The following is a 288,358-nucleotide window of genomic DNA, read 5'->3' as shown; positions in this document are numbered from 1 at the left end:
CATGCCAACAATCTCCCCCTTTGGCATTGATGGAAACACCATCACTACAACTTGTTGTTGGTATCAAGTCATATGTCGGTCTCCTTCTTTTGTCTTCTCTCCCTAAACCAATACTTCTCTCATCTTGTTCTTCTCCCAAATTTGATCTTGTTCTTCTCCCTCTTTGAAAGCAATACCAAAGGTGTATGTGTATCACCAATTGATGATATGATGAATCAATAATGATCCGGACAACTACTGAGAGGGGGGGTGAATCAACAGATATAAATCAAACTAAACTTTCACCAAACTCAAATCCAACTCATAAATCAATCACTGAACTAACTGGTTTAACATTGGACTATAAACTGCAACTGCACTATCAAGTTTATCGGTTGATTAGAATACCAATATAACAGTGTAACAAATCTGAAACTTATATACCATTTAACCAAAACATAAAACCCCTTTACTAACATTAATAATAGCACATTTTATATCACTTCCGATCATTTTAACACATTTAAGTGGCTTTACCAGTTAAACAGATTAACCATATCAAAACATAACCACAAAAACTATTCACCACTTGACACAATGATTTTTGACATGGAAACCCAAATGGGAAAAGCCACGGTGGGGATGAATACCCACAAGTATTCTAAACTATTCTGAAGTTCACCCTATTAGGATCCAAGCCTTGTTAAAATCTTTACATAAATGTCTTGTTAAGAACAAATCCGGTTAAGGGATTGACAACAATACCCTGTTAGGAGTAACCTCGTTAGAGGATTTCAAATCCAAGCTAATGGATCACCTGGTTAGAGGATTTAAAAAACACCAAGCCTATTAAATCTTACCCGGTTAAGGGATTTAACTATTGTAATTGTTAGAGAAAAATAGGGTCTTTGTTGATCTAGTAATAGTACTACTCTACTTGATCAGATCCTTTTTATGCTCCTATCTGCCTTCACACATTCTGCAGATACTCCTAGTTCGGCAATCAATCACACTGACACACTTAACCAAAATTTCCAGCACTACTATAAAACAACTCATCAACCTTATAAGAAAAACAATAGGTCGGTAACACATCACAAAACCTAAGATCTCATAGAGATTACAAAAAAATTGGTTCAAAAATGACCATTGGATTACATAACAATAATTTGCACATTGTTCAAGACAACCTCGACTGCTCCTAGATCATCGCACATTGGATCCTATAACTCATCAGGTGGTTTCCACTTCATGCAATGCACTCACTCATTCCCAAGATAAAATAGTTATCTCTACGCACCAAAACCACTTTGAAACTCATCACGTGCATCATGCATATGTGGCATAATCATCTTCGATCACCATTCGATCATAGATCAACGCAACCAATTCACCAAGCTCCATCGGTTAGGGTTTAGTATATCAACAGGTTAGGATTACCGGTTCATCTCTTTGCTTCAATAGTAATATCGATTTCCTTCATTGCTCAAATACTGGTTGCATTACTGCATCACTACCCGTTGCAATACAAATCTATTACCGGTTGCAATTGATATCAATGACAATACTATAGTTCATCAATGCAATCTTCATGCAATGCCTGTTGGCATTATACACTCAGATGAGAATGGTTGATGTTGTCATTGATGGCAATCAACTGGTAACATGGTTCACAGGCTATACCGGCAATAGATTTCACCTACCGGCACCGGCAGTCACAACAAAGTTTATTCACATTGGCATCCAGTTACACCGGCAGTAGATTATACCGGCACTCCAAGACGACTTGGAATTAATATTGTTTTGTATTGTAAATACATTTGTATAGCCGACATGATGTATTGTAAAGACTCATATATGTATGAGATCTTGTAGGTCATTTTGAAATGTAATTAGGTATGTATGTAAGTGGTATATGTTGGCATATGATGAAGCGGTGATAATGTATGTTGTCATTGATGTCAATAAGTGTCGATATCAATAAGTTCTCAAGCAGGTGAACCAATATGCACCGATATGAAGATTGGAAGCGGTTATGGTCAACCGGGATGTAGTGGACCGGTTTCGGGGTTCACTGAGTGTGACTACCAGTTGGTAGTCTTAGTTCAGCTCTTGGGTTTCTACTTTGGCTTGTGCAGTGCAACTGATGATGTTTTGTGATGAGTTGGTTAAGAACAAGGATAAGGATCCAAATGCCATGTCATTTGTGTGCACGTGAAGGTTCTCTTTGAGGATCTTGCGCATGAAGATCAAATGCATTGAATGTCTACCTTGGGAATGTGCATTTTTCTTAGCGATATGTGAAAAGCGCATGATGGGTTACTGTTTTCCAAATGCAGTGAAGATTGGATGATGCAGAATGACTTAAGATCTATTTTATATCATTTCACTCTATGTAATGTATTTGACGGTCAGAATTGGACCGCTTGTAATTGTAAACCTAAAATGTTTAGGGTTTAGGGTTTATGCTACTGACCTAATTATTGTATATAAGGTCGATGAGTTTTGTTATTGTAGTGGTTGGCAAAAATTGTGTTTGTGTTAGCATGTTTTGATACTTGCCAAACCAGAGTGAGGAATCTGCAGAGTGTGATTGCAAAAGAGAGGAACTGAAAAGAATCTGCCTTAGTAAGGAGTGTTGTTATCAGATTGGTGTTTTACCTTTTGTCTTCTAACCATTTCAATAGAAGGTAAATCCCTTGACCGGGTAGCTTTAATAGGATTTTTTGTAAATCCTCTAACCAGGTGGCTCAAGTTCATTGAGTTATTTAAATCCTCTAGCGAGATAACTCTTAATAGGGTTTCAACCTTTAACAAGGTATATAGCCATCCCTTAACTAGGTGATCCCTAACAGGATCAGTTACTAACATAACCTTTATTGTAAAGTATTTAACCAGACTAGGATCCTAACAAAGCGGACTTCAAAAGAGTTCACAAACAAGCTTGTGGGTATTCATCCCCACCGTGGTTTTTCCCATTTGGGTTTCCACGTGAAAAATTTGTGTTATGGGTTGTGAGTTTTTCATGTGATGATTGTGTGATTGTGATTGAGTTAGATATGCATATAGTGTTAAATGGTTGTGGTGTTATTGATACAACTCATGCATGATTATATCGGTGAAGTAGTCATCAAGATTTGAGATCTGTTGAACATTGTCTGAAGTATTTTTATTTAACTGGTATTGCTATGGTTAAGTACAGTGGTGTAGACAACTAGTTATCTGTGTGTTTATTTGTCAAAGTGTCGAAGCAAGTTTTTGTGCGTAATGATTCACCCCCCCCCCCCCTCTTAGTACCGGTTAGGACATTATTAGTTCATTATTATTCATCAATTGGTATAAGAGCGCATCCAAGTCCTTGATGATATAAGCTTAACCGCTTGAGGCAAAAGATCCTTCTTTAATGATGAAGAGGGAAGGTCCTAAGTTCAATAGGGATAACTTTAAAATATCGAAGGATAGAATAAAGATATATATCAAGAGTTTGGGTGCACAACACTAGAACTATGTTGAGAATGCCTAGGTAATCCCCTCTGGCATTCTAACCGATGATCATAAAAGAGAGATACAAGAAAATGGGCAAGTCATGGAAGCCCTTATTAGCAGCTTGTCTAATGTAGAGTTCATTGATGTACAAGATAAGGACAATCTGAAATATGTGTGGGACAAACTGGAATCCATTTATGGTGGTGATGAACATGTCAAGTAGGCTAAGGAAGAAAGCCTTAGAGGAAAGTTCGAAGATATGAGGATGATTGAAGGAGAGACCATTCAGCAGTATGGCATAAGAATCAAGATAGTGATTGGAGAGATCAAGAGCACTGGTGGAACAATTGATGATGCCACTATTGTTAGTAAAGTTATGAGATCACTTTTACCGATCTATGCAATCAGGGTTGTCGTTATTCAGGAGCTAAGGTCTATCAACAAAACCAAGGTATCTTTAGACTATATTATTGCAAAGTTGACTGCATATGAATTGAATGGCTATGATGGTAGTGTTCAGAAGACCGAGTTATCCTTTAGAGTGTCTGCTTCCTCCACACTGACCAGGAAAGGAAAAGAGGTCAGTACCAGTTATGAATCCAAGCCAAGCAGAGATATGAACAATGAGGAGATTCTGATGGAATTTGAAGCTCTTCTTGCCAAGAGACTTCCAAAATGCAGCGGAAAATACACAAGTAAGCTTCCTCTGAAGTGTTTTTCCTGCAATAAGATAGGGCATATAGCTATTAACTGTCCTAATAATGACAATAAGGATAATTCAGAGAGGTTTAGGAAGTATAAAGGAGTAGGTAGGAGAAATTGTCTTGTTGCAGTGGATGAAGCTGTTACTAATGAGGAATCTGAGGATGAAGAGAATGAAGACATAGTTTTTGTGGTCATCAAGGAAGAGTTGTGTGACCAGAAAGCCCTTGTCTCAAATATTGACAACTCTAATGAGTGGATCATTGATAGCGAGGGTTCTCACCACATGACCAGTGACCGGAGAAAATTTCCGACTCTCAAAGAATATGATGGTGGTGTTGTCCAGTTTGGCAACAATGTACCTTGCATGGTGAAAGGAAAAGGATCCATCTCACTGAATGGAAAGAGCAGTGCGGATGATGTCTATTGGGTGGAAGGCCTTAAGCACAACCTTTTGAGTGTTGCTCAACTGAACGAAAAAGGACTCATTCTAGAGTTCAAAGGTGGAGTCTACAGAATAATTGGAAAGAGTGGTGAACATATTTCCGCCAGTAAGAAGACCAAAGGAAACTTGTTTCAGCTGAATGCCAAGATTAGTCAGTGCCTGATGGCGAAATTTGATGAAAATTGGATATGGCATAGGAGACTCTGTCATATAAATTTTGACAATTTTTGTAAAGGCTAGTAAGATCAAGGCAGTAAGAGGATTGCCTTTGTTGAACAAACCGGAGAATTCTTTGTACAGAGAATGTCAACTTGAGAAGATATCTTCCTCAACATTCAAAGGTAAGTCCTTTTCAGCAAAGAACTTACTTGATCTAGTGCACACCGATCTGTGTGGTCCAATCAAAACTAGAATTATTTAGGGAGATCGGTATTTCATGATTCCTACCGATGATTGCTCAAGAATGATGTGGGTCACATTATTGAAAGACAAGTCTGAGGCATTTGGAAATTTTAGCGCCTTTGGAGCATTGGTGGAGAAGGAGAGCGGCAGAAGGATAAAATGCCTGAGAACCGATCAGGGAGGTGAATTCACTTCTGATGAATTCAATAAGTACTGCGAGGAGAATGGGATCAAAAGGCAATTGTCTGCCCCAAGGACACCACAGTAGAATAGCATAGCAGAAAGAAACAACAGAACTATAGTTGAAGCAGCCAGAACTATGTTGATACAAGGAAATGTAGCTCAAATATTTTGGAGAGAAGCGGTGAGCACTACAGTCTATACCATGAACCAGGTACTCATTAAGAAAGGTAAAGACAAAACCCCCTATGAATACTAGCATGGGAGAACTCCCAAAGTGAGTTATTTCAAAGTTTTTGGGAGTAAATGCTATATCAGGAGAGGTGAGCACCTGAGAAAGTTTGATGCTAAGTGTGATGAAGGAATATTTATGGGATATTCTACTAAAAGCAAAGCTCTCAAGTGCTACAATAGGAGGACTCCGAAGATTGTTGAGAGTATCAATGTCAGGGTTGATGAATCCCCTGAGAAGCCTTAGGAAACTGGCAGAAAGAAAACGGAAGATGAACCGGGTCTAGCCTTCTGGGAACTGATTAAGAAAGAAACAAGTAACAAACACTCCAAAGACCTCAGTATTTTTGTACTGGTAGAAGCTTCAATAGGTGAAGAAGAAGATGAAGCGGAAAAAGAAGAGGAAAAGCAAGTTATGTAAGACTACATCAGCTACAATCATTCCTAGGTATGTAAGACTACATCATGATCCAAAGCAAATCATAGGAGACAAAGATGTAGGAATACTTACAAGGAGAAAGGTGACAGAAAATTCTTGCATGATTTCAAAATTTGAGCCTAAGACCGCTAGAGAGGCACTTAATGATGAAGACTGGATAAAGGCAATGGAAGAGGAGTTGGACCAGATAGAGAAGAATGCAACATGGTCCGTGGTACCTAGACCAGAACACAAGAATATCATAGGTACCAAATGGGTCTTCAGGAATAAGTTGAATGAAGAAGGCACAGTGGTAAGGAACAAGGCAAGACTTGTATGTAAGGGATATGCTCAGGAAGAAGGAGAAGACTATGGATAAACCTTTGCCCCAATGGCTAGACTAGAAGGTGTCTGAATGCTACTAGCATATGCAGCATTCAAGTGATTTAAGGTATACTAGATGGATGTGAAGTCTGCCTTCTTGAATGGGATCCTGGAGGAAGAAGTGTATATTGAGCAACCAGATGGGTTTTCTTTGTCAGAAGATAGTGACATGGTGTGCAGATTACACAAGGCCCTGTATGGATTGAAACAGGCACCAAGGGCATGGTACTAACGGTTATACTCTCATCTTGTGAAGATGGGATTTTAGAGAACAAGTGAGGATAGCAACATCTACCTAAAATCTAGAAGTGATCAAATTCTAATATGTGAAGTATTTGTAGATTATATAATCTTTGGTGGAGATGATGATATGAGTCATGCATTTGTAGATGTGATGAAAAAGGAGTTTGAGATGTCTCTGATTGGAGAGATAAAAATTTTCATTGGTCTACAGATTCAGTAGATGAAAGAGGGTATCTTCATTACCTAGTCCAAGTATATCAAAGAGGTATGGAAGACCTTTGGCATGGAGGAAAGAAAACTGGTTGGAATTCCGATGGTGACTGGCTGCAAATTAACAAAGGAGGATGATACAGTGTTGGTGGATGAGAAGGAGTACTGGTCAATGATTGGTAAGTTGTACTATGTGGTGCACAGGAGATCGGATATTGCTCATGCAGTGGGCATAGTGGCCCATTTTCAGAAGAGTCCAAGAGAATCCCACTTGGTAGCGGTGAAGAGGATTCTTAGATACCTAAAAGGGACAATTGATTATGGATTGTGGTATCCATACAATGGTGACTTTGATCTCAAAGTGTTTATCGATGCAGATTGGGCAGGTAATGTGGACGACCAGAAGAGCACAACCGATGGAGTGTTCTTCCTTGGTGGAAGACTAGTCTTGTGGATGAGCAAGAAGCAGAGTTGTATTTCCCAGTCTACACCTGAAGCAGAGTATGTGGCAGCATTTATGACCTGCACTCAGGCAATCTGGATGAAGCATGTATTGAATGGCTTCAAAGTGACTATATCTGAACTGGTGAGTATTTTCTGTGATAATACTAGTGCAATAAATATTTCCAAAATCTGGTATTGCATGCTAGGACAAAGAATATTGAGATCAAGTATCATTTCTTGAGAGAAAAGGTTCAAAATAAAAAGGTTGTATTAGAACATGTTTCTAGTAAGGAGCAGCTAGCAGACATATTCACTAAGCCCTTACTGAAGGCTACATTTACCTATTTAAGAGGTGAATTAGGGGTTTTGCCCCTTCATGAAGTAAACTAAAGTTGTGTACTCCACATCAGTTAGGTACTACCATGTCAGATCTTACAGGATTGATGTGTTGAAGGATACTGCTCCATAGGGGGAGCAACATAGTGGAGCTTGGAAGCTTGTGCCTCCACTTTGGCATTGTTATCAAAGGGGGAGAAGATATCTGATGGTGAAGATATATGGGGGAGAAGATATATGTTTGAAGGACAATATGCAAGTGCTAGAAGTAACTGAGCAAAGTGCACACTGACTGGTCCAGGTGGTGGTGGTGATCTTTTTAGTTGAACCGATGTATTTTATTGAGAATGGGAGCAATGATACACTAAGTATTGCCATCAATGCCAAAGGGGGAGATTGTTGGCATATGATGAAGCGGTGATAATGTATGTTGTCATTGATGTCAATAAGTGTTAATGTCAATAAGTTCTCAAGCAGGTGAGCCGATATGCACCGGTATGAAGATTGGAAGTGGTTATGATCAACCAGGATGGAGTGGACTGGTGTCAGGGTTCACTAAGTGTGACTACCGGTTGGTAGTCTCAGTTCAGCTCTAGGGTTTCCAGTTTGGCTTGTGTGGTACAAATGATGATGTTTTTTGATGAGTTGGTTAAGAACAAGGATAAGGATCTAGATGCCACATCGGCTATGTACACGTGAAGGTTCTCTTTGAGGATCTTGCATGTGAAGATCGAATGCATTGAATGTCTACCTCGGGAATGTGCATTTTTTTTTAGCGATATGTGAAAAGCACATGATGGGTTACTGTTTTCCAGATGCGGTGAAGATTGGACGATGCAGAATGACTTGAGATCTATTTTAGATTGTTTCATTCTACGTAATGTATTTGACGGTCAGGATTGGACCACTTGTAATTGTAAACCTAAAATGTTTAGGGTTTTGGGTTTATGCTACCGACCTAATTGTTGTCTATAAGGTCAATGAGTTTTGTTATTGTAGTGGTTGGAAAAAGTTGTGTTTGTGTCCGCATGTTTTGATACTTGCCAAACTAGAGTGAGGAATCTATAGAGTGTAATTGCAGAAGAGAGGAACTGAAAAGGATCTACCTTAGCAAGGAGTATTGTTATCATATTGGTGTTCTACATGTTGTCTTCTAACCATTTCAACAAAAGGTAAATCCCTTGACCGGGTAGCTTTAATAGGATTTGTTGTAAATCCTCTAACTAGGTGGCTCAAGTTCATTGAGTTATTTAAATCCTATAGTGAGGTAACTCTTAACAAGGTTTCAATTTTTAACAATGTATATAACCATCCCTTAACTGAGTGATCCCTAACAGGATCAGTTCCTAATGGAACCTTTATTGTAAAGTCTTTAACCAGACTAGGCTCCTAACAAAGTGAACTTCAAAAGAGTGTTGGCATTCTACACTCTTAAGAGAATAGTTGATGTTGTCGTTGATGGCAACCAATTGGCAATCACCTGGCAACCCACTGACAGTTACTAGCACCAGCAATAGACTTCTACATACATTGGCAGGCACTTCATCGGCAGCGGCAACAATGCATACCGGCACTCAAGCTGACATGGAATAAACTTTTGTTTATTGTTTTATAATGTAATTATCTCTTGTAAAAGCCGACATGACATATTGTAAAAGACTCATATATGTATGAGATCTTAAGGGTCATTTTGATATATGAGTGAGAGAGAGAGAGGAATATAGATGATATTTTTGTATAAGGTGATATAGTTGAAAGAGATGGTTTTGGTTATAGACTGAGCTTAAACCGGTATTGAACCTAGCATAGTTGATGTTGATCTGAAGCAACACATTGTATTGAATTTTGATAATCCATTTTGTAAGTCAATGAGACTTCTAGTTTGTAGTTGAGTAGTGAGCTTTAGGCTACTAGCCTTCCTGCATGTGCAGGCCCCTCATTGTAAGTAATATTTATTCATTGGCCAGTGAGTGAATATTGTGGGTCATAAATCCCAGCGAGGTTTCTCCCACACTGGGTTTCCTTGTTAAATATCTTGTGTTATGGTGTGTTCTCTATGTTGTCTCTGTTATTCTTATTTGTTGCATTAATTTTTATTTACCAGTACACTGTTTTGGGATACAAAGTTCTGAATAAGTTTAAATATTTTGCTAATCGGTTAGACACTGATTCACCCCCCCTCTCAGTGTCTTTGGGACTGTCATTGATTTTAACAATTGGTATCAGAGCTTGGTCCTCTATTTTCAAAAGCCTAATAGCTTGAGGATTTTGACACCAGTACAGATGGAGAACTTAAGAAAATAATTGGAAGGATCTCTTGTAGATTATGATGCAGAGAAATTGAAGAATATCAAACTTGAAGATGATCTAAGGACTACATAGGAATTCATTAAAGGAAGTCAGGAGAACTTTTCTATAGCACAAAATAAAAGAAAAGAAATTCATGAGAAGATGCAGAAAGATGATGATGAAAAAGAAACTCTTAGAGAACTTGCAAACAAGTTGAGACAAGAAAACAGTAATATGAAGAATGAAATGCAAGATATGACTATGAGATTATGTAAAGATATTGAAGACAAGAAAAACAATGAAGAAGACTTGACTAGGAGACTTAATGATGTTGGAAATGAAAATCTAAGACTTAGTCATGAAAATGATATGTTGAAGACATATCTGATTCACATGCAACATGATAAAACTGAGCTTATGAGACAAACGGGAATTTTGGAAAATGAGTTGGCTACTGCAAATAAACACAAAGAAAAATTTAAGAAAATTTCAGAGGAGCTTGATGACATGCTAAAAAGTCAGAAACCTAATGGAGATACTAATGGACTTGGATTTGAAGTTGCAGAAAGTTTTGGTACTGCAAACAATCTAGATCAGAACAAACTGGTAAGACAACCTAATGCTTATAAGTTTAATGGAAAATGTTTCAATTGCAACAAATATGGTCATAGAGAAAACCAGTGTAGATTTGGAAACAATCCAAATATTAATGCACCCACCGGTCAATGTTCCAAATGCAACAAAGTTGGTCATAATTCAGAAAATTGTAGAATGAATGTGAAATGTTATGTTTGTGGAAGATATGGCCATTTATCTAATCAATGCAGAACACAACCTGGCATAGGATATGGAAAGGCTATTCAGAGGAATAATGTGACTTGTTATGCTTGTAACAAGATTGAACATATTGCTAAATTTTATAGAAGCAAGACTTCACCAGCAAACAATAAAGGATCTATTTTGAAAGGCAAAGAAAAGGTAGATGAGGTAAAGCAAGAATTTTCAAAACAATGGATTAAGAAAAGAGATCAGAAAGTTGATGAAACTATCTCTATGTCGGTAGAACAGAGTAATCCTCCACCGGCAGGAGATTCTTCATCCAACTGAGAAGTAACTCTTTGGGGGTATTGTAGCAAGTTGAAAATCATGCAGATTACCCTCGGTTGATGGTGAGAAGATAGATTTCTTCCTTACCGGCAGATGTGTTAAGTTTTCACTTAACCGGCGAGCATTTAATGCGGTTGGTGGAAGAAATGTCATTATAAATCAATTGATTTCCCTCTCTTTCGACTCACTGAATATTCAAATTATCAGAGCGCAAAAACTGAGTGAAGGTGTTCAAGGCGAAGGTGTGAAGTGATTTCTTCAGGCATTCAAAATATTTTCAAGCAGTAAAAGGTATTTTTCAATGGCCTCTTCTTCTACTCCTGAGTTTATTCCGAACCCTACCATTGTGGAAAATGTGAAACGCCCTAGGCCCGTGTTTAAGATAATTCCTGAAATTGCTAAGCAAGATGACTCTGTAGGGGCATTTTCAAAAATTCCTAAAGGTGTAGCATTTGCAGAAGACCCTAGGATTTATATACATTGCAATATAGAAGAACTAGGTTCTGAAGAATTGATGAAAATGTTTACTAAGGTCATTTGTGATGAACATGGTGCTATTAAAACCAAACATAAAATTGTGGAAACTCTAGGTTTTGTGGAAATACTGAATATCCCTCAATTTCTAGAGGAAGTAGTAAGGATTGTATTGAGTAGAGCACATGGACAATTCTTATAGCTAGATTTTGTTTACAAAATAACCCGACAAGCAATTAGGGCAGTTACTGGTTTACCCTCAACTGGCTGCAGACCTGATAAGACTAAAAAGATTCCCAACAACAAAGTGATGAGCCTAACTGGAGCAACATCTGACAATAGATCACTGATAGTAATTGATATTAAGGACACCAATGTGAGATTTGTAAGTATGGTTCTAGGATACAAGACCACACATGCTAATAGGCTAAATTCAATTTCTAGTCTCTATATATACAGTGCTTATGAGATGGTAAACAACAATGCAATGATAGATGTGTGTAAATGGCTAAAAGATGAACTCATTGACAATTTGAAAAAGATTAAAGGAGATAGGGACATTCCACTTTGGAAATCTTTTGGTATGCTTGATGTTGTATTTCACTAAAGAGATCCCCGGTACAGGACTAGAGAAAGATAAGATGTCATTGATTCTAAAATAAGAATAACAGAGATAGCGTATAGAACACACCATAACACAAGATATTTAATGAGGAAACCCGGTGTGGGAAAAACCTTGGTGAGATTTATGACCCACAATATTCACTTATCTTAGAATCAATGACATCAATGACACTGATTCACCCCCCTCTCAATGTCTTTGGAACTGTCATTGATTCTAACAAAGAGTTCACAAACAAGCTTGTGGGTATTCATCCCCACCGTGGTTTTTCCCATTTGGGTTTCCACGTGAAAAAACTATGTTATGGGTTGTGATGATTGTGTGATTCTGATTAAGTTAGATATGAATGCAGTGTTAAATGGTTGTGGTATTATTGATACAACTCATGCATGATTATATCAGTGAAGTAGTCATCAAGATTTGAGATCTGTTGAATGTTGTCTGAAGTATTTTTGTTTAACCGGTATTTCTATGGTTAAGTACAGTGGTGTAGACAACTGGTTATCTATGTTTTGATTTGTCAAAGTGTCAAAGCAAGTTTTTGTGTGTACTGATTCACCCACCCTCTCAGTACCGGTTAGGACCTTAGTAGTTTATTATTATTCATCAGTATATGAGAGTGAATAATTGTATATGTAGTTTGATGTATTTATCTTGAGAACGAATAAGAAGCAGAGTAGAGTGAAGCAAGGTTTATGGCAGAGGTATCAGATAGAGCTTAAACCGATACTGAATCCAGCATTGCAGATGCTATTTTGAGTAGTACATTGTCATTGGATTTAACCATCCAACTATAGTCAGTGGGACTCCCTTTTGTTGTTGAGAAGTGAGCTCTAGGCAGCTGGCCTTCCTACATGTGCAGGACCCTATTGTACTGAGTAATATTTATTCATATTGGCTAGTGAGTAAATATTGTGGGTCACAAATCCCCACCGAGGTTTTTCCCTTACCGGGTTTCCTCGCCAAAAATATCTATGTTATGGTGTGCAATGATGCTTATTCTTTTGTTTCTCTTTGTTGCATTATTATTTGCTTACATGTATATTAATTTGGCTTATAAAGTTGCAAACAAGTTTAAATCTTTCATCTACTAGTTAGATAATGATTCACCCCCTCCCCCTCTCAGTGTCTTTGGGATTGATCAAGTATCTAACAATTGGTATCAGAGCCTAGTCCTCTATTTGCAGAAGCCTAACAGCTTGAGCAAGATTTTGAAACCGGTACCGATGGAAAGTTTGAGATGACAGTTGGAAGGAGCTCTTGAAGATTTTGATGCAAAAAAATTGAAGAATATCAAACTACAAGATGAACTCAAAATTGGTCGGGAATTTATCAAAGCACTTCAAGATAACCTGGTTATAGCAAAGAATAAGAGAAAAGAATTACATGTGCAATTGCAAAATCAAGATGATGAAAAAAAGGAAACTCTTAGTGACATTGCAGAGAAACTCAGACAAGAGAACAGTAACATGAAGTATGAGATGCAATATTTAACCATGAGATTATGCAAGGATATTGAAGATAGAAAGAGGAATGAAGAAGATTTGGCCAGAAGACTTAATGAAAGATTAGATGAATCTCTAAGGCTTAGTTATGAAAATGATATGCTTAAAACATATTTGATTCACATGCAACATGACAAAGAGGAACTTATGAGACAAGTTAGTACTTTGGAAAGTGAGTTGGTCACTGCAAATGAGTACAAAGACAAATTAAAGAAGAGTTCAGGCAAGCTTAATGATATGCTGAAAAGTCAGAAACCTAGAGAAATAGTTGGACTTGGATTTGAACATGGAGAAAGTTCTGGAACTACAAACAATCATGATCACAGCAAACCGGTAAGGAAACCTAATGCTTATAAATTCTATGGGAAATGTTCTAATTGCAACAAATTTGGTCATAGAGAAAATCAGTGCAGATTTAGGAATAATTAGAATACAAACTTACCCACCAATCAATGTTCCAAATGGAATAAAAATTGTCATAACTCAGTGAATTGTAGAATGAATGTGAAATGCCATGTTTGTGGTAGATTTGGAAATTTATCTAATCAATGCAGAACTCAAACCGGTCAATGTTATGGAAAAGCTATTCAGAGAAACAATGTAACTTGTTATGCATGTAACAAGATCGGGCATATTGCAAAATTTTGTAGAAGCAAGAGTGTACCAGCGAACAATAAAGGATCTAATGAAAAAGGCAAAGAAAAGGTAAATTAAATCAAGCAAGAATTCACTAAACAATGGATTAGGAAGAGAGATCAAAGAAATGATGAATCTGTCTCTGAACCGGCAGAACAGAGCAATCGTGCACTGGTAGGAGATTCTTCATCTAACTAAGGAATAATCCTTAGAAGATCATGCATTTACCCTCAGTTGGTGGTAATAAGTTATATTTCTTCTTTACCAGTAGACATGTTGAGTTACAATGAAAATTTACCTCACCAGCGAAGCATTTAATGCGGTTGTAAGTTAACTTTTTTTGTTATAAAGCATGGTAATTTCTCGTTTCAACTTACCAAAGCATTCAAGAATTTGAAGAGCATGAAATTTGAGCACCAGCATTCAGGAAGCAAAACAGCAAAGGATTTTCAAGGCATCCAAGGTTTTTTAGTTAAAAGGTATTTATCTTATGACATGCCATCTTCATCTTTTGTTCTTGAATTCATTGCAAACCCTACTATTGTAGAAAATGTCAAGGGTCCTAGACCTGTCTTCAAAATCGCCCCTAAGATAGCTAAGTTGGATGACTAAATTGATGCATTTTCAAAAATTCCAAAGGGAGTCGTATTTGTTGAAGACACTAGGGCATACATTCAATGTAACATCAAAGATTTAAAGAATATGTTCATAAATGTTATTGCTGACAACCAAGGTGTAGTCAAATCAGAACATAAGATTGTTGAGGATTTAGGGTTCAATGACATCCTTCATACACCTGAATTCTCAGATGAGATTATCCGTTATGTTCTTATCCGAGTTCACAGAGAATTTTTGTGGTTAGATTCAGTTTTCAAGATAACTAAGGAAGCAATTAAGGTTGTTACAGGTTTACCTTCTACCAATACTAGGCCTGATAAGAAAAATAAAATTCCAAACAAAGAGGTTATAAACTTAATCGGAGCTACATTTGACAACAAATCACTTAGGGTTAGTGAAATAAATGACAACAATGTCAAATATGCTAGTATGGTTATTGGATACAAAGTTGCTCATACTAATAGGTTAAATTTTGTATCAAGTTTATGCATTCATAGTGCCTATGAGATGATTATGAATAATGCTAAAATTGACATCTATGAATGGTTGAAAGATGAACTCTTGGAAAATTTGCACAAGATCAAAGGTGACAAGAAGGGAACTTTCAAGTTTGGGAACCTGATTGTGTGCTTAATGTTGTATTTCTCAAAGGTGATTCTCGGTATTGGACACAAGGACTTTGCCTATGATATTTGTGTTGGAAAATAGATAAAGGAAGCAATTACCGGCATGGGCTCAGATAGTGACAAACTGGTAAAAGAATACTTCAAGGATTTTCAAGCCAAAATGAGGCAAAGGGAAAGGATTCCCCAAAGCATTGTAGACAAATATAACAAACAAATATGCTTTGTGATTAAAAGAGATGAAGTATGGATGGAGGAAGTTAGACCTAGAACTGTCTGGACAACAGAGATGGGATATGAGGTGGATTCACACATCTTGGATTCATATGCTAAAATACTCTTAGATGCTCCACCGGAACCGATGGAGGAAATATTTGGTAATGCTGAAACTATAGAGAGTGGTGTTGCTATGCAGAAGCAAAGGAAGAAAAGAGAAAAAGAAATAAAAGATGCTTTGAAGTTTGTAGAAATTGTTAAGAAGGGTTTATTGAAACTAGATCTAATGAAAGGTGTAGTTGAACAAGAAAGAAAATCATAACAACAATCGGTAGCACATATTTATCATGTGGCTACCTCATCCGATTTTGACAGTGGTAAGGTAGTTGGATTCAAAAGGGTGGACAGAAAGAAAAGAGAACCCTCACCGGCACCTGCTCCATCTCCGAAGAAAGCAAGAACACTCAAAAAGAAACAACAGGCTATGAGAGAGCCTAGTGGTCAGAAGAAGAAAGTCACACCAAAGAAGAAACAACCAGAACAAAAGGAACCAGATACTCTTTCACCGGAAGAATTGGTAAATGAAATTACTCGGGAAGGAAATATTAGTAATGTTAACAAGTTTTATCATTCTTTTCAAGATTCAAACAAGGATACTATTGAGGAAAGCATTATTTTGTATCTTGATATATATAAGAAATTTCTTATTGAAGCTATAGATGTTCTTCCTAATGATTTATACTTAAGACTTGAAGCAAAGAGAATGTATGTTATGGAGTTAGACAAGAAATTGAAGGTTGAGGCTATGTTAGTCGTTCATCATGTTAATTCAAAGTAAGAAATAGATGACTTAATATCTGAAGCTAACAGGATTGTTTTTGCGAGTGGTCACCGACAAGTTAGTCTTATGGCTGGCAGAGTTAAAGAGATTGCAGATGAAATAGCTGATAAATGGGATATATTCTTTGTTGAAAAGGAGAAGAAAGAAGAGAAAGATAGACATAAAATTGATAAATCATTTACTAAAGTATATAAGAAAGATAAGGGTAAGGGTAAGGTTGGCAATATACCAGATATTATAGTTAAGGACAACTTACTGCCACCAGCTTAGGACACCCCACCGTTAGTAGCAGAGGCACCGGCAGAAATGCAAAATTAGCTTGGAGAAGATAAGTCAAAGGAAGTAAAAGCAGATAATGTTGATCCTGAGTCAGACATTCTATTCACCATGAATGTTCACACTCAGGATATTAATATTGTGTTGGATAAGGAAACTGCAGAGGAAAACAAAGTTGAAATTACAAATGTTGATATCTCTGAGTCACCGGTCAACACTGTTGACAATCAGCAGAACATTGGGATACCGGCAGAAGTAGAAAAGGAACAAGAGCAGAATGTATCTAAACCGACAGGGAATGAAAATAAGAATGAAAACAAGAATGAGAATAAGGAAGAAAAAGTGGATAAAGAAGAGGTTAAGGATGGAAGCAAGGAAGCAAAAGTGGTTAAGGTAACTGGACAGGTATCTAGAGAAGAGAAGAAAATTATTGCAGTACCTAGTACTTCTCCCAGTACATCAACCACAGATTACAGATTGACAAATGTCACTGATGTATTATTGGATTCCATTAAGAAGATAATAGAATGCAATGCCTTAGCATTTAAGGCTATTGATGATTCTTTACCAATTTTGCAGATGATTGCACCTGCGTGCAAGGTTGATCACATTGTTGGGTCTATAGGTAAATTGGACACATTGTCCAAATTCATTTCTTCTAATATTCAAATTGTAGATAAGATAAATAAGGAGACTAATCAGGAAAGGGTAAATAAGGAGAAGGACAATTTCTTTGACAAAACAATAAAGGACTATACAGGACAGATTGATTCTTTGTTACTAGCACTTAATTCCACCATTCTGGAATACAAGGAATTGTACAGGGAAGCATGCAAACCACACCATTTAATAGAAGATATTGATGAGCAAATAAAGAAGACACGGAAAGAATTTGATGACATTGTTGACAATATGATTGGTTCTTCGGAACTCACATCAGTTTTGGATCAAGAGATGGCAATTTATGAAGAGAAGATTGAGAAGTTGGAAAGAGAAAAGGCAAGGCTGAGAATGAAAACCTGGGAGTTAAAGAACAAACTTAGTCCTAGATTGGATCATTCGTTAACACATCGGAATGAGTTATCTAAGGCAACTATTCAAGCGGAAATATCACCGGAGCAACAAATGCATTATCTCGCCGGTATGATCCAGTAGATAGAGACTATAATTTCTGACAGTACTAAGTTTTTGAAAGGTTTTAACTTAGTTTTGGCAGACATTTTCTAGATTGTACATAACTGGCTACAAGGTTCTAAGTAATTTTTGATACTTTTGACATCCTTTTTCATTAATGTCAAAGCGAGAGTGGTGCAATGAGAAAAATATATAAAAGGAGATCATTTGCTTAGGGGGAGAACTCTCTGTTTTTGGACTTCATTTTGGATATCAGTTTTGTATTTTTCTCATGAGTGTTACCATCAATGCCAAAGGGGGAGATTGTTGGCATTATACAGTCAGATGAGAATGGTTGATGTTGTCATTGATGGAAACCAACTAGTAATATGGTTCACAGGCTATACCGGCAATAGATTTCACCTATCGGCACCGACAGTCACAATAAAGTTTATTCACACCGGCATCCAATTACACCGGCAACAGATTATACTAGCAGTCCAAGCCGACTTGGAAATAATATTGTTTTGTATTGTAAATATATTTGTATAGCCGGCATGATGTATTGTAAAGACTCATATGTGTATGAGATCTTGTAGGTCATTTTGAAATGTAATTAGGTATGTATGTAAGCGGTATATGAGAGTGAATAATTGTATATGCACTTTGATGTATTTATATTGAGAGCGAATAAGAAGCATAGCAGAGCGAAGCAAGGTTTATAGCAGAGGTATCAGATAGAGCTTAAACTGGTACTAAATCCACCATTGCAGATGCTAATTTAAGTAGTACATTGTCATTGGATTTAACCATCCAATTATAGTCAGTGGGACTCCCGTTTGTTGTTGAGCAGTGAGCTCTAGGCAGTTGGCCTTCCTACATGTGCAGGCCCCTATTGTACTGAGTAATATTTATTCATATTGGCCAGTGAGTAAATATTGTGGGTCACAAATCCCACCGATCTTTTTCCCTTACTGGGTTTCCTGGCCAAAAATATATGTGTTACGGTGTGAATTGATGCTTATTCTTTTGTTTCTCTTTGTTGCATTATCATTTTCTTACCGGTATATTAATTTGGGTTATAAAGTTGCAAACAAATTTAAATCTTTCATCTACCGGTTAGACACTGATTAACCCCCCCCCCCTCTCAGTGTCTTTGGGACTGATCAAGTATCTAAAAATGCCAACAATCTCCCCCTTTGGCATTGATGGCAATACAAATATCAACACCCTTGATTGTGATGATTGAGAGTAATGCACATACACAGGTATAGGAATCCCGGTTTACATTTTTCCATGTACTCTCCTTCAACCGAGTCTCCATGTCTTCAGCTGGTAACTGGTTATAGTTCTTCTACCCCTTTGACAATAATGCCAAACTGAAAGTAAAACATATAGTGTCATACTTCATTGTTCTGCAACTAGGTGCTCCCCCTATGGAGTAGCTCCACTCTACACCAATCCTTCTTCAAGATCTTTAATAAGCTTTGGGACTGATGTCTTCCTCAGCTTAATTGACCTCATGTAGGGGCGCAACCCCTAGCTGACCTCTAAGATACTCAAAAGTAGCCTTAGGCAGAGGTTTATTAAAGATATCTACTAGTTGTTCCTTAGTAGATACATGTTGCAGCAACACATCTTTACTCTACACTTTCTCTCTCAAGAAATGATATTTCTGCTCTATATGCTTGGTTCTAGCATGCAACACTAGGTTCTTTTAAATGATTCTTGCACTGGTGTTATCATAGAAATCCTAACCGATTATGAGATTTTCAAATTGAATCCTTCCATATTGTGTTTCATCCAGATTTATTGGGTACAATTCATATACGTTGTAACATATTCAGCTTCAGTAGTTGACTATAATATACAGCTTTTCTTCTTGTTGCTCCAAGATACAAGCCTTCCTCCAAGAAAGAATGCACCTCTGATTGTACTCTTCCTATCATCAAAATTTCCTGCCTAGTCTACATCTATATAGACTTTGAAATCAAAGTTACCTACATATGGATACCATAATCCATAATCAATAGTACCTCTCAGATATCTGAATATCCTTTTAGTTGAAACCATGTGTGTCTCCTTTGGGTTCTTCTGAAATCTGGCAACTAATCCAACTACATGAGAAATATTCAGTCTGTTGTGAACATCATAATGCAGTTTCCCTATCATAGACCTATACTCCTTTTCATCCACGGATGCAGTATCATCCTCCTTAGACAGTTTACAACTTATAAACATTGGTGTCCCAACTGGTTTACAGTCTCCCATTCCAAATATCTTCAATACCTCTTTCACATATTTGGAATGTGTGATAAAAATACCATTCTTCATCTGTTGAATTTGTAAACCTATAAACAATTTTATCTCTCCTACCAGAGACATCTCAAATTCACTTTTCATCTCATTTTCAAAGTCATCACACATCTCATCATTGCCTCCAAAAATGATATCATCCACAAATACCTCACTAACTAGTATCTTATGTCCTTCAATGTTGAGATATATATTATTGTCCCCATTAGTTCTCTAAAAACCTATCTAAACCAAGTGAGAATTTAGTCTTTCATACCATGCTCTTGGTGCTTACTACAAACCGTATAGTGCCTTGTGTAGTTTGCACAGCATATCCTTTGCATCAGTCAAAGCATAACCATCTGGATGTTCAATGTAGACTTCCTCTTCTAGTATTCCATTTAGAAATGTTGACTTCACATCCATCTAATATACTTTGAATCCTCTATATGTTGCAAATGCAAGTAGAGTCCTAACACCTTCCAATCTAGCAGCTGGTGCAAATGTCTCACCATAGTCTTCTCCTTCTTCTTGTGCATATCCTTTGCATACTAGTCTGGCTTTATTTCTGACCACTACTCTATCTTCATTCAGTTTATTTATGAATACACATATAGTACATATTACAGTTTTGTTCACCGGTCTGGGTACTAGGTCCCATGTATTGTTATTCTCAATATGGTCAAGCTTTTCTTCCATAGCCTTGATCCAGTGATCATCTCCAAAAGCTTCCTTTGTTGTTCTAGGCTCAATAGTGGAGATCATACAAGAATTATCTCTTATTCTTCTTATAGTTAACACACCAGCATCTTTATCTCCAATAATCTGATCAAGATTATGATTGAGTCTTACATACCTTGGAATAACATCATCATGGTCTTTAGGTTCTTCTTCCTCACTATCTTCATCTTCTGCAAAATCCACCTATTCTGGTTGAACTAGTGCTGCAGCATTCATTTCATCAACTTCTGACTTCACCGGTTCTAGCTCCAAGATCAAAATGTTAGGTTCATCTTCCTTCTTCTCCTCACTGGTTTCTCTTGTATCTTCAAGACACTCATCCACTCAGACATTAGCACTTTCAATGATCTTCTTTGTCCAGTTGTTGTAACATTGTAGGATTTGCTCTTGGTGGAGTAACCAAGAAATATGCCTTCATCACTCTTAGCATCAAACTTACCAACATAGTCCTCTCTCTTGATAAAACATTTCATGCCAAAAATCTTAAAGTAACTGACATTACGTGATCTACCATACCAGTATTCATAAGGAGTGTTATCCTTACCTCTTTTAACCAATATTCGGTTCATCGTGTAGATAGTTGTGCTGACAGCTTCTCTACGGAAAGTTTTAGCAACACCTCCTTGTATTAGCATAGTTCTAGTAGCTTAAAAAACTGACCAGTTGTTCCTCTCTGCAATACCATTTTTTTGTGGTATCCTAGGTGAGTAAATTTGCCTCTTAATTCCATTGTCTTCATAGTATCTATTGAATTACTTTGAAGTAAATTCACCACCTTGATCAGTTCTTAAGCACTTTATCTTCTTTCCACTTTCCTTTTCAGCTAAGGCCCTAAATACCTCAAACTTGCTAAAAGGGTTTTGTTTTGTCCTTCAAGAATGTGACCCACATCATTCTTGAGCAATCATCAGTGAAGATCATAAAATACCGATCACCTTGAATACTCCTAGCCCTTATTGGTCCACAGAGGTCTGTATGAACCAAATCTAATAAATGTTCTATTGAGAAAGATTTCTCTTAAAAGTTAAGGATGTCATCTTCCCTAACTGACATTCCTTACACAGAGCATTCACCAGTTTGTCCAACTGAGGAAAACCTATTACCAATTTGGACTTACTAACTTTTACGATGTTATCAAAATTTACATGACAAAATCTTCAATGCCAAAGCCAACTATCTTCTACTTTAGCAATTAAATAGCTATTAACTTTAGAATTTAGGTGAAACAAGTTACCTTTTGTCTTCTTTCCGGTTGTAATCAAATCGCCTTTGCTTCCATAGATTTTGCATATTCCATTCTTGAATTCCAGTGGGTAACCTCTGTCATTAGGTTGAGCAACATTCAAAAGATTGTGTTTCAATCCTTCAACCCAGTAGACATCATATGCACTTCTCTTTCCATTAACAGAGATGGTTCCCTTTCCTTTTACCATGCAGGGTGATTCATTTCCAAATCTCACAACACCTCCATCAAATTCCTTCAAAGTAATAAACTTACTCTGGTCACCGGTCATGTGGTGTGAACAACCACTGTCTACAATCCAATCATCAGAACTATCCATACGAGAGACTAATTCCTTCTGATCTAATGTTTCCTCTTTAATGGCAACAAAGACAAATTCCTCATTTGCATCTCCCTTAGATTCCTCATCTATAATTAATCCATCAACTACAATGAGGCAATCTCTTTTACCTTTGCCTTTGTACTTCTTTGACTTTTCGTGTTTCTGCTCATTATCTCCATTTGTACAGTTAGCTGGAATATGTCCAATTCGGTTACATGCAAAACGCTTCAAGGTAATTTACCTCAGTACTTACCGGTACCTCTGGGTAACCGCTTGGCCAACAATGCTTCAAGATCAATCAGACTATCTTCATCATCAACTTCTCTGTTGGATCTAGACTCATGACTGTGACTAGCTTCTCTGCTTTTCCTTACCGGTGGGTTAGAAACTGAAGATTAAATGCACATTCTGATTTTTGAACACTTCCATCATAACCGTTTAATTAAAATGTAGTTAGTTTACTAATGATGGAGTCAAGAGTTACCTTTGTTTTATCAATAGACTTGAGTTCATGAATGGCTACAACTCGGATAGCGTAGACCGGTAGAAGGGTTCTCAACACCTTACTAACCACTTTGGTATCCTCCACTTTACCACCAGCACTTTTGATCTCACGGACTATCTCCTTGATCCTCTGACCATATTGTTCAATATTCTCACCTTAGGCCATCTGCATGTCATCAAATTTACCTCTCAGACTCTCTTCTTTGGCAATCTTCACATGCTCATCACTGCTATAGATATCCTCAAGTTTCTTCCACACTTCATAAGCAGTTTCCAAACCATGGACATCAACATACTCTAAATTAGGCAAGGAATTGATAATTGCCTCCAATGCTTGATTATTCTCCTGTTGCTCCTTCTTTTGATCATCTGAAAAAATCCCACTAGGAAAGATATATTTGGTAACAACATGTTCCCAATATTGACTTCCTAAGCTTTTGATATAGATCTTCATCCTATCACTCCAAATTCTATAGTTTTCCCTATTAAACTTCGGACCTTCTTTCTTCATCATGTTCTTCTAGATCTTTACCTCAAGTTGTTAGGCTTAGACACTAGAGGACCTGAAATGCTCTGATACCAATTGAGGATATGATGAATCAATAATGATCTGGTCAACTACTGAGAGGGTGGGGTGAATCAGTAGATAGAAATCAAACTAAACTTTCAACAAACTCAAACCCAACTCATAAATCAATCAGTGAACTAACCGATTTAACACTGTACTATAAACTACAACTGCACTGTCAAGTTTACCAGTAGATTAGAATACCAAAATAACAGTGTAACAGATTTAAAACTCATAACCCATTTAACCAAAACATCAAACCCCTTTACTAACATTAATAATAGCACATTTCAGATCACTTGTGGTCATCTTAACACATCTAAGTGGCTTTACCAGTTAAACAGATTAACCATATCAAAACATAACCACAAAAACCATTCACCACTTGACACAATGATTTTTGATGTGGAAACCCAAATGGGAAAAACCACGGTGGGGATGAATACCCACAATGATTTTGAATTCTTCTAAAGTTTTCCCTATTAGGAGCCAAGCCTTGTTAGAAGCTTTACAAAAATGTCATGTTAGGAACAGATCCGATTAAGGACCACCTGGTTAAGGGATTGACTACAATACCTTGTTAAAGGCAATACACTGTTAGGAGTAACCTCAATAAAGGATTTAAAATCCAAGATAATGGATCACCTGGTTAGAGGATTTAGAAAACACCAATTTTATTAAAGCTTACCTGGTTAATGGATTTAATTGTTGTAATTGTTAGAGAACAACAGTGTCTTTGTTGATCTGGTAATAGCACTACTCTGCTTGATCAAATCCTTTTTATGCTCCTATCTTCCTTCACACATTCTATGAATACTCCTTCTGGTTTGGCAATCAATCACACTGACACATTTAACCAAAATTGCCAACACTACTACAAAACAACTCATTGACCTTATAAGCAAAACAATAGGCCGGTAACACATCACAAAACCTAAGATCTCATAGAGATTACAAACAAATTGGTTCAAACATGATTGTTGGATTACATAGCAATCATCTGCACATTGTTCAAGACAACCTCGACCACTCTTGGATCATTGTACATTGTATCCTGTAACTCATCATGCGGTTTCCACTTTATGCAATGCACTCGCTCATTCCCTAGATAAAACAGTTATCTCTACGCATCAAAACCACTTTGAAACTCATCATGTGCATCATGCATATGTGGCATAATAATCTCCTATCACCATTCGATCATAGATAAACACAACCAATTCACCAAGATCCATAGGTTAGGGTTCGGTATACCAACATGTTAGGGTTACCGGTTGATCTCTCTACTTCAATAGTAATATCGGTTTCCTTCACTGCTCAACTACCAGTTGCATTACTGCATCACTATCGGTTGCAATACAACTCTATTCTCAATTACAAATAACATCAATGACAACACTATAGTTTATCAATGCAATCTTCATGCAATGCCAAAACCGATCTTCTTTACTGCTGCTTCTGTCATCATCGTCTCCGCTAACCAAATCTAAACATTAATATCTAATCATTATATCAGATCATTAAATCATAACTTTATATCTGAGATGCTCCTCCTATGGAGTAGCTTGCACCTTATCTATCCTTAATGAAGAATAAACATTAGATCCACAGGATTGATGCATCTCCATCATTCTATTCTTTTGGTGTAGAGGTCTAACCCCTAGTTTACCTCTAAGAAACTCAAAGGTAGTCTTTGGTAAGGGCTTAGTAAAGATATCAGCTATCTAATCTTTACTCTTCACATATTTCATCTTGATCTATTTTTCTTGAACTCTTTCCCTTAGAAAATGATACTTCAATTCAATGTGCTTGGTTCTAGCAGGAAGTACAGGATTATTACAAATATTTATTGCACTTGTATTATCACAATAGATAGTCATCAGTTTAGACATATCTATTTTGAATCTTTCTAGAACATGTCTCATCCATATTGCTTGTGTGCAATTCATGGATGCAGCAACCTACTCTGCTTCATATGTAGATTGAGAAACACATGTTTGTTTCTTGCTCGTCCATGCCACTAATCTTCCACCAAGAATAAAGGCTCCATCGGTTGTACTTGCAGCTTGTCACCATTATTGTTCCTACCGGTTTGCAGTCTTCCATGTCGAATGTCTTCAGCACCTCTTTGGCATACTTGCTCTGACAAATAAAGATACTACCATCCAGTTGTTGGACTTGTAACCCAATAAAGAACTTTATTTCACCGATTAGAGACATTTCAAATTCCTTTTTCATTATATCAGCAAAATCAATACACATATCATCATTTCCTCCAAAAATTATGTCATCTACAAACACTTCTTCTATCAACATATTTTCTCCATCAGTCATCAAATAAATGTTGATGTCCTCATTGGTACGTTGGAATCCAATTTTGATCAGATGTGCATTGAATCTCTCATACCATGCTCTCGGTGCCTGCTTCAGACCATATAGTGCTTTATGCAATTTGCATACCAAGTCTTTATCATCAGATAGAGAAAATCCATCTGGTTGTTCAATGTAGACTTCTTCTTCTAGAATCCCATTTAGAAAGGCCGATTTGACATCTATTTGATAAACTTTGAATCCCTTATATGCAACAAATGCTAGCAGTATTCTCACTCCTTCTAATCTAGTAACAAGTGCAAAGGTCTCTCCATAATCCTCATATTCTTCCTGTGCATGCCCTTTGCAAACTAACCTCGCCTTTTTTCTTACAAATTTTCCTTCTTCATCCAACTTATTCCTAAAGACCCATTTTGTTCCAATTACATTCTTATCCTCTGGTCTAGGAACAAGCAACCATGTCTGATTCTTCTAAATTCAATCTAGTTCTTCATTCATTGCATTAACCCAATCATCATCTTTTAGTGCTTCCTTTACTATTTTGGGTTCAATTGTAGATATCAAACATGTTTTTTCTCTTATTTTCCTCCTTGTTTGCACACCAGCATTCTTATCTCCAATCATTTGCTCTTGTCAATGGTTTAATCTAGCATACATGGGCAATACTAGTACTGGTTCTACATCTTTTGCTTCTTGTTCTTCATTTTCTTCATTGCTATCATCACCTACCGGTTGAGAACCTAATTCTCCATTTGCTATTTCTTCATTGTTCTATGCTTCCGGTACAATAATCACAAGTTTCTCATCATCTTTTTCAAGCTCGGATCTGCTAGTACCTTCTAAATTTGCAGAGAGATCATCTACCTTCACATTAGCACTTTCAATAATCTTCTTAGTTTTCTTATTGTAACATTTATATGCCTTACTTTTAGTAGAGTAACCAAGAAAGATTCCCTCATTAGATTTTGCATCAAATTTCTCAGTGCAATTATCTTTCTTAATAAAACTGACTCCCAAAAAATTTGAAATAACTTACACAAGGAGTTTTTTCATACCATAGCTCATAGGGTGTTTTGTTGTTACCTCTTTTTACTAGTACTCGGTTTAAAGTTTATACAACAGTGCTAACTGCTTCTCTCCAAAACATTTTAGGTGCATTACCCTATAATAGAATGGTTCTAGCATCTTCAACTATTGTTATGTTCATCCTTTCTACTATGCCATTCTGTTGTGGTTTCCTCGACGCTGACATATGTCTCTTGATACCATGTTCATCACAATACTTAACAAATTCATCAGATTTGAATTCTCCTCCCTAGTCTGATCTTAAACACTTCAAGTTCTTACAGGTTTCATTCTCAACCAGAGCTTTAAATGATTTTAAACTACTAAATGCTTCTGATTTCTTCTTCAAAAATGTCACCCACATCATTTTAGAATAGTGATCGGTGAAAATAATGAAATACCTATCACCATAATAACTATTTGTTCTCATAGGGCCACAGAGATCAATATGTACCAAATCTAAAATATTCTCAGAAGCACAATTCTTTCTCTTGAAAGAAAAAAGAGGTCATCTTACCAATTTGACAATATTTGCATATCACACTATCCAGTTTAACAAGTTGGGGCAATCCTCTTACAACACTTGACTTGCTTATCTTAACCAAATTATCAAAATTAATATGACAGCATCTTTTATGACACAACCAACTATCTTCCATTCTTGAAACTAGACAGTTATTAATATTACTATTCAAATGGAATAAGTTACCTCTAGTTTGCTTCCCGATAGCAATCAATTCACCACCACCTCCAAGAATTCTGTAGACTCCACTTTTAAACTCAAGCAAATAACCTTTATCATTGAGCTGACCAACACTTAAAATATTATATTTTAGACCATCAACCCAAAACACATCATCAGCTTTACTCTTCCCATTTAGAGAAATTGAACCTTTACCTTTCACCGTGCAGGGAGAGTTATTTCCAATTCTAACAACACCACCATAAAATTCATCAAGAGTTATGAACTTACTTTTTTCTCCATTAATGTGCTATTTCGCAGCCACTATCTATAATCCATTCAACACTAGTCTCCATGTGAGATAACAGTGCATTTTCATCTGTTAGTTCCTCCTTCATGGCTACAAACACAATTTCCTCATTGTCATCTTCATCTTCAGACTCCTCATCGATCACACCTTCATCTACTACAACATAACAATTTTCTTGCCCTTTCCTTTGAATCTTCTAAACTTCTCTTTCTTATCAGTGTTAGGGAAGTTAGCAGCAATATGTCCAATTTTACTACAAGAGAAACAATTCAAAGGTAGCTTTCCTTTATACTTACTAGTGCCTCTTGGAAATCTCTTTGCTAACAGTGCCTCAAGTTCCATCACCTGATCTTCATTGTCTTCATTTCCCTGGTATCTTCCATGACTTGACCTATGCTCATGATTTTGACATATTTCTTTTCCTTTTCTTGCAAATGAACCGATAACAAAAGCTTTAAAGATGGATTCAGTAGATTTTGTCACACTATTGTCAAAACTATTTAACTCAAAAGTTGTAAGGTTACAAATAAATGAATCAACAGTTACCTTGTCCTTTGAAATAGATCTAAGTTCTTGGAGTACAGATACTCTTATAGAATACTAAGGTTGAAGAGCTCTAAACATTTTACTTACTATTGCGTCATCATCCATTTTACCTCCAGCACTCTTTATGCCACCAATAACTTTTGTGATTCTCTGACCATACTGTGCAATATTTTTTTCTCCTTCAAGCAATCTCATATCATCGAAATTTCCTCTCAAGCTTTCCTCTTTGGCTCTTTTCACATGCTCATCTCCTCCATAGATTATATCTAACTTTTCCCAAACCTCACCTACAGTTTCCAATCCTTGAACATCAATATATTCTTAATTAGATAAGGTACTAACTGTTGAGACATGGACCAGCTAGGACTCGAACTTAGGACCTTCCATATGTTGCTGGAGTGCTCTACCACTGAGCTACTGGCCCCTCTTGGACTAGTCCATCATCGGTCTGGGTGTGGCTTATTTCCAATACCAACACCCCCCCTTAAGCCACACCTCTCGTGTGCTTGGGGCTCCTAGCCTAGACCTGGCTCTGATACCATGTTGATTTTCCCAGGTTTTATTGGATGTATTTTAATGTATATATCTAATTCAATCTGATACTTGCATTCTTGGAATTCTATGTATTCTCAAATTGAATAACATTATACTATATATATTCCTTTGGAGAGGCATGTCCTTGAATGGACATGTCTCTCCTTTAATTATAATAATTTAATCAATATTATAATGTTTCATCAATCAATTATTAATTTAGAATAATATAATAGATTAATATTGAATATTAAATTTTATATGATTAATAATAATATAATAATATAACATAATAATATATTATTAATAATATATGTTATTATTAATCAACATATATTATATGTATTCCAAATGATCATTCGACTCAAGCTACAAACATTAACACTCCCTCTTAGCTAGGGAGGATGATCAGACAAAATGTGCAGTGATCTCCCATGTCAACACTTATGGCCCTCACCATAGATACCACTCTTTTTGAGAGCTACCCTGTAAGGGGATTTACAAGATTAAGGCTTGTCAAGACCTACCTATTATGCCCTGCATATCTAGTACCATAATTTTCATTTACGAGTCTCCTCTTTTGTCATTATTTGTTAGTTTTTCCTTCGCTTTTTATCTTTTATTTTGTTCACCTCGAAACTTGGGTTCCTTAGGTGGGTTGTTTGCTTGTGTTTCTATTTCTTTGTTCGGGAATCTGAGACCCCAGGTTCCCAAGTTCGATGTTGTCTCGTTTGTTTGTTTGTGTAGCCCTGGAAGTTTGGGTTTCGTGTTTCTATTTTCTTGTTCGGAAGTTTGGGTTCCCTAACTCTTGAGTTCGCTTTTTGTCATTTAAAAGCATCACTTCATAACTTCGGCTTCCTGGGGTCTCGAAGTGTTAGTTCATCTTTTGGTTATCACCCCGAAAGTTCGGATTCCTGAACTCCCAAGTTGTTTTTCTGTTTGTTTTTCAGAAACTTGGGTCCCTGAGGTTCCAAGCTTGTCGCTTGTGCGTCTTCATCTTCATTGTGTGTCTTCTCCTTGGTCGTTGTTGTTGTCTTGTCATTGCTTGTTCGTGTTTCTTTCATCCTTCCTTTTTTGGGTTGATCTTTCATTTCCTTGTCCTTGTTTTCTTTTTTTTTGGTGTTTCCTATTTTCATAGTTTAGGGTTTAGAGTTAGATTTCATGCTTTCAATAAAATTGATTTTTATCGATCCGTAGGTTGTTTCCCTTGTTTCTCGTATTCTCAAAATCCTCAAAAATGAACCTCGGAACCCCAGAATCCTAAAATTACGAAATGTCTGCCTCTGGAGCATTGTCACGGAAGTGAGCAATGAGCGCTAGTTTCGTAACAGTTAAGTAGAACCCTGAAACCCTAAAATCCCAAAATACTCAATAATGGACCCGGAACCTCGAAATATCAAAATCATCAATAATGAACCCCAAAATCCTGAAATTACGAAATGCTTGCCTCTAAAGCACTGTCACGGAAGTGAGCAGTGAGCGATAGTTTCGTATCAGTTAAGTAGAACCCCAGAATCCCAAAATTTGAGAGTCCCTTATGATTTTGCTAATATGATAAAGTTGATTATGTATCTTTTTTTGCTTGTTATGAAATACCTACCTTTGGAGCACCGTTATGGAAGTGGGCAGTGAGTACTGGTTTTCTAACACTTGAATTAGACTTATGGAACCTTTCACCTCATCCCAAAAGAAGACTAGAGAGTACAGAGGAGGTTCTCAGAGTTTTTAAATTCAGAATGGAGTATATTGTTGAGCCACCAACCACTTCCATAGAATGTTTCATCAGCAATTACCAGAAATACAAGAGGAATGAAGGACAAACATGCAGTTAGAAAAATCCAAATCCATGTTGGAGAAGTGCCACCATCACAACCACTATAGGTTCAACTAATACTGGATGTCACACTTGCTTTTTGGACATTAGGTTTGCATGATTATGAAGTGTTGTTTCATGCAGCACCATTTTCTTAATGCTCACCCAGTCACAATTTCATAACAGTTAAGTGGAGTACCCAGGTACTGAATTGCATGTCGATTGTGTCTCCCATCATTTTGTAATGCTACTTTTGCATGTTGGATTACCATCACCACCACTACACTGGGACTTCAACTATTGCTCCAACACGTACCTTGATTATTGAGCAAGTTTTGCATGATTACAAAGTGTTGGTTCATACAACAGCATTATCATAATGCTCACCCAATCACAGTTTCATAACAGTTAAGTGGATTTCATTTTGGTGCTTGAAAACGGGTTCACACTGACACAAGGTAGAGACCAAGCTATCTCCTCTAAATATCTATGGAAAGTCGCTTCCAACTGTTAATATTCTTTAGACTTAGACCAACATCACCAAGGATACAATATCCTTCTACACTTTGGGCTCTTCAAAACCTAGGAGGGTGATCCCCATGCCAATTTGTGATTTCTACACCACACTCACATATTATACATGAAACAAAATAGATAATCTCATATAAAGGCTCAACAGAAAGCGAGAATGCTTAGGAATGGAAAATTCCTTAGTGATCCTCAACCAGTTTGGAGCATGATATGATTAAAAGCAAATGATAACATACATGTAAATGAAAATAAACTGATACTCAACAAATTATAGCAAATAAGTGGTGATTCTGAACAGAAAGTCAACACCAAGATAGTTGCTTAGCTACGATCAGTGCCTTACTTCATTGCGTACATGAATTCATACTACATAAAATGCATTTTGACATAATTTATCTAACAACATATAAACCTAAGATAATATAGCCTTGCAATACATCATATTTGCAACCCCAACCCAAAACTACTTATCAAAATCCCTACAAATATCCCTACCACTCTGCAATTCTAATCAAGCATTTAATTGGCCCATTAGACCAAAGCATGAATAGAAAATACACACACCACACCAGTGCAATGAATGATAAAATCCTTGATGATATACATTCAAGACATGATAGAATAATACACTGGAGAGAAATGGGTTTGAATTATATTTCTATTGAATAATTTGCCTGTCTCTGTCAAAATACAATTCATACATAACTCCTTCAAGAACCTACAAAAAATAGACATAAGACCCTTTCTATTTCTCTCTACAAATGACCTTTTACAGCTTTTTTGTTTCACCTAAACTTTGCTATTGGAACCAGAAATTCATATCACTCAAGGGACCAAAATCAGAACCCTGTCTCATAGCCTTGAATTCTCTTTTCTAAAAAACAAGAGAGCAAACAAGCTTCAGGCCAGAGAAGACACCTATCATCTCAAAATGATTACATACAAATGCATTTTGTTACAAAAATATTTCATCCTTGATTTCGCTCATAAAGGATCAAAGTCTGCGACCGCTTCTCTAAAACTCATGATGAATTTTACCGCTATTTCTGTCATACCGGTTCAAAAATATCTGCCACTAGAAGACAAAAATAGTTATATCAAATTGTTTGCAACCTTTATTAATCATTTAAATACATACTACTCCACGCACTATATTCTTCATCTGATGGCCAGTCAAAACTCATGACTTCATCAGCTTTTTCTCTATATGGAATATATTTAACGACTACTTTGTTTGCCTCTCTTTCAAAAGTTTCAACAAATGACCCTGTGGCAATTATTTTATCCATGCTATCCTCCAACATATCCATGTTTGGCCCTTCACATATCAACTCTACCTGGGTACTGATAACTCTTTCTGCCTCCTCCTTCCAAGATTGTAGAGGCTTGACTGCCCCTTATTCATCTTCAATATCTGGCAAAAGAGTTTGGTTGAACTCACTGAAACTTTTCATCAGTTCTCTTACCTTCCTTTCTATATTTTCCAACAAAATTTGGGCTTCCTGCATTGATTTTACCAACAAGTATGTTGGTTGGAGTGCATGTGGTCTCTCGACATGATACATAGAAGCCATGAACATTATTCTGAGCTCATTTCCTCTTTGCAACCATTTTGTAGACAAAGGAATTGCCACTTCTTTATCACCATCAAATTTTTGAATAGCATTAAATAACAAAGAATATAAGGCATGAACAATATTGAGTCTACTATCCACTTTCTCATTCAAATGAGTTAGCCTTGAACTAACTATATCCTTTTATTGCCCGACTGATTGATCTTCTTATTTTTTCAGCTTATTTTCTAATTCAACAATCTTTTCCAAAAGCTTAGACTGTATTGGTTCAGTTGATCTTGTGGCTTCAGGCTCATCATCATCATCATCATATGGGATTAATGACATACTAGGGAAACCAACACTTATATCAAGTTGAACTGCTTCTTCTTCCTGGACCACGGGTGATGACCTATATATTGATGGCTCAGATGGCCATGTAAGTGCAGGAAAGGAAATCTTTATTTGTCTATGCTCAAAGAGTTGCACTCTCGTTTGCAACTCCACACACCTTTCTTGAGATGCATTGTAATAATTGAATAGTTTATCAAACTTTCTCATCATCTCCGCCTTTTCCAAGGCCTTTCTTTTTGAAGTATCATGTGCCAACTTAACAAAATCAACATTCAACTTTGTAGCCTCTACGCTTGATGTGTCAGATGCTCTTGTTCTAATAAGGCCTCCCCTCAAATTGCGGTTTAAGTCACTGATGTTAGGCTTTCTAGGTCCTTCCTCTAGTGCCCATATTGCCAAGGTTGCATAATCATCCACAAAATATGATCCTTTTAATGCCAACCTTTCTTCCTCCTCTGAATTGAAATGTTGACTTTTTGATTTCCTGATTACATCAAAATCTAGTGCATCTGCTATGTCCCATTCTGGTAAAATCAGGACTCCAACCTGATTTATAATCTTCCTGCTCTCATCAGCAGTGATTTCCTTAAATTCTTCCATCATTTCATTCTTGACTTCTTCTTGATTTTCTTGATCAAAATTATCTGGCCTTTGGGCCTTTTTCTCAGTAATTCTTCTTTTGTATTCTTCAATCTTCATCTTCCATACTAGTTGCAGAAAGGTCGGGCTCCTCACAAAAGTATCATCTTCAAGGAATTTATCGCATGCCTCTTTTCTTGCGTCCCTAAAATCTTTTCCTTGAATATCTAAAGGAGTGATGTCCAACTCCAAATTAGGGGGCAAAAGAGGAACATTGAGTTGCATTTCTGTATTTTTTGCTATGAACATATCTTCCTCAATTTGTTCTTCATCCTTCCTTATAGGTGAAAAGGGCACAGGTGATAGTGAAGGACTTTTATCTGAGTCTTCAATATCAATGATCTTGATTCCTTGAAAAGGCTTTATTTGCATTTTCGGGGAAGGCTTTGTACTCATTATCTTTTTACCCTTTCTCCTTACTAGCCTTCCACTATCGTTGTTGCTCTCCTCTTCATCACTTGTTTCTTCTCTTTCTCTTTTCTTAGAAGATTCATGAATAGTTCTCTTTTCTACCATACCACCTACTCTTTGAGACAAAGGAAATTGTGAGAATGACTGTCGTCGGCCATGAACTTCTTCAAGTTTGGCCATCTTCTCCTTTAAAATTAACTTTAATTCATTGTAATTGTTCATAACAAAGTCGACCTTAGCACAAAATGGGGTAAAGTCCTTCACTAAATCATAATTTGGATCCATCTTTTGAATTGCAGTCCATAACTTTCTGAAGATTATCCGTTTTTATTTCCAACATTCTTGAGTGTTGAGATCAAATTCATTTCTAATTATGTCCTCAAGAAAGTTATGCTCATGAGTCAATAGACCTCCTTTTATTCTTGTTTTGAAGATATTATAGAACCCCTCAGGATCATTGTGTCTAGCTATACTCACCCCAAATGATATGGAGCAAAGAATTTATCAAAATGTCCATATCCTCCTTTCAGGATTACAAAATAAGAGATGATAGTGTAATCTGGGAAAATTGTTCCTTTGTCCCTTCCCTTTAATTCATTTTCATGAATGCATCCTATCTACCACATTACCTCAACAAAAACCATTCTCAAAGGAATGTTGAAAGGCAGTACATGTGGTTGTCCGGAGAAATCGTAGATTCTAATAACAGTTCTTACATGATAAGGGATAAAATCCCCCCAATTGTGCTCAATCCTGACAAGTGACAACCTCTCTTTGGGCCTTACAAAATAATGTAATCCTTTGATAATCCTTGGCGGTTAAATTGTCAACCTTTGCCTCAACTTAGAAGCAAAGTTGTTATCAAATCTTACAAAGCTAGCCTCTTGTCTATCCCAAGACATATCCATGCTCCAAAGTTGCACTAGAATCTCCTTATTGTCAATTGTCCTTTTGAGGTTTATGGTACCCTCAAAGTAATCTGCATTCCTAAATAGGAACAGATGCATGAGTAAATAATACCAAAAGAATTTAGCACTAGCCACTTCATTTTTAATATCCTGTAACCCCTCATGAATCTTTTCTTCAAGGTATGGGTAAAAGTCAAAAACCACTATATAATATGGATGTTGAATTTGCATGGCCATGTACATAAAATCAGGTGGCATCATTGTAATTGGATTGAAACCCAACACCTAACACAGGGAGAAAAAGGTATCCTGAAAATAAGGAGCAAAAGCACCAATAGGGAATAGCTCCTCTGAGCTAGGGCCAATATGGTATGTTGTGCTCCCTGCTCTAGCCAAATGCATTGGAAGGAAATTACTTCTAATTAACTCCTTCATTTTATAGTATTCTACTTTTAACTCATTCAGGTTTACTTGCACCAAGTTTGCAGATGGTTCATATAGGTCAAAAATCTCCTAGAATTCTTCCCTTTTGATGGTCAGCAAAATCTCTCTTTCATTTCCCCTAATAACCCTCGATACAGGGTCATATCTATTTGCAATAGCTTTGAGAAGATCAACATCCATGAAGACACCCGACACCACTAACTTACCCAAATCATACTGCCAGGGACAGGATAGTGAGGAATGCAAGTTCCTATGTCCATACCATAGTTTGAACATTTCTAATCTGGTCATTGGTATACTAACATCCGCCAAGCGGAACGCTTTATCGATTAACCCTTCTCGTAGGGTTTTTCCACTCACAAATCTTTGCCCTTGTTGTCTATCATTTGTCGAGGGCTTCAATTGGTCCAAGAAATCATCATAAAGATTCCTTTTCATGTAATCAATTTGCCTTAAATGTTTTCATGAGGGAGCCATCTTTTGAACTAGGGTTTTCTACTACAACTTCAAATTGAGAAAGAAAAGACTAGGGCTAACACAAGATTTAAATTACAACAATAATTTAAGCAAATTTCACTCTTCTCTGTTTAGCTTCTAACCCTAGAACAATTGAAATTATTTTCTTATAATTTCATGCACAATTTATAACATTAATTGTCTCAAGAACAAATGAAAAAGCTCAGACAAACTTACTATTTTGATTACACCAGAGGGATAGCGATTATGTGTTGCAAGGAGTTGTTTCAACCTTCTTCAGCAGTAGGAATATATTTTGGATCGCTATGAAATTATTTTACGAATCAAGAACAACTTTTAAGAGTACTTTTATTACTGCCTGGAATGAAATGCCAATGTCTCGTCTGCTATTACTACTCGCGTGAGCGAAACAGTGACTCTTAACTTTCATTTAAAAAGTTTAAAAATTGACCGTCAATCATCTTTCAAGTTGGCAAATCTTACGGACCAAACAATCTAACAGTTACCCTCCAATCTGGCAAGCGGGTCCATCCTTGGCATGATGTGGCACATCCAACTCACTACCTATTTCACCACTTGCAGTGACCCAAAAATTATCTTTCCTTGGCCCACCTTAGACACGTGGCATCATCTTGTGATGTCATGTTCCATAATCTCCTCGCATCTCTTGATCGCGGGATCACAAAAATAGTTGGATCTGCTTTCTGTTTACTTTCTAACTGCACCAGTCAGTTAATTATAGCCGCTAACTCTTGAGCATTTCTCAGACCGGAATTATAATATTACCGCTTGATATAAGCATGTGCAGAGAAATTCATTTTTATAAATTCGGGTTTTACTCGTTGGGAACCAGTAATATCAAAATTTGAAAAGTAAAACCATCGGCTCACCTTTCTCCGCTGAGCACACGTGGCATCATCTTGTGATGTCGTGGTCTTTATCATCCATGCAGTTTTGACCATGGGGAAGTGTGAATCGTTAGATCTATCCTGTCTTTATCAACTGGCCAAAATACTTAGAAATTTCGGACTTAGGAAAATTATGGGCGCAGGCACAAACTTTAAAAGGAGATTGACTATAGGGAAATTTTTCATGCGAATTAGGAAAATCATTTCTTAGACCGGTCTAACACAACTTAGCATTTAGGAAATAAAATGGCCCCACTAATAGTAAACAACCCTTGGCCTAAGTGGGAAAAAGTAATGATGGAACATAAAAGGCTCAATATTTATTCTTTTATATCAAGACTTAACCGAAAATCACAACCCCTAAAACCCTAAACCTTGAAACCTTGACAGAGGGCACAACAAAACCAAAATGACCAAAATTTTGCAAGACTTAATTTTAGGTCCTATCAGTTCACAGGTAGCGACTTGCATTTTTACATGATTACAAATTGTTGTCTCATGCAACATTGTTTTTGTAATGCTCACACAGTCGCAGTTTTGTAGTAGTTAACTAGAGTTCAAAGCACGAACTTACATTTTTGCATGATTACAAAGTGTTGGCTCATGTAGCACTATTTTTGTAATGCTCATCCAGTCGCAGTTTCGTAACAGTTAAGTGGAGTTCACAGGTAGCGACTTGCATTTTTGCATGATTACGAAGTGTTGGCTCATGCAACACTATTTTCGTAATGCTCACCCAATCGCAGTTTTGTAGTAGATAACTGGAGTTCAAGGAAGAGACTTGCATGTCAACTGTGACTCCTTGCTTTTTAGTGCTTAATTTAGATATATTTATTTTCTAGAAATTAGGGCAAGAAACTCTATAAATTAGAAATTTTGATTCATTGTAAGGGTCCACAAATTGATGATTTGAGGCCCACTTAGAGATTTTAGATTATTGTTATGAATTTGAGTAGTTTTGTGATACATTCTTTGGAGTTGATATAACAAATAGCTTATAGATTGCTTGGTCTATGCGTATGTTCTATGAATTTGTTCTTTGCAATCTGGTAATGTCTATTGTTTGAAATCGGCAACTTATTTTGGTCTTATGTTTTATTGCTTTATGAATCATATTGCACATGTAAGTGGTGTATGAGAATTAATGTGATAGAATGATATCGTGGTGGTATTCTTTCCATTAATTTGTGAGGTTGCATGACTTTGCATATTTATTGGAGGTCCCTTATTGAATGCTGGTTTGAATGATATTGATGATTTTTGGATTGCGGGGTGCTAATTGCGTAGTTCATTAAGTTGTTATTATATTGGTTTCATTGTTATTTTCTTGTTTCCTTGATCTATCTTTTGTAGTTTGTTTCGAAAGAGAATCTAAATCATAAAATACAAAAAAAAAAAGTTAAATTATTGGATGTTATTGGAATTTCTTTCAACCAGCGGGCCCCTTGATAGGTACAACTGCATCAACCATTGAGCTACCCATCACCATCGAGACCCAACTATAAAGACCTTGGAGTAGTTAATTTTCCAAAACTTATTTCTTTTCAGGATAAGTGGTGAGTGTTCACATAAATTACCTGACTATTGGTGAGTGTGTCAAAACACCCGTCAACATTACCCAGTTAAGGGATTTAATCTATTGCAATTGCTAGAGAGCAACAATGAAAAAGTGATTTGTTACTTGAACTTCTCATCTTGCTAAATCATATCCAGTTATGATTCACTATCTGCAACTCTCAAGAAGATCTCACTCTTCTCTGGTATGGCTTCACACTCTTCTCTAAGATCACCGACATAATAAACATCAACTAAGCCCACATAAATAATTCTTTCCACTAAGTCGGCCACTAAACCCTAAATTACATCATAGATCATCACATATCTTTACAACTCATTAAAAATCATCATGTTGATCATTACAATCAATTACAAATCAATATCAGTCATTGAATGATCATATGTCGTCACGGCAAGTTGATCTGGTACAAAATCAAACCCTTAGCTCACTCTGCTAAGCACTTTGCACATTCCCAAGAAATTCACTCATCAAATGCTCCAAAACATCTTTCAAACATTTCACACGGTTTGTGTTGCATTATCATCAACACATGAACTTGTTGTTGATCACCGCCATACCAAAAATCATTACCGGTTCTAAAACCCTTCTTAAACCCTGGCAAAACTTCATCAGAAAATAGAAACATGCCTTCTGATAGTCATCACAAGATGTGGTTCTGGTCAGATACTCATTATCATGATAAAAGCTTATATTCCAAACTACAAATCACCAATCATCTGCTTCAAGTAAAACATCTCTACATATATCAGTTAAAGTCCTATTTCACAGGCTTTTGTATATTGTCGGTAAACCTTGTCTCTGGTAGACTGAATCACTTAGATTACAAACCAAATATCAAGAAACATCAGTTAACATCATTTAACATCATTTAACATTAGTTGTCATCAATGACAACACAAATAATTGATCAAGTCATCTAATCACAAAATCCCAATCTCTTCATCACAAATAGTCTTCTATCCTCTACAAGTGCAGTCATCAGTCTTTAACTGCATCACCTCATCTGTATCAATTATGCCAATCATTCCAACATGCACAAATGTTAGTGAACATCAACCAAACAACAAAAAGTCAGTGAGTTAGCAATAATATAGTCACATAAATATTTTGGAAAAATGATAGTAAAACAGAAACCTCAAACACCCTAAAGCACAGTTCAAATTCGTTGGACTACATTGACATGTTGCGAACCCTCCATAGTTAATTTCACACCCACCATACTATGCCTCAAACTCTTTGTAGTAGGCAAAAAACCCATCATAGTTAATGACTTGAGTTCACAGATATGATAGTAAAAGGAATTAACACAAGCCTAACAAAGGAAGCTCGCCATAATTAATAGCAAACCTGCTAGAGTAAATTATGAACCCACTATAGTATGAAATGATACATGTAGTTTTTAAAAGCCTAACACAAACATAATGCTTAAAAAATGAACCCACTGTACCTACCCACAAACCCGCTATACTAATAAAAAAAATACAAAATTTTAAATGAACAAACCCAAGAGCAAAAAAACCCATAAATATATTACCTAGTCAAACCAACCATAGTTACATTCAAACCCGTAGGAGTAAGAAAAATAGCAGAAATTTTATACCTGTTGATGAATTGGTGGGAATGCGTTCCCTCTAGAGTTGGTAGTGAACCCACTAGAGTTGACCACGAACTCGCTAGACTGCGAAAGACATATCAGTGATAAAATGACCTCTGAAAATGCGTTTTTTGCCACCAAGTATCAAAAATTTGCAATCAAAAATCACTAAAACAACAAAAGAACATTAAAATGACCCATGAAGTGGGTCCCACTGGGTGTTCCATAAATATGTGAGTGAGAATCATGCGTGAAATAAAAGAGATTAAAAGCTAAACTAATTAACCAAATTACATACAAAATTATATCAAACACTCAAGATAAGAACATTATGGAAACAAAAATTGAAATAACAAATGAAATGAAAAATGCAAACCAAAATATGCTTCAAATTGATAGCTCTTCAATTTGATGTGTACTCATGACATTGCAGATGCTCGATTTTTCTCCATGATGATTGATACCAGATGTGTTGTGTTGGAGCTCAAAACTGCAAATTTTGTTAAACTCTAAGAATATGCCAAATTCTATGATCAAGTTCAATAATCATTCTTGGCCAACTAACAGAATGAACCAAATATGGTTACCAATCCCTACACTTCATGTTTTTCTAATACCTAGTTGGGTTTACCTTAAGTGAATTGTAGCAAATTTATCAAATTATATTGTACAACTTTGGCCTTTTAAGTAAACTAAAATGAAAATGTACAAAAATGTAAAATGTTGAGTGAGATCGATGCCTTCCTACTATTGGGTACAAAGTCAATTAATGCATCAAATAATCATATACATCACCATACTAGACAATTTTTAAATCCACACTTTGCATGAATTTATCAATTATCTCTATCTCAAGCTATTCAAACACTTAACTATTTTTGTGATTTACTCAAATATATCTTTCCTTGAAAGCATTATCCATGAAACCAAACAAAGGAATCCGAATCCTCTGACTAACTTAATTCAGCCTTGATGAACAAATTAATATAATTAGTAGTAGAGAACTAAATATATGATACTTGAGATAATTATAGTTAATTTAACCATACAACAAGTGAATGTGAATTCAAAGCATGCACTGATATAATGCACCACAACAAAAGTGTTTAATATAACTAAAATAAAGTCTGGTACAGATTAATAGAAAATTTCTTGCTTTCTACTTGAATATGATAGATATATTGTCCTTTAAAATAAAAACACTTCCTTTTATAAGGAAGAGCCACCTAATTTGAAACTGTATGTCTCATGATGAAATAACAAATCTTAATCACATTGTTTGTTTAACAATATCATGTCTTTACCCTTCTAATAAAAATAAATTAATAACCCCCAAGTGCTCAATGTAATCCTATTCTTTGTAAGTTTTGATGATGGTGATGAAATGCCTCATGACGTAGTCCTTCTTATATCGTTCGTCCATGATGATTTTAATATTTTTCAATACATGTGCCTTGTCATTGATATCTTTTAAAGCTTGAGGGAGCTCTTTCACCAACATGTATTTCCATTGGTCAAACAAAACTAGTGATCCATCATCACAATGCAGAGTGGTCGAGAGTCTCTTTGTGTCCTCTTTTTCAAGGTGTCCCATATCTTCCACAACTTCTTGAAATTCTTGATGTTATGCAAGCAAATTTTTAATCCTTTTAGAATTATCTGAGGACACAAGATCTTTAAGTTTCAATTTGTCCATATTTTCTCTCGTCTTCTCTCCAAGCTTGATATGCTCATCGAGATATTTCAAAGTGTAATATCAAAAATCACACCTTGTAAAATTCAGCGCAACAAATGGTGTCTTCCTCCACATCATCGGAGCTCGTGTACCTCCACTTTTGTCTTTTTGCCCACCTAGATCACTTCGTTGATTCCAGAGTGGGATCTTACCAACTCTGTCGACTTGTCATCCTCATAACACTAGCGCAACATAGAGACATTCCCACAACATGCTAGCGTCTTGCAAATCTGATAGTCTATAGGTGGCCATTTGAGCATTACACCTATGCCTAGAAGAAATCTAATGCCTCTACATGCACCTATCGATGTCAGTTTTCCTTCTAGGGCCTATATCTCTCTTGTTTAAAAGCATTTTAAAGGGATTCTAGATTATTTCTTGGAGGTTGAAGCTCTTGGTGATCTTCTTGAGCAATATTCACAAGTTTTCATAGGTCCACCATTGTTGCAAGCTTGGAGAGTAGACAACATTTTCAAAGAATCTTCTTTGGAGCCTCATACGAGAGTTATCTCTTTTGCTCTCTCTCTCTCATATTGTTTCATACATTCTCCTTGAATCTATATTTTGTTCATCTTTTATTATTTATTTTCTATCCTTCTTTAGCTTCCATTTCTTGTTGAATCTACTAGGTTGTCTGTGGAGGTGGAAATACCAAAACGGGGGTCTAATTGAGGCAAACTCCAAAACACAACCCCCAACATCTTCCTCCTTTGCATGTGTGTAGGTTTGTTTTCATGAGGAGCTCACTTAGAGAGAGGCTTCATATCTTGGACCTCTTGTGTTTTATCTTTTTCCTTACCCTCCATCCTTTTATTTTATTTATGATATCTACATATTGCATATCTTTCAGTTATTTGTCCTTCTATGCATTCATACGAACGTTTAGTGTCCTTCTATACGACTCTCTATTTTTTGTCCATACAGGACGCTAGCACATCACACTCTAGTCTCATATATGTGCACTTTTCCTATCCACAGAGACTTGTCAGGGCTGTTTGGGGGGCCTATCTATCTTCTATTAGCCTAGATTTGTTATTTAGTATCCCCTAGCTCACCCTTAGTGGTAGTATAGAAGAGGTATTGGAGGGTCAATTTGTTCTCTAAGATCCATCATCCTTGAGGTAACAAATTTCCTCCACTACATTTTGGTGAACCTAACGTGAAGCCAGTTTCCTTTTTGTATCCTGTATTTATCTTTTAGTTCATTGCATATATCTAAAATCTAAAAAAAAAGAGCATAGCTTGCATCTCCATTATAGAATTTGCATTCATTTTTCTCTATCTTTCTATTTAACAAGCTTTATTAGAAGACCAAACCCTTCATGTCCCTATAGTGTGGTCTCAATGTCGTGAGGCTTGTCTATGAGTTTTATGACCTAGACTACCACATGAGCCATAGTTAGGAGGAATTCTATATGGTGTTTCCCTCCCGATCATTATAGTCCTCCTTTATCCAACGTGATGATCAGAGATCCTTTGCCTGACCCAAACGGTCTTTTCATCTCTCATCCTCTCCAAATTCCTTTCATGGGAGACTTGTCAACCGCTAGTTCTCAGACTAACTCCCCAATGAACTCTCCACCACCTTCTCCTCCTATCATTGACCATGACTCTACTGTCACTATTGACTTTGACTAGATTCAGTCTCTAAAGGAGAACTTGAGATATTTTGAAGGGTTCCTTAATTAGGATAATGTTCTCCCTCGGGTTTGGAATGTGGTTAACACTCTAAGAGACATGCTTAACTCAGATAATAAAGGTTTAGAGATGTTGAGGGCATTGTCCATAATTGTTAAACACCATGTACCCTTGGGAGATCCACTCCCTCAGGATAACCATTTTGACACCTCTACTTCTCAGATTGGTGTTGACATACCGGGGTTGAATGTGCATATAGGGGATTCTACTTTTCCCAACATCAATGCCTCACACACTCCCTTGGGTTACATGGACATTTCTAGTAGCTTGACCTCTTCCTCTACTGCAGCTCATACCTCTATGGTCAATAGTAGTACTACATATTTCGGTGGCACTGGTCATCTTGGAGGTACCAGTGGAGGTGGTGGCACACATGGTGCACCTTCGCCTCCTCCACCCTCTAATCCTGTCTTGAACACTATCTTACATAACATAGGGAAGCTACATTTATAGCTTACAAACCCGGCCTCTTCTTCTGGCCAACACTTCTAATCAATCATCTATGCCTGCATACTATAGAAAGAGTCCCCTTGACATCACTATCTTGAACACCATCCTTCCTCCTATGGCTAAATCATTGAAGTTCGATAGGTTCAATAGTGATGGGGACCCTAATGTGCACATCGACTCTTTTATGACCATGTGCAACAATTACCACAATATGGACTTTGTATTGCTTAAACTGTTCTCATGGTCCTTTAAGCCAACCACATTAGAGTGGTATAGCTCCTTGCCAGATCATTCCATTTGTACCTTTGATCAACTTATGGATCTTTTTCTTCAACGATTTCAGGCTAATGTTGGCAGCACAATCACTATCACTGACCTTGTTCACTGTAAGAAAAAACCCAATGAAAAAGTCATAAACTTTATCTCGAGATATTAGTCAATCTCTACCACGATCCACTTTTCCCTACCAGATAGTGATTTGCAGAGGATGTTCATTGGCAACCTACAATCAAATTTGAGGGAGAATTTGTCTCTTAATTGTTATTAAAACTTTTCCAATATGTGCTCCACACTCACAGACTACCAACACACCATGACGCAATTCGAAGATTCTACTTCAAACCCTTGCGGTGGGTCTTTCGCAGGCATGTCCACAGAAGGGCCTAGAAAGAACAAAGTTGTAGCTAATGTTGTGGTTGTTCCTCTGATGGTTGCTACACAGAAATTAAAAAAATAATAGAGTCTTCACTAAATTAAATGACTCCTACTTAAGCATAATGCAATGATTGCTAAAAGATAATCTTATTACCCTTCCCGAGGTTAGACCATTGTCCGATAACATACCCTATCTATGTTGGTACAATGGGTCAAAATTTTGTCACTACCATCATGTACCTAGTCATGACATTGAGTGATGTTATCGTCTTCAAAATATTGTCCATGACCACATCGATAGTGGTGCGATTAAATTTAGTGAGCAAAAGCATAAGTCAAACAAGTTTGTTGATAAGACCAACAATGATTTGCAGATCTACACCAATTTGTTTCCCCTACATTCGGCAAATTTTATTTCTCCATCAGATCCTCCTTTAGATAATGGTCCATTTGTGAACATGGTCACTATCACTCATGTTTGTTTGCTCCCTAGCTCCTCTATACATCCTTGCTAAATTGAACATCCAGACTATCACAGGTGTGATGGTTGACCCATCATGAACATTCTATGTCATCAAGGAGGAAACTCTATTCATGAATGGTTGGCATAGGTGTGCATATGACGAATATGGAGCAACCCTTAGGAAGCATAATAGTTTCTTTATCCCTCCTTTAGGCAACATTACCTTGATGGTCCTCATCGGACCCAAGGCTATTTCATCAACCTTTTTTATTATTCCTAAGTTGAACCTTTTTTCGAGTTAAGTTGGGCATTCCCTGCCTAATAGCAGTGGACACAGTCCCCTCAATTGTGCATAAATGTTTGAAGTTCTCCCATGAGGGTTCAATCCATGTCATCTAGGACACTTGATACCAACACCCGTAGCTTGAGGATATTTTTTGTTGGATCATCTCTAGCCTACTTTGATGGGGCCCATGCTTCCCTATGGTGATTTGATGTACCATTCTTACTATCAGTATAAGACGGGGAAGTTGGCCTCTAAATCAGTGCAGCCTAGTTATTCGTTATCGCTTCCTGCATCGATTTTTGCTTCATCCATTTCAGTGCTAGAGCAGGTGGTGTCTTTTGCTCCTTCATCATCAGGAGTTGAGGTTAAACCCACTCCCTCAAGCAGACCTCCTCGTCTGTCTGAAACTGTGTGGCCTCCAACAGTGTCTTCTATTCCCATATCCACCCCTAATGTGAATAGGGGAAAGATGCCCACGACATCCAAGTCTATGATCTGCCCTCCCTTTGAGCTCCTGATCTTGGATAATATCCCTTGGCCTTCTTGTTATCCTAAGAGGAAGCATTCTCCTTTCTATCATTCATCTCCATTGGCTTCTTCTTCACAGCCAACGTCGACACCCCATGTTCCTTCAATCGTTCCTCAAGAAAAACGAGGTAGGGCACCCATCATTATGAATATTTTACTGATCAAATTTGTTGGGCCTTTTCCTATCCCTAACATGGTTTCAGAGGCCTTGCCCATAGAACATGATGCTCTTGAGTCCTCTCGGGCTTCAGTTGGTGGCCCTCATCTCTATCATAGAAATATCAACAGGTCATGGCTCGAGAGCGGGATGCTGCTCTACAATTTGTTGGTACATCTTCAACACCCAGTTTTGTTGCATCAGATTTTGTTTCGCCAACTACTCCTATTTCTACATCATCTTTGGTTTTACTTCTTGCTACTTCGGGGCCTATCAATGAACAACCCTCTAAATAGATGCAATTTTTCATTGCTTCTTCTTTGGAGCTACCCCTCATTACCCCCTTGTCAGACATACCTCCATTGTCTCAGCCCATTGATATGTTGTATATGTAGGTGGTTTCCAGCACAACTTTGTCTGCTCCCCCTATTTCACAGTCATTCCTAAATCAAAGTTTTCCTGGAGTCCTTCATCCTGCTACAGTTGATAGCAAACCTATTTCTCCTGTCCAGCCAAAATGCAAGTTTGAGCAGGGCCTCATCCCAAAGTTTCAATGGGGAAATCCTCACAGGTATGTTCCTCATCCCTTTTACTACCTGTTTTAGTGTCTACTACTTTGCCTGTTTCTATGTGTGTAGTTGAGAAGGCTTAGCCTTCTCTTGAGTTTGTCACTACCCCTCTTCTGAGGACCAACAATCTTATTCTTTATTCATCTCCTCCTGATGAGTCGCCTACTCCCTCTATGGAGGTTTTCTTGTTTGACTCCTTGGAGAACATCCTGGAATTGTCTACGATCTTTTCATGATTGTTGACCCTTGACTCCTCCAAGCTTGTGGATGTAGACATTGTTGTTGCTTCTTCCATCACCCTCGCTACTGGTGAGGTTCTTGGTGATGCTCTTTTGGTAGTCCTTCTCCAAGCCCATCCTCCTTCTCACTATGATCTAGATTGGGTGGATGATGATCTCTTAAGGGATAACCTTTAGAATTTTTATCTTTTATCTCCATCTTTTTCCATGTGAGATTGATTGTGTTCCCCCATGCTTGATTTATACATTTGTTCCCTCCCGGAGAACCTAGGTTATTTTGTAGGTGCTTGGATACGAGAGCTTGACTGTCTTTAGTTGTTGTTCTCTCCCAAAGGATCTAAGTTAATCCATCAATTCTCAGATATGGGAGTTTTTTTGTCATGCACCTTCTTCTATTTGTCTGTCTACTTCTTCTATTTGTCGTATCTTGCTTTGCGACATTCAAGAACGATGCAAAGCGTTGGGGGCATCTTTGGCCTTCTTCCATGTTGACCCAAATTTTTATTTTATCTTTGTCTTCATGTGCTCTTCTTCAGATCCGATAAATTTGGCACTATGATGATATACCCATCTCACAATTGTATTACATATTTTTTCTCACTGTTATGGGTTCTGATGCAAAACTATCAGATCCCGTTGTCCTCTTGCACTCATCATTGATGTTCTAGACATTTATGTGTCACCAGCTACTAGTGGCATTTCATGAAAACATCTTGCTATGTTGATGTGCCACAAATGATCTTCTCCTTATAATAAAATGCCTTTCATGCATATCATTCTAAGGGGGGGGCCATCATATCTGCATTTTGGCATGATCTACATTTGTTATTTAGCCTCTTGCATTTATGTTTCTTGTAGATCACTTTTTCATGATTGCCTAAGTGGTAGCCAAACCACTTGATCTTTTTCTTTATCATGTGTTTCCTAGGTGGGGGCCAAACCATTTGATTTATTTTCTTTTATTCACCTTTTTCAGGACCAATCTACTACTTATCATATCTATCTTTGATTGCCCATTCACATAGCTACCTAGCATATCGCTACCCATGCTGAAAAAATCTCATCCTATCATATGGTTATCCATACTGGCATGATCTCGCAAACATCGTTGCCTTATCATATGGCTATCTAGCATAACGCACTTTACTATCTAGCAGTAGAGAATTGGATATATGATACTTGAGACAATTATGGTTACTTTAACCATACAACAAGTCAATGTGAATTCAAAGCATGAACTAATATAAAGCGCCACAACAAAAGGATTTAATATTACTAAAATAAAGTCTAGTATAGATTAACAGAAAGTGTCTTGCTTGCTACTTCAATATGATAGATATGTTGTCCTTTAAAATAAAAACACTTCCTTTTATAAGGAAGATCCACCTAATTTGAAATTGTGTGTCTCATGATGAAACAACACGTCTTAATCACATCATTTGTTTAACAATAACATGTCTTTATCCTTCTAATAAAAACAAATTAACAACCCCAGGTGCTCAATGTAATCTTGTTATTTGTAAGTGTTGATGTTTGTGATGAAATGCCTCATGACGTATTCCTTTATATACCATTCATCCATGATGATTTTCATATTATTCAGTACATGCATCTCGTCATTGATATCTTCCAAAGCTTGAGAGAGCTCTTTCACCAACATGTCTTTCCACTGGTCAAGTGAAACTAGCAAGCCATCATGTTGAATGGTTGGGAGTCTCTTTGTGTCCTCTTTGTTAAGGCATTCCATATCTTCCAGAAGTTCTTCTTGAAATTCTTGATGTTTCACAAGCAACTTTTTAATCCTTTTAGAATCATTCGAGTACACAAGATCTTTAAGTTTCAATTAGTTAATCTTTTCTCTCATCTTGTCTCCAAGCCTGATATGCTCATTGAGATATTTAAAAGTGTAATATCAAAAATCACACCTTGTATAATTCAATGCAACAAATCACACCTTCATTCACGTCATCAGAGGTCCTGTACCGCCGCTTTTGTCTTTTTGTCCACCTAGATTGCTTCATCAGCTCCAAACTTGAATCTTACCAACTATGTTGACTTATCCTCCTTAGGACACTAGGGCAGCGTGGAGATGTCTACACGACGTGCTAGCATCCCATGAATCTGATAGTCCGCAAGTGGCCATTTGATTGTTAAGCCTGAGCCTAGAAGAAACCGTAACACCTCTGCATGTGTGACGTCAGTTTTCCTTCCAGGGCTTATATCTCTCCTGTTTGAAGGCATTTTGGAGGATTTTGAATTATTTCTTATAGGTTGAAGCTCTTGGAAATCTTCTTAAGAAATATTCACAGGTTTTCATAAGTCCACCATTATTGCAAGCTTGGAGAACACAATGTTTTCAAAGCATCTTCTTTAGAGCTTCATAGGGGAGTTATCTCTTTATCTCTCTCTCTCATATTTTTTTATACATTCTCCTTGAATCTATATTTCATTCATCTTTTATTACTTCTTTTCTATCCTTCTTTATCTTCCTTTTCTCGTTGAATCTACTGGTTTGTCCATGGAGGTGGAAACCCTGAAATGGGGGTCTAACTGAGACAGACTCCAAAATACAACCCCCAACATTTTCCTCCTTTGCATGTGTGCAGGTTCGTGTTCGTGAGGAGCTCACTTAGCAAAAGGCTTCATAGCTTGGACCTCTTGTGTGTTCATCTTTTGCCTTACCCTCTGTCCTTTTTATTTTATTTATAATCTCTGCATTTTTTATATCTTTCAGTTATTTTATCTTTTGTGCATCTATACAAATGTTTAGCATCCTTTTGTACGACTCTATGTTTCAATCCGTACAAGACACTAGCGCATCGCGTTGTAGTCTTAGATACATGCGTTCATCTTGTCCACAAGGACTTGTCAGGGTTGTCTAGGAGCCCTGACTATCTTATATTATCCTAGTTTTGTTATGTAGTGTCATGTTATCCTCAATTTGGAAAAATTGGGGTAACCCTACAAGTTTTTAACCCATTTGTAGCTTATATTCTTTATACACATTTTTCGAGGAAATTTGTGTCACTTCCCATGAGTGATTTTCTACCTCATGACCTTCATTTGAAGTATTTTGGGTGTTTTGTACATCTTTTAAATTCTTAGTTTTCAGGTGCAATTCGGGTTTACAAACTCGAATTACACCATTTAGTCTTCCTAGAGAAAATCGGGTTTGCAAACCCGAATTGCACCTCCTTGCATTTGCTCAACACCTTTTGGGGTTGTTTAGGTTGGTATACCCAAGCTACACCATGTTATTGGTATTGTGTGGGTCTATGAACCTGAACAACACCATATCTCCCTTTCCATTCTTTTATGGACAATGCGTGGCGAGGTCGTAGGCCTGCCATACACCGAAAACCATACTTGGTGCATGGCAGGTCTGCAACCATGCCCTACACCTCACCAACCTTACGTGTCATGTCCTAAGTGTATGGTGGGTTTGTGAACCCGCCTTACACCATCTTTAGTTGCTATAATGTATGGAGGGTTTACAAATCTGCCTTACACCATGATTTAAGTTCTACCCTTTTCAAGTGCATGGCCAGTTTATAAACTTGCCATACACTCTGATCCTTCCACTTAGGTGTACATCCTGTAGGTCCGACTTACACCTGGTTTTGGTATGCACTCAATTAGGTGTAGTTTGGACCTATAGGTTCGATTTACACCAATCACATGTTTCTCCCCAAGGTGTAGTTCAAGTCTATAGATCCGAACACTACCTAACCTTTTTTTCCCAAGTGTAGTACTGGTCTACGAACCCGTATTGCACATTTGAGCCACACTTTGTCTTAAGTGTAATTCGAGCATGCAAAATCGAATTACACCAAATACAAACATGTAAATTAAGGTCATAGACCCAATTTACACTTGTTCTACCATGATACAATAAGGGTTTTAGAAACCCTAATAACACCAAATTCAGTGCATACATGATCCTCCTCAGTTCAAATGGTCAAGATGGTTGGTGATTGTTCTTCACAAATATGGATGATTTCCCAATGCTACAGTGTCATCCTTGTACAGATGTCAAAATCGTCTCCAAGGAAAAGACAATGAAATTCAAGAAGAAAGACTCCTATCCGCTCTTCCTCTCATCCTTAGTGGCGTCAAACATTGAGAACACTAGATGAATTTGAAATATAGGCTACCTAACAACAATATGAAGATTTTTTAAAGAAGGATGATCATAATAGAGATGTGTCTCTAGACACTTAGTCATTTTTTATGCATCTCTAGAGCAGTGGCACTTTGTAATTTCAATTGAAACTTCAAGTGTCCTTTTGTAATATCAATTTGACACCTCGAGTGTCATTCTATGCATGCACTAGTACACATGTAGGACTGCATGTGTCCTGAGTCAAATAGGACTCTACCTTTGACTTAGTCACAAATTAGTTGTAACTTTCCTAGTTTCATGCTGCACCTCTCCTCTCTATATATGAGGATGCTCATTGTAATAAGGATCTTTTCTGGATCTTTTGATCTTTGGATGAATCTTTTGGCAATGCAACAAAACTCTATCGGTTTGGGAAGCACTCAAAAACTTTGTTTTTAGACGTAAATCAAATTGCAATCGATAAAAGAGACAAGTTTCTTTCAATCTTTGTGTTGGAACAAGTTATAATGTGATGACATTATTCGGAGTTGATTGTGAGTATTTGGTGTTATTTGAAACATAATTAAACCCAATCTTGTAGTCTTTGAGCTAATTATTGTGTATAATTAATGATATAATGTCAAACTTGATCTTGTAGTCTTTAAGCTACTTATTACATGTGAAGCTAATGTTTTATGCTCATGTAAAGAGATAAATCATAGTCTTTGTGTTTCTTTTACCTGCTACATTTGTGCATTTAAGGTGAAGTGTATGTTGAAGTCTTTGAGCTACACATATTTCATCTATGTTCTTGAAGCTTTATAGGAAGTCAAAGAAAGTATTTGAGCTTTCATGAGCTTCATGGTTGTATTTGAAAGTTTACTGTAAGAAAGAGTCATCTATTTGTAAAGGTTGATAGTGTTGGGACCTCTGAAAAATTGGCTAAATTTTTTATGACCCATGTAAAATTTTGCATAATGCACTCAAAAAGTGCCTTGCAAAATAAGCCTAAGTTGTTCACTTTGAGAGCTTGTATTTTTGCACCTATGAATTGTCATACAAAACCCCTTTGGGAAAGTGTTAGGAACCTATCAGAGATGATATATATTCATTTTCAGCCTTTCATAATCAACTTTGATGTATTTTTTATGCGCCTGTCTGGAGGTCCAGGAGTTGGTTTGTTGTTTGCAGTTGTTAAACCTTTCAAGTAGGCCCTCTTTGTGGTGTTGCATTTTTGTGCCAGTCAAAGATTATGCCCAAATGATGTTTTCTAGTGATTCACAGCATTTTAATTAGGCCCCATGTCAATTAGCATATCCCTATGTGTTAATTTGATAAGTTTTCAAAGTCAATTCCATTTGCAAAAGGTTCAGATTTGCAAGTTGATTGTTCAAAATCTGCAGAAAGTAGCCCTGGATTTGAGTTTATATTTGTCGACCCTGATGACCTGCATGCAAAATGGATATTCCCCATGATTTTTTATTATGTTTTTTCCAACTTGGCCAGTTTGTATCCCCTCATCTCATCATTTGCTATTTTTTCAAATGAATTTTGTCAGGGTTTGGTAATTAGCATGTTCAAATTTTTCAGAGGCAACTTTGGGCATTAAAATTTTGCACATATGGTCAAATCAGGTAAATACCTCTTGCACACACACTCAAGGTATCCAAATGTGCCAATGAGTCAAATGGAATCTCTTGAAATGATGATTTGGTATTTTTTCAACTCAGTGTTTGGATGGCTTTCAAGATGATTTGACAGGTGCAGTTTACGACAACCCTGAGTAGGCAACTTCAAACGTTAATATCTTTTTCCTCAAATATCATATTGAGAATTTGTTTGATGCCCTTAATTATATGCATAACATTTTACCAGTGTGCCATCTTGAAGGCATTAAGGAAGTGTTTTGGTCACTTTTTGAAACTGATTCTGGGGGCTAATAAGGTGGTTTAGGCCAAAATTCAGAAATGTGAAAACATCAGATTTAATGGTCACCCGCTCAAATCTCTACAATCAGTGTAAATCCAATTGATGTTTTAAGGCATTTTCATAGGTCAGTTGTCTGAAAACAAAAAAATAATAGCCAAGCCCACCTTGGCACTCGACTGGTGATAAGGCCTGGTATAGCCAATTGAAACCTAGTAAACAAAATATATATATTTAATTCATTTTGATTTAAATAATGATCATATTTAAATCAAGTGGGGTAGTCTGAGCAAGTGAAAATTTTCAAACCATTTGACTGGTAAAAATGGTATCAAAAGGGCATTAGCTTGCTAGATCATTTCAAATAACTATGAGAGTGGTGCAAAAGCACCCTTCCAAACTCCTTCTCTTTCTTTGTTTTGTTGGTATTATGCTTCTTTAGAAGCCATTGTACATGAATAAGAGCCATGAGCTCATGTGTGCTAGACTAGGTCCTGGTTTTAGGTCCTTAGTGTTTTTGTTGTGTTTTCTTGTGCAGGAGAGGTTGAGTGTGCCTGGAATGTGTGTTAGGCCTTATTGGCATGTTGATGTCCTTAGGATAGCCCAAAATGGGCTTAGGAGTCATGAAAAGCAACAATGGCAAAGTTGCTCAAAAGATGCAAAAGTTGCATGACAACTTTTAAAAGTTGTCAAGCAACTTTTCCACCCAAAATGGTCATAGACCCTTGTTGTGCGTGGAGAGCCCTAATTTTCACACACCGACCGAGGTATGGGTAGTATAAGTACTTGAAAACCCTAAATGCATGGGTTGGATGTCAGACTTTGTACGGCCCAAGGAAGAAAAGCTTGACTGTGACTGTTTTTGAGTTACCAGTCAGTTTGAATGAAGTTACCAAGCAAACTAATGGATTGATTTGTGAGCAAACCTGTGTGAAATGTCTTCTTTGGTGTATATATCTTCATTGTGAGTGATTAGATTAGCTTTTTGTTTACCGGTTGAGTGTGTTTGTAAATAACTTGTAAGTTGCAGTCTTACTGTCCAGTTTTGGACCGGTTTGAGTAAATGAAGTCTTAACTCCATTCCTCGTTGTGGAACCACCATGAAACCATGGGGAATGGATGTGAAGACCCTATACTATAGTCCCAAGCAAGAAGGGCCCTTGGAAATGCAAGGAGGCCAAGCAAAGACCCATTCCTAGGTGAGACTAGACAGTGCCCGGTTAGGAATGGTTGTTGGTGCAGAGGTCTTGGAGAGAAAGGTTGGTTAGTGGAGAGTGCATCCTTTGGAGGAAGTGTAGAGGAGTGAGTGAAGAATCATTGGTGTGAAGGAGGAGCCTCCACCAATCCAAACAAGGTGGCTAAACACAAAACCTTCACTGTGACCCAGACAAACCCTAAAAACCCTCACAAAAACCCTTGAAAACCTTAAAATCCACCAAGGACAGTGTACGGGCACTTGGAGGCCTAAAACCTAGCAAATACTTGAGTCCTTGCCAAATGAATGGCAATCCTTTTTGGGAGATTGGGTTGTGTGTGCACCATTTGTTAAGACCGGTTAGGAGGCCTAATTGGTCCTAATCCTTGTAGCCCTATTTGAACGCAAAAACCCAAATTTGTGAAATCGGTAAGGGGTTAGAATCTTGAAACCTCTTGGGGGCTCATGAATGGGTGGATAGACCATGAAATAGACCTGAAACAACCTTTCTAAGACCTTGGAAGGTGTGGAACAATATTAGCCCTTATTAGCCATAGTAAGGGGTTTTGAGTCTCATGAGAAGGTGAGACCTTAGGAGCAGCAAAGCAACTCATTGGTGGGTGGATTGGGCATGGTCAAGGGATTCCTCAAGAAAAGGAAGTCCTAGAGACCCTAGGGTGTGAGGAGAACACCAAGTGATCCAAGGAAAGGATCCAGGAGCATAGACTAGGCTAGTCTATCCCAAACCCCATCCCATCAGATTGGTATCAGAGCAAGTAAAAGACTTGTTGGACTGTGTATGTCTCTATATACTGGTGAACCAATAGGGGAGAGCAGAATGGTCACTATTGCAGAGTTGGCTAGAGAGGTGGAAGAACAGAAGGAGAAAAATAGACTCCTTATGAGTGAGATGAGGGATAAACTGCAGGAAGTAGTGGATCAGAGGACACAAGGACCTTGGGATGAAGACACCAAGGGTAAAGGCAAGAAGACTATAGATATAGATGACATTATCCCTGAACCTGATCCCTTATTCAATGAAGAACCATTTGTGAAAGCTATTAAGGCCTTGAACACCAAGTCTTTTGAAGGATTGCCACTTTTCAGTGGAAGAATGGACATAGACACTGTTATGGAATGGATTGAGGGCATGGAAAACCACTTTGAGTGTGAAGGAGTGATAGAGGCTCAGAAGGTTAAAGTTGCCAAATCAAGATTTAGGGGAGCAACTTTGACATGGTGGAAGTACCTGCAAGAAGAAAGAGTTAGTATGGGGAAGCTACCTATTGCAAATTGGAAAGCTATGGTGGGTAAGATTAAGGAGAACTACTTACCAGAGGATTATGAAGTCCAGCTTCATAAGAAGAGACAAGTATTGAAGTAGAAGGATCTTGATGTGGCCTCCTACAAAAAGGAGTTTCAAAAGCTATGTCTAAGATCTAAAGTCCAAGAAGATGAATCCATTAAGGTGGCTAGGTATCTAAGCGGTCTAAAGTGGAACATTCAAGAGGAGATAAGCCTATGGACTCCTACTATTGTCCATAAGTGTCATAAGCTTGCTGCCAAGGTAGAAGAGAGGAAAAAAAGGAAAGGAGACTCCAATAACAGGGGTAGAGGCAAAGGTAGAGACCAAGTGAATCACCGAGGTGGTTACCAAAGCAAGACAAACGAACAAAGGAACCAAGGAGAATCCAAGTTGACTGAACATGGCAGTGAAACCAATCCTAGAGGAGGACATTATAGAGGAAGAGGTGCACAAGGTGGTCCAAATAGGGGTAGAGGTACCGGCAAAGGTAACTCCTATTTTGCAACAATGAAGTGTTACAATTGTGGACAATTGGGACACCCGACATATAGATGCCCAGACAAGCCTACCACATCAAACAGTGGAAAGAGGGTTGCTTATGCACAAGAAGACTCTTCAAGCAGCAAGACACTGGATGTGGACCAGATTGAATCAGAAGTTGGTGAGAATCTGATGTTCAATAGGATTTTGATCAGACAACCGGTTAAGGAGGAACCCAAACATAGGAGAGCATTGTTTAGGGTGAGATGCAAAGTTCTTGGTAAAGTGTGCAAGGTGATAGTTGATACAAGCTCAACTAACAACATCATATCAGAAGAGGCAATTAGGAAGTTGAAACTCACACGAATACCCCACACCAATCCTTACAAGGTGACTTGGTTGAACAAAGGACAGAGTGTGCTAGTCTATGAGGAGACTTGGGTAGAGTTTTCTATTGGAGGATACAAGGATAAGATCCTTTGTGATGTGTTACCTATGGATGCATGTCACTTATTTCTAGGAAGACCCTAGAAATTTGATAGGAAGGTGATCTATGATGGAGAGGAGAACTCCATTTCCTTTAAGAAGGACAGCAAGACCTTCAAGATTCAGTCTTTGACAGAGAATGAAGAAGGAACTTCAAAGACACCTAGTGTCTTAATGGCTACCGGTAAAGAGTTCTTAAACTTACTACATTAGGAGGAGATAGTGAAGTGTGCCATCTTTGTGAAGCCAAAGGAGGAAGAAGACAAGTTGCAGGCAGAAATACCCAAGGAGGTAAAGCAAATGTTGCAAGAGCATAAGGATATAGTGAGTGATGGAACACCTGCAACACTCCCACCTAGAAGGTCTATAAGTCATCAAATAGACTTTGTTCCCGGTGCATCCTTACCTAACAAGGCTACATATAAGCTCACACCTGATTAGAACAAGGAGGTAGCAAGGCAAGTGCAGGAGTTATTGGAACAAGGACTGATTAAGAAGAGCATCAGCCCATGTGCGGTCCCGGTAGTGCTAGCATCAAAAAAAAAAGGTAAGTGGAGACTTTGCACTGACTCAAGAGAAATTAATAGGATTACCATAAGGTATAGGTTTCCTATTCCTAGAATAGAAGATCTAATGGACTGTTTAGGAGGGGCTGTGTATTTTACCAAGCTAGACCTTAAAAGTGGTTATCACCAGATAAGAATTAAGGAGGGTGATGAGTGGAAGATTGATTTTAAAACCACAAAGGGATTGTATGAATGGCTTGTGATGCCATTTGGACTCACCAATGCTCCAAGCACCTTCATGAGGTTGATAAATGAAGTGTTGAAGGATTTCACAGGCAGATTTGTGGTGGTGTACCTAGATGACATTCTCATCTATAGCAGAACCAAGGACGAGCACCTTGAGCATTTGAGGTTAGTTTTAGAAAGGTTGCATGAGGAGAAGCTATCCATCAACCTAGAGAAGTGTGAATTCTTGAAGCAAGAGCTGGTTTATCTAGGATTTGTGGTGTTTAAAGGAACCTTGAAGATGGATCCAAGCAAAGTGGAGGCAATCTTGAATTGGCCTGCACCTAAAACAAGGACTGAGGTAAGAAGTTCCCATGGATTAGCTCAATTCTATAGGAAGTTTGTGAGGAATTTCAGTGGTATATGTGCACCAGTCCTTGACACCATTAATGGAGGCCTTAAAACCAAGTTTAAATGGACTGAGAAGGCTGATAAAGCATTTCAATTGTTGAAACAGGAAGTAGCCACAAAACCTATCCTTCTCCTACCTACATTTGATAAGCTATTCACTTTGGAATGTGATGCAAGTGGAATTGCAATAGGTGGTGTATTGAGTCAAGGGGGAAGACCTGTGGCATTTTTCAGTGAGAAGCTTAATGAAGCAAAGAAGAAGTACTTAGCCTATGACCTAGAGTTATATGCATTAGTGCAGTCTCTTAAGAAATGGAGGCATTACCTACTCCCAAAAGAATTTGTAGTGTTCACAGACAATCAGACATTGAGTTACATCAATACTCAAGAGAAGCTAAGCAATAGACATATGAAATGGATGGAATACCTCCAATCCTTCACCTTCACCATTAAGCATAAGAAGGGGCAACTTAACAAAGTGGCAGATGCATTGAGCAAGAAATTGTTAACAGTTCAAGAGTTACAGTTGCAGAGCATAGGAATAGAAGGTTTCAAAGACCTCTATGAAGGAGATGAAGACTTCTCATCAGCTTACAAGGTTTGTAAAGAGTTTGAGAACCATTTCCATGGTGAGTATGCAGATTACACTCTCCAAAATGGTCTCTTGTTCAAGGGTAACCAGCTGTGTGTACCTAGAGGATCTATGAGGGAGAACCTCATCCAAGAGAAACATAATGGCAGTTTGAGTGGACACTTTGGGATTAATAAGACCCTAGATTTAGTACAGAGGTACTACCATTGGCCAAAGTTTCCAAGAGATGTAAAAAGATATGTAGAACAGTGTGGTGTATGCCAAAGAGCCAAAGGTGGATCAAGCAATGTCGGTTTATATCAACCATTGTCGGTCCCTAACAGACCTTGGAAATGTATAAGCATGGACTTTGTAGTAGGACTTCCCAAGACTAAAATAGGTATGGACAGCATTTATGTGGTAGTAGATAGATTTTCCAAGATGAGTCATTTCATTCCATGTAAGACTACACATGATGCTAGCTATGTTGCACATCTCTTCTTCAAAGAGATTGTTAGGATTCATGGACTCCCTTTAAGCATTGTTTTAGACAGGGACAGAAAGTTCATGGGTCATTTTTGGCAAACATTATGGAGGAGACTAGGAACTAACTTGTCATTTAGCTCAGCTTACCATCCACAAACAGATGGTCAAACTGAAGTCATCAATAGGGTGTTAGGTAACTTGTTGAGGTGTTTAACTAAGGAGTATGGTCAGACATGGGACCTTATCATTCCTCAAGCAGAGTATGCATTTAATGATAGTGTGTATAGGACCACTGGTAAACGTCCTTTTGAGGTTGTGTATGGCAGACATCCAAGAGGAGTATGTGAGTTGAGAGACCTTGGTAGTTTGGAAATGAAGAGTGGGCAAGTAGAAGACTTCACTCAAACCATCAAGGAAGTTCAAGAGTAGGTTAAGAAGGCCATCCTTGAATCCACTCAAAAACTGAAAGCCAAAGTGGATGAGAAAAGGAGAGAAGTTCAGTTCAACGTGGGTGACTATGTGATGGTCCATTTGAGCAAAGCTAGGATGCAAGGTGGTAAGCCTACCAAACTGTAGATGAGAAGAGTAGGACCTTGTAGAATCCTGTCACAATATGGTAAGAATGCCTACAAAGTTGACCTGCCTCCAGATTTAGCTATATCACCAGTCTTTAATGTAGCTGACCTGATCATGTACAAGGGTGAGATAGCAGGGCAGACTGAGAACCAAGCCAAGGTACTGCAGGACCTTGATGTTAATGTCTTACCACAGGTGAAGAAGCCTATAGTAGAGGAGATCTTGGAATCAAGAGTGAAGAATTCCACCAGACACTAGGTCTACATGGAACACTTGGTGAAGTGGGCAGGACAGCCTGAGTCGGAAGCAACTTGGGTGGAGGAGAGCAGGTTCAAGACACTTGGAATAGACCCGGCTCTCATCTATTCTTCTATTTCTTAATTGTGTGTAGAGGGGGAGTATGGTGTAGGAGTACCCTTCCAAACTCCTTCTCTTTCTTTGTTTTGTTGTTATTATGCTTCTTTAGAAGCCATTGTACATGAATAAGAGCCATGAGCTCATGTGTGCTAGACTAGGTCCTAGTTTTAGGTCCTTAGTGTTTTTGTTGTGTTTTCTTGTACAGGAGAGGTTGAGTGTGCCTGGAATGTGTGTTAGGCCTTATTGGCATGTTGATGTCCTTAGGATAGCCCAAAATAGGCTTAGGAGTCATGAAAATCAACAATGGCAAAGTTGCTCAAAAGATGCAAAAGTTGCATGACAACTTTTAAAAGTTGTCAAGCAACTTTTCCACCCAAAATGGTCATAGACCCTTGTTGTGCATGGAGAGCCCTAATTTTGGCACACCAACCAAGGTATGGGTAGTATAAGTACTTGAAAACCCTAAATGCATGGGTTGGATGTCAGACTTTGTACAGGCCAAGGAAGAAAAGCTTGACTGTGACTGTTTTTGAGTTACCAGTCAGTTTGAATGAAGTTACCGAGCAAACTAATGGATTGATTTGTGAGAAAACCTGTGTGAAATGTCTTATTTGGTGTATATATCTTCATTGTGAGTGATTATATTAGCTTTTTGTTTACTGGTTGAGTGTGTTTGTAAATAACTTGTAAGTTGCAGTCTTGGACCGGTTTGAGTAAATGAAGTCTTAACTCCATTCCCCATTGTGGAACCACCATGAAACCATGCGGAATGGGTGTGAAGACCCTGTACTATAGTCCCAAGAAAGAAGGGCCCTTGGAAATGCAAGGAGGCCAAGCAAAGACCCATTCCAAGGCGAGACTGGACAGTGCCCGGGTAGGAATGGTTGTTGGTGCAGAGGTCTTGGAGAGCAAGGTTGGCTAGTGGAGAGTGCATCCTTTGGAGGAAGTGAAGAGGAGTGAGTGAATCATAATTGGTGTGAAGGAGGAGTTTCCACCAATCCAAACAAGGTGGATAAACACAAAACCTTCACTGTGACCCAGACAGACCCTAAAAACCCTCACAAAAACCCTTGAAAACCTTAAAATCCACCAAGGACAGTGTACGGACACTTGGAGACCTAAAACCTAGCAAATCCTTGAGTCCTTGCCAAATGAATGGTAGTCCTTTTTGGGAGATTAGGTTGTGTGTGCACCATTTGTGAGAGGGAGCCCTAGAAGACTGGTTAGGAGGCCTAATTGGTCCTAATCCTTGTAGCCCTATTTGAAGGCAAAAACCCAAATTTGTGAAATCGGTAAGGGGTTAGAAACTTGAAACCTCTTGGGGGCTCATGAATGGGTGGATAGACCATGAAATAGACCTGAAACAACCTTGCTAAGACCTTGGAAGGTGTGGAACAAGATTAGTCCTTATTATCCATAGTAAGGGGTTTTGAGTCTCATGAGAAGGTGAGACCTTAGAAGCAGCAAAGCAACTCATTAGTGGGTGGATTGGGCATGGTCAGGGGATTCCTCAAGCAAAGGAAGTCCTAGAGACCCTAGGGTGTGAGGAGAACACCAAGTGATCCAAGGAAAGGATCCAAGAGCATAGACTAAGCTAGTCTATCCCAAACCCCATCCCATCAGAGAGCAAGCAAAGTGTAAATTAAGTCATTTTATGATGATTTGATATCAACAAATAATTTCATTTTAATAATGTAATTGTGGTGGTTACTCAAGTATTGCACAAATGCAAAGGGGATGAAAGATAATGTATTTAAATCACTTTAATAGTGATTTAAAATCTAAGATGATCAATTACTTTTACCCATTGGAAGGTGGTGTGCCCACAACAAAAAAGAAAAAATGCGTGCAAGAGAGTTTTAAGTCTCTATGACTTAATAGAAAAAAATTATTTTTTGTCCCGTAGGGCATGTGACATGAAGGAAGTCCAAGGCGAGATTGCGGGGAAGGATGAAGGAGCCTTTTCCTCCACCCTACATTGCTCTCAAACCATGCTCAAGGGAGGTGTGGGCTAGCGAGGGAGTTAGAATGCTCTCCCCGCCATCCTACAGTAATCTCATGACAAACCAAAAGACACAGCGGGGTAAGTGGAGCGAGGAGTGGATGGATATCCCCACCACCTCGTAAGGATGTACAAGGATGAGAAAAGGTAGTGTGGGGAAGGACAAGGTGGAATAAGCGAGCCAAGAAAAACACTCCACCAACCTGCACGAAATGTGTGAGCATGCCAAAGGACTTGCGAGGCAATAAAAAAGTACTGCCAAGCAAAAATTTAGGGCACAACGGCACACAATGGCTTTGTAAATCTTTAGGTGAATGCAACGCCGATGTAAATCCAATTTTTTTGACCTTCTCAGCCCCAGTGGGAGAGCTTTGGAATAGTGCAGGCTTGCATCAAAGTGTAAGAGCAGGATAATGAGGAATTTTGTTAGACGTTGTAATTGCAGCGTCCTAAGATATATGCAAATGGTGGAAGCAGTGATGAGGCATTCAGAATCCTTATTGCTAGCAATGAGACAAGGCTTATTGACAGTTTGAAGGATGGAACCACAAAGGGCGTTGTAAAGTAATCTAGGAAAAATAACGAATCAAAGGATGATATGGCATCCATCGCCCAAAACTGCAAATGGAGATGGGGATTATTTTTATGCATATTGTGTCACACTAGGGGAAGAGCACTAGTAGCCATCATAGCTAACTTCGCGCACCCACAAAGCCTAAACGATACATCAAATTTTGATTTTTTTTTTTGGTTGTCTTCGTATGCGACTTAACTTCTTAAACCTATTGATCCGGCTTTTGGGTAGTAACGATCAGATCTCTAGGGGCCGTTATGCGTCGAGAGGTCAAAAAGTGGTCATTTCAAAGTGTCACCTGATACTTGACCTCTTTTGCGCCAATACCCACATACCAAAAGGCCAATATCCATTTATAAACTATCTAAAAAGTAATATATTTTTCACCTTTCTATAAAAAATAATTAACTTAAAAAAAAATCATATGCATATAATTAAAATGGAGATGAATATAAAAATGTTTAAAATGGGTGGTCAAAAAATATTTTGACCACCCATAACCCCCTTCCCGCGTACGTTTGCTGGCCCCATGTGGCACGAACTCCCGCTATCTTTTTTGCCCTAAAAACTTAGGGAAATGAAGGTTTGTGGTTTCATTTTTTACCTTGTCTTCCATTGACGACCTCCTCTACGAGCTCTTCTTCATCCATAACCTCGTCTCTTCGTCAATGGCCTCCTCTGCATGTTCTTCTTCACTCGCAACCTCGGCCTCCTCTGCAACCTCCTTGTCGCCTTGCTCCTAGGTAACGGTCACTCTTCCTCCTTGCATATTGGATGTCCAATGATGGTTTTTCTCCTTCGCAACTGCATTATGCTTTGTCTATTGATGATTTCTTCGTATGCAATTTAGGGTTTCATTTCAATGCTCTGTTACAGTTTAATAATTGTTCGAGACCCCTTCATTATTTATCATTTCTTTTTGTGGGTGCGTTGTTAAATGATGTCTCTCTGTTTATAATGGCGAAATCATTATAGTGAATGTAAAAAAAACTGATTATTGTTCATAATTATTTGAAGCCCCTTCATTATTTATCATTTCCTTTTATGGGTACATTGTTAAATGGTGTCTCTCTGTTTATAATGCCAAAATCATTTAGTGAATGCGAAAAAAAATGATTATTGTTTATAATTGTTCGAAACCCCTTCACTATTTATCATGTCTTTTTATGGGTGCGTTGTTAAATGGTGTCTCTATGTTTATAATGTCGAAATCATTATAGTGATTGCAAAAATAATTGATTATTGTTTATAATTGTTCAAAACCCCTTCATTATTTATCATTTCCTTTTATTGGTGCGTTGTTAAATGGTGTCTCTCTGTTTATAATGCCGAAATCATTATAGTGAATGCGAAAAATATTGATTATTGTTCATAATTATTTGAAACCCCTTCATTATTTATCATTTCTTTTTATGGGTTCGTTGTTAAATGGTGTCTCTCTATTTATAATGTCAAAATCATTACAGTGATTGCAAAAATAATTGATTGTTGTTTATAATTGTTCGAAACCCCTTCATTATTTATGATTTCATTTTATGGGTGCGTTGTTAAATAGAGTCTCTCTGTTTATAATGCCGAAATCATTACAGTGATTGTGAAAAATATTGATTATTGTTCATAATTGTTTGAAACCCCTTCATTATTTATCATTTCTTTTTATGGGTGCACTGTTAAATGGTGTCTCTCTGTTTATAATGCCGAAATCATTACAGTGATTGCGAAAATAATTGATTATTGATTATAATTGTTCGAAACCTCTTCATTATTTTTCTTTTCTTTTTATGGGTGTGTTGTTAAATGGTGTGTCTCTATTTATAATGTAGAAATCAGTAGAGTGAATGCGAAAATAATTGATTATTGTTCATAATTGTTCAAAACCCCTACATTATTTATCATTTCCTTGTATGGGTACATTGTTAAATGGTGTCTCTTTGTTTATAATGATGAAATCATTATAGTGCATGCGAAAATAATTGATTATTGTTCATAATTGTTTGAAACCCCTTCATTATTTAACATTTCTTTGTATGGGTGTGATGTTAGATGGTGTGTCTCTGTTTATAATGCCGAAATCATTACAGTGAATGCGGAAATAATTGACTATTGTTCATAATTGTTTGAAACCCCTTCATTATTTATCATTTCCTTTTATGGTTCCATTGTTAAATGTTGTCTCTCTGTTTATAATGCTGAAATCATTACAATGAATGCAAAAATAATTGATTATTGCTCATAATTGTTTGAAACCCCTTCATTATTTATCATTTCCTTTTATGGTTGTGTTGTTAAATGCTACACACACACACACATGCGTGTGTGCGTGTGTGTGTGTGTGTGTGTGTTAAATGGTTAATGGGTGTGATGTTAAATGAAGATTTTTTGTGGCGTTTTCATTGTTTGCTTTGCCTTCAATTTGTTAATATACTCACTGTAAATAATATTATCAGGCATACCATACATTACTTCCAATAAATTTCATATGAGAAATACAACAACATCATTCAGCCATTTACTCATTTTATTTTCAGCTATATGGTTATTGTCTATATTATCATGCATACAGAAATAGAGACATAATACCATTTTATTTTGTTCAAAGATGTTCAATGACGAGTTACAGAAATAGATTTGTTTTTCATCATTTATCTCAATGGCATTGAAGGTTTCATTTCAATGATCTGTCTCTGTATATATATTTATACGGTAGCATTTTTTTTATTGTTGAAAGATGTTCAATGATAGAATTGTTCACTATCTAATAGAATATCAGCAATATCCAATTTTCAATCACATCACAGTTGCAAATTTTACTCCTACATATCATGCTTTTTAGTTTGTGTCCTTGTTATATACAGTTTCAAGTTCTCTGCCTATATCATTCAGCCATTTACTCATTCGAGAAATGAATCTTCGTATTAATACTATATCAACAATATCCACTTTTTAATCACATCACAGTTACATCTTCCACTGATGCATCTTGTGCTTCGAGTTTCTCTCCTTGTTATATAATGTTTCAAGTTCTCTACCTATGTGTGTGTATATATATACACACACATGACACTATTTTTTTTGTTGAAAGATGTTCAATGATGTAATTGTTCACTATCTAGTAGAATATCAACAATATCCAAATTTCAATCACATCACAGTTCACTATCTCGTGCTTCTAGTTTGTCTCCTTGTTATATAATGTTTCAAGTTTTTTACCTATGTTTGTGTGTCTACACACACACACACACACACGCACACACACACACACACACACACATCACAGTTACATACTTATAACTCTTGCATGGCTTTTTTGAGTTCTCTGGCTATATGGTTATTGTTATATAATGTTTCAAGTTTTGTACCTATGTCTGTGTGTCTATACACACACACACACACACACACACACACACATCACAGTTACATACTTACAACTCCTGCATGGCTTTTTTGAGTTCTCTGGCTATATGGTTATTGTTTATATTATCATGCATACACAAATAAAAACACAATGCCATTTTATTTTGTTGAAAGATGTTCAATGATGAGTTACAGAAATAGATTTGTTTTTCATCATTTTTCTCAATGGCATTGAGGGTTTCATTTCAATGATTTGTCTCTCCTGCTATATATTTATACGGTACCATTTATTTTTTGTTGAAAGATGTTCAATGATGGAATTGTTCACTATCTAATAGAATATCAACAATATCCAGTTTTCAATCACATCACAGTTACATATTTTACTCCTGCATCTCATGCATTTAGTTTGTCTCCTTGTTATATACAGTTTCAAGTTCTCTGCCTATATGGTTATTGTCCATATATATGTATACACATACATATATATACACACATATACATATATATCTATATGTATATATATACATGTGTACATGTATATACATATACATGTATATGTATACATGAAGAAACACTTAATAGCATAATATGTTCTATAACGATGGTTGATGCGAGTTCTCTGGCTATATGGTTATTGTCTATATATATTTTTATATGTATATGGACAATAACCATATAGCCACAGAACTTGATGTAATCAACAATAGTTTCCTTATTCAAGGGCAGCCATTCAAATTGGTACACATTGAATAACTAAATTCCTTCTACAGTCAATGTTAAATGTTATAAATCTTTCAATTTAAATTATATTGTTTTCAGTAAACCAACATTTCTTTCAATATAGTCACTATAAATAATATTAACAACCATATTGGATGTCCAATGATGGTTTATGCTCCTCCGTAGCTGCATTATGCTTTGTATATTGACAATTTATTTGTATGCGGTTTACAGTTTCTTTTCAATGCTCTCTTACAGTTTAGTGTGCCTATATGTTTGTCATCCACACACACATATACATGTGTGTGTGTAGGATAAAACTGAACAATTCAAAGCAATGGAGGTCTGCATATTCAATATGACATGAACGACTATTTCCCACAAAAATTCAAATTTGAAAATTGCTAGCTACCACAATTGAATGCATTACACATTCGAATTATATTATAAGACAAAATTTTCCATGTCACTTTGATTACAATCCAATTCATTGCATATTTCTGAGTTCTGCAAATTCCCTTTGCACATTCCTTAGGTAACTATTTATTTGCAATATGTATGTATGTTATACATATATATGCATATGTATGTATATGTGCATATGTGCAATTCTATGTACATGTGCATATGTATGTAGCTGGATATGTATATGTATGTACTTATGCATTCAATAATGTATGGATGATTTGTTGTTTTTTGCAGGCGTGCTAGAGCATCGAGGGAAGAACCATACTTGTGGAAGGTCATCATATCAATGTAAATGTGTTTATTAACACACTTCAATTCTTTGGAGATTGTGCCTTTAATGCTTACATTTTATATTAATTTGTGTAGATATCTTGGGTAGTTATGCATTTCTTATTAAATGTGTTTCTTAACACACCTTAGTTTGTTTTGCATTTTGTTGTGATTGTTATGGCAGGCAATGATCTAGGACTCACTATGTCAAAGACAACAAGCATTCCTCTCAGGTAAAGTCCATATGACTTTACTTTGGCAATGATCTAGTAGACAATACAATTTGTGAATTGTTTATGTTTCAATTTATGAATTGTTTATGTTTCAATTTGTTTAAATTTCTCACTTAGTTCATATGTTTCAATCTTCTCTTTGTTGGAATTGTACTTTCGCAATGATCTAGTAGACAATGCAATTTCTGATTTGTTTATGTTTCAATTTCAGAATTTTGTTCTTTTTCAATTTGTTTAAATTCGTCACTTAGGTCATATGTTTCAATCTTCTCTTTTTTTGATCTGTACTTGGGCAATGATCTAGTAGACAATGCAATTTCTTATTTGTTTATATTTCAATTTCAGAATCGTTTGTGTTTCAATTTGTTTAAATTCCTCACTTAGTTCATATTGATCAAAAGGAATGCCCTATTTGAGAAAAAGAACCAGACAAAGAATTGTCTTATATTTCCTTAAAAGATGTCTTGTTAGATACTGCCAAGAAGGATAACTTGGCAGCTAAGAAGATATCTTGTAAGGCAGTAGAAAATAGTTCTTTGTCTGGTGCCTTTTTACAAATGGGACACTTCCTTTTATCATTTCGATGCAATGACCTAGTAGACATATTACACATTGCAATTTATATATGATGACTGCAATTTGAATACTTATAATATGATGACTGCAACTTGAATATTTATAAGTGTTCAAATTTCTCACTATCAAAAGAGGACATATCAGTGGCATTTGAATAATCAAATGCCATTGATATGGCCTTTTTGATAGTGAGTAATTTGAACACTTATGTGGCCTTTTTTGATAGTGAGAAATATACGAGATTAATTCAACTGATAATATGATATATGAGAAATATCACATCACAAAAAACAAACATATGAGATTTACAACAACACCATCAATTAATTGGAATATCCATCTGAGATATCTGAAAACAATGGAGTTCTGAAGACATTACAAAATATGGCAGTATGTCATTCTATAATCACATCATAGTTATATCAAAACTCAAAATCTGCTCTTCGGAGGGCTCACAAAATATAATTCATCATACTCGATCAATTATCCATTTGGGTATTAAATGGAGGAGGTGTGACAAATCCAACCCCAGCGGACTGTGGCCTACTAGGGTCTAGCCCAACCAAATTGTTTTCTTCACTGGGAGGGGTTTGTAAGCAACTTTCTATTTGAGCAAGGAGTGCCTGGTTTACACCTGAAGTAAGTTGCATGGTGTCTGAGGATCCAGGTGCAGTCTCAACTTGCATAGTATTAATAGCTACAAAGGCTGGGGACAAGAGGTTCATCATTTCCATGAGAATTGGGTGTCAGATGGGTGGAGGTTCTGCGACTGTGGCCACATCTTTTGTCCTCTTCGCACGCTTGGCTACCTTTTTAGCTTTCATCCTCTCCTTCTCAAGCTTGGGTAGAGGTTCTGTGAGGTACAAAACTTGAAACATTATATAACAAGGAGATAAACTACAAGCACGAGATGCATGAGTGGAAGATGCAACTGTGATGTGATTGAAAAGTGGATATTGTTGATATAGTATGAAGATGCAGATTCATTTCTCAAATGAGTAAATGGTTGAATGATGTTGTTGTATTTCTCATATGAAATTTATTGGAAGTACTACATGGTATGCCTGATAATATTATTTACAGTGAGTATATTAACAAATTGAAGGCAGAGCAAACAATGAAAATGCCACAAAAAATCTTCATTTCCTTATGTTTTTAGGGAAAGAAAGATAGCGGGAGTTCGTGCAACATGGGCCCATAACGTGTCCACGAGAAGGCTGTTATGGGTGTTCAACATATTTTTTGACCACCCATTTTAAACTTTGTAATAAAAGTTGTCTGGCCTGGTGTGTGTGTGTGTGTGTGTGTGTGTGTGTGTGTGTGTGTGTGTGTGTGTGTGTGTGTGTGTGTGTGTGTGTGTGTGTGTGTTTGTGTGTGTGTGTGTGTGTGTAGTCAGTATATAGTCACTATAAGTAATAGTATCAGGCATACACATTATTGTAATGATAAATAATGAAGGGGTTTCGAACAATTATGAACAATAATCAATTTTTTTCGCATTCACTGTAATAATTTTGGTATTATAAATAGAGAGACACCATTTAACAGCGTACCCATAAAAGGAAATGATAAATAATGAAGGGGTTTCGAAGAAAATGAAAAGATATTCAGTTGTTTTGCCTTTCTCTGTGATGATTTTGGCATTATTAAACATTGTTTGTGAGGATTTTGTTATTATTAAACTGTAAGAGAGCATTTAAATGAAATTGTAAACCGCATACAAAGAAATCATCAATAGACAAAGCATAATGCAACTAGGAAGGAGGTAAACCATCATTGGACATCCAATATGGTTGTTAATATTATTTACAGTGACTATATTGAAAGAAATGCTAGTTTATATTATTTATTTACAATGACTATATTGAAAGAAATGTTGGTTTATTGAAAACAGTATAATTGAAATTGAAATATTTATAGCATTTAACATTCATTGAACAGAGGGAATTTAGTTATTTTCTGTGTACCAACCTGAATGTGCGCCCTCGAGTAAGGAATGTGCAGAGGGTATTTGCAGAGCTCAGGAATGTGCAATGAATTGGATTGTAGTGAAAGTAACATGGAAATTTTTGTCTTATAATATAATTTGAATGTGCAATGCATTCGATTGTGGTAGCTAGCTATTTTCAAATTTGAATTTTTGTTGGAAACAGTCGGTCATGTCATATTAAATATGCAGTCCTCCATTGCTTTGAATTGTTCAATTTTCTTTCCTGCTTTGAATGAAACTTGGTTTTTTAAATTGGATTTTATGCAAATTCTTGGATATTGGAGAGCCTTACACCAGTTGTTGCAAATGCAGGTACCAAATGCAGATCCATTTAATGCATGAAGTTGTGAAGTGATATTTGGAAGAATGTACACTTGAGTGTCTAAGAAGTTTACAATTGATTGTTTTTATGTCATGTAATGCACCAATAGTTGTGCATATGTAATTGTAATTGGAGTACATTTGTAATCTTAAGCCACTTGCATAAAGTGGCAAATGTAAACATTAAGTTTTAAAAAAAAAAAAAATGTTTATTATTTGTGCAAGATGTTTTGTATTAAAATAGGAAATGTACCAGCAGTTGTTTTTTTTTTTGACTTTTTGGTTTTCAACTACTAATTCATTTGTGAACATGTATTGGTGTTAAAATAAATATTTGCTAGTATTTTTTTATTTATGTACTAACAATTTTTTTTTATGTTTTGGGGGGTCAACATGGTATTAAGGTGACGGTTATTGGAACTATTTCAGCTATTGGTACTCTTCCCCTGCCCTTGCTTCAGATTTTCTTTTTAATGGTCAGTGATGTGAGAGCAGGAAGTATTAAATGTATGCACTTTGTGCTCCCATAAAAGGGTAATGACAAGTAGTGTTATTTTTGAGTGATGGATCAGCTAGGATTGATAGAATCCCTAAGAGGCTCATTTGTTTCAATGGCTTTGTCCTTTAACAATATAAATGGACCTACACTTGAAATAAAGCATTGTCGACATATCATGCTAGATAACCTACAGTGGTGGAAGGTGGAAAAAAAAAAGGAACATATAGTTCCAGTAAAATACCTCAATATTCTAACAATTAACATTGTTGTAACTTCGATATCATTTGAAGGGAGTGACTTGAGGAGTTTGTGCATAATTGTGCATGTGAACGGACCCGTGGGCATGGAAAATATGCATAACACTATGGAGGGGTCCATTTTAGTGTCTTTGCAAATGCATGGAGTACTTCTGAATTAAAGTAGTGGAATGATGAATGTAAGGAGGGATTAACCTATACTGGAAGGCAAATTATAATAGTTCTAAATACTACAAGGGCCCATGTCGGGAATGGATTATTCAAGAAATATTTTCATGTCATGGGATATGTATGCATGGAAATGTAATATATTTAATATTGTGCAGCAACTAGCATAGGTTTCAGGATTGATGAATGTGATGTGGACAACCTAATGTGGGTGAATGACTTCTTGTGCTTACAAGGAAATCCTTGCAAAGGGGAAGATTTTCTTTTTCGAGTGGAATTAGTAGTGGAAGCATTCTCTCAGGTTATCGAATGGGTTTAGGGGAAAACTATATGGATTTCATTTATGGGTAAATAGATGGAATGAAATGCCTCACACTCAAAGCACAAAGTATGCAGCACACTAAATGTTTTCACATTCAGGTGAAATGTATTTATAAGAGGGGAAGAGTGGAATTACCCCACTCAAAGAAAATGTGAAAAACCAAGACAATGAGGGTGAAATGTTTTTCACTTGTGGTCAAGTGTTTACTCAAAATTGAAATCAAGCTAAATCAAAGGTAACAGTGTAGGTATATCAAGTATTAAGGAGTAAAATGGGTAAAATGTAGTGTATCTGTTTTCACCTTTGTTGGCAAATGCACACTCCAATGAGATATTGTAGGTGATTGAAGGTTTTGTCATTGATGGCAACCTTACAATCCTATGACACTGGCAAGACAATTTACCGGCACTAGCAACGACAGACTCTACACCGGCACACAGACCACCGGCAGTGAAAGGAAGTATACCGGCACAGAAGCCGACAGGAATTTTGTTTATAATATATTTTGTAAATTATTGTAAAATCATTGTAAGTCAACTTCGCAAGTTGTAAAATGACTCGTATATATAAGAGATCATTGTAGAACATTTTAGTGATGGGTGAAAGGAAGTTAATAGGCGAAATAAGGCAAACCTATTATGCGAATTATAGGTTAAGGGTTTATGAATGAAGCAGAGCTATAAATCGGCACTGGATCTGGCATAGTAGATGTTATTTTGAAGCAATACAAGACATTGGATTTATATAATCCATTTTGTAAGTCAGTGAGACTTCCCATTTTGTAATTGAGCAGTGAGCTCTAGGCACTTGGCCTTCCTGCATGTGTAGGCCCCTCTTGTAGTAGTAATATTCTCTTATTGGCCAGTAAGTGAATATTGTGGGTCACAAATCCCACCGAGGTTTTTCCCACACCAGGTTTCCTCGTTAAACTACTGTGTTATGGTGTGTTTTTCATGTGGTTGTTGTTATCTCTATTTATTGCATTATTTCTTGTTTACCGGTATACAGTATTGATATGCCTTACATGTTTTAAGTTAAGAAAAGCTTATAACCAGTTAGATACTGATTCACCCCCACCCCCCCCCCCCCCCCCCTCCCCTCTCAATATCTTTGGGAATCCTAACAACCTTCACGGGTAGAAGGGTAATGTAAGGATGGATAGATACAAAAGGAAAAATGCAGCATGAAATGTATTTAAAATCACAAGATGCTAAATAAGTGACACTGCAAAGAGAGAAGCAAATATTCAATTCAATTCAATTCAAGCAAGTGGGATTGCTTTATAAAGGAGACAGTGTGTAAAAAGCTTTTGTCAACATTAAAAAAAAATGATGCAATGAAATGTTTACTGCAAAACAAAGAATATTTCCATGAGGACCTAAGTGGGGAAATATTTTCACATGGATTAATTATTTCTGTTTAAGAGAGATGCCTTCATTGGTAAAGCAAGTGTAGAAAGGACAAAGCTACGTAGGAGAGTATGTGCTTAATGTAAAGATGTAAGATACAGCAAGAAATTTATTTTTTCATAAGGGTAGATATCATTCTCATGAGAAGAGAAAATATGCAGAAAATGAAAATGACAGAGCACTTTCAACTAGTGAGGAGAAAGTTTTCTATTTTTGATCAAAGAGAAAATTCATGCCAAAAGTCAGTAGAAAGTCGAAACTTCTCCAGCCAAATGGGGAATATTTCCAGTCAAAGGGGGCAGAGGTGAATGCGACAAGTGATTGTAGGAGTCTTCTTTTCAGATTTTCCAGATTTCTAAGATGTCAAATTCAGGATCAGAGTGCAGATTGAAGGCAATTTTGGAGGAGGAAAGTGCAGATTTAAAATTGAAGACAAGGATGAAGACATGTGTCATATTTTGATGCATTCTAGGGTTTTCTTAGATTTTCTCCTCCGTCTATTTATTTATTTTTCTCCTCTTTTTGAAGGGTTCCAGTTCTGATTTCTACAGAGGTAAACAAAACATTGTAAAAAGTTTGTAAGGTGTTCCAGTTAGGGCCAGGTATATGAAAGTCAGTCTTAGTTGTGAAGTTTTGTGTTTTGAAATATGCTTCATGGTTTTATATTATTAGATGATTGTCTCCATTTTGGAATGTAAACTTCTTTGAGTGAAATAATCAAGTATTATTCTCATTCTTCAGGCATATTTGTTGTTCTGAGTTGTTTTTTTATGTGGTCGCTTTCTATCCAAGGGTAGAATAAGTGCTTTCATGAATGTAATGAGATTTTTGTGTTTCCAAATCTATTATTAAGAATGATTGTGTGATATTATTTTAGTGATCTTGTTGTTGCTAGTTAACAATATTTAGGAGATCTTCAAAGCATGTTTGAATGTAACAACAAAGGTGGCTTTTCATATGACTCAGTTGCCCTCTCTTTGGCACTGGTCAATACTTTGCAAGTTCCGGTTTAGTTGGTCCCAAATATTCTTAAATGTCATTTCCTTTTATGCTTTAGGAGTAGGATTAGTTTAGTTTTTGTTCTCAACACTTTGAAGAGCAAATGGGATTATGCTCAAGTTTAATGAAATATAAAACACCCATTATCATCATTTGAGAACTATCCACCTTTAAATAGGTTTATTGTTTAGTTTATATAAGTTTATCATTTTCAGACCTGCAATAGGATCACCCTCCTGAGCCTTGTGGAGCTCGAAGAGTAGAAGGCTTGCATAGCCTTGTTCAGTTACATTTTCTTGTCTTTACTCTATAGATAGTGTTGATTTCATGTCCTAGATTACCAATCCCATAGTATGGTGTTGTGTATCTCCTTAGAACTGAAGGTAGCAAGAAAAATCTCTAACAGATAGGATGGTGATAAAAATAAGACTTTGAGCTTTATTATTACTTTCCCGTCCCAATGTTATTTTCAGAAAAAGGGAGCAACAAGAGGCTTTGTACTCTTATGGACACTTTGCTTCTAAGTTAGTATAGATTTTATATCACTGCAAATAAGAAGTGTTTTCAGACTTAGGAAAGAAAATCTATTCTAAATAGAGACTTGGGTTAATACTTACTCTGAAAAAAGAGAGTAAAGTAATTGTATAATCCTAGATTATTGTAAAGTTGGCAAATGGGATATAGTTTGTAGTACAAAGGGGGAGCCTTCCCTCATATGTAGGATGAACCGTATCTTGCCTTTTGAGAGATATGGTCTCATTACTATGGTGAAACCCACATTTTGTAAGCTCTCTCAAGTTGACAAAATTTTCACGCAACATATCCCTTGGCTCACCCTTAGCGCCAGTATAGAAGAGGTACTGGAGGGTCAATTTTCTCTCTAGGATCCATCATCCTTGAGGTAACAAATTTCCTCCACTAAAAAAGGTACTTGCATATGTCCTCCAATAATTGTTAGAATAACACATCAATTGTATGAACCGATGTGTGACAAGCTCAACCATCATGTCATATACAACTTTATTAGTCTATTGCCCTCTTTCCTTTAACTTCTTTTCAATTTTTTGTTCCCTCAACCTCCAATAGGTTATATCCTTCAATACTAGAACAACTCGTTGGTAATTTTCAAGTGGAGGCTATCCTCCTTTAGTGATTGATTTTAGCTTGTCCTCCATCTACAATCTTTCATCTTCTGATTTCTCATATCTATCTTTGTAAGCATCTCTTTTCCTAATCAATTTCTCTATTTGTGCCTTATTAAATTTTGCAACATTGATATTTAAGTCTATAGTGATCAAGGGATCTATTTTTCCAACCCTTTACACCATGATGTGGCCAAAAACATTATTTGTGTCTATGAGAATGGGTATCTTATCCTTTGGATATAGTGCCCATTGTAACAAGGTTTTCTTGTCAGAATCAAATCCAGAGCCAGTGTATATTCTATCCACATACTTGGTTAACATTTTCTTTTTTGTGTTTGGATTTTTCACAAAGCTGTCAAATATAATAGAAGAGCCCATATCCCATCCTGGGATGATAACAATACTAGCATCCTATAGAAGTTGTCTTCCCCTTGCAAGGATCATAATGTCCATCTCTGCATCCACCTCTTCTTGAATTTTCTTCAACAAACCATCTTCATTTTCTAAGGTGATTTCATCTACCCCTTGTCTCAAAAACTTTCCTCTATACTCACACATAAATGATCTAAATTTAAGAGTACGAATAAATTCATTGTCTGAAAGAAACTCTTTACAAGCTAACTACCTTATATCATCCTTTTCATCAATTGGAGGTGGCTCCACTATAACTACTCTGTCCTAGTCAAGTTTACCTTCTGGAACATAACCTCCATCTCATTCAGACACTTCCTCAGTATCACTTTGTAACATGGGGTAAGATGTGGTGACAAAAGCATAAGAGGAGTTACAACTTGAATACTCTTTACAATTGGCCTCTATGACCCTCTTCTGAAGACATGTGATGGAGATCCTTCAATTACTTCATGCACATGAGAAATCAATTCATTCATTCTTGCAACAGGGTCCTCAATATTCGAGAAAGCATCAAAACTTGCTAAATTATGATTCTTCCTCCACTCTTCAGCCCTTGTGACTTTGTCAAACGCTTCTAGCTTCTCCATGGCTTACACCTCATCCAAGTTTCTTATAATATCATCTTGTTAAAATGGCACATGCTCGTATGAGTGCAATCTTTGTGATCTCTTTGCCCAACTGATAAATCCTTCAGGATCAAAGTTCTTCCTAGGCTCACGATGTGATAGACCATAATAAGCCAATTTAGATTCAATGAAGTCATAACCCTTAGTAGTAACCACTACAAATTCTCCAAAGCATAATGCTCTTGGCATGAGAGACTATTTTCCATGTGAACCAAGATAAATAGAGCTAAAAGCAACTAATTGCCTTACAATTTCCAAATAAGCAGTTCTATTGGGCACTGTCATGGGAAGGAGGAAAATGACACCTTCAAATCCATAAACCCTTATCTTTGTATGATCTTTAAAAGCATACCAATCTCCCTAGTTATGGTTCACTATTTTTATTTCATCATAATCCTTTGGTTAGAGGAATCTCTTAATCTTTGGGGTGAGTGTGTGATGACATGGATGGCCCCAAAGTTGATGCAGTGGTTTGACAAAGTGTTCCTTGAAATATAAATATTGGTACATTGGATATCTACTATCACATATGGGTGTCCACATTTGCACAGGTTTTCTTAAAACCTGTCTGTCATACTCCATGACGCTAAGTTTATTTGTCCATAAGTTCATTTCCTGACTAACATACAAAAGTATATATAATAGTAAAGAATATTGTTCAAAGTAAATCTCGCTAGGATTGTTCCTTATCACCTCCAAACCATGATTGATTCAATCCACTAAATATGAAACATAATCAAAAGCGTGAGCGTCCTATGTCTGAATGTCTACAGGCAATACCATAGATGCACTATCCATAAGTGGGTTGGCCTCTATGCCCAATACTTGGCAAATCGAGTAGTAGGTATATCTAAAATACTCCTCAAATAACTCTACATCAAATGGTGGTTTTTCATTAGTATCAAATATTTTGATTTTCTTGTCATCCTTGGGTTTGTGAACTGGTAGCCTCCACCTCTTATACACCTCTTCCAATCTGCAGTACTCATTGGCCAGAGTGGCTAAATCAATTAGCTTGTCATAAGAAAGATCTAGGTCAAACACCCTAGAAATATAATCTCTTGTTATTAGTAATAACGGTTCCACCACAACATTATATATTATTTTTGTCTGTGGGTTGTAATTTTTGGTAGTTGTCACTATTAAGTCCACATCTACAAAAAGTTGGGAATTGCCAATTTTCGTAAATTGTAAACCCATGGGTTACGTATTGGTTATACTTTGTTCCTTATCTTGTAATGGTATAAGAACAATTCACACCCTCTTAGTAGAGTCCACACATCTCCTAAATTTTCAAACTTGTCTCCCAATCACTCTATGTTAGGGTTTAATTGAACTGTCCTTTTAGAGTTAGGGCTAGAGTTAGGGAATTGGTCCATTAAGTCTCGGTTTAAATGTCTTCCTTATTTCTTATGTCTTTTAGCTTTTGTTTCTTCTTGGGTTTCCTCTTGCATTACCTTTTCTTTTTGTTTCCTAACCCTAGGCCTTTCTGGTGTTCCCTCCATTGTGTTCTTCAAAAAAAAGGATAAAACCAAATATGTACAATATTTCAATGATTTGGATACTTACTTGGATCTCTATGAATAACTCTGAATCTTTGGTAGTGTTTGATCTCCAATTCTTCTTGCTTTCATTTTAGTGGCTTTTGAATTTGTTCACAAGCATCAATTAAGAAGAGAGATAGTTTTGAATCTGAATTGGAAGATTTTATTTGTGCCACTTTAAAATTATCTCAAAATGGTCATTAAGTGCCTTACTTTAAAAACTTATGTTGACATGACATTCACTTGGCGCAACATTACTTTGTTTACCATCCTCTATGTGAGAGACACTTAGTGACTTTCTTTATCGATTGTTCGGAGTCTAATATATTTTTAATGACATAATCCCTTTTGATGGGACACCCTTTTCTTTTGTTAGGTATTCATTGTTAAATTGAATGCCAATTTTTAGAAGAGATCCTCACCTATCTTCTCAAGGCCTTTTCTTTCGATGTGACATTGCTCTTCAATGAAACCCCTCTTAGTCTTAGTAGATCTTTAGTGTCATATCGATATTCATATTTTGAAGAGAGATTATATGTGTCTCTTAGATAAATGGATTTTCGACATGACTTTCCCTTTTGATAAAGCATCCTTTGAATTTTATCAGCCTTATTTAATTGATGTGATTCCTTTCGATGTAGTAGATGCAGAATCTTGGCAAAATATCACCAATATCTTAAATAGCACAAGGATTACTTCACTTTTCATGGAGATAAAGGAGTGTATGTTTGAAATAATGAGATGGGTGATTTGAATATGGTTTGAATATGATTCTTCTGGCCATATTTTGCTTTATGACCTTCAAGGGTTTTTATGCATTTTATTTGTTTGATTCCAAGATGGATTAGGAGGTAGTGAACAGAAGTGGAAAAATTCTCAAAATCATATGGACAGTAGTGGAAAAATTATAGGATTTATATGGATAATAGTGGGAAAATTATAGGATTTATACGAAAAATTATCAAACTTTGAGAATCAATGCAAAAATATTTTCTCATTTTGCGAGGTGCTAACATGATGGATGTGTATACACTAAAAAATGGTCTGGAGATAATTAATTAAATACATAGTTATTTAATTAATGAGCCTTCATAATCGGTTAAATACGCAAGTGATTTAATTAATTACCCCTTTTAATTCCTCTACTTGTAACTAAATCTAAGGATTTATTCATTTAGTTCATTCAATAATTCCTCTTGATTAATTAATCTAAATTAATTAATTTCTCCCCATCCAATTTAATTTCTCCTAATCCTATAATTAAATAAATCAAAGAAGTTAATTTTTTAATTTAATTATCCATTTCCTAATTATTTGAATTTCTAAATTCAAATGAGCACATGGAACCTACCTTTAATCACCTAGCCTAACCACCCCCTAACCTAACCCATTCAATTTGACCATGGGTCTAACAAGCCCTATCCCTTCCAACTTGCACATCCTAACCTCTTTCTAACCCATTTGGAGTGTACACACCCCTTTAAAGACACATAGCACTATTGGCCACATGCCTTCTATCCTTTGACACTTGCCCTCTCATGGACAATTTGTTGAAGATCCTTGCCACTTGTCACCACATAGATGACATGTGTCTCTCCTTCCAACCTCTCCTCCAACTTCCTCAATCTTATCCATCTATATCTCCAAATCAAATCCTGACAGTCGATTCCTGCCACCTCAACCTTGGCCTTGGAAATCTTATAAATACCCTTCATTTTCAATCAATGAGCACTTGACACTTGTTTAATTCTGCATCATTACTCTAGTGAATTCACATATAATTTATTTTGAGTATTTAGCATTACATAATCTAGTATCAAATCATCATAATCTTGCATTTAATCTAGAATCATGTAGCTACTCATATCTTGAGTTATCATCTTGATGGTCATTTCTTGTTGTTGAGAGCCATACCTACTAACCTTTAAGGTCCTTAGGATTAGAGGAGGATGGAACATCATAAAGGAAGCTAAGTTGAATTTATTGTTTTTGAATTGCTTCCTAGTTTAATACTTGTTTCATCAATGTGTATTTTGTTAATTGACACTCTTTTAGACACACATTATTTGGTGCCCACCGTGGGGTCGGACCCATTGATTTTAAACAAAGCTTGCTTACAGGAAATTTTCTTGACATATTCTCACAGATCCACAGAATGGCATTCTGGAAACATAGATTAGCTCTTTCAGAACAACTTCTGGGTCAACAAAACAATGTTTTGGGTAGTTATTCTAGCATTCTGGGTAGTTTATCCAACATGTTTATGCTTTGTTTCTGCATTTTTAGTTCTGCTCATAAAATGTCATTTTCCAGAATCTGATTTGGAGTTTGTTTATTTGTAGGTACCTTATTTGCTGCTAAAGGCCAGAGATATAAAACATTTCACAGCCAAAGACTGAATTATAAACTACTAACATTAATTTGCAGTCGCGAGATATTGTATTATTTGTTTGGGTAAAATGGGCACATAGACTAATTACAAGGAAAAGAACAAAGCATGTCTTACATGTCTTTGATGATAGGCGAGTATGCTCTCACCTTCACTAGGTGATCAGAAAGCTAGACTCATTGTTTTTCCATTTCATTAGTGCATATCTTTAGTAGGCTTGCCCTCCCGAGAAGCCCATAAGGCTAGTGAGAAGGGAATGACCCAAGTGGAAATGGCTAACGCCAAGTAATCTAACCCACTACAAAATAAACATGACTTTGATGAAAATCGAATCAATGACAGTGCTTAGGAATAGCTCTTCTTCGTACCTTCAAGTATATCAAACCTCAGTTTTCAAGGCTATGAGACCTCTTAATTGATTTTATACCCCGACACGCCGAATAGATCCTTTACTAGTATCAATTTTAACTAGAAGCTACCTGGATCACCTCTGAATATTATTATTCTCTTAGTGCAGGGAGGGGGAAGAATATCTCCCAAAGACATTCACCATATGTCCCTCTTGAGCGTATGTGTGAACTCCCCTTTGAGTGGTTATTGCTAGGCTCATAATGACATTCCACTAGCTCTCACAAAGGCAAAAATACGGGTGCTCTTTAGAGGATGAAAAGGTTGTGTGAGCTGAAAGGGTACCAAGATGTGGGCTGAGAAATGATAATAAAGCCAATTTCCTTAGGCTAGAACTGATTGGTGTGTCTTTCATGTTATATACCCATGAAAACTTGGGCTTTCTTTAAGGCTTCGAACATATAATTTATGTTGTCCTTTAAAACAAAGGCAAGTTGTCTGTTTAAAATCTGGGTTTTATGTTTTTAAATCAAATCTGAATATCATCCATTGAAACTCAACAAAAACTTCAAACTCAAACTTCAAATCGTCAGATTTACACATTTCATAGCAAATTAGCTATCGGGGTCTAAACAGTAGCACTTTCAGTCTAAACTTCAACACTCAGTCTTGACTTTAGAGCTCTAGGTCTTGGAAACAACGTTTTCAATCTTATAATCAACATTTTCAGTCAACGGTCTAGAGTTCTAGGTCTTCGAAGTACCATTTTTTCATTTTTAAAAATAATTTTTCAATCAATTGTTCAACGTTTTGGGTCTTAGATTCACTATTCCTGGTCTTAGAATCATCTTTTTTAGTCATTCTTTCAGCGTTCCTAGTAAACTATGTCAAAAATAGAGCATACACAACCCCTTTTCAGGTAATTAAAGATAGCCTTAGACACTTCTTTTTCAAGCATTTCTCAGGTTATTTCTATCAGGTAGATTCAAAACTAGGCATAATAGGTTTCACAAGTATACATCTCAAACAAGTTTAGGATCCAAATATCTCAAGTGCATAATCAAAACATCTTTGATAACCTATCTCTCGGACATAGTTTCTTATCAGGATTTATCATCTTTCATCATGAAACTGCAACGCTAGATCAAATTAACCTAGTTCTCTTAATAGGATATATCTTTCCTATTAGACTTGGTCAAATCATATTGAAATTTTACACTCCAACCAAGGATCACAAAAACTTGCAAATTCTCAAATACTTGCATGACCATTTCTTGTTGTTTGAAAAAGAGGAAGCTTAGTCAAAAAGAAATCTTGAAAAGGAGAAATTTTTTTACATAAACTGCAAACTCTTATTGAAGCATCGCACATTCCTACATTGTTATCATGATCATGTGCACGATCGTGGAAACGAGTTTGACAATGAACCTCTAAGAACGCATGCCTTGGAACAAAGATCAGGATTATCTCAATATCTCAATAGAAGTGGTTGAATCAACTTGTCATATTTACCTCAACAACTAATCACCTATTGAGTCACAATTTCAAAAATTAAAACCTTTCAAAACATTTGGATCACTTGTATGCCCGTATTAACCAGGGCTTAGAAACAAAAACTCAAAAGAAAGGAAAGAAAAACACCTACAATGGTAGAGGAGAATCCTTTCTTTCATCGATTTGGGCATGAACATGAGGAAGAAGAAATGACTAATGAAATACCTAGAGAAATACAACAAGATCCCAAATTTGGGAAATTTATGGAAAAGATGTTAGCAGCCAAAAAAGAGAAATATTTCTTGACGTTAGCTAATTCAGGAGCTAAACTACCTCAAAATTTTGACATAGCAAATTTAAGACAAAATGCAGAATCAAGTGGTACCCACAATACTAATGACCGACCTGAGGATACACTAAATCGCACGCATAATGAAACCAATGATGAGACAAGAAACCACTAGGAAATAATAAACACTATTGACAATCCTCTTTCGACACTTACACAACAAATGCAAACACTCCAACAACAAATACAAGATATACAAAGAGGAACCATCAAAAGATATTCATTGGAGGACATTTGTCCTTACCCTTTTGATAGGAGTTTAAACATGGTACCTTTTCCCCACAATTGTGAGATCCCCAAGTATGACAAATATGATGGAAAAATGGATCCCCAAGATCATATCAAAGAATTTTGCACCATGAGCATGGACATAATGAAACATATCTCATGCGTTTATTCCCAAGAAGTCTAAGCGGACAATCTTTGGAGTGGTTCTAAAAACTACTATCGGGAATCAGATCATTTGAAGAACTTGTGGATAAATTCATATCACAATACTCCTATAACATACAACATGAGATCACAATGCTGGACTTGTGCAACATAAAATAAAAAAATGGGGAACCTTTTATGACCTTCTTACAAAGATGGAGACGTTTGTTTTCCAAATATTCTCAACATGTGCTAGATAACGAGAAAATGGACATCTTCATTGACAATATCACAAGTGAAATGAGCTATAGGCTAAAGTTGCAATGTCCTCCTTGTTTTAATGGATGAAGATAGAAGATGTTATGGTTAAAAACGGAGAATTAAAACTTCACAAAGAAGGAAATAATTATTTCAACAATAACAACAACAATGGCTATAATAACAATGATAAACCCAAATTTGGGACCAAAAATAGAAACATTGTTAATGATGAAGTGGTAGATGATAATAACTCACAACCAAATCCGCCCATATTCAATCTATCAAGTCGCACACCAGTGGTTAACCAAGAAAACAACAAATCAAAACTATCTTTTCCTAACTTTCGTAGGAAATTTACCAACATTGGTGAGCCATTATAATCGACATTAAAGACACTTCTTGCAAACAAACTGATCATGTTTCTAGAGGCAAGAGACTTTGAACCTAAATTAAAACCATCATGATGGAATGACAACCATTTTTGTGATTATCATCGAAACAAAGGACACCAAACAAATGATTGTCAAAGACTAAAACATGTCATTCAAGACTTGATTGACAATGAGGTCATAATAGTGGATGGACATAAGACAAATGAATCACACATGACATTAAAAATTCCACTTCCAAACTATGAGAAGGGTGAACCATCAAACACACATGATGGCAAAGGGACAAAAAAAGTTAACTATGCTCACACATATGACAATGTGGTTAACGTCATCATTGTTAAAGAAAAAAAAAACAACCAGAACCCGCACGTGCTATCACCAGAAGAAAAGATAAAGTGGCATTCCCATGTTCGATAACCAATACAACATCCACTTCTAGACAACATAACCTAGTAGATCAATTGTAGAAGACCCCTGCGCAAATATCAATACTAGAGTTGTTAAAACTTTCACCAACACACAAAGAGATTTCGGAAAAAGCTTTAGTAGAGACCACTATATCTAAGTATTTGGATATTGAGCAATTCAAGGTCATGGTAGGACACCTAACAACACCCCATTGCTTATCCTTCATAGAAAATGATGACATGTCCTTACAACATCCTCATAATGATCTATTGCATATTGAAGTGCTTATCCACAAAACACGCATTAAACGTGTCCTCATAGATGGGGGAGCTATCTTGAATATTTGTGCATTAAGACTGGTCCAAGTTTTAGGTTTTTCTAAAGAAGAAGTGGATCCCAAGAAGAATATCACCATAAAAGTGTATGATGAAGAAGAGCACTCTTCTAAATGGATGGTGATATTGCCTCTCATAATAGGACTAAAACAAAGGGACATAGTTTGTGAAGTGTTAAACCTGAATTTATCCTACAACATACTTCTAGGAAGACCTTGGATCCCTGATATGCAGGCAATTCCTTCAACATATCACTAGTGTGTAAAGTTCCCCTATGATGGAGAAGACATCACTATTTTAGCAGATTCAAATCCCTTTCAACATTGCAGTAATCTGAGACCAACTCAAGATGTAACAGTTCCCTATAATAGAGAGTCTTCGTCTCCTAAACTATCACTTAAGGAGAACTCGTTTACAACAACTTTGGCCAATTTTGGGAAAAAGATACAACTGAATGCCGATGGAATGAGAGAATATTCTCTACAATATTTACCACACTCTCCACGGTCTTATGGTAAACCGTCAATTTCACAACAACAACATGCGGTAAAACCTCCCAAGATGTTTGATGGATAATTTGTTAAAGCATGAACCCTATCAAAAGAGAAGAAGTGACACATAACCTTTATGAGAAAATTCTAAAATTGCAAGCCTCTGGTGACGTGGACTCTAATGAGTGGGAGTGGGACACATGCTCTGAATTGTTTTTTGAAGAATCTTGCTATACAAAAGATGTTGGCATTGATGTAATTCATTCACATGAGGGACAAATGTCAGAATACAAACCGTTTGAATTAGAGTCACAACTTATCAATTTTAACTTCACTGAGGACAATTGGAGGGAGATTGAAAGATTATATCCCAAGGAGAGTAATATCTTGACCTTGGGAGAAATCACTAAAATTGTTGACAATTTTGTCATGACCCTCAATGCCTTTGAAACTAGCCAACCTAATGATCCTTTGCCTCTAATCTACCCAGAGCTTATTGACTAGGAAAATGATGGATCCATTGAGATAGAAACCTTCCCCAACAATCATGCTATTGCCTTATATCTCAACGCAGTAGAACCTAGAACAACTTCCCCCAGTGATTTCACTAATGCATCTTCTAGTTGAGGGGGTGCCAAATCTCTTAGTCATAAAACTGAAAAATAAAGAAATAAATATCAGGTCTAATATTGAAAACCAATTAATATCAGATTGGGCATATCTGATGCTGAAAACCTCCTTGAGGCGCTTGAGGATGAGATATTTGACACTCTACCCAAATATTTTCAAGAGAGATTTGCCATATTGATTGAACCAACAAAAACAGTTAATATTAATACCTCAAAGAATCCTAAGATTCTACATCCAACAACATCACTATCTAAGCAAGAAAGACATAACTACAGTGAGTTCTGTAGACACCTAAAATTGTCATGTCTAATTAAATAAATATTTTATTTATTTAATTATCTAAGCTTAATTCTTCTATTAATTAAATAAATCCTTATTTATTTAATTAATTCATTTATCCTCTTCTAGCCTTATTTCTCATTTAAATAAATACATTTATTTATTTAAATTATCCTTTTCCTAAATTAAATAAATATCTTATTTATTTAATTGATCCCACTTCTTCTATTAATTAAATAAATCTTTATTTATTTAATTAATTCATTAACCTTTTCTACCCATGACACATGTCATTCATCTCTTAATTCATACACTACCTACCCCTCTCATTATTTTATTATTTCTTTTACCTACCCTCTAATCATAGCCGACCTCCTTTTACACCTCTCAATCTTATCCCTCCATTTCATATAGTGTCTTCTATATAAGGAGATGTTTCCTTCATTATCAAACCCTAAGGAATCATCTTAAGGACTTGACTACACTACGATCCTACTTGCAACCACATTCCATTCTTTGTTGAGCTCTTGTGCATACAAAATCTGAGAGCAAATATATCAAGCAAGATCAATCGACATAGGAAGAATGGAGATCAAAAACCCTATTGGACATGTGATGGTATAATCTTTGTGATTTCATTTGATTTGCATTGTCTTAGGTAATCTTCATATGTTATGGTGGATCTTTGTTGATTGTTAGGCTAGGGTTTTGTGGTTGAATTCATTTAGCCTTTCAATATTGTTATTATTGTTATCCATTTTCACCATATACATTTTGGCACGCCCGGTGGGACTCTTGTCCCTTTTGCATTTAACATTTTGTTGCAGATCTGACATTTTCGACATTTTCGCGTCTGCGCACTTTCGGGTCGCGTTTTTTATTTTCTGTCGCGTTTGTGACATCTGGAACCACGTCTGCGTCTTCGACATTATTTCACTTTTTTTGCAAATTGCGGGATCGTGTTTATGTTCCCGAATCGCGTCTATGAACCTCTGAACCGCGTCTGTGTTTCTGGCAATATTTTCATTTTCCAGATTGTAGGTTTTCATTATAGGCACGTCTGTGGGCACTTTAATCGTGTCTGTGAGATGTAATCGCGTTTGTGATCGTTTTAATCGCGTTTGTGCTCTGTAGGATTTTCTGTCTTGCATTTTTGCAAAAACGCGTCTGTGTTGTGGAATCGCGTCTGTGGGCAATTTAATCGCGTTTGTGAGATCTAGTCGCGTCTGTGCTTTGCAGGATTTTCTACATAAACGCGTCTGTGATGTGTTAAATCGCGTCTGTGTTGTGGAATCGCGTCTGTGTAGGGCGGAATCGCATCTATGTAAGGTAAAATCGCGTCTATGTAAAAAAAAAAAAAAAATTTTTTTTTTTTTTTTTTAGGTTTTCATTTTTCGTCATTTTGTCTTGCATTTAATGTTTCAGATCCAGTTTATTTTGAGCTAACATTTTCAAATCTAGCTAACGAAATTGGTGCAGCTTGTCTTGAAGGCTAAATCGTTTGGTTGAAGGCCCCTATTTTCACAAAGTCTTTTGGGTTTAAAATTTACCTAACTTGTGTGCTTGCAGGAAGGGGTGATCATTTGAAACAACCCAAACTACTAACAAATCTTTGGTGCAGGTCCTTGGCAAGGGTTTTTAGATTTTTATTGTGTGCTTTGTTTTCATAGACTAGCAAACACTTCCATTGGTGCACTAAAATTGAATCATTGTCTTTTGTGTCTTGAGCAATAGGCTCTTTTTGTTTAATCTTTAGAGGGCCTGTCTTCCCGTGTGGTCATTAGGACTACTAGTGAGAAGAGAACGACCCAAGTGGTAGCAAAAGAAAAGCCATTTTCTTCCGAACCACTATAAATAAATGTATTCATGGTGAAAACTATGAATAACGTGTGTTGATTAGTTCATACCGACACTATGTCTCCCCATAAACCCGTTTGATCAAATTTATTTGATCATTTGTAGGACGTAACCCCTATCGACTGGGAGCCTTCTGTATTTACAGAGCTGAAAGTGCTGCATGTATGGCCACACGAGCGGATGCCCTTACTAGCACCTTTTTGTTTTAGAAGCCCAAATCCTTCCAGTTGTTGGGGCAGGAGGTTAGACCTCTGGTAGCGGCCCACACACATACGGTTCTTAGTAGAGATACAAAGTTCGCCATGGGGAGTTTTCATGGGGACTGATGTTTGGCTGACCCGAGAAGTGAGTGCCGAGGGTGGAGCCAGTGAGGTCAAGCATCTAAGTATCCGCTCTGAATAGTGTAGCCTCGGGGGTAAAACCCCATGTGGGATCAACAACTATTGTCTTGGCCAGCCATAAAAATTGTGCTTGACTTATGTTAAACATTCAAAACATTCAAGACCAAACAGCAAAACATTGTGTCTTTTGTGTCTTCAAGTGTATGCAAAATATTTTTACATCAAACAACACATTTTTCTTAGAGTCATTTTGAGTCTAGACACTTGCAAACATTGGGTCTTCATCAACACTGTGTCCTCTTGTCACGAAAAACAGTCAAACAGTCAGATTGGGTCACAACAAAACAACTTCACAGATTGGAAAAATTGCACAAAATTTGCAGAAACGCGTCTGTATCGGGCATAATAGCGTCTGTGTTGTCTAGCCGCGTCTGTGTTCCAACAGTCAACATTGCATTTGGCAAACAAAAAAATCTCAGAAGCGCGTCTGTGTTAAACAGAGAAGCGCCTGTGTCGGGAAACCGTGTCTGTGAAGTATACAGGCACGTCTATGTCCAGAATTGAAAAACTGTTACAGTCCAGCAAACATAAACAAAAAAATCTCAGAAGCGCGTCTGTGTTAAGAAGAGCAGTGCCTGTGTCAGGAAACTGCGTTTGTGAAAGATACAAGCACGTCTGTGTCTAGAATTGAAAAACTGTTACAGTCCAGCAAACAAACACAGTCAGTTTCGGAATTCTTGAGCTTCCTAGGTCATTTCTCCAGGGTTTCATTTAGCATTCAACCTGTCTTTGGGTCTCACAAAGTCAATCATTGTTTTACACCTTACATTACATTCACAATTGTCTAAACTTGAGTCAAAAGGTCACTTGCTTGTCCTCATCATACTTTGTCAACACACTACATACAACAACACTTTGCTAGGTGGTCCCTCATCAAGGTTTCTTACCTTTGGGTCTCATTTGGTCTTACTTAGGGTCAAGGTCAGCTTACCTCATCAAGAGAAACTATCCTCTCTTTGGAAGTCACACCTACTCTACTACATACATACTTGGTCTTACACTTTGGACATTGCAAGTACACTTCAGACTCATTTACATTCCATTCAACTCTTGGTCTTCCATACTCTTTCCATTTTTCATCTAGTCTCTCACATCTTGGTCAATACCTAGTTCATGGTTGAAACCCGTCTTCAAAAATCTAGGAGAGAAACTAAAGAGGCTCAAGAGTCCGCAAACATGAGTTCTTATGAGTATGACAATGAGATCTTTTTCAATTCTGATCATACTACATTACCTGACATGGATGTCTATAGAAACAATCCAAATGTTGAGAACATGGACACTATAAACAACAATGCTATACACAATGACAATGTGGACAACTTTTCAGTACATTCAGCAGATGTGGAAGAATCCATCATGAATCCCCATTTCAATCGATTGGTTGAGGAAATAATGAGGAGGGATAGACAATACTTCTTACAAATGATGGCATAAAGTGGAGCCAAGATACCTCATGATTTTGACATGTCTCAAATAATGGAACATAGACCTTTGCAACAACCTCACTCCAACATGGATCAAAGGAGACCTAATAGTGGAGGAAATAGAGGACCACATATGGTACCTGAATCACCATCAGCTTTGCTTCAAAAACCAGAGGTCCCACATACACATGGTCAAACATATGATACTCACCTTTGCAGACCATTATGGAAGTCTTATGGAGAAAAATATGCTCAATCACATACCAATGCTAAGGATCAACCACCAAAGCAATGGGATATTCCAAGGCATGCTCAAAATTTGGACACAAGGAAACCCCGCGTCAAATTTGGGGGCAACACAATGGAACATGACATGCCTGTAGAATATGGTATACATGCGCAAAATATATATGGTGTTCCTCAACATGAATCTATACCAAGTGGTCCATATACGCAGCATCATTACAGACCTCCTCCATATGAACATGTGTATGATCAATATCATCCATATATGCAACATGCTCCTCCTCTAATTGGTGCCTCAAGCATGGGGTATGGTCCAAGAAGTCGATCTCCACCTAAGAGCAGTTTGGAACAACAAATCAGGGACTTACAAAAGAAAATGGAGGACATAAATACACCAAAGCCAACATACACAATGAGAGACATATGTCCTTATCCATTTGACAAGAGCATTCCAATGCCTCCTTTTCCTACACACTTTGTGACGCCTAAGTTTGATAAGTATAGAGGAAAAGGGGATCCTAAGGCACACATAAAACAGTTTTTCACAGCTTGCATTGAGGTAGCAGCAGAAGAGACATATTTGATGCGATTATTCCCACAAAGCTTAGGCGATCAAGCTATGGAATGGTTCTCCCAACTTCCACCTGGAATTAAGTCATGGGGTGACTTAGCAGAGACATTTATTCAACATTTCTCCTACAACATAGAGACAGACATATCAGTCACTACTTTGTGCAACACCAAGAAAAAAGAGGGAGAGTCTTTTGCATCATTTTTACAAAGATGGAGAAATCTAGCCAGTAGATGCTCTTGTGAAATTCCACAAAAACAAATGGTAGAAATGTTCACCCAGAATGTTAATAAAGACATTGGCTATGATCTAAGGAAAGCTTGTTTGTCCACCTTCAAGGACGTCATTGAAAAAGGCTTAGCGACAGAAAGGGTCCTAATTGAACAAGGAGTCATTAAAATATTCAAGGAAAACAAAGATGACTTTAAAGGAAAAGATAAGCCAAGATTTTGGAATAAAAACAAGAACACAGTCAATGATGGTGTTGTCGATGCCAACACAGTGCGACCCAAATTCATTTTTTCAGGATCAAGTTCTACAAACAATCAAGTGAATACTCAAACAACTTCTAGATCACGAAGGAAGTATACCCCTTTGGGAGAACCACTTGAGTCAGTTTTCAAGAAGTTAGTGGCAAACAAGGTGATCACAATTCCAGATTTCCGGCCATATGAACCAAAGGTCAAACCAAATTGGTGGAATGATGATGAATATTATGAATTTCATAAGAGCAAGGGTCATAAGACAGGAAATTGTCATAGACTGAAGAACATCATACAGGATCTCATTGATAGAGGTGACATTGAGATTGAGGGACATTCGTCTAATCAAGAACATGAGATGTTTAAGGAACCATTCCCAAAACATGACAAGGGAAAAGCTAAAGTCACAGAGGATCAAACACACTATACCAGAGCATCTTACAATTATGATTCAACTATTAATCACATTTCAATGGACAATTATGTCTCTACCATTATTATTAAGGACAAAGCGTCTGAGAATGCTACTCAGAGACCCAGGATTGTCCTAAAAAGTGTTGGATCTTCTTCCGAACCTACCTCTGAATGTCATGTTACAACTCGTCGAGGCAAAATCACTTTGCAAGGTGCTCCAACTAAAAACACAACCTCTTCATCAACCAAACCTGAGTATGACCTTGTAGAACAGTTAGGGAAGACACCCGCGCTCATTTCAATCCTTGAACTATTACGCATATCTCCCGCACATAAAGCCATTCTTGACAAAATCTTGAGAGATACTGCTGTCCCTACTGATCTAAACGTGGACCAGTTTCAAGCCATGGTGGGATACCTTTCCATTCCACACTCCCTTACTTTCACAGAAGCTGATGACGCCTCTGTAAGTCAGCCGCATAATGCACCGTTACACATTGAAGCCTTCATACACAAACATCGAATAAAACGAGTCCTGATAGATGGAGGAGCAGGTCCAAACATTTGCACATTAAGTACTATCACGCAATTGGGATATTCTGATAAAGCTGTGAATTCTAAAAATAAAATCACCATCAAGGCATATGATGACGAAGAGCGTTCATCCAAGGGCACAGTCATCTTACCTCTCAGAGTTGGGCCAGTTACAAAGGATGTGGTCTGTCAGGTCCTGGATTTAAATCTCACTTATAACATATTGCTAGGATGTCCTTGGATTCATGAAATGAGGGCAGTCTCATCCACATATCACCAATGCATTAAGTTTCCTCATAATGGAGTGGAAGTAACAGTTAACGGTGATCCTAATCCATTCATATACTGCAATAACCTGAAATCAAAGACTGAAACCATCATTCCTAGTAATCGGGAGGTTGTTCCTTCATTGGCATACATTGATCCTGAGTCATTAAAACCTTCGACATCAAAACAAGGTGAGCTTAAAGGCAAGTTTCAGGACAAAGGCATGGGGGAATATACTTTCAATCAGACCATGTACTTAAGACAAGTCATGAGTTCCCCAAAAGAATATGGAAGACCACATCCTAACAAGCAAATCTCCATCATGACGCTCAAATGGGACCCTACTACCTTTCAAAGATGGGGTGAACTAGAAGAGGAAGATTTATACCAAATTCTTTTCAGAGACAATGAAGAGGAAACACAAGACCACATCAATCTACCATGTGAGAAATATGGCAAAGGCTTCAAAATTCTACAAAAATTCAGGTATGATGGAAAAAGCCCTCTGGCGTTACGAAAGGAAGGCATTATTGAACCTTTACAACCTGAATTGACTTTCAAGAAGGAACGCTCGAAAGGACTTGGTTTCTTAACTTCCAAATTCCACACCCAAAGGACAGAAGAAGCCTTACAAATCAAAGCTACCAAGATTCGACAAGAGAATCGCTATTCCATAGATTCCAATGAATGGGAATGGGGTTCCGACAAGTCTTCCAGTGACTACGAGCTCACTAAGACATTCAGAGAGCCGGGTGAACCCACAGAAGAGGAGGAGTTTTATAACAAATTCAGAGTTGGTCAAGAAAAAACCCATGAGGAGTCTACACAGTCCTTGTCTCAAGGTTCTAGGTTGAAATCACATAGGATGAGAACACCTGTCCCAGAATGCGCTACTAGTGATGATAATTTGGATTCATTTGTGATCGAGACCGATGAGGAGAGTGCCATCGATGACCTCGATAATTACCTTGACATACCCGAATATAACCACATCTTCACTCTTAGCCCCGCTAACTTCGAAGACATTAACGGCCTTCCCCTTGTTCACCACCAACTCATTGACTGAGATAATGAAGGACCTGCATAGTTGGATACATTCCAAAACGATGAAGCTTTTATTGATTATCTAGGCATACGAGATGATCTTCCCCCTGGAGACCATAAAGCGGGATACACCATAGAACTCAATAGCGTGGCATATTTTGGTGAGGGTGTCGGACCTTCCAGTCGCAAAAATGTGAAAATAAGAACAAATCAAGGGTCTTATGGCGAAAAACACACTGTGGCGCTATCTGACCCCAAAAAAGTAAAAAGAAAGGACATATCTGAGGGTGAAAACCTCTCTAAGGTGCCCGAAGACGAAAGGCTCGACATTCTCCCAGCATCATATGAGGAAAAATCATCCATGTTGGTAGAGGAGACTATCAAACAAACATCGGTACAGAAGAGGTTCCACACAACATATTCCTAGCTCAATCATTGACAGAGTCTGAAAGGTCAAAATTCATAAGTTTCTTCAAAAATCGACAAATCAACTTTGCCTGGTCATATGCTGATATGCCTGGATTAGATCCGGATTTGGTAATGCACCATCTGACAGTCAAACCGGGGGCAAAACCAGTAAAACAGAAATTAAGAAAAATGCATCCACAAGTGGCATTACTAGTCAAAGCAGAACTTGAGAAATTACTCGATGTCGGATTCATATGCCCAATTGATTATCCTGAATGGATCTCCAACTTGGTACCTGTCAGTAAACCAGATCGCAGCATCAGAATTTGCACAGATTTCAGAGACATTAACAAAGCTTGTCCTAAGGATGACTTCTCATTACCAAACATTGACTTGATTGTTGATCTCACAGCAAGTCATGAAATGCTATCATTAATGGATGGATTCTCTGGTTATAATCAAATAAAGATCACACCCGAGGATCAACATAAAACAGCATTTACTTGTCCGTGGGGAACTTTCTGCTGGAATGTCATGCCTTTCGGGCTAAAGAATGCAGGTGCTACATACCAAAGAGCCATGACTACTATCTTTCATGATCTCATGCATGTAACTGTGGAAGATTATGTTGACGATCTCTTGGTCAAATCAATAGACAGAAATACACATTTGGACATACTTTCAGTTGCCTTTGATCGGTTGGAAAAATACAAAGTAAGATTAAACCCTAAGAAATGTGTCTTTGGAGTAACCTCCGGGAAGCTCCTAGGATTCATTGTATCCAAAAGAGGAATTGAAGCGGATCCAGCAAAAGTCAAAGCTATCTTGAAAATGCAACCACCAAGAAATATCAGTCAACTTCGATCCTTACAAGGTAGACTCCAGTCCATCCGAAGATTCATAGCACAACTGGCAGATAAGTGTAATCCTTTTCAGCACCTGCTACATAAAAACATCAAATTCAAATGGGATGACAACTGTCAACAGGCTTTCCAGATGCTCAAAGATTATCTTCTAAATCCACCAATTCTGATGCCACCAGTTTCAGATCAACCACTGTTACTATACATATCAGCTACTCCAACAGCACTGGGGGCACTCTTAGCGCAACAAATCGCTGAAGGCAAGGAAAAGGCAGTATACTATATCAGTCGCACCTTGGTGGGATACGAGCTAAACTACACACCAATTGAGCACGCATGTCTTGCTGTAGTCTTTGCTTCATAGAAATTATGACATTACATGCTTACTCATAAGACAAAGTTAGTTGCAAGAATAGATCCGTTGAAATACCTTCTCGATAAGGCAACGCTTACTGGGCGACTGGCCAAATGGGTAATGATACTAAGTGAATTCGACATCGAATATGTGGACAGAAAAGCAATAAAAGGACAAGCCATCGCAGATCAATTAGCAGATGCTCCCATGATAGATGATGTTCCTCTAAGTTCAGAATTTCCAGATGAATCCATTTTGACAATGTCGCATGCAAAGTCATGGAAACTATACTTTGACGGCTCATATACACAACATGGGGCAGGAGCTGGATTCCTCTTTATAACTCTTCAAGGGGATTCTATACCAAAATCATACCGCTTATCATTTCCTTGCACTAACAATATAGCGGAATATGAGGCATTAACAACAGGATTACGAATTGCAGTTCAATGGAAGATCCAGGAACTTCGTGTTTTGGGGGACTACCAACTTGTCATCCGTCAAGCAACTGATGATTACCAGACAAAAGATGAAAATTTAATGCCTTATAAACAACTGGTGGATGATCTGAAACAACACTTCACAAAGATAGACTTTGAGCAGATACCAAGAGAACAGAATCGAGTCGCAGATGCCATGGCTACAATTGCTTCATTAATTGATTTACCTCCAAACGAGACCCGCTATGAGTTCTTGGTGGATAACCTTTTGGTCCCTTCATATGAGATAATGCCTACTAAGATGATATGTGTTGTCGGTCCCGAATCCTAGTTATATGGTTCCATTTTCACATACCTACGAGACAATACTTTACCTCCTGATCTATCAAATAACCAACGTCGCACTTTCATCCGCCAATCCTCTCGATATGTCATTTTAGCTGATATCCTATACCGGCGAGGTCTAGATGGCACTCTTCTTAGATGTTTAGAAAGCAACGAAGCTCAGATTGCGTTACGGGAAGTGCATGAAGGGATATGTGGTCCACATGCTAGTGGTCCTACCTTGGCCAAGAAACCCATCAGGACTGGATATTACTGGCCCAATATGGAGAAGGACTCATATCAGTTTGTCAAGAAATGTAAGCAATGTCAAATTCATGGAGATCTCATACATGCACCAGCACAAGAACTTCAACCACTTGTGTCTCCTTGGCCCTTTTGTCAGTGGGGACTCGATCTCATAGGCAAGATTCACCCTCCTTCTTCCAATGGTCATAAATTCATTATCACCGCCACAGAGTATTTTACAAAATGGATTGAAGTCGTGCCTCTTACACAAGTTACTGGAAAATAGATTGCTACATTCATCCTCAACTATATCATTTGCCGATATGGTATCCCTGTTTCCATTATCACTGATAACGGACGTCCCTTCAAAAATCAGGATGTTCGCGAACTCTGTGACCGCTTCCATATCTCTCATCATTTCTCCACACCATACTACCCCCAAGGTAATGGCCAAGCTGAGGCGTCTAAAAAAACAATCCTTAAAATCCTAAAGAAGACAGTCGACGATGCTGGTTGTAATTGGCATATTCAACTTAATCCTGCACTTTGGGCCTACCACACAAGCGTCCGTACACCTACAAGAGCTACACCCTTTTCACTAGTCTATGGTTCTGAAGCCATCTTGCCTATTGAGGTCGAGTTACCCTCTTTACGGGTCTCTTTGCAAAACATCATCAGTGATGAAGACTATAGGGTCTCTCGCTTACAAGAGCTGGAACTGCTTTCAATCACCTCAAGGTTTACCAACAATGAATGAGTCGCAGCTACAATCACAAGGTCAAGCCTCGCACATTTGAGGTAGGTGACTTAGTCCTCAGAGAAAATCCTAAAAATCAACAAGACAGAGAGAAGAAGGGCAAGTTCGAACCAAACTGGCTTGGTCCCTACATTATTACAACAGCATATGGATCTGGTGCATATCAGCTCTCAACTACAAAAGGTGAACCTTTGGAGGATCCTATCAATAGCATGCACCTTCGCAGGTTCTACACATAGCTCTTCAGAGTATCCTAATTCAGAAAATACAACAAAAAAATCAAAAATTTCAAAAATACAAAAAAAATTATAAAACAAACAAAATCGTTACTTGGTGAAAACCTGGCAAACAGGCGCTTTGTGACACAAAAACATTGAAAAAATAAAAAAAAGTAAAGAGAAATAATTTCATCCAATGGTGAAAACCACTTCGGTGGTGCCTTGGGCAAGTAACATGGTGAAAACTGGGTCACCAGCACCATGCGTAGAGACATTGCCCTCCCTCCTTCAAGATTCTCTTTCATCATTTCACTTTGCACACACTCACAACCAATTCATCCATAATAAACTTACCCATTCCCATCATGGCTTGTTATTGATCTACCCAAGATTGGTTCGCCATTCATAATAAACCTCCCTTTTCACCTCCCTTTCCATCCATAATAAATCAGATCCTATCTGTGGCTAAGGCAAATCCTACGTCTAGTAATGGGTGTGGAACTGAGAACATCACACGTTCCGAGGAGTACAGTTTCTTCCAGCTTTCTTCAGTCTGTCCGCGCACAATCCGCAATAAAGTAGCATCTGCATCACCAATCTGCAATAAGGTTCCGTCTTCTTCGCAATAAAGTATCAGTTTCATGGATTTAGTCAGTTTCAGATGAGACACAATAGCAGCAATGGGCTTCAACAAATCAAATCTTTCAACAGACTCAGACAACATTATGGTTCAGTGCTATCTATCCTTTCTGTGAAAGTAAACATTGTGACCACAATCAAATAAGACTTATACAAGTGACAAGAGACACTAAACTTGAGGACTATAGTGGATGTTGGTGTCGAGTCTTGGTTTTCTTTTGATTTCATCTTTTTTGGTGACATGTCTTTTAGCTTTTCTGGGATGTCTTTGACTAGAGATTCTATCTCCAGGATATCTTTGACTAGAAAGGCGAGGATGGGGTATCGTCACCTATTTGTATTTGTTGTCTATGGATTGTCTCTTAGTAATGCTATGACTTGTCCAAGCATATGAGGACACTGTGAGTCTAGTGTGAACTGGGGCATTCCTTGTTTGTGACTGTCTTATCTCCATGCAAACAGGTACAATGACTTTCTGGGTCGAACATATGCCTCGATTGTCATAACCTACTTGCCATAATAAAGCTCAATGATGATAACACACAAGAAGCTCTTTCACTTTCATATCTTCTGTCTTCCATCCCCCTTTCTTGATTGACTTCCATCGTCCTTCTCGAGTCCGCGTAGCCTGCTATCACATGACTGAGTATAATGACACACCAAAAACATTTGCATTTCATGTAGTTGCACCTACATTACCACATATAAGCATTTCATACATACATATAGATATCACAACTGCATCACATCCTACACACAACACCTGTTAGCACAATTTACATTTGCATTATCATATTCATCTGCATTACTTACATTCACATTTGCATCATGCATACACATATAAAACATAAATGAACAAAAAAAAAAAAAAAAAATATTGCATTGCATCATGTACATATTTGCATCCATATCATAAGCATCACATAAGAACATCTCATCACATAGGTACACATGCATATAGCTGCCGCAAAGATGCATCATCTCATATATATATATAAAGTGTCATGATACAATGATGTCAAAATCATATAGCTACAATCACCCGCAGGTGTCTACATCATTATACAAAATGGTACAAAACTGATACAGAGGAACTCACTGATCACTCCTGCCAACACTATTGGTAGTGCTAATCATATCCATGTCATGGTATCCCATGCCACGTGTCCCACCCTCATCTCCAGTCTTGGATCCTGGAACACTCGTCTAAGGGCATCCCTGTCTCCATCTCGATCGTACGAAATCAGCTCCCCATCAATCGGTATCTGCATAATCTTGTATACATCCTCCAGGGTGACTGTCATCTCACCCATCAACAGATGAAACGTGCACGTCTCAGAGTGCCATCTCTCAGCCAGCGCAGTCAGCAAACCCATGTTTTCCCGAAACTCAGGCACATACAGCACATGTCTCAAACCCATCTCCTCGATGGCAGCTCTGTCCTCGAGTGACAACTCAGGTCGCAACCTCTGTGTCGACGGGAATCTCTCCCGTGACTCTAACATCGGCAAATACTCCTGCAGTCAAACAACTCAATCATGTCAGTTATAGTGGCATTCACTGTTTATCACAAAATGCTACTCGCTATCTAAATGCATATGGCTATCTACCCTAGTGACACTCACTGTTCATCACAAAGTGTTGCTATTTATCCTAGTGGTACTCACTGTTCATCACAAAGTACTACGTGTGTGACACTCCCTGTTCATCACAAAGTGTTACTCACATTTGCACTCCCTGTTCATCACAAAGTGCTACTCATATTTCAGTACTCCCTGTTCATCACAAAGTACTTTATCTTGGTACTCACTGTTCATCACAAAGTGCCTTGATCTATCCTAGTCTTCCTAGAGGACCTGCTTGAGTGTATCCTCTCAGCAGCTTATCCAATCGACAGCGTATGTTCATCACAGAACTGCCGATTTGACCTAGAAGATGTAAATTCATACTTTTCAAACGCAAACGCATTTTCCTGATATAAACATGCATTTATTATTTTACCTAGCATGCATTATTGACAAAATTAAATGCATCAAAGTACGAGGAGGTTTGGTGGTACTTACCGGCTCTCCTGCCTCTGCTGGCCTCTGAAATCGACGAACGCGGTCGAATCTGTGAACAAAAGCTATCGTTGCTGACTGTTGCTGCTCTTTTCTCTCTCTGCACTCTAATCTCGTGGATGTGTAGATGACAATGAGGATGTATTTTCCCCCGTGGTCTATCTTATAGCCTACCCTAGCCCTAGCCTTCATTTTCTGAGTCAGTCTTCATTATCCCGTGACTTTGTCACTTTATCCGGTCAATTCATTCTAGCCTTTCTTTCTTATCGAGAGATTGTCTGCAATCTTTTCAGACATTTTCATCCAATCTCTCGAGGGGGCATATCATTCCCATTCTGGGGCAACTCTGTATTAGTTCATCTTATCTTCTTTGAAACAACGCGACAAGCCACATTGTCTCAAAGAGGGGCAAAATGTAGACACCTAAAATTGTCATGTCTAATTAAATAAATATTTTATTTATTTAATTATCTAAGCTTAATTCTTCTATTAATTAAATAAATCCTTATTTATTTAATTAATTCATTTATCCTCTTCTAGCCTTATTTCTCATTTAAATAAATACATTTATTTATTTAAATTATCCTTTTCCTAAATTAAATAAATATCTTATTTATTTAATTGATCCCACTTCTTCTATTAATTAAATAAATCTTTATTTATTTAATTAATTCATTAACCTTTTCTACCCATGACACATGTCATTCATCTCTTAATTCATACACTACCTACCCCTCTCATTATTTTATTATTTCTTTTACCTACCCTCTAATCATAGCCGACCTCCTTTTACACCTCTCAATCTTATCCCTCCATTTCATATAGTGTCTTCTATATAAGGAGATGCTTCCTTCATTATCAAACCCTAAGGAATCATTTTAAGGACTTGACTACACTACGATCCTACTTGCAACCACATTCCGTTCTTTGTTGAGCTCTTGTGCATACAAAATCTGAGAGCAAATATATCAAGCAAGATCAATGGAGATAGGAAGAATGGAGATCAAAAACCCTATTGGACATGTGATGGTATAATCTTTGTGATTTCATTTGATTTGCATTGTCTAAGGTAATCTTCATATGTTATGGTGGATCTTTGTTAATTGTTAGGCTAGGGTTTTGTGGTTGAATTCATTTAGCCTTTCAATATTGTTATTATTGTTATCCATTTTCACCATATACAAGTTCTTCAAGAGGAGACAAATCAACTTTGCCTGGTCATATGCAGACATGTTAGGGCTAGATCTAGAACTCATAATGCATCACATAAACATCACTCTAGGAGCTAAACCTGTCAAACAAAAACTAATAAAGATGCATCCTCATGTAGCTCTTCTCGTCAAAGAAGAACTAAAGAAGTTATTGGATGCAGGATTCATAAGACTAATCATATATCCAGATTGGGTGTCCAATATTGTACCTGTTTCCAAACACAACAAAAGTATCAGAATTTGCACAGACTTAGGGACCTAAATAAAGCATGTCCAAAAGATGATTTTCTACTACCCAGCATCGATATCATCATACATCTAACAGCCATACATGAAATGTTTTCTTTAGTGGATGGATTATCAGGGTATAACCAAATCAAAATAGCACCTCAAGATCAGGAGAAAACAACTTTTACATGCCCCTTGGGTACTTTCTGTTGGAACGTCATGTCATTTGGACTCAAGAACGGAGGTGCTACGTATCAAAGAGCTATGACAACTATTTCTATGATATGATGCATACATACATGGAGGATTATGTAGATGACATACTAGCAAAATCGCACACACAAGAAGAACATCTAGAGATCCTAGATAAGATATTTCAAAGACTGGAGCAATACAAGTTGAGGTTGAATCCAAAAAAATGCGCTTTTGGGGTCACATCAAGTAAGCTTATGTGATACATCATTTCAACTCAAGGAATAAAAGTGGATCCGGATAAAGTGAAAGCTATCATGGAAATGGAATCACCTAAGAACACCAGTCAACTACATTCTCTCCAAGGAAGACTACAGTCTATAAGAAGAGTCGTTGCTTAACTGGATGATAGGTGTCATCCATTCACTCACCTATTGCACAAAAACATTCCATTTCGATGGGATGATAAATGTTAACAAGACTTTGATAAAATAAAAGAATATCTAGTAACTCCACCCATCTTGGCATCGCCAATCAAAGGCAAGCCTTTTTTGCTCTACATTTCTACCATAGAAGTGTCATTGGGAGCTCTTCTATCACAACAAGATCAAGAAGAAAAAGAGAGAACAATTTATTATATTAGTCAAACCTTGGTTGGCTACAAACTTAACTAGACATCAGTCAAGAAAACAAGTTTAGTAGTAGTATTCGCATCCCAAAAGTTGCGACACTATATGCTTACACATTCAGTCAAGTTGATAGCAAAAATAGATCCTCTGAAATATCTTCTCAACAAGGCAACATTGATAGGTCGACTAGCAAAATGGGTCATGATCCTGAGTGAAATCGATATCGAATATGTTGATAGAAAGGATATAAAAGGACAAGTGATCATTGATCAGTTAGCAAAAGTACCCCTACATGATGATACTCCATTGCAAATTAAATTTCTTGGTGCGGATGTTCTCACAGTATGGATCAAGCATCGACATACGTTTCATAACGCCTCAAGGACATACAATCCCAGGATCATACAGATTGATCTTTCCATCTACCAACAACACGACAAAGTATGAAGCATTTGTCATTGGAATCAAAATGGCTATTGAATGGAACATCAAAGAGCTACTGGTTTATGGAGATTCTCAATTAGTGATCAATCAGATTAATGGCGAATATCAGACCAAGGATGATAAACTCATGCCTTATAAAAAGTTGATTGATGACTTCAAAAAGTACTTTATTGCGATCACTTTCACACAAATCCCAAGGAATGAAAACAAAGCAAGAAAACCTGGGAACTATATTTTGATTCTTCCTACACATAGCATGGATCAGGCGTTGACATACTTTTCATAACGCCTCAAGGACATACAATCCCAAAATCATACAGATTGATCTTTCCATCTACCGACAACATGACAAAGTAGAAATGTTAGTCATTGGAATCAAAATGGCTATTGAATGAAACATCAAAGAGCTATAGGTTTATGGATATTCTCAGTTAGTGATCAATCAGATTAATGACAAATATCAGACCAAAGATGATAAACTCATGCCTTATAAAAAGTTGATTGATGACTTCAAAAGGTACTTTGCTGAGATCACTTTCACACAAATCCCAAGGAATGAAAACAAAGCAACATATGTCATGGATACCATTGCATCTCTCTTGAAAACATGAGAAAATAAAGAGTGTTATGAATTCCTGGTGGAAGAATTATTTTACCCAGCTCATGACTCCCCTAATACCCAACTGGTTTGTCAAATATCTAGACCTGATTCCTCTCACTATGGCCAAACTTATACGTACCTAAAAGATAATATCCTTCCCCTCGACCTCTCAAGAAACCAAAAGTGAAATTTTATCTGTCAATCCGCTCGTTATACTATAGTCGTTGATACCCTTTATAGATGAGGTCTAGATGGTACTCTCCTAATGTGCCTCAAACATGATGAATCTGGGAAGGTTTTAAACGAAGTCCACTAAGGTATTTGTAGCACTCATTCAAGTGGTCTCACGTTGGCTAAGAAACTCTTATGATTGGGTTATTATTGGCCTACTGTGGAAAAAGATTCATTCACATATGCCAAGAAATGTAAGCAATGTTAGATTCACAACAATCTCATACATGCACCAGCACATGAACTCCATCCTTTGGCAGATCGTGGCCTTTTTATCAATAGGGTCTAGACCTGGTGGATAAAATTCATCTTTCTTATAATGCACACAAGTTCATCTTGGTAGCAACATAATATTTTACCAAATGGATTGAGGCAATGCCTCTAACAATGGTCACTAGGAAACATATTTCCTCCTTTATCCTGAATTACATTATCTACCGCTATGGTATTCCCATCTCCATCATCACAGATAATGGAAGACCATTCAAGAATCCATGTCCAAGAGCTTTGTGAGAAATTTTGCATCCAACATAGATTCTCCACTCCATACTATCCTAAGGGGAATGGGCGGGTTGAAACTATCTTGAGAATCCTGAAGAAGACGGTTAATGAGGCTAGTAGGGACTGGCATGTTTAGCTTAATCCTGCTTTATGGGCTTATCGTACTTGTATTCATACAACCACTGAGGAAACACCATATTGTCTTGTGTACAGATCAAAGGTAATCTTGCCTATTGAAGTAGAGATACCTTCTCTACGAGTGTCATTGAAAGGGTTCATTCCACATGAATAACGATGGGTATCTAGATTGCAAGAACTAGAGTTGCTACAAGAGCATCGCCAAAATGCTTCTAATCAATTAAAGTCATATCAACAAAGGATGATGACGAGCTACAATCATAAATTCAAACCTAGAATGTTCCAATTAGGAGATCTAGTCTTGAGGGAAAATCCACGCAACCAGCAAGATCGAGAGAAAAAGGGAAAATTTGAACCAAACTGGTTAGGTCCTTTTGTTGTGGTTGCTGCATATGGGTCTGACGCATATAAATTGTCAACGCCAGAAGGTGACTAGTTCGACAAACCTATTAATACTATACATCTGCGGAAGTTCTATGTTTGAAAAAGCAGAAAATCCAAAAACAGTAAAAAAGTAAAAAATCCACAAAACGGCGAAAAAGCAAAAAATCCAAAAACAGTGAAAAAAATAAATCCAAAAATAGTGGAAAAGTAGAAAATTAGAAGAAGAAAAAAAGAACAAATGGTGAAAACCTGGCAACAGTTGCTATCTGTCAGTTGGCTATTCCATCTAGGAGTTCATGCTTTCTTTTTGCATCCTTCCATCACATTTGTATATATCCATCATAAAAAGCCTTTTGTACATAATCGAGAATTGATGTCTCGCCATGGCTTGGATCATCGTATATATCCATAATAAATTTGATTCTGAACTAGGGGCAAAATCCTGAACCTAGCTAGGGGCAAAATACGAGCTTAAACAAAACAAGCAAAAAAACAACATTGAAACAATGCTTGTCAAGCGACAAAACTAAGACATCCAACGTTGAACACAACATCTAAACCTTAACACATCAACCGTCAAATGCAATTGTAATGGAGGGAATTTATAACCTCAAGGATGATGAATCCTAAAGAAAAAATTATCCTTCCCATTACCTCTTTAAATAGGTGCAACACTGAGCCAAGGGATAATAGAATCATGCAAGGAATGTCAGACACCCACGAGACATCTCTGGATGGCATTGCAGAGCCTTTGTTTGTAGGATGAGCACGCAGATCAAGGACGCCAACGCGATGCGCTATTGTCCTGTACAAACGAAGTACTGAGTCCAAGAAGAAAGCTCATGACGCATTGACATAACTTGCAGATTAGCTAAACAATATTGAAATATGTGAAAAACATAGATCATGAGATAGAATAAGGGAAATATACTAAAAGGTGAGGAAAATCTCACAATCGGTCCATGCTATGAAGCATCCTGCAAGATAATCTCCTCTCCACGAACCTATTCCTACACACATGCAAGAGAGAAAATGTTGGGGGTTGTGTTTTGGAGCCTACCTAAGTCAGACCCCCATTTTAGTGTTTCCACCTCCATAGACAACCCAAAAAACCATGGGAAAGGAAGATGATAAAGAAGAGTGTAAGAGCCAATACAAATACAATGTTATCCTATTTGATAATTGGAAAAGAACTAAGATGTTGGAAATGCAAGATAGAGTTAGATTACTCCTCTAGTGCTTAGCAAGTGTTGGTTTGCTTGGTAAACTTGGTAGCTTGACGATGTTGCAACAGTGGTGGTGGTGTCTCCAAGAACTTCAATCTCCAAGAGCAAGTCTTCAATCTTCCAAAGGATCCCTTGGAAATGTCCCAAGACCAAATATATAGGTTAAGGGATGATTCCTTCCTGACGTGGGTCGTAACGTCCTAACGACCACCTGTTGGCTGGCAGGTTGGCGGGACGGTAGCGCACCGCGTCCGCGAACCTGTCAGGTTGGTAGAATTGATAATGCCTCTGGGGAAGCTGACATGGACCTCTTTGGTGGAAAAAAGGACAAGTTGGTGGACCTATCCTCCAAGCAGTGTGGGGGAGGCGCCACATGTTGCAATTGCCACTAAAGGTGATGAGGGTGATATTTTCGACTCTACATTTTGCCCCCACATTAGCATGTCTCTGTTAATAGACCCACAGTCGATGTGGTCTTGGACAATGTGTCTAAGACGATAACATCTCTCAGTGTCATGGCCAAGCACACGGTTGTAATGACAATACTTCGACCCATCGAACCAGTGGGAGCAGGGTCGGCTATCTCACAAAGGTTTGGGCTCAGGAAGGGTGATCGGGTTGTCTCGCAACAACGACTGCATGATACTCAAATAAGAGTCGTTCAATTTTGTGAAGATTCAATTTTGCGATGACTGAGAGGCAACAATCTGAGGAGTAGCCGCTATATTAGCCATGACTTTATTCTTTCGAGATAGATTTGAGGACGTGCTAGAAAAGGACCCACCACGAGGGTTCGAAGAGGAGTCTTTGAATTGCGTCACGGTGTGCTGATAATCAGTCAAGGCACAACACATACTGGCAAAGTTCTGATAGCAATTTAGGGACAACTTCTCCCTCAATGTCGGTTGCAGGTTGCCTATGAACATACGCTGCAAGTCGTTATCTGGCAAGGCAAAGGGGATATTATTTGAGATAGCCTGATATCATGACATAAAATTTGTCACCTTCTCATTTGGTTTCTGCTTACAATGAACAAGGTTAGATACCTTGATGACTATGTTATCTTGAAACCTCTTGAGAAAGAGATCCATTAGCTAGTCAAAGGTGCAGATGGAGTGGTCAAGCAGAGAATTGTACCACTCCAATGCAGTCACTTTGAGGGAATGAGCAAACAACTTACGGAGAACAATGTCCAGATTGTGGTAGTCACTACACATGGTAATAAATGAATCAATGTGAGTGTTTGGGTCACCATCGCCACTGAACCTATCAAATTTCAATGACTTGGCATCCATTGGAAGGATGGTATCAGGGTAGTGACGTCTAAGAGGCTCTTCCTATAGTATGTAGGTGCAGATGATTGACCGGAAGAAGAAGCCAGAGAAGTGAGTTGCAACTGAAGTTGGCCCATGTTCTACAATATAGTGTTCAGAGCTTGGTTCGTAGGCGAAGGAGGAGGAGGTGGAGCACCACCACCTCCCCTGCTAGATGACATACCAGCTGACGTGGTACTGGCAGATACAACTGCAATGGTTGAATCACTAGTCGTGCCCGTGTAACCTAAAGGAACAAAGGAGACAATGATACTCGGGATGGTGGAATCCACCATGCGGGCTCCCATCCCCAGGATGCTAACATCGATCTGGGACCTGAATGGATCAAACTAGGTGTCCACAGAGGTTACCCCGGCTAGGGGCACATGGATTTTAATAATCATGGATAGGGCCCTCAACATCTCTAGGCCTCTCTTGTCGGATATCAACATATCTCTCAATGTGCTAATGACATTCTCTGCCTGGGGGAGGACGTTCTCTCAATTCAGGATTCCCTCAAAATCTCTTAGATTGTGCTCTAAATAATTGATCTGCTCAAAATCGATAGAGATGACATAATCGTGATCGATAGGAGGAGGGGAAGAAAGAGCAGAACTCCTAGGAGAGTTAGGATGTGAATTAGAATGAGAAGGCCCCCCAATCAGAATAGACTTTAGACTGTGAGAGGTCAATAACTCATTGGGATTAGATTTTTGTCGACCCTGCATGGTGTCGGGTAGAGGAGGACTATAATGATCAGGAGGGAAGCTGCTCCTGAATGACCTCCTGACTATGAGTCCTCTCGCAATCTGGGTCGTAAAGCTCATAAGTTGTCTGACAACCAAGTCGCGGAATAGGGACACCTATGCAAGTCTTTGGAAGAAGATATAGGACTATCTTGTTTTGATGAAAACGCGAAAGGGAAAAAGGTGTTTACTTTTTTACTCTTTTTTTTAAAAAAAGATTTTTGAGTTTTTAAACGAGTGCGATGAAAAGTAAAACAACTATGCTAAGTTTGGAAAAGGAAAATAAATAAAGCAACTAAGATATACTAGAAAAAGAAAACAAACATGAATCCCCCTTCACGTCGGGTTCACCAAAATTTAATGGAGGGAATTTTTCACCTCAAGGATGATGAATCCTTAAGGACAAATTGTCCTTCCGATTACCTCTTCGGATAGGCGCAACACTGAGCCAGGGGATAACAAAATCATGCAAGGAATGTCAAACGCCCGAGAGATGTCTCTAGACGACTCTGCAGAGCCTCTGTCTGTAGGACAAGCGCGCAAATCAGGGACGCCAGCGCGGCACGCTGTCATCCTGTACAAACGGAGTACAGAGTCCAAGCAGAAATCTCAGGATGCATTGACAGAACTTGTAGATTAGCTAAACAATATTGAAATATGTGAAAAACACAAATTATGAAATAGAATAAGGGAAAGATACTAAAATGTGAGGAAAATCTCACAACCGGTCCACGCTATGAAGCCTCCTACAAGATAATCTCCTCTCCACGAAGTTGTACCTAGACATATGCAAGAAAGAAAATGTTGGGGGTTGTGTTTTGGAGCATGCCTAAGTCAGACCCCTATTTTGTTGTTTCCACCTCCACGGACAACCCAAAAAACCATGGGAAAGGAAGATGATAAAGAAGAGTGTAAGAGCCAATACAAAGACAATGTTATGCTATTTGATAATTGGAAAATAAGTGAGATGTTGTAAATGCAAGATAGAGTTAGATTACTCCCCTAGTGCTTGGTAAACTTGGTAGCTTGACAATGCTGCAACAATGGTGGTGGTGTCTCCAAGAGAAAGTCTTCAATCTACCAAAGGATCCCTTGGAAATGCCCCGAGACCAAAGATATAGGTTAAGGGATGAATCTGGATGTTGGTGGTCACACAAGGAGGCATTACGATTCCTTCCTGGCGCGGGTCGTAACGTCCCAACGACCACGTGCTGGCTGGCAGGTTGGTGGGATGGTAGCGCGTCGCGTCTGCGTCTGCGAACCTGTTAGGTAGGCATAATTTATAACGCCTTGGGGAAAGCTGACATGGACTTCTTTGGTGGACAAAAGGACAAGTTGCCAGACCTGTCCTCCAAGCAGTGTGGGGGAGGCACCACATGTCACAATTGCCACTAAAGGTGATGAGGGTGATATTTTTGACTCTATTTTTCCCCCACTTTAGCATGTCTTCATTGATAGCCCCATTATCGATGTGGTCTTGGATAATGTGTGTAAGATGATAACATCTCTTAGTGTCATGGCTAGGCGCATGGTGGTAATGGTAATACTTTGACCCATCAAACCAACAGGGGTAGGGTCGACTATCTGACAAAGGTTTAGGCTCAGGAAGGGTGATCAGGTTATCTCGCAACAACCGTTGCATGATACTCAAATAAGAGTCGTTCAATTTTGTGAAGACTCAATTTTGCAACTATTGAGAGGAAACAATCAGAGGAGTAGCCGCTATATTAGCGACAACTTTATTCTTATTAGACCCATCTGAGGACGTGCCAAAAAAGGACCCACCATGAGGGTTTGAAGAGGAGTCTCCGAACTGCGTCACAGTGTGATGATAATCGATCAAGGCAGAGCACATGTTGGAAAAGTTTTAATAACGATTTAGTGACAACTTCTCCCTCAATATCAGGTGGAGGTTGCCTATGAACATACGCTGCAAGTCGCTATCTAGAATGGAAAAGGGGATCTTAGTTGAGATTGCCTGATATCATGAGATAAAATTTGTCACCTTCTCGTTTGGTTTCTACTTACAATGAACAAGGTCGGATATAGTGACCTTGCTGCCTATGTTAGCCTGAAACCTCCTGAGAAAGAGATCCATTAGCTGGTCAAAGGTGCAGATGGAGTGGTCAGGCAGATAATTGTACCACTCCAACGCAGTGCCTTTGAGAGAACGAGCAAACAACTTGAGGAGAACAATGTCCAAATTGTGGTAGTCACTACACATGGTCATAAATGAATCAATGTGAGTGTTTGGGTCATCATCGCCACTGAACCTATCAAACTTCAATGACTCGGTGGCCATTGGAAGGATGGTATTCAGGGTAGTGATGTCTAAGGGGCTCTTTCCATAGTATGTAGGTGCAGATGATTGACCGGAAGAAGAAGCCAGAGAAGTGAGTTGCAACTGAAGTTGGCCCATGTTCTACAATATAGTGTTCAAAACTGGGTTCGTAGGCGGAGGAGGTGAAGCACCACCACCTCGCCCGCTAGATGACATACCAGCTGACGTGGTACTGGCAGATACAACTGCAATAGTCAAATCACTAGCCATGCTCGCGTAACCTAAAGAAACAAAGCAGACACTAATGCTCGGGATGGTGGAATCCACCTTTTGGGCTCCCATCCCCGGGATGCTAACACCGATCTAGGCCATGAATGGATCAAACTAGGTGTCAATAAGGGGTACCTCGGCTAGGGGCACATGGCTTTTAACAATCATGGATATGGCCTGCAACATCTCTAGTCCTCTCCTGACAAATATCAACATATCTCTCAATGTACTGATGACATTCCCGCCTTGGGGGAGGATGTTCTCTTGGTTCAAGAATCCCTCGAAATCTCTCAGATTCTGCTCTAAAGAATTGATTTGCTCAAAATTGATAGAGATGACATAATCGTGATTGATAGGAGGAGGGGAAGAAGGAGCAAATATCCTAGGAGAGTTAGGCTGCAAATAAGAAGGAGAAGGCCCCCCAGTCAGAATAGACTTCAAACTGTGAGAGGTCAAGAACTCATTCGGATCAAATGATTGTCCACCTACATGGTGTCGGGTAGAGGAGGACAGTAACGATCAGGAGGGAAGCTCCTCTTGGACGACCTCCTGACTACGGCTCATGTCGCATTTTGGGTCGTAAAGCTCATAAGCTGATTGACAACCAAATCACGAAACAAGGACACCTATGCAAGTCTTTGGAAGAAGATGTAGGACTATCTTTTTTTTTATGAAAACACGAAAGGGAAAAAGGTGTTTACTTTTTTACTCTTTTTTTTAATTTTTTTAGATTTTTGAGTTTTTAAATGAGTGCAATGAAAAGTAAAACAACTATGCTAAGTTTGGAAAAGGAAAAGAAATAAAGCAACTAATCTATAATAGAAAAAGCAAACACACATGAATCCTCCTTCACGTCGGGTTCACCAAAATGTAATGGAGGGAATTTTTCACCTCAAGGATGATGATTCCTTATGGACAAATTGTCCTTCTGATTACATCTTCGAACAGGCGCACTGCTAAGCTAGGGGATAACAAAATCATGCAAGGAATGTCAGATGCCTAAGAGACATCCCTGAACCTCTCTACAAAGCCTCTATCCATAGGATGAGCGCGTAGATCAGGGACGTCAGTGCGACACATTGTTGTCCTGTACAGATGTTGTACAAAGTCCAAGTAGAAAGCTCAGGACACATTGACAGAACTTGCAGATTAGCTAAACAATATTGAAATATGCAAAAAACACAAATTACGAAATAGAATAAGGGAAATATACTAAAAGGTTAGGAAAATCTAACAACCGGTCCACACTATGAAGCCTCCCACAAGATAATCCTGTCTCCACGAAGTTGTACCTACGCACATGCAAGAAAGAAAATGTTGGGGGTTGTGTTTTGGATCCTCCCTAAGTTAGACCCCGGTTTTGGTGTTTCCACCTCCACGAACAACCCAAAAAGCCATGGGAAAAGAAGATGACAAAGAAGAGAGCCAATATAAAGAAAATGTTATCCTATTTGATAATTGGAAAATAAGTGAGATGTTGGAAATGCAAGATAGAGTTATATTACTCCTCTAGTTCTTGGCAAGTGTTGGTATGCTTGGTAAACTTGGCAGCTTGACGATGCTGCAACAATGGTGGTGGTGTCTCCAAGAGCAAGTCTTCAATCTACCAAAGGATCCCTTGGAAATGTCCCAAGACCAAAGATATAGATTAAGGGATGAATTTGGATGTCGGTGGTCACATAGGGAGGTGTTACGATTCCTTCCTGGCGCGGGTCGTAACGTCCCAACAACCACCTGTTGGCTGGCAGGTTGGTAGGACGGTAGTGCGTCGCATCTTTGTCCCCGAGCCTGTCAGGTTGGCAAAATTGATAATGCCTCTAGGGAAGATGACATGGACTTCTTTGGTGGACAAAAGGAAAAGTTGGCGGACCTGTCCTCCAAGCAGCGTGGGGGAGGCACCACATGTCGCAATTGCCACGAAAGGTGATGAGGGTGATATTTTCAACTCTACAACAATAAAACAAATATAAATGGATCATATCTTTTGAATAATAGTTTTAAAATACTCTGCTTGAATTGTTCAACTGCGGTATTTTATATTTTCGCTATCATGTTTCCTGAGTGACTCAAGGATGTCTCAACTAGAGGAACAAGGAAGGAACGCAATATTTTATTGTCAGATGTTCATAAATTAATCATTAATATGTGTAAGTTTTTCTCAAGACATGATCCGCAAGGCATCATCAAGGACATTTCAGATTTGCACGCAGGAATGGTTAATTTTACTTATTTTATGTAAGCAACACTCAGGTCATCTTGGTTCAATTACACCTCGATACTTGTGCTAACTTGCAATATCAAAACCTAGGGAAGCAATGCTCAGGTCATCATGGTTCAATTATACCATCGATGTTTACACTCGCTTGACACATTTTAAAGACAATGATGATAAAAAGCATGATCAAAATGACCTGTCCAATCACAATATTGCATTCAATAAGCATTGCATAGTTAGAATAGATTGCATTTCATTTTGCATGGATATGATAGGTGCTCACTTTTTCAAGGCCAAAGGCTTCAAACAGGTGTTATCTTTTCTATCAAGTGATTGAGGACATTGAACATTAACAAAAATAAAGCAAATCATCCATCCTACATTATAGGTCAATCCATTACATTTTGTAGCATTTCATCATAATCATTCATTGTTATTTCATTCATGGCATATAACATCACATCTTGTACAATATTGCATTGAATTCATTACATCTATATCATATCATCATGCATAAGTTAAATCATAAAAAGCAACAAAAGAATCGAAGGCATCACATCACATATAGTATCATCGCATGGCCATAAATTAGGATCAATCGACATCTCATAAGCATATTCATCATCGCATATAAAATCATTGCATATTCATACATTAGGAACCATTGCATCAATCATGAACATAAGAGCATATTACATATAGAATCATGGCATCGGGCATTTCATCATTGATAAGCATATACATCATCATAAATAAGATGCATCATGCATTGCATCCAATAATCAATAAAAACTCATAATGATATATCATATAGAAATCAAAGTATGCATCCATCATATAGATCACATATCATCATATAGAAAGTAGAGCATACACATAAATAAGTGCATCCATCATGAAACAAGTAGAGCAATAATCTAGGTCGCATGTCATATATAACATAAAAAGGATCGATATCTAATGTACAATGATATCACAAAAATGTCGAAGATACATCACAAAAATACATTGCAAGAATCATCAATATTTCATCACAAGGGCGTATACATCAATAATAAATGTCTCATGATGTGTATCAACTAGGACACAGGGTATAACTCTATCCAGATGCGGTCAATCTAGCAGCACCCCCTAATGCCCTTGCACCTAGGTCCCCAACTGGGGGATCTCTCCGGAGTGACCCTGTCACTCCTCAACTCTCGGATTGGCTCTGCCTCGATCTCATACTGCTCACCTCTTTGAAACTAGAAGCCCTCTGATCAACAAGAGCAACTGTAAAATAAAAAGTCTTGTAAGACTCGTCCTCCTGAGTCGAGCACTGAACCATCTTGAGGGCCCTCACGGAACTAGTCCCTGTCGACGCTATCACCTGCGTCTCTGCCTATCGACACCTTTCCTGAGTTGAATCTCTCTCCACCAACAATGTGGTAATATATGCCCACACATGAGTCTGGGTTTATGCTAGATGACCTTGTAACTATGTAATCTAGGGTTGTAGTTGTTGCACCTAGCTCTGTAGACCACTAATCTGTACTTACTACTACTAGGATGGCAGTTTAATGATTATCTATCGGGAAGGTGCATGTGCCTCCTATCCCTGTGGTCCCTATTGTTATGGTGCCTATTGCACCTGTACTACCTATCCTAACCTCCTCCATCTGACCACTCAGGTCTCCCAATCACTAGGTAGCTCTCTGAAAGGCCTACAGATGCCATCTCCTGTTGCACCTGTTGTTGAACTCCTAGGCTCATCACCCCCACCTCCTACATCTCTCCCACCTCATCCACCATCTCCATTACTACCATCATCTCCATCATCTCCCCCATCTCCCTCACCACTTGCTCCTCCCTCATCACCATCCCTGCTCAGTCTAGCAACCCTGTGAGGTGGTCTATCCTCCCTGTCGTCGAATCCTGATACTGGCTCATCAATACGAGACAATTGTTGGAGCATATGTGTCATGAAGTACTAGGCATACTCAACAGTAGTCCCTGGATCAATCACATCGGCTAGGTAGTCCCAATCCTATCCCCCAAGTGCCTGATACTTAACAGATGCAGCATTCGTTGGGATCGTTGGCCCCCAAGCTAACACATCTTATCATCAGCGTGTGTAGATGGCAGTACCCTATGGTGGTCCATGCACTCTACTATACTGTCACAACACCCAAGTGATGACAAACCACTCAATGATATATGGTGTGGAGCCAATGAGGTATCGTGAAGTAAAAACATAACTCATCTTAAGTGCGTCCTCAACCCATGGCTCGCAATCCCTGTATGGCCTCCAAATAACTATATCGAGATCATCCAAAACTTGTATCCAGTACTCAAGTTTGCTCAGCTTTCGCTAGACAACCACACCTGTATAACCATAAACGTAAGGTTTCTCGACTGAATGATCCCTGTCTGCCAAAGGGCATGAAATGGCCAAGTGCTCCTAGGCCCATATCTATAGTAAGGTCACCTGTTGATAAGGTAACTGGTCCTTGGTAAACCACTTTGTGAAAAACATGGTATAAGTGGGCTAACATGCAGGATCCCTAAGATAACCTCATACCTTTTGTAATCAACTACTCGAGCAAGTGACCCTATCCAACTGATAATCCCTTCGACCTATGGTTAGGACAAAGGAAGCCTTCGACAAAACCTGCTAAGACTAAAGGAAGTGGCGCGTATGCAAGATCAATCATCTCCTGCCAAGGGATATCATATCCACAGATCTAATCATCATGGAACACCCTCCTCAAGGCATCTATCCCACCTTGCTCGTATAGATCATAATAGACAATATCTCCAATGATAGGTATCCACAATATCTAGTAGACATCCTTCGGCATCACTGTCATCTTGTCGATTGGTAGGTGAAAAGTGTTATGTTCGCTATGCCATCTCTTGGCCAACATGGTCAAAAAACCCCGATTAAATCGTATACTGGGGCATGTCAATCAGGGAAGATAATCCACATCTATCAATCAAATTAAGCTCCACCTGTGTCAAACTTTTGATCAACTACCACGTCTTCAGGTTTCTCTCCCGAGACTGGAGAACACCTAGGGGCTCCTACAATCATATCATATCAACATATCAGTAATTTGATTTATCAACCTATCTATTGGTCAATCTATAAATCTATCTCACTCACGTGACATTTCTATCAAATCTTGTTGACCACTTATCATTGAATCTCACTTATCATGAGGTTGTCATCCTATCCTATTAGACATGCAAATTGAGATAATTGAAACTGATCAACAACTAATCAAATAGGAGTATCTAAATCTATTTTCCTATCAATCTGGTATCAAAACGTTGATCAAGATGATCAAAAACCTAAAACGTTGACCAATTTCATCAACACCTATTTGGCATTAACACGTCCAAATCAACACTAAAACACTAATCAGGCTCATGAGAACCCTAACATTTGGCAACAAAGTTCCATAATCAACTTAAAATGTCGAACACAGTGACATCGAAAACCTTAGCATTTGGTTTCCAAATGCTAAATTCTGGGAGCGCTCGGTTCTCAACCCATAGCGCCAAATCCACAGAGTGTTATGTTTTTTACCCACAATGCTATGGTATTGACCAAAAGTGCTAGGCACTCGATATGGAGCACCAAAACCTTGAGAGTGTTAGGCGCTTAATCAATAGCACCGTAGGCTCTAAGTGCTACGTGTCTGAACGAAAATGTCGGCATGGCTACTAAGAGCGCCACGACACCAAAACACCAGGCGACTAACCACGAGCGTCGAAACACAAAACAAAAAATGTTGATTCCATAAAAATCAGCAGTAATTAACAAAAAATCAATCACCCAAAATTCCAAGTGATTCTATGAAAACGCTCGGCAAGGATCTAAAAACCCAAAACCCTAAAAAAAACTAAAAAACACTGAATTGGCTCACGAAAACGCTAAAACGACTACTAGAAATGCAAAATTGATACACACAAATGCAACTATATGAAATCGAAACACCAAAACCATAAATGACAATTCTAATACACTAAAATCGACGAAAATCATTTAAAAATTTGATTTAAATTTAACAAAAAATAACAAAAATCGTACAACGAGGGTTTTCTCGGGGTATGTACTAGAGGACCGTAGGCTGGAAGACAATCATGTCTCCAAACTCACTCAAACCTATGCTGGTGGTAAGGGATCACCATTTTCTCTCTAGAGCTCAAATTTCAAATTTCCAAGTGTAAAAATGAATGAGTGGTGAAAAATGACTTTTACCATTTAAACTTAAAAGAGGGGTTAAAAAGGGTATTTAAGTGAGATGTTTTATCTCATTGTTTTAAAACATCAAATTAATCACCATGGCAGGGCACTATTCAAAAAAATTTATCGGCAGATTAATCGGATACAACCTAAAAATTCAAAAACATAAAAAAAAATCTAAAAATTTCAAAAAAAATTATGATTCATCTCCAAAGGGGGCATCCTCATATAGCCATTCAACAATCAGCGTCTGTGGCATCATATCAAAATCAACATCAAATCAAAATTTTCTTTGAATCAATGCGTCATCACACATCGCTTCAAAGAGGGGCAAAATGTATACACTAAAAAATGGTCGGGAGGTAATTGATTAAATACACAATTATTTAATTAATGAACCTTCCTTATTGATTAAATACACAAGTGATTTAACTAATTACCCCTTTGAATTCATCTACTTGTGACTAAATCTAAGGATTTATTCATTTAGTTCATTCAATCATTCCTCTTGATTAATCCAATTCAATTTCTCCTAATCCTATAATTAAATAAAACATATTAGATCGTTTGTTGAATTTAATTTTCCATTTCCTAATTATTTGAATTTCTAAATTCAAATGAGCACATGGCTCCTACCTTTAATCACCTAGCCTAACCACCCCCTAACCTAACCCATTCAATTTGACCCTGGGTCTAACAAACCTTGTCCCTTCCAACTTGCACATCCTAACCTCTTTCTAACCTATTTGGAGTGTACACACCCCTTTGAGGACACATGGCACTATTGGCCACATGCCTTCTATCCTTTGATACTTTCCCTCTCATGGACAATTTGTTGAAGATCCTTGGTATTTGTCACCACAGAGATGACATGTGTCTCTCCTTCCAACCTCTCCTCCAACTTCCTCAATCTTAGCCATTGATATCTCTAGATTAGATCTTGACTATCGATTCTTGCCACCTCAACCTTGGCCTTGGAAATCCTATAAATAACCCTCATTTTCAATCAATGAGAACTTGGCACTTAGTTTAATTATGCATCATTACTCTATTGAATTCACATGTAGTTTATTTTGAGTATTTAGCATAGCATAATCTTGCTGATGCTCTACAAAAAGGATTAGAAAATCTGTTTGATAGCAACACACACAAGAGCACAAGAAACAAACATTAGTGTTAGCAACAAAAGATTATCCTAAACAGGCATTTCAAGAGAGATATTAAGCATGGAATAGAAAGCATACAAACATAGAATAGATAAACTATACTCCTCCAAATGCTAATCAAGATGCTCATAGTTGCTCCTCCCTTGTTCCTCTCCTCTCCAAGTTCCTCATGAGTGTAGCTTTTAGCTTTTAACACTAGCCATGGATGCCATATGGAGATTCAAGATGGTTGAATATGATAAACAAATGCCATGCAAGTGTAGATAGTGATGCTATGAAAGAGCTCTGTGCTAATACCAGTATAACAACAATACTTTAATACTTCCTTCTTTGCTTGAGGAGAAGGGTTCTATTTATAGAAGAAATGGGGAAATGAAGGGTTAAGATTGAACAATCTTAACAAGGGTTAGGATTGAAAGATATTCAATCCATGTGAGACTTTCAACCCAATCCCATGTTGACAAGTGTCACCATGAGGAGGCTTGAGAGGAGAGATAAGGAGCATTAAATGCTTGAGGGGACATGATGGTTACCCTAGGGGGTTGGGTTAGGGTTAGGTTAATGGATATTCCTTTTATCCAAGGGATAAATGAATGTGCAAGGGTTAAATGGTTACCTTAGTCAAAGAAATAAATGCTTTGAAGAGACCCATGAGTCAAAAGGATGGTTAAGTTAGAGGAAAGTCTCTAACCAAAGGTAAAAGGTGAGTTAACCATAAATGGTTATGTAAGAGCCTTTAATGGTTTGGAAGACTTTAGAGGTTAACCATTTGAAGACATAAAGCCTTTAATGGTTATTGAAGACTTTGGAGGTTTTTGAGAAGTGACTTCCTTTTATTTAGGAATGTGACAATGATTAGGATAGGATTAGGCTAATTAGAAGAGTTAGAAGAATCTAGAAGGGATTTGGGCATGCAAGTGGATTTTGTAGGAGAATGCAAGTGGGAGGAATTTTGGGATTTTCAATTGAAGTAAAATCATTTATTTCAATTAAATGGTGCAATTTGCATTTGGATAGATATTTAAATAAATATTAATTTTTTAAAATGTATGTGAAATTTGGATTTATTTAAATAAATCTTAATTTATTTATATGAGAAAAAGGAAGATAAAGCATTAAATGCTTGAAGACTTCGAGGGAAACCATTAAAGGCTTAAGAAGACTCTAGAAAGAAGCCATTAAGTTTGAAGACTTTAAGGGAAACCATTAAAGGCTTGAGAAGACTCTAGAAGGAAGACATTGAGTTTGAAAACTTTAAGGGAAACCATTAAAAGCTTGAGAAGACTCTAGAAGAAAGCCACTAAGTTTGAAGACTTTAAGGGAAACCATTAAAGGTTTCAAGTGGGCGAGGATAAATACGATTTTAAATAAATAATTTATTTATCTAAAATAGTTGTGCAACTTGCATTTGTAGGAAATACAAGTGGGTGGAGGATAAAGGTGATTTAAATAAATGTTAATTTATTTAAATGTGAGAGATGGGATTTTGGGAGATTTAAATAAATATAAATTTATTTAAATGTGAGAGAAGATTTAATTAAACAAATATGATTTATTTATTTATTTAATGGTCTGATTTTGGTTAAGTGAATTAGGATAAAGCCCTAATGTGCTTATGGGATCAAAAGTACCAACAGACAAATAAAATAAGCAAGAAAGTGAGCTTTGAGCTAGACATGGATCTTAGGACAAAATATCGAGATCCTTCTAAGACTCAATGTTTTGAAAAAGAGAAGAAAACAAAGGGAAAGGTTGTACGGGCATGACTTTGGTTTGACTAAGGATCTTAGGACAAAGTCCTTAGATTCCTTCGAGTCCAATACTCCCAAAACCAAAACAAAATAAAACAAAACAACCAAGAAACGAAAAAAGAAAATAGAAGGAAAAAGAAAGAGGGGGAAAATAAAAAAGAAAAAGGGGAAAGGAAAAAAGAGAGAAAAGGGAGAGGGTCCCCATTTTAATTAGTTAAAATATATGGTATGTATGCAAGACATAATAATGTGTATACCTTTGCAATTATTATGAATATCTGAGATCTCTATAATTTGTATGTATTGTAAGTTGTGTGTACACTATTGAAAACATTGAGATCTTATGTATATATAAAAGCACCAACAACTTACGTGTATATATCTGTGAGAAAAAATAGAAGATATCAAATCCTTCGTAGAATGATACAACTGTTATATAATTATAATTCAATTGTAAGATAGTTTTATCACATTTATTTAGGGGATACTTTTTACCTTAGAATTATTTAATTTTATTTAATTTTAATTTTTTTTATTATTAAATCTATTTTTTAACCAAATTAAATCGTCTTGTAATTTTAACTATTATTATTACTCATGTTTTTAAATGAATTGCAAAGTAATCACAACAAGCAATATTTCTTTCTCCTTCACTAATTATTCTCAACTATACCTTTAATATTCACAAATCAACTAATTGATTACAAAATGATTCTACTAACAAATTACTTAACCATGAATATTTAAAATTACATTTTTTTTTTTAAACAAATTCAAATTCAACTATAATAATCATATTTATATCTAATACTAATTGAATTCGAACCAATGTAATCTTAACATCTATAATTTTTATTATGCCATCTACAATGACATCAAAATATGAATAAACAAAATCCCATTTTTAAAACAATTTGACATGCATAAATGCATGGAATATGCCATGTTTTAGCTTTTGTGGAGGTGTTATTTTATTACTCCAAATAAAATAGAACCTTGGCCACTTGTCTCCAACTAGATTCACAACTTTTTGCATGAGGACTTTAATGGATTTGTATTCTTGGTGTTTAGTATTTTAGAAGAGCATTTATTTAATAGATGTTTCTCTTCTATTATAAGATATCTCTCAACATATTTTTTTAATATTTTTTTTGGGTCGATAATAATTGTTTTTATTGTATTGTCAAATATAGTTATTACATCGTCAACATTCAGGCTTTCAGACTGCATATATGCCCAATCATAGACTTTTCATACATACAATATCCGTATTCTCCTTGGCAAATTGGCATCCAAAAAACATCTAAACAACAAAACCCACCATACTATCCAAATCCCTAGATTTCTCACAAGGCGGGATACATTCTCGTAATAGCTAAAACCAACAGAAACCATCCAGACCCCTTTAGAGCTTACATAGACAAAAAAAAAACTATAAGTCGCCTATTAAACTAGGAATTTTAAAAGACCAGACACTACTAGCTATTCACACCCACCATGACTAAGTTATGTGCATTTACCTTCCTCCCATTCTAATCTTGAGTTGTTCCTACACCTTCTGTAGATTGAGCTGGAAAAAATCTTTGTTTCCTCTCCCCTGAGCGCTTGCCTTTGGGATGAGCCTTAGGCCATGCTCTTGCCAATTCATTATCTTCCTGCTCATGCTTTAGAATAAGCCATTTAAGATTCTCCCAAGCTCCCGCCCTTTCCAAGACATGTGTTTCCTTGTCGACTTTCCCTATCCAACGGATGGATGAAACAATGTCGAACTCATCCGCATCCTTGGCTTCTGCAAAACCCTCAGAGTAGTCAAATCCAACCCCTGGCACTTCCCATTCTAGAATGGAATCTAACCCTCCGAGCATAGCATCTTCGAAGATTGAAGTAACTACCCATTTCACCGTGTTTGTGTTTTCACCTATCTCCAAGCCCCAAGCTATTACCATTGAAATGATATCCAGATTGACCTTCCATCGTGAAACATTCTCCATGAAAAAAGGTCCCACCACCTCCAAAACTGTGTTAATCATCTCATCCTCCTTGAATCTGAGCAACCCTGACATCCTATCTCTACTCACGGCTCCCTTGAAGCCCTTCTATTGCTTTTTGGTGGCGACTGTAAAAATTACCTCCATGAAAACGATGTCTGCACTTCCTCCCCTCTCAAAAATCTCCGCTTATTTTCCTTGAGATTTTCCACTATCTTTGCCACACACATTAATTTACACTGCCACCCTTGGTTTTATAGACCTTTCACAGGTCTTGGTTGTTTGTGTTAAACGTCGTCCCGATGATCATGCCGCCACACCATTTGCCACCTCAGAGTTTCCTTTCATCCGCTTTCAATCTCCACTTGATCATTCATCTTAATGATGGCGTTTCATGTTTTCCAATGAGAAGGACATCATGACAAATATTCATCCCCGTGAAACTGCCATTTCCAACCTTTGTTGCTGGAATTTTAAAGGATCATCATTTCTTGACCTGTGCGGGCTTTCAAATCATCATTCCCAGGCAAGAACCATGCTAAAATATTAATACGTGACATCATCAACCTGATCTCACTCGTCCCACTCCAAGCATCCAATCGTTACCTTGTCACATCTCCCAGAGATGTGATCCCCTGGACGTCATCCAGTTTAATTTCGCCTTCTAATTCAAACGACAGAGCCCATTTGGACAATCTATCAACAATCTGATTACCTTCCCTTCTAATATGACTGACTTTAAAATTTTCAAAAAAATTTAACTCCTCTATGATTACTGTTATGAAGCCTTGAAGATGCCATGCATATATCTCTCCATTCATAATTGCTTGTATTATAATTAAAGAATCTCCTTCTAGATGGAGATTTCAAACACCTGCTCTTCTTGCTAATCCAATCCCAGGAAGGGCAGCTTGCACTTCAGCCTCATTATTTGTGCTTTTCCTGTCTTTTGGCTCCATATTTGATTAGCTCTCCATTGTCATCCCACATTGCAAATCTTGCCCTTGCTAATCTTCTAGAGAGTTGTGCTACCCCATCAAAATTAACTTTAAACCAGCACTTCTCTAGCGGCTTCCATTACGCTTCCAATATTTTATTACTCTTTCCCTTGTTGTTTGCCACCGATCCATGTCTTACTTTAATTCCCGGCCAAGCTTTCTGTACATTCCTATCCATTAAAGTGAAGGGGGTGGATAGTGAGAAAGTTTGGGATGTCGCTGAGCCTACCACCTCTTCAATTACCTTGTTGATTCTTGACCATAACCTCCTCTCATCCTCAATCTTATCCTGGAAAATTCTTCTATTACATTCTTTCCATATCTCCCATATTACTATTGAGGGGCTAATTTTCCATACACGTGAGAGGGTCGACTTCCTAGGTTGCCTCAACCAACTTTCAAAAACCTCTTTTAGAGAACATTGTAAAGGACCCTGCTAATTTAAACTCCTTTGGAGCTCAGACCAACATCTCTGTGCAACCTCACAGTTTAAAAGCAAGTGACCAGTTGACTAATCTAACTGATTGCACATCACACACTTAGTTGGGCCCACAAAACCAAACCTTTTTCTTCTTTCCCCTGTTAGTATTTTGCCTTTAATAACTAGCCATGCAAAGGCACCAACTTTGGGTAGGCATTCTTTACTCCAAAAAAGGTCCCATATTTTTTACCGGTTCACCTCCCTTCCAAGAGCTAATAGCACAATTTCACTGAATACTTTCCATCCCTAGCACCACACCAAATCACTTTATCCTTTGTGCCTGTGAGGAAGATCTTCCTCTGCTCTAGAACATCCTGTAGTCTCTACTGCACCTAAACCGATAGACCTATTGTCAAAAGGTCCTTCCAAATCCATTCCTTGCCTACTTCACCCTCCTTGCATTGCATATAATCCTTTACATTGTCTCCCCATAAATGCACCAAAAGTTCCTTTGCCTCTGAGAAGTCTCCTAACTCTCTTATTGTAGGGAAGTCTGCCCAAGAATCCTCCCAAAACTTGGATTTTGTCCCTTTTCCAATCTGCCATGTTAGATGGTCCGTAACCACCCTGCGACACTCCATTATGAAGTTCCAAATCGCTGACCCTTTAGGAGGGTTGCAGATTGTGAAAATTCTGTGTTCCTCTGGAGAATCTAAGTATTTTTCTCTTAACACTTTTACCCACATATGATTTGGATTACAATAAATATTCCACACCAATTTAGCCCCTAAATCACTGTTCATTTTATGCCAGTCCCTCAAACCAGCACCCCCCCAATCTTCGCCTGACATATTTTATCCCATGCCAAAAGTGGGATCTTTTCCTGATCATTTGCCCCATTCCAGAAAAAAATTCTCATCCTTTGTTGTATTGAATTGATAACCTTCTTTGGGATTTTTAGGCACATCATAAAATAAATAGGGATAGTTGACACTACTGTCTTCAACATTAAAATTCTGCCAGCTGATGTAAGCCATCTGCTTTTCCACCCCTCCATTTTATTTATAAAGCTATCAATTAGCTTCTTCCACAAATCCGATTTGTTTGCTCCTCCAAAGAAAGGAATTCCTAAATATTTATCTGGTAGGGAGCCCACTTTCATGCCCAAAATTCTGCATACTTCCTGTTGCTTGCACGGTTTAGTGTTGAAAAAAAATATTTCAGATTTGTGCCAATTTACTTTTTTTCCTGAGGCTTTTTCATAAGTATCCAGGGTTAGATGTGTTATTGGGTTTACACCTATTGCAATTTGAACACCCTTCCAAACACCTTCATCCCATTTCTTAGAAATAAAACACCCAAGCACTTCTGCCATAATGATGAACAAAAACGGTGAGAGAGGATCACCTTTCCTTATGCCTTTTTTTTAATTCGAAAAAACCTTGGGGACTTCCATTTATGATGACTGAAAATCTTGGGGAGCTAATACAACTTCTAACCCATGCTATCCAGCCTTTGCTGAAACCAAAACACCGAAGGACTGACATGAGAAAGTCCCTATTCACCTCATGATATGCTTTCCTAATATCAACCTTAATCATCATCTTTTCAGTCCTTGCTGTCTGGATGGAATGAACAACTTCATGGGCAAGGATTATTCCTTCAAAGATAGATCTGCCTGGAGCAAAACCACTTTGCTCACTTGATATGACTAAATCCAAAACTGGTTTTAGTCTGTTTGCCATGACTTTGGAAATGATTTTATATATGGAGTTGCAGAGGGATATTAGGCGGAAGTCATCAAAAGAGTTTACTTCAACCTTCTTTGGGATCAAAGCTATGAATGTGTTGTTGAAATCTTTTAAAACAAAACCTCCCTTCCTAGATTCCTCCACGACCCCAAGAGTGTCTTTCGTCAGAATGTCCCAAAACTTTTGAAAAAAGAAAGCTGGGAAACCATCCGGCCCTTCCTATGGAGTTGCAGAGGGATATTGGGCGGAAGTCATCAAAAGAGTTTACTTCAACCTTCTTTGGGATCAAAGCTATGAATGTGTTGTTGAAATCTTTTAAAACAAAACCTCCCTTCCTAGATTCCTCCACGACCCCAAGAATGTCTTTCGTCAGAATGTCCCAAAACTTTTGAAAAAAGAAAGCTGGGAAACCATCCAGGAAACTAAAGACGACAAGCTTTACCTCCTCCATTGAAACATGCGTCATTAACCTTTTGTTGTGTTCTTCCTTGACACATGAGGGAATAACCCCCAGAATGTGAGGCATGGTTCCGTCCTGATCATCCATTCTATTGAAAATTTCTGAGAAATGGTCTATTGCTTCCCGGTTTATCTGTTTGAGATTTGAAATTGTCTCCCCTTCTTTGTTTTTTATAGAAAAGATCTTGTTGTGAGATCTTCTAACTTTGACTGAAGTGTGGAAAATTTTTGTATTTCTATCTCCATCCTTTAGCCAAATTTCTCTAGACTTTTGCCTCCAATAAATCTCCTCTCTTGCTAAAACCTCTGAATATCTTGTGCTTAGTATTTTCTCTTTTTTAAAAAGATCTTCATCCATCCCTTGATTGATGATTTGTTCATGTAGAGTTTTTAAGCCCTCTTCTAAATCCGCCTTCTCTTTAAAGATATTTCTAAAAGATTCTCTGTTCCATCTCTGCTTCACTGTTCCAATGGCTCTTCGTCCAATCTCCAGCTATAAAAAACTTGTCCAATCTTTCAACGATTTTAGGAAGCCACTCCTCCTATTGGTCCAAGTGAACTCCCCCGTTTTGAAAGGAATTTCTATCAGTCCTGAGTTCATGACAAAGGAGCTGAAATCTCTTTGGCTCTGCCTGTTCCAACCAACACCCCCCATCTTGTCTGAAGGTCGGAGCAGAGCATTAGAGTCTCCTCCTAGAATAAATAAGTTCTCCCTATCATTCCTCAATATTTATGACAGCTCACTCCAGACTTGCATTTTCATGTTTGTGTTATTAGGCCCATATATGTTGATAAGGAAAAAACTTGTCTGAAGTTGCATTGAATTTATCTTCAGCCATTGCCACCACCGAGTGGCTCGAATAACAACCACATCCACCACCGAATCCTTCCAAAAGGCTGCTAGGCCTCTAGAGGCACCTTGAGCTCCCACCAAACTACATTTCCAGGTTTGAAATTTCCTAGAAAAAACACTAACATCTTCATCTTTGATCTTTGTTTCCTGTAAAAGAAAAATGTCCTGTCGCACTTGATCAAGCGTATCTTGTTAGGGGAATTGCAGCCCCTGACATTCCACAAAAGGGTCCTCATTGCCCCCGGGAAAAGGCATAGCCTCTTCTCGATCTCAATTTGCGTTGGCCTGCTGCATTTCCCGCCAATTCCAGTTTAAACTTGTTTGATTTTGCACCTCTTTTATTTTTCTCTCCCACTTTGGCTTTGGATTGGAGAGATAAAGTCATCTCCAATGATCGCCTTTCATGCATTCCTGCTACTGTTGAAAGGCCCAAATCATCATCTTCATCCTGGGATCCCGATGTATCAAAATCATAATCTGACCCTGATAAGTTCCCTCCACTGTCTTCTACACCCTCAAAGGAATTGTCCAGGTTTCTGATTGGAGAAATTTGGATGTCTTTATAGACTGGATCCTCCACTGGGGGGTCTGTAATTCTTCCCATCATTTCTAAATTACTCGGAGAGTGCTCAAGTCCCATATCTATATCAGTCTCCAGATTGTTTCGGACAATGTTATCCTCCAAATGTTTGATTGTGTTTGGAGGGGATGTTATCATCCTTTCCACCTGTTGTGATGCCTGATCATTGTCCTCGCAGGTCTGAGAGGTAGGGATTTTGTCATCCTCAAAGGGAGCTCTAGCTTCTGAAAATGTAAAATTGCTTGCCTCCATTCTTGTGTCCTCTAAAGACCTTTCTCCTCTCGTAGCACATTTCTCTGATGTGACATCTGCTACCCCTGTGGCACTCAAAAACTGCTCTGCTCTTGTTTCCCTAGGCCCGGTTTCCCTGTTATAGAGATCAAAAGAGTGAGCCTCTGACACAAAGGATTCATCAATGACTTTCTTTTGCGAGTCTAATTTATCTGTCTGAGTTATCTTTGCAAATTTTCCTTTGTGTTTTGCAAGTGATTGAATCTCCCAATCTTTTTCATTCCATTGGCATTCTCCATGATAGACTTCTGACATTCTAATAATCTCCTTCTCTAGATGGTGTTGCATCACCTTCTTTGCCTTTGTTTTCTTTTTGACAGAAGCTCGATGGATGAATTTTGTTGGTGCATTTGGCACATGATTCCATGTCTTCCTCGAGCATCACTTTTTGTTTCCATATCCCCATCCCTGTTTTAATCTCTAGAGTATCAGGTAGGTTGTGAATTGGCTGCCAGTTGATGCATAATCTAGAGACCAGGCTGAAGTCAGATGGGTCGACAAGCTCTTCAGACATTACAAATTCCCCCAATTGGTTACCTATTTGTTTCAGCGTCTCCGCATCCTCATACTCCTGAGGGAGCCCCGAAAGTTTAATCCAGATGAGGATTTTTTCAACTAGGGCTTCACACGGGTTAAAATTTGGTTTCCATACTGAGATGTTTAAACCTTTCCCTTCAAGAAAGAAAGGCCCATTTTCTATAATCTAGTCTCTATCCTGTGCGGTCGGGCAGACTACTAGATAATATCCATTTCCCAACGTTTTGAGGTCCATGCCTTTCCCCCAATTTTTGTCACACCAGTTCCTAAATTTGGAAAAGGTCGACCATAGTCCTCCCCATTTGACAAAAAGGGCTTTGTCAGACAAAAAACTGAGCGAATCCTTCCATGCATCAGTTGAAAGCTCTACAATGATTACTCTACTTATTTCAGCATTAGGGTTTACCTCTAGGACCTTAGTTTCTTCTGAGGATAGTTTCGACTGTCAGAACTTCTCCTGCACCGTCCTGAAATCCACTTTGGGGCCAGAACCAAAGTCACGATATCCCCGAAAGAAACCTGCCTTTTGCATTCGTGGAGATTTGTGTCTGTCTTCTCTCCCCCTGCTCCAAAACTTTGTGTTCCCCCGAAGCCTTCCATGACCAAGAGCTTTGTATCGGTGGTTGTCGATTGCTATCTTTCTAGCCGTGGCTGAAATTCCTCTGAAACGACCATCACCGCTCTGTTCCGCCTCTGTAACGAAAACCCTCGTGCTTCCAGAAGCCATAGAACCCACTCCGCTCCGCCATTTTGCCACTTGATCTATTTTAAAATCATCTCTCAACATATTTTTTACATATATTTTTAAAATATAAATATACTAGTATCTTAACAACTAAAAGCTTATGACTTCGTTAAAACTATTATCTATCTAATATCTGAAAGCATTGTTAAAAAAAAAACTATTATCTATCTAATAGCCAACATATCTCTTGACAATGTGCTAATTTTATGTCTCGTGATCCCTTAAAATCATCAAAATGATTACTCTTCCCTATGTGACCACTTGTCTATATATAATTGCAGTTATAAATAAGCTCAAAACTTTCATTTAGCAAAGGTCTCAAATTTCTCAAATTTTTTACTATAATTTAAGTTGTTTTTATTTTCTCATTATACTAGGTCATTTTAAGCCAGGTCTGGAGTTCCATTCTCAACTAGCGTTGCTTTCGCACCTGATAACCCTTGAAAGAAGCATTCAGCTTGTCGAGGTCAAAGATCACCTCGATAAGAGAAGAGAAGGGGGCATGGGTTAATGGTAGCAGCATCAGCGAGAGCGACAGTGAAGTTGGAATGCGAAACAGAATGGATCGGCTTACAGTAGAAAAGTCGACTTCGTCTCCACCGACCCCAGCAGCCAGGTATCCTTCCTGAGACACATTGCCTACTATTTATGCAAAAGTAGAAGCAGTCATGTACAAATATTGTTTAGGGTTTATCTCTAGTGGCAATGGACGGAAAGGTAAATAAATGTATTTGGAAATTGTAGCCAGGGTTCACCAGGACCATCCACTGCATCTGAGCTGTAGCACCCCCTGCAGTTTTTTGATTTTTGTTGTTGTTTGCAGGAATACAGAATTTTTTTTCTCGTTGTTCGGGTTGTTTGGGTGCACGAGAAATCGGAATTCTTAGTGTAAGAAACGAAGGATTAAACTTACATACATATTTGACAGAGAGATTGTTGAATTATTTATCTCACACATGAAATAACCTCTGCTTTTACTGCCTAATCCCAATCCCAATCATAATTTAATTCTGCTTTCCTATTTTGTTGTCCTTGTCATCATGTAAGTACATGCGAAATTCGTGATATAGTTCTGCAGAGAGTATTGGCAGATCTATCCTTTTTATGAGTTCCCGTCTCTTTCTTCGGGGACTAAAACTACTTTCCAGAATGAATTCAGCTTAAACTGGAGGGTGGGCTTAGGACTACAGCCAAATAAATCTATGGGGTTAACTTTGGTTATGAGAGTGTGTGGTACTGGTGCACCTAGGGACATATAGACATTCCGCTGATTTGTATTAGGTGATATATGTTTTTGAAACCGGACTCTTATAAATCCCTCGGGTTGATTCTCTCTCATAGAGAATAGTTCATATCTGCACTTAAGATAATGGTTTCTGAACTAAACAAGAGAGCGCATGAGGTCAGGATCAAGTGGTTAATAACTATTCCGAAAACAGACATAAGAAAAGTTTTCGATTTCAACAAGTTTTGTTGTCCATCTCAATATTTTCAGTTTTAGTTTCATCTTCTTTTTCTTTTTTCTTTTTTCTTTTTTTCTTTTTTGAATTGATTGTATATTAGTAAAAGATGCAGGTTATAATATATGCTCAAGATCACTCTGAGCAAACCCAGAACTAAGAGTTTTCAGTTCAAAGCACATCAAAACCGAGAGTAGCTCTGAAACAGATAATAGAAGATGATTACATTGTTACATAAGACATGACGTCATAAAAGGTCTGCAACTGATATCAAAACACCAAAAAAGAGCTCCACTGAAGCTAATAGATGTCCCAACTTTCACTGCCTCTGCCCCTGCCCCTTTCAAAGAAGCGAATAGGACGGGAGATCTCGGACATTTTCTTGCCATTTGATTCCACCAATTCCAGGTCAATATCCGGAACAGGTTTCTCAACTTTTTCCTGTAAACCCATGTCTTCTAACAGCATCTCATAAGTACATTTATGGTATCTATTCTGAAACTCCATATACCCTTTGACAAACTTATTTTTTCCTTCTTTTCCATGTGGCCAGAATTTGGCAAATCTAATCTCTGCTCTTTTGATATTAGTTTGACCTGTATCAAGCAATTCTCTGAACTTTTCATTGGGAATCTCTAAGGTAAGAGTAACCTGCATAGTAATAGAAAACATCACGAGTCTCTTGGAGGACTCACTCGGTAGAAATAATTCAGCATGTTAATAGGAAATCGTACAATATCCATATTACCCTTTATATAGAAAGATGAACTTCAAAAAGAAATGGTTTTGGGTTTATGTTCTTTTTTCATGTAGCATTCAGATTGAATGACTATATCAAATTACGTTAATGCTTTCAAATCTCTCGGGTAATGTAGGAGGCATTTGAAATAGAAATTTTATTTTTAAGAAATAAAAATATTCTCACTGTGAAGACGTATGGCGATCTGTTTGATGGAAAGATATCTGGTCTTGAAACAATTTAAATAATGGTTTAAAAATCGTTATTTTGGTCTACTGAAAGAAGAAGAATTTAATCGTTTTGGTTCTGATATTCTTGTAGAGTATGTTAAAAAACAAGATCACTATGAATGTTTTAATAATTTAATATGATAGATCATATCATGCATGATGATCTACTATATAGTACAAATAGTGTCGAGGTATTTCACCAAATAGAGAATCTCTACTTACATCACAAGAACAATGAAATTTTTTTTGACATTAGTAAGTTGTCTACTCTTTCCCTGGAATACATCTTTATTTCTCATTTTCCACAAGGACCACAAGACATCAGTAGTAAAAATAAACCAAAACAGATTGCAATTACCATTTAACTCCATCCACATAACCAAAAAAGACCTCTTGCCAAGAAACAATGTTAGATCTGTTTCAATTCCCATTACCGTGAGATGAAAGGTTCCAGTCTTCTCTTGTAAAAACATAATCAAAGAAATGATATTCAACAGTTTCTAACACAATCACAAACAGAGCAACAATTGTTACCAGCTTTCAAGAATGATAAATTAACAGCAAGATTTTTAAGTAACAAAAACCACCTAAACCAAGACTTCTTAGCATCAACAAGAGAAGACCAACATCTTTTGAGGACCTTAGACCGCTGAAATCGACTAAGAGAAAGATGACAGCAGCAATTAAAGTGATTGAAGAGATCCAGGGGGAAGATAAGAGAGGAATAGATTTTCTTTGTGTTAACCTTCTCAATTGTAATCTTATCCCACCAAACAAGGTTCTCAGAAATCTCTGTATTGAAATTGAGTTTGAGGGGAAACTGAAAAATTTGACAAGCTTTTTAAATAGTGACAAAAGTTTCTTTTTGAGTATGGGGAAGTAAAAATTTAGAGCTAATACAATGGCAACTTTGGAGCTGGTTTTAATAAAAAAAATAAAAATATGACTGAAATCACAAATCCCTTTATTAATCCAAGCCTAGCAGAACAGGCTTGAAGAGTGCCAAAGGCTTATTCTTCCAATACAGACTCCACCAAATGGATCTGAAACTGCAGATTCTATTGGAACCATTAATTATCTGGTTATCACCTTTAGTACAATCTCTGACCAACTCCCAAGCCTTCTAGATACTCCTGAAGATTTTAGAACCAAATGGAGGGACATGGAACTTACCAAAATAAAATCTTGCGAGTGTTACCCCTTCCACTGTTTAGCCTTCTTAGGAACACTCAGTTGGACATTATTTCTGATCAAGACCTTCCCTTCCAGGGGTCATTCCCACAAAAGGAGTTAAGTAATAAGAATCCATTTATTAGCAAGGGCAATACCTTGTTATTTCAAGTCCTTAAGACCTAAGCCCCCTCTACTTTTCTCCAGTCAACACCACTTCCAATGGACTGCATTCCTCTTGCTTGTGCTTTTCCCTTTAGACCATAAAAATTCCCTGATGCTTTTATGAATATCTTTAAATTAATAGCTGCTAAACACCACATGGAGGCATTGTAAATACTGTACGAGGACAGAATTATTTTGGTAAACTTGTACTCTGCCTGCCAAGGACAAGTATTGATTATTTGGATTCCACTTCAAAATTTCCTTTTCAAATATAACAGCTATCCAATTCCACATATTTTTGAGTGGGGCCGACAGCAAATGTGATCCCCAGATATCGAACTGTTTGCTAGGGCCTCTCCATTGGTAGTCAAACTTACTGAGCCAAGAAGGAGGGTCATCTTTCCAGTTAAGAATGATAGAATTGCTCTCTGAGACCTTTGCCCTAAATGCTTTGCAAAAAGCATCTAAAGCATGTATCAAGCTTTCAAATATTTTCTTCCATCTCAACAAACAGTGCTATGTCATCTGCAAATTGTATGCTCAAAAGATTATCCTTTTTAGGCAGAGAAATACCTTCGATGGGATCATTACTCAAAGAGGCTCTCAAAAGGTAATGTAGGGCATCAACAATAATTAAAAACAATGTAGGAGCTGAGGAGCATCCTTGTCTAATGGATTTCTGAAGAGAGATGGGACCAGGAAGTGAGCCATTAATATGAATCTGGGTATTAGCATCTTTGAATAAGGTACTCGCCATACTGCAAAATTTTTCTGGAAAACCAAAAGCCTCTGGCATCAATAAGATAAAGGACCATTCAACTCTGTAAAGCTTTTTCAAAATCAATAAGCATCATTTCCACATCTTGTCCAGAGTACCTAGCCCATTTCATAGCTTCCCAGCTAGTCATTAATTTTTCAAGAATGTATCTGCCTTTGATAAAGTCAGTTTGGGTGTAGTTAATAAAGTTAGGCAAGATTCCTTCTATCTAAGAGATAGCAGTTTTGCCAAGATTTTTTAAGAGACATTAATGAGTGTAATGGGTTGCCAATTTTTAATTAAAGCTCTATCCCCGTCTTTAGGTAAAAGCCTGATGACTCTTCTATTGATCTCATTGCTTAAGGTTCCTCTGTCAGTAGCGTCCTTATACAAATTCAGGAAGTCTTGGCTAATCCAGCTGACATTTTTTTTTTTCATTAAACTCAGCTGGTAGACCATCAATACCTGGGGTTTCATCATTCTAGAAAGAGCTAATGACCATACTAATTTCATCTTGGTGGACATCCTCACTAAGTTCTTCAACTTCCATACAAGAATTACTATAGTCTTCAGCTAAAAAGAGCTCCTGATAAAATTTATGGACTTCCTTTTTGATATCCTATGCACCAGTAATCTGAACTTTATAAGAATTGGCCTGATCTCCCCCTTCACATTCTTAGCCCTTATGCTAAGTTGCCGGTCTTGGTTTGGGCTCGGGTTTTTGGGTTTGAGGTTCAAGTTCGCGGGTTCGGCCAAATTTTTTTTGTGGTTTTGGGTTCATTAGTACAAAAACATATAAAAATAAAAAATATGTGCATATATGCAGTAGTAGTTAAATTCAAAATACACCACTATGCTGATAGTCAAATAGCATAGAAAAATACACCACCATATTAATGTTTTAGCTCAAATAACATAGTAAAATAGTAAATACACCACCATGTTAATGTTTTGGTTCAAAAATAATAATGACAAGTGTCAACAATCAGCCATCACTGATCAAATATCATATGGGTCATAAAAAATAACATCATCATCCTCTATATGCTGTGGTAAATTAGAAGAACCACATACAGTGCCATTGGCATTGGCACTGGCAATGGTACTAGCAAACTTCATCTAATGATCGCTTGGTAGCTCATGATGATCATCATCAACTTTAAGTTCAGCAAGGCAGGACACTGGATCATCTAACTAAGCATGCTTTGGAACAATATTCCACTATTTTGTCTCCCATTGTTTGTAGGCATTTTCATTGTGTGTGAGGAGCTGCAAGTTTGAATGTACAAAGACCAAGTCCTCCGCCTTTGACCAAGTCCTCCACCTTTTTGGAGTGTAGTCTATTGCGCTTTATTGAATGGATGAAGGAGTATGTGCTCCAATTCCTCTTTGATGAAGATGAACTAGCAACCTATTAATATTTTGAAATTAGAGAGTTAAAGAGTTATAAATAAAAATAAAAACAGGATAGAAGATTTTTTTAAATAACTAAGAACTTATTTGTGATAAGATTTTGATGGCAATAGGTTGTAGGTGCTGGTATGCTCCTCCATGGAAGTATTACCAACTATGAGCAGGAACTTTACCCTTGTCCAAAAGAGCTTCAAGATCACAATCATTTGTGCTTGAAAAACTCATGAATTCAGCCCTCACTGCAGGTCGTAGATCTTGGGGAAAGAGTCTATGAAGGGCTGCCTTGTACCCTTGAGCAACTTTGGGATCTCTACATGGGACAGCTCTTGTGTCAATAGGAGATCAGTCTATAATACTTCAGATTCAATTCAAAGGTAAGGAGATGCAATGGAGTGGTCATTTTGTTCCATCTCTCCACAATGATTTGTTTTAGTTGTTTGAAGAATGTTTCTTTTGGATCTTGCTCTTTTGCATTTATGACGACTTTCATCTTCTCAATCATTGAGTCGATGCCATCATATACCTCACCCAAATAAGGCCCATCCATGTCAGTGTAATGGATCATGCTCAATATAGGCTTAGTTAAATTCAGGAGGTACTCAACACGATCCCACCAAAAGTCATCTAGTACCATTCTCTTAATGTTTGCTGCTCTTGTAGTGTTAGATTGCCTCCATATTCTCCAATTAGGGCTGATTACCATGCTAGCTAGTGTCACATGAATGTTCACAAGTCGTCTCAACACGAGTGTGTTGGAGGCAAAATGGGTCTCCGCAACCTATTTCAAAATCAAAATAAGAAAAAAATTAAAATTAAAATTAAATTAAAAAGTTTACTAAACATTTATTATATAACTAAATAATAAATTTAAATTTTAAATTTAACTTACCTTCAACAACTCCAATCTCGAGAATTGTCTAAATATGCCTTATGACATAGGGTGGTTGGTGATAAACATTTGGATCTCCTTGGCCTTAGCATACATATGTTTGATCCAATCAACTTTATTGCTATTTTTTTGCAGCATTAGGTAGAGTGAGTGGAGAGAACAAGGTGTCCAAAAAACGTGTTGATAGGGCTCCTCAATCAATAACCCAATAGCCCTACAATTTTTGGCATTTTCTATTACCACTTGAACAACATTTTGAGGGCTAACTTCCTCAATGGCTTGGAAAAGAATATTAGCAATAAATGGACCGTCCTTCATCTACCTTTCACAATCCACTGATCTTGAAAACATTGCCCCTTTAGGGGACACTGCAATAACGTTTATCAATGGGCGATTTATTGCATCTTTCCATCCGTCAGATATGATGGACACCCCTGTTTCGATCCATGAATCCTTGATGGGCTTCAAGGAGTTCTCTACATGTTTCACCTCTTTCGGCAATAAGGAAGTACGCACCTTCTCATAACTTGGGCCCTTGAACCCCTTCAGAGCCTCATTAATTGATCTCACCATTTTTCGCCAATAAGGTGAGCGTACAACATTAAATGCCAATCAATTAGTAGAAATGCATCTAGCTATGTCTTGCTTGATAGTCTGTCCACCCTCATTGTGAAATGATGTTTCCAGCAGTCCCTTTGCTCTCTTGTGATGGTAGAGGTTGTTCTTGAGGTATAGACAAGAATGCATGCCCCGTTATATGTTCAAGATTGGAAAATGATGGTTGCCAAATTATGAGAAGATTGTTTCCCAATTGCTTCATCGCTTTTGCTTGCTCTTCAACATATGCCAATTCTTGTGCCTCTACAAGAAGGCCTTTACCTTTTGGCTTTTCCAGACAAAATTTGATGCCTTTTTGAGGGATAAAGCACAAATGTCCTTTTACTTAATTGTATGAGCTCCTATATGGTTCTTTGCAATGAGACCAAATCCAAAGATAATCTCTTCCAGTTGGAAGTTGTTCTACCATTTCCACATATTTCCAAAGGGGAGAGTTTGGGTCTGTTTTAAAATGAGGTTTGTTCCTAGCACTAGAAGCACTTCCCATTCTACAAACCAAAATGAAAAAATAAAACAAAACTATAGAGTTCATTTCAATTTGTAAAAAAATTGCAAGGAAAAAAAAAAGAACTACAAAAACCTACCTCTCTTGTTGAAATCTTCCTCTTCAATGTTCTTTGAGAACGAATCTACACTTGCTACCGTGCAAGAGTAGCACAAGAACCAGCTAGGAACAAGCAACAATCAATCTTCAACTCTCTTTGAGCAATGGCAAGCAAAAAATAAAGCTCAGCAATGGAGCAAAGAAGTTTTGTTTTTCATTCTATTGTGCAAAAAAATGAAATGGGTTTTACCTTTTTGGTGTTTTAAGAGGGAGGGGGTCGGATTTGCTTTTTTGGTAAAAATAACACAATAAAAAAGTCGAAAAAATTTCACTTAAGCACCAAATTCCTCATGGGTTCCTTGAAATTCCTTCCTATTCTCTTTGGGTTCATCTTGGGTTCACAGGGCTGAACCTTGTTCGAACCCACAGGGAATTGGACCCGGGCTTGGAGCCGTGGTGAACCGGACCGGGACTCGGGGGCTTCCCTGCAGAACTTGACAACTTAGCCTTTATGCAATTGAAATTTTTTGGGTTTTGCTGTCACCTTTTTTTATTCCAATTCAATTTGGCCCTTGTCTTCAAACCTTTGAATTTTCATTAACTCATGCTTGGCATTAATTAAATTCTCTACAAGAATGTCATTATTTGGGTCATCTTGTAAGAGCTTCTCACAATACGGGAGTTTTTCTTGTTTTTTAAATATGTTGTCTAGAGCTAAGTTCTTCCCAATAGTTTGGGAGAGACATTTCCAACTGCTCACATTGTTCTTCCATTGATCAATTTAGGACATCTCATTGAACAATTTTCTATGAATTTCTGTAATAGTGAAGACCCTATTAATACATTTTTGGTTACTGAGAAGGCTAGTGTTAATTTTCAAGCTATTAGACCTCCTGACTTTCTCTTCACCTGAAAACTTCTGCAATCTGATCATGGCATCAATAGGATGGTTATTGGAAAGAGTGCCAAGGATAACATTGACACAGTTTCGATCTCCCTTTTTTTCAAAATAAAAGAAGTTCTTGTTGGTATAAAATCTGTCCATCCTACAGTGAAGGACACTGTTATACTGAGAGAAGGGGGGGGGGGTGTGAATCAGTATAATAACAAATTTTACCAATTTAAATTTATTAATCACAATAGCATTGTTCACTATCTTTCAACACTCATGCATAGAAGAACACAACAATATGGTGTTTTATGTGGAAACCCAAATTGGAGAAAACCACGACAAATCAATGCTTTTATATAATTCTTCTTTTACAATGTTTGTAGGCACCAACCTAGTAGAGGTATCGACTCCTAAGTTTGTTTGTGAGCACAAACTCCCACTTCTGAATTTATAGGCACCAACCCACTGGAAGCACCAACTGCCACAACTGAGCACCAACTCAGCAAGAGACACCAATCTCTTTTCTATGAGGCACCAACCTTCAAATCAGAACTCGGTTCCACCTTGATTGTTGCTTCTTCAACGTATGATGGACAATTCAATCTTTTCATACACAAATTTTCTTCTTCAAACTGGTATTATGGGGACAATAAATCTACTACAATTGATTACAATCTCCTCATAAATCTGCCATACCATTTCTTACAAAACTAACTTCAATATGCTTTATGATTCTGCTTCAAAGTCTTCTTTACCTCTGCATGGAATCCTCTTCACAAGTCTCATAATATATTCATAATGGTGCTCATAGAATATAAATAAATCTGTTAAAACTGATCACTTTGTCTTCTTAAATCTGCAACACATTCTTCATACTCTTCCCCTTTAATAAATTTCTTCTATATAAAGCCTTCTCTTAATCTGCTATAGAGATTGATTATCTTCAGGAAACATATACACAGTTACTAGTTTCCTTTCTTATTCTCCTTTCATATGCATTATATTCACTTTTCACACATGTTTCTCACACCAATCAATGAATTATATCTTTTCTTTATATACTTCACATCTTCACATGTCTTTTCATAGAAAGGTTGTGTCTTCTCTTTAATGCTAACCATTTGTTTTTTAATATTAACTCACACCTTGTCATATAATATTATTTCATTGTGTCTTTTTAATAAACATAAAACTCCATTTCATAATCGTATCATTTTTTCCTAAACTTGTGTCTTTTCCTTAACTCATAATTGCTGAATCTTATCATAGAATAAATAATGTTTTCAGACCATAATCGGTGCTACTAACCCATCGCAGCCTTCAAACTATCATGCTAAAAAATTGCAGCCTTTGTCTTAATGTTGATATCGCTATTACTTATAAATTACCGTCTTCTGAATGCTTACAGACTCTGGATTGTTTGCATACTTCTTTCTCCTTGTAATCGCTGTTAGGAATTATGATCGCTGTCTGTTTTTTACTACCTTTTGAACTGTAGTGATTTCTTTATTTTAGCGGCTTCCTTTATATAAAATATTTTATCGCTGCTTTCAGTGCTCCTTTATTTATTGACATTTTCATATTAAATTATTGTTCTTTCTTTACACGCTGTTAATGATGATTTCTGCATTCACCAGCCCTTATTCCTTAACACTGCGCAAGTGTAATCACTGACTTTGAATCTGATATCTGCATAATGAATCTTATACACCAGGTATGAGCCGTATGTAATATGGATCAGATCCTTGTTTATTATGATTTTTAGCCTCGCAACATCCTCTATCACTTCCAAGAATTCACACGATTCTCAACTTATGCTGCTAGCTAGAATATCTGTGATGTCCCCATCCTAGTCAGGGCTTTAGAGTTGATGAGTTAGCTTATTTCCTGGACCCTCGTAGGCTAACAGGGTATGGACATGTTGTGACCTTTTTCACACATCGCCCCATTGCAAATGGGGACCCTCTCTTTTCCTGCTTTCTAGGGTTTTGTTAGTGTCCTATGACCTTTTGCTGCAGTTTCACCAAGCCTTGCTCAGTTTTGAACGGTTCAAGTCCTAGAGATTGAAAGCTAGTTTTTGCAAGCCAAGTGATACTAGAGTTCGGATGCCGTCAAAGTGCCTAGAAAGGCCAAAGGACGAAGATCGCAATTGATTTGGACGAATTTGGACAAGTTTGCTTTTTCGCTTTTTCCTATTTTTTAGGAAGTTTGGTTTTTGGCATTTTCAGCCCGATCCCCGGTATGGCTATTTTTGGAAAGTTTTCCCTATTTTAAGGGATATCTGCTTTTTGCTTTTTCAGGATGCGAACCTAGGGTTTACACTTGCACCACTGACCAGCTCCGACTGGAACTCGAAAATTCCAAGTTTCGACCTAAAAAAGCTAAATCCCTAGATTTTAGGCTTTTTGCTTTTTCGGGATGCAAACCTAGGGTTTACACTTGCACCACTGACCAGCTTCGACCGGAACTCGAAAATTCCAAGTTTTGACCTAAAAAGATAAATCCCTAGATTTTAGGCTTTTTGCTGCTTCATATGATCCACCTAGGCATGGATTTCAAATTTCAAGTTAATCCTGTTAAATTTGATTAAGCTGTGAAATTTTGAAATTTTTCTAAGAAATTCGTCTAAGTCTGGCTAACAAGGGTTTTAAAGTATTGTTGCAGGTTCAAACTCCACCACGATGCGGGAGGCCATGAAGAGAAGACCCTCTAGAAGTCCGCCATGTGTTGAAGACCCTCTAAAGTCCGCCTTGAGCCTTGTATGAATGATGCCATGAAGAGGGGCTATGTCCAAAGTCCGCCATGTATGTGCGGGGTGCATAGGGGTATAGCCTAAAGTCCGCCCAAGCATGCCAAGTGATGGGGACCTTGCCTAAAGTTCGCCCTAGGGGATGGACAAGAAAGTCCGCCATGTGTATGTGGGAGGTCATATGGGAGCAGCCTCCAAAGTCCGCCATAGGTGGGAGAGCCTCCAAAGTCCGCCATAGGTTAAGAGAGCCCAGAGGAGATGCATCCAAACTCCGCCCAAGATCTTCACATGGGGAGGTGCCACCAGAGTCCGCCATGTTGGGGATGTTGCTTAGAAGTCCGCCCAAGGTCTTGGTGCTTGAAGTCCGCCCATGATGGTGTGTAAGTCGCCTAGGCCAACACCCAAAGTCTGCCCTATGCCTTAGCCAAAATTCGCCGTGCTTGAGCTTTGCCTAAAGTCCGCCCAAGGTTAGGAGGGTCATGAGGAGAGGTCCCCCAAGTCCGCCCAAGATAGAGAGCAACCTCTAAACTCAGCCATACCTTGGAGAGGTAGGCAAAGTCCGCCAAAACTTGAAGAAGATGAAGATAAACTTCCAAAAGTCCGCCTACACATGGAACGTCAAACAAAATCAACATGATGTCACAAAAGTCCACAAAGATTTCAAAATTAAATCCAAAATGAAGAAAATATCTAAGGATTATTAAATATCTTCACAGTTAAATCCAAAATGGAAAGTTTTTTTTGAAAAAGGAATATTGGAAGATTATTGAGATATTAAATCAAAAATGGAAAGTTTTTTTTGAAAAAGAATATTGGAAGATTATTGAGATATTAAATAAAAAATGGAAAGCTTTTTTTTGAAAGAGAATATTGGAGGATTATTAGATATTTTCAAACTTAATTCAAAATGGAAAGTTTTTTTTGAGATATCTTCTTAAAATTAGGAAACATGAAGTTAAAATTAGAAGTATGAGTTGGAAGATTTTAAGGGTGTCTACTTGAAGATTTAACCTTGTCTACAAATACTTTATTATCAACTTCATTATTACACCAAGAAGTTCAAAGTTACTAAGGAGAGCTTAGTGAAGTATTTCACTCTGAAGATCATCTGGAGAAAGTTTTGGCTGGGAGTTGGATAACTTTTTTAACAAAAGTTTTACAGATTTTTGGAGAAAGTTTTGGCTGGAAGTTAGATAACTTTTTTAACAAAAGTTTTACAGATTTTTGGAGAAAGGCAACTAGTACGAGGAAGAATTATCTAAACTTTTCTGAATTTTCTGAGTATTCTGGAGAAAATTCTAGCCTTACTTCTATCCAAGTCAGAGGTGAAATTAAAATTATGAATTTTCTGAATATTTTCCAGAATTTAATAAATGATTTTTTCCAAAATTTTGGAGAAAGAAAATCATTTTTTTTTGGCTAAGTATGAAATTTTTTGAAAGTTTTGACACTTGGTGGTAACTACGACCAGCCTTAAGATTGAGGGTTTTTGAGGTGAAAATCCAATTCTTCTGGCTAAGTATGGGAATAAAATGAAAATTTTCCAACACTTAGCCATTTCACAACCCCATTATTTTCAAAACTTTGCAAATTATTTTCTAACTTAGAATTTCATTGTTTGTCTGCAGGCCCTAGACATTATGAAATTTCAAGTAGACAAAGATGCTCCTCCCGAGTCGTGGATGACTTCAAAATGGAAGAACATCAGCGACACCAACCTCGGACACATCAATCTGAGGGAATTCAAGAAGCGAATGTTTGGTCCGGACAACCTTGTGCCTACCACCATTGCGCGAAAGATGATGAAGAGTGGCATCGTGCATGCTGCTGGCTTCCTCCCCACCATGCAGTGCAATGAACTAGTAGTTGAATGTGCCAAACACTACAACCCCATCAGTAAGGACATTGTTGCACCTGATGGAAGAGTGTTTGCGAATATCAGTGATGAGGCCATCAGAGAGGTCTTCAGAATCCCAGAGTACCACAACACAGTGTATATGACAAAGGACGAAGCTGACGGTGTGTACTCCTGGCTAGACAAGCCGAGGAAGGGCGCCTCCAAACTCCAGAGAAAGAGCCTATTGCGAGCATACTTCAAGGAGGACATTGGGGACATGATTGTCCTGCTCAATAGAAGAATGAGAAATCCTCAAGGAGCTCCATTCGAACCCTGGATGTATTATTTCATTAATGAAATAATCAATGGAGTAAAAATGATAGACTGGGCCAGGATGATCAGTGACAACCTAGACAGCCAACTGAGGAACCTGGAGACAAATAGGACTTTCTTCATGAGTTCTTACCTGTTTTATTCCTTGGCCAGGACTTACAGATACAGAGGTCTCACTTGTAGAGGAGAAGTAGGGAACAAGGAGAACCAGTTTCCAGTATATGACTGCTATCCCCAGCTCCACATGGAAGAGAAATTCCATTTCAAAAGAGTGAATGATACTTTCCTTATGCACATCACTCGGACACTGCAAGGTGGGCTGCACCAAAGACTCTCCCAGGAGTCTATGGACTTCATCGGTCGATTCGGGTATTGGTACATCCAATATCCAAAGTTCACTTACCTCTGAATTCAAGGATTCTCCGGACCTCCATACAAGCTTCCAGCTTACCCTACCAACCGAGTAGTGTTGCTCGAGGTTGTAAGACAGTTGGAGGAGTATATAGTGATTCAAAGGGATAAGCAAAAGAAGGCAGGAACGTCTTCACTTGCAATTGGCAATGGGCTGGAAACATGTCCGTCATCACAAGCTGCTGCGACTGCTGAGAAGGAGTTGGCCTGGTATCCCTTCTATCAATACAAAGTGAGGAGGAATTTCGACCCATTCCATAGGATAAAGAAGGTCGAAGGAACAACGTTTGAGCACAAACTGGATCTAGAAGACTACTGGGCTAATGTAGCCGATAGCTTCGAGATTAGGAAGAGATTTTGGTCAAGAATCCCTTTGAGTATGGTAAGAGCAACAGAGGTATCCAGAGTTGCCGATCAGGTAGAAGAAAGCCTAGAACTTCAGCAGCCAGGCTTTGAAAAGATGAAAAATGGACCCTTAGTTTTGATAGATTGGACAGAGGGAGAGAAATCAAATCTAGCAGACCTCATGAGGTCGGTGGTTGAGTATTCAAGGTGGTGGGCGGCTGAAAAGACAAAGCAGTTGAAGGCCAAAGGTGTGACCTTGACTTATGAATTAATGGGAGTAGATGATACTATGTCCATCAATCCTTGTACCTCCGCCGAGGATGTTCGAAATCCAGAAAGTGTTGGGTCTCGAAAGAGGAAGGAGTTGGTTGGAAGCTCCACAAAGGTTACAGGGAAAAGGGTTGTAGGTGAAAGAAGAAAGTCCAGCGAAGGCCATTCCATCCTAAGTGCTGCTTCCATTGCGCCCGATCAGAATGGAACTGGGGAGCAAGAGATGAACATTTGCATGATTGATGAAGTAAGAGTGCTTTCTGAACCAGTTAAGGAAGTAGTGGAAGAGGTCTTCCAAAGTCCAGACAGAGAGCAAACTGAAGCACCTACAGTCTTCTTGGATGGCATACCAGCAAACCTAAGAGAGTTAGATGATGAGTTTGACCGGAACACTGTAGAGCAATCAACCATTCCGGATTGGTTGAGGGAAAGGATAAAGGCCAAGGTTCCCAAGGAGGCCCGCTCCGAAGAGGTCACCGCAACATTTTTGGAGAAGGTGAATGAACCCACTCTAACTAAACCACCCAAATCCGACAGGAAGTTCTCCCTAATTCAGAGAGACAGTGCAGGATTCAAGACAGTCCAGATAACGGTGCCCAAAGAAGGGAAGACTAGAGACAATGTCACCGCGGATGATTATGAGGTCACCACCATAGAACTGGGTAAGCCCACCTAGGACCAAGAGGTCCAATATTTCAACGACTCCTGCAACGTTCTAAAGGCGAGTCTCGCTCACGAAAAGTAAAAGAGGAAGAAGGTTGAAGAAGAGAACCAGCAGTGGAGGAAGTATGTTCTCCATCTTACTAGCCCACTCAACTGTGAGATTCCAGTTACCCCGCCATAGCCTCTTCAGCAGGAATCAATGAAAGACTATGATGATATGAAGGGCTCGTACACTCAAGCAAAGGAGTGGATTTCAGACGCTTCGGTGCGTGCTGACACACTGGTAGAAAACTTAGTATCGACACATGAGTCAGCCTCTTTACTGATCGATCGTATCCAGGATCTAGCCTCCAACTGGGAAGAGGTGGATGAAATTCAGAATGAAATACTCCCTCATTTGAAGGTTATCCGAGGGATGTCGAAGAGAGCATCATACAGACAGGAGATGGGTACGACTTCAGCACATGGTACTATACTCCGGTCACTCGGATTGAGATTTTGAAGAAATCCGAGACCAAGTGCTTTGAGACAGAGGCAAGTGTTAGAGAGATCCTGGGCAAGGTATTTCGTGTGGCGTCAGAAATCTGGAAGAAGGAAAGCCTAAGGGAGAAGCATTTACAAGCAGAGAACCTGAGAGCCAGGATTCAAGCAAGCTTCTTCAAGGATTCAGGGATGATTGACAAAGGCGATCTTTCAAAGATTGCAAACTTCCTCTCCATCGATGAGAACTTCCTCACCCAAGCAGTTGAGTGGGAAGGCATCCTCGCCACATGTACCGACGATGTGGACATCATCGACTTCCAGATTGGCGGTTTGCCAAGTGGCACCATGGAGGAGGTCAAGCTCATTGTGTACAGATACGTCGAATCTCTGAAAGAAGAAAGTGGCCACTCACCTCAGTGAAATTAGCAGCTGCGCCACGTGTCACTTTTTCATTTGTTTGAGCTGTAGTATTTTGGGAAACCCTAATTAGGGTTTAAGACTTTCAATCTTGGCCCTTGATCGCTGTTTGATCTCGGCCATTCATTTATTTTGAAGAACTATATAAGGTTGCCTCCTCTCATTTGGAGAGTGTGAGGTTTTTGATGTATTGTTGCTTAAGGTCATTTCCAGATAATATATTGCATGGCGCTGCTTTGTAAGCTCTATTATTTGAATGATTTTCATGGTTTCAATTGCCTCAACACTTAGTTAGAATTAATTTAGATTTGCTTTCATTGTTGTCAATTTGAATGAAGGATTTGATAAGTGTCAATTGATGGTGTATCTCCACTCATACTTTTGGTAAATGGATGATTTCCATTTTACCGTGCAAAGTTAGTCTGAGCCCATCCCCTGTGCATCCCAACATCTCGATCATAAGCACAACCCATTGAAGATTGCACCGTCCTTGTGCAGTTGTCCCTAGTGTGGCGAAGCAAGGTTTGGTTTCTCGAGAGCACCCAGTTGATACCGTCTCTAGAATTTGTAGGATTAGATTAGCCTTCTCAAATCCTATCCCTTTTTCCCTTTCTTTTGAAAGCCTAAATCCCTGAAAATCCAAAAAAAAAAAGAGAGCTTAAAATTGCTAAATCCATCTAAGTCCAGCAGTTCAAGATACTTGTTAAACGTAAGTCCCCCTTGAAATTTCAGCATACACTACCCAAGAAGCTATTCCACTAAAGTCGCTTGTTCGCACATATAGACCTTGGAATTAGTAGTGATTTTTCTGGAGAGGATAGAATTCCTTCGGGTATCCTATCCTAATGTTTCGTAGATGATAAAACAGACACCAATAGGACTAAGGGTCATGGAGACAGCGGATGGAGGATGATGTTCTTCCGTTCAGTGTTGGGTTCAGTTCAGGCTTCGTTTGAGCAGTTTTTGACTTCGTTTGAGGGATTTTCTATTTATGGATGGGAAGTTGGCTATTTTTAGACAGGCCCCTGGTCACATGGGTTTTGTGAGCTTTATCTCCAGCTTATGACAGTTCATCTTTTGGAGTCATATTGAGAGAGATATTAATTTTTCAGTGAATTACAGGTTATATTTAATTAATGACGTTTATTATAAAGTCACATTAACTTTTTAATAAAATATTTCACTTAAATTTATTTAAGTGGTTTATTTATTTTCTCTATAGTTGGGCGCATATTGAAAAGTGTTTTAACACTTATTAGATTTTTATAACCCTAAAAGCAACCCTAATTGCAAATTGTGGGTTTTTGCATAAAGCCCCCCCTTTTGAGAAATCAATTTCATTAATTGTTGAATACTTGATATCTCATTCCTCTTTGGGTTTTGGAGCTTGAGGGTTTCAGACTGGATTCTTCATTGGAGAACGCCCATTCTTCAATGCATGGTAATGGTGAGACCATGAAAGATCAGTTGAATTGTTGCAGCTGTGGTTGGCTTCATTCAGAAGTCAAATTGGTGATTATTGCATTCAGTGTTAAGTTTATTCAAATTCTGTGATCAAGAAGATAGAAGAGATGGAGATATAACCTGAAAGTTGTATTTGAACTGCTGTAGTGTGAATTGAAGGATGCACAACACTTTTTGATTTCGGTGTCCTCATCCTCCTCATTGTATGCATGTTATATATGTGAATGAGGGGTTACGTAGTGAAGAGATATGTCTTCCCACGTGGGAAGACACATCTCTTTCCTACGTACCACTCACCACAACACGTTAACAAGCATTAAGGATCATTTACTTGACTGATCGTGAGGAGCGTGATTTATTAAGAATCGCTTAATCACAACCCGATAACATGAAACGGTGTAACCGGTGGCAAACACAATAATTCGATTTTGATTTATTCATTGTTTGTTAACATATATACTAATAGTTAATCTATTATTATATATGTTAACATGTAATCAAATTTATGCATCAGAATCATGAAATTGCACGACTGACGTTACAAGAATTAACACTCCCTCTTAACTAGGGATGACACATTTCATGTTAGAGAAAACATCACAATTCATCCATTGATTGTGAAGAGAAGAGATATCACACCATAGTGATATTCAGAGATATGGTTCAACAATGAATATCAAGTCTCATGATACTCACTATAACTCATAGTTATCAAGTAAGGTATGTGCATTGGCATCAATTCACATGATGCCTACCATATTGATAATGATTCATGGCATGTCCACGAAAATTATGTTCATAATATTCACCATGAAGATCTCTATCATAATTATGGTTTATTTAATGATATCAACCAACTGATATCTACCATAATGTCTCAGAGATATATATACTATCATGACGTGTCCACAGATATCAAGTCACATGATATCCATCAAGATAGATAAATTGATAATTGTAAAATCGTCACCTTACAATATCAATTTGAAACAAGTGTTTATTATTGAAAAGTCGTCACCGTTCAATATGTTCACAGGGGGCCCATGAAGTCATGGAGTCACACACATGACAAATAAAAGAGTTTACACATTAAACAACTTAAATATATTAGTATATCAGAATAAATGAGACTATCTCTCAAAATTAAATAACATTTTCAACCATACCAAGTTTATCTCTAAAGTGTTCAATCTTGATCCTGGAGAGAGGCTTGGTAAGAATGTCTGCAATCTGATCACCTGTACTAATATAACTCAGTCGGATCACATTCCTTTCCACCATATCTCGAACATAGTGATAAGGAATCTCAATGTGTTTAGACCTGTCATGAAATACTGGATTTATTGAAAGCTTGAAGCAACTCTGATTGTCACAATAGATGACAGTAGGATTTAAGGGCTGACCAAACAGTCCTACAAGCAATTTCCGGAGCCATACTGCTTCTCTTGCTCCCATGGAGGCTGCAATGTATTCAGCTTCTGTAGAACTCTGAGCAACTAAAGACTGTTTTCTACATATCCATGAGATCATTCTTGATCCTAAACTGAAGCAACATCACGATGTGATTTTCCAGTCAACTACGCTTCCAGCCCAATCAGAATCAGTGAATCCATGTAGGTCAAGGTCTACATGTTTATATTTCAGACCAAAACCAATAGTTTCTCGAAGATATCTCAGAATATGCTTTTCAGCAACAAGATTTATTTCCCTAGGTTCACACATGAACTGACTTAGTGCATTAACAACATAACATATATCAGGTCTTGTGTTTACCAAATTCATCAGAGATCCAATAATCTCTCTGTAGAGGGTAAGATCTGCAAACTCTGATTCTGCAGCTGCTTCCTTTAGCTTGTGCAGATTTGTCTCCATAGGTGTGGTAATGTATCTACAATCCATCATTCCAAATCTTTTGAGTATATCAATGATGTATTTTCCTTGATTAAGGATTATACCATCTGCCTGCTGCCAAACTTCCAATCCAAGGAAGTAGTGAAGAATTCCTAAATCTTTCATAACAAACTCGGAGGCTAATTCCTTCTTACATCGAAAAATACAATTATCCTCTCCTGTGATTAGTAGATCATCAACATAAAGAATAAGAATTAATAATTCACCATTGATTACCTTGTAGTAGAGATTTGGATTTGCTTCATTCTTGGAAAACCCTAATTCCAAGAGATAGTGATCAATTCTTTCATACCATGCTCTGGGGACCTGTTTCAGTCCATATAGAGCTTTCTTTAATCTGCAGACATGTGATTCAGCCTTATGAATCACAAAACCTTTAGGTTGCTCCAAATAAACTTCTTCTTCAATCTTACTATTCAGAAAAGCAGTCTTAACATCCATTTGATGGACTTTCCATCCTTTAGATGTTGCAATAGCCAAAACTGCTCGGACAGAAGTGTATCTGGCAACAGGAGCAAATGTCTCTTCATAGTCAATACCTTCTTTCTGTGAGAAACCTCTGGCAACAAACCTTGCTTTGTGCTTCTCAATGCTGCCATCTGCTGCTTGTTTAATTTTGAAGAGCCATTTAGAAGATACCACAGATTTGCCTTTAGGCCTAGGCACAATATCCCAGACATCATTTTTTAGAATTGACTGATACTCCTCTGACATAGCATCTTTTCAAACTTGATGTTTGAGAGCATCTCCAACACATGAAAGTTTTGCATCAATGATCTCACTCATCAAGGTAGTATAACTGGAAAATAGGTTAGGTCTCTTACTTTCTATGAAGGTCCCCTTTGGAGCAGCATAATTTTCAGCTTCTTGAAGCATCTTTTTAGCCCAAAGTGTTCTCTTCCTAGTTTCGGGATAATGTTCTTCTAAAGGTAAGTCTTGAACTTCATGCTCAGCATTTTCAGGGGTCTCCCTCTGAATCTCAAGGGTGGAATCCTCATCCATGCTTGTAGGAGGATCTTGGTGTTCTAATTCATTAGAGCTTTTGGATCTCTTGAATGCTATGTTTTCTTCAAAGATGATATCTCTGCTTAGTTCAATTTGCCTTTGACCAGGTATGTATATTTTGTAAGCTTTAGAGGTTTCACTGTACCCAACAAATACCCCTTTCCTTCTAGAAGGTTCTAACTTTGATCTCTTTTCTTTGGGGACATGAATATAGACTGGACACCCAAAGATCCGGAGATGACTTATGTCAGGTTTGTTACCAGTAAGGGCTTCTTTAGGGGTTTTATTGTCAAGAAGATAATGAGGACATCTGTTTTGAATGTACACAGCTGTCCTAGATGCTTCAGCCCAAAATGAGGTTTCTATATTTTTGTCAAACAACATAGCCCTAGCAGCTTCTACTATAGTCCTATTTTTTCTTTCAGCTACCCCATTTTGTTGTGGGTTACAAGGTACAGTTAACTCCCTCTTAATCCCAACATTTATACAATAATCTTTAAACATATTAGAAGTGTATTCCCCCCCATTGTCTGTTCTTAAGGTTATGATTTTCTTACCTGTCATGTTTTCTGCAAGAGCTTTGAATTCCTTAAATTTAGAAAGGATTTCTTCAGACTCTTTGTACCTCAGAAAATATATCCAGGTCTTCCTAGAATAATCATCTACAAATATTACATAATATAAAAATCCCCCTAAGGAGGGTACACACATGGGTCCACATAAATCAGAATGAACTAATTCTAATACATTTTTGGATTTACTATTGCTAGAATTGAAAGACCCTTTAGTATTCTTTCCCAAGGCACACCCTTTGCAGGCTCCTTCCGAATTTTGAGTTAGCTTGGGTAAGCCAATCACCATCTTCTCTATCTTAGGTAGGGCATGGAAATGAAGGTGCCCTAATCTTCCGTGCCAAAGTTCATTCAAATCTGGAGTCTCATGAATCAAGGCTTGAGGTGGAGTGGTGCAAAGTCTGTAGAGGCTCCCTTGTCTTACTCCAATGGTGTGGGTTTTCTTGATGGTGGAGTTCTTTGGCCAAGCAAGTACCTTTCCTTTCCATAAAGGTTAATCTGTAACCCTTATCTTCAAGTGCAGAAACTGAGACAAGGTTTCTCTTTATACCAGTTACAAATAGAATTCCAGTCAGTTGTAGGGATATGCCTGACTTTAGGTTGATATTGCAGGGTCCTATTCCCATAACTAGATAATTTGAGTCATCACCAATTGTCACTTCTTCATTTGAATTTTCCACAAGTGTATCTAGGTGCTCACGAAATCCAGTGATGTGTCGAGATGCTCCGCTGTCAATCATGAAAGATCCCCGATGGATCCCCTTGCTGATCTGTTGTAATTTTAAAAATAATAAACTATATTTTCCTGTGATTTTTGCTGATGGTCTTACAGAATAGAGAGAAGTTGCAGAATGTTTGGTTTCTTTTTGTATTTTTTTGAATATATAAGCAAGTAATGAATAAAGAACAACAAATAAGGAAGGAAACTGAAACAAGTAAGAACATTCAATTAAATCAGAATTGATACAAATCTTACCGGGCAGATTTCTGATTTATAATATCCTGATTATTCCCTACGCACTGGAGATCTGCTTACGTCCAATAATGGTGCCAACTGAAGGGTAGATGATGAACACAAACCACGAACACCAGCTATGGCTGAATGAAAGTCTTCACCACTTCCAGCGTATAGTGTACCTGCTGTAATGGTGGCATCAAGCTGAAACAATCACGCCCCAGCTGGGAAATTCAACCACCCTGCTGAAACCCTCACCAAGCAATCTGAATCTCCACAAGGAATAGCGCATACACTCTGACCAATAATGCCAATGCCAAAAGAATCCACTGCCAATCAATAGCTGAGGGCTACGTCCTAGCCAGTACCAATCATGGGGTTTGCGTCCCAGATTGAAGAATTGCTCTACCAGAGCAATATCGCACCAAACAAGTTTTCAATATGTAAAAGATAATGAGAAATTAGGTTTCCTTCTCCTTATATCTCTTTCCTTCCAAATCAAACCCTAAAGATATATGAAAAGTGCGCTTTAATATAAAGTCATATTTCCCAATATTGGGCGCCCAAGTATAGAGAAAACACCACTTTTTCAATATAAAATAACTCCAAGCACCAAAAGGACCCTGGCAAGTGAAAATCATTTAGAAAAGTTCAAGACCTTTCCAACGAGCTATAACACATGGGCATACGAATCCAGATGAAGCCAAAAACCCCTTAGTACTCTAAAATGGCTATAGACATAGCCTTATTTAAAATATTAAAACGCTAACTTAGGAAATATTTAAATATATTAAAAATATAACCCAAATAGCTATAGAAAGCTCGAAACACACCAAAAGCCTGAAATTGAACCTGTCGCCTGTTTGTGACTGATGTCGGAAATCATGGATCAACTGGCAGTCTCATCCCTAAATTCTAGGGATGCTCCTAGAAACTAGGAAACACACCCAAATCTCCTGAAACTGAAACCAAGGAATGGTCTCATGGAACCCCAACCCTGGACGCTGTCACAACCTCCTAAAAGTAGGAATTGCCTCCTAAAATGTAGGAATTGCCTCCTAAAATCAAGGGACTGCTCCAAACTGGTCTACTATTGCCAGAAACACCAAATCCAAACACTGAATATCTCGACTAAGTCTCTATCCACCATTGCCAGCCTACAAGTCTCCATAATAGGCTAACTCACAGGGCTCTGCTAGACAGAGCTAAAGAGGGGACATGACAGTCCTCCCCTCTCGGAGATGCTTGCCCACAAGCAACTGCAAAGCTAGATGCTGCAAAATAGCCTCTCCCTCCCAAGTGGCGTCCTCTATGGGGAGACCCCTCCAGCGAACCAAGTACTCCCGAATCACCCTGCTCCTTAGTCAGCGTTCCCTCTCTTCCAAGATCTCCTCAGGAACCAACGTCAACTTACCTTCCTCACCCAAGGAAGGTAGATCGGGAGATGCTACAATATGTTGCCCCAATGCCTTTTTCAGACAGGACACGTGGAACGCATTATGAATACGATTGCCAGGTGGTAACTCAATCTCATAGGCAACCTCTCCAACACGCCTGAGAATCCTGTATGGCCCGTAAAAACGAGGCTTGAGCTTCTCAGCTCCACCCCTTTTAAGGGTGCTCTACCGGTAAGGCTGCAGACGTAGGAAAACCATATCATCCACTTCAAACACCCGCTCAGTCTTGTGCCGATCAGCGTAGACCTTCTGCTGATTCTGTGCCTGCTGCAAATTCTCCTTGAGAGATCTCATGATATCCTGGTTCTCTTGTAACCAATCCTGTGCCAAAGGAGCCCTACTGTCACCTACAACCAGATCAACAAAAGATAATGCATCGTAACCATAGAGGGCTCTGAAAGGAGTCATAGCAATAGACATATGGTGTGTAGTATTATAACTATACTCGCCCAAATACAACCAACGCACCCATGCCTTCTGCTGTCTTGCCACATAGCTGCGCAAATACCCCTCAACCCACTTATTAACAATCTCGGTCTGCCCATCTGTCTGTGGGTGGTAGCTGGTACTAGGTGTCAATTCCGTACCTGCGAGCCTGAAAAGTTCTTGCCAGAAAGAACTCATGAACCTGCTATCCCTGTCACTCACTATGGTCTTGGGGAGGCCATGGAGTCTAAACACCTCTCTGAAAAATAGCTCAACTACCTGAGATGCTGTGAAATCAATTGCAATAGGAAAGAAGTGGGCATATTTAGTTAACCTGTCCACTACGACGTAGATACAATCTTTCCCCTGAACTCGAGGAAGACCTGTAATGAAATCCATAGAGATCCTTGTCCACTTCTGTTCCGGTATAGGTAAGGGCTGCAACAAACCAGCAGGAAAAGTATGCTCAGACTTATTCTGCTGGCACGTCATACACTCACGGACATGACGTAGAACATCATCTTTGAGACCCTTCCAAGAGAATCTCTCCCGAACCACCCTGTAAGTCTTACCATACCCTAGGTGTCCTGCGGTAGGAGTATCATGGTAAGCATGCAAAATCTGTTCTTTCAACTGAGAACCCAGAACAAGATATACCCTGCCTTTGTAGTAAATGACATCATCCACCACACTGTACCTATCATCCAATACCAATCCATCCATAATCTCACAAGCATGCTGATTTTTGGAGTACTCAACTAAAAGTTGAGCCTTCCAATTTGCTGAAATCTCACTCAATGAGCATAGGCAGCAAGTGATGGTTTCCTAGAAAGTGCATCAGCAATAGTATTATTCTTTCCCTTAATGAATTCGATGTCAAAATCATAGGCCTGGATCTTGCTTACCCATTTTTGTTGATGATCATTGAGCTCTATCTGATCAAGGAAATACTTCAAACTGTTGTGGTCTGTTCTTACCACGAATTTGCTGCCAACAAGATACTGTTTGAACTTGGCTAATGCATGCATAATAGCCAACATTTCCTTATCACATGTAGAATACAACCTCTCATTATCACGCAACTTCCTACTCTCGTAAGCAATGGGATGTCTGTTTTGCATCAACACCGCTCCAATGCCCACACCTGAAGCATCACACTCAAGTACAAATGGCTGCGAGAAGTCAGGGAGTGCCAAAACTGGACAAGTGCTCATAACCTCCTTGAGTCTGTCAAAGACCCCCTGTGCCTGTTCTCTCCATCTGAAAGCTCCTCTCCTTGTGAGGTCTGTTAGGGGTGCTGCCAATTGAGAGAAGCCCCTCACAAATCTCGTGTAGTAAGCACATAGACCGAGGAATCCACGTAACTCAGTAATGTTCCGAGGGCAGGGCCAATCACGAATCGCTTGAATTTTCTCCTCATGCACCTTCACCCCATCAACATTGATCACATGACCCAGATATAAGACCTCTCTAAGTCCAAACTCACATTTGGACAACTTAGCAAATAGGGACTGGCTCTCCATGATGCTAAGTACCTCCTCAACATGTCTGAGATGGTCCTCCTAAGTACGACTGTAAATCAGGATATCGTCAAAGAACACTAGAACCGACTTCCTCGACTGCTTGTTGAAGATATGGTTCATACAGGACTGGAAAGTGGCTGGCGCATTGGTAAGGCCAAAAGGCATCACCAGAAACTCATAGTGCCCATAGTGACAGCGGAAAGTAGTCTTGTGTACATCCTCTGCTCGTACACGAATCTGATGATAGCTCGAACGAAGATCAATCTTAGAGAAGTAGATAGCTCCATGAAGCTCATCCAACAACTCATCAATGCGTGGAATAGGATATCTGTTCTTGATTGTCTTCTCAATCTCATCCTTGTATGCTCTAGGATGACGATACGGAGTGGTAATCACTGGCTTAACTCCATCCTCCATCTCTATCCCATGCTGAAACCCTCTATCTGGAGGTACACCAGGAGGTATGTCACCAAAGACTGCCATGCCAGTCCATCACCGACTGAATATCAACATGAAACGCCCTGCCATCCTGAGGTGTAGGTGTTTTGGACTTCACCAAACAACGTGTAGCCCAAATCACATCATCATGTCTAATAATAGTCTCCATCCTACGAGAAGACACCTCTTTAGGTCCACCATCTGCAGCTGCCCTCAAAATTATCTTCTTCCCGCCAGACAGGAACTCTAACTGCATGCGGTGGTGATCAATAATATACCTCCCAATACCTTGTAACCACTGCATGCCCAAAACCACATCATAGTCCTCCAGAGGTAGAATATAAAAGTCATCTGTCAAGGTATAATCCTCCATCCAAATGCTAAGCTGTGGAATCCTCCTAGTACAACCCAAAACTGCACCATCCGCAACCTTCACTCCAAAACCATCAAATGCCTTAGACTGTTACCCACGCCGCTCAACCAACTTCTGATCAATGAAGTTGTGAGTGGCCCTTGTATCTACCAAGTTCATGACTCGCTGCCCCTGTAATGTACCTTTCAATCGAAAGGCATGAAATCTGGGATAATTGGAAAGGGTAGCCATAGTCACTTTCGTTGCCGCCAAGGGTTCAGGAATGTCTATCTCCAACTGCGGCTGTTCCTGCATAGTCTCCTCTGGGCTGTCCTCAGTATCAGTGTCTGGTATCTCCTCATCCCCAAACTCGGATATTACCTCAATCAAGTGAACCTTGCCCTTACCCATGCAACGATGTCCGGGTTCCCAAGGCTCTTTGAAGGAAAAACATAGTTTCTTCCTCCTCAATTCATTCCGTGTCTCCTGGTCCATCCTAGGAGGTCTAGCTGACTGCCCATCTCTAAACTGTGAGGTGTTGGCCTTCTGTGGAGGCCGTGAGTCTTTGAAAGGTTTCTTATCTGTCTGATAAGAAGTAGGAGTGGTATCCAACCTCAATGTCACATCTATGGCGTCCTTAAGGGTGGTTGGATTGAAGGCGCGTACCATTCCCTTAAGCCTGTCCTGCAGTCCCTCAATGAATAACATAATACTACGCCTCTGGGGCATGTCAGGCACCATAACTGCAATACACTGGAACTCATTGACATAAGCTTCTGCATGCCCAGTCCGTCTCAGATGTGCCAACTCCCTATAATAGAGCTCTGTGTCCTTACGGTCAAATCGAGAAATGAGGCGCTTAGTGAACTTTGCATAGGAGTGGATCATGGCGTGGTCCTGGGTGACCAATCCATGGTGCCAGCAGTCATAGGCAACCCCCTCTAAATGCAGGACGACAAACTGAATGGCCTCATGTTCCGGCATGAGTCTCGGTGATAGATATATATCCAGCTTGTGCACCCACGCTCGTGCACTCGTACCACTAGTCCCATCAAATGTAGCCAATGTGATCTTCCCAGTAGCTCTACTGAGGTCATAGTTCTGCTGCTGAGGCCTATAGCCCCGGTCTCCTCTGAACCTGGCAGTATCTCTACGCTGTGCACAATATTGAGGAAAAGGAAAAGCATCCCTAACCTCCGGGGGTAGGGCTCTCCACTCAGTTGTAGCTGCTCTGACTGAATCCTGAAATTCCACCTCTGGTGGCTCTACCTGTACCGGCTGCTCACCTGGTATAAACCGAGGAAGTAATGGTCTATCTTTAACTGGTGTATGATGTCTCTCACGCTTAGGGGAATGATGAGAGCTCCTAGCTGATGTATGAGATCCATGACTATGCTGGCTTCCAGCCACAGACATTGATCTACTCCGTCTGCCTCTGTGTCTATCCACTTCCAACCGCTCCAGGGTAACCTGTATTCTGTCTAAGGTCTGAACAATCCTGGGCTGGGTAGTGATGAGGGTCCTCATCAACTCTCTCTCTTGTCTGTCTTCCTCAGCCTGATTTACTCCGGCGCCGACCTGTTCATCTACCATAATAGGTTCCTGGTCTCTTCCACACTCACGCTCGTACTGAGCTCTTCTGCGGTTATAATATCTGTATATGTCACTTCTTCCCGGATGCATAGAAAAAAGAAAGCTTAACCCCACAGGCTGGCAGGCAAATGGTTCTGATACCACTGAAAGATCCCTGATGGATCCCCTTGCTGATTTGCTGTAATTTTTAAAATAATAAACTATATTTTCTTGTGATTTTTGCTGATGGTCTAATAGAATAGAGAGAAGTTGCAGAATGTTTGGTTTCTTTTTGTATTTTTTTGAATATATAAGCAAGTAATGAATAAAGAACAACAAATAAGGAAGGAAACTGAAACAAGTAAGAACATTCAATTAAATCAGAATTGATACAAATTGTACCACGCAGATTTCTGATTTATATTATCCAGATTATTCCCTACGCACTGGGGATGTGCTTACATCCAATAATGGCGCCAACTGAAGGGTAGATGATGAACACAAACCAAGAACACCAGCTATGGCTGAATGAAAGTCTTCACCACTTCCAGTGTATAGTGTACCTGTTGTAATGGTGGCATCAAGCTCAAACAATCACGCCCTAGCTGGGAAATTCAACCACCCTGCTGAAACCCTCACCAAGCAATCTGAATCTCCACAAGGAATAGCGCATACACTCTGACCAATAATGCCAATGCCAAAAGAATCCACTGCCAATCAATAGCTGAGGGCTACGTCCCAGCCAGTACCAATCATGGGGTTTGCGTCCCAAATTGAAGAATTGCTCTACCAGAGCAATATCGCACCTAACAAGTTTTCAATATGTAAAAGATAATGAGAAATTAGGTTTCCTTCTCCTTATATCTCTTTCCTTCCAAATCGAACCCTAAAGATATATGAAAAGTGCGCTTTAATATAAAGTCATATTTCCCAATATTGGGCGCCCAAGTATAGAGAAAACACCACTTTTTCAATATAAAATAACTCACGTGCCAAAAGGCTCTGGCAAGTGAAAATCATTTAGAAAAGTTCAAGACCTTTCCAACGAGCTATAACACATGGGCATACAAATCCAGATGAAGCCAAAAACCCCTTATTACTCCGTAATGGCTATAGACATAGCCTTATTTAAAATATTAAAACGCTAACTTAGGAAATATTTAAATATATTAAAAATATAACCCAAATAGCTACAGAAAGCTCGAAACACACCAAAAGCCTGAAACTGAACCTGTCACCTGTCTGTGACTGTTGTTGGAAATCATGGATCAATTGGCAGTCTCATCCCTAAAATCTAGGGATGCTCCTAGAAACTAGGAAACACACCCAAATCTCTTGAAACTGACACCAAGGAATGGTCTCATGGAACCCCAACCCTGGACGCTGTCACAACCTCCCAAAAGTAGGAATTGCCTCCTAAAATCAAGGAACTGCTCCAAACTAGTCTACTACTGCTAGAAACACCAAATCCAAACACTGAATATCTTGACTGAGTCTCTATCCACCATTGCCAGCCTACAAGACTCCATAATAGGCTAACTCACAGGTCTCTGCTAGACAGAGCTAAAAAGGGGACATGACAAATCACCCATGTGTTGGAACTGGAGGTGACTTGACTAGAGAGGGCTGAGCAGAAGACTAGTTTCTTGGAATCACTCCCTTTCTTAATTTCTACCATTGAAGCGTGTTGCTTGATCCTGTCTGGACACTTCATTGCATAGTGCTCATATTGGTCACATCTGAAACATTGTACTTCAGAAATGTCTCTCTTCTTCTTTGAAGACCTCTTTCCATTTGAGCCGTTGTCCCTCTTTCTCTTAAAGTTCTTCTTCTCTCCTTTCTTGTGGGAATTAGAGTTTAGAACTTGAATGTCTTCATTATCATTGTTTTGTTTTATTCCTCTTGTGACGAGCCAAGATTCCTCTTGAATGCAATCGGTTTTCAATCTATCAAACTTAGGAAATTTAGAAGGAGCACTGATTCCTTGAATGAATGATTCCCATGAGGTAGGAAGTACATTTAGGGCCATCATAGCAAGTTCTTTGCTGTCTACTAGATGTCCAATAGTGGATAGTTGATCCCTAAGCTCAGTGATCCTCAAGAAATAGGATGTAACTGTCTCTCCTTTATTCATCTTTATATGGTGTAGTTGATTCTTTAAGGTGAGAGCCCTGCTAGTGTTGTTGATTTGATAAATGTCAGCTAGGGCTTTGAACATCTGAAAAGCCGTCTCATATTTAGAAATCACTGGCACAATGTGGTCTCTTACTGAATCCACAATTATCTTAAGAGCCTTCTCACTGTCCTTGCTCCACTGAATTTTCTCTATATCATCAGAGGGTTCAGGAATTTCATTTTTGACATGGGAGTCAATTTTATTTTCTTTCAAAACAAGCATGATCCTGAATTTCCAAGATACAAAATTTGATGCTCCATCTAATCGATCTTCAAACCTAACTCCGGTTGCCATTAGGATTATAGGAATTTAGTCTACTAAGGGCCGGGTGAATGTCTATAAGATTGTTATAGAATTTAATTTGATCTTCCTTAACTTCGCTCTGATACCATGTTAAGTTTATTCAAATTCTATGATCAAGAAGATAGAAGAGATGGCGATATAACCTGAAAGTTGTATTTGAACTGCTGTAGTGTGAATTGAAGGATGCACAATACTTATTGATTTCGATGTCCTCATCCTCCTCATTGTATGCATGTTATATATGTGAATGAGGGGTTACGTAGTGAAGAGATATGTCTTCCCACGTGGGAAGACACATCTCTTCCCTACGTACCACTCACCACATCACGTTAACAAGCATTAAGGATCATTTACTTGACCAATTGTGAGGAGCGTGATTTATTAAGAATCACTTAATCACAACCCGATAACATGAAACGGTGTAACCGGTGGCAAACACAATAATTCGATTTTGATTTATTCATTGTTTGTTAACGTATATACTAATAGTTAATCTATTATTATATATGTTAACGTGTAATCAAATTTATGCATCGAAATCATGAAATTGCACGACTGACGGTACAGGAATTAACAGGCAGATCTGACTAATTCAGGCAGATCGGTGATAGTATTTAATTCTTTGTTGTTTCTGTTTCTTTGTGAGTTGGGTGTCTCTTTCCCAAGACTCACAATTTGCTTATTTCAGCGCCATCTTTCATGCTGTTTGGGCGTCTAGTTTCTTAATAAGAGCAATTTTGAATTGTTTCCTGAATAAAAAAATCAGGACTTTGTAAGTTGCTGATTGAATCTTTTTTATTCAATTAATTGGCTAAGGACCTACGGGTATGCTTCTAAATTCTCCAATTTATTGTTTTAGCTGATTAATTTCATGTATTCTATCAATATGTGTTGAAAATTAAAGAAACCCTTTCTGCAACTTCTGTCTATTTCTGAAAGACCATCTCTAATAATAAAAAACACAAAAAGAATAATAAATTACAGCAGTTGAAGAACTGAACCAGCAAGGGTTCATCACAGTGGTATCAGAGCTTTGATCCTGCCATCCTGGAGGGTTAGGGGATTTTATATGCATCACCAGCAGTTTGGGCACCATAGGTTTTATACCCGCAGGAGATTCGGTTTATAGGGAAACCAATTTCAATTTGGTCATAACCGAATTGAAAATATGGGTGACAAGAATGAAGAAGCCACCAAAAACACTACACAGAATGATGACGACGAGGCAAGGGAGGTCATGAGAGGTATAGCAACTGGACAACAACAAGTAGCAATAGTGTTGCAGCAACTGACTTTCGCCATACAACAACTTTCAATACCTTCAGGTAATGATCATAATCAAGAAGAGAATGGCAATATTGCTGGTCACTCCAGAGCATCGTGTGACTAACACACGCACATATGAAAAACCCACACGCCCCACTTTTATCAGAGCTGAACCTGAAGATGAGGTTGATTCCGAAGTTGGAGATGACGTGGTTTTTGGTGACAATATCATGTCAATGCATGATGAGTGGGATAGGTTACCACAGAGAGTTAAGGATCACCTTAACTTTGACAGCTATATTAGTCAGAAGAGAGATCATAACAGGAATTGGAATAATCAGAAACCTTGGAACAAAACTAATGATCTCAAATATGCAATCAACAATCTCACACTTTCTACTTTTGATGGCAGCGGTAGAGTTACAACTAGAGCTTGGATTAGCAAGTTGGATACTTTCTTGACCCTACGTCCTATGTCAGAAGAAGATGCTATTAAGTTTGCAGCTTTGCATTTGGATGGGGTAGCCCATGATTGGTGGCACCATGGAATGGTGACTTTGCACCATGACCTTATTACTACATACCAATAATTCACTGACAGATTGGTTGAGCGTTTTGATAAAAGAGATCCAGAGTTGTATTTCAGGGATCTAGCCCAGCTGAAACAAATGGGCAGCTTGAAATCTTACATCAGTGAATTTCAGAAGCTTTCAGTTATGGTAAATAACATCTCAGAGAGAAGGTTGGTCATTCTTTTTGTTGAAGGTCTTTATGAGCCTATGAAGGGTTGGATTAAGGCTTTTGATCCCCCTACCTTGCAAGAAGCTATGAGGAAGGCATGTAGCATGGAACTTACCACTCCTCGCAGTAAGTTCACTCCAAACAACTCCAAACTGTCCTCATCATTTAATGACAGCAAGTCTGATCCAAAGAAATCAGAAAATGTGGATCAAGGGAAGAAGTTTGCAGCACCTTTGGATAGGGAAACACTTAATGATTTGCATAGAAGGAAGTTGTGTTTTCATTGGAAGGGGCCTTATGATCAGAACCATGATTGTCCCCTCAAGCCTAAGGGTCAAGATAGGAATATGGAGTGGTTTTATGAGGGAGAAAACATGATTGATAACAAAGACCAGTGAGCTGACCAAGATGATTCAGAGACTGAAAATTTTGAGAAAGGAGTTGAAAATGAAGGAGAATTTGATCTACGGGAAACTCATATGTCTAGCATGCAAGGAGAAGGTTCTTTTAGGTTGCGTGGACTCTTGGCTGGTCAAAGAGTCATTTCTCTACTTGATACAGTTGTAACTCATAATTGCATAGATGCACGGTTGGTGGAGAAGCGTGGGATTCAAACTCAAGAGTTTGAAGGCATAAGGGTGAAAGTTGCTGATGGTAATGTGCTGATTTGTGATAAAATGATTTCAGACTCACCCATAAAACTAAATAATTATGAATTCAAAGCTGATTTTTATGTGGTTAACATGGGAAACATGGATGTGGTCCTTGGCATGACGTGGCTTTATGCAATAGGTGAATTTACACTCAACCTTAGAGATATGGAGATGAAATTCAAGGTTGATGGGACTAATCATGTTCTTAAAGCTAGCAAGGCCAACAACTTAAAATTAATCAATCATAAAAGAATGGAGAGACTTATCAGACATGACATGGTGGATTGGGCAGCAGAGTGTAAACTAATGCGTACTTATGAGGAGCAACATAAAACACCTTACCATTCAGATATTCAAGAGATTAGAGTCAAGCATACAAAGGTGTTTAGTGACATACCTCTTGGTAACCCTCCTGATAGGGGCATAGAGCACATTATTGAGCTTGAAGAGGGCACCAAGCCCATCATGATTACACCTTACTGGCACCCCAAGCCGTTGAAAGATGAAATTGAGAAAACCATCAAAGAAATTTGAGCAATGGGACACATAAGGCCGAGTAGGTCTCCTTTTGCTTCATCAGTTGTTTTGGTGAAGAAGAAAGATGGAACACTTAGAATGTGCATTGATTATCGTATGCTGAATATAAGGACTATAAAGAACAGGTATCCCATTCCTTGCATCGATGAGTTGTTAGATGAGCTTCACGGAGCTTGTTATTTCTCTAAGATTGACTAGAGGACACGTTATCATCAGGTCAGTGTCAGGGAGCAGGATATTGAGAAGACTGCATTCAGATGTCATTGTGGACATTATGAGTTTTTGGTTATGCCTTTTGGGTTAACCAACGCACCGACCACCTTTCAGTCCACTACGAACAAGGTCTTCTAGTCTCAATTGAGGAGATTTGTTTTGGTTTTCTTTGATGACATTTTGGTTTACAGTAGAACTTGGGAGGAGCACTTGGTTCACTTGGATACTGTTTTGGGCATACTTGACAAGGAGTCCTTTTTCGCCAAGGAGCCCAAGTGTGCATTGGGAATGGTAGAACTTTTGTATTTGGGTCACATAATTAGCAGAGAGGGAGTTCGCATGGAGGATCCTGATAAGGTTCGTGCCATTGTTGATTGCCCTACGCTTGAGATCTTAACTCAGCTCAGGGGATTTGTTGGTTTATGTGCCTTCTATCATCGGTTTGTTAGTGGTTTTTCACGGCATGTCGCACCACTTACTGATTTGACAAAGAAGGGTGCATTTGTTTGGACATCTCTAGCACATGAGTGTTTTGAGAAGTTCAAGCAATTGATGACTACATGTCCAGTTCTTGCTTTACTTGATTTCACCAAACCTTTTGAGCTTCATTGTGATGCATGTGGAGAGGGTATTGGTCCTGTGATTATGCATGATCGTCATCCTATAGCTTACGAGAGCAGGAAGCTTAGGGGTCTGGAGGAGCTATAGTATTTATGATAAGGAAATGTTGGCCATCATGCATGCAATGGCTAAGTTCAGGCAATATTTAGTTGGCAGCAAGTTTTGTGTTAAAACTGATCATAATAGCTTGAAGCATTTCCTTGGACAGTGGGATCTAAATGAGCGTCAACAAAAGTGGGTCAGCAAGTTACAGTCTTATGATTTTGACATCTCATTTGTCAAAGGGACTCAGAACATTGTTGTTGATGCCTTATCTCGCCGTCTCCATTTGAGCTCCATGGCAGCTGTTTCCGAGGATTGGAAACACTTGATTATAGTAGAGTACGCCAAGAATCCATTGGCCTCTGATATTATTGATGGGATAGTACAGGACAACAGGTACTCTCTTGCGAATGACCTCATCATTTACAAAGAGAGGATATTTCTAGTCCTAGGTTTTGAGGTGAAGTGCATAGTATTGAGGACTTTCCATGATTCACCTATGGTTGGACATTCCGGTTACTTTAAGACCTATAGGCAAGAGAGATTCTCTTGGAAGGGTCTCATGTCTGATGTCTTCAGTACGTTCGAGAGTGTTCTGTTTGCCAACAGAACAAGCATGAGCACGACTTTCTTGCAGGGTTACTTCAGCCGCTTCCTATTCCTGATAGGAAGTGGGAATGCTTGTCTATGGACTTCATCACGGGCTTGCCTAAAGCCCAAGGTAGTGACAACATTTATGTGGTAGTTGATCAGTTGACTAAGTATGCACATTTCTTCCTGATCACAACGGCTTATTCAGTTGCACAGGTGGCCGATCTTTTCTTTCGTGAGGTATTTAGATTGCATGGTTTACGTCGGAGTATTGTCAGTGATAGGGTCAACAGGTTCATGGGTCACTTTTGGCAAGAGTTATTCAGACTTTGCGAGACAAAGCTCACTCCGAGTACCAGTTACCACCCTCAGACTGATGGATAGACAAAGATTGTCAAGAAATGGGTGGAAGGATACTTGCGGAACTACATTTCAGGGCAGCAGAAGGCTTGGGTGAAGTGGTTACACTTGTGCGAGTATTGTTATAATTCCACTCACCACATGACTATTCAGATGACACCTTTCAGAGCCTTGTATGGTTATGATGCATCGAGTTTCCTGGATTTATTGTTGAGCAATTGCAGAGTGCCTACTGCTGGGGATTTGTTACAGGAGAACCAGGACATTATGAGAGCTCTTCGTGAGAACATCTAGAAAGCTCAGAATCAGCAGAAGCAATATGCTGATCAAAAGAGGGTTGAGCGAGCATTGGACATTGGAGATATGGTATATCTGATGCTTTAGCCCTACAGGTAGTCCACTCTGAGGAAGAAGGGTGCAGAGAAACTCAAGCCATGCTACTATGGACCATTTATGATTGTCAGGCGTGTTGGTGAGGTAGCTTATGAGTTCTATTTACCGACCGATAGTAAGGTTCATAATGTGTTCCATGTGTCACGTCTTAAGAAGGCATTGGGACAACATATAGTTTCTTCTGCAGTTTTACCACCCCTGGATGATGAGGGCAAGTTAGTACTAGTACCTGGGGCCATTCTGGAGTTTAGAAAGCGTCATTTGCGGAGAAGTGTCATTAGGGAATTTTTGATTAAATGGAAGGATCTGCTGATAGAGGATGCTACTTGGGAGAGTGATAGCATTTTACAGCATCCAGCATTGAGTTTGCTTGAGGACAAGCAAATTCAGGGAGGGCGGACTGTGATGTCCCCATCCTAGTCAGGGCTTCAGAGTTGATGAGTTAGCTTATTTCTTGGACCCTCGTAGGCTAACAGGGTATGGACAAAGGATCATGGAGACAGTGGATGGAGGATGATGTTCTTCAGTTCAGTGTTGGGTTCAGTTCAGGCTTCGTTTGAGCAGTTTCTGACTTCGTTTGAGGGATTTGCTATTTATAGATGGGAAGTTGGCTATTTTTAGACAGGCCCCTGGTCACATGGGTTTTGTGAGCTTTATCTCCAACTTCTGACGGTTCATCTTTTGGAGTCATATTGAGAGAGATATTAATTTTTCAGTGAATTACAGGTTATATTTAATTAATGACGTTTATTATAAAGTCACATTGACTTTTTAATAAAATATTTCACTTAAATTTATTTAAGTGGTTTATTTATTTTCTCTATAGTTGGGCGCCCATATTGAAAAGTGTTTTAACACCGATTAGATTTTTATAACTCTAAAAGCAACCCTAATTGCAAATTGTGGGTTTTTGCATAAAGCCACCCCTTTTGAGAAATCAATTTCATTAATTGTTGAATACTTGATATCTCATTCCTCTCTGGGTTTTGGAGTTTGAGGGTTTCAGACTGGATTCTTCATTGGAGAACGTCCATTCTTGAGTGCATGGTAATGGTGAGACTGTGAAAGATCAGTTGAATTGTTGCAGCTGTGGTTGGCTTCATTCAAAAGTCAAATTGGGGATTATTGCAGGCAGATCTGACTTCTTCAGGCAGATCGGTGATAGTATTTAATTCTTTGTTGTTGCTGTTTCTTTGTGAGTTGGGTGTCTTTTTCCCAAGACTCACAATTTGCTCATTTTGGCGCCATCTTTCAAGCTGTTCGGGCATCTAGTTTCTTAATAAGAGCAATTCTGAATTGTTTCCTGAATAAAAAAAATCAGAACTTTGTAAGTTGCTGATTGAATCTATTTTATTCAATAAATTGGCTAAGGACCTACGGGTATGCTTCTAAATTCTCGAAATTATTGTTTCAGCTGATTAATTTCATGTATTCTGTCAATACGTGTTGAAAATTAAAGAAACTCTTTCTGCAACTTCTGTCTATTTCTGAAAGACCATCTCTAATAATCAAAAAACACAAAAAGAATAATAACTTACAGCAATTGAAGAATTGAACCAGCAAGGGTTCATCACAATATCTAACACTGTTGTAGACGGTGTCAATGGGCTCACGAAAATAGTCTCCATGTTAATGTCTTTTGGTCACTGTAGAAGAGCCGCACTATCCCTTTGTCTTGTTAATAAACAAACATTGTTTGACTTTATCAAAATGGCTAACCCATTGCTTACCATTTTGTCTTCCGCTTCTAATAGTTTCTCAAATAAATCAGTTCACCAAATGCTAGTCGCTCCATTTCATTGCTTTAACACGTCATCTCTGACGGGTCGTCTATGTTCATTTGGCGTTGCTGTTAGTATTGGAGTTACTCAAGTCTTAATATTGTCTTCATGAAAGTCTTCTAGATTGCTTGTCTCCTTTTCTGACAATTATTTTCGACTTGTTGCTATATGATGGTTTGTTTTCTTTTCAATGTAGTTGACTGTCACATATCACTACATACTCCTTATGAATTCAGTTTTTCATGAAGTCACCATCTCTTATGAAGGAAAATCTCCATTCATAACTTACCTTACTTAGTTGTCTCTCTAAGTTTTCTAAGTTCTTTGATAATTCTAATGGACATAGTTCTTGGACACTTTGTCTTGATTTACTTATGAGAATCAAGTAATAATTTATTTTTTAACATTATAAAGTGAACTTGAATAATCCAAATTTGTGTATGTTGAACAAGCTGATTCAAACTCATGTATGTTCAACAAGTGTACAAGTATCATCCACTATATATGTTGATCTCCACTATACATTTGATCTCCATGATCCTTTGACATCAATGACAACCTTGTCCATATCTTTGATATTAATGACAACATCGTCTTCACTTCTTTGACATCAATGACAATATTTCCAACAGTATATCCTCTTTCCACTTTTGGGCATTACACTAGGTGAACCATATATCTTTATTAACATCTTTAGCTCTTTCCCAGGGGTTAGCCAAATTAAAATTGTTTTTCATTCTATTCTAAAAAAATTATTCATTTCCTTTCCAGGTCATATCCAATCCTCCAATTTTATCTTCTGTATATTCATCTATTTTAAAAATCTCACCCCAGCACCCAAGCAATCTTAGGTGGTGAAGAGATCCGGTTCCAAAAGCAGGTTCTTTCATTGTTCTCATTGGTTCCAACAGGATAACTGTGCCCTCTTTTCCATTAACATGCCCACTGCAAAATTGTAGGACATCTTTCTGTATAAACATAAGGTTGGTTTCTAAACTAAATCCAATAGCTTTCACTTCCTGAAGGAGGAGAAAATCCAAAGGTCTGCAACTATTTAAGAATCTCCTAACAACATGTTTTCTATCAGGGGACTTAAGAACCCTACTCTTCCAACTAATGCAATGTAGACTAATTGATTCTAACAGAGGGATTAGGCTCGTTGGGATTTCTACACAACCTGTCAAAACATTTTGGAAGCTTTTCCTCTTTGTCTTTTTATCCATTTCAAACCTCACTATCATCCCTACTGTTTTGCTTCCTCTTTTTCTTTTCTTCCTTCTTTGCATCTTTTAAAAGAAAATCCAAGTTCTGTTCTTCATTAGAGGCAAACGGGGTAAGATTTTGCATAGGGTCTTCACCACTATCCTCTAAAGATTTTTCTTTTGGTAATTCCTTCTCAACTCCATTTGGCTTTAAAGTTTAAAGTCTCAGAAAGATTTTCTGTCACAATGTTATTCAGGGTTTTGCATCTAGCAGAGTTAATCTTCTGCCTAATTTGGTATTTTGTGAGCACTAAGGTTGCATCCACTATTGACACTGTTCAATTGGCCAAGGCGAAGCTGATTATCTTAGTGTTGGTGAAAGACCATTTGATCCCTCACATCATAGAGAAGAAGACAACAAAGGAAATGTATGACGCCTTTACCACTCTATATTGGAGTGTGAAACAGTTTCCTCAAAATGTAGCTAAATAACAAATTTCGTGCCACATCCATGCGTGATACAAACACAATGGCCACTTATCTTATTAAGATCATTGAAATTTGTGAGCAGCTTGCTGTGATTAGCATAAAAGTGGATGATGCTGAGTTCGAGACGTTTGTGCTCGCAAGAAGCTTCCTACTATGACTTTATCCAAGAGGAATTTAGACTATAAATTTTTTCACGAAAGTGGAAGACAATTAGAACCAAGAATGGAAGACCTGGGAAGGGTCAGAATGGAAAAAGTGGGGACTTAAATTCTTGTCAACAATGGAAGAATGAGTTGAGCCATATCAAGTGTTTCAAATGCCAAAAGAATGACCATTATGCTTCTTAGTGTTCTAGGAAGATGAAGGGGAAGGGTAAGCAACAATAGAAGTAGAAGCAATTTGCATGAAGTGCAAAAGCTCTGATAATGGATGAGTTTTCTTTTGGGCTTGAGGCAACGTTCTCCTCGGGGTCACGGCTATCCACTAGTACCGTTTCTTGTGTAGGATCATATGTGGATAGTGGAGCATCAAGACAAATGACCTTCAACAAGAAGTCCTTTAGTTGACTTTGGGAATAGAAGGTAGTAACAGGTGGAGCTTCTTGATAATACTACGTATCTTGTTATAGGGATAGGATTTGTTTCCTTCTGCATGACTTTTGGCAATATTCTTGAACTTTGGTGTCCAATGTATTCTTATAGATATTATTATGCTTTAGGAAATAGGGACATTTATCTTACAAAGATCAAATTGCAAGAGACTTCTTTCCTCAATTTCACTATTAATACATAATAAATAATGATAATCAATGCAAGAATGGCTTAATACACAATAATTTCTACTTGTATTATGACGATATGAAGTCAATATCAATGCTATTTTTGACTTGACAATTAAGTGTATACAAAATGGTCTTGATCACTATATAAATATATGTACACTAATGCAATCAATGTTAGATATAGATGGGTTATCTGTGCTCTTTCTAATATATTCGATGATGCTTGTGCAAGGATGATCTCGGGTCTGCAATTTGCCGTTTCTGATATAACTCTGTAGGATACGCTGTAGATTAGATGTTTCAATCTGCAAACTTAGAGATAGATTTCTGCTCTTTCTGATAGGGCAATTATATGTGTATGCTTTGAATCTCCTTCTCAAATGATAGCAATAATGCTCTGTCAGATAGATTTGATCTGACAATGGAATTATGCTGATAATTTCCTTCAATCCTTTAATGAAGAAGGTTGACTGCTGTTTCAGATTTGTACTTGAAATGTATGTGATATCTTGGTGCTATTTCTGATATAACTTCCTTTAACATGCAACCTCTTATGCCAATGGCAAACCATGCTCAAGAGAGCAGATCTGTTAAGGATACAAATAGAAGACACAATCCAATTCCCCTAATCTTTGGAGTTGAGTGTGGGATCCTTATTAAATATCTTATAATACTAAGCAGTTGTGTCTCTTGATCTGCAACAGACATATCCTTTCCTTAATCGTGACTCATCATGAATAATGGTTAATCGCACTTGTTATTCCTAATCGCTGCCTTCAACCTTCCACATAACAATTTTTTGTAAACATACACCATTCAAAATCATATCTTTCCATGTGGACTAGTTTGCACCTCCTATTGGGGATATCAAATTGCATCTTTAAAGAGTAGTCACTTAATTAAAATGCACCCCTTGAATGATTAGTCAGCATCTTAACACCACCCTGTGTTAACTATGTTTCTTGTCTTTTAGTTGTTTCTTTAATATAATACTCTTTATCTTGGTTACCGTCATACAATAGCCCTCTATCATTGCTTGGTCAATATATTTTTCACATCCTTTATTTTAGTCTCTGCTTATCTGCTTGTAAATTCTGACACAATACCATCATTTCCTTATCAAAGTTATCCACATAAAATTGACTGTCTAAACTGAATAAGCATAATGTTCTGACCACTATATTCAATTGTTTAATCATTGTATGGTCTTCATTATTGCTGTTTTATCCTTCCATTGAATTGGTACTCTTTAATCAAATCGCTGCATACAAATACATGGGTAGATATTACTTGATATTATGGATCGCTGCATACATGGAGATTGGCTGTCTTGATCATTATGTATTCATTTGTAAAGTATCTTCATTGGTAAAGATAATATAAGGAGCTTCCTTGTTTGCTTGTTTAGTTTGGGGACATTACACTTAGATACTACTTTCAAATTCAGCGATTACAGATGTTAATTGTATGGCTGAGTTTGATAACCAACAAATCCTTATTAGAGATCACCACTACGATCCTAGTCATTTATTGGTTGGCAGTATGTGACAAGATGGTCTTTTCAGGTTGATTGCTAATCTGATCATGTGTTTAACCTTGATGCATGAGAACAAGCTGTGCAAACTTTGGCACAAGAGACTTGGTTGCTTGTAGTATGGACCATTACCTCTCTTGATGGATACATTGTAGGGATTGCCAAACGTATAGACAGAGAAGGTGTAGTTGTGCAGGGGTTGTGCACTTGACAAGCATGCTAAAATTGTTTTCTTCATGTTGAGAATAGATCAAAAGATTCTTGATCTCATCCATTCAAATGTATGCTGATGTATGTCAACATCATCAGCAAGAAACATTTAATATGTTTCATTAATTTATGATTCTTCAAGGAAAACTTGGATCTAATTCATCTAGAGTGATGATGAGGTTCTTAGGAAGTTCCAAAATTTCAAAGCTCTTGTGGAGAATTAGACAAGAAAGAAGAGTAAGTTTATAAGGTCTGATAATGGAGGCGGTGATACTTGAAAGACTTTGATGCCATTTGCAAAGATGAAAGGATCAAGACAGAGTGAACTATGCCTTACAACCCTTAATAAGATAGGTTTGCGGAGAGGAAGAATAGGTCTATTATAGGGACAACAAAATCTCATCTTCATGATCTAAATTTAGCCATATTTCTTTGGGTAAAGGCGTCTAATTGTGTTGTTTGCATTCTAAATATGTACCTTCATAAAGTGTTGAAGAACAAGATTGTTAAGGAAGCTTTCACTGGAGTGAAATATGATGTTACTCATTTTTTTTGAGTATTTGGGAGTCTTATCTACATTTATGGGTCAAAGGAGAAGTGTATGAAATTTGAACTCTTTAGCATGAAGGATGTGTTCGTGGGATACAATGAGTCCTCCAAGGTTTACAAGGTCTATGTTTTATCACAACAAAAGATAATAGTGGGCCAAGATGTGAAGTTTGATGAGGATACTTAACCTTCTAAATCCTAGGAGCCTCTCATAGAGGTTGATGAAAGTGAACTGTTTGCTGTCCCGAGTTCTGATTAGCAAAATACAGCAGTACCATTTGCAGTTCAGTCAAGTTCTAGTGGAGCAACATATACTTTAGTACTATCTAGCATAGAAATAAAGTCTAGATGGATCACTTGGACATTGCATGAGGCACAAGAACAAACAAATAGGAGCATTGAAAACATTTTTCTGAGGGATTCATCGTCCTATGAAGTTTCTAATTTATCTTGATTTGGTGTTTTCCATGATTGATGCAGATGCCTTTAGCTTTGAAGAGGTAAATTTAGAGCAAGTGTGGTGAGACACCACGATGGAGGAATATAACTCGATTATATAGAACAATGTTTGGGAGATTATGACAAGACCAAATGGGAAATCAATGATTGATTAAAAGTTGTACAAGATGAAGCATGTAGTTAGAACCTCGATTTGTTGGATAGGGTTTCTCTCACAGAGGGAGTTGATATTGGCAAAACCTTTTCTCTAATTGTTTGTCTCTTGCATCTTATTTTGGTTGGTCTTTATATCAGATGAATGTAAGAAATGTTGTTTTAGGACTTAGACTCATATTCGGACTTGGACTCGACTTGACAGCCCAAAAATTTTGACTTGGACTTGGGACTTCAAACGAACTCGACTCAAACTCAGCAAAAAAAAACCTTATAATTACAAATTGAAAGAAATTAATGCATTTAGCCAATATAAAAGCTTTTGACTATTAATTTGCCATAATTCAAACATTGCACATGTCATAAGATAGTCAAACTCTCGAAATTTGAAATTTCATAGTTTCAAATGTATAACAACGTTATAGATTTATGATTGTTTACATATGATGATATGTAAAATGAAAAAACAAGCAAATACAGTCTACATCTTCCTCTTTCCCCTCCTAATTTAACAATGTTATATTCCTCAAACTAGAAGGTTCTATAGTATCAAAATGATGATGGATTCTTTCTTCAGAAGTGTCTTTGTTTTCCTCCATTGCATGCAATCGACTGCTTCTGTTGCTCCTCTCTCCAATTTTGCAAAATCTTCATCAGTAAAGACATCATCTTGTTCATCGACAATCCATTCATCATAAGGATCAATCTCATCCAAGTTGATGGAATCATGTGAAGTGCCCTTCACCTTTCTAGTTCAAAGGTGAATGTTGTACCGAGCAAAGAAAAGATCATTGAGGTACTTCTGGGTTAACATGTTTCTTTTTTTTGTGTGAATGATCTTAAACAAACTCCAATTGCGTTCACACCCGAAAGCACTATAGGGCTGGGACAAAATATGGATGGCTAGCCTTTGAAGATTTGGTGTGCTAGCTCTATAATTCTCCCACCATAAGTTTACAAAATATAAAAATATAAGAATCAAGTTTTTAATTTCTACTTTCAGTGTTGAACAATTTTTTTTTACCTAGTTGTTGTTTTTTTCTCCTTTGTATTGTTTGCCTCTGAAGAAAAGAGGCTCCCCTCAGCACCCTTGTAAACCTTGAATAGATGGATGAAATATAGCAACTTGATTATTATGTAAAATGGATGTTTCTAGAGAGTTGACATTGCAAAATTCATAAATAAGAAATAGTAAATCAGATTTAGTAAATCTCATCTTTAACTCATCAAGAACTTTGTCTCTTGTCCCAATGTTTGGCAACATCTTCAATGCATGTTGGTACCTGCAATGACATCCTCATCAGCCTTAAATGTATCAAAGAAGTAGAATTTTGGGTTCAAGTCGTAGGCCAAGGCATACATCGACTGGTGGAGTTGGTTTGTCCATCTAACAATCAAAGATATGCTTTATGATTTCATATTTTTTTGTTTCCATCATAGTAATGCAAAATGGCCTTGTTGGCTTTATACATGGCTTCATAAAAGAAACCTATTGGTATGTCTTCTCCATATGCCATACAAAGAAACTTGACCAAAGGTTCAGTCACCTAAGAAATTGAAATTTGAAATTATTATAAAAATAACCCCTAAAAAAGCAGCAAATAGATTATTTTGTACAAAATTTATGTTTGTATTTGTTACTCACCTTGATTAACTCGTTTCCATTTTTGATGAATGAAACATTAAAAATTGTTCTTGTAGTTGTCTCCCCTTCAACTTTTTTTGTAAATGGAGACTGCAACGAGGCATCAAAGATAAATATTTGCTTGAGGTGAGGAATTGTGGCAAGGATGCTTTGCAAAGTGAGGAAGTGGCTAACAAATCATGTCACTCTTGATCGCATGAGCTCCTTGACATTTCTGTGTGTTCTCATCAAAGAAAGGACCCAAGTATTATTATAGATAAATTTGGTAACCTGTTTAGCATCTTCAACCACACCTCTGGAGTCTGACCCATTAGAATATTTAATTATATTTTAGTCATCTATATTTAGTTCCTTGTTTAATGGCCATTTAGCTTTTAAGCTTTATTTAGCATTTAGCTTTTTCTTTTTAGTTAATTAGCTTTTAAGCTTTATTTAGCATTTAGCTTTTTAGTAGTTCACTTTAAACGACGTGTTCTTAATTTAGAACGTCGTCCTTGTAATCTTTTTATATACACTTGTATATTATTGAATAGATTATTCGATTATTGAATCATTCATTCAATTTATTTTTCATGGTATCAGAGCGGGTCGATGGGATTCTTTAAAGTGGCGAATTTTTTAATAAAAATTCATGGCCTTCATTTTGGAATATTTTCCAGATTTTTTTTTTATTGTTTTTTTATAATAAAACGATTTTGCTTTTTTGGAGGCTTTCGAGGGTTTTTCAAGGGTTTCTGGTTTGTGGGCAAATTTCTTTGTGCTGGGCAGCAGTTCATGTGTTTTTTTAGGGTTCTGGAGATTTTCGGGCCTGCAACTTGGAGGTTTTTTTTTTGCAGATTGAAAATTTTCCTAAGGTTTCTGCAATTTTCGACTAGGGTTTTGACCCTTCAGTTCAAGTCGAAATTTTATTCTGGTTGTAGATTCTTGGTGGATTTTTCGAGACCTCAATTGGGTCGTCATCAAATTTTTATGGGTGCATTGTTTTCCGTGCCTCAATTTTTGAGCCGTCGGATCTGCATTTTGATTTCAAATTCTTGGTGGGTTTTTCGAGAGTTTTTCTGGGTTGGTCTCAGATTTTTTTGGGTGCCTCGTTTTGCATGCCTTGAATTTTGTGCTAGCGAATTTGCCTTGGAATTTAAAAACAGTATGTGATTTCTGCTAATTCTGTGGGCACTGTCTATATGCTGTACATCCGACCTAGGGTTTCTGCCCCTATTTATTTTTGCATTTTTTTTGAAAAAAAAATCGTCTATATTTTTCTGTTTTTTTTACAAAAAAAATAAAATCAGAGCTATTTTTTTATTTTCTGCAAATTATTATTTTTTCTGATTATTTTCAAGAAAAATTTCAGGTTTTAAGTTTGTAGAAAATTTTAATAACTGGGTTTCTTCCAAACCTCAAAATTCGTGCCTTAGAATTTGTGCTAGAATTCTCCTCCAGGGTTTCAGATTTTTTGTGCGGCTGCTTCTATTCTGATTTTTGAATCAGATTCTTCTGTCTCATGCTTTCACTAGGTTGACCTCATTCAACCTCCATTTTCGTGATGGCATCTTTGACCAACATCATGTTGGAACACAGTCAAAAGTTCAACAATTACCACAACACCTGGAAACAGTGCATGTTCACGATATCTGAATATCGTTGCCTTGATCAGATTGATTTAGGTCAGACCTCATCCTACAGGTCCTAGGGTTTTCACTTTTTTTCCTCAAAAATTGTTCGCAGGGTTTAGAATTTTTTCCTTAAAAATTATTATTTGTCATCTACAAAGCTTGTGTGGGTTTTCTTATTTTTCGCCATAAAAAATTATGGGAGGGTTTTGCTTGATTGTTTTTCTCAAAAATCAGGTTTTTACCACGTGATGTTTGATATTTTACCACGTGATGTTGTCGGGTGTTTTCTTGCATGATGTCTGATGTTTTACTGCGTGATGTTTGGTGTCTTACCATGTGGTGTTTTGGGTCTTGCCATGCGAAGTTTCAGGGTTTTGTTCGATTTTTTCTACAAAAATCGTTCCAAGGGTTTTTACCATTTTTTTCCACAAAAATGATGATTTGTATCTTTAGTTTTGGAGGGTTTGCCGATTTTTCCTCAAAATCATGGTTTCAGGTTTCAGTTTGGTTACCCAATGTCTGGTTGGATTTTGGTATTCTTGGTCATTAACACTTTTAAGATCCAGGGAGGGTCTCCACCGTAGAAGAGTGTTCCTTTCATTTGTGATCAAAAGACCTGCAGTGTCTTCTGTAGGGTAGTTAGTAGATAGAATGACCATTAAGGGAGGGTATTAGAATATTTAATTATATTTTAGTCACCTATATTTAGTTCCTTGTTTAATGGTCATTTAGCTTTTTAGTTAATTAGCTTTCAAGCTTTATTTAGCATTTAGCTTTTTCTTTTTAGTTAATTAGCTTTTAAGCTTTATTTAGCGTTTAGCTTTTTAGTAGTTCCACTTTAAACAACTTCTTCTTAATTTAGAACGTCGTCCTTGTAATTTCTTTATATACGCTTGTATATTGTTGAATAGATTATCCGATTGTTAAATCATTCATTCAATTTATTTTTCATTTCCGTATGTTCTCATCAAAGAAAGGACCCAAGTATTATTATAGATAAATTTGGTAACTTGTTTAACATCTTCAACCACACCTCTGGAGTCTAACCCATCGAATCTTCCCAATGTCCTCTAACAACAAATTTTTAGCAATGTGTTGCACAAGGAGTCCATGAAATAATAGAATACCTCTCCATGACAAGTCTCCCTGCAGTTACATATGCTGCTGTGTTGTCTATGATATGTTGGACAAAATTCTCAACCTCAACCTCCTGGCCACTCCATCCAATAGATTGCACAAGGCCTCTGCATTTTTGACTTCATGTGAGGCATCAGTAGACTTCAAGAATACCAATGTGCCATTAGAAGCCACTAAAAAGTTAATGAGAGTCCTATCCCGTCCATCCATTTGACAAAATGCCGCAATCCTTTTTCTGACATACTTTCTTTTGATCTTCAACCACAAGCTGTGTATTTTTAATGGCTTCTTCAGGCAATGGCCCACCCAATTTTCTTGCTGTTGGAATTATAAACCCCTTACCCGCAACGGTTAATGCATTCAACAACCCTTCCCAATATGGGTTGGTTGCCACATTGAAGGGTGAATTATTATAGTACCAAAAATTTGCTGCTGCCATTTGTTGACGTGTATTTTGTACACCATCATACACAGAATAAAATACCTAAAGGCATCTTATCCTCTCTTGAGAAAATAGTCTCTAACTGCTGAAGATTCGCGTAAAGGATCAGTTAGGTAGACTCCAAGGTTCTTTTAGTGGGGTCTCCACGTGTGGACAAGCTCTAGTGGTATGATGTGATTTGCTGGAATCACAAGGGGACTTACATGTGATGATTGAACTTCCGATCTGCTTTGCTGGACACAGGCTCTGACTAACTTAGATTAAAAAAAGGGAAAAAGGAAGGGGGTGAAGAGAGGATCTATTCCTAATACTAAGAATGTAGGAGCAATGATTTGATTTTTGATGAAACTCTAACTAGATCTTGTTTTGACATCAATGGAACATCTACACAAGACTAGTGCGATCTTCTAAGGGAGCTTTATGATGTTCAAATCATCACCGCAGGCATAGATACCATCCAAGTTGATGCATATCAATGAAGAGGCAACAATTTGAAATTGAGCTTAAGCTGAACGATTCCAGTTGACTACACAAGGCAAGTCTGCAATCAACAAACTGCTAGTAGTATGGATATACGAATTCCACCATTAATCAATCACATTTCCTCCATTCATCTAATCATCTACCATCTAGAATTGAAGACTCAACAAGAAACCATGCAAATTGCAAGAAAACGACATATTTCACCATTACTTCAATGAAAATGGAATTTGTTTACAATCAATGGCAACAATTTCTTGCCTTGTCCTCCTATTCTACTCTAATTGCTTCCAACTATTCTCTAACTATTCCAACTATCTTCTAACTCTCTCTAATCATCCTTTACAAATGAAATGTTTGGGCTTATATAGTGCCCACAATACAATTTGATGGCTTAGATCAATTCAAGATCAATGGCCAAGATTTTACAATGAAAACCCTAATTAGGGTTTGTTACAACCATTACATAACATTTAATGCTTGACCAATGATAAAATTGTATTGCTTGGACACATGTCCTCTCTAGAAAAATCGACCAATGGATAGCCAGGGTAGGTACATCGGAGTTTGTGCCACCTTCCATGAGTTAAGTACATTGAATCTGGACATGCTGAGGTGGACCTCACTGATTGGAGAAATGATGACTAGGACGCCACCCCATCTGACAATTGTAACTTGGTAGATATTCATCTTGATGTTGTTGAGAAACTTGCTTTAATTAATTCATCTGGATCTATTTTGCTTCTTCAACGAGCCCTTGTTCTAACTCCTTGCGTCCTTGATGTGCAGGAAGATGATGTACCTCGCCTTGGAACGCTGGATTGAAAGAGGTCGCCCATGTCCTGGCTAAGACCGTCCCGGCGAAGACCGTCCTTGATCCAGCTTGATTTTCCTTGAAGAGATCTCCATTTGATGCCTACACAACATTTCAGAATTAGTACCATGATTTTGCAATACATAACATAAATTAGAGAGCAAATTTTAGGAAACTTAATGATAAGTCCTTTATTAATCATTTCCTAAAAAAGATTGAGCTAAGGCAAAACAAAATTCCAAAATTCAAAATTAAGGAAATGACGATGAACAATTCAAAATCAAGACAATAAAACCAATATCGCCATACCTCAGGAGAGAGCTAACTCTAGAATGCAAATGAGAAAAATTTGCCTAGGCAAAATTGACGTATAGATAGTCTTCAACGTGATCTTTTCTTCAAAATATCAATTTCGCCACCTTTTGAGTTGTCCTTGACGTGATCTTCAATGCCTTTGACAATTCGCACCAATAGAAACTTCAAGATTCGCACCACCTTGCTTGGAATGAAATTCGCTCCTTTGAATACAACTTCGCACTTCTCAAATCGCATGTGAATGAAGAATGATAATGTGAAAATGAAGATTTCACCAGCCTCCCTTTATAGCGCTCACACACAATTACCATATAGGCCGACTTGGAGATAAAACCACTTTTTAAAATGATTTTTAAATTAAAATGACAAGGCCGACCTCCCTTTGTAGCGCTTCAAATTCGATTTTTATTAATTAATTAATTAATTATTAATGCCTTACGTTTTTTAATTTGCAAATTTCGATTTTAATAAAGGCAAAAATAATTAATAAAAGATCAACGCCATATTAAATGCTAATTAAATTAGATTTTCAATTTTATCGAACTTAGCATTTAAGGAAATTTGAATTGTTTATTTGGCGCCAAAACTATGAAAACAAAGGGGACGTACCTCATCGCTCTGGTCCCTTGGAGAGGGACAGGAGCGATTTTGCTCTTGTGGGCCTCATTTCACTTCATCACCTTCGAAAATTATATTCAACGGATTCGCAATGCCTCCTTTCATTCATTCATGCCTTAAGATCGGTTGAAATTTGGCGAGAAAATCATCTACAACAAAAATCGCTCTGGTCCCTTCCTGAGGGACAGGAGCGAACTTAAGCATTTTGGTCCTTTGTTGACGTTTGATAATCTTCAATTTGTCTTCAACGGGTTCGATTGACCTCCTTTCTTGCCTTCGAACATAAAATTTGCTTGATCTTTGCCCAGATCGTACCTTATGAAGAATTTCGCTCTGGTCCCTTGGTGAGGGACAGGAGCGCATCGCCTTGGTCCTCCAGTGAGGGACAGGAGCGAAATTCGCTCTGGATCCTTAGTGAAGGACGGGAGCGAAATTTGACTTTTCGCACTCTCTATCAGGATAACTTTTATGGAATATAACATTTAAGTATAAGAACTTTAAGTTATATTCCATATATACTTTCAGGATGTTTGAGAGTGGTTTCAGACCTCCAGGAGTTATATTGCAAAATCTAGTTTTTGGAGGTTTTTTCAGTTTCCAGACTTAGTCAAATTTCAGGATCAGGGCATTCCAGACTTAGCCAAATTTCAGGATCAGGACTTCACTCAAGCCGGACCTGCTACCCTGTTGATCTCCCCGACAGCACTTCAAGTTATATTCATTTGATAAAATATACCTCTTTGGACCTTTTCACATCGTCAAGACGTTAAAATCCTGCAAGGACAAAGCAAAATTGGATTTGTAGCTCCGGTCCTTCACTGAGGGACAGGAGCGATTTTTCCCCTGGAGGCATTTCTGTGTTCATGAAAATCTTCAATTTATATTCAATGGAAAGATCTCGCCTTTCTCCATCACTTCCAATTCGTAATTCATCTTGACCCTGCAGGAATAGTAAAATATTTGAAAACGAGCTCCCGTCCTTCACTGAGGGACAGGAGCGATTTTGCTCCTACAGGCCAAAATAACATGATTTTACACATTTTAACACTTCACAAGGCGAAAACAAATCATTAGAGATGCCTAGGATCAAAAATCAAAAATGTCAAAATTTGGTCAAAAATATTCAATTGGACAAAAATTCACATTTCATCTTCAACACTTAGACAAATTTAAGCTCTGCATTCAAAATTCCAATTGAAAATAGACCATTCTGGCGAATTCATTTCATTCAAAATTTGCATCTTAGAAAAGGAAACTCAAAAAGCTCTCAAAACGACTGGATTCTGGCCTGAAAAGACAAAAGTTAAAACCCTAGGGGTTGACCCTAAATCCAGACGACTAACTGACTAACAAAACCCTAAAAAAGCAAAGTGAAAACGAACAAAACGAAAAAAAAAAACATGGGTCCCCATTTGCAATGGGGCGATGTGTGAAAACGTCACAACACCATCCTAGCATCATGCTGTTTTTATTTATTCCAAGTGGTACGTTCAAGTGAGGGTTGTGCTTTGGAACATTGCGTGCGCCATGCAACAAAGAAATTCGGTGATGATGGAGGAGTTTGGTTAGAAGAAGGAAAAGAATTCTTAGGACTCTCACCAATAGATGAATGTTGATGATGAAAGCTTGGATTAGGGGAAACAAAGGAATCTATAGGCGTAGAACTAGATACGTTTTGATTCATAACTACTGTTGTTGCTTCTTTTGTCTTTTGCTTTTCTGCTTTTGTCATCTTGTACTTAACAAGAAGGGCATTCATCTCTCTAGCAAGCTCTTCAGACACCTTAGGTATACCTTCACATTTTGTTCAACTAGTTTAGCAAGGTGGTATTTTAATCTATTAATTCCACTCATCATAGGCTGCTTGCATTTATTACAAGTGGGTTAGCTCTTGATAGCTCCCAGTGTCCCATACTTCCATTCAAGATCTTTTTTACCACTCATTTTTGTTGAACTTGAAGTATGCATTACTGTTTTAACATGGAAAAAAAATCAGCAAGCTTTTGAGAAAAATCAGCAACTAGCAAAATGAAAAACAATGTATCCTCATGAATTTGGAATCTATCTAAATATACGAATGGTTAGAAAAGCCAGAAGAGGCAAAATTTAACTAAAAATAGATTAAAGAAAACTAAAGTTGGAGCAAGGTTGCTTTTATCACCCAGTTAAGGACAAGAACACTAAAAATAAAAAAACTGAGCATTGAAAAGATCATTGTCAAGAGTGGATATTTGATCCCATGGATCATCTTAGGTGGGCTATGCTATGCTATTCACAAAAAATGATCTAAAGTTAGGGTACTAGGAAGTGCACTCTGAGCTAATTCTTAGATTGTCTTCTAATCCAAGGGGGTGGGTATGAGTAGCTGGCCATGCTGTCGATAGATTTTTTTGTGGGTCTACCTGGTTGACATCCTCATCTACAATACAACATAGGAGTACTTGTACCATATCCAATACTTCCTTGATACTCACCACCATGGCGAACAATGTATATATTGATCGACAAAAGATTTAGGTCATGATTAACTCATGGGCCCCAAGGACTCATAATACTCAGGAGTTTCTTGGGTTCATGCTCAAGTTGCCCCACATAGCATGGCCTTTGTGTCCAGGGACAAAAGGAGAAGCAAGAGCCAAGTTTGTATATGTAGAGGCACACGATTGAGTGTTTGCACTACCAAGTTAGGGGCTTTGGTAATTTCCAGTCATTTTCTTGCTGGAGCTACTACAATCTTTTGAGGTCAAGAGAAGTGAATCAAAGAATGCACTTGGTGCAGTCCTCACCTAGCATGGGCACTCGGTTGTACAATATGTCAAGATTTCTTTGATATATTGTGCACACTGCAGGTATTGGATGCATTACAAACTGCTCTACAATTTATGGAGTCTAAAGCCAAGTCGTTAAATGATTTCCAAACGTTGGTTGATCTCTTTACAATAATTCCATCTCAACTTCTGACTTAAGAAGGGAAGTTCTAATGGGGTTGCTGACAGTTTAAGTTGACCTCGACTCGTAGGATTGATGATGCTGCTCAACTCTTGTATGCAGGAGATATCAGTGTGGCCGCAGTTGTCTCTTGTGATATTCATCAAAGATTGATAGTTGGATATTGTTTTTGACAATTGTTTGTAGGATATACTTTTGTGTTGTTTGGGGCACCTCCGTGTTTGTACTAGGAAGCATTTGAAAAATGATATGGGAGGCCCATGTGTGGCAGGTAAATTTGGGCTGAAAAAACAATGGTTTTTTAAAGTATTTTTGGCTGAAGCTTCCACATGATGTCACCACAAACATTAAAGTCTTGCACAGACTGTACATATGGAAAGTTTGCTAATCCAAAGTAGGTTCATAGTTGTAGACACCTTTGTGAACTCTTGATAAGCTCTTAGAATCTGTGTATGGATTGCGTGTTAGGTTTGTTGATGACTGAGCATCGTCACAATTGTGTTTATTTGTGGCTGACAGCTTCTCAAATATGCCAATTTTAAGATCCTGCAGATAGGGAATCTTTGCAGTGGAAGTTGTCAAACTTCTCTTTAAGTATTTGTAGGTCCAAATCAGATTGCTTCGAAGCATGGTGTGAGAAAGGGACAAAAGGTTCCATGGTATTTTCTGTATACATTGTGGTCCATGATAGACAAAAAGTTGACCACATATGTTCCATCCTCAGACAGATAAACGGATAGAGGTGGCCAATCCTATATAGAACATCTCCTTTAGATTGTTGGTATTTTGGTATGGTTTTGTCATTGATGTCAACACCTACTGAATATATTCACCGGCAAGCAAGTAAACTGTGCAACAGTTACTGGTATATGGTTCACCGGTAGGATATAATGTTCACCGGTACCTGGAATGATATGTTTTGAAGAATTAATCATTGGTATATTCATATTTGCATATTTGCTTTTACCGGCAAATAGGTCCAGGTTATCTAGGGTTACACCTACAGGTTTATCTTTTCCAGATCAGCATGGCACGCTATGGAAATGATTTATTAGTGTTGTAAATGCATCAAGCCGACATGCTCAATCAGTTATTGCATCGGATATTATATTGTATGTAAAATGATTTTATTGTAATATCTTGTAGAGCCGACCTACTAAAATTGTCTTAGGGTATGGTATAAATGTAAGATCTTATTTGTAAGATCAAGCGTGGAATGCAAAAAAGAATTGAGTGAAGGTATATGCGAGATCAAGCAGGGATATACACGAAGACATCATTTAAAGGTGAAGCTAGGTTTTTGTATAAGCATATCATCATTACACCGGTATTGAATCCAACATATGAAGATGCTATTTTGTGCAGTACATTCTTATTGGATTTAACCATCCAACTGTAGTCAGTGTGACTCCCATTTTGTGATTGAGCAGTGAGCTCTAGGCTGTTGGCCTTTCTGCATGTGCAGACCCCATTTATGTACACTTACTATCTGCAGTAGTATCATCTGATTGTGGGTAAGGTTTCCCACCGTGGTTTTTCCCCTTACAGGGTTTCCACGTACAAATATTGGTGTTATGTGTTGTGGGTGACTTTATGTTTATGTTTCATGCATTAATCCTTACCGGTATAACAATTTACTGTTAACACTGTCTACCGGCATACTTAACTGGTTTATCGGTATTAAGCATTAAGTTGGCTAATTAGTTTTTGGTTTGAATTTATTAGAAAACTGATTCACCCCCCCCCTCTCAGTTGTCTCCGGGACCTAACAATTGGTATCAGTGCCTAGTCCTCTTTTGCAGAAGTTTAACAACTTGAGGAGATCCAATGTCTACTAATTATTTCAGGAAGGACAGTCCTAAACTTGATGGAACCAACTATGGGATATGGAAGATCAGAATGGAGACACATCTGAATTGCATTGGTAAAGACATCTGGGAAGTTACTAAGAATGGTTATGTTGCTGCTGTAGTTGGTCAGATTGCTCCAACTACCTTAGCTAAAGATGAAGAAAATGACTGCAAAGCAAGAGAAGCACTTTTGAGCGCATTATCAGATCAACAAATCATGGGATTATCAGATAGGTCTACTGCTAAAGCTATTTGGGATCATTTGGAAACACTGAATGAAGGAGATTTCGCAGTCAAGATTGCAAAACTTGAAAGCTTCCGAGTCAGGTATTAACATTTGAAAATGGAAGAAGATGAAAGGATTTCTGCTTTTATGGAAAAAGTAAATGAAATTGTTTTGGGTATTAAATGTTGTGGAGGAACCTTGAGTGAGGATGAAATTGTTTCAAAAATTTTAAGAGGTTTGCCACCGGCATATAAAATGAAAGTTACTGCGATAAATGAGTTGAGAACAATGCCTCATACATCAGTAACTAGGGATACATTGATTGGAAAACTTTCGGCCTTTGAAATTGAGGAATTTGGTCTTGTTGCTACTATAAAAACTGATTTGGCCTTTAAAGCATCAACATCATCTACTCCATCATTTGACAAATCAGACTGGAGAGCCTTTCATGCAAGAGAACTTGAAGAATCCAGAAAGGAGAATGAAGAGCTTGAAAAACTTGAAGCACTATTTGCAAGGAAAATGCCAAAAGGTCCAATTGGAAGTAAGTATGAAGGTAAAGCATCTTTTAAATGTTTTAATTGCAATAAGATTGGTCATATGGCTTCAAGATGCCCTGATAGACATGCTAGACTAAGAGAAGAAGCTAGAAGAACATACAAGCCTAATCCTGAATATCAGAGATACAGATTTAAAAAGAACAAAGATAAATCTTGTTACATTGCTGATGAAGGTGTGACTGATGATTCTGATGACGATCCAGCAGACAACGGATGGGTTTTTGTTGCTATAACAAAAGATCAACTGACACTTACTGCTCCACCGGTAGAACAAGCCCTAGCAGCTAAAGTTGAAACAAAGGATGAATGGATCATTGACTCCGGATGCTCACATCATATGACTGGAGACAAAGGTAAATTCTTGAATCTTCAAGAATACAATGGAGGTTTAGTAAGATTTGGAGATGACAAAGCATGTTCAATCAAAGGTAAGGGTTCAATATCTCTTGATGGTAAGCATAACACTGACAATGTCTACTATGTTGAAGGATTAAAGCATAATCTTTTAAGTGTTGGTCAATTAGTTGAGAAGGGATTTCAGTTACAATTTAAAAATGGAAAATGCAAAATCATGAATAGAACTGGTTTGGAAATTGCAACCAGTAATCAGACTAGAGGCAATATCTTTCATTTGAATAACAGTGAAAAGGCATGCTTAATTGCACATATAGATGAAAGTTGGTTACGACATAAGAGACTGTCATGTAAATTTTGATTGCATGGTAAAAATCAGTACTTCTAAGGCAGTTAGAGATCTACCTAAAATTGTGAAACCTTAGAATACAATTTGTAAGGAATGTCAATTTGGAAAACAAGTTAGAACTAGTTTCAAAAGTATTCCAGAAAAATCCAATAATGCTCTTGATTTAATTCACATTGATTTATGTGGTCCAGCTAGAACTAGAAGCTTACAAGGTGATAGATATTTCATGCTAATTATTGATGATTACTCTAGAATGTGTTGGGTTACTTTTCTCAGAGAAAAATCAGAAGCACTTGGGAAGTTCAAACTGTTCAAAGCAATGGTTGAAAATGAAACCGGTAAGAAAATCAAATGTTTAAGATCAGATCAAGGAGGAAAATTCACATCTAAGGACTTTAATACATTCTGTGAAGTGAATGGAATCAAAAGACAGTTATCAGCACCTCGGACACCACAACAGAATGGAGTTGTTGAAAGGAAAAACAGAACTATCTTGGATGCAGCAAGAAGTATGTTATCAGAAGCAAATCTAGCACGTGTATTGGAGAGAGGCAGTTAGCACTGCTGTCTATACATTCAACAAAGCTCACATCAAAGGTGAAACCGGTAAGACCCCTCATGAACTATGGTTTGGTAACACTCCTACTCTTAAGTATTTCAGAATTTTTGGAAGTAAATGTTATACAAGAAGAGATGAGTATATTGGCAAATTTGATCCTAGAAGTGATAAAGGAATATTTCTTGGTTATTCATCTAAGAGCAAGGGATATAGATGTTTTAACAAGAGATTGCAGAAAATTGTTGAGAGTACAAATGTAAAGATTGATGAACAATTCAGAGGAACTTCAAGGTATATAGACTCTGAACCGGCAACATAAATTGTGACAAATGAACCTATATTGAATCCTCCGGTACAGAATGAAGATCCAGTTACCCCGGTATCATTAGAAGATTCCACAGTAATTGAAGAACAATAGCAAACTAAGACACCCCGGTATGTAAGATTGAATCATTCCGAAGATCAGATAATTGGAAACAAATTCAAAGGAGTTTTGATAAGAGGAAGATTGGCAAATGAAGAGGTATGTCTTATTTCTCAAATTGAACCATCATCTATCAATGAGGCATGTGAAGATAAATTTTGGATTAAAGCTATGGAAGAAGAATTAGGACAAATTGAGAAAAATAATACTTGGACATTAGTTCCCCGGCCTAAAGATAAAAATGTAATTGGAACTAAATGGGTATTTAGAAACAAACTTAATGAAGATGGTAAGGTTGTCAGAAACAAAGTAAGACTAGCGTGTAAGGGATATTCTCAGAAAGAAGGAGTTGATTACAATGAAACCTTTGCACCGGTAGCCAGAATTGAGGCAGTTAGATTATTTTTGGCTTTTGTAGCTCACAAGGATTACAAAGTTTATCAAATGGATATTAAATGTGCATTTTTAAATGGAGATCTTGAAGAAGAAGTATATATTGAACAACCTGATGGATTTTCTTTGACAGATGACAATGATATGGTTTGCAGGTTAAGAAAAGCTTTGTACGGATTGAAACAAGCCCCAAGAGCTTGGTATGCAAGATTGGATAAGTATCTTTTAAAGATTGGTTTTACTAAAAGAAATGCAGATAGCAATTTATATTACAAAATAACTAATGATGACATCTTGATTATTGAAGTATTTGTTGATGATATAATCTTTGGAGGAGATGATGGATTATGTAAGGAATTTTCTCTTGAAATGCAACAAGAATTTGAAATGTCTATTGTTGGAGAAATAAAATTCTTTTTAGGTTTGCAGATTTCTTAGACTGATAAAGGTATATTTTTGAGTCAATCCAAGTATTTGAAAGAATTACTAAAGAAATTTGGGATGGAGAACTCTAAACCGGTAAGCACACCTATGACTACAAATGACAAATTATCTCAAAGGGATGAATCTACACCTGTTAATCCAACTAGATACAAATCTATGATAGGAGGTTTATTGTATTTGACACAAACCAGACCTGATATTATGAATGCAGTATGTATTGTTTCTAGATTTCAGAGTAATCCTAGGGAAAATCATGAATCAACAGTAAAAAGGATTTTCCGGTACTTACAAGGCACAACAAATCTTGGATTATGGTATCCTAAAGATGAAAATTTTGATCTATGTGCATACACAGATGCAAATTGGGTAGGAGATGTGGATGATAGAAAAAACACCACTGGAGGAGCATTCTTTCTTGAAAAGAGATTAGTTTTTTGGTTGAGTAAGAAACAGAGTTGTACATCTTTATCAACAGCAGAATCAGAATATGTTGCAGCAGCAACGAAATGTACACAGATATTATGGCTTAAGCAAATGTTGAAAGACATAAAGGTAAAATGCAAGGAACCCATTACTATATACTGTGATAACACTGTAGCAATTTGATATATCTAAGAATCCGGTATTACATTCTAAAACTAAACATGTTTCTATCAAACTGAATTTTCTAAGGGAAAAAGTTGAAGAAAAGGAGATAAAACTGGTTTATGTGAATACTAAAGAACAACTTGCAGATATTTTCACGAAACCTTTGCCTAAGGAGACTTTTGAGTGTCTCAGAGATTAGCTTGGAGTCATACCACCACCGGTAGAGACTTAGATAGTTGATGATTGTCATCAACCGGCAGAATTAAAAAGACAAATCTTTATTCCGGTATTTGATGAGGAAGCTACTTCTCAGGGGGAGTAGTCGGTATTTTGTATGGTCTTAAATTTTGTAGCTTTGGCATTTGAGGTCAAAGGGGGAGAGATATCTATGGAAAAACACATTATCTTTTGAGGAAAGACTGGTATTAAAATTAAATCCTTGGATTAACACATGTTGCTCCTAGTGGGAGAAATGGAGATTGTTGTTTTTGGTATTTGGCATTTCTGTTTTGGCACTCTGATGGTTTTTCCATCTTGTGTTACCATCAATGCCAAAGGGGGAGATTGTTGGTATTTTGGTATGGTTTTATCATTGATGTCAACACCTACTGAATACATTCACCGGCAAGCAAGTAAACTGTGCAACAGTTACTGGTATATGGTTCACCGGCAGGATATAATGTTCACCGGTACCTGGAATGATATGGAAGAAAGACACTTGGTAATGTCGAAGACATCGTGTGGACACTTTGTTTTGAAGAATTAATCATTGGTATATTCATATTTGCATATTTGCTTTTACCGACAAATAGGTCTAGGTTATCTAGGGTTACACCGGCAGGTTTATGTTTTCCAGATCAGCATGGCACGCTATGGAAATGATTTATTAGTGTGGTAAATGCATCAAGCTGACATGTTCAATCGGTTATTTCATCGGATATTATATTGTATGTAAAATGATTTTATTGTAATATCTTGTAGAGCCGACCTACTCAAATTGGTCTTAGGGTATGGTATAAATGTAAGATCTTATTTGTAAGATAAAGTGTGGAATGCGAAAAAGAATTGAGTGAAGGTATATGCGAGATCAAGCAGGGATATACACAAAGACATCATTTAAAGGTGAAGCTAGGTTTTTGTATAAGCATATCAGCATTACACCGGTACTGAATCCAGCATATGAAGATGCTATTTTGTGCAGTACATTCTTATTGGATTTAACCATCCAACTGTAGTCAGTGTGACTCCCATTTTGTGGTTGAGCAGTGAGCTCTAGGCTGTTGGCCTTTCTGCATGTGCAGACCCCATTTATGTACACTTACTATCTGCAGTAGTATCATCTGATTGTGGGTAAGGTTTCCCACCGTGGTTTTTCCCCTTACTGGGTTTCCATGTACAAATATTGGTGTTATGTGTTGTGGATGACTTTATGTTTATGTTTCATGCATTAATCCTTACCGATATAACAATTTACTGTTAACACTGTCTACCGGCATACTTAACTGGTTTATCAGTATTAAGCATTAAGTTGGCTAATTAGTTTTTGGTTTGAATTTATTAGAAAACTGATTCACCCCCCCCCCCCCCTCAGTTGTCTCCGGGACCTAACATAGATGTGCAATTCAAAGCATACAAATTCATGGTATGAAAGCCTTCCAGACAAATAACACATTTACCTTTTAGGCATGTCTCAGGTTTCCATTATCTGCCCTACTGATTAACTGCCTGTGCTAGAAGAAGCATTGCCCTTTGCTCAAAATGAATTAGAGAAAGATACCAACTTTGTTGAATGCATTTGACATATTCAGTGGCAATGTCATATAATTTTGCAGATTACCAGTGAAAAGCTTAAACAACAGACTGATCAACATTGCGTCCCTCATCAAATTCTGGTTGGTAACAAAGTACAGTTGCATCTTGAGAAAGACAGGTTCAGGAGTCTAAATGAGAAGCATACGCCTCTAAGATTGGGTCATACAAAGGCAACCTCATTGAGCAAGTGGGTGAAACAGTTTTTGTACTCAACTTGCCACTCTTATTTGGGTTGCATCCAGTGTTAAATGTAGAATTGTTTCACCCATACTGTTGCTAAGCAATTACAGAGCACAAATTGGAATCTTGTCTCTGCTGCAATATTTCCTATTGATCATTACATCATACAATTGTCAAAGAAATGATACACCAACAAATTTCACACTATTGGGTGGTTAAGGCAGGGCAATTCTTGCATTGGGGGAATTGGTTCACCACGAACTGATTTCAACAGAGGCTCCCACACCTCATTGAAAAGCTTGAAGCAAGGTGGCATTTCAGGACAGAATTATGAGAATTTTAAAAAATCACGTTTTTGGTATTTTCTACATTTTCTTTAGTATTTTTGTGTCTCTTCATAGCAAAATTTGTCCCGAGGAGTTGGCTGGATGACCCTAAAGAACGATGGACATGACCCTATTCAAAAATCACGTTTTTGGTATTTCCTACATTTTCTTTTGTATTTCTGTGTCTCTTCATAACAAAATTTGCACCTAGGAGTTAGCTGGATGACCCTAAAGAATGATGGATATGCTTTTGGGGTCATCAAAACTTATTCATAAGTTTTCCAACACATCAAGTTTCAAAGTTTGAGGCGTGGTCAAGAAGTTATAACCCTTCCAAGTCTGACCAGCAAAATAACACATCACTTCCTTGATGGATGACTCCTTAGTTCTCAAAGAGAGCCCTTCATTTATTATTTTTTAGTTTCTAACCTTCAAAATAACACATCACTTCCTTGAGGGATGACTCCTTAGTTCTCAAAGAGAGCCCTTCATTTATTATTTTTTAGCATCTGTATTGTATAATTATATCTATAAAATAGGTGAATCTGAATGAAGAACTTAGAGTTCAAGGCATACATCTCTCCCACAGAGAGAGCCTTTTTTTATACTCTTTCTTTTACAATCAACTCAAATTATTTACCAATTTCAGCTCCAATTGTTGCAGATTTTGTCATTGATGTCAAGGATGATTGTCATTGTCCAGTAAAAGAGTTTTTGGAATGAATAATGTTTTGACCTGCTTGAGCTGCCTGGATGTGTTCTTGAGCTGCTTGAGCTCTTAGTCTTCTTGGTTGAGCTGCCTACTTGTCTGCTTGAGTTGTTTGAGCTTCTTGCTAGTCTACTTAAGCTCCTTCGTTGTCAGCTTGAGCTGGCTGACTGTATGATTAAGCTATCTTCTTGTCTACTTCTTTGCCATGTCATCATTTGATTTTTCAAAAGAGTCGATTTCTCTGGACTTTGAATGTGGAGGCTAAGTTTGATAAGTATTCATTGCATATATCTAAAAGTTTTAGACGGCTACAGAAATTTATGAGAGGTGGCTTCTTTATTCCCTTGGCCAGCAGCGGCTGTGTAACACAATTATTATTATTCTGCAGATTCAAGTAAGACATCATTATTTTGTATTGGCTCTAGGCTCCAGCTGTATGCAATGCGTTGGAGTTACAAACATTTATGGTTGTGTGTTCTGAATGGAAAAGGGGAGTGTGCATGCAAGAGCTAAAATAGAGTACTTTTATGGTGCGTTTTTTTTTTTTTTATTAGAGGTGTTGAGTGGAGTCGTGGGTATTATTGCAGCTGTGCATAGCTTTGCACGATAATGATTATTTGCCTTGAGTGTGCAACAGAAGAGAGTGGGGTCGTGCCTTCTTGTAGTGTGCTGGAACGTATGTATTGTTTTGTTGACTAACAGGCAGCGTGTTATCATATGCAGAAGTGAAGTTCTTTTGGAGTATTTTTGTAATCTGGATAAAAGAGAGGTCGGGTTTGAACACACACACACACACACACACACACACACACACACACACACACATATATATCGTTTTAAGTTGTCTATTTCATTGCCATGTCATTGCTGTGAGGTATGAGCTGTTGCAGGTGTTAAGAAGAAAATGCACAGGTTGTGTTTAAACTTTAAACATGCAGAGTTAAAAGATGTTTTAAGTTATGACCTGAAACAAGTTTTTTCTGGACTTGTGCGTGATGATTATGAAAGATAGGCAGTGTATTTAGAGTTATAGAAGAAAAGTTCATTAGGGGATGATATACTTTTCTCAGTCTCTGTTTTTGAATGATATGATTCTATTGTGTTTGAAGACATGAAAGTTTGGACAGCACTCTGCTTCGTTGGAAGATTGAACAGACTCTCTTTTGGGTTGACTGTGGATGAAGTGTGGTTTGGACATCTTGTGATAAGATCAATGTTAAATAGTCAACAAAGCCTGTTGCAGATTTCTGCAAATTAAATTCCTTTCAGTCTGATTGTAACTGAAGTTGGTGCTTCAAGGGGAGTAGGTGCTCTCAGTGGGTTGGTGCTCACATCTGTATTTTGGGTTGGTGCCCATTTGTTATTAAAAACTTTTGAAGTGCCGTGGTTTTTTACCCAAAAGGGTTTTCCATGTGAAAATTTGGTGTTCTTGTGTTCATGCCTTCTTTATGCAGTTTATTGTATGTGGTTGCAAGTTTTGAAAGTTTTTAAAATACTGATTCACCCCACGCCTCTCAGTATTTTCTGCGTGCTTTTCTCCAATAAATTTTATCTTAGTGCTCAATTTTTGTTCTATAACACATGCAGTTCTTTAGTTAGTATGTTGCCCACTAACTGACAACCACAATTCAGATCCCATAAACAATGTTGAAAGGTGATTGGTTACACCATGCTCCTCAGAATCAAATTCTAAGAGGAGAAGAAGATTGTTTCGACAATTTGGTCTCTTGCAAACTTTCTGATGATCCAATGGGGGCAGATTCAATAGATGATGGCAGAGCACTGAAAAATCTTCTCTACACTGATGTGAGGTTTGCTCCCCTATTATATCCCTGGAGTCTCTCTACGAAGTGGATCCTTGCACCATTGCTATGTTTTGGATAATGATGAGATCACACGTAAAATTCCCTTTTGATATTCATCAATTCTAATCAAGTATAATTGATGTCATGAGCGTTTTGTTGTTACTGGAACTGTAAAATGATTTGGGAAAATATGGTTTCTAGTCGATTTTTGTACTTAGATATTAGTGAGTTGAAATCAATAGTTTCAAGAGCAGACTTAGTGTGCTTCAGCATGAGCATGCAAGTACTCTTGAATTTGAGCAAACTTGTTTCAATTTATTTATTTATTAATAGGATATATGCTAATGGTTCTTGGAATCACTATAAATACACATGCGTGTCTGTTCTGCCTGAAATTTTTTATGATCATCTTTTGTGGTATTTACTGCTGATGTATTTTATCTGAGAATTTATGAAGTTCAGTTGCATGTACTTCACTAACCATTTGACTGTACATTTGTATAAACTCGAAGCTTATTTTTCCCAATGAGTGAATCCCTGCTCATGTATTGATTTAATTTCTTATGTATATTACACCCTTTCAGTTCTGCAGGAGCGTCATCACCTGCTATACCAGTGAATTTTGGTGGCATAGAGTGCTCTGGTGTGGGTCAGGGTGCAAAGGCAAGTAATTTATCAGGGGCTGGATCTCGACTACCTTGGACTTCTTTAAGCATGGGTGGAGGAGGATCAACAACTGCATTATCTGAGCCTTCATGTAGACCTTGGGAGAGAGCAGATTTACTGAAAAGGCTTGCTACTTACAAACCTGCAAATTGGTCTGGAAAGCCCAAGGTTTGTTTTGTCACAAACAGATGACTGGTCTTTTGAAGGATGATTTTATCATAAACATGGAATGATAACTTGGATTCTGTTTAACCACTTTTATCTTTGTGCTTGCCACTTATAATTTGGATTAGTTTCTGTACTCCCTGCCCACCTTTTCAATTCTTGTGTTTAAGCTTTTTCCCATACAGATTAACACAATGATTTAAGAATTGACGTTCATCAATCAAAATTGTACTATTATTTATCCTGATATTTGGAACATAAGTTTTACATTTTGAAGTTTTATTCTATAACTCAGATGTTGTGAAGCTGATATTTCTCTTTACATGAACTGCCTCTGCATGAGTTTGCAGGTTGCCAGCTCATTGGCATGTGCAAGGAAGGGTTGGGTCAATGTGGATGTTGATACAATTGCATGTGAAGCATGTGGTGTGCATCTCAATTTTGCAATGTCCTCATCTTGGACAGATGATAAAGGTATATCATTTTATGGTCATCTGTTATATTTTTTATTCTTGCTCTAATAATTGATATTTATATTATCTCATGGGAAGAAGCCCTACAAATACAATGAAGAGACAGATCCAAGATTGATGGTAGTGGATAGCCTAACATTTGCATTCAAAAAGTTACTAGTCATTCTAATCTGGTCGGCCATTGACATTAGAATCTTTATATATATCTAAGTAGAAAGGCTCTTATAGCTGTAATTAATTATAGATTAATAAAAAATGACCTATCAGATTTCCATGGGGATGTGCCCATTTAATCTGACTGATGTTCTGGATTTCCTGGGGACTTGGAAGGGATGTGCCCTCCATGTCCCTTCTATTTTTGGAATTTTTGGGATGTCCCTGAGATGCCTCCTAAAAAGAGACCTGAGGGGAGATTCCCTCTCCAACCCTGTTTTGTTTGGTAGGTTCTAAAAAAGGAACATTTCCTCTGTTTTTGGTCTTTGTGGGAACTTTCTGGAGTCGTCTGGCTGCCCCTTGACATCCTTTCATTCCCTGGCTGTCCCGGAGACTTTAAGCTGTCCTCCACATCAAATGCATAAAAAACAACCAAAAACTATAAAAAGTGTTCTAAAACAACTAAATCTTAAAAGAGGGGCCCACCAAGGTCCTGTAACTCAAAAAAACTTTAAAACACACCCCCATTGCTGTTTTACATTGACCAAAAGATGAAGAAAAGGGAGGAGAAGAAGTGGAAGAGGAAAACAGAGAAAGAGGAGCAAGTTTTGAGATATCAATCTGACAACGACTCTGCTCAATGTACCTATGTTCTATGCATGATGCAACATTTCTTTTTTGGCATCTCTCAATAATTCATTTTTATGATTATTGGTCTATAAAATAGATTTTGAAATCACTAATTTGTAATTACTCTTTGGAAAAACAGTGCCTTTTGGACCTTTGGTTTGTTAATCTATTTTTAGGTATTTTTATCTATTTGTATTCTGAAAATAAAAATATCAATGTTCAATATTATTATTATAGCAGCCTCCCCTCTGTCCGCTCCCAATCCCCTCCATCCTCAATTTGATTTTTTTACATCCCTGAAACCAGTTCTCCTTTTCCCAGAACTGAAAGAAACACTGCCTTTTATTAGGAATATGTCTCAGCTGATGCTAAGTCATATTACCTCATGGCAGGGGTAGATGCATAACTATATGATCTGTTGTAGCTTAGGACAGCACCCACCTAAATTCTCATTGTTGTAGGCCATATGTGTCCATATTCATTGTCTTAAAGCTTTGGAGTTAAAAAAAAATTAAGAATGTGTGTCGATGATCCTTCAATGTTCTGGTATCTCACGGTAATGACTGATTTTGAGAAAGCTTTCCAATTTTTTATTTTCCAATGTCCCTTTGTCAATGTACAGTCAGAATAAAATCCCATCCAAATAAAAGGTCTTAGCTTGTTCTTTTGGATCACATACAGACTTTTTGGTGTGTTCTAACGTGGTTCAGTATTATTTTTAAAGAAGTTTTTTAAGAATGCAGGAATGGAGGATAATAATCACAAGTTGTTTTGTTAAGTAAATACATGTTGGGGACATTGGACACATGGCGGACAAAACAGATTGAGTATAAAATATTTTATTGACATTTATGGGAATAGTTATGGTCTTAATTTTCAGTATTGTACTTGTGCAATTTTTTTTTTAAGGTAACTAGATGCAATATTAACATAATTCATGAGAAAAGGCTGTAACAACTTGTATGCTGATCATGGTTATTTAAGATAGAATGGATTGTTTAATACTTATGGATTACTAAAGTAGAAATAGATTTTGTTTACTTGATCTTACTGGCCTGATATCTTGTCCATCCATTGTGCAGTCAAAGGGTAGTACCAGAATGGCCTTTTTGTGAATGATTGGTTCAAAGTTTTCCTTATCGTGTTGGAATTGCTAAACAGAGTTGCCTTGTTCAAATCAGAAAAGCTAATTTAAGCTGTTGACTAATCCAACAACTTTGTTGCTGCCTGCCCTGTATTTTTCATGGCTAAAATCTTAATTAAATAATCTTGAGGCTCAATTTCTGTCCTGTATTTGATCATAATTTGACAGCCCTGTTATTTGCCTTCTAGGAGGCATGTGTTCAAAGCTTCACCTTAAAATTTTGCGAGCAAGGATTTCAATTGCATAATTAGATTGTTTTTCATTCAAAGGTCAAAGATGAGTTTAAATACTTCTTATTAAGAATCGTTTTGTTGAAATCCAAACAACTAATTGAAGTTGTGATCTTGATCCAGTCCAACAACTCCCATTGCTGCTTGCCCTTTTGGGCCATATGGTAATAGGTAGTCCGAGAAACCTGAGGTTCAATATTTGCCCTCTTTTTGACCATAGTTTGGAGGCCGTTGTTGTTGATTACCTTCAATAGGGTACATGCTCAAAGCTTCACTTCAAAATCCCTAGCAAGGATTTCCACTGCTATATCTTCTTTCATTTAGTGGTCAAATGGTGAGTTTAAAGGCATATTTAGAGATAGAAGTATATAAAAGGCTTATTTCATAAACAAAGAAAAATATTCAAAGATTATTTCATAAACAAAACAATATTCAAATATTATTTCATAAACAGCTTCAAATTAATGTATTAATGCCTGAAAGAATTGCAATTGTTGATCACTATGCCATATTCTGTACCTTGTTCTTGTGTTCACAATACCAGTATTCAGAGTATAGGGAAAAGTAAGCCATAGGACTGCAGATTTATTCTTCACACTGAATTTTTCCAGTGGTTCTGTAAAACCTTCTAATACAAATCTTGAGTTTTTGTATTTAGAATTCTCTTTTTAAAGGGATTTGAACTAATAAGATTCTTTTTGGTTGATATTATGTTTCAATCTAATGAGAATTTAGTCTTGATCTTGCATGCAATTTATTGTAAATGCTTGAACCTGCTCTTTCTAGTGCTTATACACTTTTCCATTTAAGGCTGTTTTTGGATTTAGTTTCTCCAGCTCTTGGCAAATCAATTTTAAATTTCTGTTTCCAGCGTTTATCAAAAAATCTAAGAGCAAATTAGCAAGATCTTGTTGCCCAATTATGAAATGCTACAAGATCTATGTTGCAGTTGTAATTTATTTAAAATCACTGTAATGCACAATTTTCTAGATTTATATACAATGAAGATTTTTAAATTAAAGAATAAAAATATATTAGAAGAGGAATTACTCATTCCGATTAACATTATTCACCTAAAGTGCATATATTTTATATCTGCATGGATTTCTTGAGATACAGCTTGTAGAATGTGCTCACTTGGCACAACTCCCCACTAAAGTTTGCTATTGGATGATCCGAAGGATTATGGCCTGAAGCATTTAGCATCCACATATTACACAGCTATGGGTTCAGAACATTAGACATTGTGGGACTCTGAGTACAAGAGTTCATCAAGGTGCTCATACTCGTACAAATAATAAATCAAACATTATGTTCTTGATATCCCCATAAAGATTATCTAGAGATATGCATCATTAAGTTAATATTATACCATCCTCCATTGATGTTAATTTTGAAATCACTTATTAAAACTTATTAATCATGTGATTTATTCTACAAATTTTCTTGACATTACCTGTATTTGAAATGGTTTCATGAGAAAAAATTGTATAGTATGTCTTCAGTGACATTCGCAAATTTTACTGCGAGTAGTCATTTATCCATCTGCATTGCTTTTTTGTTTTGTAGTACTTTTTTGGTTGAGTCCATAGATATCTCCATGCATATTTGATATTTCTATCTAAGCCATTTCATTGCTTCTTACTTTTCTATGCTCTTTGTGCTTTATTATAGAAGTGTGGGTATACATAATGCTCCTCCTTGGGAAGGTGCTCTTCTCTTGCCTTTTTATAACCTCAGAAGGTCACTGCTCTTTTTTATATTCACCCTTGGGAGTATGGCCCTTCTATTTTGTTTCTATTTACTTGAGAAGTTGAACCCAATTTTCTTTTCAGAAATACATTAACACTTGTGCAGCTCTTGATTAAATTTTTTTCAAACCCAACATCAAAGTTCAACCTTGCAATCATCATTTTGTGCACTCAATGCTTGTTTAGGGTTGGTTGTCACTTGATGTAAGTATATATTTCTCAAATAATTAAAATATTTTCTCAAATAAGTATATATTTTATCAATTATTTCTAATTCCCAAATAAAAATATCCATCAGCTTATTATAATTCCCCTTAAGGCATCTTTTTTCCTTTGAAAAAATTAAATTTATTGCAAATTTTTTGTTGTCTGTTCATGGCTGCTGTGAAGTACTTAATATTATCCTGTATATGATGTTATGGTGAAGCCAACTTGTCATCCTTGTAACTCTTAGGTAGTCATATTGGGTCTAGTTGGAATCTTGTGGATGAAGTTATATGGGTCAGCTAAATATGTAACATGTGATCTAAGGGTTCTTAGCTATTGTAAAACATTGATGGATCATTTTTTTATTTAGCAGGGATAGACGAAAGAACCTATTATGCTTCACTGTTGACACTCGTGGAGTAGGATATTTGTAAGAAGTATTATTGGGATTAAACTTACTCTCTTTGAACAACTGCTGCATTTGGTACTCTAACTCAATACTTGTAGCCGGATGGAGTTTCCAAAGGTTGCCTATTGGGGAATTGAGAACCTAGCAGAAGCTTGATAGAATGAATGGGCCTCAAAGGCGGGGATTTTAGCTGGCTTTTCAAAAACATCGGAGTATATATTTAAACATTACAAGTTTTGTGATTTCATTTTTGGCTAAAATATTTGGGAGGTTGCCCCCCTTGAAGTGCACTGCTATGTTTCCATAATTGATATTGTGCTACACCCCTTCAATTCTTCTAATCTTAGCTTCATCTCATACATTTGTGGTGAATATTATTGCTTTATTTTTAATGGATATATATTATTAGTGTTAGTGTCTTAACAATTGGTATCAATGCAATAATTTTGAAAACAAATCTGTAGTGCAAAGGCAGGGATTGGAAAGGAAGACTTCAACAGGCAAAGTTTTTCAAGATCTTTCTACTTTTTTTTGCCCTTCCTTTTTCAGTTTTTGCGTTTTCCAGATTTGTTTTCCCGTTTTATGGCCTCAAAATTTTCAGTCCTACTCTTTTTATTGTTATTTTGTTTCCCTAATTTTTCCAGGGCATCATTTTAGGACATACACCATTGTGTTTTTCTTCTTTTACTCACGTCCATCCATATACTTGGTATGTGTCCAACAGATGCTTGCAAAAAGGACAAACTGCCCAAAACAAAGGTAGTCCGTTTCATATTGATTATGGTTCACTACTTTTCCATGTAACTCCATCAAGAATTGAGTCTTATCTCTGAAGATCCAAGAAATTTCACTTAAAAGGGACGAACTGCCTAAAACAAAGGTAGTTCGTTCCATATTGATAATGGTTTGCTACCTTTCCAAGAAACTCATCAAGATTCATGTAATGTCCCCTATTGGGGTACACCTGACTTTTGCCCAAAGGTAACAATTCCAACAAAATAATTTGTTTACAAATAGTATTCTATAACTAGATCACAGAATAGCTATTGAACTTTTAAAAGTAAATGAACAATTAACATCATCAATTTGGCTCCATTCTATAGTTTTACTTACAACAAACAACCATAGTAGGGATTGGAGGGAAAGCATGTGATAGGGTGCCCTGAAACTATTCGCCACAAATAAGCCCGAGGGCGCAGTTCATCCAACCAAGACAATTCCATCCCTTGGTCCACAAGTGGCAGGAACTCCCGTCCATCCAACTTGGGGTGGCCTACTTACATTGTGGGAACTGGTCTACTGCCTTTCCCTAACATGTTTACTTATTAATCCATATGTGATTGTTTGTAGGGAAATAGATATATTGATTTACTAATTATAAGAATTTAAATAGATTGGCAATTCCAATTAATAATTAGATCAAAGATTACATATTAAACAATGTGCTCAATCCAAAGAAACGGGACTCGGACTCGGCAAGGCCAACTCGGACTCGGACTCGGACTCGGGACTCGGCGTCAGACTCGGCTCTAGACTCGTCTGGACTCGGGATAGTGAAAAACTCAAGAAATTTAGAGATTTTTAAATATTTAAAACTTGTTTCAGACACCCTTTATTGAATACACCTTAAAGACACAATAACATCATCAAACTCGGCTCATTTGATTACATACACAAGTATACATCAATCACATAAGCATAAACGCAAATTGTAGCTGAAGAAAATAACAAACATAAATATATAAATATTGTCAAATGTATACAATATTACAAAACTCATGGAATAAAAAATCCATGTCATCATATGATCATCATCAAATGTTTCATACAAATACCAAAGGTAAATACAACTACAAGTCTATGGCTCAGAGGAGCCTGCACCCTCCGGCTCCAGCCCCCTACGAAGGTGTCTAAGGTAGGTCCTGGATGATTCGACTGCCATAGCCGCTCCCCATGACACCATGCCATGCTCACCAACATCAGGAACACCCGTGTCACTATCTGCCTCTGAATCTCCTGTCTGTGCTCGTGCTCTCCGCTCCTCCTCTGCCATGGCTACAGTCTCAACCTCTATATCTACCTGGTCGATCCAATCAATGTCAGACTCGTAGGTTAAATTTTCTCTACTTCTATCGACGCAGTTTCCCCCATATTTTTCGACGGGGGTTTGGGGGCAGCGCCCCCAAGGTGGGGTCAAGGGGCAGCGCCCCTTGCGCGCTCCCTGTCGCAATACAGGGCGAGGTCGAGGGGCAGCGCCCCGCGAGGCCAAAAAAACTTATTACAAGTCTGAATTAGGGTTTCTTTGAGAGTCTTCCTTAGGGCCTGGTTTTTCTCTTGTTGCTAATTGGGTCTTGCTTGGTGAGTGAGTATCATTTTTGAAGGTCCAAGCTAGGTCAAGTTGGTGAGTGATAAAGTCTGGAATGTCATCCTGATCTTCAAATGCCCTGAAATTTGGCTAAGTCTGGAATGTCCTGATCCTGAAATTTGACTAAGTCTGGAAAACTGAAGAATCCTCCAAAAACTAGATTTTGCAATATAACTCCTGGAGGCCCGAAACCACTCTCAAACATCCTGACAGTATATATGGAATATAACTTAAAGTATAAGTCTTATACTTAAATGTTATATTCCATAAAATAATCCTGACAGAGAGACCAAAATGTCAAATTTCGCCCTTCCAAAAAAACTTATTACTATTTAAAATGTTTTTTTTTTCGTCATTTTATTAACCCAGCCAGTAGCCGAGTCTGGGGCTCAGGACTCGCCGAGTCTGGCGATTTTGAGCCAAAATCGCCAACTCGGCGAGTCTGGCGAGTTTACTCTCCAGACTCGGCTGAGTCCGAGTCCGAGCCCCTGGGACTCGTTTGGCCTGACTCGGACTCGGACTCGCCGAGTTTGGGCGATTTCAGGCGAGTCTCGTTTCTCTGGCTCAATCATATTGCATACAATTTACTTGCTAGATCAAATGGCTGCTGTTTTCTGACTGCAGATTATACATATAAAATCTGATCTGATTCAATTATTGTTGAATGATTGATTGATCGAATGAATTCCTTTGATTCTATGATTTGAGGTATTGGTGAGTGATGATTGAGTGATTGTTGATTAGATGATTGATGAGTGATGATGTAATGAATGCTGCTTCGATTTATTGGCGGATGATGATATAACGAATGCTGATTTGATAGAGTGGAAAAAAACTACCAGGAAGTGGTATTTTTATAACTGTTAAGCATAAAGTAATCATAAAACACACATGGAGTAAACACATTGAAAGCACATCAAACACGAAGCAAACACATAAATACATTTAAGACATGAAGCATACGTGCAAGTCACAAAGCATACATGAGAAAGGTACTCATGGAGTAAACATGCTGAAAACACATCAGTCATGAAGCAAGACACAAATTATACATGAAAAAGCTACTCATGGAGTAAACATGCTCAAAACACATCAGTCATGAAGAAAACATATAAATACACGTAAGATACAAAGCATATGTAAGACACAAGGCATACATGAGAAAGGCACACATATAAAACCACACATGCTGAAAACACATCAGATATAAAGCAAACACAAGGCATAAGGCATACAAGAAAAAAGCATACATATAAAACACACATGCTAAGAACACAAGGCATACATGAGAAGGCACACATACAAAAGACACATGGAGTAAGCATGCTGAAAACACATTAGACACGAAGCAGACATGTAAAAGGCTCACACATATTGAAGTGCAATGCTGGCCCACTCAATTTTTATTTTTTATTTACTTAAGAAGAGGGTTGAATAGTTAACTCTAATTGAATGGTGGTTAAAGTAGGGTTGTCCTGCAGGTTGGCAGGATTAATGCTCTGATACCAACTGTAATGTCCTCTTTTGGAGTATACCTGATTTTTGCCCAAAAATAACAATTCCAACAATATAATTTGTTTAAAAATAGTATTCTATAACTAGATCATTTTATAGCTATTTAATCTTTTAAAGTAAATGAACAATTAACATCATCAATTTGGATCAATTCTATAGTTTTATTTCCAACAACGAACCGCTGTAGGGATTGGAGGGGAAAGCATGATAGGGTGCCTGGAAACTGTTTGCCACAACTAAGCCCAAAGGCGTGGTACATCCAACCAAGACAATTCCATTCCTTGGCTCACAAGTGGCAGGAACTCCCATCATCCAACTTGGGGTGGTCTACTTACATTGTGGGAGTCGGTCTACTGCCTCTCCTTAACATGTTTCCTTAGTACTCAATATATAATTGCTTGTTTGGAAATAGATAGATTAATTTATTAATTATAAGATATAGATTGGCAATTCTAATTAATAACTAGATCAAAGAAACATAATATATTACATGTTAAACAATATACTCAATCATATTGCATAACAATCACTTGCTAGATCAAATGGCTGCTTTTTTATGAATGCAGATTATACAAATAAAATCTAATCTGATTCAAATTTTGTTGAATGATTGATATTTGTATGAATGATTAATTGATTGAATGAATTCCTTTGATAGTATGATTTGAGGTATTAGTGTGTGATGATTAAGTGATTGTTGATTAGATGAGTGATGAGTGATGATGTAATGAATGCTGGTTCGATATATATTGGTGAATGGTGAATGATGATTGAATAAATGCTGATTTGATAGAGTGGTTTGCTAATTTATTGTTTGCTTGATTTGATAAGTAATGATTGCTTTTTTGGATTCATGAGTGATGATTGATAAGTGGTCCTTGAATGATTGGAATGGTCTCTCTCATACTTCATTGATGAAAGGGTCACCACCTTTCATAAGACTTGAGTCACCACCCTACATTGCTGCACTTTGAGAGTGATAAGTTATTTTCCAAATCTATCTCTCTTGGATATCCTCCTCAAATGAAACCTTCTCACCTTTATATCTTTTAATGTGAGGGAGAGCCACACCTCTTCATTATGTCTGCCCTTTGCAAGGGTTACAACCTTTGTAATATTCCAGTAATTTTGTTTTTTTGTTTTTAGGCCAATAGCAATTCATCCACAACAAATAACCCGTTAAGGTTAGAGAAATAATCCAAACTACTGAAAGGGAACCCTTCCACCTTTTGTTCACCGAGAGCCCAGTCTGGGAGGGTGAGAGCATACGGTGTTCCGGGGATCGTTAGCAACAATAACCAAACTGAAATTACAATGCCTGGGCGGCAAGCCAGCCCCTTCTGCTTATCCAGCAGGATAGAAACCAAACTCTTGGCGGTAAACCTTCCAAGGGAAAATGACAAGAAACTGAAATTCAATCACTCTACCGCATATTTCAGCGGGAGGACAATACATTAAACTATCACTCTACCACATATTTCAGCGGGAGGACAATTGCATTAAACTTATCACTCGACCACTTATTCAGTGGGAGGACTGAGTACATAAACTAAATTTCAAAGTAAGAAGGCGGCTAAGCCAGCCTCTTCCACTTATGCAGTGGGAATTACAAAATAAGGACAGCAAGAATGATTGATCAGTACTACTGAAACAACCTTACAAAATTAGAGATGAAAGGAGAGTAATGCAGATTTCTACAGCAAGAATATAATTTTCTGTTACAATCAATCTGCAAGCTAAAAGTATAAAACAACAGCCCATGGAAACACCCAAATGCTCATAACTCCCTCATTTTTCATCCGATTTGATTCAAACCAGTCCCAATCCCACCATAATTCACTCACAACAGCAACCAATCAATGCTACAACCCCAACAACCCAACAACTATTTGGCACACATCCCAATGCAAGCACAAAATCCAATGCTAGACCTAGGAAGTTCGATTTTGTTTAGAAAAATCATTGCTCAATTAAACTTGCTAAAAACTTACACAATGTATCGCCATGGCTAGGAAGGAAGGATGAGCCGGCACCCAGAATGATGGAGTCGCCTGGTTAAGAGGTGTGAGCAAAATATACTTTCAGCAGTCCCGCGACCAGCAATCAGAAACACTCAAATCCCACATAGAACACTCCACAATCTGCAACTCATTCACCAACAGCACTGGGAATACAAGGACACAGCTAGGTACTATCTTGCAAGTACGAAACAGAGACTTAGCTAGGAAGCCATACTTCGAAGCTCAGATTTTCAGTCGCCAAACCGGTAGCATAACGATGCAATTTTCATAGATCCCAAAATGAGAGCCCAAGTCACTTATTTATAACTTTTTGTCAACCAAATTCAAATTCAAATGCACTCCAAATACGCCCAAACCAAATGCCATTCCATTTCATCCACATTTAGCATTGCATTTCATTTCATTTCCTTGCACAAGTCTGCCCTTTTTAATAAATATAAGTGTCATAAAATAAAGTGTAAAGTGGGCGCCCAACTATGACTTCCAAATAAAAAATATTACTAAGGCAATATACTTAGAAAATCGCCCATTTGCCTTGAGTTATAATTTACTTATTAACACCATGACGACCCCTTGAAGTCATATGCAATTTTCACCCAAATAGACTTAGGATAAAATTAATATTTTCTCCCTTCCTAAGTCGTCCATCCATAAAATAATCAAATATTAATACCTCATGCCTAAGGTATAATATATTAAAATACCTTCTCCTCAAATATTGATTATTGCCAAATTGAGCCGGAGATTGAAGTGCTGGAAATCACCAAAACTGAACTGAGTTGGGGCTCTGAACTGAACTGCCAAAAATAGTCATTTGAGCTGAGCTGCAGAATCCTTGCCAAGAATAGCACCAAAAAATGCTGGAAGACCAACTACTCAAACTGACCTGCCGGAAATAGCCATCTGAACAGGCCAGCTGACATCCTGCTAAAAATAGTACTTACTAAAAATAGCATACTGCTAAAAATAGTAAGTGTTTCCAAAGTGATTTTAACCACATTCTGAGCAGCCGTCGCACTTACTAAAAATAGTAAGTCAGGAAAAAGTTACCCGATGCAGATGCATGTCGAACCATCTTGAAGCTCTCTAAAAACCCAAAAGGAATCCAGAATCCAAACTGTCAAACTCTCACATATACGCCCTGAAAACACAAAAGAATCCTCCTAGAAAATAGGAAACCCTAATTCTCCTTTCCAAATAGCCTACGTGTCTCCGGAATAGGCCAATGGACCACTGAATGCACATCACTGAGAAGGGGACATTACAACCTTTCACAATTAACACCCTTTGAAAGAGTTACAATTCTTCGTCATTTCTGCCCTTTGAAAGACTCACTTGCCTATTTTCTTTCCTTTCCTTTTTTAGCTTCCATAAATTCTTTCTTGATTCACATGCTCCCTTCTTTCTTCTTTCCTCCATATACCCTCTCAAATGAAGTTCTCTTCTACCTTTTATATCTCATGTTTGAGGGAGACAGAACTTTTCATTTCATGCCTTTTGACGATTCATTAAACTTAAATTTTAATTATATTATATTTTAATTTTATTCTTTTATATATTAATTTTACTATTATTTATTAAATCCTATTTAAAAAAGGGGACATTACAATCAAGTATATTTCTCTGAAGATCCAAGAAACTTCACTTGAGAGACATGTCACTGTACTTCCAACATTGGACATAAGTGGCATCAACCAACAGGGAGGTACAAGCAACAAGTGAAAGATGGTGGAATAGGTTTGGATAAATGGGGATAGTGATGAGGAAGAATAGTGACTGCTATAAGACAGAGTGAATTCAATCATGAGTCCCAATATGCATATTTTGGATTCAATATTCTTGGTACTGGAAAACAATATGGCAAGGAAAGAAGAGCTAAAATTGCTTAAGGATACCATGCAAGTAAAAACGTGACAAAACTCTAAACTATGTTATACAGTGCAATGGCAATTTCCTTCCAAGAAGACACTCTCTTGTAGCAAACTGACTATTTTCAATTTTCAAGATGAAGCTTATAGGACAGATTTCTGTGCAGTAAGCAGACCCTGATTTTTGCTGAAGGTGGATATTTGTAAATCAAATGAGACAGTCCCTCTTATCTTTGAATTTCAAATATGAGATTTTTTGGTACTTGACACCATTATCCTAGTTAGTGTCAGTAACTTTTCAAAATAGATGGTGTCAACGAATGCTTAAGTGAGAAAAAAATTATAATTGGAAAATATTCCATATTTACCAAGAGACGGGGACTGGTAATGGTACACAAGATAGGGACCAGCACTGGTACTAGAGATGGGAATGGGTACTGATTCTAGTAAAAGATATCAAGTTGGAGACAGGCAACTAGGATAAAGATTAACTATATTGAAATGTGTAAAAATAAAAAAAATTAACTTTGAGATAGATGTCAATGAAAGAAGAGATTAATTACATTGACATATGATAATCATCATCTTGATATAAATTTTTTTTAAAAATATGAACACTTAGATATGGCAGATCAAGATTTTAAGGGGAATATCTTTATATTGAAAACATGGTACAGGCCCATAACAGTTTTCAAAGATGTCTATACTTCCAATCAATTGATAAAAATTCAATGAGTGTATACATTTGAAGCCTTATTATTGTTTCTTTTCATACTATTGCCTCTTTGGGATTTAATAATACATTAAACCTTTAAATTTTATGAAGAGAATAAAAAATTATAAGCCTATCAGTGTAGTTTTATATATATACGACAAACCTTGATAGGAATTTTCCCAAATTTCAAGGGATGCTTCTAGGAGATGTATACAGATGCAAACACACTTCATATAAAGTTTCCTAATGTTTGGGAATATCCTAACATGGGTCTTTGAGATGGGGATGCATTTCTCATATGGGAGACAAGTACTGAGGGTTAGGGTATGGGTCTTCTCCTAACTATGGGATTCAACCATGAATTATGATTGAAAGAAAGATGAACATTAGATGGTCAATTGGTTCAAGGGGAAGCATGAAGCTCAATTTTTGTTTTGTGGAGAAAGATACACTCTTTGGCTTATATTTGGAGTTGTGGAGTATAGTCTGGCAGATGCCCTTCACATCATATAAGAGATGTATCTCTTGTTTCAACCAAAATTAACACAATCTCATTCAGTCCACTTGATTGACAACGTGATAAATGAATTATAAAATGATAAGGACTTTGCTACAGTTCTGACTACAAGTAGAACGAACCACTTAGTGTGGAGAAGAAATTTTCCTTACATTTAATATGCTTAAATAGAAGATGATGCATTGGTTGAAAATAAATTTACTTGATTGTTGGATGGCATTTCACCACCATAAGACATGAATTACCTGACTATTTGCTGTCATATTTTTGTAGGTGACTTAAAAATCTTTAGGTAATAAGATATGTTTGAAAAGTAGAAGGTAGTCATATTGATTGATTGTGGTAAACTCATGTCTTCATAGATCATTAGTTAGCAAAAAATTTCAGCTGCTTTAGCTAATCAGCAGCATAGTTCCTTGTGATGGTTGCTATTGAGGGTACCAACAAATGCATAGGTAGTGGCACAAGGTTTAGTTCTTGGTGGAAGTTATTTCTTTACTAGCAATATGTAGTTATTAAAATAGGTGGGGGCTAATCTGGCATCAGATGTTTGATGATTGAATATATCGGGCAACATGGAAATCAACACTGACAAGCTTTTCATTTGATTTCAAGCAGGAGGATAGAGATTTAAAATCAAGTGACTTAAAGGACCACAATATGATGCAATTAGCTCTCATATTAAAGGTTTTGAACAAAGGAATCATAGGAGTTGTCATTCACTTATTCTCCATAGAAGGAAAACGTTAGGCAATATCTTTTCCTTAAGATCTACATGCAGCTAGTGAAAGACACAAAAACAGTTATGAAGATATTGCCAAGGGTGACTTGGATTTCCAAGACCCTAAAGAAGGCTTTGGACTCTTTTTCTTGCTATGCTCGATTACTAAGTTGTTGGTTTTGGTACAGGTATGACATACAAGTACGCCGGTACGATATAATACACAAAATTGTAAAACTAAATACATTTGATAGTATGATACTTCATTATTGATCAATGAGAAATGCCAAAATGGTAGTAATAAAAATAAATATTAAATGTTAATTGATAGTTTAGAATTTCAATATTATGTCATATGCCATATAATATGTATCATATATCATATATGTCTAGGTTCACGATTCAAACGAAAATCAGTACAATTACAAATTTGAAATAAATGCAATAAACAATATTAATTGTCTTTGATCTTCATCAACCATTAAAAGGATCTAGGTCAAGATCATCGTTTGCTTCAAGTTTCACAACATTTGAACCACAAGGAAATGCAGTGCCACTCCCACTAGGTGAATCATGTGTAAGTGTCTCATCATCATCATCTATAGTTGCATCCAAGTTGGTACACTAAGGGGCTATGCTCCAATGCTTAGTTGACCCTTCCTTGTAGTGTTCTTGCTTATTTGATAGAAGACGCAAATTGGAACGAACATAAACCAAGTCCTCTATTTTATTTTGCAGCCAATTGGTTATGCTTCATTGAGTGGATAAAGGAGTATGTACTCCACATCCGTTTAGCGAAAAAATAGCAACCTGTTGAAATTGTAGGGAGAACCGACACAACTAAAAAATAAAAAAATAAAAAATAAATTAAACAATGCTAAGTGCCAAAGTTTACAATACAAATGCCAAAAAATAAAAAACAATTGTGATAGGATTGTAAGAGGTTCGAGGAACAAATAATCTTGCTCATGGAGTATCTCCATGTATGTTCATCTACAATGTATTGGTTTTCAAGAACACAAATACTATGATCTCATCTTAAGATGAACAAGCCAAACTCTTTCCTAACATTGTCCACCACTTCCGGATTTGAGAAGAGTCTTTGAATGCCCGCTTGTATCCATTAGCAACTTTACCATCTCTATATGATGGAGTTCCTCCTTGGCAAAGCAAGTATCTGTGAGCCACAATATTTGGGAGAATGCATATGCAAGGAGGTGCAATAGTGTGTTCATCTTGTTCCAACGATGAGGAATGATTTTTCCAAACTTCAGAATAATGTTTCTTCGGGGTTATTCTCATTTTGTGCTATCATGCCCTTTATTTTTTCTATCATGGAGTCAGTGTCATCATAGATTTCCCCCAAAATGGCTGATCTCTTTCAGCAAAACTGATCATACTCATGATACGCTTGGTGAATTCAAGATATTCTCCACATGAGCCCACCAATCGTCATCTAGGATCAATGACTTGACCTTTTTGGCCCTCTTTGAATTTGATTGCTTCCAAATACACCATTGGTTGCTAATAACCATGGCTCCAAATGCCTCTCACACCTTCACAGGTCATCTCAAAATGATTGTGTGTGATGCAAACCAAGTGTCAGTAACCTAGGATCATGTTAAAAATTTGTTAATTAACACATCAAAAATATTAATATTAAACATGGCATAAATAGAATTAAAAAATAAATAAAATTAATCTTCCACAATTCCAAATTGGAGAAAGTCTTTAAAATGCATTGTGACATATGGTGGTTGGTCACAAACATTTGTATCTCCTCACCCTCATGGTATATATCTTTCACCCACTCTATTTGAGTGTCAATTGCTTGCATCACCAAGTTAAGCCAAGTGTACGGTGCATGGTGTCCAAAAAATGCGTTCATATCTTTAACCAACAAAAGCATATGCAGCCCTGCAATTTTTTGCATTGTCTATAATGATTTGGGCAACATTTTCAGGATCCACCATCTCTATGGAGTCAATGAGGATTTTAGAAATAAATTCTGAATCTTTGGTTTACCCCTCACAATCATCTGCCTCAAAACATTGCCCCTTTGGTGGACACTACAATAACATTTATTAAAGGATAGTTTATGCAATCTTTCTATCCATCGAAAACAATATAAACTCTTGTTACAATTCAAGAATCCCAAGTTTTTTTCTTGCCAATAAGGTGGTGCACACCTTTTCATACCTAGGACTTGTGAAACTAGAAGGTGCACTATTTATCGCCACCACCATTTTTTGCCAATATGGCGATTTCATCAAATTGAAAAGACCACCATTAGCATAAATGCAACGTAACGTCTCTTGCTTCATTTTGGAATGCCTTGTCCAATGGGCCTCTTTTGTGGGAAGGAGAGGGTTCTTTTGCTTGGATAGAGGGTGTCTTTATGAAAGGATGTTGGCAGGTTATTATTGAATGAGAATCTATTGGTAAAGTCATTGATTTTTTTTTTTTAAATGACGAGATCTTAGTTTTGCTGTTTCAGGTACAACATCAACTTCTTGTTCTCTAATGTGTGGCATAATTTTTTTTGTTTGACAATCCTTTCCCAGTTGGCCCTTCACATGCTCTAATCTCTTTGCCGCTTATGATGCAAAAGTGATTTCTCACTCAACTATACAAGCTCTTAAAGTTGACTTTACATTCATTACAATTCCAAGGAATGCTCCACCTCGTGGAAGTTGTTCAAGCATTGTAGTATATTTCCATTAAGGAGATTCTCTAAATAAACCAGGCAGGGGAGAGGTGCTGAAGCACATATTACATATAGTTTTAAAAAGATAAACTAACAATACATATTGCAATGAACTAGTATTAGTTTTTAAATTTTAATAGTGAGAATCAAAATAATAAAATATGGATATTGGAATGGGGATTTTCAAAATTTCCGATTTCATAATCATGATTCATAATTACAATCAAGTTATCATCAATGTTGAACTTCAAACTTCAAAAACAAAATATTAAATACTAGAATCTAGATAGTAAATTATAATATTAATGAGTAACGACTCATAATTCATGAGTCAATGGCTAATAGTCTAGAATTTAGAGTCTAATCATCCCCAATTTCCTCACTAATCTCATCACTCAAACTGTTTTGACCCCACATGCTCAAGCTCATCTATGCCAATACCAATCAGCCTTGTTTGTGTAGCATCACCATCAATTTGTGTTGGCTCCAGTTAGGGTTAGCGTTAGGCCTTTGGAGTGACCTTTTTCTTGAATAAAAAACTATTTCAAACATTACTTTTTGTTGTGGGAGTCTTAATCGCTTCACTTGGGGTGTCGAGGAATGTCTAGGAGTCTCGAGGATTTCCCAAAGTCCCCTTTAGTATTTCTGACGCAAGAAACTTCTGAGAAATGTCCCCTTGGTGAGGAAACATCTTGGAGACCGCGAAGGAAACATGGTGGTAGTGGAGGGATGGTGGGGTGATGTTCCCTAGGCATTCCTACGTCTTGGGGATGGCCTTGTCTCTTGCTTTTTCATGTGGGACGCATCCCCATGGAACAAGGACAAATAGTGGAACTTGTTTCTTTTTTTTTTCTTAAAAATTAAAACAAGCCTTGAAATAATTGATCAAAAACTTGAGAAATTGTTAAAAGACTAAAGAATAGGGTAAAATTCTTATTGTAGATGATTAAATCTCCTTTGTGCAAGCAATATTTGCTTCTTTGGCACTCTTCGATTGATTGATCACCTTCGAAAAATCGGTTGCCCTTCAAAATGCCAAAGTGAGAAAAAAAAAGTGAAGAGAGCAAAATGATATGTGATGTGGGTGAAATGGTGCTTTTAGTGTCATTTTAGGGTTTCATTGTTCTTTTTTCATGTTAAGAAAAAAAAAAAAAGTGTTTTGTGCACCTTTTTGGTGCTTAGTGCTGCTGGGTATACACTCAGGAATGCCCAAGGAGTGCTCCATATGCTCCGAGCTCCTTCTGGTTACATGCCTGCATATCCACAAGGAACCTAGGCCGTTCAGGGCATTCCTTGGCGTATCTATTAGAATAATATTTGCATATTTAATTATGTAATGGAATATTGTATTTTTAGTTTAGACAGTTTCTAAATTTGCTTCAGTTTACGATTGTTTCTCATGGAAACATTGTCTTTGTAATTGGCTATATGTAACTTTTCAGTTTCATTATTGAATTATCCAATTACCATAATATGTATCAGAGTTGAAATATTTTGTTTTAATAATTTCTTATAATCCTAAAATTTTCAAATTGAATTTTTTGTTAAAAGTTTATTTTGAATTTTTTTGGGTCTGTTGAAAGAGTTTTTCGAAGATCTTGTGTGTGCAATTTTTTAGGGTTTCTGTTCAAGGAGAAATTGCGGGTACGTGTTTTTGGGTGACCTTAATGGCATGAGTTCGAGGTTACATTTTTGAAGCAAAGGGCCTTTGATCATTCTACAAATCATGTTTTTTGAACCCTATTCAAGTTTTTTTTGTCACCTCTTTACCGCGATGTCGAGTTATTTCTCCGCGACTTAGGGTTATTTTTGCAATTTTCGGCCTGCGTTCTTCAACAATAGTACATGCTTTGTTTTTACGACCTCTTTGCTTCCGTGCGACTTGGATTTTCTGCCCGCGTTTCTCGTGTGGCGCGATGTTTTTGGCTCGACCTTGAAAAAAAATCGTGGCGGCTCTTCTTGCAATTTTTTTGGGCCTCTAGTGCAGCCACGATTTTTAAACAAAATCATGATTTTTTTCCAGCTGTTCATTTATCGTGATCTAGGTTTTTTTTTGACTCGCACCTAGGGTTTTCTCATAGTTTATACGATTTTTTCTCAAAAATCGTTATATATTTGCCCTATTTTTTTTGTTCTTTTATGTAGATATTTTTTTGATTTTTTTTTAGAAAAATCAAATGTATTTTTTCTGAAGACGGTCTCAGGATTTGTGGCTCAAAATTCATGCTAGGGTTTTGAGCCAATTTTTTTGCATTGGGATATGTGTTGGCTATTTCGTTGTTTTGATTTTAAATCAAAAGCTTTTGTCTTGGTTTTTGTGCCTTCACAAGGTTCACCAATTTTGACCTTGGTATTCGTGATGGCATTTTTGACCAACATTATGTTGAAAAGCAATTAGAATTTCAACAACTGCAACTGCAACACCCAGAAACAACAGATGCTCACCATCTTTGAGTATTATTGCCTAGAAGAGGTCATGTTGGGTACTACACTTCGTCCTATCGTCGTTGTTAAATATCAAGACAAGTATGATGAGTGTAATCGTGAAGCTGCCATTCTCCTCAAACTGTCTGTATTGATGATAGTTGCCAAAAGTCCCTTCCAAGAAGATAGCTGCAGCGATCTGGACCCACTTGAAGGATCTCCATGAAACTTCAGACAAGAGCAGAGCGTTCTTTCTTGAGCATGCTCTTTTCGATTGTGATGGACGAGAAGATGTCTTTTAGGAGCTTTTGACAAAAATCAAAGATATTTGCGACCAATTGGAGGCAATTGTTCAAAAAATGGAGGAAGAAGATATAGTGGTCATCACTTTGAAAAGTCTACCTTGGGCCTATGAGCATTTCATTGAAACGCTCAATATCACATCCACCAGTGTTGATCTCAATTTTCTTGACCTCTGCAACAGGATAGATGGAAGCAACAGTTTTGGACCAGCACCAATACTTCCACTTTTGAGCAGGCTTTCACAACAAAAGCCTTTGATAAGAACAAAGGGAAAAGGCAAGTCCTTTCAACAGAAAGGTCAGGGGAAGCCTCTAGAGAATCCTAAGAAGAACATTGAGCGTAACTATTGTCATAAGTATGGCCACATGAAGAAGGATTGCAAGAAATGACTAGCATCTGAGCAATCCAGATAACAGGGTCTCAGTAGAACGCCCATGCTGCTACGCATTCTAACCAGGAGTCTTCCTTCTATGCGTTCATGGCCAAGTGCCCATTTGATCATTTGAAATCATTTGCCCGGTACATCGACTTTGGTGCCTCTTGACATTTCACACATCATTGGGATTGGTTTATAGAGTACACGCCTTTCATTTAATTATGTAATCTTTGGATGAGATGAAGAGTATACTGTTGTCGGCAAGGGCAAGGTGCAGATTCAATTTGGAGGGAGAAATTTAATATTTCTCAATGTATACTTTGTACCCAACATGGAACTGAATCTGTTGTCTGTCAGTTAGATTATGCGACATTCTCTTACGCTGGATATTGTATTCAGTCCATGCAAATGTAGTATTGTTGATAGGGGGACTCGCACTATAATTGCTGTGGGTCTTGAGGATCATGGTCTTTATAGACTTGTTGACATTGGTGATTCTCAAGAGCACACCATGACAGCCAAAAGTTTTTCCATCAGCAATCTTTGGCATCAACATATGGGCACCTGGACTTGCACTATCTCTCTTAGCTTGTTCGAGAGGGTCTGGTTATTGGCTTACTTGAGATACAGACTTAGAATCATGGAGTTTGCAGAGCTTGTCAGGTTGGAAAGAAGTATTGGACTTCGTTTTTAGATGGTGATTCTTGGAGAGCCTCCAAGGTATCGCATTTGGTTCATGCAAATGTTCGTGGACCGATGAACACTCCTTCAGTCACTGGATCCAGGTATTTCTGTTATTCGTTGATGATTTTAGTAGAAGAATGTGGGTGTGCTTTTAAAAAAATAAATCAGAGGTGTTTAGCATGTTCCAAAAGTTTAAGGCCTTAGTATAAAAAGAGCCTGACTATCAAATAGTCACTCTTAGGTTAGACAATGGGGGGGAGGATTTTCTTTTTCTGATTTCTCCAACTTTTGTGCAATACATGGCATTAAGCGTTAGCTTACGACACCTTACACCCCTCAGTAGAATGGTGTTGTTGAGTGGAGAAATAGAATGGCGTTGTTGAGTGGAGAATTTCCACAATCACTGAGATGGCCTAATCTATGTTGGAGCATAGACATGTTCCAAAGAAATTTAGGGCTGAAGTAGTTTACACTGTAGTCTACCTTCTGAATCGGTCTCCTACATAGGCCGTTATGACTTCAAAAGAAGCATGGTTTGGACGACAGCCTAAAATCAATCACGTGAAAGTCCTTGGCTCTACTGCTTATGTTTGGATTCCAGATGCCAAGCGCACAAAACTAGATTCCAAGAGCCAGAAACTCATGTTCATAGGCTACAGTGATAACCACAAAGCTTATCAGCTGATTGATGTAGACACTGATCGTCTCATATTTAGTTGTGATGTTTTTGATGAAGAATGAGGGCCCTTTCAGCTCTTTTCTCCTGTTTTGAGCCCTGAGGATCAGCCTCTAGAAGCTAAGGATTGGGTGTTCGTCTTCCCTTAGGTTCACCTGATGGGAGGGATTCTGATGACTCTGACACTGAAGTTGTGGATTCACCCATGCATGATATTGCACCACTTGACTTTCCACAGGTTAATCTGGATCAACATCCAGATGAATTTGTTCCAGGTACCTCAGGTCATGTAGACATTTCTGATTTAGAAGTTGGTACTTCTACTCTTCGACCTAAGTGGTAGGCCAAGACCATTGGTGATCTTCGTGATGATGAACACATTGAGGGTAGATCAACTAGAAGCAAGAGCAAGTAGAAGGACACAATGAACTTTGCTCTTATGGCCAACATTCACAGCTTTGTGAGCCTCAAACTTATTTAGAGGCTAAAGGAATACTTGAGTGGGAATAAGCTATGGAAGTTGAACACCATAGTCTTTTGAAGAACAACACTTGGGTCTTGTCTGATCTTCCAATTGGGAAGAAACCTATTGGCTGCAAATGGGTGTATAAAGTCAAGTATAAGGCTGATGAAACCCTTGATAAGTATAAGGCTCGGTTGGTAGCCAAAGGGTTCTCGCAAAAAGAGGGCATTGACTATGAGGAAACTTTTGCTCCCACAGCTAAAATGAGCACCATTTGGCTTGTCCTTGCTATTTCAGCCTAGTTTGGATGGAAAGTCCAGTAGATGGATGTCAAAAGTGCCATCCTCAATGGTGATTTGGAGGAAGAGGTATACATGACGCATTCTATTGGTTTCAAGGTTGCTGGTAAAGAACACCAAGTATGCAAATTGGTGAAAGCATTATATAGTCTCAAACAGGCTCCTCGGGCATGGTACATGAAAATTGATAAGTACCTACTTGATCATGGTTTTTAGAGGAGTCCTTCTGATTCTAATCTATATGTCAAATAGTCTGGTGATATTTTTTTCTTGTTGTCTATGTTGATGACCTGATCATTATTGGGAGCTCGCCACATTTGATTGACGAAATCAACCAGAATTTGTGTCAATCCTTTGACATGACAGATTTGGAACTTCTGCATTATTGTCTCGGTGTAGAAGTTTGACAAACTAATGGTAGTATTTTTCTCTCTCAGTCCCAAGTATGCCAAAAGTTTGCTTGATAAGTTCAAAATGAATGACTGCAAACCTACATCTACACCTATGGAGAAATGGCTGAAACTATCATCCAAATTGAATTCACTTGTGGTGGATGAATCAGTGTTTAGACAACAAGTGGGCAGCCTCATCTATCTCATTGCCATTAGACCTAACCTCAGTTATGCTGCGAGTTACATGTCTGGCTTCATGACAACCCCTAAACCTGAACATTGGGTTGGAGCAAAGCGTGTGCCTAGATATGTGAAGGGCACTCCTAACTATGACATTCTATACAGCATAAGCAAAGATTTCAGGCTCATTGGTTTTATAGACTTGGATTGGGCAGGTTCTGTTGATGACAGGAAGTCCACCTCTGGATATGTTTTCAGTTTGGGCAAAGGTGCAGTCACATGTACCAGCAAGTTGCAACAAGTAGTAGCTCTTTCCTCGATCAAAGCAAAATATCGGGGAACTGTGAAGGCAACTTGTGAGGCAGTTTGGCTTCGAAGGATGCTTTCTGACATGCAAATGTCTCAAGCAGGTCCTTCACCCTTGTACTGTGACAATCAAGGGGTGCTGAAACTTGCCAAAAATCTGGTCTTCTATGAACGAATCAAGCGTGTTGAGCTTCATTGTACCTTCATCCACAAGCTTATAGAAGATGGTAAGTTCAGTTGCAGTTTGTTCCAATTGAGGATCAGACTGCAAACATTCTCACCAAAGTCATCCTCATCAAGTCTCTGAGGCCAGACAAGTTTGTAAAATTTAGGGGGCACCTTGGTGTAGTTGATAGATTGACCATTAGGGGAAGGTATTAGAATAAAATTTGCATATTTAATTATTTAATGGTCAATATTGTATTTTTAGTTCATTTAAGTTAGTTTAGATAGTTTCTAAATTTTCTTCAGTTTACAATTGTTTCTCATGGAAACATCGTCTTTGCAATTGGCTATATGTAACCTTTAGTTTCATTATTGAATTATCCAATTACCATGATAGTATCTTCGAGCGACCCATCCCAAGTTGCTCCTCGAATGGTTATGAGATGGTTTCCTTGTGAACCTGGTAACTTAGCTTGATTCCAATAAGACTTGAGTCAACAACTAATTGGAAGGCATGCTTCCAAACCCACATACAAAAACGAAACATCATTGCACGTTTAATGGTGTTCTCACCTTATGATAAAATACAATTATGTTAAACTGAATCATGATAGCTTAAAGTCTTAAAATGGAGGAAGAGACATATACAAAGTCTGAGCAATCTGCCACTTGTGTAACATTAAGGTGCAGGAGCTTCTTGTTGTATCTTGATGATCGTTGTATATTTTGGACAGCTGCTTTCTCTTTCTATGATGGTAACAGGTGTATAGTTGTTTTCTCAGTAAAATTTTAGGCTTCATATATCCTAGCCTGAAGATTTGGCCCTTTTCAGTCACTGCAAAAGCTACAGAAGTACTAGTTGCTTTGTATATCTCAGCATATCAGGTCTTGTCAAGTAGTAAAAAGGTTTTTGTATATTAAACATGTATGGAGTCTGATAAATTCTTAGTTTTGAGCTAGTTAATGAAATTTTACTATTGGAGTACAGTGGCACTCTATTGTCAGATCATAGCTCTTCTTATGGTCCACTATTAACAGAACTAGGATTCCACAAGTTTATAATATTAAAATTAATATAATTTCATTGTGGTTATCCAAAAACTGCTGGAAGAAAGGCAATAGGTTCAATTTTCATATTTCAAATGCAAAATGTTTTGTGTCTGCCTACAAGGATAAAGTATTTCCACTCCACTCAAAGGCAGATGATTGAGCCGTGTTGTTTACATTGGTCTGTCTTAGAGCTGATAGATAGCTCTGATTCTATGTTAGAATCGCTCAAGAACTCAAGCTCCTAGGATCACCTGCAAAACCAAAATATCCTTTTATTAGAGAGAATAATAAGAGCATAAATTTGCCAATAATGGATGCAAAATGCTATGAGATCAAATGATCGATGAATGTGTATTATGCATACAAATGTACGTATGATACCTCTCTTAATCATTTGATCTAATATTATTTTGCATCCATTATTGGCAAATTTTTGCTCTTACTTTTCTTTCTTGTAGAAGGATATTCTGGTTTTGCAGGTGATTTTGGGAGCTTGAGTCCTTGAGTACCCAAACTCCTAGGATCACTTGGAAAGTACTCAAGCTCCCAAGATCACCTGAAAACCAAAATACCATTCTACAAGAGAGAAGAGCAAGAGCATAAATTTTCCAATAAGGGATGCAAAATATAGATCAAATGAATGCGCTCCTATGCATGAGTCAAAATGTACATGTGAGACCTTGCTTATATAAGCAAGTTTGAGAGAGAGTACAAATTTGAATGATGACAAGTGTTTTAATCCTATGTTGTGGTCACATGTGTATAAGAAACTTCTAGAAAGATTTCTAACTCAAGTAAATTTAGCATGTGAACATCCGTGAAAAGGACCTAACTAGGAACTAGTTAAATAATGTGTTTTGTTCACGCTACAAGGGGGATATGAAGAACCTTGTTCACACCAACAATTTATATTTGTATTTTTTTGGAGATTTTTTCTTGCCAGAAGTTGTGTGTTGGATCAAAATTATATGAGTTTTAAATAATATTATTTGGTTGTATTTGCGTAATTATGAACTTATTGCTTAGGGAGTGCACTTTTTTCTTACAAAAATTCTTTTCCAAGTCATGCAAATTTTTAGAGATTACTTTTATGTGTGCTGTTGCTTATTGACACAAGCCATTATAGTACATACTAAATATGGCAGGAAAAGCTGCAAAATTGCAATCATTTTGATGTTATATCAGTTGAGTATGTCGTTTTTACTGTTCCAGTTGTATCCATCATCTCTTTTCATTCAATTAAATTTTAAAATCAATTTTTTACTGTTATACTTGTAAGTTTGTGAGCACTTTTTTAGTTTGTTTGAATTTGGTTTTGAAGAAAGAATCAGAGATATGTGACCCTTCTTGTTTTAGTAAAATGTTAAAAGCAGTATTTCATGAGGATGCAGCTCAGGGTCCAGGCAAAATCCCCAGCATCTTGGACATCCCAGGGACTTGGGGACTTGGTGGGTACAATTTCCTTTTTCAGGACTGGAAAACCTGCTCCATTTGTTTCATAAATATAAAAAAGGCAACTTTTAGAGAAGAAAATGGGAAAAACCCATAAAAGTCTAAAAGGGAGAAGATTTTCTGTGCAAATGCAGCACTGATTTTTTACTTCTTAAAAATTCAACTACCTTTAGTTTGTTTAATTTATGTTAATAGCCATCCCCCACAGTCCCCAAATTTGTGAAATAAATTGCTGTCCCCTAAACCTTGCTGGCAATTCCTGCACCCCCTTTCTTAAACACTCGGAGAAACTCTGGTTAAATGAGTTTTTGGTTCAGTGGATGTGTTTTAGCATTAGCATTGGAAATGCGTTTCATATAAGTATGCTAAGAAATGATTAAAGTTAGTGTTTATAAATGAAAAGGCTTTATACATAACATTCTTTGATCCCAACATTTGTCATTGGTAAATTACCAAATTATAATGATCTACACCTTTTGCAATGTGTTTGATGCATATAGGCTTTGCTGATCCATTTTTATTTTTTCTTGGTTTTGCATGAAGCTCAAAGCACTGGTGAAGCTTTTGCAGAGCAACTACAGAGTGGCCATAGAGGTACGTGTCCATGGAAAGAAAATAGTTGTTCGGAAAGCCTGGCACAGTTCCCTCCCACCCCTCCATCTGCACTAATTGGAGGTTACAATGATCGGTGTGACGCACTTCTACAATTTTCATCCCTTCCAGTGGTGTCTGGTTCTGCTATTGACTGGATGAAGCATTGCAGGGGTCCACAAGTAGATCGTCTTCTTACCAATCATCAACCAGTTACTATCAGTGAGTTCAGTGGTAGAGCTGACAATATGCCTGGAGCTGAATTATCTAGGGAAGAGGTTGCAAGCATTTACTATCAGGCATGTTATGTTTTATTTGTATTTCAAATTCACCGCTTCTGCTTCATTTGTGATTTGAAGGTAGTTTTATTTTTTAACATTTAAACATTTAATGCATCATCAGGCACAGAGGCTGATAAGTTTGTGTGGCTGGGAACCCCGCCTGGTTCCAAATGTCATAGATTATGAAGAGCATTCTGCTCAGTCAGCAGGAAATGCAATTTCTTGTGGTCCTGGTCAGGATCAATTTCATCCAGCCTGTGATGCGGGCCCTAGTATGTTGTTGTATTCACGGTCAGCACAACTAGAAAAGAAAGATAATTCAAAGAAAAAGATTTCTATTTCAGAGTCTAGATGCAGTCCTGCATCAGCAGTCCTCGATTGCAGCCTTTGTGGAGCCACTGTTAGGATGTGCAGTTTTGTTACAGTTTCTCGTCCATATCGTTTTCTCTCTAGTTTGAATGACCTTCCAGAGACTAGCAAAAAGTTTGTGTTTACACGCGGAGTAAGTGCAGCAAGTGGAATTGATGGATTATGTGATGTTGACACAATGGAAAGGGAAAATTTTGAAGGCCGCGATGAGGCAGAAGAGGCTGCAACTACTGGCGAGGGAAAGTCCCACTCAAATGTGGGCATGGACTTGAATTTGACTATAGCTGGAGGACCTGCTCCCACAGACTTTGACCCTTCTACAATGGCTTTGCCCCAGGAAGATCCTATGCATGACAGGGATCCAATGCTGCGGCAGCCTGCTGGCAGTGAAGTTGGTGATCATGCCGCATCATATGAATCATGGGGTCCTCGGACCCGTAAACGTAGTATGGACGAAGGTGGAAGTACAGTAGACAGGCCGGTGGGTAGGCTTCACCATGCTGATAGTGCAGAAGGTACTGTAGTAGACCGTGATGCTGATGAAGTGAATGATGGAAGTCAATATTCTCATGGACCATCTAAGCGCACACGGACAACAGAGAGCATGGCCGCAGATCGAGTATCACATTTCAAAGATGTTTCATACCCAGGTCCCAGCCATTCAGCAGCATTTGAGAGAGACATTGAAGTTGATGGTTTGAGCCATTCAAAAAGAAATATCATGGAAGCATCCTTGCTGGAGGGAAATCACCAGAGATATGGTAGCCAGTCTAGGAAAGATTCAGCTCGTGAGTCCTCTGTAATTGCAATGGATACATGCTACCATAGCTTGCAGGAGAATTCTATGGAAAGTGTTGAGAATTTTCCAGCAGATGATGATGATGTCCATGGACCACCGGCTAGCATGGATAAGAATGCTGATGTAAATGAGATTTCAGAATTGAATTTCAGCATACAAGCCCAACAGAGCACATGCCTACAGCCAGATGCTGGACGTGAAGGAGAAACAGGCTTGAGCACTAGTGATGAAGGAGATGGAACATTAAATGGTGAAAATGCTACTTTCGAACCCCAAGGTGGGTTCAGCTTGGGGATAAGTGGAGGAAGTGTTGGAATGGGTGCCAGTCATGAAGCTGAAATTCATGGGGCAGATGTGTCTGTCCATCGAACTGAGAGCATTGTAGGTGAAGCTGATCAAGTGGCAGAAGTAACAGAAAATCAGGGACAAACAGGTGAATTTGTTCCTGATCGTAGATTAATGGGTGAGTTTGTGCCTGAAGCAGAAAGGGAAGATATTCACGGTGATAGTCATGATATGATGATGTCTCATTCAGTGGGTAGGGCTTATACTGGGTCTAAAATTGGGGAATCAAATGAAGGAGAATCATTGGAAAGTGGCCAGAAAAGCAGTCATAGAGAAGGCCACGAAGAGCAAGATAACCAAACACTTACAAACAATGCATTAATATTAAGTTTTGATCATGGCGGTTCTAAAGAAGAGGTGACAAATGCTGGGAAAGGCTCTTCTGCTGTAGATAATGTTATTCCAGGATCTTCTTGTGATAATATCAACAGAACAGGTAAAAAATGATTTTTTTAAGACAGGTAAAATAGTTATCCTTTTTTGGTTTCTATTGTTAGAGTCCTACCATATCTAATGTTGTCCTTAATTGTGTGTTCTGGATTTTTGTTTCTATATATTAATAGTAGTCAATCGAACACCTCTAAAGCTTTCATTAAACTTGTTCCCCACTGCTGTCAAGGAGATAATTAATTGGATATCTCCTCATGAAGACAGTAATATATATTTAAAATTAAAATATTTGTTATGCTAATAAGAAAAATATTTAAATAAATTAAGTAAATTATTAATATTTTTATTAATTTATTAATAATAAAAATTAATAGCTAACAATAGTTATGTATTTTTTTAATTATTTACTTTTATTATTAATAGTAATATTTATGATTATTAAAATTAGTTTATTATTATATTATGATATCGTATGTTAAATTTATTAATATTGTTACTTGTAGGAGACATAAATATTCCTCCACATCAAAAACATTAGATGCCTCTAGTGTTTCCAATTCTAGGCTGTAAATATGTATATATTTATGATTTTATATGTACAAATGCAAAACAAACCCAACCCTGATTTTTTTGGACCGAATCTGAATCCAAACCTGAATTCAAATCTGAACCAGTTCTATGATCAGTAACTTATGTTCCAACTTTTTCAGATATTTTCATTCATATTACTAGAATAAGCATTCGTGATCATTAAAGATTAAAGATTAATACTTTAAAAAAAGAGAGATTAAAGATTAATACTTAATAGCATTGTTATGGTCATAAATAACATGCATGCATATATTCAGCAAGTCAAAATAAATTAATAATTTATCAGTATTATCAATTATGCATGATTTTAAATGAGATTTCATGATCTGCTTACATGAATGCATATATTCAGCAACTTATCAGTGTAGCAATGGTGATGTCCATTCAATCAAACCATATGGGTTGCTTGGTTGTGAAGAGTTCTGTATTTTAATTTGCAATATTTTGAGATGGTTATAAGTTTTTTGTTGATGAATTGTTGCATGTGTGCCAAGTGACATCTTATTTTGTTTATGCCATTAATAAGAGGTGCCTGATGTTAAAAGATCTGTGATGATGGCATGCCACCAAGGCTTGTGACAACTTATTGCCATTAGTTGGGTTGTATGAAGTAGGCATGTTTATTAGGAAAGTAACCTGGAGTCCATACTATTCTTCAGATATGGTGTTAGTAAGATGGAGGCTATTAAAATGGACGCAGGTGGGTGTTTAGGGAAGTACTGGGAAATTTTCTAATCGGTACCCGTTGGTTTTCAATTAGCCTTGCAGTGTTGTCCCAAGATGGGCTTGTGATCCTGTTGATGTGTATTTTGTACATGACCAAACACAAAATAAAATACCCAGAGGTATCTTATCCTCTCTTGAGTAAAGTTTCCGAATGCTGAAGATATCGCAAAAAAGATCAATCGGAGAAACTTCAAGGTTCTGTTATGTAGGTTCTCTACTCGTGGATAAGCTCTTCGTGGTATGATGTGATTTTGCTGGAATCACAAGGGGACTTACATTTGACGACCTGAACGTCTGATTTGCTTTGGATATGGCTGGAACGTAAGATTCTATTGGTCCTAGATTTTAAAAAAAAAAGAAAAGAAAAAAGGATAAGGGTTGGAACGGTATCTATTTCTAACACTAAGAATGTATTAGCAATGAATGACCTTTGGTGAAATTCTAACTAAGTCTTGCTTTGACATCCTAAGACTATCTCCACAAGATTAGTGCGATCTTCTGAGGAAAGCTTTATGATGTTCAGATCACCGCTACAAGCATAGACACCATCAGGTTGATGCATATCAATGAAGAAGCGATAATTGAAGTTAAGCTTAAGTTGAATGATTCCAGTTGACTACGTGTTGATGTGTATTTTGTACACGACCAAACACAGAATAAAATACCTAAAAGGTACCTTATCCTCTCTTGATTAAAGTCTCCGAATGCTGAAGATGTCGCGAAAAGGATCAATCGGGATGACTTCAAGGTTCTTTGTTGTAGGATCTCTCCGTGTGGATAAGCACCAGTGGTCGTTGTATATGCTGTTTCTTCAAGGGGCCTTACGTACTTTCAGAGAAAGCTTGTCCGTGTTACTCTCTTTCCAAATGCAGGAACAGGATTTTCCTAACACTAACAAATTTTCAAAAAATGTCAAAAGGTAAGGGTTTCAAGGAAGAGATACTTAAACTATTCCTAAGAATGACTCAATGAAGACTAGACTTGATGAGATTCTACCAATTTCAGTTTTGCCAAGAAATTACAACTTTACTGGAACTAATGCGATCTTCTAAGGGGATTCAACAGTTTTTCAAATCATCAAGGATATAGATACTATCATAGAGATACATATCAATACTTCCAAGAATGATTGAATTCTTAATCAATCTCAAGGTTTCCAGTTGACCACACAAGGCGTCGTTACAATCAGTAAGAAGCTAGTGGTTTGGAATATGAATCTTATCAAGGATCAAGCACAACACTTCGTCTTTCAAACTTAAAATCTAAATACTATTTCGACTGAGAGTGATTCAAGAAGATAAACAATCATGAAGATAACCACAAGTATTACAATAAAACACCATAACTTCAATATTTTATTGATCTCATAGCCAAATGGACAACAATTGTTCAAAATTCTTTCTTCACTACTCAATCTTGCTACAACAATAACTTTCTAACTTTCTTCTTTTTAAGCTCTCTCTCTTCTCTAACTTTTCTCTCTGTAACCTTTGAAATGAAATGAGTGAGGGTATATATAGCATCCTCAAATACAATGAATGGCCCAGATCAAAAGAAGATCAATGACTGAGATTTTGACACCTAAACCCTAATTAGGGTTTGTTACAAAAAAGTCCCCATTTAGATAAACATCACCAATCCATAGCCAATAAAGAATTGGCACAAAAACCGAGGAGACATAGACCAATAGGAATTAAGCTGCCACATCATCCTATAACAACTTTTCATCTAGAATGTTGTTCCATTTCCTATGCTCTTTCTTAGCATATTCAATGAATCTGGACACAATTCCTTCAATCTCAGCAATGGGAATCTCAGGAAGATTCTTCATTCGTTCTTCCAAGTGAAGGACTTGATCAAAAGCAGTGAGAAGAGTTGTCTCCCATCTAGGTTCAAGTTCTTTGGTCTTCTCAATTAGGAACATAGTAGTGTACATCTGATCTCGTTGCTTATCTGTGATGATGTTCTCCTCTTTGCAAAAGATGACCTTGATTCTATCCTCCAACTCTTGGATGTCCACATCTGTCTCGATCTTGATCCGCCTGTCAAGAATGGTACACAACACCTCAAACACCTTATCTTGAATTGGATGAATGATACCTTCAACTCGACTGCATCTAGTGTTGATGTCTTCAAAAAGGACCTCTTTCATCTGGAGCAGAGCTGATCACTGTAGGAGGTTATGAGTTCCTCCATCCATTATCTTTTCTTGTGCCAGAATCCGTCTTGGTGTTTGTCTTATTACTTGTAAGACAGGATGATAACATCTCTAGTGTGAGCGAATGCAGCTACAGTTATCATTAGATTATGGATAATCTCAAGGACCTGGATAGCTCGATGAATTGTCTTCATCATTCTTGTTGTAAATTCAACGGCTACCGTGTGGGATTTATCAATCCAAGAACTTATAAGTTGAACCAAGTTCTTCACCCTTTCTGCCTCACCTACTGATTCAAGAGGGAGTGCTTGTAAAGGAGATACTGCTGGATCTTGACGTCTCAAGGGCTGATTAAGGTGACTAAAATAGTTCCTCCAAGCACTGACCTCCCTTTCAAGCTTCTTATTCTTTTCCATTTCTTCTTTAAGTTTGTCCTTAAGTGCTTCAAATGAATCAGTTGCTTCTTCCATCGCTTGCTCAGAGGTAAGTGGACCAAGCTCAAATGTTTCTAAGTCATACTCTTCTGCAAGAATTTCATCCTCATATTTGTCCACCACTGGTCTAGCTATGTGCACTTTCGTGGATCCTGTCTCATCTCTAATTACCTTAGACATCTTTGTGGCCTTTTTCTTCTCCATTACCTCATGAGAATTTCCTATAAGGCTTTCCAAGTCAAACACATCTTCTTCCTTTTCAACCACAACTACCTTTGTCAATCTTTCTTTCAGCCAATCGGGAATGGCAGATCTTGTTTCCCTCACTTGTATTTCTTTAGGTAGTGGCCTATCTTCCCGGAAAGGAGATGTTGCTTCATCATCATTCTTTTCTTCGTGTTGCTCATTAGCATCAACTTGGGGAGATTGACTTTATGAATGCTGAGGTGTCTGTCCTTTCTCTTGTTTATCATTCTGTACCATGGACTCCATAGACTCATCAACTTCATATACTATCTGCCTCTGATCTTCCCCTTGACTCGCCTCCTTTTCATGCCTAGAAGATGTGCTTGGTGGGTGATCAGGGTTTGTTTTCTGCTTCTTCTTGGAAGGTTCTTTCTTCTCAGGTCCTTCTTTCCTCTTTGAGCCTTTGGAATGAGAAGTATTCTCACTCACACTTGCTTCTCCTTCTTCTGGTCTTGCCTCCAAAGTAAATGTCATTGATACATTCTGCTCCTTCAACTTTTGATGCTGTACATCCACCCATCTGCGAGTGCAGGATAAAACGGGAGCCATCAAAGCTCTCAAGTCTAAAACCTTGGGTTCATTCCAATCTATCTTCACTTCTTTGTCCTCTTTCTCATAGGATGACTGGAGGTATCTACCATTATCCTGGGCTTGATCGGCTACTCTATAAGCTTTGCATTTCCTGATGAGATCTAAGGGTAGCTTGGAATGCATCTTTCTTTTAACCTCTAAATCACCTTGGAGATTCATCCAAAAGTCCTCCACCTGAAACTCATGCTTGTACTTTCTATCGACTGTCTCCTCCATATAACCATGAGGGTCAAAGTTCGCTCGCGAGGCAAAGGATGTGAATGAGTATAAAGATAATTCTTTCTCTGCATCTTCTGCGGCTTGAGTATTAGGACACACCTCAACTGAGTTCCCTAGTATGATGGGCACGGGAATCCCATTTCTATGCTTGTGTCTGGATGCCTTCGCATAGGCTGCCAACTGTCTAGTCACCTCAAGTAGCACTATCCTGTCTGTTGGATATCTTGGCAACATGTAAGGAGGTGAAGGACACCCATGAACTCTGATGTATGTGAACTTTTGAAACTGGATGAACCATGCGCCATACTTCTTCACAAGGTCTTGTGCATCCAGAGACAGTCGATTGTGAATTCCCCCTTGCAATATCTTGGTAATGTTCATCGTGAAGGTGTCATTGACTAACTTGTAGTCACTTTTAGGCGGATGATGTAGATGAACATAAGAATCACAAACCCTTATTTCTCCGGGTCCTCTTCCAATCACTCCTCTCTGAGGTAGCCTTGCATACTCGAAACTCCTGATCAAGGCATATATAATATATGAGCTCATGTGGAATGATTTGGTGGGTCTTAGCCTTCTCAACTGCACGTCCAGACAATTGCTAATGATTCTGACCCAATGAAGCATTCCCTTTCCTTGGACTATCACTTGTATGAAGAAGAACATCCACTTTTCGAAGAAGAAGGCTTGAGAAGCACCTGTAACTCGATTTAGCAAAGTTATCAATTCTCTGTATTCTTCCTGGAAGTCAATCCTATGTGGTGTATTGGGAATCTTGTTCAGGCGAGGCCGACTTTTGAGCAACCAATTCTTATTGATGAAGTTCAAACAAGACTCAGGATCATCTTCATAGATTGACCTTGCTCCTTCTAAGCTTTTGTAAATCATGTCTTTATGGTCTGGAAGATGAAGAGCTTCGCTTATAGCTTCCTCTGAAAGGTAGGCTAAGATGTTCTCGTCTTTGGTTACGATCATCCTTGATCGTGAGTCATAGTGGCGGGCACACTCGATCATCAACTCATGACACTTGACTGCAGGAGGGAAACTTGCCGCCTTGATGATGCCACTCTCGATTATCCTCCTTGCAATAGGTGATGGCTTGCCAATATAGGGGACCTCTCGAAACTTCTTCACATTGAAGTTTCCTAAGTTGGTGTCTCCGACATTATTCCACTTGGACATGATCCTGGTCTCCAATTCGTCGCTCCTCTGATCTTCCTTGATGAGAGCCTGCCGACTTGTAGATCCTCCGGCTTTGGGGGTCGTCATTTGATGCCTACACAAAAATTTAAGATTAGTCTTTAAGCATCATACCTTAAAGCATAGCTTTTAAGAACTTCCAAGGGAATAATTCAAAACATTAATTTGAAAAGGACATGATTCCTCAAATTAATTATGAATGAAAATTGGATTTTCAAGACTTAAACTTTAAAAAAATGCTATGAAAATCAAAACAAGTCTTGAATAAGAGCTTCAAATAATTTGATTCTTCATACCTTCTCCTTTGAAGGCCTAACTATGAACCTTGAAAAATGAAGAACGAAGATCAGACTTTGTTGGATAAGGATTGAATTGCTGGCCTTCTTGGATGAATTATGTCTTGATTAACCTTCAAAAGAAGTTCGCCTTCCACTAGCTTCCAACACTTAGCAAAAAATCGCCTCCAATCTGCTGGGATTCGCTCCTCTAATCTGCTCCTCAAAATTCGCATAAGAAGTAATGAATGAATGATTTGAATTTTGAAACAATACGCCTCCTTTATATAGGGCGCTCACCCTAATTAAGCATAAGGCCGACCTAGCAAATAAGTTTTAAAATAAGATAAAATCCACTAAAAAGGAGGCCGACTTGCTTGTAAAAGCAAATAGATGTATTTGAGCGCTCACCTTTATTTTTTCATTTTTGAATTAATTTCAAAGATTTAAGGGTGGATTTTTACATTTATTTTAAGGCTTGAAAATTAATCAATTCAATTACAAAGGCCTCAAATTATGGGAACTTAATTTAACCTCCCCAAATGTCTTAATTTTAGAAAATTTGGTGAAAATTTGGGAATATGGAGGTTTGATTGAGGCTTAATGGAGCTTCCTTTCTCCTTAGGCTTTGAAATATTCAATAGTGATCAAGGTCTAGGTTCACTTCAAGACCTGTTTGAACCCATCCAGGCTTGTTCACTCGATCAAATTGAAATTTTCTCAACCTACATTTTTGCAAATTTCCATGACTTTGTCTTCACAATTTTGCAATTTGCCTTAGACTTAATCAACCAAGGTTGAATGATAGGTTTTTTGATGATTTCGCCCGGGACCCTCTGGAAGGGTCAGGAGCGATTTTTCAATTTAAGACTTGAATACCTCATTCCATTCACTCCAAAATCTCCCGGAAGGCAAGCTTATGTTTGTTTTGGCCTAATCAAGGTCTTGCATTTCAATTTTTTATCATTTCTCATGAGTAATTAGGTGAAAATGTAAATTTCGCCCTGGACCCTTTGGAAGGGTCAGGAGCGATTTTTACATTTTAGGCCAAAATTCAGTTTAGTTTGATCATTAAACTCCTCCAAGGCAATCTCCAGGGTTCATTTCTCTCCATCATTGGGTTAGCTCATCAAAATTTTGAAGGAAATGCCACCTTTTGGGAATTTCGCTCTGGACCCTTTGGAAGGGTCAGGAGTGATTTTCTCTCCTGAGTTCAAAATTCTCATTTTTGTAAGTCCAAAACCTCACCAAGGCATTCCGAATGGCATCTTTTACTGTAGTTCAGGCTTAGTTTCACTTGAATTTTGGAGGAAAAGGTGTCTTTAGTGTTTTTCGCCCTAGACCCTCTGGAAGGGTCAGGAGCGATTTTTCTTGCTTAGGCTTACTCCTCCATCATTTTAACTCCAATCCACCTCACAAGGTTAGGCAATGATCCTCTTCATCCACTTCATGCATGCTTGGTTTGTTATTGCAAGGCAAAATAGGTGTTTGAAGGATTTTCGCCTTGGACCCTTTGGAAGGGTTAGGAGCGATTTTCCTTCTCTGACTTAGAATCATCAAATTTTGAAACAAACACCTACTCACAAGTGGTCTCAAAGGCCTTTTCTAGCTTGGTTTAGCCTTGTCTTAGCACAAACTTGAAAAGAATGCACTGGTTTTGGATTTTTTGCTCTGGACCCTTTGGGAGGGTCAGGAGCGATTCTTAGGTTTTAGGGCAATTCCTTCATCCTTTCATCTTCAAATCATTTCCAAGTGATAGAACATCATGTCTTACTCCCATCCAAGTCATGAATAGCGAAATCTTGTCTTAAATTTGCAAGAAAAAGGGAGAATTTGGAAATTTCGCTCTGGACCCTCTGGAAGGGTCAGGAGCGAATTTCCCTCCTGGCTTCAAAATTTGCATTTTTAGCATTCCAATTCCACTTCAAGGCAATTCAAAAGTCGTTTCAAACCCATGTCTAAGCTTGGTCTAGTCCAATCTTTGGAAGAAAAGATAGGTTTTAGGATTTTCGCCCTGGACCCTTTGGAAGGGTCAGTAGCGAAAATCATGTTCTAGGCTTGAATGCTTTTTCTTGGCAATTTCAATCATCTTCAAAATGCAAAACACTCTTCCTCACACCCATTCAAGCCATAAAAAACTAAAAAGTTGCTTTGACCTTGCAAGGAAATAGGTGCTTTTAGGAATTTCGCTCTGGACCCTTTGGAAGGGTCAGGAGCGAAATTCACCATTTGGCTCAATTCCTTCACTTTTTGATGATTTCTTGCAATCTCAATTCACTCCTAGGGGCAATTCTTTCAGTGTTTGACCTTATCCCATACTTGGCTTAGCAAAATTTGATAGCAAAAGGTGATTTTGAGGAAATTCGCTCTGGACCCTTTGGAAGGGTCAGGAGCGATTTTTGAAATCTTGACCAAAAATCTTCATTTTTTCACCTTAAAACTTCTTTGCTTAGTGGGATTTCATCTTTTATTGCCCTAGGAACAAGGTTTTCATGTCCAACAAAGGTTAAAAATGGGTTTACAAGGAATTTTGCTCTGGACCCTTTGGAAGGGTCAGGAGCGAAATTGCCTTTCTTGGCTAAAATCTCCATCCCTCAATGCTATCGAACACTTCTCAAAGCAAGATCATGTCCATTCCTCTTTTCAACATGCTTTGGGCATCACAATTTGGTCAAGTTGAGCAAGAAATGCCTTCTATAAAGTTTTTCGCTCTGGACCCTCTGGAAGGGTCAGGAGCGAATTCCTCAATTTAGGCTCAATTCAATCATCATTTCAAGTTGATTTCACCTCTCAAGAAAAAGACACTACTCTTTCATCTATGCCAAGCTTGACTAGATTTTTACAAGAAAAATAGAAGGATTTGAAAATTTTTTGCCCTGGACCCTTTGGAAGGGTCAGGAGCGAATTTCCCTCTTTTGGGCAAAATCCTTCATTTCTTCATGACTTCTAAACATACCTAAGGGTTTGAATATGCTCATTCTTCCTTTCATGATGCCTTAGACTCCTCAACTTGACCAAACAAGGCAAGAAATATCCCTCATAGAGATTTTCGCTCTGGACCCTTTGGAAGGGTCAGGAGCGAAAATTAGGTTTTAAGCAAAATCCCTCATTCTTCAAAGTTGAAACTTCTTCGGGAGGCAAAAACAAGCTATTCTTCTTCCATCATGTCAAAAACTTGACCTTCTTCATTGCAAAATAAGAGCCTTTTGGGAATTTCGCCCTGGACCCTCTGGAAGGGTCAGGAGCGAAATTTCCCATTTTGCTCAAAGTTCTCCATTTTTTCATGCTTCCAAATCTCAAGGATGTCCAATCTTTCCCCCAAGATACCCTGCACATCACAATTTAGCCAAAGTCAGTGAAAAATAAGCTCAAATAAAATTTTCGCTCTAGACCCTTTGGAAGGGTCAGGAGCGAAAATCCTCACTCAGCTTGATTCTAGACGTTTTAAACTCCAATTTTCCTTGAAAGGCAAACACAGATTCTCCTTCACGCATTTCCATCGAGATCCTGCCTTTAATTACCGACTCTGCTCAACTTACTCAGCCCGAGAAACAAACATGACCCTAACCAGAAAAAACCCTCTTTCAATCTAGACCTGACCTGAGATGAGACCTATTCACCCTGCCCCCTGATCTAACCAACTTGAATCTCCTGAAAGGCATGCTTCATTCTGGCAATCTTGAGGCTTCAGGCAGACGACTAACAACCTCCTAAACCAGACTAGACTTAGCTTGGAAGAAACCCTAAAATGAGCTTCCAAAGTTTAGCCGTAATCTAGCCAGCCCAGGCAAATCACTGACTCACTCAAAACCCTAAAAGCAGAGAGAAAAATGAGCAAAGAGAAAGCAAAACCTAAGGCAAAAAAAAAAGAGGGGGTCCCCATTCTAATGGGGCGATGTGTGAAATGGTCACAACACTATGCAAGGCATGTTTGCAATCAACAAACCGCTAGTAGTATGGATATACAAATTTCACCATTGATCATACAAATTTCTTCCATTCATCTAATAACATGAAATTAAATTTGAGAAGTATAGAGAGCATGCAAATTGTAGAATCGACACATAGAATTCACCATTCCTTCAATGAAGTTTACATGTCTTTTGCAACAATCTCTTGGCAACAATCTTTGCCTTCTCTTTCTACTCTACTCTAAAATGCTATCTACTATTGAGCTACTAATTATTGACTATCTCTCTTTTGCTAACTCCTAACTATTCTCTGACTACTCACTTTTACAAATGAAGAGCCAGGGCTTTATATAGAGAGCCCTTTACATTTCAATGGCTTAGATTGATTTAGGATGAATGGCTAGTATTACAAGATGAAAACCCTAACTAGGGTTTGTTACAACAAAACCTTTTAGCCAATGAGAAAATTACATTCAATGCATGAGAACCAATAGGAAACAGGGGTAGGTGCCTCGAAGTTTGTGTTATCACTGATGAGTCAGGTACATTAAATCTGGACATGCTGATGTGGACCTATCTGATTGGAGGAAAAGTGACTGGGATGCCACCTTGTCTGGTACTTCCTCTGTGATGACTTTTGTCGATCCTCCATCGTCCTTGATATACTTGATGAACGATGTACCCTTCCTTGGCTCTCTTGTGTTTGCCTATGAGATCCTCTTGAAGAGGTCTTCCTTTGACCTTGATGTTGAAATATTCTTCTTGAGATCCTCGTTCCTATCTTCCTCCAACCTGGTCTTTCTGATTTCTTTTCCTGCTGCAAAACAAACAACTGAACATCAAACACATGATATATAGCTTATGCAATCTCTGATTTTATGTGATTTGCAGGTCTGATAGGTGCAGGTTTAGGGGAGATTGTCCTTTTCTTTAGCAAATTTGCTCTTGCTATGATGAATTCAGTCCTTCCTTTATTGAATTTTGCTGTTGTTAGGATGTACTCTGCGCCTTAAAGTGACTGATCTCTATAAGACCTGAAATTTGCCTCCTCAATCACCAATCTGTCTAATGAAATCTGCTTTTGAAATTCGCCTTGATGAATTCAGTTGCTCCTCAAATTCGCTCTTGTCGAATTCGGCTTGTGAAGATTGTTGACAAATCTGGAATTTGCTTCTTAACTGCTGAAGGATTTCGCTCTTTGAAGAAGAATGTTTGAAATGAATGATGAATAATTTAAGAATCATCCTCCCTTATATAGGCGCCTTTATGGGAGAATGCACTTCTTTGATGAAAGCCGACTTTGTTTGGATGAATAAATCAATTGTATTTCCCTTTAGCTTCTCTTTAAAAAATTCGAATTTGCTTTTGCCGCCAAAGTGAGATTGGTTTATTAATGCATCAAATGTTTCTAGGTTGACTTGCACTTAGTCTTCTCTTGATCTTTTCGGTTTTTTACCATAATGCAATTGCCTTTAATAGAATTTCGCCTTGGTACCTTAGAGAGGGACATGAGCGAGCTAGGATATAAGTCAAATTTTCATCAATATTTGATGAAGGCAAGCTTAGTTCTCACGATCTGCATGAAGTTTAGGATGCTTGAACACTTGAAACCACCATGAAGAAGACTTACAACACACCATCATTAGCATATTACTCATCCTCAATGCATTTCGCTCCTGTACCTTTGGAAGGTACCTGAGCGAACTAAGGGCTGATCTTAGTTTTCTCACTCACATACTCAATTTTCATTATCATTAGAAGGCTCATGCTGCAACAAAGGCTTAAATTACCTTCAAGAAGGCTTGTCTTGATATCTTGATTAACTAAACATTCTTCTTCAAGAGATTTCGCTCCTGTACCTTTGGAAGGTACATGAGCGAATAACTTCCTCTTGACTCAATTCACGCTTCATTCCTATCACTTTGCCTTAGACTTGATTTTTGAAATTCTCTTCTCATCGTGCTCAAGTCAATCTGCTCCCAACTTTGCTTAAAACAATATCTTCTTAGTGTTTTAGGTGAGATAGGAGGTCCTTCCAAGAGATTTCGCTTGTGTACCTTAGAGAGGTATGGGACCCTTGGGAAAATTCTCTCCTGTACCTTTGGAAGGGTCAGGAGCGAACAAGAGTCTTTAATAAAAAGTTAATTCAATTCTCCATTTTGAGTTTAAATTGGGGCCCAAAAAGGTGATGAGAGGAATGTGAGGGAAGTGGTAAGGGAAGCTGCTACGTGGAGAAAGAGGGGAAATGGGATGTTGGAGGAAAGGGGGACATAAGGGATATAAATGATGGAAGTAGGAGGGGCGTCGGGTTAGGAGGTATAAGAGGTAGTGGATGGAGTTAGGGAAGGTTAGGGAGTAAAATGTAATGGGAGGTATGAGGGGGTAATGAAAGGGTAGAGGGGTGTAGGTTATAATGGGATGAGGTTTAGATTAGGGGAAGGAAAGGTGGGATAGATGGGTAAGAAGGTTAGGGGTAGGGGTAGAGGTAAGCTTAGGGAAATAAAGGAAGTGAGACTTATGGGATGTGGGTTAGAATAGGTGATTTTAGGGGAATAAAGGGGGAACGGAAGTTAGTGTGGATGGTAGGCTAAAGGGAGTGTGAGATAGAAGGTATGAGGGGAAGAGAGATGTTAGGATAGAATAGGGATAGGGGTAAGGTGGAAAGGAAGTTAGTGAAGGGAGGTGAGGGTGTAGTGGTAGGACTAAATGTAGGTGAAGGGTAGTAGATGAGTATGCTAGGTGAAGGTGATAAAAGATAAAGAGAGATAGAAGGTAAGGGATATGGAAGTGGAAAGGGTAGGGTGAAATGTTGATGGTAGGAAAGGGGAAGTGGAAAGCCGTTAAGATGAAGGGTTATGGAATGAAGAGAGAGACGAAAGGATGAAAGCGTGGAATGGTGATGGCGAAGGCGAGGATTGGAAATGAGAGTGATCGGGCCTGGGCACCCACGGGCAATGTTGGGAGAAGTGGAAGTGATAAAATCTTGGCTGGGTAAAGGAAGTGTCGAACCTTGGTTCATCTTAAAGAGACAAACTTGATCAACTTCTGACCTCTTGACCCACAATACCTCTTCAATGCAAAGGTTCATAGCGAAAGACTCAACACTAACCTAGAACTAAGCTAAGAGGACTAATCCTGGAAAGCGAAAAGCAGGGGTCCCCATTTGCAATGGGGCGATGTGTGAATATGTCACAACAGATCCCTAACCCAATACTGATATTTGTTGATTCCCAAGGATTGAGGCATTATTTTGAATTTCGATTAATTGATTGCTCATATATTGAGCAGATGGCAAACCAACAAGTCAGATAACAGTCTTATTGAATTGTCTAGATGTAGTAGTCATTAACATAGTGATGGTTTACCAAGGCTGCATTTATCTTCCGCAGGCCACATGATGGATGTAAAAAAGCAGCTTCTTGTTCTTAGATTCTAATGAAATCATATTCCTCAGGTGAAACAGTAGTACTGATTTAGTACTGCATGGATGTTTTTGTGTTTTATTAATATATTATCAGCTTTTGAAATACAATGAGTAGGACCCAAGACGTGGAGGCTCCTCACTCTTAGTGATACTAATTTTTTAAAATTATCTTGTTAGCTGAGCAAGTTAGGAAGCCATTTGATCATATCTCTTACCTTGCTTATGCTTTTAAGTTTAGATTTGCATTCACATTTTATATGCCTAAGTTGAACTTTGGTTTTGCCATTTCAACATTACATTTTTTTTTTTTTGAAGCCAGCAAACCCAACAGTGGGATATGATGATTATTTAGAATCTGAGATTACCAAATAGTTAAAGGAATCATCATGTTGGTTGACAGAACTGGCTTGATACTTTCATAGCGACTCGAATAATCTGTAAACCCTAAAGCAACAAGCAAGATGACCGTTGATGAAAATGAATTAATGAGTCTCTATCAAAATGGCAGTGTAGGTGATGAAGGCATAATTGTTGAGAATATTAAGCTGCTGTTAAATATTGAAAGAAGTGAAAACAAGCTGGCTAAGGCTCAGATGAAAGTAATACCTGAAGAATCTAGCCATTGTTCTGGTTGTGATGTTCTGGCTAAGCAACTTGTTTAGATGAATTAAACGTTGGAGTGAAATTCTCAAGGTAAAAAGAGGTCAGTCTTCATTTCAGTAGGGAGGGAAAACAAATAATAAAATATTGTTGAGAAAGATACATTGAGATTTCACGCTGTTTAAAGAAAATCTATGAATGTTGCTCCATATGATTAGATTCAAGAACACATCTAATGTTGCAAATCCCTTTGAGCTATCATTTCTGAATGCAGAAAACTCCACATCCAAGTCCCATAGGGCACTAGCAATGCCAATTCATGATTTGCAAGTTCTCAAGGATCAGATGAAAGAAATATGATATTAAAAAATGAAATTTAGATCAGCTTCTTTGGAAATAAAACCGTCAAATATCTCATTGTGGCCCATACAAAGGACCCTCTAAAGACTGATAATGCTCTTGTTAAATTTGATAATTTAGCTTCACAACCATATCAAAAGTTTGAGTCTACAATCCCATTCCTTTGTAAGCCACCTGTATTGACCACCCTTGAAGACCTTATTTCAAGTAATATCAAAGTCCTGTACTCTCAACTGAATATTGCACTATGCTGATAAAAAAGTGAGAGCCTTGCAATTTCTCGGTGTGTCCAAAAACTTACCACAAACCCATCTAAAGAAGAGCAAGTCAATGCCACTCTGATAAGATAGAAGATATCCATGTGATTTAAGTGGAAGATGTCCTCATAGCTTTTTCAAGTGAGGTGGAACAGTTCTATACATTCTTATTTTCATTTTGAAATGGAAAATTCGTTCACAACTGCAGGATGGGTTCAGGTTAGTATACTAATTGTACGCCCCCTGAGATCATTACGAGTTGCTAATCAAAATCACCAAAGCTTATGGCATATGCCATCCATGGATTCTAGGGATATCCTTGTGGTAGGTGCTGTCACAGGTATGGTTGTAATGATGCTTGTCCATTCAGGGAAATGTCTGAAAATTGAGATTGTTGTAGTTATTTTTAACTAAGATGGAAAAGATTATTGTTTAGAAAGCAGGCCACCTCAGTTGGAAAAATATTCCGATGGACTGTTGTGTCCCATTATATGGAACACAGATTGACAAGAGGGGATTGTATGAGGGGAAGAAAAGTACCACATAGAAGATATTGGAGCCCGACTAATTATTTTTTGTTCCATGATGTAGATTTAGGTGATTATTATATTGGGGTTATAGATGACACACTGATGCCTCCTATTCCCGCATCAAGGAAAAATGACAGTCGTGGTGGAACTTACAAACTGTTTCTTGATCTATCAAATTCTAAAGAGGACTCTAAACTTGGTTTTACCTTTATTGGACTTTGGAGGTATCAAACCCCGCCCTTTTTTCACAAGCTAATTTTTCATGCACTGACAATGTTTTTGACTCTTGAGTACTAGGCACCCTTTCTAGGCTTAAGAGTTAGCAGTAAAATGAGAATGAAATGTTTGAAGACATTTGGTAATTCTAAGCTGTTAATTTGGTAGATTAGAGGAACTCATACTGGCAATAATGCTATTTATTTCATATACAAATGCAGTTTGGGATGATATTGAATTGGTATGTTTATGCTTATCATGGATATGTTTACCTTGCTACTTTTACTATAAGTGAGCGTATTCATTTGAGTTTCACTGACCTAACATTGGTCATTTTTTCACATTATAACAAATTTTTTATTTACTTATTTTGGTTGTCAAGAGGGAGAACAACCAATATGCAAGCACACCAAGATTTGGGGAAATCAACAACTTTTAAGAATCGTAACTTGTTGTATATTCTTTTTACATCTTTAGTGTGGAGTCCCAATTTGTGACTTCTAGAAGTCACTATTTGCCACTTTGGATAAGTGCCTATATTGACCTTTACTATCAAGAGATCATCACTATTAATGACTTTTTAAAGCTCTTTGTTGGAATTTTGAGGTAGATTTTTAGGAATGTGATGGATGTCTATGATGATGCACTATGAGGGACGTTGGGATTGTGATTTGATACTTAACAGCATTCTTTTGGTCTTAACCAAGTTTGAACTGAGATAGGTTTTGGCCTAAACATTGCTGTAAATGCCAAATGGTGGGGACAACTAAGGTGACATGCGCAAGTGAGAATGACATAATTTGACACAACCATGCCTTATTGTTATGGCTATATCTTGTGAGTTTTGTGGTTTATAAACACTTCTTTTGCCCCACCTCTTTGATATGAGCTTTAGTTTTAGATTCCTTTATCATCACAGCCTGCATGATATGACCCACCCCACAACTTAGTAAACTTCATTTGTTGGGACTTTTCCGTCAGTGTACTCCAAATAGTTAGTTGTGTAATCCGAACTTGATGTACTACTAACGCTTCTCTGGTGTTTATGTTTTATTTCTTAAGGAGTGAGATCTTATAACTGCAATACTTAAATGCTCTTATCCCCTTATAGCCAATTAGCATCAACACTCAATGGAAGAAAATTTATTCCTCTCTCAATTGCCTTTATACAAACATGCCTGAATCTTCATGAGGATATCATTCACCTTATAGTTTTTTTGCTCTTTAAGAAATGCGATGATAATGCTTTGCAGAATAATGCATTCCTTGGCAGCACTATGGTTTTCCCAATTGTAGTCTATCGCCATAGGATAATTGAAGAAATTGTGCATGCATTCTTTTCAAGATCCACTTTGCCTACTAAGATCTTTTATACATTTTCTACTTATGCATCATCGTTCACTGAATCTAAAACAAGTGGGCATTTCATTCTGATTTGCATCAATTCCTTTGCTGCCTGCGTATCTTTCTAGTATCTTCCCCTATAACCTTTGTGGTATGCACTTATATTAATCTAACTTCGATAAAACCTCCATTATTATTTCCTTCCTCTTGCCTTCTTGTGATGGCTTGAATTGAGGTTGCCTTTGGTTGTGACATGGCTACGTGTGGAGGTTGGTATCATTGTACATATACTATTGTAGCAATTCATTTACTCTTGGGGAATATGAGGGGGAAGGATCCACACTTTCCACTAGAAGGTGCCACGTCTTTTGTGGCTTTTGGTAGTGTTGGTGAGGAAATTTGTTGTGAAGCTGCCATTCTTGTTGGTGTATTCCGCCACATTTGTGGCAACATTTACTCCAATATTGGTAATTGAAATGAATATATGATGCACATATTTTACAATATTTTAGTTGATCCATGGAAGGTGATGTTTTTGACAGGAGGGACAAGTGTATTGAATAATTTTTCTGCCATTTGATGATCTCATGTAGGGGTGGAGCCTTGAGATGAACCATTTTAGTCCACTTCTCATTCAATAGCTTCTCTTGTTTTCAAACAATATTTTAAATATTCAATTGTAGTCATTGGCATTTTCACTCCTATCTTGCATTAAATCCCTCATTTACTTGCTTTATATGGGGACATCAGGGTATTGATAATCTTTTATGAATATCTTTTGTCTTTGACTAGGTTAATTTGTGTACTAGACTTAGTTATATGTACCACTATAAAGCCATCTCTTAAGGTGCCAACAAATTCAAACATATTTACTTTTAGGTCAAGTGGTCTTATGGTATAATTGTTTCAAGCAAAAATGTAAAACTCTTGGCAATAACTCTTTTGGCCCAAAATTTTTGAAAACTCATGACTCGGCAAAAACTTGGGAAAAAATTGGCAATAATCCCGCAAATTTATCGAACACTTAAAAATATATAATTTCTTAAAATATTCTTAAAAAACACACATACACACTAAATTTTTAGAACGTAATAACATATTATTGATTTCCATCATATACAAATCAAAGTTTGAGTTAAATATAAATCATATACCAAAAAACAAGTGCAAGCTCTAAATAAATTTGAGTTCAATACATATCGTAGACCACAAAACAACTACAACATCTGAATACATATTAAGTTTCCAGCTTTCATATCAATGAAAAATAGAAATCATAAATTTTGTCTACGACTAAAGCTCAAAAAAGTCTGTTGCCACTGCGTGGGTGCTGCTGCTGCAATATCCCCAATAGGTGCCTCATGAGGTGAGGAAACTGCCTCTACTTGATCACCCACCTCGTCCTTAACCTCCTCTCATTTTGCCACTTCCACCTCCCATCCTACTGCTTCCCCCTCCAGCTTAGCTAAGTGTTCCTCAGTGAAAAATGAATCCACATCACCGTTAGCAGTGGCACCATTAGGTGCAGCAATCCAATCTGCTGAATATGGATCAATGTCATCTAGGTCAAGTGCTTCATGTGAACCCTGCCCTTGTACCTTCTTTTCATGCAATCGGAGGTTGTACCGCACATATTCAAGGTCATTCAAGCGTTTTTGAGTCAACCTATTGTGTTTTTTTTGTTCGGCATTGTGGCACTATAATCTTCCCACCACAAATTTGCAAGGATACAAATTGCCAATTATTGGTAAAGATTTTAATAAACTTAATGATTGAAATAAATGGTAAATTAAATTTAAGAACACTTTTTTTTGACCTCGCAGCAGAGTGTCTCTTCCATGAATGCAAGTAGGTGAAGAAAACAATGGCCCTTCTTTCCTCTTATAAATCTATAACTCATCAAGTATGAGGTCTTGAATTTTCTTATTATCACTAATCTCTAAATAAATGTGTGGAGGCCATTTTGAACCTCTGCGTCTGCTTTATAAAGTAGGGGAAAATAAAACTTGGGGTTCAAATAGTAGGCAACAACATGAATATGTTGGTGGAGTTGTCAGTTCCAGTGAAACAATAATCGTTTGGGGAATTAATCGGCAAAACAAAAGTATAAGATTTTTTCAAAAAATGGGGAAAAAATTGGGAAAAAATCGGATATACAAAAAAACGTAAAACATTGCAGAAAAACAATCAAAAACTACTTTTTTTTATATATTTTAGGGTATTTCCATAGCATAGAGATATTGTAGGCAAATAAAATAGACACTTGAAAACATGAATTGCAGGAAATAGATTTTCGTTGTTTATATTCATATCATTGATTATGTTCCACAAAATATACTACACCATAAATAATATCTAGATGGTGATAGATGTCAAAATGTCAATTACAATATAGTTTGTGACTTTGAACAAAGTCAACCTATAAACTAAGTACAAAATTCCAAAATCTCAAATGTAGGCAATGACATGCTAGAGGGCAGGAGGCCCTGATGATGAAGCTCCTGGGTAAGAGCCTGTCCTAATTCCTTCAACCCATTCAGGATGAAAGTTGGCTTGCCTCATGATCTCAAAATCTTCAGACACAAGCGGACGATCAGCAACAACATAATCATCATCAGCATCATCATCATCATCAGTAGCATCATCAGCAGCAATCAACTCGCACTCTGGATATATCTCATCGAGGTCAATTGGCAAGCATTCCTCAATAGTTCCTGATTTTGCCCATGTAGAAATTAGTGTTTCCCTTACAAATGAAAAACCAATGAATAGTGAATACAATTCAAAAAACTGCAACTATATATTAATATTCTCACCTTGAGCTTTCCTTATCTTCAAGCGGAGGTTGTCATGAACAAATACCAAGTCATTCAGTCGTTGTTGTGATAGGCGGTTGCGTTTCTTAGAATGTATGTGTTCAAACACACTCCAATTACGCTCACAAGCTGATGAGCTACATGGTTGGCTCAAAATACGCACCGCCATCCACCTTAAATTTGGTATTTCATCTCCAAAAGAAGCCCACCATGCAGCTGAAAAACACATTATATGGAGATGATATTGTAAGACTAAGAATATCTTATAATCTTAACAAACTTAATGGTTGGCAAAATAAAGAGATTGTCAAAAGTTTATAGAGTCTACTTGGTTGAATTGTCTTTCTGCTTTGTATAGCAGCCCTAGAAGAGAGAAAGCCCTTAGCATGCTTGTACATTTCCAGCTCTATCGTAGCCGCATCAAATTTTTCCAAGTCAGGAAACATTTTTTCCATGCACTTGAAGAAGCCTTGTTTGATCTCAGCATCAATTTCCAGGAAGTCAGTCTTATAGAATAACAGAGGATTGAGAAAGTATCCTGCAGCATGGAGAGGAGTGTGCATTTGTCCATCCCATCTCCTATCAATTATGTCCCACAACGACATATACTTATCCCTGTTATTTTCCAGCTTACTCCTTATCACCTCCTTGGCCCTATCCATGGCCTCATACACATATCCCATGGGGGGTTTATCTCCATCCACTAGTCTCAAGACTTTTACTAAAGGCTCTATAAATTCTACAATTTGTTCAATAGATTCCCAAAATGTGGTAGAATACATATACTCTGCCACTGCTATGCCATTTGCTTGAGTTGTGAAACTAGACTCCATCCACTCAGCTGAAACAAACATTCGCCTCAAATTACCTTTTTGTTCACATAATGTTTGTAATGCAAGGAAATATGTTGCAAATCTTGTCACTCCTGGTCGAACTAGCTCCTTGCCTCCTGTGAAAGAGCGCATTATAGCCAAAACCCTTGTGTGATTATAAACAAATTTGGTAACCTTGTGAGCTTTTTGAAATGCCGCCTTAACCCATTCAATTTTTCCAATGTCCTCTAGGGTTAGATCAAGGCAATGTGCTGCACATGGTGTAAAAAACATGGAAGGATATTTATCTGTCAGAAGTCTCCCTGCAGCAACACAAGCAACAACATTGTCTGTGATAAATTGAACCACATTTTGTGGCCCTACATCCGTAACTACCACGTCATACATCTCAAACAATGCATTTGTGGATTTCATCATATTAGATGCATCCACAGATTTCAAAAAAACAGTGCCAATCTCACAAGAGACAAGGAAGTTAATGAGAGTTCGGTTCCTTCTATCTGTCCAACCATCTGACATGATGCTGCAACCAGTTCTAGCCCATTGCAATCGATGTTGTTTAACAACATCTTGAACATCCTCCACTGCATCTTTCAGCGTACCAACCCTAAATGATTCACAAGATGGGGCTTGAAACCCAGGACCTACAGCTGCAATAGCATCTACCATGGGTTGCCAATATGGATTTCTGGAAGCATGGAATGCTGTGTGAGAGGAGTACCAATAATTAGCAATTGCCTTCTTTGCTTGTTCAGTGACAGTTTTCCTCCATCCTGTACTCTCCAAAGTGGTTTGTGATCCTGGTGTGGTACGAGGTTGGAAGAAAACATTAGTGTTTCCTCCACCTGTGTTTGGTCCACGTGGTATAGAATTATGTGTAGACCCAGATTCCCTGAAACTCTCATCTTCACCATCCTCACCCAAATCGTGCATCCTAGGATTTGTAGAAGTAGAACCTAGTTCAACCCCAATTCTTGCCTTTTTGGCCTTATTCTCAGCAATCCCTTCAAGAGATTGCTTTGCCTGATACGAGACATCTGCAGGGCATTTTTTGCATATCTCGGTGTTATTTCCTCGTTCTTTTGACAAATGCCATTTGAAACGATAAATTCCACCACTGATCTCATCTTGACACCAATTGCACTTGACCTTCGTGCTACCAGGAATTGTTGTGCAATGTGTCCACGCAAAGTCTTTTAGACTTGGCATTGTGATGAAGAATCAATTCTGCAAAGACATTACACTCGGTCTTTAATTCTTTGGGATCTAGGGTTAGGTTTGTGTATATTAATTGCATTTGTATTTCATTGACATGTGAAATTGGAAATCTAAATGTAATTGAATTTCAAGATTGCAACAACTTAAGATATGTAATTGAATTTCAAATCCCAAACTGAATTCAAAGAGATATACCCATATGAAAGAAAAAAATGTTAATATTGTTATATAGGAGTAACTCTTCTCTAACTTGCTGACCTAAAAAAATCCATAATCCATAATCCAAGACCTCCAAAAATCCCTAACTAGCCTCAGAAAACAATACAATTAGATGTCCAATACAAAGCTAAACTAGTCTCTTAAGTGCAACAAACGAAGAGAAGACAAATAGTTGCAAGCATAGACTTAGCGAATAGCCATTAAGGAAGATAGCACTGTTGCCATAATGATATTTGGTTTTCAGACAATGGATGTAGTAATCATAAGATAGGAAATAGAGATATGTTTGCTCCTCTAGATAATTCTGAGTCGGAAGTTAAATTGGGAAATGATAATAAAGTGTTTGTAATGGGCAAGGGTGTCATTAATCTTTTTAAAAAACATGTTGAAACAAGATTTATACAGTATACTGTATTTTTAATCAACATTAGAAATCAACTCTAGTTGGTTTTGGATGCCTACATTGGAAGCATTAGTTTTTACTTGTTATGCAAAGGAATTAGTGTTTTGCCATGGGCCATTTTCAAGTATAAGCTGGATACCATACCGCAGTTAGGGTGAAGAAGGAAGAATGTGGGCGTTCCTTACCAGCTTGGGGATCTTGTATGTGGGGTCTGCTTTGAGTAGTTTTGTGTGGCAACAAGGATATAAGCAATGACGACTTACTTTAAAGACAAGCATATTCAAGGGTTTGGGTGTCTCAAAGAATTATTCCAGGTGTGGTATTCTGCCTTTATTTCACACCTTCCCTTGCTCATTAATTCTGAAATGAAAGGGATTGCCCTGGTCTTTGGAGTCTATGAGCTGAGCAAATCTTGCAATGTGGATAGGCATTGAAGATTGGTAAGCTAAAGCAATAAGGAAAGATCTGTTCGAATCTTTTGGAGGCATTTTTTCAGTCTGCAACATCATTATTCTGGCTGCTACAGAAATAGGGAAACTCACTAAAACCTCTGTAGACATGAACAGCAAGGAGCACTTCCATGGTACTTGTTTGGTCACGGATAATAGGCATATTGTTAATGGATAAATATCTTCAAAAATTGAATGTGTTTGAGTTTTCCTTTGTCTGAGCAAAGTGGCAAGTTTACAAGGCGTTCGTGTTTATAAGCTTAATTGCAAATGATACAACAGTAAAGTGGATACAAATCTTGAAAAACAAGCATCATCATCTTGAAAAACTCAGTCATTCACAAGAAGACAATGGATAAAAATCTTCCAAAATTGAATGTATTTGAGTTTTCCTTTGCCCGAGTAAAGTGGCAGTATTAAATTTAATACTGTATTTTTAATGCATACTGTGTAGCTAAAGTATTTATATGTTGTCTTTTACAGTCTTTTTACGATAATGAGCTACAGATTTTAATGTTAATAAAAATACAGTAAAATACACAGTATACATTAAATTTACTATAAAATACATTAAAATACTGTATACTGTGTATTTTACTGTATTTTTAATGTATACTGTGTATTTTACTGTATTTTTATTAACATTAAAATACGACTTAAAAATACTATAAAATACATTAAAATACTATAAAATACATTAAAATACATTAAAAGAACTATAAAATACATTAAAAGAACTATAAAATACATTAGAAGAATTTTACAGTATACAATAAAAATATTGTAAAATACATTAAAAATTAAAATACTGTGTTGCTCAGTAAATACCAAATAATTTATGAGCTACACAGCATAAAAATATTGTGTACCAATACCATAGGGTGGCCCGATAAATACCTGGCTCCAAGAAAATGCGGCTCTGCTAACTCGCGTCGACCAAAGAAGCTCCGCGTCGTCCAAAGAAGCCCTGCGTCGACCAAAGAAGCTCTGCGTGGAATAAACTTTTGGGGCGATTAACTTATAACATTTCCCGGTAGATTTGCGCGCTTGTTTTCGCGGTTTTAGGGTTTTTCGTGCAGGATTTTCTATCGCGGGGTTAGTTGCCGAATAATCGCTGGTTTTCTTCGTTTTTTTGCCAATTAATCGTGGCAAAAAATCGTTGAAAATCGCGAATTTAGTCAACGATTTTTACATCGCGATTTTTTGGAATAAATTGCCCAAACAGCCGATTCCCGATTAATCGGGTATAATCGGGTTTTTTTCCCGATTACTGTTTCTATGGTCAGTTCCACCTCCGATCAATTATGCTCCATATGGGTTCATGTTTGGTGTTGTCTGACCCATACAAATGCTGAATTTCTTCTTTGTCCTTATTCGTGGCCTCATATAGATACCCCATGGGGTTTTTATCCCAATCCACCGTCCATAGAACCCTCACCAACTGTCTTGACACCTAGATATGAAAAATTTAACAAAATCAGCAAATTGTAATATTGGAAAATTAAACAATAAATCATCAATTGAAGTTTGAAAACTTACATTGATCATCTCTTCCATGAGTTTGGCAAAACTATCACCAAAAATGGTCTTCATGCTTCCTAGAATAAGGACTCTCCAACCATTTTTCACTCACAAACATCCGCTTCAGGTTGGGCAATGTACCTTAATATGCTTTGTAACTTGAGGAAATTAGTGGCAAAACATGTGACTCTTGATTGTAGAAGATCTTTACCATTAGTGTGTTGTCTCATAAGCTCCAGGACTCACGTGTGGTTGTAGATGTACTTTGTGGTTACAAGTCAAGACAATGTGCAACACAAGGGCTCCAAAATAATGTTGAATGCCTAGCCTGTAGAAGTTTGCAGCTGCATTATTGGTCACAATATGAATAACATTTTGCACTCCCACTTCTATCACCACCTCATCCAACATGTTGCACAAGGTCTCTGCGTTTTTCATTTCATTCGATGCATCATCCGATTTTAAAAATACCCACCTCCCCCCTAAAGCAACTAGAAAGTTGATGAGTGTCCTATTCTTGCCATCCGTCCCCATCCATTAGATAACCGTTGTCATTTTATGACACCCTTGGTCCATCAGAGAGAACCGATCAGAGATATGATCCATAAACCGACGCCGCCCCAGTTGATTAGGGAGAAGAGCAGTGGAATTAGGAATTGTGAAGTGTTGTCTTTTCTGGAGGAAGTCTTTTCCTTAACTTCTTCTTCCCTTCCCCGGAACTCCGGAACCCCGAGGTTCCGAAGTTCCTTCCCTTTGCTGCCTCTCCTTTCTCCTTCCCGGAACTTCGGAACCTCGAGGTTCCGAAGTTCCTCCCTTTCCTTCCCCCTCCTCTTCTGTTCTCCAGAACTCTGAGGTTCCAAAGTTCCTTTCCCTTGCCTTCTCCGGAACTCTGAAACCCTGAGGTTCCGAAGATCCCTCTCAGTCTTCTTCCCTTCTCTGGAACTTCGGAACCCTTCCTTCCTTAGCCTTGCCTTTCTTTTCTCCGGAACCTCGAGGTTCCGAAGTTCCTCCCCTTGGCCTTTTCCTTTCCTGGAACTCCGGAACCTTGAGGTTCCAAAGTTCTCTCCTTGTCTTCCCCACTTTGGGAACTCGAGTTTCTGAGTTCTCAGACTTCCCTCCGGCTTGCAACACTTCCGGATGGCGTGATCAACACTCAAAGCTTTAAATGTTTCGACGACTTTTGTGACTTGTGCACCTTCTTTTGTGGAGCTACAGGGGTGCATTTAATGATTTTGGTAGGATTTCCATCAAGAGAGGTACATGGCCATGCTTGTTGTGGTAACTAATGTCATGTCTGCATGCTTTGACTTTGGAATGTCAGTCAATCCACCCTTCTCAGGGTTGCATTTTTAGGGTATGGCTAGGTTGCTTGCATGTACAGAAAGTCTGGTGCATGCACTTCCCTGCACTCCCAGACTGACATTTCCCTGCACACACAGGGGTCATGATCTTTCTTATGCAACCAGTTTTCTATATGAAGGTTGTTAAGCCTCATTGTTAAGGGTTCTATCCTTGCTGGCTTGAACTATTCTATGCTCTTTTACTTCTCATAAAGACTTGTATATTTTTTGCATTTCTGCAACTGTAAGTTTGGCCATTGGCCTTTGAATGAATTGAAATCATCATTCTTGCCTTACTTCAACTTATGGATGTTGTGTATTTGTTCTTACCTTCATTATAAGTGTATGTTTGTGGCTTTCTTTCACATATAACCTATTTCTGGGTGTGACTTGTGGGAACCTTCTCCCCTCTTGACATTTAGTGAATTCTAACCTCTATACATGCATTGGGGTCATTCATACAACTGAAGTTTGTGCATCTCCTGGGTATTTCAGTTGATTCTTTGTGTCATTTCGGGTAGGGAGAGAAACAATCTCTTATCTTGGTGCATCACCTCCTTTCATTTTAAGCATTTCCCTTTTCCCTTTTCCTCTACAAGTTGTTAGGATAGGCTTAGGAGTAAGTTTTGAAGTGTTGAGTTGGTTCAACACCTGCACCTGGATTGAGAAGCAAGCCGGCCTTCTTCGGAGACTCAACCCACTTGTGCAAAGTCCCACACTTCAGGGTTGCTGAGTTGATAGCTCAACAAGGGTGCAAGCTTTTGTGATAACAATAACCATTAGATAAAATGGTGCAGCCATTCTTCTCCCAAATCCTCCTTTGTTGTCCCACTAGTTGTCGTGTGTTTTGGGCCTCATCTTGCCATAATGTCCCACTCAACTCATGAAGACTTGGGGCCTTGAACCCCTTACCTACCACAGTCAATGCAGTGGCCAATTGCTCCCAATATGAACTAGAAGCAATACTAAACGAAATAATATTTTAATGCCAAAATCTAGCACATGCCAACTTTTCCTGTTGATGCACTTCCTTATTCCATGAAGTACCTTGCAATCCAAGTTGTGCATTGGGAGTGTTATGAGGAACAAAAAAAATAGACATATGGCTGCTCGTCCCCACACTTCCTGATCTTGTAGAACTGAAATCTGTCATTGGGGCTGCCATTGCCTCCATTGTCCTCTTTTAATTTGTTTTCTTTTGCTCATATGTTGCAAGCACTGCTTTTGCCTCCCTCTCAACCTCAACAAGACAATCTTCACATGGTGTAATATTAAATCTAGTGAGTCGTGCAAGGTGATATTTGAGTGGGTTTATGCCATCGTGCAATGGTTACAAATAACTTCCCCTTGCACGACTTTTGGTGTCCCTTGTTTCCAGAAAGGATTCCTCTTTCTGCTAGTAGAGAACATAATAAATTAAGAGAAAATTAATTGTATTAAAGGGTATATATTATATTCAATTATACTATATCTGATTATATGTGTAAAATTTGAATGAATTCTGAAATTGGAAGCAGCTGCCCCTCAGATTTAATAAAGCAGTGCCATTTGGATTTCTCATCAATATTTTGTATTGAAATGTGTTGATGTATATATCTACGGGAGTCTCCTTGGTAGACCAATTCTGCCAAATATGCAATTGACCTTCGGCCTTGCATATTTTTATATTGCCGATAAATATCTAAAATATGCGATCCCTTAATTACGTGCAAATAATATAATAAATATGTTTATTAAGGAGGCCAACTTTTGGGAAAGTCCGCCACCCTTAATGAAAGGACACATTGCTTTGAATGGAGTTAATCCAAGAGAGCCGACTCTTCATAGAGAATCACCTTGCACGGGTATAAAGGAAGATAGATTGGCTTCTCCTTGTGCATCAAATTATTATTACATACAGCAGATCGAAGAATACTTGCTCCAGCGATTTGTATATCAACCTTGAGCAGATCGAATAAACATATGTCAGCAGTTCGTATTCATCTACAACAGATTGAGAATTTATCAAGGAAGATCGAGTTCATTGCAGATCATACATCCTATATAGCAGATCAGACTTTTCTCTATAGCAAACTATTGTCATGCATATATAGCTTCAACTATGAAGCAAATTCCTTACATTTGTGTTTGATTTACTGTCTACCTAATCTGATCATTAAAATTTAACATGGTATCAGAGCCACGGTGAAAGAAGATCGTGATTAGATTCTCTACAACTTCTAAGTATTCTCTCCTCTCTCTCCGTCAAGCAGTATCTCTAAGTCTCGAAAATGGTGAACGGTCTTAAAGTCGAAGATAGGCTTGAAGGCGCATCTAACTTCACCTCATGGAAGTTTAGAGTGCTCATTGCACTTGAAGAAAATGATCTTCTTCAATTCGTGGAGGAAAATGATTTATCCAAACTTGAAGATCATGAGGAGAAGCTTCAATTTAGGAAAAATGGCATCAAAGCGAAGAAAATATTAATCGACTCCGTGAGGGATCACTTGGTGCCTCTCATCTCCAAGATGACAACTGCGAGAGATATGTTCAAAACCTTGGAAGATTTATATGAGATTAATAATGTAAGTAGGGCTCTTGCCTTGAGGCAGCAACTCCACCAAGTGAAGATGGCAAAAGGAGATTCAGTCATCACCTACTTCATGAAAATTTCAGAATTGAGAGATCAACTAAGCGCAATTAGGGATCAAGTGATTGATAAAGACCTTGTCATGCTAGCCTTGAATGGTCTGCCTCATTCATGGGAGCCATTTATCCAAAGCGTAAGTGGAAGATCCAAATTACCTAAGTTTGATCGACTCCGTGCAGATTGTATTCAAGAAGAATCAAGATTGACCGCTAGAGGAATTATCAAGAGTTCTCAAAATGAAGATACACATGTTCTTGCCACTCAATCTACCAAGAAATGTAAGTATTGGAAGAAGGGCAACTTCAAAAGGAATAGAGATTTCAAATCAAATTATGCACTTGATTCTAGGAAGAGGAAGAAAGATCTCTCTCGAATCCAGTGTTTTAGGTGTGACAAGTTTGGTCACTTTGCAAAGGATTGTTTGACAAGACTTAATCATCAAGGAGCAAACATCAATCAAGTCTCATCTCAGAAGGAGGTTGAAGATAACTCCAATGGTTTTCTTTTCATATCAGCATTATAAAGCAATGTTCTTACAGACAGTGATACCTGGTTAATTGATAGTGGGGCCTCTCGACATATCATTGGTTATTGGGAGCACCTTTCTGATCTAGTGGAGAAAGAGTCACATCTCCAAGTTATTACTGGGTATGATGCACGCTATTCTGTAAGAGGATTTGGTGCCACATCTCTAAACCTTGAATCTGGAGTTTCTCTACACCTAAGTGGTGTGTTGTTTGTGCCAGGGATCAAGAGAAACCTTGTGTCTATTTCAGCCTTGGAGGATAAGGGCTATCAAATTGCATTTTCTGAAGGAAGAGTTCCTGCTTGCCCTAAGAATTCTAGCATCAAGACTGCTTGTGTGATTGGAAATCGACATGAGAGTTTATACAAACTCACCACTCTCCCTGTTCAAACTCTTATTCATGATTCTTCCAGTTCCAGCGAACTCTGGCACAGAAGACTTGGACATCTTCACTTCAGGGCTCTTCCACCATTGGAGAAGATGGTAAAAGGTATTCCTAAACTTATTCATGTAAATGATGTTACTTGTAAAGGTTGTGCTATGGGCAAAAATATTAAAATTCCTTTTCATAACAATGAAAGTAGGTCTAAAGAAATACTAGATCTTGTACATTCAAATTTATGTGGTCCAATGTCAATCTCATCCCTAAGTGGATGTTTGTATTATGTAACTTTTATAGATGACTACTCTAGGAAGATTTGGATTTATTTCTTAAGGTCCAAAGAGTCTGATGAAGTCCTAGGTAGGTTTAAAGAGTTCAAAGCTCTTGTAGAAAATTTATCTGGAAAGAAAATTAAAAATTTAAGGTTTGATAATGGAGGCAAGTACACCTCGGGTAGCTTTCATGATTTCTGTATTGAGGCAGGGATCAAGAGGGAGTTCTGTGTTCCTTACAACCCTCAACAAAATGGGATCGCTGAAAGGAAGAACAAATCTATTGTTGAAGCTGCTAAAGCTTTGATTCATTATCAAGACCTTCAGATTTTTCTATGGGCAGAAGCCTCTAGAACAACAGTATATATTCAGAATAGATGTCCTCATCGGATATTACAAAATATGAATCCTGAAGAAGCCTTTTCAGGTATCAAGCTTGATATCATCCACCTGAGAATATCTGGCTGTCCCGTGTATGTTCATATTCCCAAGGACAAGAGAACCAAGTTGGAACCTTTTGGCAAGAGAGGAATATTTGTGGGTTACAGTGAAACCTCCAAAGCCTACCATATTTACACTCTTGGTCAGATGCAAATAGAAGTTAGCAGGGATGTCACATTTGAGGAAGATGTTGCATTCAGGAAATTAAAGGGCTCATGCATGGAGATAGATGATGAGACTCCTCAAGACATTGATGTTGATCGTGCTCCTGAGATTCAGAGGGAGACTACAGAACCTGATATGATTAATGATCCAATTGAACCTTTGGATCCCACTGATGGGCCTAGAGATATTGTTGTCTCGAAAGAGACCTCTTTGGGCGAGAAACACTATGCAGGAAGTAGAATAGTTTGCCGCTCCTAGAGGCACACACAGAGAAAGCAAAAGACCACAAAGATTTTCTAGTTATGTTGCATTAATGTGTAATCTTATTGAGTCTGAACCTTCTAGCATAGAGGAAGCCTCAAAACAACAAGTTTGGAAAGATGCAATGGATGAGGAGTATCAATCCATTCTCAAGAATAATGTGTGGGATATTGTGCCTAGACCGAAAGGGAAGTCTGTTGTATCTTCCAAGTGGTTGTACAAGATAAAGCATGCAACTGATGGTAGCATTGAAAAGTACAAGGCTAGATTTGTGGCTTGTGGCTTCTCTCAACAAGAGGGAATAGACTACGAAGAAACATTTGCTCCTGTTGTTCGCTATACTTCCATTAGAGCCATCATTGCCATTGCAGCAACTAAGGGGTGGAAGTTGCATCAGATAGATGTGAAGACTGCTTTTCTAAATGGTGTGATTGAAGAAGAGGTCTACATCGAGCAACCTGAGGGGTTTGTGATTCATGGGAAAGAGTCTCATGTGTATAGATTGAAGAAAGCCCTATATGGTCTTAAACATGCTCCTCGGGCTTGGTATGAAAGAATTGACAGATACTTAGTAGGTTTGGGTTTCTGCAAGAATGATGGTCATCCAAACCTTTACTTCAAGGTATTCAATGGTGATATGTTGATCTTGGTACTTTATGTTGATGACCTATTTGTTACCGGAGAAGATCATCTCATTGATAGATGTAAGGAGAAGTTGACTTCCAAATTCGAGATGAAGGACTTAGGACTCATGCACTTCTTTCTAGGGTTGGAAGTTTGGCAGAGGCCCAATGAGATTATCTTAAGTCAAGGAAATTACACCATTGATATCTTGAAGAGATTTGGAATGACAGATTGTAAATCTATGTCCACATCAATGGAAACTAACTTGAAGAAATTGAGGGAGGCTGCAACTAGTTCAAATCTTGTGGACCCTATTATGTACATGCAGTTGATTGGGTCCTTGATGTATCGAGTTAACTCTAGACCAGATATTGCTATGCAGTGAGTGCACTTAGCCAGTTCATGAGTTAACCTAGACATATACATCTAGTTGCAGCCAAGCATATCTTGAGATACTTGCATGGCACAGTTGGATATAGTATGAAATTCTCTTCCAATGTGGACCTGATTCTTGAAGGATATTCTGATTTTGATTGGGCAGGGAGTGTTATTGATCAGAAGAGCACCTCTGTTTGTTGTTTTAGCTTGGGATTTGCTATGATTTCTTGGTGTAGCAGGAAGCAGTCTTCAGTAGCTCTGAGCACTATAGAGGAAGAATACATTGCAGCATGTGTGGCAACTCGCGAAGCAGTGTGGATTCGTAGGCTCCTTGCTGGTTTGTTTGGACAATGATTGGAGCCTACTACCATTTATTGTGATAACCAAAGCTGTGTGAAGCTTTCAGTCAATCCAGTATTCCATGACAAAACAAAGCATGTTGAGATTTAGTACCACTATATCAGAGATATGGTATAGAGGAATGTTGTTCAGTTGAGATACATTTGTACTGAGGAACAGACGACTGACATTTTCCCCAAACCTCTTGCAAAAGTGAAATTTGTGCATTTTCGAGACAAGCTTGCAATTGTGGAGAATGAAGCCCTTGCTAAGAGGGAGTCTCAGCATCAATGATTACTTGATATGTATTATAATGCATTCTTCTTTGCGAGAGAAGTTTGAGGTGCAAGCCCTTGTTATGCATTCTTCTCTGTGAGAGAAGTTTGAGGTATCAACTATTGTTGTGCATTCTTCTCTGTGAGAGAAGTTTGAGGTATAAGCCCTTGTTCCACCCTTTGCGAGTAGGTATGGTGGATGTCATGTGAGAGACTCCATGACTTAGCACTTGTGCTTATTCACCCTTTGGGAGTAGCCATGGTGAGTGTTAGTTTATATCTGCAAGGAGTCCTCCCTAACTAAGACGGAGTGTTGATGTAATTATCTACGGGAGTCTCCTTGGGAGACCGATTTTGCCAAATATGCAATTGACCTTCGGCCTTGCATATTTTTATATTGCCGATAAATATCTAAAATATGCGATCCCTTAATTACGTGCAAATAATATAATAAATTTGTTTATTAAGGGGGCCGACTTTTGGGAAAGCCCGCCACCCTTAATGAAAGGACACATTGCTTTGAATGGAGTTGATCCAAGAGAGCCGACTCTTCATAGAGAGTCACCTTGCACGGGTATAAAGGAAGATAGATTGACTTCTCCTTGTGCATCGAATTATTATTACGTACAGCAGATCGAAGAATACTTGCTCCAGCGATTTGTATATCAACCTTCAACAGATCGAATAAACGTATATCAGCAGTTCGTATTCATCTACAACAGATTGAGAATTTATCAAGGAAGATCGAGTTCATTGCAGATCATACATCCTATATAGTAGATCAGATTTTTCTCTATAGCAAACTATTGTCATACATATATAGCTTCAAGTGTGAAGCAAATTCCTTGTAATGTCTCTTGACATAACTGAGATAATAAAGACATATTTCATTGCTGGGTTTTTCACCTTCAAGAGGAAGGTTTTCTTAGGGTAAATTCTGTGCATTTGTGTTTGATTTACTGTCTACCTAATTTGATCATTAAAATTTAGCAAAATGTTTCCTCATTCAATGAGAAAATTTGACAATTCAATATTGAAAAACAATTGCTATAAAGCCCAAAACAGAGTCTTTTACAAAGGTAATTTTGAAGTAATTGAAGTTTTTTCTTCTTCTCATCGCGGCATGGTATTATAATTATATTAAAGTAAAAAAAATTTAAAATACTCAATAACATGGGTTTTGCTGAAGTAATTAAAAATTTAAAATACTCAAAAACATGGGTTATGCTGAAGTAATTAAAAATTTCAAATACTCAAAAACATGGGTTATGCTTAAGTAGATCAGTTGGTATTAAATTAATTTTGTTAAAATACCCAATAATAATTTGTTACAGATCTTAATAGTGAGGCGCATTTTTTGACGTTGTTTGCTTAAATATTATTTGACGTTGTTTGCTTCAATCTAAAAAACCTGAGTTAATCTTAACAAAAAATAATTGCGAATGAATGAATTCCAACCTGATGGCTAATGACAGATGATAATGTGCTTCACAATGAATGCACCCAAGGACTTGAGCCTTAGTTTTTGTCTCTTGTTGTTGACCTGTGGTAATGGATGCGTCTGAGTTGTTGTGCCCTGCCTCCTTTGCGTGTGTAAAAAACCTCTTTGTCGATGCATTGCGACAATAAATTTATATTGCTACTGTAATACATTTTAGGGTTTTACTAAAATGTTGTTTTTTGTCTTAGCCGACGAATTTTAGGGTTTTATTTGCGATTTTTTTGAAAAAATCGACGTAATTTAATCGATAAACTCGCCCACAAGTTTAATGGCAATTTACTTGAGGGCAACATTGGCTCGCGATTACTTGTGAGTCAGAGATTAAATCATAGAGTTTTTCATCTATGGTTTTGACTCTTGAGTGTATCACAAACAAATGCTTTATCACATTGTTAGTATACACTTTGAGAGTCAACTGTGTGCTTTATTGGGGAGGAGGGTGGTTTGTTTTTTCTAGCATTATTGTTATTAATATCTTCTCCTGTGCCATTATTTACTCCATCCTTGTTGTTGCTGTTGGAATCTACAATTTTTATTTGCTGTTTCTTTATTGTACTATTTATAGATTTGATGTTTTCTTTTTGAATAGCTAACAATTTCAATCTTAAACAGTTACTTATCCCTTTCTCTTGAATAGTGTAATTATTGTTGATAATCTTGCCTAGTCTTTTTTTTTTTTTTAATGATTTTCCCCAACCTTTTTTTATGGCAAGTAGTTAAAGTCTTAAAGAATCTCAACCTCTCTTCTTTCTTGTAAGCTTCCACATTTAGGTGTATTATCTCAAATGCATTGTTGAATCTTCTTGTAGACTAAACCATAACTTGTGGTTGTTCTCATATGCTCTATTGCAATACAAGGGGTGATGTTGGGGGAGGGGGTTCATTTCAATGCGATTTAATGTTTTCTTTTGGTGAGTGTTATTGGTGTTCTTTGTTCATTTTTAATGTTTTCTTTTGGCTGAGTGATCTTATTGGCTTTTTTTGTTCATTCTCTTCTTTCTATTATTTTCTACACTTTTCTCTGCGCATCCTCCTTATGTCTACAAGTGTTTACTATCTCTTATGCTATTCCTTTTCCAGGATTTAAATCTTAATTTTGTAAATCAAAGAAACTAGTTGACTTACCGACTGGTTTACTAGTCTAATTATGGTCACCTCTTTTTTCCTCCTTTCTACCCTCTCGTCAATTATTGCCATTGCTTCCTAAATGGCTAACCTTATTTTTGTTGGCAACCTTGATGTCTTCTTCTCTTTGTCCAATTCAAAAGTAAAGTTTTCTTGGACTAGAGTTATAACCTTTATTTTTTTCCCCTCATTCTTGGCATTCTCTTTGGTTTTTGTTTGTTTCTTTTTCCTTAATTTTATGGTTTGTTTTATTTTTTTTATTTTCTTGGACTAGAGTTGCAACACTTATTTTTTTTGCCCCATTCTTGACATTGCCTTTGGTATTTTGTTTGTTTTATTTTCTTAATTTTATGGTTTGTTTTAGTTTTTATATTTTCTTGTGTTTTTTTGCTACTAAGGTTGTGTCTCTTTCCATTATTTTTCCTACTTGCATTCTTTTTTGGCTCTTGTACCATGCTCTAGTCTTTGTTAATCTCTTTTCTTTCTTTTTATTGTCTATTCCTTATCTGATTATTTATTCTTTCTTTGTGTTCTTTTTTGTGCTTTCATTTCCAACTATTTTTCTTATTTTACTTTATTTATTTAATCTCCTATTGTACCTGACAAAAATCTTCATTTTTTGTAGCAAAACTCGTTAAGCCTTTGGTGGTTTGCTAGAAAATGAACAAATCAAAGGGTGATCTTAAAACAATATTCAATGGCCATTCTTCAACTACTATTGATGTTCTTTATGCTTGAGGATTTTTGGCATCCAAGTGACATATTTCTTGATTTCAAATTTGGATGGTACTCTAGCATTCTTAGCATCTAAGGTCACAAGAGGAGGAAATATTAGTTAGAATTACTAACATGTTCTATGAAGAATCTTATTCTCACTTCGTTGAAAAGTGATTTTTTCTTCAATTCTTTATAATGTTGAAAAAAAATCAAATAGTAAAATATATGTCAACTAAAGGTGTAGACTATAGAGGGCATGCAGTTGTGCATGAGAGTGTTGAGTGCGTTGTCATTTTTATGTTTGTTTTGGTTTATTGATAGATGTTTGAGTCTTGATGAGGTTTTGTAGTAGTTGCTTTGTGAGTTTGTACCATGGTCAAACCTTCCTACATGTTGTAGTTGACTTGGTGCAAAAGCCTTGTTGGTAATCATTCTGCAAGAGGTGTTTTTCAAGAAAAAATAAATGCCTTGCCTTCAAATGCTTTGAAGCATAAGATTCATCATTGTACTTGAGAGTATTTAGTATGCTATCATTTTTTAGCTTTGTTTTGGGTCATTGATGTATTTATGAGGTTGGAGGAAGTTGTGTGAGTTGTTTTTTTACCATGGTGAAACAAATTTCCTTGTGGAATGGAATTTCCCACGTTAAAAATGCCCTTGTAGGCAAATAGCATGTGAATGATTGATGCCCAAGCTTATAATTAGTTGTCAAAGTCAAATTAGTTGTGACAAGTATCATGTTATGGGTAGATTTTCTTCAATTTTATTCTAAATTCCACAATTTATTTGAATGGGGGTATGTGCCGATGGGTCTCAAGGATGGGGGGAACAAAGGACCTAGATTTGGGATGGTGGTGGGATGATGACAAGGTGTTGGCTGGTGGAGGTTTGGGCCTTTGAAACCACGAAAACCTTCATAGTGCACAATTTTCACAATTTATCACTTATTATTTGCAAAACCAAGTTCTCAGTGTTTCCAAAACTTGGGAGTTCTTTGGATGAAGCATGATGCCTATTGATAAGTTTTTGGTGATTGCTTGGGTGTGAGTGGGGCCCATAGACCATTATGGTTAGGGTTTGTGGCATAAAAATCCATAAACCTTTTTTTTTTAAATTGCTTTTATTGATTTACCATTGGGGGTGTTTGGGAGTGTTTGGTATAGTCAGGAGATGCTTGAGGCTAAGAGTCCTTTGAGCATCTTGGGGATGTCCTAGAGTCTAGAGTCTTGACGATATTTCCAAATGAGGGTGTTGTCTCAGAAACATAGATGGAGATGTATTAGAAGTGTGCCCTTGGGTATAGGGTGGTGATGATGGGATAGTTGGGGTACATTTCTCTAAGCCCTTGCATCTCTGAGGCGTCTTGTATTCAACATGCTTGCTTTGTGGAGGGGACACGTCACCATGGAAGAAGAAATATATTAGCATGTCCAAGGTGATGTGAAATGAAATGTCAATGGTTCAACTAACTTCAAATGCCTGCATAGCTATGTTGAGTGTAAATTTGTTTAAATAATTACAAATGTGTTCGTAAATCTAGAGGAAATCATCTTAGTTGTTCATCTCTATCATCACATTGATGATATGCATGTTCCTTATCAAGCTAAAGATTGAAGCGTGCGTTATTTGCTTGGGTTGGTTAATCGGGATCTTGATGCAAGAGCATCCCTATTTCATTGGCAATCCTACATCATCCAAAAACATTTGTTATTTTCTTTATTTTTGTTTGGTTTTGTACTCTGCAATTTCATTAGTTTCGTCGCATGTTCCTATGTTGAATGCATCTAAGGCCATCTCCTATTGGGATTTGTGTGGTAAAGGATTACCTCTTGAAAAGCAAGCAATTCTTGTGGTTGGTAATGAATTAGGGTTTCGTATTTATGTAGATGCCTTCCTCATTCGAATGATCTGTCAATGGAGAAAATTATCTTTTGGTAAAATTTGTAATGATTTGTAGATCTTTGATTTTTGGTCTTTGCACCAAGTATCAAGCTCATGTCCCAATTTGTAGTGACATGCCCATGTGAATAAAGCATATTCATTGAGATCTTCTAATTTGGGTTCATTTTGTCTTTTGTGTAAGTGTATTTATGTTGAGTTGGTTGGTTTGATAGTCTATTGGATGCTTAGACTTTGTCATGTATCAGGTGGTATTAGAGCGAGGTACACTTTGTGGGGTGGATCTGATTTCTTGAGATTGGGTTGAGCTTGATTTGTGCGTTGTTTGGCCTATAGTTTCACCGACAAAAAATGTTAACTTGTAGTTGACAATCCTGCCTAAAAGACTTATTGGGTTTGCCAATGTGGCAAGTTGTTTAGATGAATTAATTGAATTGCTAAGGCAGATGCAACAAAGAATGGATGTAGTGGAAGGGAACTGGAGTAGAGGGTTTGTTCAACAGAATGAGCCTGTGATTCGTAGTTGAGCGAGGCAAGGAGGAAGAAGAACGAGAGCATGTGGAAGCAATTAACATTGATGCTAGAGAAGAAAGATTGTTGTTGGCCTTATCAAGGATCGGTTGTAGTAGGTGGATGGAGGTATTGGATTTTATTGGATTGTTGGAACCAAAGGTATTGATTAACTAGATGACTGACATGGAGTTCTTCAAATTTGAGGAAATTTCAGCCACAGAGGGTTGAATTGACAAGATTGAGTTGAAGGGGCATGCTGCGTAATGATGGAAGGAGATGCAGTCTTAGAGATTAAAGAACAAGAAGAAGATCATGCAGTGAGATCAGATGCTCCAATCGAAGCGTAAGTTCCCACTTTAGGACTAGTTGGATCTGCTTAAGAAATTGTAGAATTTCTTACAGTGATGGTGGTGTGAAGGAATGCATTGAGGAGTTCTAGAAGCTGGCCATCAAATTTGTGTATCATGATCTAGACTAGGACGAGGTAGCAGGGTATTTTTATGGCTTGTGGCTTAGAGTTTATGAGTGAATGAGTATATTGTGACTTCACACTAATGAGGTGGCATACTAGTATGCATTGAAGGTCTGGGAAAGGGGGCTTTTGATGTAAATAGACCAGGTTGCATGCTAGAGAGCAATTTTGAGGTGAAATAATTGCTAGCACTGGTTCACTTGCCTATTGTTCATCTCCACTTAATTAATGTGAGATCTGTGGGAGGCAACATCGACAGATTTCCTATAGTTTGATATATTGGAGCTTTGTGTGGAGCAAGTCTTCAAGAGCCTGGATTATTTTGAGAGCTCTAGAATACCGAAAATATTGAAGAATAAAGTTTCATGCATCATCTGAAGAAACAAATGGGTGGAGACATGCAATACACTCGTAGGCCTGTTTGGGAAGAAGGTTGGACACTTTCTGTGATGGCAGGTACTCCCTATAAGTTTTAAGTGAGATTATCAACTTGAACTTGGGCATCAACTACTCTTAACATACAAGATAAGGAGGTTGAGCTGAATACCAACAAAAATCTGTCTTAGATAAAGAGATTAAAATTACTGAGGAAGCATGGCAAATCAGGTGGCTGTTCTCCTAACCTTTCCTTGGGGTGGGACCTAATAATTTGTCTTCATGAGAGGAAATTGTGTACGTTAGGGACATGCTATTATCTTGGTTCTCTGCTGGACTTAATAGTTTGTCTTCATAAAACATAAATATGTATACCAGGTAAACACTATAATCTTGGTTCTCTGTTGGACTTAATAAGTTGTCTTGATAAAAGGAAAACGTCAAATGTGTATAGCAGGTGCACACCATAATCTTGGTTCTGTGTTGTTTTAGAACCTTTTATGGTCCAGAGAAAATCATTTTAGATTTTTGCATAAGCAGGATGCTGAAAAGGGCAACGGTGCTAGATTAATAGTTTTTGAGGAGTCAGCAACTGATAGCAGCATACTTTACAATACATGGAGTCTTTAGTGTCTGGGAGGATGAGCTGTCACCTTACAAACAGTTTTTTGCTCAATTGGTATGTTTGTTTAGTCCTTTGAATTTTCAGTTGCTTATTTCTTCTCTGTGTCACCAAGTATTTTTCCCTTTCTTGCTCTACATTCAGGTTACTTTTGGCTATGGATTGCTCCTTGGCATTGACATGATAAAGATATTTGAGTCCAACTATTGTGACCAACCCAGTAAAGGATTCATTGGCTTTATCTCTAGGATATAGGTTTAGAGATCATTGATATGTAGTTTTAGAATTTAACTGGGCAGCCACATCACGTATGCTGTTTTGCAGAGTTTATATGTCTTAGCATTGCTATGCAACATTAGCTGGGGTTGTTGGTGTCTCTCTGTGGTTGTCTTTGCGCACAGCAAAGATGTTTCATGCTTTTTAAAGCAAGTTATATGAGAGGTTTTGATATGGACATTACAATTTGTAAGTTTTGCCAAATACTAAAATGATTGAACATGATATTTCTTTAATATCTTTCTAAATACATGGAATCTATTAACGTTCCCTGTTTTCTAAAGGATTGATGTATTCTTCTTAATTTGTTGTATATTATATTCGTCAATTATTCAGTGAAACATACAATGGATTAATTAGGCACCAATCTAAGGCAATTGCATCAACTTTTTCTAGTTATGAGTTGACTTTACTTTACTTTTGTAATATAAATGATGCAAATGTGTTGTGAGCCTCATGTGTTATCTAATACCTTTATTGGATCTGAATTGTATGGTTCCGTTACTGAAAGTTATATGTTAAATACTGATGCGTTAGTGTGTATTTATTTGGATCTGAAGGATTCTTATAAACAAGATTTGGACAACAGTATAAATGAATATGGTGTTATCTGCTTAGTGAGAACAAATTGGTATGGATTTATGCTGAAGGTTATTATTTTTGATCTAGATCAGGTCTCTGCCCCTGGATTGCCTGTGTGTGGTTGACTCAAGGAAATTCTATTACAAGGGAAGGCTTCCCTTGACTATAAAAGTTTGAAATGAGCGGAACTGCCCATTCCTTTATTCTAGAGTCCGTGCTTTGTGATTCTTGTCATGTGCATTGTCAGTATCTGTGTGATTGTAGAAAGCACTGAAGCTTAAACATAACCCGAAAATAAGATAATATGACAATTAGTCTTTTTTCATTGAAAGCGTAATTCAAGTGCTGCAATATTTTAAATTTTCAGGTTTCGGTGAAATCTTGTTTTCTTAGTAGGTGTTGGAATTATTGATGTAGTTGGTTATAGCAGGTCCATGCCTTGGACATCTAAGTGTATAAATTCCTTTCATTCTTTACCAAGGCATTCTCTATTTAGACATGTACAATGTCCATGTCTGTGGTCATAGGTTTTAAGAATGACATTCTATAATGCTTTTCAATACTTTTTGACATTATGTTCCACTTTTCCTTTCTAAATGCTGGGAATTTGATTAGGGGCATGGTTTTATTCATCACAGAAAAGCAGCTGAACAGGGGCATGCTTTCTAAACATGCAGCTGGAGAGTTTGATCCCATTAAACAGCATCACCATTTTTGTCCATGGGTGAATGGCAATGTTGCAGCTGCTGGTTGTAGTAGTGGTGGTGCCATGGCTCTCTGTGGATGGCAACTTACTATAGATGCTTTGGATGCATATCATACACAAGGTCATATCCCGGCAGCAACCATGGAATCTGAGTCGGCAGCATCTTTGTACAAGGTATAATTATTTTCATGACTCAAACTTTAGGTGACAGTTTTTGTTGCATGAGATGTATTGCAGATTGCAATGAATAATCCCTTTGGTTCCATGACTTCCATAACCTATATGCAAATTTCTAAGTTGAATTGAAGTTCTGAAGCTCTTTGAATGAAATTTAGAATCCATTTGATAGCGTTGTTTGATAAAATATTAAAATGGGGTTTGCTTGTTATAATGCTCATTTTAAGGCATATGGCTGATTGGTGACTCAAAGAATAATGTGTCAACTATTAGAAGGAAAGCATTTTTCAATCTATCTCAGATTTGCAGCCTACTTCAGTGTCTCAGCACCTGATTCATGCTCATCGATCGGAAGGCAAGGAGGTTCAGGGTAGTATGTAGGATGTACGAGTGCCACATGATTACAGGACACGAATATCTCACAGTTAGGATGTTAGGGTTGATTTGTATTCAAATGAGATTTTTAGCAGAATCAGAAGCTTGTTTGTGCAAACAATAGACCTGTCGTACTATTCATCCATATGAGATAAAGTAAGTGAGCTCTCTCAAGGCACTTCATATGGAAGGCTGATGCAGGACCATCAAGGCTCACCACCTATCCTGCTTCCAAGTTTTGGCATGTTCTGATTTTTTAATTTTTTTTTTTTTTTTTTTCTAATTTTGTGTAAGTTTGTTCATGTTTGTTTATAGCTGTGGGGCCTGGTGGGGCCCAAATGAGGCCTAGTTGGGTTAAATTGAAAATTGTGTTTTTTTCTTTTTTCTATTCATTGCGTATCTTTCAGAAAAGACAAATAAGGTGGCACAAACTTCTTGATGGTGCTTCAGCCCTGCTGGGACCAACGAATCTTCTGGGCGTTGGCATGAAACAAAGGTTTTATTTATAATTTCTGGGCGCTACATCTGCTGGGATCCACATCTCTGAGCATCAGGTGAAGACAAATTCAAAGCTGGGCATTTCCTTTCAGGTTGTCGCTGGGGCCCACAATTGTTTGTCTGATCATCTAATTCAAAACTGGGCTCTTGTTTAGGCCTGCATGGTGCTTTACATATCCCAGTTATAAGCTGGGACCCACTCCTGATACCCTGGTAGCAGTTATGTATGCTGGATGGTTACCAATTTTTAATTCAATTGCATTTTTATGCAGGATGCAGGGTTTCTATTCACGCCAAAGGCATTTTATTGCTTCTGGTTCCTGGTGGCAGCTTCCTTCATGGCATTTTTCTTTTGACAAACGTTACCTTCGCACACCTATTTTTAGATCTGCAGTTATTTTTTATCTTGGCATCTATTTTATTACTGGTCTACTAATTCCTGATCATGGTTTTCCTTTCTGTTTGCTGCACTATCTGGTGAGGTCTTAATTCACTCATGAATAAGCTGGCTGCAGAATGTTGGGTGGGTATTTCGTATGAAAACAAGCATTATTGGTGATATAGAAAAGGAAGAGAGTATAGAGTATTTTCTCTTCTCTAGGTCACCATCCTGATGATGAATCAGAGTATGATTCAAAATGTTGATAGAGAAAAAACATACACAGTCAAATCCAGAAGCTCTCAGATTTAAGGAGAGTATAGAGAGGAATTATTGAATATCTTCCACCTTAGCTGAGGACAAGAGATTTATAACAGAGAGATAGGAGAGTGCAGATAAGATTGAAATAGAAGCATACATAGGTATGTGAAGTATACACACTCAAAACAGAACAAAGGAGAAGATTCATCAGACATCATCACAATCATTTAGAGTCACCAATTCTAAGTTAAACTATTTATGGCTTGAAGTGAACTATTTTAGGATCATTTACCTATAGATTAGGTGTCATGCAAGAAACGCTAACTATTGAGAGATAAATTATAATAATTTTAATTGCAAGCTTAACTGATAGTCATATGTCTTGGATTTCTGATTAGTGGTAGGATTATTTTGTAATAAATCTTTCATGTCATTCATGTAGTTGAGCTAGATTGGAAGTATAGCTAGTTCAATTCATTTATTTTTGTACTTTTGTAAATAGCATAAATAAGTTCTTTCTTGAACTTAGTTGAATTTTTCTTTTGTTTTGTGTTGAAAGGGCATCTTGATTTTCAGATGCTTACGATAGACAAACTCAAAAGGATCACATTAAAATTTTATTTAGTACGATCGAGAACCACTCTAGAAAATATAGTGAAAATTATGAATAAGTACATATTGCCTAGTTGTACTCTATTTTTTAATTTATGGGGAGCTTTCCCTTTTAAGTTAATAATTGGTTTACTACACATCTATTCTATATTGTGCTGGACTAAAAGGTGTGAATTGAAATGTAAAAATTTTGGTGATTTTATTGGGGACAGATATAGGACTACCACCTTATCCATCCAGTCATTAGATAAGGCACAAAATTTCTAGTGACCAAGAAATATTTTTCAGCTTTAGAAGAACCACTACAAACAATGGCTGATTGGGATGTTAATCACATCAACAACAATTGGGAACCTCCATTATTGCCACAGGGAAATCAGATTGGTCTGTTGGCATTCATAGAAAGTCATCAACTCTTTTGTGAATCATGAAAGAAATTTCCAAAGTTCTAGGATGATTGCAAGTAACACTATGTGTGGAATTTTGAATGTAGCACATGAAGATTGTGCGGTTTGCTTGTTTTTGGAAGTTTTTGCAAGGTGCAACAGCTAATTGGTTCCATTATCTCATTTTTAGTTCTTCTATAATTAGTTGGAAGTTGACAAGATAGAAAGTTCTTGTAAGTTCTAATGTAGTTGAAGATGGTCATCTTTGGTTTCCACAACTCTTAAAATGTCAAGAAAGATGATAGTCAGCTTATGATTCAACCGTATTGTTACCAAGGTTGATGCCACTCTAAATCCTTTCTTATTCGATTCTTTTAAGTTGTTTCACCAATGTTCTATCATTTGAAAGTGTTTTGTTTCTTAAGATAGGCAATGCTACAGAATTGAAGGACAGTCTAGAATGTGTTATTGAGCTTGAGGATCGTATGATCATTTCAAGAAAGATACAAAAAGATTCAAGCAGGTCACTACTTACTTTGATGTCCCACCATTTCAGTAATAACCACTTATTTCAAGCAAAAATAATATTTTATAAATTATATCAGCAATAGGTCTCATGTGCCTATTTCTCCAACAAAGCAATTGGTAGAAGTTACTTCTCCTGCAAATGCATACTGCATGCATCATGAAATTGATCAACATGACTGAGTTGTCTGTGGATGCAAAGGTTCCCACAAATAAAAATCAAGGGTCTTTGGGTGATCCTACATATTTATTAGATGAATCCAATGGCAGCTTTGTGCTTGGATATACTAAATATGAACCTAATAAGGTAAAGAATAATTTTCATAATCATACATTGAGTGATGTCATGTTTGTATACGATTAGGAATTGCAAATAGAACAAGAGTATTTGCAAGAAGTAGAAATTTTTCCTATTGTACCCAAGTTCTTTGAGGCTGAAGAGGGTCATTTGATGGAAGAAGAGCTTGATGTTACACAAGTACGCCCATATTCTTTGAATATGATAAAGTCACAAACATCAGAAGAAAAAAGTTACAAACAAGAACAAGTTGATTGCACTAAAGAAGTTGATAATCCTATTGCTTATTTTCTTCATTTGAAGCCTACAATACACATAATCAAAGAAGAAAAACAATATTTTTTTCTTGTAGAAGTTTTGAGCTTAAATTTCAATAGTTTCCATAAGCACTAATGATAAAAAATTCTCTATTGATATCTGATGAACAAACAAAGAATCTTATGCTAAAAATTGATAATTTTTGGGAAAAATCTAACTCCGTTTTCAAAAGAACAATTTCTTGAACATTGTTCAACTTTAGAGATACTTGCCAACTCAAAAATACACATAGAGTATCTGTTACTGGATCTTGATTTTTTTTTTTGGCGATACCTTGGGAGCGAGTCTTCAATGGAGTACATAGTGTAAGTGTATCTATCTTTTGAAATATGAATTGTCTTCATCATCAACTTTAATAGATTGTCATGCCCAAACTTTGGGCAAAACACAGACAACAATTTTTTTTTTTTAAAACACTTATTTACATGCAAGCATTGCTTAATTAATTGTGACAACTTAACATGTTGTTCCAAACGAATTTTCTTAATTGATATTAAATACTACCATAACAAATACGATAACTCCTATTAACAAGCGGAACGAATAAATTTTATGAGTAATAATAAATTCACTCAAAAGTCCTTTTCATTTCAGTTGCGTTTATTAGTACTTAATTAGATCCATTCTACTAAATAGTCATTAATATAAATACTTGGTTCAATCTCAATTTTTTATCGAATAAATATCAAGTTTTCTCCATCTTGTTAATACATCCATCCTTAATAAATTATCTAAATATGGCTTCTATTATTTCAACACTATTACTATTTCGTTGTATAAATATTATCTATTTGAGTAGATACAATTAAGGTGCCAATCATCATTATGATAATCAAATTATCTGATAAAAGTATCCACCTGGGGTTAACACGGTTCGCAAGCCCTAGTCCATTAATTTTATCATAGAGAAATTATATTACGCCACTACAATATCCTATTAAATTTATTGTTTAATTAACTATATTAAATTATCCCATTTAGATCTCTAGAATGTAAATTTTATAATTTAAATCAAGTTGTTATATATTACTTCTTCTAGACATCAATCATTTGATATTTTGTATTTTCAATATTCACATCCCCTCTTGCTTTAAATTGAACCATTTTAAATTTCTCAAAGATATTTACCCAATTACGTTAATAATATCGTTGTAGAAAAATTTCATTACAATTTCCATTAAATCCCAAACTAACTTATGGGAACCCAAAGATAACTTATCAAATCCATTAAAATTTCCTAAAGATTAAACTCCATATTTAATTAGAATTTAAACATCGTTTTTAAATATGCCCATAGGTAAAAAAAATAAAAATAAAATATAAACACCTAATAGAATAATTAAAGTCTACAATTTGTCCTATATGTTATATTTTAAATGTTTATTTAACATTCATAAATTATGAATGATTAAATAAACGAATTATATTATAGTCGCTTTATATATTCATAATTTAGACTATATACATTTTTTTTTAAACCACATATATATAAAATTATTTATTTTCCAAAATATATATGTACATAGAACTTAACTGAAATATATTGTCTAATACCGAAACCCTAATTTCTTGATTTGAAAACTATTTCCCCCTCATTTCTTTTCATTTCTTTATTACTCTTTATTTTTTTACTTTTTCGAAATACCCTAAAGCTAACCTAAAAATCCTTATGACTCCCTTTATTTTATTTTATTTTTTTTGTTGTGTGCAGGAGTGAAAGGAGGGCCGAAGTGAAGTCATGGAGGGCCGAAGTGTTTTGCTACCTTGGCCGAGATACCAGGCGGTGGTGGAGGAGCTGGGTTTGGGTGGCCGCGGCGCCCATTAGTGGGACGCCCCACTGGATGGGTTGCGGCCCACGCAGCGGCCTTGGCCACTGTGTGGGTCGCGGCCCACACAGTGGCGCGACCCACTGTGGGGGTTGCGGACCACCCAGTGGCCGCGGCCCGCAGGCTGTCAAACCCCCATCGCAGCGCCCTCCCCATCTTGGCCGCTGTGTGGGTCACGACCCACACAGTGGCACAACCCACTATGGGGGTCGCAGACCACCCAGTGGCCGCGGCCCGCGGGTTGTCAAACCCCCATCGCAGCGCCCTCCCCATTTTGCGAACCCTTTTTTAAAAAAAATATGATATATATATATATATATATATACATATATGTATGTATATATATATATATATGTATGTATATATATAATTATGTAACGTATAAAAATATATGTTTTAAATATAAATAAAATCATATATATATATATATTTATATTTATATATATATGAACATAAATAATTTGGATGCATATAAAATTTGAGCTATCTTTTCTTTGCAACTATTATATCTTTTTTTTTGAAACTATTTTAACAGATTAATTAAAATTTCTCAGATTTGAATCGATGTATATTTTAAAAAAAAAATTCCATATTGCTAAGATATGAGATAACTATATAATTTTAGATTTATTTTCTTCAATAACCAATTTACAGAATTCCATACGTTATACAACACTATTTAAATGTGTTATTATTTAAATTAGATAGACCATATAATTTCTAGATTTAAATTTCTGTAAATAAATATGTGATTTTAATTTCTGCAACTTTATTTATCTAGAATCATTTAAACCAATCCTTAGAGATATGCAAATAGGAAATAAACTAAATATCTATTTTCAGAATTAACATGCAAAATAAATTTTCATTTTTTAACTAACATGCATACTACAATATAACCATAGGACACTTAATCCAAGATAAACTCATTTCTTTTGCAACAAAATAATACTTAACAAAAATAATGCATTTCTTTAGAGTACATTAAAAATACATTATAGCCATCAATATAAAAGGGATCTGTCATTTCTACTAAATGAGGACCTTTAATTAAAATGAATACATTTTCTTTTCAAAGTAACTACGACATATATTTTTCCATTCACACTACTGCAACTTAAAATATAATCTATTTTATTTCCGATTTTTTTTCTGCAACACAAAAGTCCAGCAACTTCTACTTGTCCTTTTTCTTTTCTTTCAACAACCTGCAAATAAATCACAGGCTATGACCATGGAGTGCTCACCTCCCAGCCTAGGCTAACTAGTAGCCACCCCCGAGCTTGGAGAACCAAGCCCTAGACAGGTGACACACATGCAAACACAATAAACACGGGAAAAACAATCACATACACATTCCCAACCCAGGCTACACTGCACCATGTTATTTTAAACCCTAGGTATGTTAATAAGATTCATATATTTGATTATGCCCTAGGTTGTAATCAGATTTGCAGCATTTAGTAAGCCAACATAAATCAGAAATGAAACAACAGACAAACAAGCATACCCTGGGAAAACCTCCAAGGAGGAAAAACCCAGCATGAAAGACCCACAGGTCAGATTATATATTCTCCTCTAAACATAAGTACAATACTTAGCTTGAATCTGATCTGCGCATATCAGATCTGTTCCTTGTATACTTCAAAGGCTTGCATCAAGATCCACTATGTCCTCTTGGACAATTTCACACCAAGCTGAACAAGTTCTCAATCTTCCTTAAGTTCGCACCCTTCTTAAGACTTCGCACAACAGAGCTTAAATCGCCTTGTATATTATCGAACTTGATTGATTATTGACTTGCAAATTTTCATTTACTTATATGCATCATTTATTCTTTCAAATGTAAGTTGGCCTCCTTGGATTTTGGCGCCAATGTTAAATGGCGTGAGTTTAGCGTGGCAATGAATAGGGTCACGTCACCCTAGGATAGGACCCGGTCCTAAGATGGGGTTTGGATGTTGCCTTAAGGCAATTCGAACCCCTATATCCCTAGTTACAATTAACACTCCCTCTTAACTAGGGAGGAGGAGAATACATAATCTGAACCATAGAAACAATAATCGTTTGGGGAATTAATCGGCAAAACAAAAGTATAAGATTTTTTCAAAAAATCGGGAAAAAATCGGGAAAAAATCGGATATACAAAAAAACATAAAAAATTGCAGAAAAACAATCAAAAACTACTTTTTTAATATATTTTAGGGTATTTCCATGGCATAGAGATATTGTAGGCAAATAAAATAGACACTTGAAAACATGAATTGCAAGAAATAGATTTTCGTTGCTTATATTCATATCACTGATTACGTTCCACAAAATATACTACACCATAAATAATATCTAGATGGTGATAGATGTCAAAATGTCAATTACAATATAGTTTGTGACTTTGAACAAAGTCAACCTGTAAATTAAGTACAAAATTCCAAAATCTCAAATGTAGGCAATGACATGCTAGAGGGTAGGAGGCCCTGATGATGAAGCTCCTGGGCAAGAGCCTGTCCTAATTCCTTCAACCCATTCACGACGAAAGTTGGCTTGCCTCATGATATCAAAATCTTTAGACACAAGCGGACGATCAGCAACAACATAATCATCATCAACATCATCATCATCATCATCAGCATCATCAGCAGCAATCAACTCGCACTCTGGATATATCTCATCGAGGTCAATTGGCAAGCATTCCTCAATAGTTCCTGATTTTGCCCATGTAGAAATTAGTGTTTCCCTTACAAATGAAAAATCAATGAATAGTGAATACAATTCAAAAAACTGCAAGTATATATTAATATTCTCACCTTGAGCTTTCCTTATCTTCAAGCGGAGGTTGTGATGAACAAATACCAAGTCATTCAGCCGTTGTTGTGATAGGCGGTTGCGTTTCTTAGAATGTATGTGTTCAAACACACTCCAATTACGCTCACAAGCTGATGAGCTACACGGTTGGCTCAAAATACGCACCGCCATCCACCTTAAATTTGGTATTTCATCTCCAAAAGAAGCCCACCATGCAGCTGAAAAACACATTATATGGAGATGATATTGTAAGACTAAGAATATCTTATAATCTTAACAAACTTAGTGGTTGGCAAAATAAAGAGATTGTCAAAAGTTTATAGAGTCTACCTGGTTGAATTGTCTTTCTGCTTTGTATAGCAGCCCTAGAAGAGAGAAAGCCCTTAGCATGCTTGTACATTTCCAGCTCTATCGTAGCCGCATCAAATTTTTCCAAGTCAGGAAACATTTTTTCCATGCACTTGAAGAAGCCTTGTTTGATCTCAGCATCAATTTCTAGGAAGTCAGTCTTATAGAATAACAGAGGATTGAGAAAATATCCTGCAGCATGGAGAGGAGTGTGCATTTGTCCATCCCATCTCCTATCAATTATGTCCCACAACGGCATATACTTATCCCTGTTATTTTCCAGCTTACTCTTTATCACCTCCTTGGCCCTATCCATGGCCTCATACACATATCCCATGGGGGGTTTATCTCCATCCACTAGTCTCAAGATTTATACTAAAGGCTCTGAAAATTCTACAATTTGTTCAATAGATTCCCAAAATGTGGTAGAATACATATACTCTGCCACTGCTATGCCATTTGCTTGAGTTGTGAAACCAGACTCCATCCACTCAGCTGAAACAAACATTCGCCTCAAATTACCTTTTTGTTCACATAATGTTTGTAATGCAAGGAAATATGTTGCAAATCTTGTCACTCCTGGTCGAACTAGCTCCTTGCCACCTGTGAAAGAGCGCATTATAGCCAAAACCCTTGTGTGATTATAAATAAATTTGGTAACCTTGTGAGCTTTTTGAAATGCCGCCTTAACCCATTCAATTTTTCCAATGTCCTCTAGGGTTAGATCAAGGCAATGTGCTGCACATGGTGTAAAAAACATGGAAGGATATTTATCTGTCAGAAGTCTCCCTGCAGCAACACAAGCAGCAGCATTGTCTGTGATAAATTGAACCACATTTTGTGGCCCTACATCTGTAACTACCACGTCATACATCTCAAACAATGCATTTGTGGATTTCATCATATTAGATGCATCCACAGATTTCAAAAAAACAGTGCCAATCTCACAAGAGACAAGGAAGTTAATGAGAGTTCGGTTCCTTCTATCTGTCCAACCATCTGACATGATGCTGCAACCAGTTCTAGCCCACTGCAATCGATGTTGTTTAACAACATCTTGAACATCCTCTACTGCATCTTTCAGCATACCAACCCTTAATGATTCACAAGATGGGGCTTGAAACCCAGGACCTACAGCTGCAATAGCATCTATCATGGGTTGCCAATATGGATTTCTGGAAGCATGAAATGCCGTGTGAGAGGAGTACCAATAATTAGCAATTGCCTTCTTTGCTTGTTCAGTGACAGTTTTCCTCCATCCTGTACTCTCCAAAGTGGTTTGTGATCCTGCTGTGGTACGAGGTTGGAAGAAAGCATTAGTGTTTCCTCCACCTGTGTTTGGTCCACGTGCTATAGAATTATGTGTCGACCCAGATTCCTTGAAACTCCCATCTTCACCATCCTCCTCACCCAAATGGTTCATCCTGGGATCTGCAGAACTAGAACCTAGTTCAACCCCAATTCTTGCCTTTTTGGCCTTACTCTCAGCAATCCCGTCAAGAGATTGCTTTGCCTGATACGAGACATCTGCAGGGCATGCCTTGCATATCACGGTGTTATTTCCTCGTTCTTTGGACAAATGCCATTTGAAATGATAAATTCCACCACTGATCTCTTCTAGACACCAATTGCACTTGACCTTCGTGCTACCCGGAACTGCTGTGCAATGTGTCCATGCAAAGTCTTTTTGACGCGGCATTATCAAGAATCAGATCTGTAAAAACATTACACTCAATCTTAAACTTTTGAGGGATATATAGTTAAATTTAATATACTGCTAAATATATACAGTTACTAAATTTAATATACTGAAAATTTATACAGTATATTAAATTGAACTGTATATATTTAATAGTATATTAAATTTAATATACTGTTAAATATATACAGTTAAATTTAAAATACTGTTAAATATATACTAAATTTAACTGTATATATTTAACAGTATATTAAATTTAACTGTATATAAATATATACAGTTAAATTTAATATACTGTTAAATATATACAGTAAATAAATTTAATATACTGAAAATATATACTAATAAATTTATACAGTATATTAAATTTAACTGTATATATTTAACAGTATATTAAATTTAATATACTGTTAAATATATACAGTTAAATTTGATATACTGTTAAATATATACTAATAAATTTAACAATTAAATTTTAACAGCATGTTAATATACGTAACAGTTAAGTTTAATGTAACAGTATATTAAATTTAAAAGTTAAATTTAATATACTGTTAAATATAATTCTATAAAACAAACTAATAAATTAAATTAAACTATATTTATTATATAGTTTAACTTTAACTGTTAAATTTATTAGACAATATACAATATATTTAATAGTTAATATTTAACTATTAAATTTACTGTATATTGTATAATAAATTTAACAGTTAAATTATTAAATAGTATATTTAAATTTTAATATATTGTTAAATATATTTAACTGTTAAATTTAATAAAACAGTATATTAAATTTAACTGTTAAATTTAACAGTATATTTAACAGTTAAATTTAATATACTGTTAAAACAAACTAAGAAATTAAATAAAGTTTAAACTAAGAAATTAAATAAAACGAACATAATATTAAATAAAATCTATAAAAACAAAATTTGTAAAACAAAAATTTAACTGTAAATACCCTACCTGGAAGGCTCGATGAATGCAGTGACGGCGCGCTAAACTGTAAGAAACAGTCCGGCTTGGTGATCTCCTTCTCGGACAATCAATCTCGGAAAATCGGAAGCCCGAATAATTACGAACGGACTTCAAATTTCCCACCTGCAAACTTTGGACGAAAAACAATAGGGAGGCGGCGTCCATTTGTAGATTTTTTTCCGAAACTTTTGCACCTTTTTCGTGTTTTTAGGATTTTCGTGCAAATAATTGCGATTTTTATTTTTTCCGATTAATACCTGTCGATTAATCGGGTTTAATCGCGTTTAAACGGGAAAAAATCGTTGACCCGCGGTCAACGCGTATTTCGCGATTTTTTCGGGGAAAAAAACGCGACCCTCTGCGATTCCCGATTAATCGCGATCGATCGCGATTTTTTCCCGATCATTGTTTCACTGATCTGAACCTTTAAGTTCCATCTAGCACACAAGCATAGAATGGATCTAGCACACAAGCATAGAATTACATCTTCCACCTAGCACACAAGCATAGGATGGTTCTAGCACACAAGCATAGAAAGTGTAATACACCAGTGGGTCTTTACATTATTACAATTATCCATCTAGCACACAAGCATAGATTGGATGTAATTCATTCTTGCACACACACAAGGAATGATTCAAAGTGCTACACATAGTCACTGAGATTGAAGCTCCCTCTCAATCAGGATTCCGTTTTCCATGACACCAAGTCTATCTCTGAAGTACTCGAACTTCACTCTGGATAAAGGTTTGGTGAGGATGTCAGCAATCTGTTCATCTATGCTAATGTACTTTAGATGAATGGCGCCTCTCTGCACCATATCCCGAATGTAATGATAGTGTGTTTCCACATGTTTGGACCGATCATGAAATACAGGATTTACTGACATCTTTATACAGCTTTGATTATCACAATGAATGGTGGTGGGATCATTGGTTTGACCAAATAATCCAACAAGGAGCTTACGAAGCCACACTACTTCTCTGGATGCAACAGATGCGGCAATGTATTCAGCTTCTGCAGTGCTTAATGTTACCGAAGATTGCTTTCTGCATGCCCAAGAGACTACTGCGGAGCCCAAATTGAAGCAGATGCCTGAAGTGCTTTTCCTGTCTTTGACACTTCCTGCCCAATCTGAATCTGAGTAGCCTTTCAGGAGAGTTGGGGTATTAAGTGAATACTTCAGCCCATAACCAATCGTGCCACGTAGGTATCTTAGAATGTGCTTGGCAGCAACCAGGTGAACATGCTTAGGTGAGCTCATGAACTGACTGAGAGCATTAACCGCATAACAGATATCTGGCCTAGTATTGACTAGGTACATCAGGGAGCCAATCAACTGCCTGTACTCAGAGGGATCTGCAAAATCAGAGTTAGCTGCAGAAACACTTAACTTCTTTAAGTTAGATTCCATAGGAGTACGCATAGGTTTACAATCTATCATTCTAAATCTTTTCAAAATATCAATAGTGTATTTTCCCTGACTTAGAAAGATTTCATTAGCTCTTTGCCATACTTCTAACCCTAGGAAGTAATGCATTAGACCTAAATCCTTCATTCCAAATTCTGAGGCTAATTCCTTTTTACATCTCATGATTAATTTATTTTCACCCGTGAGAAATAAATCATCTACATACAAAACTAAATAAGCATCTCATCATTATAAACTTTCAAGTAAATGTTAGCATCAGCATCATTCTTGGAAAACCCTGAACTTAGTAAGTACTTATCAATTCTTTCATACCAAGCGTGAGGAGCCTGTTTGAGCCCATATAAGGCTTTCTTCAACCTGCAAACATGAGAATCTCTTTTATGGATTACATAACCTTCTGGTTGCTCAATATAGACTTCCTCCTCAATGACACCATTAAGGAACGCTGTCTTAACATCCATTTGATGCAGCTCCCAACTTTTGGCTGCAGCAATAGCTATTATAGACCTAATAGAGGTATATCTAGCAACAGGGGCAAAGGTTTCTTCATAATCTATTCCTTCCTTTTGAGAAAAACCACGTGCTACAAATCTAGCTTTATATTTTTCAATACTACCATCAGCATTATGTTTAATTTTAAACAACCATTTAGAAGAAACGACAGACTTACCTTTGGGTCTGGGTACAATGTCCCAGACATTATTCTTGATGATAGACCCATACTCTTCATCCATGGCTAATTTCGAAGCATGATGGGACATAGCTTCTCCGATATTGTGGGGTTCAGACTCAATTATATTGCACATCACAAAAATGTAGTTGGCGTGATTTTGAACACTTTTTCTATTCTGAAAGTTCCTCTAGGAGCAGCAAACCCTTCAGCATCTTGAATCATATTTCTAACCCAAAGTGGTCTCTTCTTGCAGACCACAATATCCTGAGGAATATCGGTAGATTGCATGGGTTCTGATGAGTCATTCTGAACTTCCTGATTTGGAAGATTAGTAGACTCCTCCTGTAACTCAGGGTTAGCATCAACAATTGAATCTTGATTTTCCATCACCATATCATTATAGTTGGTTAATGAACCTTTAGATCTTTTGAAAGCAATATCTTCTTCAAAAGTTACATCTCTACTTAACTCAACATACCTTTGACTTGAAATGTAGATCCTGAAGGCTTTGGAAGATTCGCTGTATCCTACTAGGATGCCTTTCTTTCTAGATGGATCTAGCTTGGTTCGTTTTTCTTTAGGCACATGAACATACACAGGGCTTCCGAATATTCTTAGGTGACTGATGTCTGGTTTGATTCCAGAAAAGGCTTCTTCAGGTGTCACATCCTCTAGGACTCGATGAGGACATCTATTTTGAATATAAACTGCGGTTTTGGATGCTTCTGCCCATAGAAAAGGTTGCAAGTCCTGATCATGTATCATGGCTCTTGCAGCTTCAACAATGGTCCTATTCTTTCTTTCAGCAACTCCATTTTGCTGAGGGTTGTAGGGAACACAGAACTCCCTCTTAATTCCTGCTTTAACACAAAAGTCATAGAAGCTACCTGAGGTGTATTTACCTCCATTGTCAGACCTCAAACATTTAATTCGATTTCCTGTAGTATTTTCAACTAAGGCTTTGAATTCTTTAAATCTGTTTAGGACTTCTTCAGACTCTTTAGTTTTAAGAAAATAGATCCATGTTTTCCTAGAGAAATCATCTATGAAGATAACATAATATAGGAAACCGCAAGGAGATGCCACAGACATAGGACCACATAAATCTGAATGAATAAGTTCTAACCTTTCTTTAGCCCTACTATCGCTTTTATGAAAGGGATTCTTTACATTCTTACCCATTGCACAACCTTTACAAGTATCATCATGAGATAAACTGAGGTTAGGCATACCTTTGACCATTTTATCGAGAGTGGGAAGAGCTTGAAAGTGAAGATGACCCAATCTTCTATGCCATAGCTCGCATGATTCAGGGGTCTCATGAATGAGAGCTTGAATTGGATTAGCTGCAAGCTTATATAAACTATCACATCTATTTCCAATAATACGAGCATATTTGAAATTAGATTTCTTAGGCCAAGCGAGTACTTTCCCTTCAAAAAATGCTATTTGCAAACCTTTATCTTCTAAAGCCGAAATGGAAATAAGATTTCTTTTAATACCAGGTACAAAGAGAATATCACAGAGTTGTAAGGAAATACCAGAATCTAGCTTTAAAGAGGTAGTGCCAGAACCTTTTACCGAGTATCGAGCATCATCACCGATTACTACATGAAGATTGGTGTCTTTTTCAATCAGATCTGAGAGATGCTCACGAAATCCTGAGATGTGTCTGGAGGCACCACTGTCAAGAATCCACGTATTGCTGTCCGTAGGAACATTGCTGGAAAGAGCAGAGATAAGAAGGTAGTCTTCACTTTGTTCGGCAACTTCATTTAAGTTGGCTTCCCTTTCCTTTGGGTCATTCTGACAATCTCTGGCATAGTGACCATATTTGTCACATCTGAAGCAACGAATGTGGGAGGAATCTCTTGACTTTTTCCTTGGATCATAGGAGGAGGATCTAAAATCTTTGCTTCTCTTCTCTTTCTTCCAATGACCACCTTTCCTAGATTTAGATAAGAGAACATGATTATCTTTGAGAGAGTTCTTGAGTTTTCCTCTTACCTCAATTCGAGATTCCTCTTCGATGCAATTAGATTGAAGACGTTCAAAGTTGGGACGATCTGCTCTTCCACCAATGCTACGAATGAATGGTTTCCATTCATCGGGTAGGCCATTTAATGCAATCATAACAAGATCTTTATCTGAGATTTGGCAATCAAGAGTGCTTAGCTTGTCCTTTAGTTCATTGATCTTCATGAAGTAGGCTATGATTGAGTCTTCTTCTTTCATTTTCATGTGAAGAAGTTGCTGTCTTAGGGCAAGAGCCCTGCTGAGATTGTTGACTTCATACATCCCTTCCAAGTGTTTGATCATTTCTCTGGCAGATACAAACTTTGATATGACAGTGACAAGATGATTCTTGACGGACTCAATTATGATCCTTCTAGCTTTGAGGGAATCTTTCTTGAACAGTTTCAGCTCTTCAGCATCTTCTGGAGGAGACAACCTTTCTTCTTCTACAAATTTCAGTAGATCATTTTCTTCAAGGATCAATAGAATACGAACTTTCCAAGCAGCAAAATCAGTGGCTCTCTCAAGCCTATCTTCAGCCGTCAAACCTGACATCTTTAATTTGAACACAAACAACAGCTATATGCAACAATTGATTTGCCAAAATCAGAGGTTAATGACACCTATAGCTCTGATACCATGTTATTTTAAACCCTAGGTATGTTAATCAGATTCATATATTTGATTATGCCCTAGGTTGTAATCAGATTTGCAGTATTTAATAAGCCAACATAAATCAGAAATGAAACAGCAGACAAACAAGCATACCCTGGGAAAACCTCCGACAAGGAGGAAAAACCCAGCATGAAAGACCCACAGGTCAGATTATATATTCTCCTCTAAACATAAGTACAATACTTAGCTTGAATCTGATCTGCACATATCAGATCTGTTCCTTGTATACTTCAAAGGCTTGCATCAAGATCCACTATGTCCTCTTGGACAATTTCGCACCAAGCTGAACAAGTTCTCAATCTTCCTTAAGTTCGCACCCTTCTTAAGACTTCGCACAGCAGAGCTTAAATCGCCTTGTATATTATCGAACTTGATTGACTATTGACTTGCAAATTTTCATTTACTTGTATGCATAATTTATTCTTTCAAATGTAAGTCGGCCTCCTTGGATTTTGGCGCCAATGTTAAATGGCGTGAGTTTAGTGTGGCAATGAATAGGGTCACGTCACCCTAGGATAGGACCCGGTCTTAAGATGGGGTTCGGATGTTGCCTTAAGGCAATCCGAACCCCTATATCTCTAGTTACAATTAACACACCACACATTGTGATGTCTTTTCAAGGTGGTAGTGGACCAAGTACCCCGAGGAGACTGCAAGTATGGTAAAGCATATAGCCACCTCATGGCAAACCAAATACATCATAAGTATAACAACCCCCACATCCTTATGCCCCCCAAGGCATTCATGCCTTATTTCCCTCCTTATGACCCCCAAATGCATAAACAAGCCATGCAACAAAGGTCACATAAAATCCCTTGTGATCACTCTCATAACGAGAGCCTCTCACTCGAGGGCTGTCACTTCTACCACCCACAAGACCATCCTCTCTCCCAAGAGTAGGAGGCCTTGGTTACTCCCAAAACACAGTTTTCATACAAGAGATAAAAATACAAAACGCATAATAATTTTCCAAAAGAAAAATACAAGAGAACAACTTTTTTCCACACAAACGATCTTTCAACATAATCATGCAACATGAAATAATACAAGGAGAAGATAAACCAACCTTCAAACTGCCCAAAGGTATGCTAGTCTAGTTGAGGATGAGCAACCCAAATCCACAAAACTTGTTTCCCTATAGTCAACCAAATTTCCTACACCAAATCTCTTTTTTTTTTTCAAAATTGCCTTGTCTCCAAAAATGGAGAGTGGGTGATTACCCGCAAAATCTCACATTCTTGCCTAAGAAGACCTCAGTGAGAGTTCTCACAGGTTTCTAAAATTGAAAAAGGAAAAAGTCCAAAAAAGCTCAAAAGAGATCCCTCATTAAAAAGGAAAGTTAACTAACCTAGATGTTGCCTTCTAAATTCAATTTTCGCACATCTTAGAAAACTCACTTTTTAGGGTGACTAAATAGTCACATGGGAGTTGTCACATGCCTAAAATTACTCCTAACCCTTAGGTATATCTTATGGGCTCTAGAAAACACTTTTAAACTACCCCTAGGTGTCCATTTAACCCCTTTTAAACCCCTCTGAAGTTAACTTTCGGGTCAAACCTAAGTTGACCACCCCAAAGATTCTCTACCCATGGCAAAAATAGAACCACATTAAATTATTTGAAAAAGCTATGGTTAAACAACTCCCTCCAAGAGACAATTCGAAAATCAAGACATAAATCCACGCATGTGTCAAGTGACACAATAAAATACTTATACAAAATTACACATGAAATTTTGTCTCTTGTCGGATTTACACAAATAAATAAATTCAATCTAACGCACATGCACATTTACTTTCACAAAATAAAATATGATACAAACGGGGTGTTGTCTCTCCAAATAGACAAACCCTGGTTTTACGAACGTACATAGGTCTAGGTTTGGTTCTCCATAATATTTCCATGGTCACATGGATAATTTTTCCTGCGCATCTCAATTACACATTAGTACTTCCAAATAACCTCATATAACATTTAAACACATGAATAAGAATACACGTCAAACACTCTGCATACCATATACATTTAAACAAATCGATACATCTTATTTCCAAATAAATCCACATATGCAGTTATCATAATCCTCATAATTTTAATCCATACATAAAACATACATCCTATTTCTATCATCATAGTGAAGTCCTGCAAATCCAATAATGACATATATTATCTCAAATTTATCCTATTATGGAATCATATAGAGTTCTATATCATAACGCATATAAATGAAGCATCAACATACGTCAATGTTATCCAAATCCTGGGATCCTATAAATTCTAAATCCATAATGCATAAAAATGTACACCTCAAGGTGAAATGATTCCGTAACCTGGTTCATTTACTTTTCTCACCAAATCTATCTGTCTAACATAGCCCATCCTATTGAATTATAGCACTTATTAGTAGGGTCAAACATGGTCAACGAAGTTAATCAAAGCTTGGTTGGGGTGGGCCTTACATAGATCCTATGCGTAATAGTGAGAAAGCTAATGTTGAACATTCAGTGATTATCAATGAACCTATTTTAGAAAACGTTTGCCACAAAATATAGTAATGATTCATTGATGGTGAATTCTGCCCAAGACTACCTTGTTTTGACACATGGGGGAAGACACTATCATAGAACATCCAATTATGATTAGTAAATACAAAGATACTGAAAAATCACAACCCCTCAATTAGTTTGTGGGACTGGTTGTTGAAGTAGAATGTGAACAGAATTACAAGTATGAAAGAGTGAAATGTAGAGAATGTAGAATATATCAAGGAAGAAGAAGAAGATGGATGGATGGCAAAGTTTGTCGACAATGATGGATATTTTTCAACATGTGCATCCTGATTATGATCTAGTGCTTAAAGATTTAGACCTTGATGGTCTCTCAAATTCAGAATCTCAGGCTTAGTCAAATAAAGGCTCATTTGATGAGGATCAAGAAGTGTTCCAACCACTAGGTGCACAACTGATGTGAAATGTGGATCCAACAAGTCAAAGAGTGGTGAGTGAGATTTTCTTTAAATAGCTTCAGCTTTTCTTGGAGGATGATATTTGAATTGAGTTTAGGGTGATGCATAGCAAAGACATAGGTTAATAGGATAAAATCCGATATGTGGTGGTTACTATTCTACAATAGTGCGCCGATGATAGGATCTTGCTAGAAATCTTTGGAAGCATGCATTATTTTCACTTGTTAGAAAGGTTTCTTCTTATGGAAGATGATCATTTGGATCCAATGCATATCAAGCAGTTTGTGCTGAATTTTTTGTTTCATGATCATTCCTACCCACTCAACCTTGGGTCTTTAAGAAATTTTTGTGGATGCTTTTATGCTTATGCAATCATAATCAGTTTCTCAACATAAAAGGGTTCCACTTTTCCCAACATGTAAATGGTCAAGTAACCCACTTAGTTTCCCCTGGGTTGTATTTGTTAAAAAAATGCTTTGTTTTCTATATTGTTTTGTGTTGTGTTTCCCAATTCATGATGTATTTGTAATGTAGTATTGTGTTTCTCTTTACATAATGCAAATGTTGTGTTAGGTGATTCGGAATGCTCATCTTTAGATATAAGTGAATCCATTGCCCAACTGATAAGGCACTAGTCTACTTGTCAAACTAAAGTTTCTGTAGTTCTCCTATGTTGCAAGTATGGACTGTGGTTTCTATAGAGTTGTACCCAAAACAAAATTTGATGAATTGTGCTACATTATGCTTGTTTGCCATCATATTAATCAATTGTCTGTGTATTAAGTTAAAGTCAGTAATAGTAGTTTCAGTCAAGTTGTAAGTTATGGCCAGTATTTTTACTAAAGAATTCTCATAGATTGATTTTGGTCATAATATTCTAATTTAAATATGAAGTTCTTTACTATGGTGGTTGTGACTTGGAGCTGCAAAAGAATGTATATACTATAGGCAACTTTGTAAGCTTGCCAGTTAGAATGAATCATGTCTTGGAGGAGTCTTTTTAACAATGAAGTTAAATCAGTTTATCATGCTATACATTGGCAATCTAGTTACAATGTTTTTATCATGAATTTTGGTGATCAAAATGATTGAATCATTTTTAAGTTTAAAATATAAACTTAGCACACTTCAGAGATATTTTGTCATTTTTTTGAATTGGTGGTGAATGGCATGCAATTGTGCCATAAAAGACAATTGAGGAAGCACATCCTTGGTAGCTTAATCAGTACAATAGACAAAAAATATGAATAAAAGTATTTTCTTTAGACTTAATCATATTTTTTGAAATCAATGATAATAAGTAAAATCATGCCTAGATGGAAGTTGGCAAAAATGGCCTAATTTTCTTTTTGGTTTAGTGACAGTCAGCAATCAGAAATTGTGCTTAAGATCATCTCAAATATTAAGTAAATAATGCCTAGTCAGAATGGTAAATACTAAAAAGAGTCTTTTTCACTGCTCAAATCAGCTTGTAATAGCATGCAAAAATCGTTCCTAATAAATGACAATTTCATTAGGAATTTGTGCTGTAAAATATGACGAGTTCATCAGTGATTCATGCCTAGTGAAATTGTGCTCTAAAATGGGACGAGTTTATCAGTGATTTATACCTTAAAAGATGAGTGCATTCAACACACAAATCAGGTGGCACAATCATCCAAACATTTCCACCCGATAATCACATTTTGATAAAATAATTGTCTAAACCCTAGTCGTGTGCTTGTCTAATGAATGTTTTTTTTTTTTTGGATGAAATCATGGCTTGTGGAGGCATGCTTGCATGAATATAGAAAATAAATGTAGGTTTTGCTTGCATATAGGCACATGTATATATAGAAATTGCTTATGAAATTTTGAATGCAAAACCTTAGTGTTCAGGTGTGAGTGGGGATAAAGAAAATAAATTTTTGAGATCAAAACTCAGAAAGGGTTATTACTTGTGCATCTTTGAAAAAAAAAGCTTTCAAGAACGTTCAAGATGGTGAGGGAAAAATGATGAAATACATTAAAGAGGCTGTTTTTCAAACAGGAATTCCCTCTGCCCCCTTAAAATTCAAGTTCAATGACGTCATCATGGATAAAGGTTTCATAGTATTTGTTTAAAAGTATACACCATAATCAAAATAGAGGAGAAGATTCATCAAACATCAACAGAGTCATTTAGGGGCACTAATTCTAAGTCACTATATATGAGACAGTCGATTATATTTATGTTGTCTCCTTGTAGATTGTCATGCAAGAAACATGAGCTTTTAAGGGATAAATTGTAATAATTTTAATTGTTAGTTAAATCAACAATCGCATGTAGTGGATTTCTTGTTAGTGGAGTATTTTGTAATAAAGCTTGCATGCCATGCAAACAGTTGTAGTTAGATTAAAAATATAGTTAATAACTTAATTGTTTTCATTTATTTTCATGCAATGCTTTGCAAACAATAGAAATAAGTACCTATTGGCACTGAGTTTAATAAAAACATCGTCAAGCCAACCTATTGCTAAAATTATGTTCACCGAGTGTTATTGTTAAATCTAGAATTCATCATTCAATAGAATTTACTATGCTTGCTTTGCTTTTAAATTACGGTTGAAATGTTTCTGTATGTGCTTTTATAAATTAAAATTTAATAACTATTGAAAGCTTTGTATTGCAAATCTCAGGTTTTACTTATAACAGTTGTAGCATTGAATGCAAATCTCAGGTATATGCTTACACCTATCCAATGCAAGTATACTTGCCTTGCTTTGTCTATATTTTAATTGAACAACATAAGCATGTAGTCACAGGATTTGTTTTCAGTCCAAAAACAAAAAATCCTTGTCCGGACATGAAAGAGGGTCTCAGCCTATTTACCTTAGGCTAACTTGAAAAAAGACCTTTAAATTTTATTCAATATGATCATATGAACTGTCTTAGAAAATACTATAAAAAATATAAATAAACAATTACATGTTGCCTATTTATAGGTTAGTTTCTATTTACAGGGAGCTTTTTTTTCTAAGTAGTAGAGCAATCCTATTGCACGCACATTTGTTTTATTTTGTGTTGCAGTGAAAGATGTGAATTAAATCTCGTAACACATCTTCAAGAGGAGCTGTTTATTATTAAACTAGATAAACTGAATTGACAAGAGATGTGTGGGAGATGGAGCTTATAATACTACAAATGCTTAAGAATCTTGTATGTCAAGGAAAGGATCTAAGAAAGGTTAGTAAACAACTTGGCTGCAGAGAAGTTGGAAGCTAGATCAGAATTTTAATGATCAAATTGGAAGGGTGTCATCCTACGGTCCAAAATTGTACTTCGAGGTTTTGTAAGTTTTTTAGAGTAACACCCATGACACCTATGCACACAAATAAATGTGAATTTTGGATTTCCCTATGCCTAGGTTCTACGTCCGAAGAAAATGGGCATGCCTCAATTATTTAGTTCAAGATAGGTCATGCAACTGGTAAAATAAGGCCTGGCATTGAATATGAATGTCTTATAATTGTTTAATAGGCTGATAAAATCAGTGCTTATTTAAAATGATCATTGCACTTTCTATCTCTTTTTTTGCATAATCACTTAATATATTTGCAACTATGTTATTCTTAACGTGTCACAATAAATGTTGCATATGGATATTAACGTTACTTCCATAACAGCAGAAGGTTTAAAAAATAAATGTGCCCTTTAATATTTAGTTGTGAGCTGGGGATACTTTCGTCAATGTGGAGAAAATGACTAGTGCCTGAAAATAATTGCTGAATGAAACTCTGAATTGATTTCTGTATATATGGTGTATTAACCTCCAAAGATATCTAATGCACAGAATTGGAAAATCTGTGTTGTGCTTATTGAGTATCTTCCTTCATGTTTGTATCTGTTGGCATTTCAAATGATACACAATTAGTTTGATGGGAGTCTGAACAAAGTTACCAGAAAGTACTGGCATCAGAAATTTGTTTGTGTTTTTTCTTGTGATTTTCAAGCACGGTGGTGAAGTTTTTAGGTTTAGCAAAGTAAGCTGAAGTTGCAACCTTGAATTTTCTGAATGTGGAATATGTCTAGAAACATGGTCTGTTGGTTTTCTATTTTGTTATTTGTAATTGGAATATTGCTTTAGGAACATAGTTTGTTCCATTTCATTTACCTTTTAATTTTATCTATGTAATATTTTTACGAAGGGGTTGTGATGAATTACGATCCAGAGAGGTGGGCATATTTGTAGCTGCTAATTCATAATCTGGTTCTCTGCAGGATGACCAAATTACTTCAGTACACAAACTGTTGGGTAGACACTCGATGACAAAAAACTGTGGCCATAGTTGAAGGTTCACCATGATGAGTGTTTTGATTTTTTGATTTTAATTTATTTTGTTCTATTAATTATGACAAATTCATCTCTTACAGTTTTAACTGGTAAGTTACCTTTAGTATCAATGTGACATTAATCTGATTGGTTGAGTTACTGAGTTCTTAAACCTCCCTTTGCATTCATGGCAACATAAGCACAGTTTATGCTGAATCCTTGCCACCTGAATTGTGCCCAAATTCTGTAATTAAGTGCTCTGCATTTTCTTAATGCCAAATTTTGAAGGGAAGATAACAATTTGTATTTATGGATATTTAGAAATGACTGCAAGTCCCGTAACAGATTGTTATTACAAAGTTGGCATTTCTGTGCTTTTTACGGAGTGTTTATGCTTAGAGTGCTGAGTGTCATGCGGTTAGCATTTATATAGGGCAGGGATCTCTTTGGGGTGTTTCAAGATTAAAGTGAGATAAACTAGGAATCTTGCAAGTTCTGTTCTCGCTGCCCTACACGATTCCATCCCTGAAGGATTTTCTTTGCTATCTCTTTGTTGCTATTATATAAGTCAATTGCTAGCCTTTTAGTTGATCTGTGTTGAAGTCTTTGTGTAACAATTAAAGATGAAACGTAGGGCTTGACTTAGCAAAAATGATTAATAGTTTCTTGATTTTGTTATGGTATGTGGGCTCCCTTGGAGCTGCCTGACTTTGTGTACGTAGGGGTTTATAATTTATTTCATTTCGGAAAATTTGAAATTCAGCGGGCTTTTGCCATGTTGGTATATGCTTTTATTGTTTACTATGATATTTGTAACTTTTAACATAATTTATATTTGTTGTCCCATTATTTTCAATAGCCTATGGGCTTTAATAAATGAATGCTTTGTATGGAAAGAAAATCTAGACAATGACATTTAGCTTACAGCAAGCATTTATTGGCATGATAAATGTGGTGTTGCAACAGGCACTGTTTTCTGCTAACAATCTGGATCTGTTCCAAGTGATTTGTTAGGGCAATCAAGTCTCTGCTTGAAGACTGAAAAGCAATTTAGTGTTTTTGCAATGTTTCACGGCATTTCAGGGATGAGGAAGCTAGGACATTTTTCAGGACAGCAGTCTACTGGCCATTTTTTAGGGACTGATAAGTGAGAAATATAGCAGCAATAAAAAATAAAACAATTTTATTTTTGATTTCATTGTCCAAACTCAATAAACATAACAGAGGGAAAAAGTATGGTACTAAGTACAATTATGCTTCATCTGAGCTATCAATACCAAAAGAACTGTATAAAAGAAAAAGAAAGAGCTCCTTGAATCCAGGTCACATTGTATGTCAAGCTGTGGTTCCTAAGACAATCTTCTCCCCTTTTGGCCCTGTGAATTGTTTAACATCAGAATCAACATACCAACGTGTTGATACTTGGGAGTCCGCCATTCTTGGGGTCTCAAGGCACAATGAACTACAAGTAGGGTCTCCGCTCATAGAAAGGTAAGCTTGTTCCTCTTGATTGTAAGGATAAAGTTATAGGAGGATCAATTTCCTTTATGTAGCAAAGGAACTAACATCTTGTGAGGGCCTATGGTAAGCTATCTCAACTTTGGTATATCCTTCTCATGCCATTTCCACCATCTAATAGGGTATTTTTTGTGGAATAGTGACCCATTCTACCTTGAGTGCTAAATATATGACCTTGAAAATTGACAAATTAAATCCTTTGCCTTTGAAGTCAGTCTAGTTGCATCCTAAAATTTATAAACCTTTCATTTATCATCATTATTAGGAGTTTTACCATGCCTAGATGCGTAGCACTCGGGATTAAGAGCATATGCAACGATATGAAGGGGGTTTTCATTGAGTTCCACCTTTTCATCACAATAGGCTTTTCATGCTTGTTATAGAATTATTAATTAGGATTTGCTTGCCTACTTCTTTTGATTAATAGATTTTGTATCAACACCTTTGATTTTCTTCATGATAGGAGATATAATAAAGCAAATATAATTGCAAGCAATTTTAAAAAAAAATTACAATTTTTTTTAAAAACAACAGAGAAATTAAAAGAAAAATAATTATATTAAAATAAAATATATTAAATAAAAATCTTATTGGATTGGGGAATGATCCTATCTTAACAGATTAGAGGGATCTTTTAGATTTCTTCTTTTTTTTTAAAGGGAAATAATGCAATTGATGTCTAGTGGTTGCTCACAAATATTTGTATGCCTCTAGCATTGTCCTTTGGTCTCATCACCTATGCTTTTTATAGCATGCATACAATATGGATTCTAGAAAATGTACTTCTTACTGCATCCAATTATGAAATGAATTATATGATAAGAATAAGTTGAATTTATCTCAATTTTCACAACAGTAGGATGCTTATTCTTCTCTATGATTAACTTCAAAACGTTAAATTGGTAATTAATAGGTCCACAATCTATGTTTTGACGATGTTGCATAAGATAGGGGGTCCATTTTTTATTTATTTATTTTATTTTTTTCGAAATAAGGAGAGCATGCAACATGAAGTGGATGCCATAGACTAATAAGGAGAGTGTCACATGAAGTGGGATGACAAAGACAAATAAGGACAGTGTGTCATATGAAGTGGTATTACGTTCTCATGTTGTTACAAACTCTATATTGACATTATATATGTTCCTCTTGTAATACAAATGGCTTTCTGATGAGCACAAATTTATGATGAGCACAAAATTATATTGAGGGGATGGGAGTGAATCAATATAAAAATTGTCTTTTATTTTTATAACTTATTTAATCACTTCAAAAATTTAATAATATTAGTACATTTGTAAGATCACAATTTATGTGGAAACTCTTGTGGAAGAAAACCAACTCAATAAGACATACAAATGTCCTATATTTGAAGAACCAACCTCAGAAAACCACGATAAAAATATTGGTTTATATAAACTTGTCTCTAGAATCTTTGAAGGATTCAATCTACCGTTCTCCGATATTTGAGCACCAACTCAATAAGACATACCAATGTCCTATACGAGGCACCAACCTCCATAAATTTCTTCTCGAAATTTTTCAACTATTCTTTTAAAAAATAACTTTATGTTCATCAATCTGCTATAATGCTGTTCATAAATCTATTACAAATCTGCTATTATGCTCCTCACAATCTCCTTATACAATCTACATATATTCCCTTTAAATTCTGTTCTAATATGTTCTATAAACATGCTCAATTATACTTAATAAATT

General features: G+C 37.4%; 1 protein-coding gene across 6 annotated transcripts; it reads left to right on the top strand.

The window, feature by feature from the left end:
- Positions 1 to 127,438: 127,438 nt before the first annotated feature.
- On the top strand, positions 127,439 to 285,519 carry LOC131074919 (uncharacterized). Of its 6 annotated transcripts, none has more exons than XM_058011660.2 (9): positions 127,440 to 127,730; positions 191,405 to 191,654; positions 192,002 to 192,125; positions 217,787 to 217,843; positions 218,391 to 218,737; positions 218,841 to 220,668; positions 261,516 to 261,757; positions 283,488 to 283,528; positions 285,070 to 285,519. In XM_058011660.2, exons 1-9 carry the CDS (start codon positions 127,663 to 127,665, stop codon positions 285,116 to 285,118), a joined length of 3,006 nt encoding a protein of 1,001 aa, XP_057867643.1. In that variant the 5' UTR covers positions 127,440 to 127,662; the 3' UTR covers positions 285,119 to 285,519. The 6 variants fall into 6 exon arrangements, with proteins under 6 accessions (XP_057867676.1, XP_057867643.1, XP_057867659.1 ...); XM_058011687.2 differs by lacking the exon at positions 127,440 to 127,730 and adding an exon at positions 190,670 to 190,821; XM_058011676.2 differs by lacking the exon at positions 217,787 to 217,843 and having other exon boundaries at positions 127,441 to 127,730.
- Positions 285,520 to 288,358: the final 2,839 nt, after the last annotated feature.

The sequence above is a fragment of the Cryptomeria japonica genome, chromosome 11, assembly GCF_030272615.1.
Source record: "Cryptomeria japonica chromosome 11, Sugi_1.0, whole genome shotgun sequence".
NCBI lineage: Eukaryota > Viridiplantae > Streptophyta > Pinopsida > Cupressales > Cupressaceae > Cryptomeria > Cryptomeria japonica.
This window is presented reverse-complemented; position numbering and strand designations above follow the sequence as displayed.

Bases quoted from the DNA above. Each gene is read 5' to 3' on its own strand.
- LOC131074919 (XM_058011660.2), top strand. From the start codon at position 127,663: ATGCGAAACAGAATGGATCGGCTTACAGTAGAAAAGTCGACTTCGTCT. The intron at 127,731-191,404 runs GTATCCTTCCTG...ACACCCTTTCAG, and splicing joins CCACCGACCCCAGCAGCCAG to TTCTGCAGGAGCGTCATCAC. The intron at 283,529-285,069 runs GTATATGCTTAC...GGTTCTCTGCAG, and splicing joins GCATTGAATGCAAATCTCAG to GATGACCAAATTACTTCAGT.